Here is a 225,631-nt window from a genome sequence, read left to right as displayed (position 1 = left end):
TGATGGGATTTATGAGATACACTTTCTCCGGGACTAAAACATACGCTTTGTGGCCTAATCTCCATCGCTCCATAAGGGGATCTGGATTTAACGCAGTGTGTGTGTGTTTCTGTTGGGGCTGACGGGTCACTCCTCAGTTGTGACATATGGCTTTTGACAACAGGCCACAGCTGAGTCGTAGGTGCTGAAACGAGCCAATCATAAGACACGGAAGGGCAGGGCCTCATCTCAGACGAGGCCCTCAGACAAGACAAGCAGCAGCTGGCAAACTACATCAATCTGTAATCAATGAACCAACTGGTAGATGGGATTATATGCCTAATTGCACAGCTAACCAGTCCATCCCAAAATGACCAGACAGCATCAGCTTGTGTCCATGACCCAATAGCGGAGACAGCCATTATACTCGACCTCCACAGTGATTAATCATTTAAAACCTGCTTCTCAACCCAAGCCTGGAGTTGGTCAATCCAGAGCTCGGATGAAAACACATAGAATCACTCATTAGAACGTAGTACAAAATGACATATATTAAAAAATTATTACATTATATTTGTTCATGACTGGACAATAGTCTAACATTATCACTGCACAAACCTTTATAGACGTACACACACAAAAACAATCATATAAATAACACTGGTTTGAATAAAAAAAAAATGTATACATATAGTTATGTTAATAAAGTAGCCCACAACATTTTCTGGAGCAATTTCGGATGTAAAAACCAAATATTTCATTCGTTTTTTCTCTATATGCCTCAGTTTTTTCTCTCTCTTTAATTTAACATATAAAAAATTTACAATATAATAATAATAATAAAAATAATAAAAAATTGATACAAAACCTCGAAAAGGTGGAGCATCGGACTGAAGCAGATTTATGCCGGTCCAGACGGTATTTTTGCGAGGCTTCACGTCAAAGCATTCGCCCAAAAATGCAGAAGCACTTGGTGAAAGGTGGGCATCGTCATTGACTGGAATCGACGATTGACAGAAGTGCCCACCTCTACTAATATGCATATAGCAGATTGTACACTGAGCCTTGTTGAGGCAAAGATGACCTTCCGCTGGTCCTTCAAAAACGTTTGTTTCAAAGCCACTGGTTGCAAAGAAAAGTGATTAAAAAAACGAAATTAAATATCATTGTAGCAAAGTGAGGTGGAATATTCTCCTAGAATGGTCTAATAGATACAGTATGTTCTATGACTCTCTTGGCAGTTCAGGATTTAGAAGTTTAAAAGTCAATAGTGCGCCATGTTCCCTTTAAGATACGTGGCTGGGCTAGTGCACTACATAGTAGCCTATCAAAAGCCCCCCCCCCCAAAAAAAAACAGAAAAACTGGAGTAAAAAACTGTTCTACAAAATATTCATGTCATTTTTATTTTATTTTTTTACATGGACCAGTGTAATTAAAGCAAATAATGTAAAACAAGTATAAAAAAAAAAGGAAGTTATATCTGACTAAGTTAAATGAGTGCTGGAAATGCTATTTTTGGCTAACTGAATTCTAAATTCTCTATAACAACTGGCACTAAATTGTTGGGGAATTTACTTTTTTTTCTTTTTTTCTTTTTTTACAATAATGGACAAAATAAGGGGGGACATTAAAGTATGTTGCAGCTTTCTGGACAAGAAAACACACATTGGAAAACATGTTGGTGTTGTAGATTTGATAAATGTATTGTGCCCAAAAATTCCACATTTTATGTAACCAGATGGGAAAGATGAGAAAGACAAATTATTCTGTCTGTCCCTTTTTCTTTCGGCTCGGTACACAGATCAATTATTTATTTCCCATCTCCATCTGTAGGCCTACTTAAGGACATGTAAGCCCCCCCACATACTGTCAATCATTAAGACCACAACACTGAATTTTACAATTCTTAATGTGAATAAGAATATTAGCAATATCATTTCCAGGTTTTGCCGCAATAATCTGCGAACCATCTTGTCCATATTGTTCAAGATCTTTAATCCTCAGATTTTCAGTTAAAATCCCTCAGGTTATGCAGCACACTTTTGTTGCCTCAGGCTAATCTCAGATTATGCTTCTCATCACACGGAGACCAGATACGCAAGTAGTGAAAGGAGATTTGAGGGCATTTGTAGCGTGATACTACTTAGTAGCCACGTGGGCAAAGATTTGTAAAAAAATTAATAAATCGCAGTATATTGAACAAGAAGCGATATTTGGTCTGCTAAAATAAAATACTGATGATGAAATATTTGTTCTTTCCTATCAATCCTTCAACATAATTTAGTTACAGTTTTTGCGCCAATGTTTTATATCAATAATAATGAATCAAATTTTGTTGTCAGCTTCATAAAGTTTGTTTTGCAGCATCAGTTGTGCAAGCAGATGGTAGACTTTTGGTGTGTGTGACACATGGCACCGAGTGAAGCCTCGGCCGGAGAGCCCAGCCCAAGATAATTGGAATTTCATTAAGGTTTTTTGTTTACGTGTGTGTGTGTGTGTGTGTGTGTTGAGTGTGCATATATACTTTATGCATGTGTGTGTATGTGCTGAGAGTGGGTGTTAAGGAGTCTGCCGCATGGGTGAGAGGGGGTGGTAGAGGGCAGGGGACCCCACCTGCTGCCACCTGTTCATCTGCTTTCTGCCTTATAAAAGCTGCTCCCTTCTTTGGAAGACAGACACCTTTGGACTCTTCAGACCGTCCACAGAGACCACCGAGGACTCATCATAAGAGAACTGTTTGAACTTGCATCTTTTTTAACTTTTCCTGGTTCAGTTCTGGGAGAGAAAAAAAACATGAAGCCTCGCCGGTCGAGCTGCACAGACTCGGGATCCGAATCCTCGGAACTGGACTCCAAGAGCCCGGAGAAATACGAGTCGGCCACGCGCCGGAGGATGGCCGCCAACGCCAGAGAGAGGAAGCGGATGCAGGGCTTGAACACGGCCTTCGACCGCTTGCGGAAGGTGGTGCCGCAGTGGGGTCAAGACAAGCAACTGTCCAAGTATGAAACCCTGCAGATGGCTCTCAGCTACATCATGGCCCTCAACCGCATCCTGACGGACACGAAGAGGCGCAACGCTGCGCACGTGCAGTGGGTGGACTTGCAGTTTGACTGTGCGCAGCCTGACAACTATCAGTACCTCATGAGGTACGACTCCACGGGGCAGGATTATACCAACTCCTCTTTCGCTTATCAGATTGATGGGCATCAGCTCAACGTATAAGATTTATTTTTTATTTTTTTAAATATGTCAGTTGGCATGTGAAGCAGTCATGTTGCAAGTGGCAATGTGAAACCTTTTTTTTCTCCAATTAAGGAGACAGTAAATACATTTGTATTGATTTATTTCCTTTTTAATTATCTTTGACAATCAAAAGGCTTCTTTTTTTTTTTAAAGTGTTGGATATATTTTTGCTAGGATTTTGAGCAGGTTTGTCAATGCACAGTAAAGAAAGACATGTGTCATTAAAATGACCATTCGATTGTGTAATGTGTATTTGCAGCTGTATTTGATATACAGCCCTGGAATTTGGTGCAATTTCAATGAGTTAAGAGAATCATAGCTAGTTGCATAGTTCGAGCTAATATGCAAGTATTGTTGAGATGAAAAATGAGCTTGTTTATCACATGCTAAATTATAGTTTTGGATTGAGAATAAAGAATATTTTCTATCAAATATATGCAGCTTTTATCCTCATTGTCTTTTATGGAGATCATTATCACTGCTACATTATTATTGTATACAATTCTAAATCTACATTTGGTAGGACATTTTTGTCTCGATCAACTGAGAGTTTAATATTTAATATTATTCTGAAAATAATTGTTCTACAGTACTAGACTAGTATAATTTTTTTTTTACATATCTTTATTTTTAGATCAAATATTCTTCAAATGAATTAATGATTTAGATTAAAAAAGTGAATGATTAAATTTTTTTTTTTATTAATTTCAGAGTCCAAAATTTTAAGTTGTCAGAAAGAGAGACAATAAGTAGATGAAAAACGTTTTAAAGTTACCAAAATATTCCAAAAAGTTAGAGGAAAAATTACCATAAAATGTCCACAACATTGTAAAAAAAAAAAAAAAAAAAGATGAAACATCAACTTAAAACTAGTTGAATGGTACCTTTGCCATGGCCTGAGGGGGTCTGTATCATTTTTACTGGCACTAAGCAACATTGAGGAGGATGGTAGGAACACTGCCACACAAAAAACTACAAATGTGCCGACTGCTTTATGGCATACGTCACTTCCACATTTCCCCATTCGTTACAAAGACAGATGTCAATTTGAATGTGGACGCCGGCTGGCGTGAGCTCAAAAACGACGCAATGCGCTTGTCCTCATGGGAACTGTGGTCTTCCTTCAGGCAAAACTTTACTTCGCTTTTCTCCATATGGCTTTGCAATAATCATCGTAAACTGAAAGTTCCTTAGTGCTGCTTTAAGAGAAGAAGGAAATCGTCAAGTCGATAAAATTACCGAATGAACAATACTGAGCTCTCAAAAAATAAAAAATAAAAAAGAAAGAAAAAAAGAAAAGGAGGAAATAAAATGTACAGAAACTAACTAGAAAATGTCCAAAAACAAGAAGGAAATGTCCTAAATATTGCAAAAATATTGCAAAAAAAAAAAGTTAGAAAATTGCTAGCAGTGATGGCAGAATTTTTTTTCAAAAAATAGCCATAAAATGTCCAAAAAAGGAAGAAAAGGCAGAAAATTACCATATGTCCATAAAATTGTCAAAAATGTATGACATTTTACAGAAAGGCAGAAAAGTCTAAACATTTATGAAAAACAAATAAATAATTAAATAAATACAAAAACGGAAGATTAAAGGTAGAAGAAAATGAATATTCAAATTATTGGATGCTGCATATTTTTCTGTTATGGAGTAGCGCCAATTAGCACTGTCTGGGGCCCTCGGTACATGAGACAAACCTTAACATTCTGTTTCCTTCTTCACAATCTTCAAATATTTTGTGCCTCCAGGCAGATTTTTGGTTATTTATTTGGCCTAAAATGTCTCTTTTGACAGTGAAGGTTGCCAACCCCTTGACATAGCCAAACAACAACAACAACAACAACAACACTCATACATCTATCACTTAGTTGTGTATTACTAAATTACTATTGACAAGGTAATGTTATTTATATTACAGTTCTTATTGTGCGTGTGTAACGTGCTTGCCTTACCGGTAATGGCAAGCCATGTCCACTTACACTGCAACCTGACATGTAAATCCTCCTTTTGTTCACAGCTCCTGCGCACGGAGATAACGGAATCATACGTCAGCAGCCACAAAAATAAAACTAACTTACGCAGCAAAAACTCAAACCACAATAGCATTTCTAGTCATTTGAAATCAAGCGTATTTCTAATTTGAACTTAGCGTCTCACGCAGAGCAACACAAGATTGTTTACTGCTGGAGCAGCACGACAGATTTAAATGGCAATCATACTCCATTGTCAAGTGATTGTCGCAGATTTGAAAAGTTTGAACGGTGGCACAAGCCACAGCAGATTAAGGAAGCCATTGAGCAAGATGCCGGCCTGGCTTTAGTGAGGGAGCAGAAATTAAACTCCATTGTGTGCTAATGGCTGCGTGTAATCGCTTAGTTCACGGTCACTGAAGCGTGAGCGTCCAGAGCTGGACCCAAACTCTATCTGCTTAAAAAAAAAAAAAGATACATACGCCCAACTGCCACCAGACTACCGGGATTTACAAAATGATTTAATTTGGAGAAAACATAAGATATATTGCTTATTAATGTCCAAAAATGTCTGAGGTGCAATGCTCAATTATCCAAGGGCTCTTAAATGACACAACAAACACAGACGCAGATGGTCATAATGACTGACTGGCCACATTGAATGTTTGCATACCTAATCAACGCTTTCTGACAGTTGGCATGTCAAAAATGAATAGACGGCAGAGTCAAAAGTGCGTGTCAGTGACACTGCAATTACACTCTTCATTAATTCAGTCACCAGCAGCAAACAGTTGGCAGCAGGAAAAAATAGAATCAACACACAACTCATTGATTTCCTCACGAGTTGGTAATCAGTGGGGACAACAATGTGCTCAGCAGGACAGAAATTGAGAGGACTGGACCACAAAACAATGTTGCATTTTAAGCAGCTGAATTATTCGTAAGACTTTAAGGACATTTAATGGGATGGCATGTTTACAATGCATACTTGTTGTTAAAAAAAACAACAAAAAAAAACATTGCATATGCAAGTGGGTTTGTGTACAATAGGGGTGAGAATCTTTGAATGTCTCACGATTCGATCCGATTTTTGGGGTGTGCGATTCGATTCAGAATCGATTTTCGATTAAGAATGTTTTTTGGTTCAGAATGATTTGATTGACAATCATTTTATTTCAATTTTTAGATGTTCAAGGAATCGTAATGATCTACTCCAGTCTGACTCGCTAATGCTAACTAGTGCGCTACTCGCGACACTTTTATCACTCAAAAGAACGGCTCCACGCTGCAAAAAAAACGACTTTTATTGGAATAACTTGATTGTGACTTTTTCCTTCTACTCTCTATTGTGACTACAACTTAACAGTGTATCAGACCGCGTGGAACCACATTGCCTTTAAGTGGCCAGATCTAGTATAACATGAACAGCGCTAAAGGCACAACCCCTAAAAGCATTTATAAACAACAACAACATTGTTAAAACACATAACAGAAAACTTTAAAAACGGCTAAAACGTGAATGAAAAAATCAATAAATTTAAATAAAAAATTAAAATTAAAATTAAAATGACTAGTAAAACAAAAAAGTTTTTTTTTTTTTTTAAAGGACCATGAAAGTAAAATTTGTAACCTGGATTTAAAAGCATTTATACTCAGGGCTGACTTCATTTCTATTGGCATCTTATTCCATTTGTGTGCTGCATAACAGCTGAATGCAGCTTCACCATGCTTGCTTTGAACTCCGGGCTCCACTAAATGGATTTATATTCATTCAGCAAGTCTTTAATGTATTCAGGACCTAAACCATTCAATAATTTATAGACCATTAGACCAATAGTACAATTTAAAAATCTATTTTACAGCTGACTGGGAACCGGCGTAAAGCCTTTAAGACCTAAACCGCAGCATTCTGAATTAGCTGCAGCTGTTTAATGCTTTTTTGAAGGAGTCCAGTCAGAAGGCCTTCACAATAATCAATTCTACAGGAGATAAAAGCATGGAGAAGATTCTCCTGGTCTGCTTGGAGTATGCAACCTTTCAGTGTGGGATTGTTTTTCAGCTGGTAAAGGGTTGTTTTAGTGATTGATTTGATATTACTGCTGAAGTTCAGGTCCGAATCTATAAGCATCCCAAGATTTCGGACATGGTCTTTGGTTTCTAAAGACAATGAATTTCTAACAGCAGTCCGTTGTTTTCCTCTGAAAACAACAATTACCTCTGTTTTGTTTTGGTTTAGCTGAAGGAAATTATGGCTCATTCAGCTGTTAATTTGATCTATACCAGGGGTCAGCAACCTTTAGTGTCAAAAGAGCCATTTTAGGCCAAATAATTAAGCAAAGATGTGTGTGGAGCCGCAAAACATTTGAAGATTGCGATGAAGGAAACTGTGTTATTGTTACCTCTCTTCTTTCTTTTGGACATGTTATATATATTTATTTTTTATTTTTTTGCCTTTTTTTGCTATCAATTTTCTGACATTTTTGGCAATTTTGCGGACATTGCGGACACACCTCTCAAGCGTTTTTTCTGCCGGGCAAATTTTTATTTTTACAGATTTTGACTCTTTTCCTATATAAGAACAACATGGAAAAACTTGGGTGGGTTATCTCATGTTTTTATTGATTATAGTGGATAGTATGGCTGTAACGTGTTGTAAACTTACCAAACTTATATGTAACATTTTTAACATGAACGTCAAGAAAATCAACTTGAGATTATGATTGGTTAGCTAGGATCCAATCATGAACCAGAAGTGTTGACATCATACAAATGATGTGTTTTTATTGGTTTAGACACGCAAATATGTCATGTCCATTGCAATCATCTACAGGTCCCGAAGGGGTTAAGGTAATTCAGGGATTTCTTCTTTGGTTTTTGGACATGTTATAGTTACTTTTTAAACAAAAATGTATTTTCTGCTTAAAAAAAAAATCTGACTTTTTTGGGCAATATTGCGTACAATATATGGTAATTTTGAGGATTTCTGCTTTTGTTTTTGGACATTTTTTTAGTTCTCAAATGTTTTTGTTTCTGCCTCTGTTTTTACAATGAAGACTTATAATTATAATATTAATTAATATTTTTAGGTTCATTTTTGAACATTTTATTTTTTGCTGTTTTTAAAAAAAAATTAATTCTCTGACATTTTTAGCAATTTCATGGACATTTATGGCAAATTTCTGCTTTTACTCTTTCTTTTTGGACATTTTATGGTCACATTTTGGACATTTTGGAAATGTTTAGGTTTATTTAAAAAATATCATATTTTTCAAAATATTTGGACTGACATTTTTGGGAATTTATATATATATTTTTTTAAATCTAAATAATGAATTCATTTAAATAATATTTTACCTAAAAAATACAAATAAATATGTAAAATCCGAGCCACAGGAGCGAGACTAAACAGCCACATGTGGCTCCCCCCAGAGCCGAAGGTTGCAGACCCCTGATCTATACAGTGACACAGCACGCTGCTTGACCCGCTGTCCTTTGGGAGACATTGTGTGTCATCTGCATAGCCATGACAACCAACACTGTCATTTTGAAGCATTTGACCCAAAGGTAACATATTCAGACAGAACAAAAGGGGTCTAACGACTGACCCTTGATGGACCCCACATGGCCATTCGACCAGATATAACAAGCTCTAGCAACTTTGTCAAGTCAAAATCTGATGACAACAAATGCCCCTGCAGACGGACCGCCAGCTCCTCCCCTCCACAACGCTTATGTCACCTACTCCTTATAACCATCTCACCGAGCAGGTGTTCAAAAGCTGCCCACACCGCCCTGCTTCACTTTCCTCTCTGATCCTGCACCATGAAGAGTCTGAACAACCGTGCCGACAGTCACCTGTCCAGCCAGGTAGAATGTGAGTTGGAAAACATAGGTTCATGGGTGAACCAGGGTTTCATTGGCGACTCGCCGCCCTTACCCCGAGTTGTGAGCACGGTCTACAACGCGCAGCCCCTCTTCCAGGGATCCATGGAGAGCATGTACAACGTGGACATCCCCGGCCCGTTCCCAGAGGAGCCACGCTCGGCTGACAAAAAAATCCTGGTGAAGGAACGCGGAGGCTGCTGTTCGTTCATTAAAGGTAGGAACATTCGTCAACTTGGCTGGCTTCAAATCTAAACGCTCATCCGGGAATCCACATTTATTCATTGTCGATTAGTTTTGTCAACAACAGAAGAATTTTCTTTTTTTTTTCTTCTTCATGTTCTTTTCAATATTCTTGATAGGCTTGTGGGGAACGACACTGACTGAGAACACTTCGGACAACCGGGAACTCTTTGTCCGCACAACTCTACGGGAGTTGGTGGTCTATCTGGTCTTTTTGGTGGATATTTGTCTTTGTAAGTAATCATCAGATCAATAGAATATATTTGTGTGTGCCTGAAATGTGAATGCTATACAGTAGATGACAAAATTGATTTCATACAGCATTTTGATCAAAAAATTTTTTTAACCAAATACTTTCCAAAGATCTGTATAAATGGTAAGTTTAGTCACATTTTTATAGTGAATGCATATAAATGTTTAGATGTTCAAAAATGTCAATAGAGTAATAAAAACTCTGCCAAATTCTCCCCAAAAATGTAATAATATTTCATTATAACAATTTTGGACACATCTCATTTATAGGAAGCATGTTCAAACTTATCTATCTAAAGAGACCCAATAAAAGAGAGTAGAAATTGAATAACCAAAAATACTAAATTTACAATGAATAAAGGTAAAGTGCTCTAAAATGACTTGTGAATTCTCTCTCTTTAAAAAAAAAAAAAAATGAGGGCATGAGTGAAAATGTATCAAGGAAATTTCCCATAAAAAAATCCTCCACCACACTCCTGCTTTAATGCCAACAGCAAACGTCCTCCCCATCCCTCCACCCGAGAGCCTTTGTCAAGCCAGCCATTAGCCGTCAAAGGGACATGACCACAACCCTTTTGCTTTTTAGTGATAAGAGCATGTGGCCTCGTGCATTGTTTGTCTGCGTTACATTGACATTGTTTGATGAGGCTATTTGCGTCAGGCTGCCGTGCTCGCTCCTCAAACAAATGACAGCCTCTAATCTGGACCCACATAAATACATCCAAAGAACAAGTGTCCCATGATGGCTTGTGTGTGTCCTGCCTTTGACGTGTCTTATCTTGGGAGCACTGAAAGAAGCAACATTTAAGGCGAACCTGAGCAAAGGCAGATAAGGATCGTGTTAAGGCAGTAACAATGTCATGATGTTGTGTTTCAGTGACATACGGTATGACAAGCTCAAGCACCTACTATTACACTAAAGCCATGACGGACCTGTTTGTGAATACAGCTGGAGAAAGTGGGGTTAAGTTTCAGTCTATAAGCACCATGGGGGATTTCTGGACTGTGAGTATTGGTCCATATAGATTTCTTCCATTTTTCACCACAGTAAGAAACAGTCGGGGCTATATTGACGATTTCAACTTGTTTCTGTATAAACAGTTTGCTCAAGAACCATTATTAGATGGCCTCTACTGGACTAAATGGTACAATAACCAGTCCCTGGACAGTGGAGATCAGTCGTTCATCTACTATGAGAACATGTTGCTGGGAGTTCCCAGGATGAGGCAGATCAAGATCAAGAACAACTCCTGCAAAGTTCACAAAGACTTCCAGGATGAGATCACCGGATGTTACGATGTCTACAACGAGAAGAAGGAGGATGATATCAACTTTGGTCTAATCAACGGCACGGCGTAAGTTACACCTCGGTGCTCTTCTTTATGTGGCGGCTTGCCGATGTAAGGGTCTATGGTGCCGCCTCACCACTCATGACGTTACAGTGCCTGGAATAAGACTAAATAAAACAAAAAATACAATAAATTAACTAGTGGTTATATGCTAGCTCAGGGTTCTGCAACCTGCAGCTCTGGAGCTACATGTGGTCCCTCCCTGGGGATTTCCATTAAAAAATATATAATAATTTAAGTAGAGAATAAATCTTTATTTTTATTTTTATTAAATATTCTTTAAATTAATTAACTTATTTAGTCCATTTTTAAAAAAAAGTTGTTAGAAAAATTAATGAAAGGTAGAATAAAACGTTTTTTTAAATTACCTAAAAAATGTCCCAAAAGTGACAATAAAATGTCCAAAAAGGAAGAGGAAAAGCAGAAAATTACCATAAAATGTCTATGAAATTGCCCCAAAAAAATAAAATAAAATAAAAATAAAAAAATCCAAAAAATTAAATGTTTCAAAAATCGCCATAGATTGTTCAAAAACAAAAGAAGAAATCCCAAAAATTACCATACAATATCTTTGGACATGTCAAAAAATTTATTTAAAAAAAGGAAGAAAAGAAAACATTTAAAAAGTGACAATATAAATTTCCTCCCCCAAAAAGATTTCCTGAAAATTACTATGAAATGTCCCCAAAATTGCCAAAAAGATCAAAAAATCATATTAAGAGAAGGCCGTAAAGAAAATGTTAAAAAAGTAGGCATAAAATGTTCAAAAACAAAAGAAGAAATCCCAAAAATTCCATAAAATGTCGCAAAAATTGCCCAAAATGTCAGAAAATTGATAACAAAAAAGGCGGAACAAAATGTCAAAAAAATGGCATAAAATTTCTCAAAAAGGAAGAGAGGCAGAAAATGACCATCAAATGTCCATAAAATGGCCAAAAATGTCAAACATTTGAGAGAACCGCAGAAAAGTATAATAATGTATGAAAAACAAAGTCTGAAAAATTATTCCCCCCCTAAAAATCCCAAAATGGAAGACGAAAGGTAGGAGAAAAAGACTGTCTACATATTGGATGCTGCATATTTTCGTTATGAAATTCTAATTAGCTCTTACGCCCTCAGTCAGTACATTAGACTAACACTAACACACTGTTTCCTTTATTATTACTTCGTTAATTATTTGGCCTAAAATGGCATTTTTGACAGGAAAGGTTGCTGACCCCTGTGTGCTAGCTAAATAGTATCTAGTTAATAATTACAGCAGTAGCCTACAGTTGTTAATTTGTTTCTTTCATCTGTGTTGTGATATGTTTCTACTCTGGGACACCCCAAAAAATTGTGACCCACTCTCGTTAAAAGTTGTACATACACAATGACTATTCTTCAAATCAAGAGATAAGGCCTTTTCACACTGCACTTAGTTTTCTTGATGTTGACCAAAGGATGACAGTGCTGCTACGGAAGCACCTACAAATATGGGGAAGCGTGCCCATATTTGGAGGTGCTTCCGTAGCAGCCAACCAGGAGACCCCCCCCCCCCCCCACCCACCGTTTGTTCTCTTGCAATGAGAACTAGAAATCACTCCTCCAGCCCCTCTCCCATTGGATCCAAACCAGGAACTGCACATGGGAAAATACTCACATTTGATGGTGTCTGCCACCGCTGTCTTCTTGAGATACACGTGTCGCCTCATGCCTCTGCAGATGGAGCTACCACACCGAGAAAGTGATCAAGGGTTCTTCACATTGGGGTTTGCTGACCACCTACAGTGGAGCCGGATACTACCAAGACCTGGGTCGAACCAAGGAGGAAAGCACAGTTGTGCTCAAGGAGCTGGAGGAGAACCTTTGGCTGGATCGAGGAACCAGGGCCATCTTCATGGACTTCTCCACTTACAACGCAAACATCAACATGTTCTGCGTCATCAGGTACAGGCCGAAACCCAAATTGCTTGATTTGTATCCCAATTTGTGTTTGACGTCAGTCTGTTGACAGGTTGGTAGTGGAATTCCCGGCAACTGGCGGAGCTATCCCTTCCTACCAGATACGAACAGTCAAACTGATTCGCTACATCAGCTACTGGGACTACTTCATCCTGGGTTGTGAGATGGTCTTCTGTTTATTCATCCTCTATTACGTTGTGGAGGAGATACTTGAGCTTCGAATACACAAGTTCTCCTACTTCAAAAGCATCTGGAACATACTTGATATTGTCGTCATACTGGTAAGAATATGTTCAGAGGAATTGTTTCCGCTTTCACTGACTTAATTAAATCATTTATCATGTTTCTCATTTCCAGCTCGCCATTGTTGCCATTATATTCAATATTTTCCGTACAGTCAAAGTGGATAAGTTGCTTGGCAAATTGTTGGACCAACCAGAAATCTATGCGGATTTTGAGTTTCTGGCGTTCTGGCAAACACAATACAACAATATGAATGCGGTCAACCTGTTCTTTGCATGGATCAAGGTAATAAAAAAAAAACGGCCACATTCATTCCACTGTCACTTTTGACATTTGCCCCACCATTCCAAAATAATATGTTTTTTCTTGTCTACGTAGGTGTTCAAGTACATTAGTTTCAATAAGACCATGACACAGCTGTCCTCCACACTGGGCCGCTGTGCCAAAGACATTGTGGGGTTTGCTATCATGTTCTTCATCGTGTTCTTCGCGTACGCTCAGCTGGGATATTTGCTGTTTGGCACAGAGGTGGAATCCTTCAGCACCTTTGTCAAGTGCATGTAAGAAATATCCAAAACAGCAGCATCACTTGAAGCGGTCTTGTGCCTGAACTAAGCAGACTTTCCATCTTTTTTTCCTGCAGCTTCACCCAGTTCAGGATTATTCTAGGAGACTTTGATTATGACGCAATTGACCGTGCAAACAGAGTCCTCGGACCAATTTATTTTGTCACTTACGTTTTCTTCGTTTTCTTTGTCCTGCTCGTAAGTCATCCTGCCGCGCCAGTCGTTTGAAAGTAAAAAAAAATCACACTGTGTATATTTAGAGTTAACCCTATCATCTCTCTTCAGAACATGTTTCTTGCCATCATAAATGACACCTATTCTGAGGTGAAAGAGGAGCTATCGTCCCAAAAAGATGAGCTCCAGATAACCGACATCATCAAACAGGTAGCAAAAGTTACTATGATATAGAAATGTTTAACATATAAATACAATCTCACATCATTTGGATTTTTTTTTTTCTATTTAGAGCTACATGAAAACATTCATGAAGCTGAAACTTAAAAATGAGAAAATATCAGATGTCCAGCGGGCTCTACGTGCTGGATCGGGCGAAATTGAATTCAAGGATTTTAGAGAAACTTTAAAAGAGTAAGTGGGGAAAAAGACAAAGATCTCATTTTGTAATACAAATGATTTAAACATGATCCTCACCACTCTGATGCTGTTGCAGGATGGGACATGCTGATCATGAAATTACTGCCGCTTTCTCCCAGTTTGACCGTGATGGGAACCACATTCTAGATGAGGACGAACAGGAAAAGATGAAAACAGAGCTGGAGGAAAAGAGGGTTTGTAGAGTAACAAGATTTGACCGAAACAATATTTATGTTGTTATATATATCATGTAACAGAGGGTTTTATGGTCAAGTCTGATAAAGCTTTTGAATGTTTCCATTTTTTCTCAGGATGCCCTTGCTGCTGAACTCAACAATCTTGGAATGAACTATGGAAACGATTTAGGGGAAAAGCCTGCAGTGATCTTAAGCGACCAAAAGAGCAACTCTGGTCACACATTTATAGACCGAGAACAATTCCTAAGGTCACATTTCGAAGAAAAATAAATAAATAAATGTCTAAATTGCATCTGACATTAATCAAGCAGATTCACCTTCTCTTCCTGTTAATTGCAGATTGTCCAGGCAGGTTCTCCATCTTGAAAGTGCCATGTCTGGCATTACAGTGAAGATTGAGCTGATTTTGAAGAAAATTGGGATAGAGGACATAACTGAACTAAACAAAATCAATGGGAAGTTGGTGACCAATCACAATGTGAGTATACGCATCCAGAGTCGGTACTATCTACACGTGGGCAAAAGTCAAGTCCCTGCTAAATTTCAAGCGAGATGTAACAAGCACTATTACTTATAAGTTAAGTTAAGCAATATATTTCATAATAATAATTCAAGGCATGCAATCTTGCACAGTGATTTTTTTTTAAACTAATCATAACTCAAAAAGTACATTCAGACCTCTTCCAGTTAAAGAAGCAAAAAAAAAAACTTAGTATGTAAAATGTGTGTGTCATATATGCATGAGCGTTACCAATGTATGTGACATTCCTACCGTAAGAAACATTGAAATATATTGCATATAGAAGTAAATAGTATAAATACATTATCATCAGATTTAAAAATATATATATAGTTTTTGGTACCTCTGGCTTTCCCCAAATATATTATTAGTGTGTGAATGTGCGTGCGTGTATGGCTGAACAAAAGCCATAAACTTTGTAGGCTTTTTTTTTTTTTTAAGTTTAGTCCATTGCCCTGCATTCGTTCACAGGCAGATCTGCCACATCAAATATGGCGGCTGTGTCGACGTATCACGCATACAATAATACGCCCAGCCCGCATGGGCTTATAAGGCACTAAACAATCAAATGATATGACACCAAAGTACTGTATAACAAAATATGTCAAAAACAGTCTTTGTCCTCTTTTCCGAGCTTTAGAAATCGTATTGGCAAATACAAAACATTAAAAAAAAAAAAAAACAGCAACACATTTTGTCTTTGGCCAACAAAACATTTCAGCTTGTGTTGAATAATATCATTAAACATGTACGCTCTTGGATCAACATAAAGTGTACAATATAAAATAAAATGTAATTCACTTTCCACTTAGCATGCATGTTGATAGCTATTAGTCTCAAAAATCGAAATTAGGTGAGAATGCGTGACTGGCTGGTGTTAAGTTATTAACATTGTTTTTCAGTTTAAATTTATATTTTAGCCGTTTTGGATTTAGTTATAGCTGTGGAGCTCAATGAATGGGATTGTCTATTGTATCTGTCTCACACTCCTGAGAAAATAAGGGAGTGTATGTGTCTGGTACCTGTCTCTGTCGGAAGGGAGGCACAGGCTGATTATTGTTTTTCTCTAATCTGATTTATAGCTATGGGAACTTGCAGAAGGGAGGAGAGAGGAATTCTCTTGTTTTTACTGAGTTGAAAACAAATGTATTGTGGGCTGATGGGAGGAGACTTTTCGTATTCACCCACTTTTCAATAAATAATGATGTGCCGGAGTAGACGAGACACAATCTGATGGAACACGGCTTCAGTGTCGTCAGTTTTTGTCATCAGAAGCTTCTGTTTTAATGATACCTTTGCAAAGGGACTTCTTCACCAGGATCTCACCATTCAGTTAATTGAACACGCAAAGAGTACAATACTTAATATTGTCTACTCTAACACTGGCGACCAGTCCAGGGTGTAGGCTACCCCACTTTTCGGCCTAAGTCAAAAGGAATAGGCACCATCACACCAGTGACACTGAGGTTAAAATACTATATATACTGTATTGCCTGACGGGCGAGCCAAATACTGCATTGAGTCAGTGACATTAATACAAGTATATAAAATGACTTGACCTTCAATGAGCAAAAAAATAAATATGTCCGTTACAATCAGCATACATGAAGCCATTGATTAATCACGGAGCAAATACGATTGGCATGATGTATGAGATTTATTTTTCTAATTACCCCAAGCAGGCGGATAAAACTGCCTCAGACGGGAGCGCCCTGCTTTGTGTGGACCGAGGGACAAAGGCTGCGCTGCCATCAGGAAGAATTTGCACCATTCCCACCTATGACTGTCATATGTGATTTAAAAAAAAATCTTGAAATGTGACAATGGAATGCGTTCCATTTGGGATGAAGAACGAGTTACAGATCAAATATTTTAATGCTTTAAAAAGTAAGATTTCTTTACTGAAAATCCTCCAAAATTAACACTCATTTCAGCACACAAATCTTTAACACTTGGGCGGGTGCGTATGAGCTTTGACCAGTCAAGTTTCACTGACGTGTAAATATTATATGCATTTTAATTTGATTTGCTTTATAGACATCAGCATTAGAATAAAAGGTAACATGTTTAAGCTCAAATATTTAGACAACTACAATGTAAAGTGTTGTAGATTCCAACTAAATATATAACTACATATTTGAAGTGTTGTGTGAGGCATATCTAAATAGACTGTTCAACAGAGTATATATAACTTTTTCATGAATACATAAAATCTGGCTAAGTTATAGTTGCTAAACACATGTAGTTATTTCACCACTTACTCAAAGGTTGTCAACTTCTTTGCGCTGTATGAAATTCATGTCTGTCCAGGTCTTGAGCTTTGAATGCTCAAATGCAGGTGAGCAAAGTGTGTTGGTTAGATGCATGTGAAAGCAGTTAAATACGTGTCTATAAAACATACTAAAAGATCTGGTTTGAAAGTGTCTTTATTTCAAATGACTACATGTGTTTTCTATTTTTCTAATGAAAACCATTTCCAGCTTTAACATCACTTATTTTTCACAAAACCAAATTGTCATTACATTCAATATCTTATGCAACAAATATATATATGCACGTCACAATCGTGCAGTTCAAGCTAAAACATCATCTGCTTGCCGCTACTTCAAGAAAATGGCTAAACGGACAATTTAAAATTGGCCAAATTAATTTAGGGCATCCCAGCGGATATTTTACTGATGACATTTTTCATAACATCCAACCCTTTTGTCAATTGGTTTGTTATTCCAACCAGTTTAAACGACCTCCTGCCTCCAACCCAAAAAAATAAATTGTCACCAAATACGTCTACTATTACATGTGATCAAACAAATGGCACATCATTTCAAACCAAATTGAAGGGTGCCTATGAGTAACCTTTACTTCAGAGTGCACCAAGGGGCAAAAATGGTGCTTCCTGGCTTAAAAAAAAAAAAATTGCCATATTTACAAATCCTTCCAATAACATGCAATAACCTTAAGATAAATTAGGCAATCACAATTTTAAAGGAAGAAGGTACGCTCTATTTTTCATTACAAAGGGGGTTGATTAGAAAATGCTCTCTCGGATATCAGGGATTGACCGGACAAGAACAATGAAAAGGAAGAAGACTATATTCCTCTAGGAAACCAGCCCAGAATCAGCAAAAAAAATTATCTGTGAACAAGAGAATGATTTATATTTATTTATTTACCATTTGAATTCAATGCATCAGTGAGCCTCTCTTGAGTTTTTCCTTTGCTATGAGACATGTGCGCCAACACAAATATATCAGATGTTTACGAAGAACATGCTGTTGATCACTCAGAAGAAAAGAAAAAAGGACCAGTGAAAGTAATGTTATCCTTGCTTATCAAAGTAAACCAAGAAATACCTCCTCTGTTGCAATTATTTGAACACCACAGCACTATAGAAATTGTTGTGCGCTGCAAACTATTTCCGGAGTTCTATTTACAAAGCACTTTTCATTCATATCAAAACTGCAGTGACTTTATGGCTGTTGGCTGAAAACAAACCAACGCTGTAAGGTTGCCGTGGCACATTGCAATGGTAGTTCTATGAGACGCTTAATTTGTACACACTTAAATTAAAAATATCAACTCACACTTGTGGCGCTTTCTCACCTATCGTATCAAAGAATCGAAAATGCGCCAAGCACGAGCAGTTCATGAACATTCTGACGAGACCGTAAGTCACAAACTGAAAATATTAAATGTATTTTATATTTGTCCCAGAAGTGTGACGAACGTTGTTGATGTATTGCTGTAGTTTGAGGTTCCAAAACAAACAAAACTTAGATTTGTTTGATTCCAACAAAAGACACAAATATAGTTTTGGATGCACAGGGTGATGTGATTTTTATTTAATTTAATTTAAAGCTTTTATTTAATTTTAAATGTGATGAGGGAGGAGTTTTTCGGATACTGATGAATTTAATGTTATGTTTAATGACCTATTGTCTCTTTGCTCTGGTCAACATCGGTAAAAACAGGCTGGTTCCATTCCTGTGCATTGATGTCACGTTTCAGAATGTAATTATGCAAATACAAGGTTATGCGTACCATGACGGTCATTATTACTGTTTAATCCCTGTTAAAAGGAATTAGAGGCCAATGTATGGCACAGGAGGAGTGGGAACAACACAATGATTGATTCATTTGATGTTTGTGTGGGAGCGTGTTCATATACTGAACTTTTCATTTGAAAAAATTATTTTAAACATATGGGCACTATCATTTAAAAATGTTATTTGTCCAATGAGGCGAATCGATGCTTTACGATGATGGTTTGACCAGAGCTGGTTCTTCTCAGTAAGAGGCTTGTGTTAGGACCAGCTCACTGTGTCTGGTAACCAGTCATGTTGAAGTTGGGCAGGTTGGACACGACTGAATTTCCGGAGGCTGAAGCCTGAGCTGATTGAGAGCCAAATCCTCCGACCCAGCCGGGCGACTGGGGCTGCCTGTGAAATCAATAGATTATTATGAAGCCAGTTTGAGGCATAAATGGAGTATTCAGCAAATTTGTTCTAATTTTGATACTTCAGTCTAAGGCTCAAATGTACGGAAGAGGATTAGGGCCAGTGAAGACAGAAAAAAAAAAAAAAGAAGGTTGGCAGGATTCTCACTTTATTCTCAGAATTCTCACTTTAAAAATCTGAATTCTGACTTAAAAAGGGAGAATTCTCAATTTATTCTCAGAATTCCTACTTTAAAGTCAGAATTCTGACTTAAAGTGAGAATTGTCACTTTATTCTCAGAATTCCGACTCTAAAGTGAGAATTCTTCAGAATTCAGATTTGAGAATTCTGACTTTAAAGTCAGAATTCTGACTTTAAAGTCAGAATTTTGAGATCAAAGTCAGAATTTTGAGATCAAAGTCAGAATACTCACTTTAAAGTCAGAATTGAGAATAAAGTCATAATTCTCACTTTAAAGTCATAATTCTGAGAATAAAGTCATAATTCTCACTTTAAAGTCATAATTCTCACTTTAAAGTCATAATTCTGAGATTAAAGTCAGAATTCTGAGAATAAAGTGAGAATCCTGCCAACCTTTTTTCCTCTGTCTTCACTGGCCCTAATCCTCTTCCGTACGAATGAAACGTTGCACGAGTTGATACATACTCTACACCAAAGCTTTGTTGGTTCCATGACTGGCCATACATGCTGTAGGAGGGAACTTGCCATCCATTAGTCACATACTGCTGCCCATATTGCTGTTGTGGACTTCCATAGACCTGATTCCACTGCCCCCACTGACCATATTCAACCTGTGGCAAAAAATAAGGTCAACAGACTCCAAACAATGTTATGATAATGTTCATTCGAGCAATATCATACCCAAATACGTTATTTCATTATTCACTCTACCTGCTGCGAACTTTTGGTCATATCAGGAGATTCTTTGCCCCAGTAGCACTTCACAATGTGTCCTTCGATGCCAGTGCCATTAACTGACACAATGGCATGGGCAGCACTGTCATGGGAGGAAAACCTTTCAAGGAGAAGAGTATATCAAGCAATTTCATTCAACAGAGAACTTGGCTGACATCTAGAGGCTAAATGCTCCCATTACCTGATGAAAGAATACCCTTTTTCTGGGAAGACTCGGATTTCCATGATCTGACCAAATGGTGAGAAGGTCTGCCGCATTAATGTATCTGAGATAATTAGAGCAAAAAAGTCATCTATTGTACATTGGTCAAAAGTGAGAGACCCAGTGGAACACTAAATGAGAACTACTTGCCAGACAGTCCTGACTGGATCCCGCCGCAGTACACGGTGCAGTTCTGTGGACTGGATTGGCTTACAACATCATCGAACCTCAGTTGTTTTGAGCTATCTAAAATAAAATAAAATAAAACAATTGTGACAAAATAATTTCACACACCAGTTCCATTGAATCAGCAAAGCAAAATCATTCCAAACTTACTGTCCTGTGAGTTTTTTGGAGCAGGTGGCTTCCGCGTTGCCCAGTTGGTCCTGATTTGGCGTCCGCCGAGCCACTGCCCGCCCATGTGAACAATGGCGTTCTCTGCATCCTATTAGCAACAAATCAAGAAGTTGAAATTGGTACTTTACTGAAACCATTACTGTGTATTGATTGGTAACATTAGTAGTTAATAATTGAAAAGGCTGAATTTCCAGAAATAGTGGCCAGGTCGCTTTAACTGCAGAAGGGGGGAGATTAGTTTTAAAGACACATTTTTAGAGTATTATCATAAAAAGGGCCAAAACGGAAAATGCAGAGAAACAGCAAGAACAATGAATCGAAGATAGTGTATTACAATCAATTTTGAACCAACTTATTATTATTATTATTCCAATATGTGGCTAGAAAGCACAGTGTTTGTCGCCACAATGCATGGAGTGATCGATCACCACCAACAGTCTCAAAATATCAACACTGTCTTCTCTGTTCTTGCCTGTTTCCGCTCTGTGGTAATCCACTTTTTCCTTAAATTGAATTTAAAAAAAATAATACCGTACACCAGGGGTGTCAAACATACGGCCCGCCGGCCGGATCAGGCACACCATTGGGTTTAATCGGGCTCGTGATATCATCTTGCAAAGTAAACAAAATTGTAATGTCGGACCAATTAATCAGACGGCCAAAATTAAAACATATGAATTTGTAATTTCACAAGCAATCCTCAGATGAGCTATGCAGCTTGTATACAGAACTGACCTGGATGTAATTTTACACACAACCTTAAGTTACGGTTCATTAATAAAAAAATAAAATTTAAAAAACATAGACCAACATAAATCAAACATAAACGTGCTGAATACGACACACATTCAGCTACTGGTAACACAAATACATATGACATGGATTATTGTCCTATAACTTTATTAACTGCACCACACTATGCATTCTGGGAACAATATATATGCAAAACAGGTAGATATCATATGACACATGTTTTTAAGTTAAATACATTGATTTTTCTAGTCCGGCCCACTTGGTAAAAATGTGGCCCCTTAGCTAATATGAGTTTGACACCCCTTGCCGTACAATCTATGTAAAGGGTCACATTTGTTCCACAGAAGCAGGTTGTGGGTTGACCACTAACTTTTTCGCTATGGTCCACTTCAGTCGCGGTCGGCCAAATTTTGCTCGGTGTGCAGCAGGCCTGACTAATTGGGGCATGGCCACTATTTGAGTAAATTCACTAATTACATTTGGGTTTATAATCTACAAATTATTCTGTGCATGTTATCCTCAACAATGTTATAGTACACAGTACATTTTGTAGAGTATAGTTTACTCTCAAAAGAGTATTTGATCCCACTCTAAACAGTGTAAAATTTACACTTGGAAGAGAGTAAAATATTCAGAGTAAATTTTACTCAAACTATTTTGTGCGCACGAGAGAATGTTTTTGGTCTCCTTTTGGATATTAGCAAACAGTGGGAGTGGCAAAGCTCAAGTGGTAGAGTGGCTGTCGCCCAAGCTAAAGGTCGTGAGTTTGTTCCTCAACCCTTCTGTAATGTTTTTTTTTTAATAAACGAATAAAAAATGTAATGGGATAGGCCAATTATTTCGTACACAGTAAAAATACTTTGAGTAAAATTTACTTTGAATATTTTACTTTCTTCCAAGTGTAAATTTTACTTGTTGAGAGTGGGCCCAAACACTCTTTTTAGAGTAAAATGTACTCTACAAAAATTACTGTGTAGGAAATTATGTAGTTATGACTGTGTTGTGTGTGTGTGTAACTATACACTTCTACATATATTTGCCACACACACAAAAAAAAAGAAAAAAGGAGTAGAATAATAAACAGGAAAATAAATAACCTTTCATCTGTGGTGCGGCACTGGAGCCTTACCAGTTTGTTGTAGAAGGACACAAATCCATACCCCTTTGATTTGCCTGTCGCCAAGTCCTTCACAACACGAGCATCTCTGGAGCAAAATGTGAAAACATTTTCAGTGAGTATTCCAGTCAAATTGCATGATACTAAAAAAAGGAGCCACGCAAGACACTGAACTGTGAATCCTCTACACTGTCCTATATTACTGGTAGCTATCAGGACCCTGGACTGAGTGCCGACTCGCTGACTCAAAAGCAAGAATGAAGTAAGGTGTACATGCAGTCTACAAATTTACACAACTTTAAGATGTATTAACAATTTATTGCCACAAAAGCACCACTTTGTCTACTACTTTTAATCTGATTAAATATAAGACGTACACTACCATGCATTCTTAAACTAGTCTTCTGTCCTATAAATTACAAATGTATAGAATAAATTATAGAAAAAAAGGAATGAAATGGCATACATGGCTAGATTTCTGTATATTCCTTGGTCAATTCTTTACCACCAATATGGAGTATCGCATTTGGGGAGCTGCAAATTTTGAGAAATTGACAATTTTCAGAAATTTGGGAAGAAGACCTTAATGCGACAAAACTTAGTATACAATTGAAAATGAAACACTTTAAATATAGATTTAGAGGAATACATTTATAGTAATATTAACTGTGATAATCTATGCTATATCACGTAAAGACAGAGCATCTACAAAAAAAGACAGAGGAAAATGGAATAAATAGAGAAAAAACTACATCTGAGTCTCCAGAGTGCACAGTTCCTTGCTGTTAGCCTTCAAGCTCCTGTCCAATCCTATGAGCATTTCTGTAAAATAACCAAAATGCTATTACTTTACTGAGACCCACATCTAAAGGCTGTTCAGGTTCATATACACAGCTTACATTGCGCTGACACTTACCACATACTAAATATGCAAAGAAGAGCAACACTAGCTGACACAATGTAGAAAACACAAGTTAACAATGGTAAGAGAGCACTTCATTCAGTGATTGGTAGTCAACAAATCCAAACAGTTTACATGGTTTGGTATGGTTACAGGTTCTAGTTATGTTGACAGATCTACATCTTTTTTTTTCTTCTTTTTTTTTACATGCATGGTGGGATGTATAGTAACTATTTCAACATTGACAGAAGACGTAGCTTCTTTTTTTTTTATATATATCTTTTTTAACCACCAACATGGATTTTAGAAGAATCAGATCTCTCGGCAAATGAGATGTGATTTAAGAACAGCTAGATGTTCAGATTGAAATTAAGGTTTCACAAAAACATCATTTACAATTTAGGAATTATAGACACATTGTTCAGCATCATAATAATAAAAGATCAAAACGATTAACAAAACACCAATGGTCACCTACTTGGCCTTTCATAAGAACAATATAACTTTTTGAAGGCACCTAAATTCAATATTTGTGGCCTTTCTGTGCAAGTATTGAAGACCATGTCTCCCTCTATTTATAGTTATGTAATATGAGGCCATGGAAATCTGCATAAAATAATCTGACATTATTTCCTAAATGGCAAATGCCATATTTGTGGGAAACTTAAAGATAGAAATCTACACTCCAATCACATCTTTACAGCTTCTGTCTTTCCGATAACGGCAAAACCCCAAAATTCTGCCACTGCTCAAACAGTCATTCTGAATGAAAAATCAATTTAAAGTGACTAGACAAATTTTTAATAAACCGGCAGAGGTATGCATTTGTTTTCCTTCCAACTCATCTTGTTAAAGACACTTCCCTGATTTTACCAGAGGACCATTATATATACAGCATGCTATGCAACAGCTATCAATGTCATTCTTCTGTCTTCTTAAAGAAGTGGTACTTAAAAAATTTGAGAACTGTGTTCTACAAATGTTATTGCTGGGGAAATGCAAGTTCTTGAGAACAGGTGACAAAACAACTCTTATAGGTAAGCATTTATGTTAAGGCGGTAATAATGAAAACAACTACAACCCAACAAACTTACGAGATACTCCCAAAAGGTGCAAATGCAGCTCTCACGTCTTCAGTGGTAATCTCGGGGCTGAGATCACCCACAAACACATGGAAATGATCTATAATAGAATAAAAACAATATTAAAGGGATCTTACCTTTTCAGTGTCAGTACATAATTGGTCATTACTTACTGGATGTGTCTTTCTTTTGGCTACTGGGAGTGGTTGCCCAATTTACTTTGACTTCCTGAAAATACAGACAGAAAACATTTAATTTCAAACAGCCAGGCAGGCACTTTCTATGTAAAAAGCATTAGTAACACAATTTCAAAAAAGATTAAATGTGTATCACAAAATGTATCAAACCTTTCCAAGAATTTTTCTTCCATTCATAGCTGCTAGGGCTGCTGCAGCATCTCTGTGCTCAAAGAATTCCACAAAGCAATAGGGGTCATTGGTTGTATGCTGCAAGAGAAAAAGTCAGACCAAAAAGTTAATTTGGCTTTCACTTATGCTGTATAAATCAAACGGCGACCTAAAATTCCAGTCATATATTTTTCATTAGTAAAGGAAAGATTAAATCATTGCCAATTTTAAATTTGCAATGCAGTATTTTATTTTCACGCCTCCACAAAGACATTAAATCTGTAGTCACTGTTAGCATTTATGTTGACATAATTTTGTATTTCTACCCCATTATCATAATATATCACCAACATATGCTGTTCACTTACCTCAGTGATCATTTTACAACTTTTACAGGGCCCTATTTGAGTGAAAAGTTGTAGAATTAGAATTTCAGTCACATCCCTGGAGAGATTTCCCACGTACCTGGAAGGGAAAAATCATCTGTAAAAAAATCTCCAACAATTCGACAACAACACAAATGTCGATATTATGGTAAAGGTTTGTGCGCAATTAACCTAAACATGTTAACGTGTTTGTGTAACTTAGTTCGATTCGCTTGACAGTCACACAACCCGCCGGGCTAACGTTGCTAATTTAGCTGCTCGTGACATTTACGGTAGTTTGACGCCACTGACGGTTACGGAACATATTCTACGAACTACAACAAAAGTTCTAAACTCTTTTGCGAAACTGTTGTTTTCGACTTCACAGTTAGCTGAAATATAAACCAATAAACACCCGATTTCGTGTTGGCAGCGCAAATTAAGTTAGCAACCGCTCTTCGAAATTAGCGCAGCAAATGTTTCGGAGATTGGTAAAGCTATTGCAACTTACAGAGTTCTGGGGTAAGAATCGTCGTCCATTATTATCAATGTCGACAGTCACCAATAGCAATGAAAAATAAATCTATTCGTTGGTAAGCTACAGTTTCTTGGCTCCTCGGTACGCAATTTTATCAACTTGCTAACTAGCCAGAAGCTAGCTAACCGGACACCAGGCTTACGTCATGCTACTACGCCACGAATATCGACAGCGCATGCGTATTCTGTGACTGTGCATGTGTGACAGATTGTTATTTGAAAAACAAAAATTGTGGTAAAGTCTGGAATTAAATCTCTAAAATAGAATCGAACCCTTGTTTACTGGAAACTTTAAAGCCCTCCTCAAAATGTCTCCAGCCTCCCATAAATAATTTGGTCATTAATATATTTACAAAAATACTAAAGGTTAAGTATGATGTGGTAAATAATATAATAAACTTTCTTTATTCACTAATCTGTCTTTTCCCCTTCACCTCATTCACCTCCCCCCCAGTGTGTTGTTTATGCAATTCAATACGATCGCCTCTTGCTCGAAGTCAGCTGGAATAGACTCCAGCACCTGCAACTTGAGGATAAGTAGCACACAGAATGGATGGATAATTGTATTTGAGCACAGCATTGTACTGTGTACTGATCCCGGGATTTCCCAAGGCGTTCCCATGTCAACCGTGTGATAGACTCTCCAGTGCGGAGGAAACTAAATTAGGCTGTTTGTATCCGGAATCTTGTTTTTTCGGTCACGAACCACGTTGACCGTAGGTGAGGCCAGGAACATAGATTGGCCGGTAAATCAAGAGCTTTGCCTTTTGGCTCAGCCCCTTCTTTACCACAAGGGACCAATACAGTGTCCGCATCACAGCAGACGAATCCACCTGTCGATCTCCCATTCCATCCTGCCCTTACTCATGAGCAAGTCCCCAAGGTACTTAACTCCTCCACTGGCAGGATCTCATTCCCGACAGATTAAAAGAACACTGCAAATCTAACTGTGGCCTAAAACTTTCATAGACGCGGTATTGTAGCTGTGTTAAATCCGAGAAATAATTTCTCTTTGTTAGCCGTGGTGACTCCCCCCCCCCACTCCCACACACAAATCACCCCCTGTCCAGTAAAGTTTAAAAACGTATTCTTAAAATACAACTTTTCAAAGGTCCCTGTTGTTGCTGTAAAACAATTTATAAATAATTAATGGTGTAGGATAATAATGGTAACTAATGAAAAAAACATGATAGTGGCAAAAGGTAGGCCTAATTCTCAAATGATGAAACATGTTTACTGCGTGCCTGTTTGTGTGGTTGGGGGTGTGCTGCGCGACATTGGTGAGCGAAGCCATGCCTCTGTATCCAGCGCTGTCCGCCCCCAGCATTAACCCAGCTATTTCGAGAAACTTCCAGCCCACTTTTCCACGTCACTTGAAGGAATCTTTAAAGCGTCCGTCGCCGGTATTAAATGTCTCAGTGTTGGGCAGCCAGAAGCATAAACGGCATGAAGACGCAGTCGCCGACAACGACGATGGCGAATAACGACAACGACCCCTTGCCTCTCGGATGGGAAGTCAAAATTGACCCCCAGACCGGCTGGCCCTTCTTCGTGGATCACAACAACCGCACCACAACCTGGAATGACCCGAGACACGACACGAAAAAGGTAACGGCGGCGCGATAAAGTTGATGTATTGAGGAGCGTGTGTTATATCACCTGCATCATGGTGCCGGTTGTTCCGACCCGTTAAATGTTCCGAGGTGCGCAGTTAGCTAGTGTGTATGTCACGAACGGTGTTGACTATAGGCCATGTTTGCCCCCTTAACTCCCCCTCACGCACACCTCACGAGCCATTTCGAACGCCTCACCAATCCTGTTTTGTCCCCGAGTGCTGATCTAACTACATAATTACTCGGTGACTCATCCTGCAGTATGTGTAAAGACCACCTTTGACTTATAATATCAGTTCGTTTATGGCGACAAACCGCGATGTCCTCATATTAAACTTTTCCCTTACAAGGCTTGACGCAGGACCACCGTGGCCAGGGTGTCGTCTATATGTTAGGATTACTGCGTATTATATCAGACTCATTGGAAGCATGGAGGGGGAAAAAAAGAGAGATTGATGGAATGACGAGGGACGGACAGGGGGCTTGCATGCTGCCACTTGTTAATCTTCAGTCAGACGTCGCTGTCGAAGGCAGAAGCTGCTGGAAAGAGGACAGCTGTCCGTGGATAAAATGGGTGCAATGCTGTTGCCTGTGTGCAGCGTCTCATACTCAAATGGCAGAGGGCAAAGGGTCACTCCCAGATATTTCACAACTTTTGTTTTAGATAGAAAACAAATAGAAAAAGTGGCTAATGATCTTAATGGCAGTGGCATTGAAATGCAGTTATTGTGTTGACGTCTTTGAGATTTGTGGTCAATGGTTACCAAGGCAGAAATCAATTAACTATGAATAAACCTGTTGCTGGTGTTCCGCCTTGACTATTGCTGGCAGTTGCCTTAGACACTTATGTTGACAGCAATACAAAATCGTTTTTAATCGCAAATCCACACAAATAGTATTTGTCAGCAGCAACAGTTTTACTGTTTTTTGTTGTGATTATATTCTGTATGCATATAGATGTATTTTTTTTTGATAATCCATGTTTTCTTTTATAGCAAGAATAATGAATGAATCAGTGAACAACTGAGTCCAAAAAACTTTGACAGTGCCTTCATCCATCCATTTTCCAAACCACAAATAATACATTCAACTATTTGCTTAGTTGCTAGGGTCACAAATAATAGCACATGCATCTTCATGAAATGGCATCTAAACTAGTATAATACAAAATGTATCTTAGGTAATATTTGCCCTGAAATGTTAACCTAAACCTATATAATAATTTGTCAGGACAATCATTTTTAGGCTTCGATTTTCTAGACAACTATTTACATTGGGGAGAAAAAAAAGTTGAATCTTTTTCTGGATAAGGCACAGTGAGCACATCTGCCTTACAATTCTGAGTTTGTGGGCTTTGAATCCGGATTCCTGTGCAGAGTTTGTTTGTTCTCTCCGTTCTTGCGTGGGCTTACTCTAAATTGTCCATAAATGTGAATGTGATTGTGAAGGGTTGTTTGTTTATATGTGCCATGCGAATGGCTGGTGACGAGTTGAGGGCGTACTCCACATTTCGCCGAAAGTCAGCAGGGTTTGGCTCAAGCTCACCTGAGCCCCTAGTGAGGATAAGCGGTACAGAAAATGGATGGATCTTCATTTGCACTGTATTTTGGACTGACTCAATTTAAATGTAGATATCTTTATGGAGGAGTAGCAACTTGAATAATTTACGAGCATCATAAGCAAAAATCTTTTTTGTTTGTTTGTGTGTGTGTGTGTTGGAGCACAATTCCTTAAAATTTGAAACAGCTGAAAAATAAAATATGTATTGCTATAGTTTAAGTTCAAGGATATCTGCAATTGAGTTTGTCTGATTTACTACTGCTGCATGTAATATTATACTTTACTGCTGTCAATTTTGTTATTACATTTCAGTTCATGTGTACATACTTCAGGTTAGGGAAGTGTTCCCAAATGGACCCAGCTCCCCACCAGAACCAAACCCCGAGGAGATGCAGAAGACCTTTGTGAAAGAGATGAAGCACCCCATCCTCCGTCCAGGTTATGTCCCAATCCCAGTCTTCCACGAGGGTGCAGATCTCAAACAACAACAGCACCCGTGCTATTCGTACATCCAACCAACCACTACACAGAATTTCAGGACAGAGGGGCGGATACCTTCGCCCACACCAGGCTTTCATTGTAGGCCTAGATCACCTCTCCACGGACCTGGTGACAGCTGCTCCACGGGTACTGGAAAATCCAGCTCACCTGTATCCCAAACAGCAGAGGTTGGTCAATAACTTAAGACTAAATGTACTGTGCTCTATGGTTGCAATTCAGTAGCATCAATGAGTATTAAACCTTCCCAATTTCCTATTGAATTGTTTTCAAGGTTTATACTGGCCCACATAACCAACTCCCACGGCCCAGCAGCACTGGTCTTCAAGCAGGCTACATCCCAATCCCAGTAATTCATGAGGGTGGAGGAGGCCAAACGCAAGCACAGCCGCAGATCAATCCATCCATCCACTGTCAGCGCGTCCCCTATTCAGAGCCTCAGCAACCCTTCCACCGCCTTCAGCAGGATGAATGGCCCGGCTATTCTGCAGCAATGCAGCCTTCTCGAGAAAGGGCTTCTCCCACATTGTATCCCCAGCACAGAGATTCTGCTGCCATTCACCTACCACATAATATCAGAAGTCAGTCGCCTGTTGTAACCCAGGTGCTGGGAGAAAGACCACAAGTAAGTACACCACAAGGACTTACACACAGATTTCTTATTAATATTAGGGCTGGACGATTAATCGTAATGTTATCGTGATTTAGATTTTTGCTTCTCACGATTAATAATCGAAGAAAAACAATGAATGTGCAGAACGCCATGGTGCGTTTACAAGTTCACTACATTGCGAAAGTACCCTGAATGCACCGCCACCATGTTGCTTTTAGCAACTTAGGCCGGAGCGAATCAATGTGATTCTGCCGTCCCTAAGCGTCCTTTAAGCTGTTTAATGACACCCCAGTTGGCGTTAACTGTAAAACTAAACCCACGACAAGAAGAATTACATTCACTGTAGATTTAAATACAAAACATGCTTCGTTTTTAAAACATAGCTAGCCTAGCGCTAATGCTAAAGGAGGAGACCGTTAAAATGCTAACAGGAAATTAGCATCGACTTCGGGAGTGGTATTACTTCAAATAAAGAATATTACACATTCTTCCCAATCTGTGAAAAAATCGCTCATTTCTTCTGTTATCATTGTGTGTACACACCATAAATGCACAGCACCACACTGCCCATAAGAGGCCAAGACGCGCAGGAACATCCGCTATTTGTTTTTAATTGCTATATTTTTTAGCATACTTATTTTACTTTCTTACTAATTTAATTTCTCGCTGTCCTTGTATTTCCTTTCCTCAAAATTTAAGGATACAAATATCCAATAACTTTTTTGTTGTTGTTGTCAGACCAACACACATTTCCACATGACAGCACAAAATACAATCCTTAAGGTCCCAGGTTAGCCCACTAAGTCCCCAGACTTGTGAACATAACATAAGCTAAACTAAATATGAAGCTTAATGCTTACGTTTGAAAATGAAGAATGAAAATGCAAGAGGCTCGGATTTCACATGATTTTATACATGACAAAAAGAGGAGTGTTCAACGTGAAACATTTCAAATAAATCAATAATCATGATTAATCTCAATCAAAATAATCGTGATGAGTATTTTTCCCATAATCATCCAGCACTACTTCACATTGGTCCATATATCCAAGTATTTAAACCTCTGATTGTCCACAGCATATCATCATGAGAGAGCCACCTCAAAAAGTGGAGCAGGAACAAACGAGCCCTCTGCAAAAAACAGAGAACATCCAGATTTCTCAGCCTTTACCCACAGAAGCTGATGGCCAAAAGCCTCATTTTCAACAGCCTCCACCTCAGCAACATCAACACTACCAACAGCCTCCGCCTCAGCAACATCAACACTACCAACAGCCTCCGCCTCAGCAACATCAACACTACCAACAACCTCCACCTCAGCAACATCAACACTTCCAACAACCTGCGCCTCAGCAACATCAACACTACCAACAACCTCCACCTCAGCAACATCAACACTTCCAACAACCTGCGCCTCAGCAACATCAACACTACCAACAGCCTCCACCTCCACCTCAGCAACATCAACACTTCCAACAACCTCCGCCTCAGCCACCACAGCAATTCGAGCAGGCACCGACTCCGGCGTCTCCACAGTCCGAGCAATTACCACAACACTTCCCAGAGCCCCATCAAGCGGAGCAAAACACCGCCGACGTCACTGAGCCAGAAGCACACGAAGCAGCGGCCGTTGCCGCAGAAGTCCCGCCTGTCAGGGCAGAGGCTGAACAACCGCCCCAGTGTCCCGTCCACCCAGGTTTGGCGAAAGTACAGAAGATAGTCGAGCGGGTTGCTAAACTGGAAGCAGAGGTGAAAAGCTTTGAAGGGAAAAAGAATGATAAGAAATATTTGTTACTGGAGGAACTGCTGACCAAAGAGCTCTTAGCATTAGACACAGTTGATCCGGAAGGTCGTGTGGATGTACGGCAGGCGAGAAGGGATGGCGTCCGTCGCGTTCAGACCATACTAGAGGAACTGGAGCAACTGGAGGAGCCGTCCACAAGACGTGCGAGTGAGAACTTGGCGGAGGGAGGTAGCATGACACAGAAAGGAGAGCCCAGCATGATCACCAAGGAGAATGTGGAGATGGCAAAGGAGATATCCTAACAAGAAGCTGAACGTGTTTGTTTGATAGTGAACAAGATCACACTCTGCACAGTATTTGTGAAACTTGCATGCATTCATTAGCAGTTTTAGTATTTTTTTTTGCCATTCACCACATAATTGATGGGAGCTCTGTGCTGTCACGCTTTTCAAGACAACATTGTTGCCTTCAGTATTGTGCCAGTGTCTTCATAATAAGACACCTGTCATGAGCAAGGTGTGTTGGCATGAAGTTTGAGTCAAATTCGGGGTTTGATGAAGAGGCCTTTATGTATCATACAACAAAGACAAGTATTTTCTTAATGAATGTTACGTGTAGATGCCTTTTGTCTTTATTCAATATTGTATGGAGCTTTACTCAATCCAGTCGGCACATTTGTTTGTATGCAGTGCATGAAGAGTGCAAACATTTGGAGCTTTAGAGCTGAACTCGCTGCAAAACGCTGTCAACACAAAAAGCATTTCCCCTTTATTACAATGTTGGAGTTGCTTTGTGGCGAAAACAACAATGAGTTTGTCATTTAGGATGCTGTTTTTTGGTACGTGAGTTACTTTTGTCATCTTTGCCCTTCATCGTGGAAATGTATCACACTGAATGATCAGCATCATTTTTGAAATATTTGTTACACCAATTTTGATGTGTTTTGAGTGTTTGTATAGACATGGGTAATGTCATTTCAATGCAATCTATCAAGTATTTATATTTCACTATATAGTATTTTACTATATTTATGAATGTGTTAAGACAAATGGACCTGTGATGTGAGACAATCAGCACTTGGTGCTAATAAGGATTCAGTTACAGATTGTTAGAATGTTCTTTGCAGACACACCAAAGCCACAATCTGTAATATCACAGACAAAAACTGCCTTAAAAGTGCAATACGATGACACCAAGCTATCACTTGAAAAGTATTCAAATTAGTTTTATGATTAGCCTCGCACAATTTGTGTAATGATTTGTCACCAAAGTAAGCCCTCTGTAATGCCTTATAACCCTCACAAATTACGGATTGTGGCTTAAGTATCAATCACGGGTGATGAGTCGCAGACAAATGCGTTGTAGAAAGCAAGTCATATTGGTATTGTTGAAATAAATTGTATTTGACAGTATTTCTGACTAATATTTTGCTCCACTAAACAGAGATGGCAAAAGTATGCACACAGATACTTGAATAAAAAAAACAACTATAAAACCCCAAGTCCTAATTTAATTCTTAAAGCAATACTAAGGAACTTTCAGTTTACGTTGATTATGGCGACGCCATATGGACAAAAGTGGTATTGTTATGTCTGAAGGAAGACCACTTTTCCCATGAGGACAAGCGCTTTGCGTCGTTTTTTAGCTCATGCCAGCAAGTGAAATTCGGGCCAATGTTGATTCTTGACTCTCCTTTTATCCGGGTAGCTTCCCTTTTTGCTTTATTGTCTCCTCAGACAAAACTTTTCATTTGTTTTGCAGCTCTTGCCAGGAAAGCAGTAATCGTGCGTCGACATTCAAATTGACTTCCGTCTTTGTTGCGAATGGGGAAAGGAGGAAGTGACATATGCCATAAAGCAGTCAGCACAGTTGTAGTTTTTAGTGTGGCAGTGTTCCTACCATCCTCCTCAAAGTTGCTTTGTGTTAGTAAAAACGATACAGAACCCCTCAGGAGTGTTTCTTTAAGTAAAAGTAAAACAGTACAGACTGTACGTACAACAACGGAAAGTTTTTCCTGTCAATTATCTACAAACCCTGTTTTGATAACTTGGCCCAATTGAAGTAAATATGCACACTGAAATGATCAGATGGAGAAGTTGGAGGTTTCTATGCTTGAACAAGACACAAGACTAACCGATACCAACAACCACTTCTTTTAAATCAGACCATCTATGGGGAATTTCTTACTTCTCTGACTCCGCTGCGTCATACTCATTATTAATATACTTTGTGGTTCACATTCATCCATGTCACTGCAGCCCGTTTTTCTGGCCTTAGTTCTCCCCGAGATCTCAGTCAATCGATCTCAACTGGGGTGTGATTGACCTCTCTACGCATTTTATTTTTACGTTGTGTCATCTGCGGAGGTTGAATAAAGTAACAGGCCTGTGTTGACAAAGCAAGGTGTGGAAAGTACCTGCTTTCAAATATAGGGAGTAAAATTGTGAAGTTATCAGAGAAACAAATACAGAAGTAAATTACAGATAGTGGAAAAATCTCTGAAAGGACAGTCATATTTGTTGACCTACTTCAACAACAGAGTAGGGCTGCAACTAACAATTATTGTAATAATTGATTAATATGTTGATTTTTTTATTTTTATTAATTGATACATCACGTAAAAAGATGTTAAATTCCATCCCTTCAGTAAAAACAAACAAACAAAAAAACTGGACAATATTTTAAATTGACAGTTCAGAAAATGCACAGGCACATTTTTATTATTCAGTTACTGGTTTGGTCCATAACAGGCACAAATGTTGGTCATGGTTTGACAATGAAAATGCAGATACTGCAAATGTCTTATTTTAATTAAACACAAACATAATCCCTTTTACAGAGGACATCTTCACTGTTGAGCATCTGAAATGTGGAGGATTTGGGCAATGTCTTTCAACTATTGTCGATTTAATTGTTGCGCCTTTATTTTACAGTAGACATATACTAACTGATAAAACAGAATTCTATATTTTTAGCTAGTCTAATTATAACCTTGAAAGGTTTTAGTGCATTTATGATCAGATGAACCCACAACAGTGTTCGTGTCATCGCTCCCTGTATTTGCCCCCGAGGATGCCTCTATGAGTCATAGTGGAGAAAGTGTTAACCCCTCTCTTTCTGTGGGTGGGAACACAAAAACCTTAACTAACAAATATTCCACGCCACACATTATACAATAAAAACATTCGGGTAATAACAGCACTTATTCCCAAATGGGAACTTTCCACTGGGAGTGAAAGAAGGTGATTCTTGTCTTGCACGCTACCTGCTTTCCTGTGGTGACGACAGGTCACGTGTCATTGTTTAGAGCAGGAAACTGGTACCTCCTGGATGGCTTCCGCGGCAGTTTACCGAGACATCTCCCCATTTATTTATGCCTTACTTTTGTGCCCAGCCTGATACTAACAACGGGGAATAATGTGTATCCAGTGGTGAGGGAGAGCAAACGCCAATATGCGTACAAGTGGAGCAAACCCATCGGACAAGCATCCAGCTGCTGCTAGCTCGTAGCTGTAGCTTAACCAGCCGGAGGGGAACGAGGAGCTAACTGGAGTTAGCAATTCGCCGCCCGGCTGACTACGGTCATCCTCCCGAGTTGACACTTACCTTCTCAAGGCTGTTCCTCTAGTCTAGCTAGTGACTTATTTTGTTTAACGTATACTGACAAAATGGAGCTGTTCCAAGCCAAAGACGATTACATTCTTCAGAACGGGGACCGCGCTCTTTGGTGTAGCCGAAAAGACGGTACCATGACACTCAAACCTGGTACGTATCTTTCCACCAGTCGGTCTTTTCCTTGAATCGAACATTCCTTTTCTTGACAAGTTCAAACCAAGCCCTAACTGATTCACTCATGAATAGATACTTACATGTTTTCCACCAACTTAACCCACAAACAATGTTCACAATTTGCTGACCTAAAAAATAATACACATTATCAAAGTGTTTTGGCCAACTTCACTAACAATTTGCCTCGTTTTGTGCAATGTACTGTATTTCATTTTAGCGTACCTGCGACGCTACAGACAGGCTGGCGTGTTTTCTTGTGGATTTTTATGTTGCCCACAGAGGAGGAAAACTAGACATTCAAGTTCTTAATTAAACGAGTCTACAGAGTTCAATCATACGTTTCATTTATGACAGCTTCCGTGTTTTGTGAGGATCCCAGCATATAAGTGAAAATGGAAGAAAGGGTGTTTTAATAGAGCCTTTCCAGACTGTGAGGATGTTGATAACCAAGTCCTACGATTGTGTAGCCTTCTTGAACAGGTTTACAGTTGCACCCCTGTTTCATAATTAAATTGGAACAAGGGTTTCCGCTCCTCTCAACTTTCATTCTACTCCTGACCACACAGGAGGAAAGTATTTCTTGAAAGCAAAGTTAGTTATGTATATTTCTTCAAGATTTCACCTCTATTAATTTGCGTTGTCTGTAAAATTAAGAAATATTAGTCATATTGTGTGATTCTCATGACAACATCCTGCTCCATTGGTCACACCCTTCACATGTTTCCAATTTTCTTCAGTAGGATATGCAGTCCAGTTTTCCTTTGACTCAGCCTCACCGCTACATGGCATGCCCAGTCTTGGGTTTAAGCATGTTAGCAAACAGAGTGTCTGTGTTTTGACAAAATAATGCATTTTCTTGAATGCTATGTGCTTGATGAATAACAGACCACTGCAATTTGATACGTCTTGAGTCAAGATTCTTGACCTTTACTGGGTTTGAAGTCATAGCGGAATTGTGAAAAATATCTGTGAGTCCTTGTTGACAGTTATTCCATGACATTCTGTCACACTTTCACAGACACTTCCGTCTCTGTCTTAATTTTCTTTCAGCAACAGACCTACTGCTTGCTTGGAATCCAGTATGTTTGGGCCTGGTGGAAGGAATCATCGGAAAGATACAGCTTCACACAGGTAAAAAGATGGAGATGGAGTATTTGACATTTCTTCTTAAAGGCCTTAAAAAAAAAAGCTCCTTGGCAAATCTTTCATTACTGTGACTCGTTTCACATTCACAAGTGAAGGTGTGAAAATGTGTGCAAAATGTACTTTGAAATGCATGTAGTGATGAAGAGGAGTGATGTGATGGTGATGATTCAATTGATGATGAGGTTTTTTTTGCCTCTCAGAAGCACAGAGCACGAGTTATTTTTACCTTACACAAGGGCAATTGTATTATTTTCGCAGACATGGTAGTTTAACATGAGCTAATACTGTTCTATTCAATATTTATTTACCAGATGTCTTCTACTGCTGTATTATAATTAATTAATAGCTGCTTTGAGGCTGGTTTCTTCACACCTTTCAGAATGTGAGGAATTCTGCACCCGTGATGCAGTCACCCCCCTACCCAACTCCCCTTCTTTCTACTCCTCTTGCCAGATCTTCCTCTCGGCCTTGTATTAATCCGCCAGAAAGCGCTTGTTGGCCATTTGCCAGGCAACCACAAAGTCTACAAGATCATCAAGATAGCTGTCATCCCTCTGTCTGATGAAGAGCCACAGGAGCTGGAGTTGGAGGTGTGCATCCTATGTCTGAAATGCGACACGTGGCAAAGTGTATGGTGCTTGACCTCATTGAGTGTTAGCCAAGAATACCATGACTGCATCAGTGTATGATTCATAATCGGTCTATAGTGTGTTTGGTTAAAAGTCTGACATAAAGGTGCCATTAAAAATATTGTATAGAAACTCAAAATAAGCTGGGTATTGCTAAGATTTCAGTCTTTCAGGGCAGCTCCGTGGATGGTGAGGCACATTATTTTCAAGTGAGTAATATTGACGGTAAAAGATTGCTCCTAAATACACTGTTTAGACTCCACCCTGTTGTACATTGTGCTGCGGAATAATGACCCAACCTCCTCCACCCTCACTGCCCTGTTCACAGAAATCCTGTTGCTCCATGTAGCCATTAGGCTGTTTACCAAATGTATTTTACTAGTAGGGGTAGTGTTTCCTTGTTTTGTCAAGTTCAGTTCTGTCTTGGTGACATTTTGTATATTACACGAAAATGACACAAGCTCATCTTTTTCAGCTCTGCAAAAAGCACCATTTTGGAATTGACAAATCAGAGAAACTGGTTCAGTCTCCTGATGAGTCAAAGTTAATGAAAACCTTAAGCCAAATAAAATCCAATGTGGCTGTGCCCATTAAGAAAAAGGTAGGTCTCTGTTCAGTTTGTCACGCAAGTGATGGTTCTGCTATTGCTGATACTTATTATGCTCTACCAGTTTAACACACTACCTACCTACTCACCTACTCACTCTACCTACCTAAATTACCTAACCTACCTACTCTACCTACCTAAATTACCTAACCTACCTATCTTGCCCAATCCAGTATTCACCTGCCTTCCAGGTAAAGGAAAACAAAGAGAAGGAACGTCTAGAGAGGCGGCTACTTGATGAGCTGTACAAAATATTCATGGATTCTGACTCCTTCTACTACAGCCCCACCTATGACCTGACAAACACTGTGCAACGCCAAGGAGGCTTGGAGAGGTCCGATTTACCGCTTTGGAAACAGGTCAGGAGGGAAACACGACTTGGACTTCGGGTCCCATGTGAATGTCCAAGCAAATGTTGGTTGGATAACATAAAATGTTTACTTTTTTTTGTGTATAAGGTCGATGACCGTTTCTTCTGGAACAAACACATGATTCAAGATCTTGTAGACCTACAGGTGACTTGCCCCACCCTACACCTTTCATTATGTTAAGACTGTAATAAAATGTGCCGTTATCCACATTTGTTGACATGAGCAAAGTATTAGTCACTGCATAATGTGATAATCATAAAGAAAATATAACCATGTAATGAAGATAACAGTTGATAGCTCTGAATTCTGAAAGATTCATTGTGTGTAATATGTGATATTAGCAAAATGGTATGTTAAAAGTAGCTAAACTATATAGAGTAACATATATTCCTACTTCAGTAGAGGTTTATTTTTCCAGTTGACCAGTTAATGTACTTCCCAACACTTGGAATCGCAACCCGAGTGCGAGTGAAGGAATTTGAGATTGCTTTGGTAATATGTTGTGTGACACCAGAGCAACCTCTCCCATGTGCGGTTAGAGTGAAACACACCTACTCTATTGTTTCATTCGATTTCCTTATTCTCCATGGCTAGTGAAAGCACCGGAAGACAAATAAATAGCAACATATAGTGCAACCTTGACTCATTGTTATCTCTTTATGAACAAAGTGAAAGTAAAAGGGAGATCAGATGAGCTTGTCAAAGCAAAAATGATCATATCAGCAGAGCATGAATTACACAAGAAGGCAGTTTGTTTATTATTTTTACTAAATGGTGTATATCACTACCAACCAAAGCACCGATTCCCAAGTTAACCAGGGTGCCATAAGAGATCAATACGTGTGTTGTGGGAAATAATCAAATGCATCTTTGTTTATCTATTTATGCCAGCGATATGTAGTAATAGAACAACTAAATGCTATTCCATTAAATGGCAATAGGTACAGTAAGGCTGTGTATTTATCTGTTGCCAGTCATACAACTTAAAAAGTCATGCCTTCCTGTCAGTATATCAGGTTTCTGTTCAATTAAACAGGCCCAGATTTCTCACTGAGTAAGTCAGTGTGGCAGGAAATCAAGATGTTATTATTTATTCATGAGTAACCCATATCGACCTGCATTGCCTTTATTTTTCCAATCAACGAGAGTCAGATCAACCATATTTTTAATAATTTGGCCTCGATGGAGATTTGCATTTCATACCAGTAAATAAAAGGAAAGTTATTATTTCAAACAATGAATATTTTGTTATCTCAGACCACTGAGGTGGACGAATGGGTGATACCAATCATCCAGGGCTTTGTTCAAGTCGAGGAACTTGTCGTGAATTATAACGAGACGTCTGATGAGGAACGGAGCAGTCCTGAAACTCCACCGCAGGAGGTGACCTGTGTTGACGACATCCATCCCCGCTTCACTGTTGCGCTCATATCCAGACGTAGCCGCCATCGAGCAGGTATACTATCAAGATACAGTGCTTATGAAATCCACTAGGTCACTACACTATGCAAGGCTTATGCCACAGCTGGGCCAAATTAACAGCATTGGTCATTACCAAAAATAATTTTTATGTCTCTGTATTTGTACAAGCATTGGAAACGCTCTCACAGAAATGACAGTTTCATGCTTTTAGTCCTAAAGATGAACTGTTTTACAAAAACACTCAATGAGCAAGACTCAAAAAGGTGACTTCAGTTTAAAATTTCTCATTCCTGTACAAAATAAAACAAAGTCATTGAAATGGGGGGGGGGGGGGGGGGTCTGCGTTAAATCCAGCACTTCATGACAGTGGATGGTCTTTTGTTGACACGTGGTCTATTCAAAATTTCTTAAGCGCCCCCAATTAAGCCTGTTAAACTGTAACAGCAACTTAAATTGATTTGAACTCTCTCTTCTAATAAAATTATTTGAGCAGGTTTACATAACAGAAAACAATGTTTTAATGGTCTTCATCGATTCTGTTTTTCCAAAGGGATGCGGTACAAACGCAGGGGAGTAGATACAGATGGCCATGTGGCTAACTATGTGGAGACGGAGCAGTTAATCCACGTGCACAGCCACACTCTGTCCTTTGTGCAGACTCGTGGCTCTGTGCCTGTCTTCTGGAGCCAGGCAGGATACCGCTACAATCCCCGGCCACGCTTGGAGAAAGGTCAGTGGAAGCACTTCTTGCGTGCAGTCGGTCAACGGAAATAATTTCTCAGGCTTTATTGCGGTTCTCGGATTTGTGGTTTAATTCTAACGGTACTTAATTCAATACCAGTCTTCCAGTCAGACACATGATTTTAGTCATTCTAGCTTTCAGTAGAATTTGTGTGATTCTAAAATGCATGACAGTAAATAATTTGGTCCAAAAACCTCAACATAGGAGACAACACTGTGTAACATGTTTAACTGGTTTCTCAAAATAAACTCATTCAATTGATTTACATTTCTGGCGTTTCAGAAGAGAAGGAGACCATGTCGTACTTTGCTGCCCACTTCGAAGAGCAACTTAAGCTGTACAAGAAAGAGGTACGTTAGGTTTGCAGGTATAGACAGGTGGATGTAGAATTTTAAAATGATTGTTGTCATTGCACCTCCCCGAGTTGTATTTGGTGTGAATGTTCTCAGCGTCCTTCTTAGATAAGTATTTTACACTATATGTATTTAGATAACTACTGTTTATTCATGTATTGTAATGTGAGCATTGGTGAATAATTACTTTTCCCAAGGGACCAAATGAGAAACAGTTGTTTAGGGCCACACCAAACCAAACATGCTAACCTCAACTGTGTTACATATTAACTGAATGTCCTAAAAAAAAACTCTGTATGTTGTGCTTTTTGATACCAGTCTTTGTTCTTAATTTCAGGTCATAATTAACTTAATTGACCAAAGTGGACGAGAGAAGTTGATAGGAGACGCATATTTAAAGCAAGTGCTTCTTTACAACAACCCAAACCTCACCTATGTGTCATTTGACTTCCATGAGCACTGGTGAGAGAAACACTTTCAATGTGATGTGTTTGCAATTCTATTTTTGGTAACACAGCATTTCCTTCCCTTTTATCTGCCTTGTATCTTAGTCGAGGGATGAAATTTGAAAATGTGCAAACACTGACGGATGCTATCCTTGACATCATCACTGACATGAAATGGGCTTGGTAAGTACGATCAAGTTATTGACTGTTTATTATTATTATTATTATTATTTTTTTTGACATTACAAAAATGATAGCAAACTGCCATACGTTATTATATTAATATAAATGCATCTGGGTGTCTCCGATAGGGTGGACCAAGCTGGAGTCATCTGCAAGCAAGAGGGAATCTTCCGAGTTAATTGCATGGATTGTCTGGACAGGACCAACGTCGTCCAAGCTGCTATTGCTCGGGTTGTTATGGAACAGCAGGTACAATGTTTGAATCATCAGTACACAGATCGAGAGCATCTGTTTCCCCAAGATCGATTTCAGCAGTAATGATGATTCAGCTTTGAATGTTTTAATTTCCTGTAGCACTTTAAACCGGAGCCTTTCTGGCCCCTACTTGGAGAATCTAGCCGACAGGATCCTTAAAATTCTAATATTCATTTCAGCTGAAGAAGTTGGGTGTGATGCCTCCAGAGCAGCCCCTCCCTCTCAAATGTTACAGGATCTATCAGATCATGTGGGCCAACAACGGTGACACCATCAGCAGGCAGTATGCTGGCACAGCAGCACTTAAGGTATTACGGTTATTGCTGGCTTCATGCACATCCCATAGAGTGGTGCTTCATTAATTTTATGGCATGCGTCAATATATACAAAAGTGTTTGCTACTAAACGCACCACTGTTTTGTCTTTAGGGAGATTTTACGAGGACGGGCGAGAGGAAACTGGCTGGTGTGATGAAAGACGGCGTGAATTCAGCCAACCGATATTATCTGAACCGATTCAGAGATGCTTACAGACAAGCAGTGATCGGTATAAAACAGAAACAAAAACATCCGCTAACAGTGCGTTTTGCGTGGAGAAACAACTTCTCACAGTCTCTCCATTTCCTTGCAGACCTCATGATGGGTCTTCCAGTGACTGAAGACCTCTACTCAATTTTCAGTAAGGAGAAGGAGCATGAAGAAAAAGAGCAGGAAAGCCAAAGAGGAGTCCAGGAACAAGTCAGCCTGTTATTGCAGACATACATGCAGCTTCTCCTGCCTGACGATGAGAGGTTTCATGGTGGTTGGGCTCTCATTAACTGTGACATGAGGTTTGCAGCACTTTTTATTCTCAGTTAACTTATGGGTCTTATATAATACAACCGCTATTGTGATATGTGGCCAGAAATGTCTTAAGCTTTTTACTCCATGTATGCCTTCTTCTTTTCAGCCTTATCGATGCCACTAATAAAGATGTGGATGTGCTTCTGCTTCTGTCTGACAAAGCCTACTACATTGCTTAGTAAGTCTCAATACATATTCCAACCTATTAAGTGGGATTTGTTCCTTTGGAGTCATCCACTGGTTGTGTTCATCCATAGCTATGACGAAGAAGCGGATAAAGTCAACCAGTACCAGCGCCTCAATTTAGAGGGTTTGGAAAAGATTGAGATTGGTAAGTATTCAGTTTTACACAAAGGAGAAGTGACTTGGCTTTTGTACACTGACTGAGTCACTTCCTAAAAGTGTGTGTAACAGTTTCTCCCAGTACCCCTGTAGTAATATTGTTGAGGAATATGATTCATTCAAGGAAATGAAAACTAAAACCGCCCCCAAAAATGAAAGTTGTCAGTGTGAGTAATCTTTTTTGCAGGTCCAGAGCCGACACTGTTTGGCAAACCAAAGTTCTGCTGTATGCGCCTGCATTACAGAAGTGAAGAGACAAGTGGATACTTTCACACACTGCGAGCGGCCACCCGGAATCCCGAGGATGATGGAAAAGGTTGTATTCACCTTTGAATATCAGTATCTAGAGAGAGGCTGACCTCTAACCTCACACCTTACTTATCACATTAATTATTGATCAATCAAAAATGACAAACAAGACACTTTTATCCCTAAAAGTGGTTGTATATAGGTTTATTACCACATAAATAATATATTTTTTGTCACTTGAATCCTTGAATCCTTAATTTCAAGTGAAAATGACGTCATAGTTGCTCATATCTCAGGTAACAACCAATCACAGCTCAGATTCAGAAAACAGGTGAGCTGTGATTGGTCGTTCTCTGAGCAGGGTTATTATAGTTTTGAATTTTTCATTATAGTTTCTATTTCGGTTTGAGTTTTGTTTTTTTAAATGTAGTTAGTTTTAATTAGTTTTCAGGGTGGCTCTGTTAGTTTTTATTAGTTTTAGTGTAGTTTCAGTATTTGTTTTTGTTTTGAAAACAAATGTGTATTACTTGTGTACAAGATTGAATAAATACTATGGTAAATTGAAAAAAGTAATGCACTTCTTACCTAGCGCTGTTTCACCTGAATTAAATGAAAAAGCAGGCAAGGTGAGCAATTGGAGCCAAAAGTCAAACACGCAAAATTGTCGCCTAGGAGTGATGTCATCTGAAGGTGCTTTTCTATTGGCTGCTGTTAGATGACGTCACTTCTGTGTGACGGACTCATGTATTATATTAATTACCAAAGACTACAACTAAGGACATTTTCACTAGAATTATAGTTAGTTTTATAAATGTAAAACGTAGTTTCAGTTAGTTTTCGTTTTTTTTTTAAGCATTTTCATTTTTATTTTATTTCGTTTACGAAACAGTTTTTTGAATTTTAGTTTGTTATTTCTGAGCAACTGATGTCATCTTCAGTCGACAGCAAGTGGCAAAATGGCCGCCACCTGAAATAGATAAAAACTGCTAGATTTTGCTGCATAACTCATATTCCACAAATGTAATATTAATCAGAATGTCATGTTTAGACCAGCGAGGTCACATATAATATATTATTGTCAAGAAATGTTTAAGGTTGAATTCCTATTTAAACAAGCTGCTGTGTGCAGTACCCTGTTCTGGCTCTAACACTGTAATTTCCCCTCTGGGGATCATTAAAGGATTTTCTTATCTTACGTTTCAGATACACTACAATGCATTGCTGAGATGCTTCGCATTACAAAACAGGCCAGGGGGCTGGACCTACTGGTGCTTGAAAAGAAGCTGGAGAGGTCATTAGGATATATATTCGTAATATTGCCTAAAAACAATATTCATTATTCCTGACTTTAATGTTTTTTTTTTCTGTGCCCGTGCTTCAGGCGTCAGAGCAGACCTCATGAAGACATAATGGGGATCCAAAACAAAACTGGTGAGCAAGCGCAAGGCAGCTCTGGGCTAGCTCAAGGCAAAAGTTTCCTCCTCAATAAGTTCTCCTCTCTGAATCAGAAAGTAAAACAGACCAAAACAAGCGTGAACATCAGCACCTTCAAGCCTCTCGGCAAGCTGGGAAATTTCTCTAAACCGGAAGTCAAGGTCAATTTCCTGAAGCCAACTATGCATGTTAACCTGTGGAAGTCAGACAGCAGTTTGGACACATCGGATGGCAATCCCGGCGTAGGAACTTCAAAAGATATCAGTGACGCAAATTTTGATATGTCGGATGATTCCGACTCGTATAATTCTGATCCAGAGCACCCGTGCTCGGGCTCCTTTGAGACCGTGGACTATGTGCTGCCCAGCTGCGGCATCGTAGCATCTAACCCGAGACTGGGCAGTCGCTCCCAGTCCATCGGTAGTGTGGAGCTAAATATTCCCTCCGTTATCCGGGTGAGTGGCTGTGAAGGCCAGCAGGAGAGCGCTTCTCAGGTCAACCAAGACAAGTCCCCCGGGGCCGCCTCGGTGGCTGAAGAAGCCATTCTGATTGACTTCGACACTCCCTTCGATGCCTACTGCCACCAGTTTGTCCAGGACGCACAGACCAAACCCGTCGAGGTGTTCGGAGAACGGGCGCCCGCGCCTGCCCATCCGCTCAATCCCACAGTGCCTGTGCTGAATAAAAACCCAGCCGACCCCAAGCAGCCAAGCACAACGCATCAGCAGGAGGAGTCGAACCTCCCCAGGCCATCCCAACTCGACGTCCAGGTGACTACCTCCGCCTCCAACCTGCTCAGCGTCCAGAAGCCCAGCTCTGCCGTGTCGGGCGGCTCTCAGAGGAGTCTGGGCTCACAGCTGGAGGGCAGCCTCGGCCCCTCGCCCGCTGACAGTAACGGCAGCCGGGTCGTATCCCCCTTTGCCAAGATCAAAAGCTCCATGGTCCAGGTGGCCAGTCTCACCCAGGCGGGGCTCACTCAGGGCATCAGCTTTGCCGTGGCGAAGGTGCAAAAGAGCCCAGAGCCAGATACAGTCAATGAGGCCCAAGAGAGTGAGTTGAAGGCAATGTTAACGCAGTGCCAGACCAGGATCATTCAGATCTAGTGCTTTGCTTGTAGCAGCATTTTTGGAGGACGTCATGTGACTAGCAGTAGCAATGGTTTGTACTTAGCCTCACTCCTTGGCCAACACGTGCCCTCAGTTACGCCCTTTAGTCCAAGTAGCCAGTGTTGTACAGGATGACGTGGCAGTGAATGTTTACATGCACACAAGAACAAGAAAAGGAACGTTTTGCACATTGATAGCCTACAAATTCAGGCGCTGCTCAATTTTATTGGTTGTCAGTTGCCATCATATTTTCTTGGGATAGCTCGATTTTTAAAGCCACCCCTGACAAAATGTGCAATTTAATACTGTATATTAAGTATAATAATAATTTCTTCAAAAATGTACTTGCATTACTCGCACATTTCTATAAAAGGCTGTACTGTATAATTGCATCAGAAGTCTAAGCCATTTTCAAACCAATTCTTCTTTACTTCAATGGAAGGAATTTCACACATCTGCTGTATTTGTTTGATGAAGACAATTTTTTAAATGTTGACATACAGTGTGATTCAATTGAGATGACAGTTGATTGGTTATACTGGTAGAAAAGCTTCGGCATATAAAAGTAAACACCGATTTTAAGGTTGGGATCTTATGTAGCTTGAATCGTGTGCATTGTGCAGTTTTTCGTGCATGTAAACATCACACTGTTCTCAAGCGATTTTAATTGTCCACAACGCTTGCATGACAGGTTGGTGCGATTGGCTGACTTTGACGGAGCAGATAATTATTAGCTGCATGATGACGGACCAACTCTAGATTAATAATGTACTCCACGGTATGTGCAGGCCACCTATTGGTATTTGTGATAGATAATAATACCCTTTTGTAACAGCTGTCCTCATGTTTGACCAAAATGATGTTCTGGTGTTAACTATTAACCTTTGTAGAGCAGTCGGAAATTAACAGGACAACAAACTGTAAGTAGTTAGGTTATATAATATCAATATTGTCAAGTGTTGTTATAATGTGGTACAAACTTTGACTACACAAGACCTTAGTAAGAGTATCATGATTGTGAGCGTGTCCTGAGTATTGCCTCCGTTCCGTGTTTAACACCGCATTTTTTTTTTTTTTTTATGTATGGATGGTAGGGTGGCAGCTAAGTGGAGATAAGAGTATATAATATATACATATATATTTTGGAAAGTAGTGAGTAAGAAGAGTGTCTCCACATAACCAGTCTTCAAACAGTTGGACAAAATCACTGTCATTTAAACTTGCATTGTAGATTGATGTTGTATGGTTAACCACGACAGCTGAGTAGCACATTGTAGGTATATATGCAAAATTGCAAATGCACCAATCCAACTATAAAGAAACACTCCCAAAACTGAAAGCTTACTTGCCTTAACGGGGAATTAAAGTGGGGCCGTGTATTTATATCAGGTATTTATGGTCAAATCGACATTTTCCATCCATTCTTACCTGTTACATTTGTGTACTGTACTGTATAAAGGGAAATGTTCAGGGTAACTCAGTTTCATCTTGGGATATTTTATCAGCTGACTTTCATTTCTTATTTTGTGAGGCACACGATTCTAATAACTGGGTTTTTATGCGTCTGCTGTATTTAAGAGCTGTTTTATGTCTGCAAGTTTGAAGATAAAAGCGCATACCTAATGCAGATTTCAGGAAATTGCAAATGTATTTCATTTTAACCTCATGATCAGAGATTTTGCCTTATTGCTTTCTGAAAATGTAAAATTGGAGAATGCTGTGTAAAAAAATATCAAGCCAGACAAATTTGGGTCACTATCAAAATGTATTGATTTCTATACTGTAAATCAAAAACAATAACCTGGTCTGCGTTGAGATGGAATATCCCAAGATAATTGATCACATTTCATATTGACTAAGTTAAATCTGCCCGTTTACTGCAGTCAGCTTGCTGACCAGCAGGCAAGGTGCGCTAGTTTGCTTTGTGGTTGCTATATTATTATTTTGGAGAGTGGAGCTGCCAAAAGCTTTAAGATATTGCTGGAATGCAGTTTTAATGCAGAACTTCTATGTAAACGATGCTTTAGGATGATAACACTGGAGCTAGTGTAAGAGGAATGGTAGTTCTCAACATTCCTAATAGGGACCACAATGCTACAATGTTTTTTTTTTATGCAAGAGGTTATAGTTAATGTAGGTGACATTTTTCTCCTTTAGTTTTGATAAGTATTTTCGTAACCATCCATTCATTTTCTGTCTGTTGTGTCTGTCCGCCCTTCCACAAGATGACATCTGAATAGTTGTTAAAGCATTTGTTCAGCACTGTTCCACTATGTCATATGCTTGTGGTCACACCTTTTTATCAACACTCTTCCCGTGTTGACATTGTGTTATATATTAAAGTCTCCTATTTATTCTCATCCTCTTTGGGTGTAGTTGATGGCAAAGTGCATTGCACACTTCTTGTCCAATATTCCATTGGAATAAAAAGTACAAGTGAAATGTGTCGCGTGAGGTTTGTTGTTGAATACAGGAAGCTCGCGTAGATCATGGGAACGACAGGATACATGCATTATTCACAAGAGAAAACAAACCATGGAACTATTTCTACAACTTTATTTACATTTGGAAACAATTATAAACATGGAAAACTTGTAAAGGCATACAGACCTTAACTGCTGGCATGGAGCAACAGCTACACAATGCACATAGATGAAATTATTTTTTTATGTAATTTTTTTTTAAATAATAAACTGAGTATTAAAAGTATAACAATCACCAACAATAGAGCAACTATGGCTCATTTCCATTGATGCTCTTGTACTGCTCCATCCTGCAACTACGCTGAATCTCCATGTGTTTGGCCCTCAGCCAGATGTCTCTGGACAAAGACGTGTGCCCCAGGCTCAGAGACAGCAACCTGACAACAGAGAGCTGGTCAATCGCATCCCATTGCGACATTCAAATACGTTGCAGTGATTTCCAAGGCACATATTTTACATTTGGAAAAATATCAAAAGTGTGCCACGAATATGATACAAAAAGTGGTTAATCGTGTATCTTGTGCCATCTCGTGGAAGAACATTTAATTGTTCTGGCTGTCAATAGGCGTTGCTGGCATAGATAGCTGACCATTTGTACAAGTAAATAAATCATTTTGGGGTCAAATTTGATAATTTCTGACAACACATTTGATATTGGTGGCATGACAATACAGAGTCACAACAAGTGACCTTTAAAAAGTACTCTCCATATAATCAAAATAAAAACAATTAAAGCCCACCTTGCCACAATGAGCATTCGGTGCAGGTCCTCAGCACTTATGCTTTGGGGATCGTCCTTCCTCATGTCGACAAAATCATCCTCGACCGACTGAAGACAACGGGGAAACAATTTGTCTTAAGTGACTGCTCAATATATCAATATGGACTGCAGTCTGCGCAACATGTTTTGTCTACTGGGCTGAGAATGTCTCACCTTGGTCACTTCTTCCGAGATACTGTAGTCCATCTGCCGGGCCACACTGAGGTAGAGTCGAAACTTGTTGAGCTGTGAGGAGGTCTGCGCATTTATGGGGATGCTAGTGAGATATTCATCCATGTGGTCTGGAGCCACTTGAGGTTGCAGGTGTATCTGACAGTCTGACTGTTGGGTCAAAGAAAGAAATATATGCGTGACATTGTTTTATTTACATGTGATTGAATGCACAAGTCTCTTTGCCGTCGTCATGTCACTGCACGCCAGCAAGGAGCAAATCTTGATCAGCCATCACGCCAAAAACAAACACAACCGGACCCTCTGACCAACCCTGGAGGTTGTTTACAGCGTGCTGCCCTTCTCTGCAGACTGACGCCTCTCTCTGGATTGTTCCTATGGCACACAGCTGCCGCCATGGCAACATAACAGCCCAGCACACAGGAATAGCACACAGTGCATTCCTTGCACTGTTGACAACAGAGTGAGACCCATGCTAAAGCCCCCCCCCCCCCCAGAGTTGGAGGGGGTTTCTGCATCCAGCCAATGGCAGCTGAGACAGCAATGTGATGCTGGCTGGTAACAACCTCCAGCGTCGGACATGATCCGGTCTCAGGAGAGGCTGGCGGAAACCTAACACCTCCCAGGCCTGGCAGGGGAGAGGCTCGGTTGTGGCGTGGGCGTCGCGGTAAGGGAGATCAGTGCGGCTGCGTGTCCTCACCGGCAGCAGTGAGCGCCCCTCTGATGCCACCAGCACGTTAATATTGCAGGGGAATTCCATCTGGTGGTAGTTAAAGTCATAATCAACCTTCTGCCATGAGATCACATTCCCCAAAGCTGTGACATTGCGCACACCTACAGCACCACACACACACACACACACACACACACACACACAAACAGAGGCAGTCTTGTTAGTGTCAAATCATGCTTTCGAAGCTCGCCAGCTCGGGTCGACCCCTGGTGGCATGTGCGAGTTTCACCTGTTGTGTCCAGTTGTCCCTGCTCCAGTTGGGTTTCATCAAGGAACAGGGAAGTGTTCTTGGCCAGCTGCAAGGCTCCGCTCACCAGCCGGTTGGCCACGTAGTCCTTCTTTGGCACCATACGCATCTGATTCATGTTACCAAGGCTCATGCCCAGATAGAACGACTACAGCGTATGAATAGAAGAGAGGTTGGTGGACAGGCGTTTTTTTTGTTAAAGAAACCGATTCCTTCTTTTTTTAGAAATTTTGTCTTCCACCATATATCCCTATTTAGCACTTTACCTGCCAACTGATCTTTAAAATGACATCAGAGTTGCTCAGGGCTCAGATAATGACCAATCACCGCCCTATTTTCCAAAGCTGAGCCGTGATTGGTTGTTACCTGAATAGAGCAACTATGATGTCATTTTCAGTCGTATTAAGGCAATAAATATAAATAATTTTCATAATATATAAAGAATTAATAAATACTTTTTTAGAGGGGATGTGACATGGTTCTACACCATAGAATATTTTACTCAAGACTGGGATCTTGCTTAGCTTTCGTTTTTTGTTTTTTTTGACCACACATTATCACATGGAAGCAAGATACCCAATGACAACAATCTTGGATTTTACTCACACAAGGAACAAGCTGTTGGATGGCCTCGTAGAGACGTTCAGTATACGAGGACACGGTGGGACATCCACTCAAGTTCAACGTGAACTTACCGAGCGGTAGCACATCTCGTCTGGCATACCTACAAAAATACCAAGCCTTGAATGAATAAATCTGCTTCTGCGACTAGCAGCCGGGGAGCAACGCGCACGTGTGATGTGACACATACACACTGGAAACAAGATGGAGGATGAGGTACTCGGCAGCCATGGAATCTCCCAGAAGGATGCGAGTTAGATATGCATGAAAGTCCCCTCGGACCGACGCCATCTCACTCAGGGTTGAAGATAAAACTAGAAGAGAAGGGACAATAAGTAATAAGAATGAGGTTCGAAAGTTAAAAGAGGACATAGATGATTGAAAATAGACTAGCATACAAAAACGTATTAAAACACTTGTGTGATTTAACACCATTAAGTGTTAATTTATCACACTATCATAAGTGTGAAATCACACAAAGAGACAGCCTATCTCATTTAAGATCACTGCTCAAGGACTTTGCTCACAGGCGTGGTTGTCTTGCAAGGTGGCATGAGGCAGCAGAGGGTTGTTTTGTGCCAGTGGTTTGGCGTAGAGCATGTGGAGACGAGGAACCAGCGACGCGGGGGGGCTGCGCACTCTCTGCTCCTCCGTTGTCTCCATCAACTCCGAAGGGTCGACGAGGGACGAGGACGCGTCCCTGCGCGGAATGCACAAAGCGACAGATGTCCAGGTGGCCATTTTAGGAGTATCAAACTACTATGAATAGACTCATACTTGTCTTCTGCCAGAGCGCTGAGAGCGGGACTCACTGAGAGGATCCCATAGACTTCGACGGCGTCATTCAGTTTGAAGCTCTCCCAGTCCTCATACACCTGCCATAAACACACCTTGACTTATGGCCTAGTGGTCAGACACGTCAGTCCACCTTTAGAAAGAGAATGCACCTTGATTAAGCAAGATGGGCCTTTCTCATCTGGTAAAGGGAAGTTGAGGTCAAGATGCGAGGCGGATGCCGCGTTGCCGGGAGCAACTTCCGTCTCCTTCCTCCGAGCGTCGCCCTTGCAGTGTTGGTCTGGGCTCATCTGAACACCTGCAGGATAGAGAAAGGAGCCATCTCACGTATGGCAAAAAATCTTAATTCTCTATTTATTTGTAATTGTGCTTGGGGATGCAAGAGAAATGAGATATCAGAAGTCTGTAACGCTGTTCTCATACCGGCATGATGTTCTCTCTGTTTCTGTGGCTGAGCATCCATGCTATCCATGTCATCGTCTTCATAGCTGCGCTTTTGTCTGTTTGGCGCGTACGAGGTGGACGGCAGCACTCTCGCTTGACTCGAGTCAACATAACAGTGCAACAGAGTTAAGGGAAATGAGGTAGCAGGGGTGGGAATCTTTGAATGTCTCACGATGCGATTCAGAATCGATTAAGAATGATTTTTGATTCAAAATGATTTGATTGACAATGATTTTTGCTTCAATCTATAGATTTGCAAGGAATTGTAATGATCTACTACCAGTCTGACACGCTAATGCTAATTAGTGCGCTACGTGCGGCACTTTTATCACTCAAAAGAATGGCTCCACGCTGAAAAAAACCCCCACAACTTTTATTGGACTAACGTGATCGTGACTTTTTCCTTCTACTCTCTAACGTGGCTACAACTTAACAGTGTATTAGACTGCATGGAACCACACTGCCCCTCGGTGCCCAAACCAGGTACAACATGAACAGCGCTCCAAATAAAGGCACACACAGACAAAGGCAAAACAGTATAAAATAATTAAAATAAAATCAATTTTAGGACATTTAAAATCGATTCTGAATCGTACTAAATGAGAATCGCGATTTTTCTGACAATCAATTTTTTGGCACACCCTTAGTAAATAGACACAGGTTGTTTACAAGCTTTTCATCAAAATTCAGACAAGATCAGGATATTTCTTTCACCCAAGAATTTTCCCCAGGAACAGGTACACAGTAGAACGTTTGTCTCTCGGAGGTCACAATGTTTCTGGAGTTCAAATCCACCTGAGGTTCAACACAGTAATAATTAATTAGGGCATTTATGGATCTGAATGTAACTGATGTACTTACCCCACATTCTGTCACATCTTTGTACTTCCCACACCGTAACACCTGTTTGTTAGACAGTAAAATAAACAGTAATCAATATATTGAAATATTATAATATTAATATTAACTTATGATCGTGTGATGAACATAAAAAAAAAATCAGGGTATTAAAATTACAGCTCAAGAATTACTATCTTTTTTATTGGGACACAAAAAAAGGAACAGTTAGGATATGAAGAAACATATACCACATTAAAAACAAAAATACCGACATTCTTCTTAGCAAGTCACAATGTCCTATCATCACTGGCGAGCTATTTTTAGAAGAGTCTGGCAGGCTACTCATGTTGTCCTTGTGGGCTAACTGGCCCCCTAGCACCATTTATTTAAAGGACAATGTACATTAATCATTTACAAAAAGGCATCCCCTCTGCCCTGCCTCTCCCTCCTGCTCCCTGTAACTGCTCATCCCTCCTCGAGGAGAATAAAATGCCGCTGGCCTCTCATCATCAACTTCAAAATGGCGGCTCATTTAGTTATCTCGGCAAGCTCCTTAGAAGTCCCCTCAACATTTAAAAGAAGAGCTCATTACCGGTGACGGACAGTAATTGAAACCTTGAAATTTTAAAACCAAATAAACCATCAAACCGGTAATAAAATATACTGACTGAGAATATGTGGGGAAAAGGCTGACTCAGAAAGGGATGGGAGTGCTCACCTTAGCTTGTGATGATGGATCAACAGTTTCATACACCCCCATGTAAAACTCAGGATCAAACATGTCCTGAATTAAACAGCGGAACTTGACCAGGCTGTCAGGCTTTAGGTAATGCAGTGGGATGTCATTCATCAATGGAACCTTAAAAAAACAAGAATATATTCATATTTTCAAGACAAAGTATGTTCTGACAGGCGCAGGATTGGCATCAATGTTACCAAAGTGTGAGCATCCTTTTCTTTTAGATGACCTTTGAAGAATTCGACCACTTTTGCCTCCCAACCGGAATTTGGGTTGTTCTGAGATGCAGCTGAAATATTAACACGTGCACATTATATTAGTTTGGATCAGGCACATTGGCAGAGCAGGACAGACACCTCTGGAAGACAAGTGCAATAACTGAAGCATCCACGTGGAAGTGAAACTCTAAAATCCCTTGTATGGAGTTGGATCTTAACAAATAGAATGTTTTATAATACTGTTAAAAAAAAATACAAGTATCAATTTTGCGAGTTTTGGAGTTTCACCGAACCCACACTTTGTTCCGTATTTTCAATTTCACGTGTACGGACTTCCAAACATCCGACCTGTCACATTTCTTCCACAAAAAGTCAACCAAAGTTACTGCAGCCAATCGTGAGGCGGTGTTACTTATAAAGTGACGGAAAACAGGCTGTATGCATGTTGCCTCCGACGAATAGCAAGCAAGTCACAGGAGTACAGTGGCCATGAGCTCCAAAGCTAACCAGCTACAGTCACAAACTGAACTTGAATGTTGGAACACTCGCATGAGGGTCTTACCAAACAACTCCTCGACAACACCGAGGGGGTTGTTAATCCAGTTATGTGTGGAAGGCATCGCCGACGTAGACAAATGCTGGATGTATGTGAAAGAAACTGTTAAAATAAAGCGAGTAAGACAATAGTTACTTGAATTCACTTATGACAGGATGGCAGTAGAAGCTAGGGCGGGAAACAAACGTCACTGGGCGAAGGGAGGAGTGCGTTTGTTTTACTTTTAAAGACCTGCCGGAGCTAAAGGGGTATAGCTTTCACTTCTGTGTTAGTGTTAGTTTTTTGTTTTGTCTATTTTATGTTGATTCTCTATCGACGCAAGTTTCACCACACTGTTAAAATAATTCATATTACGAAAAGGGTAAGTAAACTAAAACTACCACTGTGCAAATTATTCCTCCCGTCCACAGGTGGCAGTGAAAACGGGATGTGAGTTTTGAAGCTCTAAATTTTTAGTAGATATCTATAGCCACGGGAGTTGATCTGTAGGGACGCCGAATGAACACAGTATTATACAAATCATCAGTCACATCCATATCGCAGGCAATATCCGTTTGAGGGTGCCGCATTCCCGTTTCATCGGAATTCGGCATACTGTACAGTGTTGGTGTTCGAAGTTTTGTGAATACAATCACGCCTCAATTGGGTCAAAAGTTTAGCACAAAAAAAATTTGGAAATTGGAAAATTTTCAGGTTAAATATAATTAAGACAAAATAAGACTTCAAATTTCAAAATATTTTATGGAAGTGACAAGTTAAATACATAATTTATTCAAAAGAATTACCAAAGTGAATCAAAATTATATTTTACCTGAAAAAAAAGAAGTTTTACACGTTAGCTTTATTTTTCAGAATTCAAGATCAACACATACATTTTGTTCTTCCAAATTATTATTTTTTACCCTAATATTACTACTGCTACTACTACTACTACGGCGACGACAATTATTGTTATTTTTATTATTATTATTATTATTATTATTATTATTATTATTATTATTATTATTATTATTATTATTATTGTTGTTGTTGTTGTTGTTGTTATACAAAACGTTATTTTCTTTACTTGAGTAAATAAAATACTGCCATACTTTTATATTGTGTTAACAGTTACTGAGCTTGGCATCACGTACCATAAACAACGTTACGTTACGTTGTTATTTTTACAGTCTACAAAAATATAGTATATAATCTATAATAATCAACAAAAATATATCTTCTTTTTTTCTCTCTGGTAGGATGGCGACGCGTCATTTGAAGAACTTTCCTTTCTTCCCAGCAAATTTGAACGCATCATGACCATACTGCCTGCCTACTCCGGTAGTGGCTACGTGTAATTTAGAGGAAAATGGCAGATAGAAAAAACAATAATGTTCCTAACCCCGGTGCAAATTTGTTATTTAGCGGGGCTCCGGAGTTTAACTTCAATTTGCCTTTTATGCCAGTGAGTCAGGCGTCTGGTCCGGCGGTGCTGTCAGGAGGTAAGAAGAAATATCGATAGCCGAAACGTTAGCATACAAGCTAACTAGTTAGCAGACTTCCTGTTGGGACGTCAACTGTTATTCATTCTACACAACCGAGAAATAGGAGTGAAAAGCATGATTACGTTGTGAGGTTTGTTTTGTCTGACAGGATAGCACCTATTTGCAACCATGTCATGTGGTCAGAGTTTATGCTAACAGATTTCCATGGATTTTCATATAGTGCAGTACACTTCTGTTAACGTTTAATTCCCGTGTTGAGATTTACATTGTGTCGAGTGTTTTGATGTTCTATATACTGTAGTGCACGCAATTTATTAATTTGTTTTAAAGTTTAACAGAACCTAATTGGCCTGTAATAGATTAGTAATACTGTAGTACATTTTAGTTTTAACTGTCATGTTTCGTGCAAAGCTTAGATAAACTAATTAATGCTTTAAAATGTGCACTGTGATATCTATCAGAAGATTCTACTGAAGTTGGCGAGGAGGACAGCTTTTTGGGTCAGACTTCTGGAAATGGACAAGCCCCTTCTACCTTCAGCTACTTTTCTAACCCAGTAACCAGCAGTGACCCGTTTGCTTCTATTGGCCAACCATCATGCCCACCACCAACATCGTCAGCAGCAGCCATGTGTGCTGCCACGGCGTCTGTTCCGAGCAGTGTGAATATGGCCCCTCTAATGCCTCCAAGCTCACAGTTGAACACTACCCCTCCTGTTTTCGGCAGTACAGTGTATCAAAGCCCAATGGGACGCCACACTCCTCCCCCTAGCACCATGACCTCGCCACCTCCGCAGATGCAACCACAGAGTCATAATCCATATAGACACACCCCCTCCAGCAGCAAAGCTAGTCCTTATATTCCAGCTCCAGAGGTCCTGCCACAAAGCCACACATCACAACACAATCCCTACTCTGCCACCTCAGGGTCACAATCATTCCCGCTGTCAGGAACCACATTCACAAAGGTAAACCTCAGCAGTTATTCTAAATTCCTTGAAGGGTAACTATTATACATAGGAAAATATTATTTGATTTTCTCCTCCGTTCAGCCTCCTCCCACTCACATGCAGACACCACCACCACCTCCTCTAACCAACTCTGCTGGTGCAGTCGTACCTGCTGGCCCCATGATGCAATACAACTATAATGTATACGAGCCTATTCAACCACACTGGTTCTACTGCAAGCTCGTGGAGTCCAAAAATGTGTGGCTTCCTTTCAGCATCATCGACTCCCTCCAGCTTGAGGAGACGTATAACTCTGGTATTTTGATTGAACGGACATTCTGCGGTAAATCACGTAATGGACTTCAGAGATTTAAAATGTGCCGTTTTATTCCTCTAGTTCAGCCAGACCCCGAAAATGTGATCGTGCGTACAGACGGAGGTCGGTTTGATGTGCAGCTCTACGACCGCATGCGATCAGCTGTTTACTGGGAGGAGGAAGACTCGGAGGTTCGCCGCTGCACTTGGTTTTACAAAGGGGATACGGACAGTCGCTTCATCCCTTACTCTGAGGAATTCAGCGACAAACTGGAGGTTTGTCATCCAACTTCATTTGACGGGAAGCAGAGCTAACTAAAAAGCCCTCACGAGCCCCCTGGCGATGGATTTATGTTCAGCACTGTATGTTGTAAATTTCAATCATATTTTTATTTCCACAGGTAGAGTATAAGAAAGCTGTATCAACCAACCAATGGCATCGTAGACTGGAGTTCCCATCTGGAGAAACCATTGTCATGCACAATCCAAAGGTAAATCTATTACAAGTCCCATGGTAAAGTGCTTGGAAAAAAATTAATAAATTGCTTTTTAGATCAGTTACATCTCTATGTGTTTTAATGCGATAAGTCTCTTTTGTTTATATTTTTATATTTACCATGAAGCTAAAAATGGCAGGACCTTGGAAAAGTTGTGCGAACTGATGCGTGACGAAGCTTTGTTGTCAATGTGTCTGCAGGTGATAGTGCAGTTCCAGCCGTCCGCCATTCCTGATGATTGGGTCGCAAATCAGGATGGACAGACCAGGCCCAGAGTGGTGAAGAGAGGGATTGACGATGACCATGATCAAGTCCCCGATGGTAGACAAGATCTTCTGTACACAAATTCACATGTAGATGGATATGGATCATGGTCAAGGGGTTCTGCTTTTGAATTTCAGCTCAGGCCTTTGTTTGTGTGTTTGTATTTTCTTTTTTAGGGACTGCTTCTTTCCACATTCCAAAAACGTACATGCTAGGTTCATTTAAAACAAGCTCATGGACTAAAATGAAAAGCCAAATCACATTAAAAAAAATAAAATAGGGAAATACCTTTTAATGCATCATCATGAAACTATTGATAACAGCCATAACAAAACAAATGATTCTCTATACATTTTCTAGGCGAGCTCCCCAAAGTGGACCATCTTGTGTTCATGGTTCATGGAATTGGTCCTGTATGTGACCTGAGGTTTCGAAGCATGGTTGAGTGTGGTGAGTTTCATGCCAGTATTTCTGCAGCCTCTTTGATGTCTATATCAACAATAAAATATATTTATTACAATAAAAAACAAACAAACAGTAAGGTAATTTGCATATATTATGTAAAGGGTTATTTGTGCAAACAAGTACAACAAGTAGTACGGGACACCATAACAGATTAGTTAGAAGACATTGAGTCCCTTTCAGAGTATTTTTTTTATGGCATACTAGAATATTCTCACAAATGTGGGCAATTTGTATTCACAGATATTTATTTGTTCCCTACAAATTTAATGAACTTTCAAAAATGAGCGTATGCCAATGAAATTGGAGCACACAAAATAAAAACAATTAGAAAAAGCTTACTCTTTGTAGAGCGTGACTTAATTTATGTTGAGTACTGTCTATGTAAAATATCATCATCACATTTGCTCGACACGGCATAATAAATACAAATTATTATACTTTTAGTGGACGACTTCCGCAGCGTGTCGCTGAAACTGCTGCAGAGTCACTTTAAGAAACCTTTGGACGATCGCGCCATCAGTCGGGTGGAGTTCCTGCCTGTCCATTGGCACACGGCTCTACATGGAGATGCCACAGGGGTGGACAGGTGAGGGGGGGACCTTGCGTCCTTGAGATGTTGTGCTATATATGTCATCTTGTAAAAGTGCAGGTTTTTAATTTTATTCTACAACCTTTCATTTGTCATTGCAGGAGAATAAAGAAAATCACGTTGCCAAGCACTGGACGATTACGTCACTTTACAAATGAGACTTTGTTAGATGTGCTTTTCTACAACAGTCCGACATACTGCCAGACCATCATGGACACAGTTGCCTTCGAGATTAACCAACTTCATGCGCTGTTCATGAAGAGAAACCCTGATTACAAAGGAGAAATATCTGTTGCGGGGCACAGCTTGGGTAATGCTCTACTCTTTTTTTTTTTTTTTTTCAAGAAAAAATTCAAATATGAAAACTATCACGCCTTTATTGGTGATTTATAGTGGTTAGCTAAAAATAGTGGTCAGAAAAAATTGGTTAGCAGTTAGCACATCTGCCTCACACAGTACATTTTGTAGAGTACATTTTACTCTAAAAAAGAGTTTATTGGGTGGGAACCATTCTAAATAGAGTAGAATTCAAATATTCAGAGTAAATTTTACTCAAAGTAATTTGTGTGTACAAGAGAATGTTTTTGGTCTGTTTTGGGATATTAGCAAATAGTAGGAGTGGCATAGCTCAGGTGGTAGAGTGGCCGTCTCCAAAGCTGCAGGTCGTGAGTTTGTTCCTCAACCTTAGTGTAATTTTTATTATTATTATACTAATAGATGTACTTAAAAAAATCTTTCTATGATTTACTTAGAATTTCTGAGTGGAAAATTGTTACTAGGTTTTTGTCATGGGAGTAAAATTTATTCTGAATATTTTACTCTCTTCCGAGTGTAAATGTTACTCTATTTAGAGTGGGACCAAATAGACTCTTTTTAGATTAAAATGTTGTCTGCACAATTTACTGTAAATTTTGAGGTTCTGGGGTTTCAATCTCAGTTTTGGCATTTCTATGTGGGATTAGCATTTTTTGTTGTTTATTTATTTAATTATGTTGTTTTTCAAATCTAATTAATTCCTTTTTTTGGTTGGGGAGGGGTGTTGCATGTTTCCCCTTGTTTGCGTACATTCCAAAAACATGTATGTTAGGTTCACTGAATGCTAAATTGTCTAAAGTTAGAACCTGTGCGTGAATGCTTCTTTGTCTAAACAGTATGTGCTCTGTGATTGGCTGGTAACGAGTCCAGGGTGTATCCCACCTCTTGCCCAAAGTCAGCAGGGATTGGCTCTCAGTCACCCGCAACCATAATGAGGATATTCATTCATTGCAGGCTCCCTTATCCTCTTTGACCTGCTGTCAAATCAAAAGACTGACGTGACCCCTTCTGCGGTGCCCACCATCAACGGAGAAGACAAACAGGTGAATGCCATTTTATTTCTGAACAATAAACAATAATCGTAGCCATAAATATGCGTCCCAAGCAGTTCTGAAGTTTGCCTCCGAAATCAAGGTGGCAGCCCCGGTTCCGCAAGCCGTCACACCTCCAGCTGTGGAGGACGAGCCCAAAGAAGAGGAGTTGGAGGACCTTCCCGCTGTGCTGGAGCATCTTGGCCTGTCCGAGTACAAGAACACATTTGATGAGGAAAAGATTGACGTTGAATCTTTTGTAAGTGAAAATTGAATGAGAAGATCGTGAGCAGGCTGGGCTCTACTGACATCATCTCACTTTATACGTTTTTTTTTATTTTTCTGTGTTTACAACAATATATTTTTTTAAATTTTTATTTATTTATTTACCTTTAGCTCATGTGTACAATCGAAGACTTGAAGGAGATGGGAATTCCGCTCGGCCCTCGGAAGAAAATCGCCAAATTTGTCAAAGAAAGAGTGGCTAAACAGGCAAGTTGTGTCAAATTGATTTTCTGAAGAATGTCACCCCTTTCAACAATTGTCTGACCTCTTGTGCACATTGGCAGGAGAAGAAAGCCGAGGTCCAGATGGTCAGTCAAGTTGAAGAGCCCGCACAAGCTGCTGAGACTGCCCCAGAGAAGAGTCTGCCGGCGGGCGTCTCCTCCATCCACGTCGACTACAACTACTTTGAAGTTGGCACGGGACAGGTACGCGTCGTCGTGTCGTCCAAACACCTCAAAATGATTCTTGAAATGTAAGCGGATATACTGTACATCATGCTTTGCTTCCCAGGTGTCGGTGGTCTACCACAATCTAGATTTCAATCCGTTGAATTTCTTTGCCCTGGGTTCTCCGGTCGGCATGTTTTTGACTGTCAGAGGCCTGGAGAAGATTGAAGAGAATTATCAGCTGCCGACGTGCAAAGGATTCTTCAATATTTACCATCCGGTAGGCATTCCTCATCGTGCCCGTGCAATGATGTAGGCATCAGTCGTCATGGCTGACTGCCTCTCGTTCCTGTTTCAGTTGGACCCGGTGGCATACAGGATTGAGCCCATGATAATACCAGACTTGGAATTGAAGCCTGTTTTGATACCACATCACAAAGGAAGGAAAAGGCTACATCTCGGTAAGACAAAGAAATGCTTGCGTGGCCATTTCAATACTTAATACAGATTTTTCTTTGTGTTTTCAGAGCTGAAGGAGAGTCTGTCCAGGATGGGCTCGGACCTGAAGCATGGTTTTATCAGTTCATTGAAGAGCGCGTGGCAGACACTCAACGATTTTGCTCGCGCCCACACTTCGTCTGCTCAACTTCAGGCAGAGTTGGCCATGGTGGCCGATCAGATTGAAGAGCAGGAGAAAAGAGCGCACGATTGTGAGTCTCTCTCTCTCTCACTCTCAATTGGATACAAATGGTTTTTTTTTGTAATGTCAGTGCTCCGTTTTTAGTTACAGAACAAAAAGCCACAGAGGTCCTCGAAACACAAAAAGAGGAGGAACCTCAGATCAGGATCGGGATGCTGAATGGAGGGAATCGGATCGACTTTGTCCTGCAGGAGAAGCCCATTGAGAGTTTCAATGAGTACCTGTTTGCCCTCCAGAGTCATCTCTGTTACTGGTACAAGACTTGCTAATTAACAAGTGTATAATTAGGCAGCTTGGTAATGAAGTGCCATTTCCACCAGTGAAAATACAAGGACTGATGTTGCTCAACTCATTCACTGCCATTGACGGCTATAGACGTAAAACAAAAAAAATTCATTAGAACTATTTCTATTAGTTTAAAAAAAAAATCACTTTTGATAAAAAGAGTATGAAAACCTAAAAGAAAATTATTGTACATTTAGAACATAAATAAAATTTGTGATTAATCATGAGTTAACTATTAAAGTCATGCGATTAATTACAATTAGATTTTAATCACCTGACGCCCCTCATTTTTAATAATCTTTTCTTTAAAAAAATAAAAAATAAATGTCTAGGTTTTCATACTCTTGCTAACAAAAGTGGAAAAAAATGTTAAACTAATAGAAATAGTTCAAATTAATTGTTGTCGTTTATAGCCGTCAATGGCAGTGAATGAGTTAATCTTTCTCAAATTTCCACCTACCTGTAAGGACTAATGTATATGAAATGTTTGTGTTTTGTAGGGAGTCTGAAGACACAGCTCTGCTTATCCTCAAGGAGATCTACAAAAGCATGGGGGTCCAGCCAGAACATGTGGTACATTAGTACAATAAACCCCCATCACGAAAGACTTTTTCCATTTGGTTTATTTCATATCATTTTCCTGGATCATGTGTGCTATTTCTTTTACTGTCTCCATGTGATTTGCTGGATGCAAAACTGTATTATACTATTAGTCTAAATGAAGAAAAGTAAATGCCATTGAATATTTAAAGAACTGACAAGTTTATTGTAACATTTTATAGTATAAATTATAGAGCTGGACAAGGAAAAGAAGGTTTGTATCATTATGCCAACAGATAGGAATAAAGTAGCAGCAGTTTTTGAAGCCAATGGGAAAATTGACCAATAAATCACATCCTTCCACATTCCTTTGTGTTCAGTTGTTTGGCTGAGAGGAAGACGATATATAGTAAGCAAATGAAGCAACCAAAATATTTGGTTGCAGTAACATCCACAAAGATCACACAGCATTGTGAGATTGGTCTATAGACAGAAAACGAGTACTCCCCAACTGCAAGTTTCTGGTAGTGATAGGAAAATGAAGCACTTGTAATATTTTTTTTACTCCTCTAGATGGTGCTCTTGGTTTAAATATAAAGGCTAGTGCAATGAAAATTGTGTCATTTTTTACCGCTTATTTAAACAAAGAGTGTTGTCGAGAGCATAGGTGTCAAACTGTGGTCGAGGGCCGCGGTCCTGCAGGTTTTGGAGGTTCCCCTCTTCCAACACGAGCTGAGTCCAATCAGCAGGATTGTTACCAGGTTTATGCAGAGCTTGCTGATGAGCTAATCATATATCAGCTGTGTTGGAGAACGGAAACATCCAAAACCTCCAGGACCGGAGTTTGACACCTATGGTCTAGAGGAGTAAAAAAAAAAAAAATCACAAGTGTGTCATGAAGCTTCATTTGTCCATCACTAGTTTCTGGGCTCCTCACTTCACTTCTTGTCTCGAACGTCAGCAGACTAAACAGCAATTAACATGGCCTCTGGAATGAAAATAAAGGAGCAAGTATCGAAACATCAGAACATGATTATGAGATAAAAAAATAATCGATTCACATGACTAATAAGACATCATTTTGGAAAACTATTTACAAGAGCGTACCATTCCAACACAGTCTAGTACTGAGAATAAATAGTGCCCAACGACACACTTCAAAGAATAAAAATTCAGGTAACTTCTGACCCAATTTAAATTTTGCATGCTCACATCAGATGTTTGCACCTTCAACAATCACATTAACATGCTTCTCTATTATGACAGTGACTGTCACAGAAAATAAAAAAAAGCTCCCTTTTATCAAACAGCTAATAAATAGAATACCAACTGAACAATATGGCTCCACAATCAATATTAAAAGTTGATCTCTCCCCCATTTGCTAAACCAAACAAGAAGTGGAATTTCACCTTTGTTTTAAGGAATGTCAACATCAACTGCTGAAATGACGCTGGAAAGCGAGCTCAGCAGCAGCGGCAAATATATTGACATGGTTGGGTCCGTTTCACAGGAATTAAATGGCCGACACCTCCCAGCTGGATGACTTGCTTTTTGGAAAATGTGTACAAAACGCAGCAGGGCAAGCAGTGACGTGATCATCCGCTCTTTTCAGTTTGCTTTTGCTCAACGAGCCACATGATTGTTCTTTTGTACATTCATTTTGTCTACAGCTGTGCATTGATACCATCAGCGTCTTACGGTCTTTTTTTTTTTTTTTTTTACACGCCGCTCAATCCTCCGCTTTCTTCTGATGCTTGAAGGCCTGCTTGCGGAGGTGCGCCTCGATCTCCTCCCGGAACACCAGCATTCCCAGGTAGGAGTGGGAGGCCTCGTTCATGGCTTTGGACTGGATGCACATGCGGTATTGCTCCGGAGTCAGCTCGTCGGCGCACTGCTTCTCGTGCCACAGGTGGAAGAGGCTGGACATGGGCGTGCGCACCACTACCAAATCGCTCCGGAGATATTTCCTGTATAGGTGGACGTCTTCGACGCCCCAGCCTTTCACTTCGAGATCGAAACCACCTAAGGGAGGAAGAAACGAAATGAGTGAAGTTCTGGATAAATTGACGAGTAATAAATAAAGATGTGTCCTCACCAATGCTTAAGAAATCAGAGCGATATTGACACGTCATACCGAAGCCAAAATCTCTCCAAAAACCAGCATCCTTTTTGTGAACCTATTCCAAATAGACATTTATATGTAGCTAAATATTCAACTTTAATTAATCCTCCATCAAAGGCCTTACCAACTGAAGTTCAACAGGTGGAGCCAGCTCCATATTTCCATAAACGATGGCAGGATTGTACAGACTAAACACCACCGGATAGAAGACTTTCTTGTCTATAAAACAGAAGAAAAAAAAAAAGCGTCACGCTTACACTCAAAATACACGAAACGACATTTCATTCAAACGAAAGACGTCAAAGCCATACTTGGATGTGCGTGGAGACGACACGTATTGAGAAAGTCCAACGTGAAATGGATGTCGACATCGCAGAAAAACATCAGGACGTCGCCTTTGTTCCAAGCACGCGCTCCAATATCCAGCCCCCGCCCTCGGGAAAACTCCTCATCCATCGGGATCAGAGTGTAATTAGAGAAACTCTCATCTCTGGCAAAAAAAAAAAGAAAAAAGTGGCATTTTTCCAAATTCTTTTCATGACGATAGCTTGTTGTAAGAAAAAGGACAAACCTTGACATTGTTTCCAAAGATGACTTCACCTCTTGGAGCCCCGCTTGGCCAAAATACACCACTGTGAGGTGAACTCGCTTGTCCTGCTGTACACACACCTCCCTAAGAGAAATCAGTGTTACACTTCATTCTAACTCATTCAAACCAAACAACGTATAAATACGTTTTTTTAAATACTTTGTCCTGCACTCCCAAAAACGTATGTATACTTTTTTTTTTTTATGCTAGCGCGTACAGAAGGCTTTGATACAGCTTCTGACATGAAGAGGTCGCTTATAGCACTGGAAGTTATTAGTGATGAGAAAATGAAGCTTCATGAAGCGTATCGTATTAATAAATACAAGACATGTTGAGCCCTCTATTTCATGAGTATAATATATTTTTCATCATTAACGTATATGATCTGACGCATGCATTGCACGGATAATCCGTTAGAGGGCAGTATCACCCAGCTGATGGCTTTTTCAGCGACCTTGCAAGATCGCCGCAATTGAGAAAGAAGAGGCACCTATACTTATTAATAGTGCGAAATGTTCTTTTTGATTTTTGTAAATACTAATATGTTTGATATGTCTGTTTATTTATAAAATATATTTTTGAGAGTTATAAATGTACGAATTTAAAGCATCGTGACCGGATGTGTCAAATATGACGCAAATCAAAAGTCACATGTGGAAGATGATTTTCAAAAAAAAAAAATTTTTTTCCAAAAGGACTAATAATATTACATGGTTCAGGCTTTATAGGTTTAAATATAAAGGAAATTGTTAAAATTTTCACTGCTTATTTAAACAAAGAGTGCCATTTAGGAGTCAAAAAATATCAAGTGTTTCATGAAGCTTCATTTGTCCATATCTAGTAGTTATTACAAAAAAAAACTGCCAGCAGGTGACAGCAGAGTATAAGAGATCAACCAGGGCCATGTTGTAACAAAGTCTTTGCCACAGTGTTTTCAACAGGTTTGTGATGAATAATGATGAAACTTTTGATGGAACTTCCTGATGAAAAAAAAAAGAAGACTTTAATCTTTCTTTTGGTAGGTTCCATGTTTTGTTTTTTTATAGCAATCAACAGAATATTCTGTGGACCTTGCAAAATCAGTCAAAAAACAGTAAAACAGCCGGGGGCGAAGGGGGTTGCGTCAATGAAAATGTCTGACAGTGAATGAGCTAAAATGCTAATAACAAGATCAAAAAAATAATAATAAAGCAGATGATTGAGTATCGAATAAACACGCTAGAACACGTCAGGAAGTAAAACGCTCTCACCTGAAGTTGTGTAAGAACTGTAAAAAGGTTTCGACTCTGCCCGCCAGCGGCACGATGATGTTGATAATCATTCCGGATGTGTCGACAGTCGCGCTCCTGACTTTCATGAGCGGACCGAAAGGCCTGAAGAGGGTGACGTGGCGGAAGGTGCTGGACTTCTTTTTGGTGAAGAAGAGCTCGTAAAGTGACCCTTTGTCCCGCTCGGTCCTGTACATGCCTGCCAACACGCAGCACCACGATAGCACGCAATCAGGTGAAGGATGAGATTCGTAGTAATAAAAAGACATTTTGTATGTTAATATGCTCAAACGCAGTCAAAGAGTGCGCGAGTATTTGAGGAAATTAAAATAAAAACACAACAACTTGAAAGTAGATTTGCACATGGCACAAAACATTCCAAGGGGACGGCAAAATGGGAAACGTGTGTTGTGTCATAGGCGGCGCCCATATTGAACAGTTTTGTGAAAAATCTATTTCCGCTTCGACTAGGCTGCTGGAATATTAATGAATTCATTTTTCAACATAAAGCCTATGTTTGCCTATGACAGTGTTTTCAAACATTTATACATGGGCTGATCATTTGAATCTACAGTATGTTTACGCCTGTCAGAAAACATATGGACAAATATAAGAAAAGTTTGACATGTTGTCTTTATCCTCTGCAAAGAACGACTAATAAACCTGATCAAACATATTTGCATATTTTCTGATAGGTTACAGTTTGTGCATTTTATCAGAAGTGGCAAATCCGGGTCCGGAAAGTAAAAACCCTGCCACAGATTTGGCTTTAGTCCCAGGTGCTAGCTAGCTAGCATCAGGGGCTAAAGCCAAACTGTTTTTACTTTGAAAAAATCGCAATAATCAATTTATAGATTCGCATCGGGATTAATCAGTATCGAACCGAACCGTGACCTATGAATCGCGATACGAATCGAATCGCCGGGTACTAGGCAAATTCCCACCCTTAATAGTTAGTCATCTTGCTTCATGCCACATCAGACGCTACCTTCTATGAAGTGTCCCTCTTTGTAGGCATGCCTATGCACGGGCATGTCATCTTCCGCGCCGTCCTCCTCGTCGGGGTTGTTGATGATTTCCAGCGCGGCCTCGATGACCTCCACCAGTTCATCCCGGCGATCTTTGCGGACGGGTTTCTCCTCCGGGTGTCGCGTCAGTCCCATCTCCAGCTGGTAGACCTTCGACGAGGTGAAGCTCTCGAAAGGCACCAGCGCGTACTCGCTGGGCAGGCGCGCCCCCGTGTTGACCTCGGCCTTGTCGATCTGAGAGTGCAGGTAGTCCAGCAGATCTCCGGGTTCTTGCTCCTTGTTCTCAGCCAAGCCCTGCGCCTCGGGGAGCTCCTTCTTATCCTGCAGGAGCTTCAGCTTCTCGCTCATTTCCTGCAGCTCCAGCTTGAGCTGCGCGATCTGCCGCTTGAGACTGGCGGCGCGGTTCAGGTGGCGCTCCTCCTGCTCCTGCAGCAGGGCCTGGTAGTACTCCTTTCCGTAGGGCTCCCCCGCGATGCCGGGCAGGACCAGGCTGACGTCGGCTTGAGGGGTGCACTCCAGCAGGTAGGCGAAAAACAGCAGCACCAGCAGCAGGAGGAGGCTGAGGAAAAGCCAGCGCACCCGGCCGTGGAGCAGCAACCCCCGTCTGGGCATCGCGCTCTCATACAAGCTCCAGCTGACCAGTCGGCATTCCCTTTCCTCGCTCGCGCACTCTTTCACATCACTTTGGATCTGATTCGGCGCACGCCTTCCACGAGTAGCATTTTAGATATTTTTTTTCTGCACGACATTTCAAGAAAACTGAGTGGTAAATCAGTTGTGGTGATTCCAGTTGGAAATTCTTTGGATGTTTTGGTAAAATATTCCCGTGTAAATCCATGCGGCGGTTACCTGTGGAGGAGGAAAGAACCACAATGAGCTTTACCATCACTGGCCAATTATTAAGCACCCCAAAATGAATACAATGCTCTGTTATGGAATTGGTTTTAAAAGGGGGGCTGATTTATGTCACCTACTGAGCAAGACGCAAGCAGGCTGACGCCACTTACGTAACACCACGGTCAAACTGCACCAACACAGTTCTGTCAAACAGACTCAACAGTCCTGCTCCGACTGCTTAACAACAATACAAACGTGCAACAAGCTACTTCCTGTTAAACGGTTGGTCTTTAAGAAAATAAAAGCACAAGACTCACGCATAGAAACGTGAATGTTTTTGAATTAAGGAAAGGTGAGACACAACATTTATTTTAACCACTTATGATATCCAACTCAAAAGTGATATCAAGTATTCAGATTAGTAGAACTGTTTTACTACTATTGTGGTTATCCCGATGAGTGAATGTACAAATACTAGTGTGTCTAAAAGAGGTTTTCTATTCAGCTTTTCTCTTAAATGTCAAATTGTTTAAAGGTCAGGTCGTCTAATCAAGCCCGGACCAGAGTGGTGCAATTCTTCTAACCTGACAGTTTTGGTCGCCACCTGGCCTTTCCGTAATAAATCAGTCGTACGGCAACAATGAAATGCAGTAGGGCCGCCACCATAATTCGTATGTACAGCTTGATAAAACAATCATGGAATGTCCTTCAAATGTCCTTTTGTATTTTAAACTTCAAAATCAAGAGAGAAAAAACATTTTAGTCTTATTTTGACATGTCATAAACCAACAGTTCTTTGTGGTAACTTAAACCAGTTGTTGGTTATTGGCTTGAGTTTGCGCAAGAGGCCAATTGCACACGTAGACAAACAACCATTCCCACAAACAATCACACCATCTGCCAATTTTGAGTCTTCACTTGCGCAACATAATTATTTTTTGGGGAGGAGGGGGGTGTGGCAGCAGGCAGGCGGAAATACAAGTCACACAACCACGGTGTCAACATGCAAATTCCACACAGAAAGGAACCTTAGAAATGTCAGACAGACGAGCAGCCACAAAATGAGTACTTTGTACTCATCCCACATACATACATGTTTGTTGTAGACTATAAATTCTTCATTGCTGTAGCCTGTAGGTGTAACCTGCCTCCAAATTTTAAAAAGGACAAGCAAAGCAGATAGAATAGAACTTCAGTAAGGTCATTCATTAACTGTACAATACATGCTGACAGTAAATGCATAAAAATATATTTAAAAAATACATGTGAGGCAGCGTGACATGACAAATTGAGCTCAAATCTGTGTTTATATTTTTGAAATAATTCTTGCCAGTCAACAATTATTCTGAACTGTCTAAACCGGAAGTCGACCAGGTTGTGCTGTTAGCTTAGCAACATTGTGTTATCGCTACGGTTTCTAGTAATTTGTCTGTCTATAAAACGTCCCGCAAGGCAAGTTTGTCGTGCAGACCCAAATACTCACTTCATCATGTGCGAGTCCCTCGCCGTTTTTTCTTGAAGCTGGAGGTTAGAAGCGAAGCCCACAGCGACAGGCAACCTATGTTGCAAAATGCCACGGAGCAAAAGGAAGAGTGACTTGCCATCCACTTCCGGTCCGCACGAACCAATAGAGTTCATTGACGTCACAGAACACGTTGACGCTCGTGTTAATAACAAAAATATATTTATTACAGTACTTAAAATTTACACAAAATGCACGACGTCAGTGTATTATTAACAGCAATTGTATATGCTCTCGAAGTTTTACATAATTCAAAATGACGAGGTGAGTTATAATGTAGGTACTGATATTTTCAGTGGTTAACTTCTTACAGAATTTAATTAGTCTGGCACAGTTAAACTATCTGAATAGATTTATTCCAGCCTGTTTTTTAATAATATGGGATTAGCGTACTGCATAACTATTTATAAGAATTACTTAATTGCAGGCATACAGTGGGGTTAAATTATTATTATTGTTTTAGCATATAGCATTGTTTAGTATAGCTTTGATGTATTTTCTGTTTTTGTTTTTAATTCGTCGTTGAAACACAAACCTGCAAGATGCATGTGCTGTTGCTGTTCAGCAATGTCAATGAAGGCGTTCTATCAATCCATCCATCCATCCATCCATCCATCCATCCATTATCTGAACCGCTTTCCATTGTATTTTGTTTTAAGGAAATATTGAAGAATATGTTTTGAAATTGTTTTGTGACAACTTAAGGAATAAATCACAGCAGCCTTTGCAGGACAAACAACGTGCCATTCTACCACTTGATTACTGAGACATTGCATTGTGACATACTGCATCACTGTGTGGTTCTCCCACAAGGGAGAATAGCAGAAGCTCCAAATAGCAGTCAAGGTAGTGCAGAGGCTCCTCGCCCTCCTCCCCCCTCCGTCTCTGAGTGAAATCCACAAGTCCTGCAGCCTCAGAAGAGCTGAGGTAATAACAAAAGACAACCTTCCCACCTCTTGGACCTGTTGCCCTCTGGCAGTCACTGCAAGTTCGAAAGGACCAGTACCAAACAAACAGACTCAGAAAAAGCCTCTTACCACTGCTGGATGAATGTGTGGCATACAGTATCTCTGCACAGGGGCAGGTTGGACCCGGCGTTGGTAATTTTGCATATCGGGGTAGGCCGGCGGACATGCGAAAGGGAGGGCTGGGTTGGTTGAATGGATGGATGGATAGATAGATAGATAGATAGATATTCTCATGCAGGCCAAGATGCTTTCTGCCTGAACAGTGTTAGTTGTTTAAAGCAATAATATATTTTTTATACAGTTGTACTCATAAATGTACATACCCTTAAGGTATGTAAATGAGCACAACTTTACATGTACAAAAACTAAATGTCACTTAATGACAATAAATTGCTATGAATCGTCACCAAAATTCACATGCACATTTTTACTCATGTCAACTTCGACCTCTGAAAATATCAAAACAATTGCAATTGAGTATTTTGGATTTTATGGGCATGAAACGTGAGTTGTGCTCATAAGTTCACATACCCGTATGTAATAATGTATAATGTATAATACAAGATATTCTAGATGTTTCACAAAAAAATAGGCTGTGAAGATAATGTACATTTTTATTGTTTATTACCTGTAACATAAACAAAGAAAACAGCAATGATAGCACTCGTTCATTTACATACGTTTTCCCCTTGACGTGTCCTTACACTGAGTGAAACAAAAGTAGCACTGATTTACTGACACTTTGCACATAATAAAAACAAAATAAAATAACAAAGAGTCAGTTTTACCTCTGCTTGGAAATGTTTCTGAAACATAATGTGGGTAGAACTAAAAAAAAATTGGTCTTTGGACATAGCAAGGAGCGCAGTCCTCCAAAGTAGAAACTTTACATTTTTTTGTCCACTCAGTTCCAGCTGTCTACAGCAGATGATGGTAAAGGTGTCCCCTTTAATTCCTGGGCTGGAACATGATCTTCACAGTAGCACATGAATATTTGGAGGCTATTGTGGAAGCGGCACAGGCACTTAAAAGACATTGACGCTCACTGACATACAATCTGGTACAACAGTCATGCAGTGATACAACGTGGCCAACATGACTGTGAGGTAATTATTAATATACATAAGAGCTGAATGAAACATGGCCTGCTTTGATTCAGCTGGTTTCGCAGAAAAAAAAAAAATACCCAATTTTTCATACCCGTGCAACAGAAATAAAAGGGAAGCAACTTTAGCATCAGATTGTAATCTATACAGTCTTATAGAAATATACACATCTACCAACATATCTTTTCTACAGTGTGGATTCGTCTCGTCACATCTAGCTATCAAGCTTGTCCACAGTTTTTGCGGGCGGAGGCAAAGCCATCCAGTTTGCATAAACACTATCATTGGCATATCTTGTAAAGACTGGATTAGTGGCATCATGTCTGTTGAGCGGTACCGGGCTCTTCTCGGGCCAGTTCGGGTATGACATGCCTAAAAATGAGAACACATCATTTTTCTGCACTCAGTGAAAGAAAAGCAGTGTGCAGACAGCAAGGCTTTTAAATCAAACTCTGCAGTGGCCAACAGACAAAAAAAAAAAAAAATCATCTTAAATCCACAGACGTGTAAGTTATGGCTTTGTCGCCGTTATCAATGGTAGCTAATGTATCAAGGCATCAATTAGTATTGCATTAGCAACCTATACATTCTGTTTCTTTAAGTCACATCACCAAAGAGTTGCACTCAAAAGCCTTACTGCTTCTCCATTATGGAATCATAGATTAATAGCTACACATGGAAAAAGTGAGGACAATTTATGACAATCTGAAATTCAAACCACAAGTAGGGATTAAATTCAGCGAGGACCTGTTTCAAATGTCACAAGTTTCCATCAGTGCCAGCAAAAGAGGACATTATGACCCAAAAAAGTTAAAAAATAAAAAAAAATAAAAAGTACAAATAAAATGTTAATGATGTGCAAACGGTATATAAAAAAAGAAAAAAAGATGAGTGTAGTACGTATTTACAAATGTAGAGTTTTTGGTCAGCTTTCCTGTACATTAGAAGCAGGTCCAAATAAAACAGAATGCAAGACAACGCATAATATATTTTACCATGAAATGGTTCAGGAATAATCAGCGAAAAGGCATGCCCAGATCACAGTCACACACACACTTGACTATAGAAAGCCAAACAGAACTTGCTAGAACAGTTTGCCCTGTTTCTAAAATCTAGTAAATGCATGGGAAATTCTACCATAGAGCTTGTTTTCAATCCATGTGGAGGGGAGGGTTCGAGGGATAGGGGCGTTATTACAGTCCACAAGTGGTGTGTCCTCTTCAGAGAGCGCGTCATCGTACAGCAGGGCGTCAGCAGGCGTGGACGCTGCCAGGTCCAGGTAATCCTGACAAAAGCAGATCAAGGTGTGATTAGGCTGATTATCGGGGCGGGATGAAGCTTTTTTTTTCTTTTTCTTTTTTTAAATCTGTGCTTTAACACACTTCTTTGTTTGATTAAGATACAGCCCTGTTTGAGCAAGAGCGAATCTGGGTGCAGTGTTTTAAGGCCACATTTGAACTAATAATAGGTTCTCAAGCAACAATGGCACAAAAGCTTCACCACAATTTAGTTCTATCAACAGCAAGTGGCAAAATGGACGCCCCCTGAGATGGATAAAAAAGGGTGGATTTTGCTGCTTAATTCACATTCCACAAATGCAATAATAAACATCATATTTTGATTAATATTGTGTTTGTGGAATATGAGTTAATCAGCAAAATCCACTGGGCGGCCATTTTGTCACTTGCTGTCGACTGGAAATGACTTCACAGTTGCTTAGAGCTCAGGTAATGACCAATCACAGCTCACCTGTTATCATGACGACTCACCTTCTGATAACAGGTGAGCCGTGATTGATCATTGATCCAACTGTGATGTCATTTTCAGTCGGCAGCAAGTGGCAAAATGGCCGCCCAGTGGATTTTGCTGCTTAATTCACATTCCACAAATGCAATAATAATCAGAATGCCGTGTTTAGAGTAGTGGAGCAGCATAGAACACGTAATTGTAAAGACCATTTTGGGGTTGACTTTCCCTTTAAATAAATGTAAACAATATTTGTGCTCTTGATGGAAATTTGATTGGCAATGCTTCACCATACCCGACTTTTAACCATCATCTTTTCCAGTTCTTTGCTGATGTCAGAGAAGGTCGGCCTCTTGTCCGATTCTTGTTTCCAGCATCGGCTCATAAGGTTATACCTGCATAGGAAATATTGTTGCAGTTGCTTGCGTAAATATTATTTGACTTCCCCGCAGAGTGCGTTTTGAGCTGCAGTGCACTTGTAACAAATAGCTCACATTTCCTCGGAGCAGTTCTCCGGTCTCTCCATCCTGTAGCCAGTCTTCAGCAGGTTAAAGAGGCGTTCAGGTGCAATCCCGGGATATGGATTGCCTCCTAATGTCACGATTTCCCATAAGAGCACACCAAAGGACCAACTGGATGCAGGAAGAAACACACCATTCGGCGTAATATAAGTGCAATTTCTGCAGAAATTGCGTTTGAATGCTGAAAGCTAAATGCTAATAGCTGAATGCTAAGCCGAATGCTTATGAAGTAAATTGAAAGCTCAATTATGTGAAAATGACAAAGCATTAATTGTAGTTGAAAGATAAATGAATAAAAAGAAGACTTGAACCCGGGAGGCGTGAATTTTTTAAGCAAGTTGAAATTTATATGGAAAAGTGGTATCTGAAAGTACCTTCCATTCATTTAGATGGAAAAGTGGAACTAATGATATCCAATGGAAAAATGAAAAACACCCAATAGCGCCACCTAGGCATGCAATACCCTCCTTCATTTAGATGAAAAAAGTGGAACTAATGATATCCAATGGAAAAATGCAAAAAATAAATAAATCACTCAATAGCGCCATCTAGGCATGCAGTACCCTTAATTTACACGGAAAAGTGGAACCATGATAGTCAGTTGGTATACATTTATATCTCTTGGCATAATTGTCATGGATATATTTGCAATGATCAGTCCGAGGAGGGATTCAAACCCGCGACCTCCTGGTTACTGGAAAAGGAAATTTACCAAATGCACCACTGAGCAGTATAAGACAGCTGGTAATGATGGTCAGTTGGAAGAAGGCGTGGAAAGTGGGACTTAGTAAATGTTCAATGTCGGTCCCATTAAAAATTAAGGGGGAAAAGTTGATATTTAACGTTAAATTGTGCAAAGTAATGTGGAATCAGATGCTAAATTTTTGAAGCAAGTTGAAATTTGAACAGTGTCAATCAGAAGTATTGTTTCTTGGCAAAAAAGTGAGGAGAATAAAAATGACAATAACATATAACATATAATGAAGAGTGACTTATTCATTTGAACATTTCAAAAATGATGACTGTACTCACACGTCACTTTGCGTCGTGTAAATGTGATCAAACAGGGACTCTATCGCCATCCATTTAACAGGTATTCGGCCCTTCACAAAAGATACCACAAGATTTTGCGATGAATTCAGAGATGACATTGAAATGTTTCAAATGTGTGTTCTTTTTTTCTCCTCACCTTGCTCCTCTTAACATAAGAGTCCTCCTCGTACACATCTCTGGAGAGGCCGAAGTCTGAGATTTTCATCTTTCTTCCCTCTGCTACGAGCACATTTCGTGCTGCAAGGTCCCTGTGAACAAGCTGTCGGACAAAACAATCTCAGAAAGCGTCATCATAATATATAGAGAAGATACACAATCAAAAATAATAATAATCAAACCTTCATTTCAGCTAAATACTGCATGCCTCTGGATATCTGCCACGCAAAGGAGATCAGGTCACCCATAGTGAGCGCCCTGTCGTCTGGGTTCTCCAAATAGCTGGAGTTTCGGTTGGCGTCCATTCCCATGAAGCTCGGGCCAACTTTCCGGCTCTCGCGAAGGAAGTTGCGAAGTGAGCCAAACTTGGCATATTCCACGATCAGGTACAATGGACCTATTCAAGAGAAACACAGTCTTTCACACTCCGCGCGCAACGCCGGCTGTGGCTGAGGAGCTCGGTTGAGGTCCTACCATCTTGGCTGCACGCTCCGTACATCTTTATGACGTGAGGATGGTTAACTTGCTTGAGTAAAGTGAATTCGGACAACAGGTCCCGTAGCTCACTATGGGAGGCGTTTTCTGTCGTGGAGAATAATCAGTGATCAGCGCAGAGCGCATGTACATAAAATCCCACCCCGAGTCTAAACACGGCATTCTGATTAATATTGCGTTGTGGAATATGAATAAAGCAGCAAAATCGATCTGTTTTTATCCATCTCGGGGGGCGGCCATTTTGCCACTCGCTGTCAACTGAAAATCGGTTGCTCAGGCCTCTCAGATAATGACCAATCACGAGTCACTGTTTTTTTGTTTTTTTAAAGTTTGGTCATGTGACGTTCACCAGCTGAGCTGGGATTAGTCATTACCTGAGCCCTGAGCAACTCTGATGTCATTTGCGGTCGATAGCGAGAGGCAAAATGGCCGCCTCATGAGATGCTTTATTCCTATGCCATAAACACAATATCAATCAGAATACCGTGTTTAGACTGAGAGTGCATACAACGAAAATTTTGGGTTGACTTCCCTTTTAGTTGTACATGAACATCTCTCTGACAGAGTTGAGTGAGTTTTGTTTTCTCACCATCTCTTTCTTTGTACTTTGGTTATTAGTGAGAAGAATTTTGCAAAAACTCTAATACCAATTTCCAGGTCATGTTTGTGAATGAGAATTAGTTCTCAAACATTTTTACCTGGTTCAAAAAATAATAATCCATGAACATTGTGGAAGTGTGGAACAAGTTTGAAAAAATATTATTGCTACTTCTTGCCCTTACAGTCAACTTGAATTAGTAATAAAGCCTTCTGTCACAATTTTTTTAGAGCCCGACATGTCAAATGTGGCTGATTGTGCATTCTTGGTGTAAAGTGTAAAGATAGTTTTGGGAAAAAAAGCACTTTCCACATTCCAAAATGAACATGTGTTCCGTTAAGTTAATTAAAGACTCTTGATTGCCAATAGGTGCGAAAGTAACTAGAATCGATCCATTATATTGCTTGACCTGAAAAAGTACAAGCGATATAAAAAATTGATGGATGGTCATTGCATCATCATTTAGTAACATCTGCTGCGGTTTGATCTCTCTTACCTTTAAGCATTTTCACAGCCACGGTCGTGTAACCTGCTTTTCCCTTCAACCTGAATGCTGTCGCTTTGACAACTTTTCCAAACTCTCCCTCTCCCAATGTCTTGCCGAGCACGAGGTTCTTACGAGGGAATTCCCATTTGGGATCCTCCTGTTGAAAGGAAAATGAACATCGCGTCCCATATGATATCTCAAAAAGGTCAAAAGGAATAAAAGGCGCGGGGTGAGAAGCAGCTCACGGGTATTTTAAAGGTGTCGGGCTCGATGGATTCTTGCGAGCCTCTTCGTAGGTTGTTCGCAGGGAAGCTGATGGGATAGGCCTGGGCCGGCCGGCGGAAGGTCATCTCAGCGGACGCTATCGGGGGCTTGGGTGAGTTCTTGTGGTAGCGGTGGATGAAGTATGAAGAAAGGAGGATGGAAACGATGAAGGAGAGGAGCAGGACCGTGGCGATGACCGTCTTACACATGTCATCGCAGAGGCCCTCTGGGGTGGGGGGAGTGGGGGGGGGGGTATAAATGTGGAGTTAGTAGGAGAGAAACACTTTTGGAATGCTAATGTTAGTGATAGACCGATGTGTTTTTTTTTTCAAGGCCGATACTGATTATTAGTAGTCAAGGAGGCTGATAACCAATATTTCAAGCCAATAGTCATTTGCAGAAAAAGAGAAAACATTAGCATTAAAGCATGCTTGTTAAAACAACTTTTCAGATTGTCAACACATTTATGGTTTTTCTTTTCATTTTAAACAAAAAGAATAGGCAGCTTTTGTTTAAAAATTATAACAAAAATTACAAGGCGCTTCCAGTTTTATTATTTATTTATTTACAGTTTTCCAAAATGTCAACATCATTTCTCAATTTTTAAAAATAAAAAGTTTAATTTTATAAAGTAAAAATATAAATAAATACATAAATGAAAAGTTCCCTGTATCTCACTAAGCAACAAATGCATGCAAATGTAGCTAATTTTGTTTTTTTCGTCAGGGTAACGTTTGTAAAAAAGTTTCAAAGATCTTCGCAGTAAAATATTGTCTGAACATGTTCAAAGACATGATTTTTTGACAGGTAAAAACTGTCTATGAATACCTTACAAATCCTAGTGAAAACCCCAAATTCGCTACATTCGCAAGCATTCACAACAACTCACCCTCAATATCTTCCTTTTCACAGAAACATCTGTCCATTAAGCAATAACAGGTCCCGTGGCAAGCCTGGATGCCGTTCCTCAGGCCGAGCTCATGTCCGCCGGTCACGGTTTCCTCTTCACAAAAATACACACGCACAGACACACACACATGCCCGCAATCAGAATCTGCCATGCTTCATCCAAAAAAAAAAAAGAAAGAAAGAACAATCCATATCACAACTTACTCGTACAGTCTTGCGGGCATATTGATGTATCTTTGCTTTCAATTGCATCGCAAAAGCTATCCGGACATGTGCGCAGGTCTGGGGAGCAGGTCGAGTAGTTTTCTGTGATTCCTGTAATAATAATCATATTTATATAATGTATATAGTGTGTTGAATATTCAATGCCAATCTTTTTTTTAACTACTGTATATTTGTAAATGACCTTTTTCAGTGCCTTGTCTCCACTGGCATCTCCCTTTAGTTGCCCCCAGGCCTCTGGTGGACTCGCAGTCTCCTCGTCGTCTGTTTTCTGCGCAGGACAGGAACTGCTGACTGTCCTGGTTTACTACATAAAACAAGCACAAAACATTATTTTCTTAAATGCACTGAGAAGAGGGGAACAACATGGCATAAAAATACTTAATTCTAAACAACGGGGGAAAAGCAGGACTGGGATGAAATGATGGGAGTGAAAAAAAACAACTTGGATTTAAAATACACTCTAAAAACAGTTGGTCAAAAATGGATCGATTCTCTACTTGGGTCAATGTGACCCAAATTTGTAGGTTGTTTTGCAGAAGAAAAAAAAAAGTAATTTTGTATAACACAACCCAAAAAGTTGGGTCAGATCCTTGTTGGGTCAAATTGACCCAACTTTGAGCCAAAAATTGGGTCATTTTCTAGAAAACAACTTGGGTCAGATTGACCCAACTTTCGGGGTTGTTTTTCACCAAAAACGAAACGAAACGAAACGAAACGAAGCGAAGCGAAGCCAAACGAAACGAAACGAAACGAAACGAAGCGAAGCGAAACGAAACGAAACGAAACGAAACGAAACGAAACAAAACGAAACGAAACGAAACGAAACAAAACGAAACAAAACAAAACAAAACAAAACAAAACAAAACAAAAGCCTAACATAAAAAATGATCATTCTGTATACAACAACCCATAAGTTGGATCGATCAATTTCTGATCCATAATTGGGTTACTTTTGACCCAATTGTTTTTAGAGTGTAATTGGGCCATTTTGTGTAAAACAACACAGAAAGTTGGGCCAGATAATCAACTTGGGTCAGTTTGACACATATTTGAGTCAAAAATTGGGTAATTTTTTATAAACTTGGATCAAATTCACCCAACTTTCGGGATATATATATAAGAAAAAACAAAATGTCATTCTGTATCAAACAACCCATAAAGTTGGGTCAAATTGACCCATAAAGTGAATCGGCCCATTTTTTATCTAATAATTGGGTTATTTTTGACCCAACTGTTTTTAGAGTGGATTTCACACACTCTAAAAACAGTTGGGTCAGAAATAATCCAACTATGGGTAAAAAGTTGTTGGTGACTATGGGTCAATTTTGAATCAAGAAATGGGTCTTTCAGCGTAAAACAACTCAGAAAGTTGGGTCAAACGGACCCATAAAATGGATCGGTCCATTTTTTATCCATAATTGGGTTACCTTTGACTGTTTTTAGAGTGCATAAAGATTGCATTGAGTATTTATAAGCATTTGCTGGTATTCCACCTTCAGGATCCAGAATGATTTGAATCTGAGTGCTGGTTTCCGACTGTGCGTGCGCCGCCTGAGCGACAACAATGTATTGCAGATCCTGGCACTCGGATCTTCTCAGGGGCTCGGAGTCGTTCACGTAGAGGAATCCCCACATTTCGTCCGGCGCCTGGCCGATACTTATGGCTGAATAGCAGGACAGCTCGTCAGCAGAGACGTTCTTATCGGGAACCTTGAGCTGGTATGTGACACTGAAGCCATCAAACTGCTGGCAGTTTTCCACACAGACTCTACCAACCTGAGAAGGGGTGAAAGAGGATTTCATGTCACTTTCATATGTGGCCTGCGATTGACCGGTGACCAGGCAGGCCATGTTGTACCTGAAAAGTAGTTTTTTGTTGTTTTTGTTTTGGTATTGAGTCAGCAGGGGGCAGGCTTGGCAAGAAGTGAAACTGAAAAAGCGCTACCACTCTGATCAAGTGTCTACAAAGGAGAGGATGATGAATGTGGCTCTCCAAGTAGCGCAGACAGCAAGACTGTTAAGCACTCAGCTAAGTAGCATTTAAAAAAAAAAAGTTTATTTACCACAGTTATGTACTAAGCAATTTTAATATGTCTCATTTACTGAGGTGGACTATTATGAAATACGTTTGGGCAAATACGCATAATGCAATATAGCGACATTGTTTAATTTTGGTCAGAGTCTATCATGTTGCAGAAACAACACAACAGCAATACACGTCACATCACTGTGACGTACCAAACGACAATGCAGGACGATTATCAGACAGGCTGATTATTTTTTTAACATTATGACACATATCAGCATCAGACATTTTGAAAAATCCAACGGCCGATGAGCAAACATTTGAAAACAGAGTTATTAAATTCTCTTCTAGCACCTGACGCTGGTAGCCCGCTAGCTAGTAGCTCCGTTGAGGTTGTCTTTATTTTTATTTTTTTACTTAAATAGTGAAGATTACAGTTTCAATTATTTCAATGATTTACTTTAGCAAACTGATGTTTTCATTTCACTCTATACGATAATTTTCAACAAAGTCTATTTTCTATGTTTACATTTTTTTTGAACATGTTGCAAATCGGAATAGTTGTTCTTAAAGGCCTTTAAACAAAGTCAAGTGTTCGGAAATTGAAATTATGATATTTTCACTTTTACAGCAAACGAATATCGGCTCCAAATATCGGTTATCAGCCTCCTTGACTACCAACAATCGGTATCAGCCCTAAAAAAAAGCATACTGCTCTACCACTAAACACATTTAAAATATTATGGATTCCCAACATTAATAATATAATAAAAACGTTATGTTAGCTCACAGGATCCACTGGAAGTTCTGACAGCTTGCTTTAACAATCTCCCCTACACCTTAATTCAGTCTAGTAATAAAGTTTTGTCCTGTCTCGAAGAAACCACCAGGATATTGCACACCTTTGTTGACAAAATATTTGACTGATTAGAGTTGAATGAAAAATGGGAAAAAAATGGGCTGCTGGAACAATCCATCACCACGGCTAAACGCAAACCTCAGAGATTAACTTGAGGTAGTGGATTGAACCCTAATAATACCCCCCCCCCCCCAAATAATCAAAATTTTGCCAATTTAGGTTGTTCTTGTTTCTGAAAACAGATGCCATTTTTTCCCCCCACATACACTTTTTAGTTGAGTTTGACTACCTGAGCATAAACTGAAGCTCTCCGTGTGAGTGTGAAGATATGTGTGATGTTCTCAAAGCGGATGTGGACCGGTAAGATGGTGACGTTGAAGTGAAGCGACACAGTTCCCTCGAGACCAGGATAGGTGGTGTCATTGACCAGGTAGTCCAACTGCACGCTGCGATTCTCCGTCACAAGCAAGCTCCTCTTCAGGATCAGCTCTAAAAGGGACACATGACAGGTTTTCTTCTCAAACATCCTGCTCTTAAAAAGACGAGGTGGAGTTGATGGGATGACTTACGGTAGTGATGAACGGTTTCTCTGACGGCGTTATGAGTAGCTTTCTTTTCACTGAAGCTACGTTTTACATCAAAAGTTTCTCTGGTCCAAGGATCGGTGTTGAGCAAGGTCTCAACATACTTATTGTGACTTTGATCTGTGGAATAGATGGACGTCAAGTCCCTGTCAAAAACTGACAATGAGCCGTAAGTACCACCCTGGAAAGAGACAAACGAGATGAATCAGCATTTCTATAAATCTTATTTCGGATTCAGTCTTTTTGTTTTCTTACTTTCGTCCGATTGAAGCTGATGACAACGTCCGCTGTGTCGGTTCCATTCGCATGTGGTGCGTTATCGTCCTCGTCATTGACAAAGACATCCAGAGGAGTGTCCAGCGTCGTAACGGCGGTTTCTGTACTAACTGTGCAAACCAGAAGGAGTCTGTAACGTTCACTTTCTTCTCGGTCTAAAGAAGCAGTCACAACCATCTCTGAGGTGTTCTGATTCACAGCGAAGGGTGCGGGCGTCTCTATTAGAACAAGAGGAAATATACACCACTGTTTAGACGACACTGAGGAAGATGTGCTTTGTCAATATTGGGGATAAAGTCAGAGTCCATTAGATGTGCTTCCTGCACTCACTCAATTTATTTTGATTTGGTAAAAATACAAACAATGACGTTCCAAGATTTGCCATTTACGATTCTATTGCTTGTACTGTTTTCGGTTTTTGCTATGTTTTTAATATTGCTTTTAAGGTAGGCTACTTTATGCAGGCATAGTATCGAAATTAAAATTCTGATATTGTGACAACACTTCCATTTATACAAATGACTAAACTCATTGATATTTGTTTCCTACCTTGTATGTTTGTATTCATTGTGAGAAACTATTAACATGGATCATTGTCTTCACATAGATCACTATAACTAATAACTGGTAATTACATTTAAGATTATACAATTATACAATTAAAAGATATTTTGAGCAACTAAGTGTGTCTCAAACTGGTATCACTTTATATTTATCAGTACCAAGCAAGTTTCAAAAAGGTTGGTGACCTCTGATCTAAAGCAAGCATCAGTGTCAAAGTTAGCTATCAAATGCTAGCTTGCTCTAAACAGCAATGTGACATGTAACATGGAATACACCTTACTACTTTTTATTTTATTTATTTTTTTACTTTTATTTAGAGTAAGTAAAGGAGTTGAATCAGTATGTAAAGTTTTGTGGCATATCCAACCCCTTGCCTCTGAAATAGGCGAATCACCATGATAATGCCTAGCTAGCTAGCTACTAGCTAGCTTCCAGGAGATGATGTCAGTGCACACAATATTCAACATCCAAATCCTGTGAAAAATGGTGTCAGAAGTTAAATGTTAGCTGTGAGGTCATCTACGTTTCTATAGTGTACTAAACAGAACTGTGAAAACAGGGCTACCCTATCTAGTGCTAAAAAAGGTACAGGTGTGTTGCCAAGTTTGAAAAGTTTAGGGTTGGGGTCTGCAACCTGTGGCTCCAGAGCCGCATATGACTCTTTCATCCTTCTGCTGTGGCTCTCTATAACTTTAGAAAATAAATAATGAATATTTTATTTACATTTAAATTAGTTTGTTTGTTCTTTTATGTGTTTTAAATTTGAAGAGTATGATGCGTTTGTAACATTTTAATTATTTTATTGCTCAAAAAATGCATCGCAATGTGCAACACCTGGCGCCCAAATTTATCAGGCTATTCGACTTCCAGTAAGCAGACCATGGATAAATAAATCTAAGAGGGAAAATTTGTGAAGAAAACAGAAGGTTTGTTGCTACATGCTACACGGATCTTAAATACAATTACTTTGCAGGTCACATTTCACAGATGACAGTTTACAATCGTGTGTGAAAAGAATGTGATGTCTGCAGTCCTGGTGCATGTGCTCTGATGCTGTTTGCTGTGGATCGGGAGCAGAAATCATATTAACCAGGACAAAGACAAATTCTAATTGGCTATTATTGTATTGCTAAGTGAAATCATCTTTTAATTTCAAAGTGACATCTTGAATTATTGTCTGTATTCATTTCATGATTATGAGGACACAAATACAGTAGAGGCTAAATTATTCATTTTATTTGAATGGAAGCGTCTTTTTTCAGAATTCAAAATGTTTCTGGTAATGCAGAAGTTTTGTGTTCTCTGTAACAGTTAATAAGTGAAATACACTATATATAGTTTTATATATGTATGGGGGGGGCAGTTTTATCCTCACTTTCGAAGTCAAAGGGTTTTGTGGCTCACTATGGTTTTTTTTCTTTATGAGTGACAGTTTAAATGGCTCTGAATATTTAAGGTTGCCGACCTCTGGTCAAGGGCCAGCACACCAAAAAAGCAGCACCTGCGAGGGTAACCAATACCTATCGTTGTCAAGATACAATCTTTCGTACTTTTTGTTAGTCTCTAACCTGATTCCACACTGTAAGAAATGGTGTAGTTGGGGCACACGTTGAGTCTGGTGAGTCGTCGCAGCTGCATCACTGCCCCAGGAAATCTGTTCTCCATGATGTGTGGTCTGGCGCTGTCTCGATGAGGGAAGCAAAGCTCTTTCATATCTGTCTGCGCGCATTGTGGCATCGTGGCATTGACAAAGTCCAGGATGATCCGAGGGGTATTTCTTGTGATGCACCAGGACCTCTTGGTGAAATTAGGTAGCACCACAACATAAAGTGACAACTTCTTCACAGACCACGAAGGTTTATCTGATCGGATTCAGAGAGAGACAAAACAAAGACCATTTCAATCTCTTACAGACCTCTCCCTGATGATGAAACTCCTTTATCAGTATGGGTCGAGTGCAGTCAATCTAATTGAATCTTACGCAGACGATACCTGACATCGTCGCTACAATGGGCTGAAATGCTTGCATATGCCACTCACATAGCGAGGCAAAATCATGCTCGTCCAGGGTTTTGTTCAAGGACAGCACTCCGGTGTTGGCGTCCATGTCAAACCAGGTGCTGTAGCCTGGCCGCTTAATGGATCTTGACCAGCACAGGTAGAAGTGCGGCTTCTCAGACTCGCTGTCCAACATGGCGTGGACCTGGAGGACCCAGCTCCCCGCCGCCTGGCCAACATAAATGGTCTCCTTGTACTCATTCTGGGGGAAGTACAATCCTTTAGCTCCTGGTTAACACACATGATAATGGTCTGTTTAGAAGACAAGATACAGAGACAGTATCATATATATATATATATATATATATATATATATATATATATATATATATATATATATATATATATATATATATATATATATATATATATATATATATATATATATAAATATAATGTAATTAATGGTGTCAAAAAATGTGTGCGTTAATTTTGAGTCCATTTAAAGTTAAAACGTAACACATTTTTTTAAACGTGCGATTAATGATCGGCCCTTATTTGGAAAGCCTGTACTGGGGGGAGATCCAGTCACAACGCAGCGGAGACGTCCACGTCAAAACTTAGCAGTAATACATTTAATAATTATAATAATCATAATAATGCAAATATTTGTGGAGACGGGGGTCAATTAGTATTTTACAATTTTTTAAAATGTGCAGAATTTCACAAGTTACTTCATGTTAAAGAATAGATAGCGCTTAGTATGAAAAGAAAAAAACACTGAACTATAACCAGTATCTTACAAATGCAATTATGCCATCTAGTGGCAGAGAAATGACCTCAACACAACTCAACATCACACTTGTTTTGTTCAGTATAGTACAGCACATATTTTTAATTGTAACTAAATTTAATGAATTATTATGAAATTACTGTATCAGTGACTAAAAGTTGCAACCATGTTTCTATTAGTTGAACTTTTGTTTCCCACTTTTATGTTAAAAAGACTATGAAACTTAGAAAAAAAATTACTGTTCATTTTATTGTACATTTAGAACAAATAAAATGTGCGATTAATTGTGAGTTAACTATTGAAATCATGCGATTAATTACCTTAAAAAATGAATCACCAAATATATATGTATATATAATTTATGGTTGAATGGATTGCTATTAAATCAGGAGCTTTCCCCCCAGCATTCACATAATCCCCCCACCTTCTCCTGCATTCAGTTAGCGGAAATTGAAAGGAGGGCTCAAATGACACTTAGGCAGCTCTTTTAATGAATTTCTCATGTGGTCGATAATCATGCGGTTTCCGATCGACCTTGTATTCACCTTGAGAAGTTTAATTACACCAGATCACATGATACAGAGGAGAAATGAATCATTGCCTGCCACAGGAAAGGGGGTGGTATATATATGCTTGTAAAGCTAATCCATAAGGAGCTGCATCACATCAGCTATATGTTTTACAGGAAAATTGAATTGCAAGTGTTCGTCCTGTAATTATATCCCTACTATGATCCCCTTTGACGACAGTGGGCGACCATTTAGGGAGCGCGCTAATGTCATTAGCAGACAGCAAAACTAGATTTTCTATTTCTGTTGGTGCAATTCAGGCCTCAGCTCTGGTTTCAGACATTGATTTAATTTCACAGGACTTGGATGACAGGAGGCTGGATTGATGGATAAAATGTTCTTTCCTGAAAGATTGTGATTCACTCAGGGTGGTTGCAACCTTTTTTGTTGAAAGTCTGGGGGGGGGGGGGGGGGGGGAGGAGGGGACAACGGGGCTGTTGCGCCTCCTGTGGGATGCGTTATAACAATATAAATGAATTAGATTTTTTTCCCTCAGTTACAGCCAAGATAGAGGATAAAGGCAAAATGGTATTATCTACCAAACAAAATAGAAATAGTGAAAAAGACAACATCTTAAATGTATTAATTAAATGGTATGGGTGATTTTTTTGTTTTTTTGTTGCTTCTACTAAAATATTTTTTGATAAACCATTTGAATTTGGCAAGGGTACATATGATTGTATTTTGCAGGCAATTTAGGGGAAAGATACATACAAATGGCTGGTCTCTAATTATACCAATTGCAGCCTCTAGAGGGCACTCTTATCTTGGTAAGCAGACCCCCGACTTGCCACAGCGGAAAAACGGGTTCAATCATTCTCCTAAATCAGCAAACAAATGACAATAATGATTGACAGCGATTTATTTCTGGACATAAAACCAACTAGAAACTCCCAGTTGCTAACCGAATGGAAGCAAAACATATTTATTAGCTTGAAGCCACTAAGCAACTTGTTCATATCAGTCAAAATTTAATTTCTCTCCAGGACTGAAGCCAAAGGAAGGCAAGTAATCAGAGTTCATTAATTGGATGGATCAAGCTGACCTCTCAAGGCAAATAATTTGCTCTTCAAAAACATGATGACTCATTACCTTCCCACAGAAATGATACAAAAGGGACATTTTAGTTCCTCAGGCCTTGTTTAGAACACAGCGAATAATGTTCTTCCATCAATTTGGCATATCACTGCAAATCATTCCTGGAACAGCATTAGCTTGTTACATCTCAGCAAATATATTACCATCATAAGTTGAACCATTAAAGTGTTATAAAAGCTGATACTGAGCTGCACCTTTCACAATGTAACGTATTGTGAGTGCGTAATTTTGCAGGCAGACACTGCGTTTGAACAAGAGGCCTCTTACATTCCCACATGTTTACAATTTTCTACCTGCGAGTGGATGCAAAAAAAAAACACCACACAACAAACACAATGACGGCATTCTCTTTGTTTGACCTTGTTATGATGCCAGAGGTAATAATAATAATGACCCGTGTATCCATTTTTTTTCTCTCTCGTATATTATCTGTGGAAGGACAAAGGGGACGGAGGCTCATCACAATAACTATGAGATGCTGCACAAAGTGTGTCTAGAGGTGCTTAGTCGGTCGGGGGCTGCGAGGGTGGGACGCCCTTTTCTGTTGTCCTAGACAAAGACGGCAACTCAATTAGCTCAACGCGCGCTTCGACAGAGATTTACCAGCAATGAGCTCATGCGCTTGCTAAGAATCACCCCCGCGTCGAGAGACGCGCACAACATCACGATTGACAGGAAAGCAGGCTCTTGCTTCGCTCGTCTCGCTTGGTTGGTGTTAGCACAGAGGCCTCTGTTTGCCAAGGTCAACATGCTCTGCATGTGCCCTTGGAAACGGCTCATTGGAAAGGCAGCAGGCCAATCAATAACCCATACTAATCAACGGCGATGCTGATTGTTTTCCACTGATTAGACAGACATGGAGGTGATGGAAGCGCGTGTAAAAATCATCGCACACATAATGGACACGCTCTCGGACGCATTATAAGCACGGGCACAGCAATATAAAAACGTGAAAATGAGTGCGGCCATTTTGAGTTCATTTAAAGTTCCTTTAATGCCACAAATTTTCTTAACGTGCAATTAATTAAAAGCCTGTACTGGCCTGTTACTTCATGTTAAAGATTAGATAGCTCTTAATATGAAAAGAAAAGTGCACAGAGCTGTCATCAATGTCTTACAAATGTAATGATGCCATCTGGTGGCAGAAAAATGACATCAACGCAAATCAACATCACACTCGTCTTTACAGTACAGTACATCTTCTTTTTTTTTTAAACTAAATTTTCTGAATTATTATGAAAGTGACTAAAAGATGCAGCTATATTTCTATTAGTTTACCTTTTTGTTCACTTTTATGTTAACAAGAATATGAAAACTTTATTTTTATTGTGCATTTAGAACAGATATAACATGTGTGATTAATTGTGAGTTAACGATTGAAGTCATGCGATTAATTACGATGACAATTTTTAATAAAAACATTTTTTTTTGATTACACCATCAATTACAATTACAAATAATCAACTCCGACAACACTACTTGTTATTATGCAACAGTTATAGGACTTGTTCACTACCATGATTCAATTAGCTAAAAAAGTTCCATGTTGAGATATAATTCCACTTATGAAAGCCATTATTGATCACAACATTTTAAAGTGTCTCCTATGCCGGCGTGCAGTATTGTTGCATCATATCACACTTAGAAGATCAACATATATCGAATAAAGGTCAGGATTTCAAAGCAATGAGGTGTTATATAAAGTCATTTCCTGTATCAAGAGCAGCATTCCGATTTATCCGATCACTTTCCGGCAAAAGCCAATCAGGTAGTTTGCTCAGTTTACTGCGCTGCATACCTTAACATAATAATCCATTACAGCATAATGTAATCCAATTAGCTGAAAGAGAATAGAAGAGCACACGATCCAAAGTAGCATGTTCATCAGTCATCAACAAATCTAATAGAACATCTCCTGAGGGGTTAGATGCAAGTACAAATTAAGTTTGAAGAACTTCCCGGGGGTCTGTCGGCGGGAGCAAAAATCGGTCACGTGACGCAGACTCCGGGACATTAGGCTGCTTTGGGAAAACATCTCATCTCAAATGTATACATCAGCAATTGTTGAAAACAAGAAATTATTGATGAGATTGATAAGGATTTCATTTCTTATTTTACACAAACTGTGCACAGTCATAGTTTTTTGTGTGTGTGCGTTTTTTTAGAGGGGAATTTTTTCTTTAGTATGTAATTAGTTTCCAATAGTATGTTCTATGTGCCTCCACTGGTTTAAATACGGCATACTGATTAATATTGTCTTTGTGGAACATGAATTAAGCCCCCCCCCCCCTCCCACACCTGTTTTTCTCCATTTCAGGGCGGCCATTTTGCCACTTGTTGTCGACTGATTCTGACATCGCGGTTGCTTGCAGCTCAGGTTTCGACCAATCATGGCTCATCTGTTTTGTAAGTTTGGTCATGTGACATTCACAAGCTGAGCCGAGATTTGTCGTTACCTGAGTCACTGTGATGTTCTTCAGCCGAAGGCAAGTGTCAAAATGGCCGCCCCCTGAGATGGATAAAAACGGGTGGATTTTGCCGCTTAATTCGTATTCCACAAACACAATATGAATCAGAATGTCGTATTCAGACTAGTGAGCCATATAGAACATATTGTAAAGAAAAACTTTGACTTGATTTCCACTTTAAGTATAAAAGGTGCTAAAAATAAGGATTGATTGATTGACTGACATTGATTGCGATAATACCGTGTTTAGGCTAGTGGGGCTGCATATCAATTATTATTGTAAAGAATAATTTTGGGTTGACTGTCACTTTTAACAAAGCTTACAGTTATTAAAAGTAAAAAATATAGTTTTTTTGTTTTTGTTTGTTTGTCAGGGAGCAGGCTACCTACTGGTTGATAGAGAATAACAAACAGACTGTTGGTCCATGACCATTCTAGCGGGTGGATGCTACCATTGAGGTAGCCTTCATCCATAGCTTTATCCAATACCGTCGTCGTTCAAATTTGGCCAAGCCTGTAAATTGACTCACAAAACAACAAAGCTAATTGTAGTATGTGAGCTTTTCACAGTTGTGCTTGCATATCATACCCTTTAAGACACATTCAACTTCTTGTCTTTATGCTAGGATAGGCTCCAGCTGCGACACAAGTGAGGATATTAAACAATATGGAAAATGTTTCGACGGACGGGGGGTACACTAATGAAATAAGAATTTACTTTTATTCCTCCCGTCTGGATCTGCAGTAGTCACACATCCAACAAGGACACAAATGTCCTTCTTTGTTTCACTCATAGTTGTAAATTCTACGCGAAACACAGCAGGCACCACTCGGGGAACTGGAAAAACAACTTGTGAAACAAAAGGCCCAAATTCCCAAGGGGCAAGATTTCAATCAACGTCTCCTAGTCCTTTCATCGCAGCAAATTAAATTCTAACCATGCATGAGGAGGACGCATGACCCATAACTGACTAAAGGATCATGCAGAGCTGGGGAAGTTAAGAGGGGGATGTTAAACCTCTCAGAAGTAACATGAACATTACTTCCTACAGATGATAGTAAAGGGTTATTATTGTACCCCCCCCACCCCCCAAAAAATGTTTAGCCATCAAATTACCTTTTGCTAACAGGAAGAAGCTCTTGTTGCATCAAATAGCTTGATCACAAGTGAAGAAAAGATGAATAACCCAATAGACAAATAAATACCACACCTGCATGTACAATGAGAAGGAACATGCTCATATAAAATATGTATGAATTACTTCCTGCATCATGTTTTCAAATTGTATTCAAAGAAGCGTAGTGACGGCAAGAGAGACAAATTAACAAGATGAATGACGCTTCCAGACTGGCAACACAAAACAGAAGCTTTACTAAATCATGCAACGAAATAAGGAGCTAAATCAAATAGCGGCATGCGCCAAATGAGATTGATTGCTTTGGTGCTGCTAAAAGAGAAAGATGCTGATGAAAATGATGCAAGCTCGAAGGAGGAGATTGGAGAGAGGTGGTGGCCCCTCCTCTGGGATGGACAAGGCACGGCTGGAGGTTACCACTTGGTTAAGGTTACCAAAGGACAACGGGGGTCAAAGGTACGGAAACACGGTCACGGCGGAAGATAAACGGCTCGATGCTTTTATGTGAAAACATCTGTGGCTCATCTCGCCAAAGTGATGGATTACGTTCGACTGTCGGCGACTAAAAGGATTCGGAAAAAGGCTGTTGTGGGTCTACGGCAAAGCCCGCAACTGATTCCGTTGGCCTTAATCAATGATTAGTCAGGAGAACCATTACGACTAATCATTAGCTACTTACTATTATAAGAAAGTCTTTTATGCACCAAAACTGCTTTCCAAACAGAACAATTTTTAGATCTTTGACCTTCCTTTACGTCACCGAAAGGTGTAAGCTGCGGCCGCTATTAGCCACTGAGCGTTAATTGCCCATTTCCTCAGATTCATTACCTCAGCAAGAAACACTTCGCCAACCAGTAGCACACAACCTGGAGTGGGGAGGATGGGAGCAGCCACTGGATGCATTAGAGAGATGTTTCAAACATTAAAGAGCCACAAATAAGCTGCACTCGATTTATTTTTCCTCTTACCCCGTTAATGCTTTAAACATGAGTGTGACTTGCACACTTTATTGCGATCCAATACAAATATTTTTCTTGTCCCGTAGATGAATAAATTCATCAAAAGACAAGTAGAAACACTTAAAATAATGCACATGCAAGCAACAATGACCACAAAATGAAAATATTCTTAAATTAATACCCAATCAAAGCTGAGCATTATTAGCTTTGTAAATGCAAAATTCTTAATACTACTCTTGTATGGGATCTGCCAGTAAATATTATCCATCCATCCACCCATCCATCCATTGGTCCGTCCATCCATCCATCAATCCCTCCATCCCTCCACCCATCCATCCATCCATCAGTCCGTCCATCCATGCATCCATCCATCAGTCCATCCGTCCGTCCATCCATCCATCAATCCTTCCATTCCTCCACCCAGCCATCCGTCCATCAGTCCGCCCAACCATTTGTCCATCCATCATCCACCCATCAGCCCTTCAAACAGCCATCCTGTCATCCATCCATCATTCCATCCATCAGTTTATTCATCCATGCATCCATCCGTCCATCCACCCACCCGCCCATCCATCCATCCATCCATCTATCCTTCCTTCCGTCCATCCATCATCCATAGCATCCATCCATCAGTCTATCCATCTGTCCACCCACACATCCGTCCATCCATCCACCTGCCCATCCATCCATCCTTCAGTCCATCTGTCCATCCATCCATCCATAGCATCCATCAATCAGTCTGTCCATCCGTCCATCCATCCATCCTTCAGTCCATCAGTTCATCCATCCATCATCCATCCATCCATAGCCATCCTTCCTTCAGTCCATCTGTCCACCCATACATCCGTCCATCCATCCACCTACCCATCCGTCCATCCATCCTTCAGTCCATCCATCATCCATCCATAGCCATCTACCCATCCGCCCACCCATACAACCATCCATCCATCCACCCGCCCATCCATCCATCCTTTAGTCCATCTGTCCATCCATCCATCCTTCAGTCCATCTGTCCATCCATCAGTCTGTCCATCTGTCCACCCATACATCCGTCCATCCATCCACCCGCCCATCCGTCCATCCATACATCCTTCAGTCCATCCATCCATCCATCCATCAGTCTGTCCATCCGTCCACCCATACAACCGTCCATCCATCCATCCATAGTACTGCTGGTGTTATATATCTACTGTATGTGCAGAAATGGCCGGCAATTTGTTCAAGTGGGCGTGGCAAGTTAATAATCAAATCATAGTTTTTGGACTCTGAACAAATGGTGTGACGTCATCTGAACCGGCATTTTGTTACATGGTAACTGTTTAACGTGACTGAACTTTTGACAGTTACGGACTTAAACCATGTGGAACGCATCTTACAATAGAATGTGTATGAAGGCCATACACGTCGTTGGAATATAGCTGTACCTTTTTTAATAGTAGTACACAATTTAGCTCTAAAATGTTAACTATTGATCACTTGAAAATTTTCTGCTGTGTTAATATCTGCTACTTCAATTGTTTGTATAAATGCCTTGGGCGAAAATACTGCCGACATGCACAACAATCGCTAATGCTAAATGCTATCTTGGTTGACTCTTGAACAGCGCTAAACAAATCAATACAGTGCACTCACTGCAATCCAACCTTTTTTGCCCGGTCCCGATGGCTATTGAAGAGAACCTTGACAAAGGGGGATATTTGAGCTGCTCTAACATCTCGTTGATGGCAACAAACGAAAAGGAAGTTTGAACTAGCTTGCGTTAGCTAGAACGAGGCTACAGGCTCATACAACACAACGGGGATGGTTTTAAAATGGAACCAAGGAGAAAACAACATTTTGGCTAGCCCAGTACGCCGCGGGATCCTGGAGTAAGTTATTTGAAAACCTTTGAAAACGCTGCATCAACGGCCAGCCTTCACGCTCAACATGAGATAAGTGAATATAGCTTAGTAAATGTTTGATGAAGATAGAGCAAAAAGTAAGTACAATAAGTAACCAGTTCAAAGTTTATTGAGGACTTGCTCGTTAACGTGAACAACAATCATTAAGTGCTGATTTTGGCCTGAGTCCAGGCACTAATATATATATATATATATATATATATGGGTGGATGGATGTACTGTATATTACGTCAGAAGCTTCAAGAAGTCGATTGTCATTGTCATTATGGAATTGAGAACAATGCAATTGATATGATGCGTCATCTCAGCAACTGATAACAAACTAAGCGGTGTGTTCAGACAATATTTTCCCAAAGAAAACAAACAGGCGGTGTTTGCCCGGAGATGTGAGCAGCTGCTGCACACCTGCCCGCTGCTCACCTCCTTTCCTCTTTCACCCTACTGTAGCTCTTTTGTTGCCACAATCAGCCAGGTGAGGAGATCATATGGGATGTATTTCAACACCCACCTAAATTAGCATCACGCGCCTTTCACTTTCTCCGTCAAACCCGAGCAGCAATGAGACGAAATGCCTTCAAATAACGTATACTGTACACGTAAAAGCCAATCTGGAGCAACATGGATGTGCGATGCAAACTAACATCAATCAGCCTTTGTGTGCCACGTGGACTCTATAAAGCTGTTGTCAACATGACAAATAATCAGAGGACATTACATACAGCCACGTCACTTTAAAAATGATCATGAATCACTTTAACAACCCTGCATGAAGGAAGCTTCTCTCGGGCGATTACGTTTACTGGTCACCACTTTTGCAGAAATGAAAGCACACGGACAATTCATATGAGCACGACTGTCTCATCTTGATTGAAAAGACGATGAAATGCTCCGTTTTTTTTCTTCTTCTTCTTTCTTTCTACATTACAAATTCCATCCAACTTGAACGACAGTTACTTATCTTGGCCTCCCGTGCAATCTCCATTTTATATCCCGGAAATGTTGTTTCACACTAAACTCCTTGCTTTTGAGCGCTTTGGGCAAAGTCACTAAAAACAACAACTGAAAGCATAGACTTTGTCCAAAAATGTCCGACTCAAGATTCAGGGTGAACTTAAGGTTCACGTCCAACCCCTCAGCGAGGCATTAAAACCATGAAGACATTCGCTTCTGTACTTTTGTCCGCATTTGCAGCCACACGAAGACGTCCACGCTCCTGTGCTATGAGCCCCACTTTAAATATAGACCACTTGGGACGACCGTGTTGGTACAGTTGGGCTGCGGGATTGTGAATGGGATTATGATATTATGATATACGGCCGTATTCACTCCACTGTAACACCAACATGCCATACCTCACACAACATGAGATGCACACCATGTCGATGTTACTTCACGCATTGTTTGGGCTCAGAAAAACAACTATAATAACGCAATTTAGTTGATTAATTGAACTTTCTATGAGCGATGTTCAACACTACTTTTTTTTCAGTAGTCTCCAATACCGATATCAAGTACCGATACCACTAGTACTTTTGATACATAAAATTTCCCGCAAAAAAAGACATAATTTTAAAGATCTATATATCCCAATATAGCATTTGTCTTTAACATTGCATGAAATTGATGGCAATTTTCTATTCTTCTATTTTCTAATTTCTAGTTTCTGATCATAAAAAATGCCCGAAGAGGGTGGCTGACTGTTACTGTGAAATAAAGTCTACGTATTGCCCATCCCTACTTTTTATTTAACATGCAGTAGGGGAAAAAAACTGTGAAATTAAAAATTCACAGTAGGCTACTACTACTACTATCCTGAAATCTACTCCTTAACCGTTATATACATTAATTATCAAGAAGTGAAATCCAAAAATAATTTCCACATATAGACCCCAAAATGCACGCACACATTCTGCATACTTTTATAAATACAACCCCCACATAACCACTTGTTTGTGTAGTGTAGTCCCCCCCCCCTTCCGCCTATACCCTTTACTCATTCGATTCAGCTTTTAATCGTTATTTGTAATAATAAAGTGCATTAAAAATATATAATACATCTTACTATGTTCCCAAGTCAAATGAAGAGTACAATAAACTTGTATATTTTCAAATGATACCCTCTCTCACTTTTTTTTCCCCCCATCTTAGACAAATAAATAAATAAATGATGCTGAATCTTACCTCTCAGCAGCATCCACAGCAGCAGCAGCGCCGAAGCGCCGTTTCCCCGTGAGAAACCACAACTTGACCCCATCTTCGCCAACCATAAGTGAAAGTTGATGCATGCAAATGCAATTCACAGACTCGACGGAACCGGTGAAAACAAGTAGGGGTAAAAAAAAAAAGAAGAAGAAGCGACGATAAAAAAAGAAAGCAGTGCGCGTGTCCCGCGTGGCCGCCACTCCGAGTCGTCCGTGTCTCGTGGATCCAACGTTGCGGTGCGGTGCGGTGCGTGCAGGCTCCAAGTGGTTGCAAGTGGTTGCTGTCGCTGCTGGGCGGACCGGCTGCGCGGGGCGTGTGGGGGGTGGGGGGTGGGGGGTGGGGTGGGGAGGGCGGCTTTGTGCGCTGGTGGTGGGGGCTCACTGCCTCATTGCCCACGCTGCTTCCGCAGCAGCAGGCGGCAAAGCAACTACAGGAAATTTAAGAGCAGCGGGTCAGTCATCTCATTAACACGCCGCTGGGAGGAAATGATCAACAATAACCATTACATGCGTGTAGGGAAAATGTGCCAAGAACAAGAATTTGATCCGTGTAAGTCTTGAGCCATTCATTTTCATACTAAACTGTTGCTATTATAATCACACATTGAATTGAATGGCTTGAAAACAAGCAGAACTTGTGAAAACATCATTAACTGGCCACAATGCGCACAATTTAATAAGATCTAATAGAAGAGTTGATTAATGGTGCCCCATTTATGATTTACAGCGTTGTCTCCCTGTTGGAAAGTTGAAGTGACGATAGAATAGATAGTTCCCTTGTGATGTCATCACGTCGTGCGTCCACCATATTTTTTTTGGGCTTTCCGAGCAGTTGGCACGGTGTGTCAACAGAAAAGATGAACCCACGAATTACTCCAACATCGACTCAGATCACTTCAGCACAGGTTAATTAGTTGTCCTTTTTAACGTTTCTTCTTTTACTAAGCATGTTTACATTGTGCACATCGTCTTCGTACGTTCCTGTCCAGTCTAGTGCTTGCATGCTAAACAGTATATGACCGGTGGCTTCCTCTTATTATTATTTTTAAACTGTTTATTTGGTTTCTGTTTTTTTTCTTGAATTGTAAAATTTTCAGTTTTTATATTTAATAAAGTGAATCGGTTTTCTGTACTCATTATTCGCGTTAGGGTCACAAACAACAACTCATAAGTACAATTGTCAGTCTTCAATTAAGCGAACATGCGTCTTTTAACATGCCAACTGAACAAAGAAAAGTCGAAATTTGAACCCAGAACCCCAGAACTGTGAGGCAGACATACTAACCACTATTACATATCGTGCTGTTGCCAAACACTTTGAGGTAACATATATGAGCGACGCGTACAATTTAAATTTTATGACTTACAAATATTGCCACAATATTTTATATTGTAGTTATAATGTAATCAAGTACCATAATAAAGTAATTTGATGACTCAATTACTTTTGGAATACTCAATGCTTCATTCAATGCCTCATTTGCGAGCACGTTGGCACATATTAGAGCGGACGGAGTGCGTGAGAATCACCTGTAGCAATAACCTCTACCTGAAGTGATATTGTCTCTTAGAGAGTTCATTCCACTATTTATTTTCATTTTTCCCATCTTTGATGTCACTTTTAAACTTTTGCAAAGTTGGAAATGAAAAGGATGCCCTTTTTCAAGTTTTCCTCTAATTGGGTCTCTGTTGACCTTTAAAATGGGAGTTCCTGATTCAGACTTGCTCTCTGTCAATCAAAATTAAGCATTAGCCTAATAGTTTCATGTTTCTGATGCATTCTTGTATTGTGTGCCATTAGTACAAGCGGCCATAATATTGCGGCTAGTCAGCACATACATTTTTCTTTGAGTCATAGAAACAACTAGAGATAAACCGATATGCTTTTTTTCAGGGCCGATATGATACCGATTATCGGTAGTCAGGGAGCCCGATAACCGATATTTGAAGCTGATATACATTTGCAGAAAAAAAAAGAAAGTTGGTGTCAAAAATGTTAATAATAAAATAATAATTAAAACTCCAGCACTTGACTGCTTAAATGCCTTCAAGGAATGTTTATTAAACTGCTTTTGTGATTTGCAACATGTTAAAGGTTGTTTGTTATCAGCTATAATGGGGCTTCCGCACACTTACTCCCAAATAGCCGCTAATTTGCAGGCTAACTGTTAGCTCGCGGGCTAAACATTCACCCGCACGCTAACCCTGGGATAACTCCCAAATAGCCGCTAAAAAACGGCTATCAGGGTAGCCTGCAAGCTAACCTAATAGGCGTTCATTTACGAGCTAACTGTTAGCTAGTGGGCTAATAGCAGCTAATTTGCGAGCTAACAGTTAGCTCGCGGGCTGAACATTCACCCGCACGCTAACCCTGGGATAACTCCCAAATAGCTGCTAAAAAACGGCTATTAGGGTAGCCCGCGAGCTAACCTAATAGGCGTTAATTTGCGAGCTAACAGTTAGCTCGCGGGCTAAACATTCACCCGCACGCTAACCCTGGGATAACTCCCAAATAGCTGCTAAAAAACGGCTATTAGGGTAGCCCGCGAGCTAACCTAATAGGCGTTAATTTGCGAGCTAACAGTTAGCTCGCGGGCTAAACATTCACCCACACGCTAACCCTGGGATAATTCCCAAATAGCTGCTAAAAAACGGCTATTAGGGTAGCCCGCGAGTTAACCTAATAGGCGGTTAATTTGCAAGCTAACTGTTAGCTCGCGGGCTTAACATTCACCCGCACGCTAACTCCCAAATAGCTGCTAATTTGCGAGATAACCCCGGGATAACTCTCAAACAGCCGGAAAAAAAAAAGTCTATTAGGTTAGGTTTGGTTAGCCGTTAATTGCTGCTTATTGGCTGTTAGCACTGCACGAGCAACCAATCAGATGGTGCTGTGGGCGGGCCAATGTTGCAGGGAGTCAACAGCCGCTGACTCAGAGCAGACGGAGGAGAAAAGCGCCCGTCAGCAAAAATAACAGTTTTTAATATATCGGCCATCAAAACAAAAAAAGAGGCCGATGCCGATATTCATAAAATGCAAAATATCGGCGACGCTTATCGGCCGGGCCGATTATCGGTCTATCCCTAGAAACAACAACTTGTTAAATGCTGCCTTTAGGCTTAGTGAGAAGCAGCGTGGGACCTTTTTCTTGCGCGGGAGTGTTTTTGCGTGTGTGTGTGTGTGTGAAGGCACTGCTAAAGTGTGTGACTGGATAGTGTGGAGTGATGCATTGCCGCTGCCTTAGGGCAGGACACCAGTCAGTCACACAACGTTTACTGTGCAAGCAATGTCAACATGCAGCAAAACTCACTGGACTGAAACGTCACAACCTCTCAGGAGCTTCACTTCACATCCAATAGTCCTCGATTGTTCTCGGGTTCGTTCGTCAAATGGGGGGGGGGGGAACTTGGAAGTGACAACTAAGACGCAAGCAAAAAAGCACAATCGTGTAGGGTTTTATCATTCGGACCCGCTGAGACTCATCGGTATTTGAATGCGTATATTTACGGTGGACACATACATCCTGTTTTCTCTATCAAGGGACGTAACAGAGCATTATGTGATATAGGAGTCAGGGAAGGCACCATTAGAAAGAACATTGGATCTGGGATGAAGTTTCCACATGACACACTATAGCTGTCTTGAGACATATACATAACACGAATCAATAGGGTAGCAAGGGAGTGCGGTAGTTCAGACTTTCAATGTCAAACCACAAGAGTCTCCAATAAGCATGTTATGTATTTAATGCTGGGATGGCATCGCCTTTGGAGACATCTTATTTCAATATTTATAATATCTAAAAAGCACGACGTAGTATGTATGCTACATGATCGGTTCATAGCGACATGCTACGATGCTACGATGATAAGAGCTTAAAACTTAAAAGGAAAAGTCAACCTAAAAAATGTCTTTACAGTATGTTGTTTGTACGCCGACTAGTCTAAATATAGTAGTTTAAGTATTGCATTTGTGGTATATGAATTAAGTAGGGCTGGGTTTAAAGACATTGAATAATTGATATTGAATCAATTTTCATTTTGGGGCCAAATATCGAATCGATTATTTAAGTATCTGTTTTTCCCCCATAAATTCTTAAGAAAATAGATTTTTTTTAAGGACTTTAACTCATTGACCGCCACTGACGGCGAAAGACGTCAAAAATTCATTTGAACTATTTCTATTAGTTAAAAATTTTCCCCACTTTTGTTAACAAGAGTATGAAAACCTAGAATTTGTTTATTGTACATTTAGAACAGATATAAAATTTGTGATTAATCGTGAGTTAACTATTGAAGTCATGCAATTAATTACAATTAAAAAAAATAATCGCCTGACGCAATAAAAAAAGAGAAAAGATTATTAAAAATTCGGGGCGCCAGTCACTTAGGAACAGACGGGACATGGCTGGCTGGCAAGAGGCCGCGGGGCAAGCGCCAAAGATACACTGTCTCTGTTTTATACACTAAATGGACAAAAGTATTTGGATGCTATGGTGGCCATTAAACCATTTTGCAAGACACATCTTAGATCAACTGTCTGGGACACATCATCGGTGATATGAATTGGGGTCCTCGGTTGTTTTGGGTCTTGCAATATCAGACACCGTCCACTAGGGTTGACCGTCACCAAGGTTGATCAAGCTCCCTAATGTCCAATCGGTTGAAGACTGGACATGAAAAGAGAAGAAAGGATGGCACGTGTCTCCTTTGCAGCTATAAGAGCTTCCGGTCTTCTTGGCAAAATTCTACAGGGTATCCATCTATCCAGGAGAGTTTTTGTAATCTTTTCTATTATTATTATTTATTATTAATATTATTATTCACTGCCACTGACGCCTTTGTTGTTGTTTTTATTCGTGAGTTAACGAGTGAAGTCACGCGATTAATTACAATTAATTTTAATCACCCGGCGCCCCTAATTTTTAATAATCTTTTCTTCTTCTTTTTGTTTAAAAAAAAAAGAAGAAAATATTTAAAAATAAGATAATTAAAAATTAGGGGCGTCGGGCGATTAGAATTTGTAACCGTAATTAATTGCATGGTTTCACTAGTTAACTCACGATTAATCACAAACTTGATATCTGTTCTAAATGTACAATAAAAAAAAATCTAGGTTTTCATACTCTTGTTAACAAAAGTGGAGAAAAAAATGTTAAACTAATAGAAATAGTTCCAATGAATATTTTGACATTCATAGTCGTCAATGGCAGTGAATGAATTCAAAAGAAAATATACAAAATTTGGAGCATCAGGCGATTAAAATGTTAATCGTAATTAATCGCATGACTTTAATAGTTAACTCACGATTAATCACAAATTTTATATCTGTTCTAAATGTGCAATAAAAAAATTCTAGGTTTTCATACTGTTGTTAACTAAAGTGGAAACAAATTTTAAACTAATAGAAATAGTTCCAATGAATTTTTTACGTCTATAGCCGTCAATGGCAGTGAATGAGTTAAAAAAAAAACTTACAGTTTTCTTGAAATTTACTGTTCACACAAATTTAAAAGTATTTTCTTACATTTATGGAAGACCTGACCTATTGCACTTAAAGACAATTCAGAATATTTTTTGTTTCTATTTACAGTTATTGAATTAGAATTATGAAAATATTTTCATCTCATCCTTGCTGATGTGTAACAATGACGTGAGTTACTGCCTCCGCAAAATGTACTTTAATATTCAAATGTTATGTTTGTGGAGTTTTTATCATGTCCTTGACATTTAATAAGAATTGATGATCCACAATTAATTGATATTGGATTGAACTGAAGTTCAGAATCGGGGAAAGAAAATCCAAATCAAATCGATTAAGGAAATTTGAATCGAAAGCCAGCCCGAGACTTAAGCTGCAAAATCCACCCATTTTTATCCATTTTAGGAGGCAGCCATTTTGCCTCTTGCTAACGACTGAAAATGACATCACAGCTGTTCATAGCTGATATAACGACCAATCACGGCTCAGCTGCAGAAAACAGGTGAGCTATGATTGGTTGTTACTTCAGCCCTGAGCAACTGTGAGATAATTTCCGGGTGAAACAAAGTGGCAAAATGGCCGCTTCCTGACATGGATAAAACTAGCGGCCACTTAACTCCTATTTAATCAGAATACTGTGTTTGGGCTAGTGGGGCATTTTTGGGTTGACTTCCCCTTTCAACCTGGTTGAAATTATATTCACTTTTATTTTCTTCCTTGTCAGAACAATTGACAACGTAATGCATTTCCACTGCTGGGCAGAGTAGTTTAGGAAGAGGCTAATGGACTTGAGTCTTAGTCAAGAACTCAGCGTGTGCCCACTGGGAATGGAACAAGCAGTAGAAGAACCACGTCACCATGGATGTTAATTATTTATCTTAAAATACATTTGTTGGACAATTCCATGAGTCCAACTTTGTGGGAACAGTTGAAGAACTTGAGAACCGCGATAAGAATCCATTTTCACTTGCTGTCATGTCAGCAGGTGTTTTCTTCATGTAATGTACACAAGGGCTCAGTGATGGCTTTGTGGGCGTCCTCTGATATATCGCATTTAATTTCCCTTATTCTCCAACAGGATGAGCGTGAGCCGAGAGGTGTCGATCCCATTAATGTGAGTTGTGCATCTTGACCCCTATTAAAGTATTGTCACTCACGCAGCAGATGGCACACACACACACACACAAAGAAAAAGGGGAGTGGCCATGGCAACGGAGCCATAATGGCTGCGACCTGGTGTGTGGTGTGGAATCACTTGGTCTAATTTGTTGAGTACCACTTGACTATATTTGATTTAATCACTGTAATTAATTCACAAAACAAGTTGCGTACGTTTCATGCACTTATTTAAGAATGATTCATCACAATGGAGTCATTTTTAAGACATGGAACCAAATTGGGTCATTTTAACTACACGCCTCACTAGCATCATGTGATTTCATTGATTTATGAAAAATTATCGCAATCAGGGATGTTTGATACCACTTCTTTTTTTTTATACCGATGAGTACGAGTACGTAACTCTTGAGATACCAATACCAAATACTGATACTAGTACTTTTGATACATAAAATTTAAAAAATGATAGAGGGCTGGGTATCGGCCTGATGGAGTACCAAAACTGCCAAAATTTCTAAATAAATAAATGACTAAATAAATAAATGAGTAAAATGAAAATAAAAACGGATATAAAAAAAGTATTCAAGAATTACATTAAAAAATACATATAAATGGGAATAAAATAAATTAAAAAATAAAAACAAAAATAATTATATATATATCTATCTATACACACACATAAATAAATAGATTGGTATTATTTTGTCTTGGCAGTATGGACCAAAACTGCCAAAATTAAAAATAAATAATTAAATAAATGACTAAAAGGGAAAATATAAATGAATATAAGAAATATATTTTAAAAATGAAATACAAATATATATATATATATATATATATATAGTTGTTTTTTTGTTTTTTTATTTGTTTATGTAATTTTCGAATTATATTTCTTTATATCCATTTTCACTTTTAGTCATTTATTTATTTATTTTGGCAATTTTTATCCTCCATAGATACACGCTGATCCCTAGTAACAATAACTAACGAAAGGTATCGTATCAAAAATGGTGTGTAAGTACCACAATTGTTGGGTTTAAATTTCAATTACCAAGTCGTTGATTGAAGTCAAGAAGTACCACCAAAGTGTTGCTACTTTTATTTGACAAACCCTTTAGTAGAATCAGAAAAGTTTGGAAGACAGTGAAATATCAAAAATATTTATACATATATGTTTGGATCATCTCCATTATAGACAACAATAGCTCAGGATTTAATTTCCACGAGTGCTAAGAAAACCAAAACAGACAATGAAATATCCTGTAAATGCAGCAGAACACATTGTTTTTTTTCAAATTTTGAGGAACAATTTCTTCCTGTATAGCAGGTAGGCAATGATCACCCACAATGCAGTTCCCAACAAGCTTTGGAAGAGCCACTCCCAGTGGTTTTCTTGGAAACGCATCTCCCAGCTGAAGGGGAAGTAGAAACCCAGGAGAGAGTGTCCGACATACACCAAGATGGAGTTCATTCCTGCCGTATACATTCACCATCAGCATTATGTGCAATTTTTTTTTAACATAGAGGCCATATTCAGTACCTGGATATATGAACGGTTGTCCGCCCCACCAGCCCATGACATCCGTGATAAAGTACATGCCTGCCAGCAACAGGAAGGAGAGACAGCCCATGCATGCCACGTATGACAATGACCTGATGAAAAAGACCACACAAACACTTTACTACAACAGCAATGTGTTTTTGCAGAATGGTGTGAAGGAAAAAACAAAAAAGCTGACTGAGAGGGGGACTTCCCCTTTAACTCCTTCACTGCCATTGACGGCTATAGACGTCAAAAATTCATTTGAACTATTTATATTAGTTTCACATTTTTTCCACTTTTGCTAACAAGAGTATGAAAACCTAGAATTGTTTTTATTGTACATTTAGAACAGATATAAAATGTGTGATTAATCGTAAGTTAACTATTAAAATCATGCGATTAATTACGATTAACATTTTAATCGCCTGATGCTCCAAATTTTGTATCTTTTCTTTTTAATTCATTCACTGCCATTGATGGCTATAAACGTCAAAATATTCATTGGAACTATTCTATTAGTTTAACATTTTTTTCTCCACTTTTGTTAACAAGAGTATGAAAACCTAGATTTTTTTTTATTGTACATTTAGAACAGATATCAAGTTTGTCATTAATTGTGAGTTAACTAGTGAAACCATGCAATTAATTACGGTTACAAATTCTAATCGCCCGACGGCCCTAATTTTTTATTATCTTAATTTAAAAAATGTTCTTTCTTTTTTTTTAACAAAAAGAAGAAGAAGAAAAGATTATTAAAAATTAGGGGCGCCGGGTGATTAAAATTAATTGTAATTCATCGCGTGACTTCACTCGTTAACTCACGAATAAAAACAACAACAAAGGCGTCAGTGGCAGTGAATAATAATATTAATAATAAATAATAATAATAGAAAAGATTACAAAAACTCTCCTGGATAGATGGATACCCTGTAGAATTTTGCCAAGAAGACCGGAAGCTTTTATAGCTGCAAAGGAGACACGTGCCATCCTTTCTTCTCTTTTCATGTCCAGTGTTCAACCGATTGGACATTAGGGAGCTTGATCAACCTTGGTGACGGTCAACCCTAGTGGACGGTGTCTGATATTGCAAGACCCAAAACAACCGAGGACCCCAATTCATATCACCGATGATGTGTCCCAGACAGTTGACCTAAGATGTGTCTTGCAAATGGTTTAATGGCCACCATAGCATCCAAATACTTTTGTCCATTTAGTGTATAAAACAGAGACAGTGTATCTTTGGCGCTTGCCCCGCGGCCTCTTGCCAGCCAGCCATGTCCCGTCTGTTCCTAAGTGCAAGAATGTTTGATGCAATATCATTTAATGCAAAGTGGCTGCCTCCCAGAATCTCCCGAGATGGCGTTCCCCTCCCCGCCCCCCCCCCCCCTTTTTTTTCTCAGCTGAAGTGGGGCCAAAAAGGACTCTTGGCTGGGAGTTAATTACTGCTGGACATCCCGGCAGGGACTCGTACTCAAGAGCTCAATAACCTGTGCATGATGAACTGCCTATAAAAGCCCAGGCAGGTAATGGCGAGGGATGAGCACAGCTTGGGGGGGGGGGGCTGTATGGAACATCAGGAAGAATTTGCTTACACATCACAGATGAAATGGTATTCTTCCTGCTGCAACATTAAGAGGTGCCTATCATATGAAAGAGAATGTGGAAGTGGAACAAATGCTGTCATGCAGTAGCTTCAGAAAGTGGACGCAGCCATGTTGTAAAACAAATCCGATTTTTTTGGGTGTGTGTTGTAAAAAAAAGAAAAAAGAAGAAAAAAAAGAGACCAGTGTGAATGGTTGTCTGGCTCAATATGTGCCCTTTGATTGACAAGGGACCAGACCAGTGTTAGGGTACAGTATCTCACAAAAGTGAGTAAACTCCTCACATTTCTGCGCATTTGACAACACTTAAGAAATTACACAATAAAAAAGTAGTCAGTGCACAGCTTATATAAATATAATTATTGATCCCTCAAAATACAGCAATTAACAGCTAAATGGCAACAAATGTGAGTACACCCCTAAGTGAAAATGTCCAAATTAAGCACAGTTGTGATTTTTATGTCATGTTACTTGTTAGTGTTAGTGTAAAAGTGATGGACCAAGCATTTCTCCATTAGCGGACATCTCTGGGGCAATCTACAAACGATGGATGGCTAATGAGCGGATAGGTCTCGAAATTTTTGCCAGCTCTGTGATGTCATCACCAAGGAGTGGAAGAGCATTTCTGTGGCAACCTGTGAAGCTCTGGTAATCTCCATGCCCAAGAGAGTTAAGGCAGTGTTGGAAAATAATGACAAATATTGACACTTTGGGCATTTTAACTTAGGGGTGAATTCACTTTTGTTGCCAGGGGTTTTGCTATAAATGGCTAATAATAAATTTACACTGTTGCTATATAGAAGGGCTCTGGAGCCACATGTGGCTCTTTAGTCCCTCTCTTTTGGCTCCATGTGGATCTCTTACATTTTTTTTTGAAAATGTATGTATATTTTGCATTTTTTAAGATAAAATTTATTTAAATGAATTAATGATTAAATAATAATATTAATAATTAAATATTCAAAAAAATGTCAGAGTCCATTTTTTTTAGCTGTCAGAAAAAAGAGAAACAAAAGGTAGATTTAAAAGTTTAAAAAAATTACCTAAACATGTCCAAAACATGCCCAAAAATGTCCTGATTTTAAAAAGCAGAGAAGAAAACATTCAAAAAGTAACCATAAAATGTCCAAAAACAAAAGAAGAAAGGCAGAAAATTATGTTGGAATATTTACAGCAAAAAAATTCAAATAATTTGCGGCTCCATAAACATATTTTTTTGTTATTTAATTGGTCTAAAATGGCTCTTTTGACAGGAAAGGTTGCTGAAGCCTGCTCCACTACTTCTTATTATATTATATGTTATTATGTCATTTATTCAATATTGTCCCACTTTTGTGAGATCTCGACTTGAACTCCTCTAAACATGATAAACCATAAAGTGTTTAACTTTAAAGGTCACCTCGATGTGCTCACATGAGGCAGCTTTTACCTTCATGACAGCAGTCTTGACTCCATTATTTATCTTGACGCCTCACTTTAGGATGTACAACACACTCAGCAGCATCAAACCAACACATTACTCAAGGTACCATGCTTTTCTCCAAATAGTCACATGATCGTTTGGGAACTAGGCTGCACTGTAGTTACGCTGATGATTTCCCCAGATCCGACTTCCAAATGCGAGTGCTTCTGCCAAGACTGCCGGAGGGGTTCGAAAGGATCCCGCGACGAAGAGTGATCAACTGATCATGTTGGGAGGATGGATATGAGCGCCCCACTTCACACTTCTGACAACCCGGGTGATTATTTACAATCCAGGCTGTCATTAGAGGTAACTAAACGCGTGTTTAAGTAGCTGTGATTTGTGCCATTTGGAGAACACATCCTTTCTTTTGTGAGGAAAGTAGCTGGATTTAGAGGGTCAGGAAGCACTTACCAAAGGTTTTTATTGACAGGTATAAATCCTTCGTCTCGCGTGCACTTAGAAAGGACGGCTGCCGAGATTCCCTAAGGGGGGAAATGAAACAGATTTCAAATCGATGAAGTGGAATAAAGTGTAGTTGGGCAACTAAAAACGCGAGGCAACAGAATCAAGCCAATCCTGCAGATTAGAGGATCGGGATCAATTCACTCGCGCAGATCAAATGTTTCTTCACAGAGAGATTGTCAGTGTCGAGCACAAGCAGAGAATCCAGTTGACCTCTTAAGACCCCATACACAGAACGTACGATCAGATGGCGTCAATAAAAAGCCCAAGCGTGTCTAATCTGTTCCCATTTAGATATGATTTAGATATTTGAAGAAACCTTTTGCACACAAGGGAGAAAGCAAGCGAGGGCCCGAGATCAGAATCAGTGCTTGTTGGGTGTATATCCATCATCCATGTATAGATGACAGAATCGATGGTGTGGAAATAGCCGAGTCGGGGCTGAATTCAGCCTGCAGGCTGTCCAGGCTGCAGGATGTGGGATGAGGCTGGTATGTGGGCCAATCGCTCAATTTCAATCTTCACTTCTGGAGACTGATCGTTGGGATTTAATTAACAAGGCTTTGGCTTGTTGTTGTTCTTCCTCTTTTTTTGGGGCGGGGGGATCCGTCCGGCTGACCCTGAATAACAATCCGCCAGGCCAAAGCCCGTCATGGTGGAAAGCGGGTTTGGATTTTGTGGTTTTATGGAAAAGTATTGTGGTCTTGTGGTTGGCTTTCTGCGAGCATGAACACGATGACCTGCTAATGTCTAAAACATCTTTACTGTATGTTTCCTTTCTCCACAAAATTGTGGTTGTTTCAAGGGCAGGTCGCCAAAACTATCAACTAACTCAAAGTAACTTCATTTAAATTGATATTCGGTTTGGTGCAACTGGACACGTATCCAAGTGTGCATTTCTGTCAATCATTCCATTTATTTATTTATTTATTTAGGTTGCCTGTATGTATTCATCAATAAACACTGCAACTCTCCGCCAACATCATTAGCTGGTGAACCATGGTTGTGCGGGGAATCATAAAAGTTGAATGTTTATTAATATGGTTATGTGTTACTTTATCACATGGTGCCACTGGGAGAAACTAAATGGATGTAATCTGTTTCACTCGACTCCAGCCAACACTCTACAATAACAGGGCGGAAATATTCACCATCGGGAGACACCATGTGGACAGATTCAGATGAATGGTGTGAAATTTTCAGGGTGGAATTTCCAATGACAGTCATTTATAACAAACACATATGACAACATAAGGGAATTGACCATTTAATATGGATTTTTCTTATGCTGTATGTTGGAATAAATTATGTTTTATTTTTTGGAACTGATAAAAACAAAGCAGCATGAATATATATTAGTAAAGAAAGTAGCACATAGTAGTATGAAAGTACTGAAAATCTTATAAACGTGATCAGAAAAGTGTTGAATGTTCACTGCAAATTTTATTTAGATTGCCATAATTTAGAATTATATAGAATGTTCAAGCCACAACTTCTGAAAATTTACAGTGTTGTTGTTTATCATCTTTCAGGAATGGTTAACCCACTAGACTAGTAATTTAAATGTAATTCTTTTTTTTCTTTTTTTTTTATGTATTTATTTATGTATTTTTTTTAATTAATTAATTAATTTTAATTTTATTTAATTGTATTTTTTATTTTATTCATTAAAACATAAATTACATTCAAAAATATAATAATATGTATCTTTGAATTTTCTAAGTCCCTGTTTTAGCGAAAAACAAAACAAATTTAATTCTTTACTGCCATAAATTATAGTGGTTAAATGTCATAGCTGACTAATTTCAGAATTCTTAGAGAAGCCCAGTAGCTGTCTTAAACGTGAATGCTGGATGGTTTCCTTTATTATTATGACAGGTGGTCCAACAAAATTTGTTAAGCACCATATATATTAAATAGTGATGTGGACCAGCATTGCATTTGTCTACATCAAATATTGAACACAGCTTTAAAAGTGAGCAAGTTTGCAAAGGCAGAATCTTTGGAGCATTTCTCATATTGAATTGAATTGTTTTTGTGTGATTTCCCCTGGCCAACATGGCCGGCCTCTTCCTTCCAGCCAGCACAGTTGAATTTCAAAGGCAGTGATGCAGGCAGCCCATCCAGCTCCATCATCACTTCAAGTCACATGACTACCACTGGAGGACTTTTCCCTCCACAGCGCGCAGGCTGCTCTTAACCTCGTTTTAAAAACGACACATGAAGTGTCTCTGCAGCATCTCGGTCTGATTAGAAAAATAACGACCAAACACACACGTGGAGGGTTCCTACATGGACAACTGTCAATCTCGTTAGAGTGGACTATAACAGCCTCGCGGCGTGTTTTGAGATGCAAAGCAGGTCATCTCATATAACCCTCGCCTTTCCCTGTGGGACACATTCCCACTCCAAGTGAAATAGTGGCCAGCTTGGCTGTTTTGGCCCTTTTTGTGTTTGGAGACCACCCAGAATGAAGCAAAGATCCAAAACAAATATTAACGAGAAGCTACAATGTGATAAAAACTGACTTTTGAATGACTCTATGATGTCTCTGTTATAGCAGTTAATCATTACTGGAGTGATTCAAAATTATTTTGTTATTCCCACCAGGAAGAAGAAAAAATGTCAGCCCCCTAAATCTACCACTTCTTTTTTTGCAGCCCAATACCATTGCAAATGTGCCAAAAAACAAACAAAAAATGACAAATAATTTAAAAATAAGACCAATACATACCAATATAGTATTTTCCCTTAAAGATTGCATTGAATTATTGGGAATTTTCGATTCTTCTAATTTGTCCTTTCTAGTTCCTTATTGGTCGCCATCGCCATCGGTACTCACCCATCCCTAATAATATGTCTATAAAATTGCTCTAAGTACCGATGCTTAGTTATTAACATTAAAGAAAACAAAAAAGAAATATAACAATGACAGCGCCACTGCCACCTACTGTAGTGGATGTGCAATTACACTTTACACTTATAGCCTATATTTATTCTAGTATAACAAAAAAAAAAAAGCCATGGGGTCACATGTGTCCCTTTCTGGCTTCACCCCCCCCCCCCCCACACACACACACACACATGAAAAGGGCTGCATTACTGCCATGTCTTTGTTCTGCAAATATTTGCAGAGACTTAGCATGCAGGTGAGCAAAGGACCTGTCAACATAAAAAAAATACAACAAAAAAATACACCTTAACAAAGCTTATAGGATGATGATAATAATAATAATAAAACAAAATGTGGTTGTAATTCACACTGTTATACATCTGTGAAAATACATTTTGCCCCTTCTACATAGCTAAGCGGAACAACCAATTAAAAACATCTTTCAGTGTGATGTCGGAAAAAACACTTAAAACTACAACCGCAATGATAATGATAAAAAAATAGTTTCATTAATCATTCTATTGTACGAACAGATTTTTTAATGCAACTCTTGAATTGTTGTGCAAGTGTATTTAGTGTTGTGACCTGTGTTTTACAAAACAGTCCAAGAGCCACATGGGCCACTTATGAAAGATAGTACGTATCCCCCTGCGGCGCTGGCTTGTCGTGTCTGCCCGGAAACACACCACATGTGGATGTTGTTGAATTGTACTGAGATCACAAACATGTCCTCACTAAGCTCTGCTAATGAATGCGCTTCCATAGTGATGACTAACATCCAGGCAACTTAAAAAAAAAAAAAAAACTTGCAGCATTTACCTGCGAGATGAAACGGTCTTATATGAGTGTGACAACTTCCAGATGACCTTACCAAGATGGTTGCCCACACTAGGAACCTGCACAGGATGTGGATGTTCTTCCCCTTGTGGAAAATGATGATTTTCCCTGCCTGGAGAAAGATAAGAGCAGAAAGCAAAACTCATTTCAATACACAGCCATCATATTCATTTATTTGGCCTTGGGTAACCAAATAGGCCTGGGAGGTGTCCCTGATGTGGCGGTCACATTTCTCCCACCCCGTGCAGCCAGATGTGGGTTGTAAGTCATCTGCAGCCTAAGTCATCTGCAGCCTCTCTTTAATTTGGTGATGATGAATACATTTCAGCCGAGGACATTAGACGGGCCGACACAGACGAGGCCAGCGGACACCTGGCGTGTCATCTAACACTCAGTGACTGATGTGCTCAGTTGCAATAGTCCATCGGGAAATGAGAAATGCTGGATTTTGAATGGCAGATTCTCATTGCAAAACAGTTTCAACTGACGCTGCTGCTACGTCAAAGGTCTTCCCAGTTATATGAAGTAAAAAAAAAAAAAAATGCCAAAAAATCGATTCACATAAAAATTGATATTCTTATTTTACTATGATTCAGATACGATATAAAATGTCCCAAAATCAATTTTATTTATTTTATAGCACTGTCTTGATCTTCTTTGTGTCCCTTTTTTGGGAGTGGTATTCATGTTGTACACAATTTGGCCACCTCAGGGCAGTGTGATTCCACGTGTTCAGGTACACTTTTAACTCCATTAAAGAGTAGAAGAAAAAAGGTACGATCAAGTTATGTCAATAGATTATAGATAGTTTTTTTTGCAGCAGCAGCATACAAAGCGCATATGCCTGTGAGTAATGTTACTTTCCTGCAGCGTTTTTGTATGAATAGCCGTTCTTTTGAGTGATAAAAGTGTCTAATCAGCATTAGCAGATCAATGGCGCGTTCCATTGTGCATTAGCCTTGAGCTAGCTACGTTTTGGAAACGAGCTAAACGAAGTGTGTTTGTATACTCATTCACTCCCAGCCATTTTCACTGAAGCAATTCCCTTCACTCCCGGCTGTTTTACTGGATTTTGACTGATTTTGCAAGGCCCGCAGTATATTGTGTTCAATTGCTATAAAAACATGGACCCTACCAAAAGAAAGATTAGAGTCTCTTCTTTCATCAGGAAATCATTTTCCGTTTTGCAGCAATTAGCATTAGAATATCGCTAAGTTACATCATTGTTGACAAATCTATTTAGAGTTGTGAGTAAATTAGCTTTTTTTCAACATGGCCCTGGTTGATCTCTTTTACTCTGCTGCCACCTGCTGGCCATTTCTTCAACCGTTCCTTGCATTTGAGAGGCTGCATCAAAGCCTTCTGTATACTCTAGCATTAAAAAAAAACATTAAAAAAAAAACAACAACGTTTAAATACATCTTTGGGACACTTAAAATATAACCTATTTATACTTTTTTGGGAGCAAACGAGTTAAGTGTGCACTGTGTGTAATTTTCTTCATTTTGTGTGTTTACAGTTAATTTCAACTGGAGTGTAATAAATACCAGCAATATTGGACTCTAGACTGCTAACGTAGTAGTCAGTCTACTCAGGGAGGACAGAACTATAAAAGCTATAACATTTATAGTTAGCAACATAGAGTAGCAGTTGTGGGCCCACACGCTGTTTTTGTTGAAAAGGGCACAATTCAAAATTTATTAAATCCTCCTGTCTTGCAAAGCAGACTAGTAGATCATGTTGAGTCTTTGCACATCTATAGATTGAAGCAGAAATGCTTGTCAATCAAATCATTTTGAATCAAAAATGCATTCTTAATCGAATCACAGACCCGTGAGACTATAAAATCTTCTCTCTCTCTAAAAAAAAAAAGCCCACAAATTAAAGTTGTTGTTAATATTAATTGTATGTAGGTGATGGAATACTGCACCAAATATAAATTACCTGCATTCCCAGAAATCCCATTACAATGGAGTTAATTGTTCCGAGAATTCCCTCTGGGTCAAAAGGTCGGGTGGTATGATACATTTCCTGGAGAACACACACACAAATGCTGTTATGCTGTAAATTGTCCCACTAATACAAAAATAAAAAGTGATATTACATTTCAAAGAGACTTACTTTACAAGTTGGATACCTGTACATGTTATCACCAAATAACCACCTGTCAATGTATCCCGCTGCCCCTCCAGTGCAGTTGGGATAAAGACCATCATCTCCAATTCCACCAGCTCCTAGATATCCTCTGTTAGCAACACAGATGTAAAAAAAATAAAAATAAAAAATAAAAAATAAATCACAATGAATCACTCTTACTGAAATTGAATGTGTGGAATGAAAATCTATTGATTTAATTTACAGGGAAAAATATTTTCAATGCTGTTTACAGGACTGTGGAAAATAATTCATGCACACACACGCTATTGCTGAAATAGACAATGTTTGGAGCGACACCCAAAAAGAAGCACTTAGCAAAGCACTCCAAGCAAGGAAGATGGATCCTTTTGCCTCTCCTCCTCCTACCGCACATGACAGAGCCAGATAGTCTAATTACACCCTCTGAAGCATTCAGCGCAAGCCCATAAATCACTGTAGTTCATAACACACACAACACCAACAGATGAGACATCACAACCAGAAAGCTACAAGCTCGCACCATCATGGAGAGCTCGGTGCAATTTACACCTGCAGCATACAAAACGAGTGAATTATTCAGTTAGTTGACCGAGTTGCACGGGGAGCAGGCTCGGCCCTACGTACGTGGGGCAGTTGGGCACGGGCAGGAGGAAGGTGAGGCACAGCCACGAGGTCTCCAAGAGGATGACGGTCAGCCACTGGGGCCAGTACAAGGTCACATCCTGGATGGGGGCCCAGCAGTTACCCTGGGGAACAAAACCTTCACTTTAAACTTGAATCATTAAACAATAGGCAAAATGACAGTCTCGCCAATATCAACATGTTTAGGAACCATATTTGGTAACTCGATGAAGCCGTGGAACGACTTGATCACCAGCAAAAAGCATGAAGGAAAATGATGAAAATTATACAATGAAACTTATTATGATTTTTATCATGATAAAGCATTTTACTTAAATATAATAACATAAACAAAAAGAACACATTTTGGTTGGACATCATTAAAAAGTTACAATTGTGAAGTATGAATAGTTTACAAACATTTATCTAAACAATTTGCTTATCATTTAATTACTAACCAGCTTGATTGTCATATTATTTCTGAATAACTTAATAAATTGCTACAGACACAGAGATTCAATTATAACATGCAGAAGTAGTGCAGGCTTGCATGGAAAAGCAAAAATAAATCCCTTATGAATGTACCTATTAAAGATGCCCAACTAAATAAATGATTGAATGAATAAATTAATTAAGTAAAAAAAAATAATGCCCACATATATTATTGAAGTTTGAGACAACTTGTAGTTATCATAATCACCATAAAATAAAGAAAAGGACCAAGAGTGTCCAAACTTTTTCCTCTGAGGGTCAGATACATCAAATTATATTATATATTTTTGGATAAATTGATGGATGCGAAGGCCATTTCTAATTATTTCTACTTTAGTTTATTAAACACGTAAAATCAGTCAATCAAGCAATTTTATGCAGTTTATATGTTAGCTATTTTATAAAGATAACTTGAATATTTTTTCATGATTTGCTATTGGTTTTTAAATCACTCTACATTGGTGTAACTTTTTGTCTTCATATTGTTCGTTTGAACGGTCATTTTTGTAGCACATGAACAAACTATATAAAGGTTTCATGGATGGAGACAAGCTAGCAGGCATTGAGGAGAGAAATTACCACCAAATAATTCAAGCAAATGTGGTCTTTCAGAAGTGTGTATGTAACTGGTAACAGTAACAGTAGTGATAGGTTTAATCAACATCATCATCCTCCACTTTTCTTTTCTTTTTTACTAGCATTGCAGTCCATATGAAATTGGCTAGATTGAAGATTTGGTCTTTGTCCAGGATTAAAATACCAAAATAGACCTAGATTTTTTTTCTATTAAAAATAAAAGTAAGGCAAGAACCCCGTGGAGCAGCTTACTGCTTTTTGTTGATTTTCTTTGTATCCCCACAGAATCTGCAGTAGAGCCAAAACAAAGTAGGTGAAGCCCAGGCGTTGCAGTACCCCAGGGATCCTGAGCCAGGACCAGGACACTGAAACACATGAAGGAAGTCTCTCACTGATGAATACATAAACACACGCATAACTCACGTGTTGAACTGAGCATATTATAAATCAGCAAACTGCTAATATTGGGAATGGGATTTTCTCAACTATCCCACCGATACACTCGCGACATTCCCGAGAAGACCGACGGACAGCACAAGTCAGTGAGGAATGTCAGCATGCAGGATACGGATGTTGCAAAGCCGATCAAAGGTTCCAGGTCATCTCTCGCTCTGCGAAGATTGAGTAAGATAAGATTGACTCTTGGTTGAGAGATTGATGGTAATCTACACATTAGTTAATTGAAAAGCTCTTTGCTGGGGAAAAAAAAAGTGTCGTAAAGACAATGAAATCCCAATCATTCATCAGGTCACATCCAATAAGAGGAGGGAATCTCAGAAGGGGGAGGCTAACTAATATCACACTTGTTTATGTGCCACAACGCCACTGAGAGAAGAAAACTGGTTGCGGAGGGGGTTCAGCATCTAGAAAACACAGAAAGATGCACTAATCGAGTCCAAACTGGGAAAAACCGAGAGCATCACACAAGCTCACCTGGAGAGAACTCAGGGGCCAATTTGAGTCAAAAGAAGTTCTAATATTGGCACCTCGAGTCATGTGACTCGTGTGTGTCTCCCATCTCGGTTTATAGTATTATTTTTGAAGTGTGGCTAGCATACAGTCTACCAATTTATTGTGGTCTTCTGGAGACAAATACTCCACTTGTCCTCCCTAGCAACCAAATATTTTGCATTCTTGTAATGAATTATTAAAAATTACTATAACTCTTACGTATGTACACTGAGAAGCACCCCAAACATTGTACATAAAATACCGCAAACCACTTCAAGTGTAGCACTGATGCTAACACAAGGAAGGGTTGTTCTAACTTTGTACAAACACTGCAAATCGCTTAAAAGTGTAACGTAGCACTGATGCTAACACAAGGAAGGATTGTTCTAACTTTGTACAAACACTGCAAATCGCTTAAAAGTGTAACGTAGCACTGATGCTAACACAAGGAAGGATTGTTCTAACTTTGTACAAACACTGCAAATCGCTTAAAAGTGTAACGTAGCACTGATGCTAACACAAGGAAGGAGTGTTCTGCTTGGTCCACTGATATTTAAAAAAAATTCTAGTGGCTGTCATAGAAAGATTATTTGTGTACATTCCAAAGAAATGACTACATACGTCTGTTTTTGCTTCCCCATCAAGCTAGTTTCATGCTTTTAAGACTTCCCAAAGCCCTCAAAAGACATAATCAAAATGGTTTACTGTTTATAAGAGGTGACTCAGAGTTGATTTCAATTGTTATCGCAGGTTCCTCTGCTTCGTCTGACATTGACGCACACCGAGATAATGTGACTGCATTCTCTTATTAGATCAAACTAAGCCACTAAACGGCCGAGGGTGTCCTTGGAGACCGAGGTCGAACCTTCAGTTTATGGTAAAAGTCGTCCTGTTGTGAGAAGCTACAGGAGCAGCTGCATGGAGCTGAGGGCTGTAATTCTATCTCTTTGTAATCGTCCATTACCGCGCTGCTTGTTTTTGCTCAATCTTCCCCCCGTTAAACGTCCCCTGGTGCTGGATTGGAAATCCACACACAATAACAATATTTTTGTTAACTGGGTTACACAGACATGCACCCAGGAAAAAAGGCCATTAGCATCTGGCTAATGTGTGAAAGGGCGCCCAGTGAAACCCCAGGTGGGCGATGAAATGAGGAGAGTCTACCTGCTTTTCTCTGCTTTAAACTCTTACGCACCTCTGCCAGCTTTTAGCGCAAATCATAGCCTCATTTCGTATAATATTTGTAACCTATAATTGCAATGCTTTTAGCGGACTTTATCCAAATATGACAGAATATAAAAACGGGTGCTCACTTGTTCCAAAATCAGAACATTTTTGCAGCTCTTCAATGGGTCCAGTTTGTACATCTTGACTGGCTGAGTCTTGTTTTTCAAAGGATCGGGTACATTATTTATGTGGCGAGAGGATGAGCTATTATGCTTTAATGATGTTCCCAGTACAGAAGTGAAGTAAATAACAAACCTGTCCGCAAACAGGATGTACTGGTTCCATTAGCAGCACACGCTAATTTTGCACCTACGTGGTCCATCACGCGGGGAGTAGTTGAGGAAGCAGAAGCCGAGCGTCAGCAGGACGGCGGTCCTCCACGTGATCTTTTGCAGCAGCTGCAGGCGGCCCACGCCTCTCTTCTGCATGGAGCTCAACGCCAACACCACTGAGGTCCCAATGATGAAGACGAACCTCGATGATGCAACATCTCGCGTTGGTAAGATTGCCCTTTGTATTTCTTTTGTTGGAATGAATGTTGTGACAAACTAAAAACATGACCTACCATGGCATGACGAGATCCGCCACAGTCAAACCTGGTGAAAAGTATTGTGTCATTAATCTGTCAATTGTATTATACAATCACAGCTCCTGACCTCAAATAGTTCCTGCAATCGAAAAGGTTCTATAACAAACAATAAAAATAAAAAAAATCCCCAAAAAGTAAAAAGTAAAGCATCTATTATTAACATGATTAATAAACAGTGAGAGTCCTGTGACAGAACTGGCCCCCGCAGCACAGAAAAGATTCATCACATCACCTGTAAAAATCAATACAGTGTTATAGATTTGGCAAATATGCTATTACAGAACTTAAAGTGTGCACACCTCATGGCAAAAGAAATCACTTTGGAATTTAAAAAAAAAAAGAAGCTTTGATTAATTCTGTTTTTCTTCTTACTCATTTATTTTATACCCTCCCACAAAGTACCTCTTCCTCCTCCATTTTTGTTAATAACAATAAACAATGATGGATTTCATCTGCAATGAGACACAGGTGATCAATTGCATGTACCGTGTGTGAATGTGTATGCTTTAGCTCACATTCGTCATAATTAGTGAAACGGGGTCGGAAACTGCTGGAAATGGAGAATTTTGCCATCATATGGGTCTCACCTTTGATTTTTAACACATCAATCTATCAATCAGTCAGTTGAACAGAACTTTTAAAAATCTATTACTATAATACATATTATATATTTCCATTGTAAAAGTTTCCAAAATGTCCAGCCCGACAATTCAGTATCTCCTTATTTAGGTATCCGAAGTTTTGACATGTGTTCCGCTGAGTTTTATAAAACAGACCTAAATCGTCTATTTTGCCAAATTAATTAAACTAAGAAAATAGACAAATCCTTTGTAATCCACAGTATTTTTAAAAAGACACTCTTTGTTTACCTTGTTTGGCTTGGCAAAGCTTATGGTGACATGTAGCAAGTTTCGAGATCCTCAATGAGATAAGGGCTGACTTGGAGCCAATCACAAGAAGGAGTCATGTCATATCACCCGTGACAAAACTCTTTCAAACTCATTTCAGTGAACAGTGACAATTGGTGCTGGCCTCTCTTAGCAAGCCATCCATCACAGTGTGTAAAATACCGTTGGCCATCAGTGACAATTGATCACTCTGATTGGCTTCACACTTAATTAGTTATTTGGCCTGCTCCTGACAATGAAAAAACAACAACACTACATTGGTAATTTTAGCTTCTGTTAGAACATGGAGTCTACATCTGGAGTTGTATAGGTGACAACATATTGTCGTGTTTATCTGTTGTAAATACATCCAACTTTACTTCACCATTCCACGGTGCATGTTGGAAGAACCAGTAGCCTCCTCCACCGTAGTTGACAAACACCATCAGTGTGAGGGCAAACCTGCAAAAACAGTAAGCACTGAGAATCAGGTCCGATTCAGTTGGATAATCCAAAAAAAAAATAAACTGTGCTATAATCTACATGCAGCATAATGCAACCGGAGCAGTATGAATCACTCAGGAAATGAACACTTGTCCTCTGGATCTCCTCAAGCAGAAATGCTGACTAAAGGCTTTAGTGTCTAATATATGATACACTTTACGCTTTTCAGCAAGCAAGGCTGCTGAAACACTGCACACGTGATGGAGTGCTTCACTGAATCATGCACACTGGCGGGAAAAAAAAAAGGTGTTAGAAATCGGCGGCGTATAGAATTACAAGGCACAAACTGACAGAGGAAAAGTGTGCCGGTATGTTGTAGCTTTGCTCTGGGGCAGATCGTATCCTTTCACCATCCTAAATACATCATATACTGGATATTGTTGTGATTTAAGTGTTATTCAATAACAAAAAAAGACTGTCGTTAAGTGTCATAATGAAATCAGTAAAAAGTTCCAGTCCATCTGATAAGGTGCACTATATCTACTTCTGCCTCCATTCGACTAAAGGGCGCACCAACCCGTTATTGCTCTTTTAGCTTCAGATTGCAGATACAGAGATTTTAATCAGCCACTATCTCCTCCAAAGGTCCATCAAACTGAACCAGGCGTACTCTATCCGATGCTCACGTATATCATTGAAGTTTTGACGAGCATATCCATTAGTCGCCATAGTGACAAAGACAAAGGTTAAAGAAGTGACCAGACGAGTCCCGGTAAAAGAAATGACTGCAATGTGAGGCTTTATGGGCCATCTCTCTAATGAAAACATTCCAGCTCAGGCAGATTAAACTACAACTGTCACGTTGCTGACACTCGCGGCTGCAAATAATCATTAAATCTTTGCCATGGAAAACACTTGTTCTACTTTTCAACAAATGGACAGAGTGGAGATGATGTTTAGGTTGAATCAGGTTAATCAGCTGCAAAATTCAACATGTCTTCCTCTGAATATTTATTACACCAGGAATTGATTGATTCGGTGGGGGCGTCATATTACCATTGATTTATAGCTAACAGATTACTTATAGACGGATCTGGCCAGGAGTAGTGAGTGGTTACGACTCACTTACAGACCTCTTTGATATGAATTATTGTGTATGCATGAGCAATTTCAGTCTCACCTTCACCATCCAGAGCAAATGTTGAGTTGCGCTAGTTCAAAAATGACACGACACAACCACAACAACTGGGAAACACCTCCTAACTCATTCACTGCCATTGACGGGCATAAACGTCAAAATTTCATTTTGGCTATTTCTACTAGTTTAATTTTTTTCTCCATTTTTTGTTAATAAGAGTATGAAAACCTAGAAAAAGATGATTGTACATTTAGAACAGATAATATTTGTGATCAATCGTGAGTTAACTAGTGAATTCATGCGATTACTTACGATTGAACATTTTAATCGCCTGACGCCCTTAATTTTTTAATAATATTTTCCTTAAAAAAACAAAAAATAATAATTGTAATTATTTTATTTTTAAAAATATTTTTTTCTTTAAAAAAGAAAAAAATCCGCATGACTTCTCTAGTTAACTCACGGTCAAATTTTATATCTCTTCTAAATGTACAATAATTTTTTTTCTAGATTTTCATACTCTTGTTAACAAAAGTAGAAAAAATGTTAGACTAATAGAAATTGTTAAAATGAATTGTTGACGTCTATAGCCGTCAGTGGCAATGAATGAGTTAATCAATGAATTAATAAATCAATTTCCCACTAAATTTGAGATTTCGCCCCCTTTATGATGATGATGATGATGATGATACATTTTATAGGTTCTTGCTCTGTGGCCAAATGTCAGGACACTTCTGAAACCCAATCAGAGAAAAATCTGGAGCCGAGTCAAAACAAGGAACGAAATGAATGAGTCAGCCATCTGGCGAAGAGCTGGCAATCCTCTGCTCTGCTTTATTATTTGTCCTCCTGTTCCACTAAATACTGACGAGGCAATTTCTTCCACGCAAACTGGCGACAAGCTTTTAGTTGTGAGGCCCGAAATTAAAATCGGGATCCTTTTAGAAAAATTAACATGTAAACGTCACTGCACACTATTTCATGTCAGTGGGGCAATTATTAAGAACCCCTTTTGCTCACAACAAACACCTTTTGCCATGAAGAATGCATCAGCATTTACGGTTGATGACTGATGTGTGCGTTCTCGGAGGCAAGAACTTGTTACTTATCAGGGGCATGGATCATAAGTCAAAAGGCTGAGATTTGATTGTTTGATTTAACACCCCTGCCAGGTATTTCACATTATTACCAGTCAGGACATTTATATTGGAAGCTACAGGGGTGTCGTTTTTCCAGTTATCATTAGCTAATGCATGTAGCTTTTTTTTCTTTCAACTCAGTTCACACAGTTAGCCAATGCTAGCTAGCGTGAACATGTTGTTATTCAAGCTAGCGCTGGTTAGCTATCTCTAGCTAGGTGGCTAGCTAAATAGAAAACATGTTACATTTAATTGAGCAGCTAAATATATATATATATATATATATATATATATATATATATATATATATATATATATATATATATATATATATATATATATATATATATATATTTCTTCTTCTATGGACGTTATTAAATGAGGGAAACTATTTTGTGAAGTTTGAGAGTGAGATAAGTTTTTTCTATTGTGCCAAATTATCAAAATGATAGGCCTGTAGATGTTATTGACAGTAAACATTCATTTTGACATTATGCCTACTTTTTACTTCTACTTAAGAACAGGAGTAAAATCTACTACTACTGTTAAACGTATGTATTTATTTATTTATTAATTATACACGGATCTGTACTTCTAAGTAGAGTGTGTGAGTACTTTTGGCAAAAAAACAAAAACGATAATAATAATAATAAAATATAAGTGTAGGAGTACCAATCCTTGAATTATAAACGTATCAACAAGTCGCTGCCAAAGTTAATTTAACAGAAACCTGAATTACATCTCAGCTAATATGAGCAAACAGGTGAGTGACTCGAAGCGGCACCGATAGGAAATGGAATATCATTCATCCTTTCCTTGAACTGTTGGAAACGCTTGTGCGAATGCACTTAACCAGCTGAGCCCAAAATAAATAAAGTTAAGCAGTGTTTTTGGATTGGATGAATATGCGCTGTGGTTCCACACAATTGAGTATCTTAATGCAAGCCACAGATGGAGAAGATGTTAGTCATCTGCTGGATGCTGCTTTTGTGCTGCTGGGTTTCCTCCCCGTCTCCGTTTTTGGCAGGAGATCTATGGCCATGTGCATGTGTGCTGATATGTTGACTGTATTATTACATCAATTATTTGGCATGGGGGACGTCAGAGCCACACCAGCATCCTGTTTCCAGAGAGGCGTGCTTTGTGTCTCCCCCCCCAGGCCACAATTAAGGCGAGCAGGGAGCCCAGATTCAATCACACACATCCACCTCGTCCAATAGGAAGACATACACATCGCCAAGGCGAGACGCGTTGATATCAGACATTGTGCCCGCAACTACCTCGCCTGATAACGAAAGCTTGGGGGAGCTTGTGGCCAGACTGTGACCCTTGTAATTATTCATTACGCTGGGCCTGTAGATTTTCATCATACTGCTGCAAAAAGAGGCTCGCGTGGTGATAGATTAATGGCGACTGATAACGTGATGGCGCACATACCCTCGAAAAGCGTCCAGTGAACACAGACGTTTATGTTTCACTTTGGTGGCACTGCCCTCCGCTTGTGTAGCATGAATTTCATCCTGCAGGCACAATAACAGAGGGGGTGGTGGGAATAATGTCTGAAATGCTAAGTTCATTACATCATGGGTAGCAGCATTTATCATCTCACATTTACGCTTCCTGCATCTTCTACGATATATGTACTTTGCTGTTCCCAAAATATGCTGTTATATATTTAAGTATGTTTAAAACATGCTGCAAATGGGATTCATCGTCATTGAGTAAAATTGTACATCAGACATTTGTCTCATTGCTGTTGATGTGGAAATATTGATTGGTGCAGCTTCATTCCTCTGAAAATCATTCATATATCACCCATCAGATTTTCATTTAAAGTATGTACTTCATAATTAATAACGTGGACACGTTCAACTGCACATTGAAATAAAAAGGTTTTAAATAATACTTACAATGATGTTATTATATTAGCGTGTATTTCCAAACACTGTACCATGACATTGACTGTAATTAGGCTGTGAGAGATTATTATTATTTTGTGGGATGACCCAATTTTGTTTAATTAGTCTCAACATTAATATTTATTTACTACAATAAAGCAACTTTGTTCATCTATCTAGAACAGTGGTTCTCAACTTTTTTTTTAATTCATTTTATTAACTTTTATATATATATATAAATATTTACATATCATTTTTAAATATATTAAAAAATCTCACGTATTTGAAAACCACTGATCTAGATCAGTAACATATAGCGACAGGCAGAACAATTAAATGATCTTTAATATCAACATTATTTCAATTTTTTTATGGAAAAATACATTTTTGTTTGGTTGTGTGCCATGAGATTTTTCACAATGTAATATGGTGTGCCTTGGCAACATTGGAAACATTAGCTCGTGTGTAGTCTGCCTAGCAACAAATGACTGAGCGTTATGGTGACGACTTGACGTAGATTGCAGCAGTTGCTATAAGCAGCACAGTTTCATGACAGCTCATGAAAAACTTGTGTTGCTTTTGAATTTGTTTAATTTGATTTTTTTGAAGCCATATTACAGTACTGTATACCAACAAATTGTCTTTTTTTGTTGTTGCTAGTTTTTGTTTGTTTTTCAAGATTGAAAAACAGACAATTACACAATTAGTAAAAAAATATATATATATTCAATTTGGAATGTAAAGTTGTTTTGTCAAAGTGCTATGTAGTGGCATCTTTTATGAAATAACATTCTATTTAATATTGTTGGGCCCCGGATTTATACGTTTCTTTGTCAGAACAACACTTCTCACATTATCCTCTCCCTTGGATTAGCTGGACTTTTTGGCCCCCGTGTATCACTATCAAGCAGCAGAGCAGGAAGACAACATCGCTAATGAGTAATGATGGATCTACATGTCATTTACACAGCATGTGGAAGACTGAGACATCTTGCTCGGAAGAATGAGAGGAGCCATTCATGCTCGCCGAAAATGCATCACATGAACTCAGATGTTTGTCTGAATGCCTCTATGTCAGTCTGCTGCACAATTGGCTCTGCTAACATTTGTATCAATCTTTCTATTAGTGTCTCTGCAGCATGAGGACTGGAGGCTCTGGAAATTTTACCATGCACCATCCTCTCTCTGGTCAAGCCAAACAATGTAGCCTGTTAGATCAAGATGTAACTTACAAATGTACTCAGAAATTACGGCTATCACATGTGATATTTTACAAACTGACAAAAACTTACAAAATGTAACTTACATTATCAAACAAGTACTGGGGCCTTTGGCAGCAAATGGTCTTTACAAATTTTGACATGCGGCACTTTCTGTAAGAGACATCAGATATTGTAGTTAAAATAACACATTTGACTCTAAAGGGCTCTATTTTCGTGACCGAAACAAGTTTGGCGTGAGGCGCGTCATAAATCTGCGCGGAGGCAGGTTAGACCGGGTGTTGGTAATTTTGCAGCCAAAAATTGGTGCCTTTAAAAAAGGGTGATTTGTGCTGTTGAAGCTGTGAACTTAGTCAACTTCATACACCACATACACCAGCATTTACGTATGCGCCATCAAAAACAGAGACCTTAAACTACAAGGAGAAAAAAAACACAAGGAACATTAAAAGTTGTGTACATACCTGTATATGTAGGGTGTAACAACAAATAAGAGAGCAGTTACAGCTAGAGAGAGAGCTGCCACCAGAATAGCTAGATAACACAATAGAAAAGACACACATGGTTACATCATCAATGACACAGAATAAATAACAAATTACAGCACTCCAGTAGACATGCAAACTTTAAATCAAAAACAACAACAACAACATTTGCTTGTTTTGACTTCTATAAAAGTGAAGGCAACTGAATAACAATGGTCAAATGTGGGTCCCTACTGATGAGACCAACCTCTGATCTAGCTTAATATAACTGGTACAAATAGTTCAATGTAGCCAATTCCCCGGAGTTCTTTGTGTGTCAATCAGTGCCAAAGGTGATCCCCTGAGTGACAAACAAACAACAACCTAATGGACCTAATTCTTGGTCAATGCATCACAGAGCAATCACATGGGTAATCTAATCCGAGAGGCATACAAGGAATACGGACACATTAACAGTCTCTTAAGTCACAAAATAACTCTTTCGTTGACACTTTAATATGGCTGCTAGCATGAGCTAATGCTAGCTGGTCTATCCGTGTGTAATATTTAAACTCTCCCCGTTGTTAAATGAAGAAACCAATAACTCTATTATGATCATCTCTACACTACTACTAACTATAAACATCACAGAATATATATATATAATGCTACTGTAAGTGGTCCCTAGACTAAAAAAGTCTAAATATGAAGTCAAGTACAAAAAAAGGGGGGGGGGGGGGGTCTTTACAATATGTTCTATGCGCCTCTACTAGTTTAAACATTGTGTTTATAAAATATGATTAAAGCAGAAAAATACACCCGTTTCACACCGTTATGAGGGGGCGACCATTTTGTGAACGTCAAATGATCAAGCCCAGTAAACAGGTGGTCAGTCGTTAACTGAGCCCTAAGGCACTGTGATGTCACTGTCAGTCACTGGCAAAATGGCCCCGCCCCTTAAGTTGTTGGTGGATTTTTCATCTTAATTCTTATTCCACAAAGGAAGCATTAATCAGAACACATAACAACATGTAATGAACATATTTACACTGGAGTAAATTAAGACAAAAAAAAGGCACTGCTATATTTGCTTAATCTCGTTAACAAAAAAAAACACAAACATCATCATCTGTATCGTTCAAATGTCAGTAATGTACTTTACAGCTGTAAACCAGTCTATAAAAGTAGAACAAACAGGCTCAGGGGATATTTGTGTGCATCAAAGCGCAGCAGAAAGGGAGGCCGAGGATGCTGTGTTTGCCTTTTTAGTGGAAGAACAAATACAAAGACGCTATTTGAACCCGAGCAGACATCCACCCTGAAATCCTCTCTGAACACGGAGTGGTCACTTCATCGCCTTTGGAAAGTCATGGCATCTTTGGTGCGCGCTCATAAAAAAAAACATCATAAAGCTCTCAGCGCATGAAGTGAAACACACTTTGCAGCGGTCGGGCTCGCTCTATTACTGTCGGGATGAACGCAAGATGAATAGAGGCACTTCGAAACAACTAGATTAAGTTCATCAATACATTTGCGTAAGGCGGGTACTTAATAGGGATCGCTATTTAACTTGAAGTTGTGGTTTGGGTGCAGTCACGGTCCTGACATGAGGTGAAATTGCGCACAGGCGCACATCCTTCGAGGAAGACCACACCTAACAAATGACCTCACGATGCGGCCAATCAATGGGAGATGCGCAGCTAAACTTTCAAATTCCCTAGCACGGCTTCAGCTGCTGACCAGACCATTACTTAAACGGAGCATACCCTGTGGGGAGTTTGTATAATCACCCGCGCGCGTAGCTAATGGAAGCTCATCATACTGTGAGGGGTGCAGTTCCACTGACCGTATATCTGCTCGGATAATGGCTCCCCGGCCTTAAAAGTGGGATCCACAACATAATCTGCAATATTGTTAAGTAGGGTGTACATTATGGACAGAGACGCTTTCAAAATCCCATTATGCCCTAATCCTTCCACCTTCCCTAATGTACTACCCACAGTCCTCTACGCGCAGGTCTCAGCCCTCAAAACAATCACAAAAGCTTTTCTTTTTATCCCTTTTTAAGAAAGCATGTCTCATGTGATCAATACGCTGAATATCCCAAGAGACGGAAGAGAATACTGTCCGCTAAAAGCGAACAAAGCAAGGCATGTGCTTGTATGCTGACTTCATGAATAAGAAAATGGCTGCAGGTTTCCTTTCCGTGGTTATTGACACTGAGCCAAAAGATAAACGCAGCACTTTTGTATTTACTCCCAAGATATAAGACTTTTTAATTCAATATTCACACACACAAAAAACTCCCAGTTACGCTATCCTCCTTCAATGTGAAACATCAGTGTTGTTAGACACTTACGCAGGTAGGTATTGTGAGGTCCTTTGTCCACACCATGAATACAGGTGGCATTGCTGGCACTGTCTGACCATAGGATCCAAACCGAATAGTGACCGCCCTCCTCGTATGTCTGAGTCCATCTGCATTCAAACAGTTAAATAAAATTATTATACACACAGTAAGTATAATAGTGAAGCATTGGCGCCATTCTAAATTACAATATTTGTTACATGACATTGTATAAATTACTCCCAGCGGTCTATTCTCTTCATTTTGCAGCATTTCTCTTGTTGGCATTGCTTCCAAGACTTTGTCCAATCAGATTTCACTTTCTGAGCTGCCATGTCAGATTTCAAATTTGTCCTGACAGGGCCAGAGCGCTAGTCCTTGATGATGTCAGCATTTTTTCTTTCCCCCCTCTAATTGGTTGGTCAAAACTGCCAAATCATTTGTGGTAATTTGCACTCAGTATTTTTTTCTTCTTCTGTACATTGATAGTTAGCCTCTCTTATTTTTATATGTTTTTAATATTTTGTCATCTTATTTGATGAATATTGATTCTGAACAACTCCAGATGATGTAGCCTACATGGCACAGTCATGTTTTACAGAGCATTTTATTTTATTTTATGTAAATAAAACTGTTGGTAGTTTACCTCCACCACTATCGTCCTATTGATAATTCAGAGACGACGTCACAAATCAAAATGGCGGCGGAAAAAAAAATCTCTCCGCTCATTGAAAAGCATTTGACTTTGGATCGTTGTAATTTGATTTGTGTGGATTATTTTTATTTCAAAATATTATGAAATTCAGTTAGGCTATTATAACAACCTGTGTGGTTTGTATGTTAGTCACAGGCAAAAGAATACAATACGCCGTTTGTTTCAACTTTTCACCGTATAAAGGAAGCATTTGCATTACGTTGCATTAAGTATCAGAAATGCACGGATGTTCGGAATCGTCAATAATCTGTCTTCCTTTTTAAATTAAAATAATTCGTATTACTGTATAGTTATTTGACAGCATACATTACAATGTTGGCACCCTGGAGTTTCTAAGCAGCAACTGGACCTTTCTATTAACCTAATCATGAAGCTCAAAAGGCAGCGCGGTGGTCAGTCTCCTGCTTCTTTTTCTGATCCTGACCAGTGACCGCACTGAAGGAAGCTCTGGAGTGCCACCTAGTGCTCATCCACCGTAAACGCATCCATTAATCCTGTGCGAGCTCCAGTTTCCAACCCCCAAAACATACATTGCGTGCTCACATTGATCCACCATTGGAATGACATACTGGCTATCACTTGGAGTGTTTTTTCAAAGGGGAAAGGAAATCAATAACAGCAGTCTGGTTAGAGACCTCGGCATTGACTAAGGAAGCCCATGTCCAGACCGACATATAATAGAATGAAATAATGTGACACTTGGCCCATCCTGCCACAATATTTTCGGGTGATCCCCAGATGGGGAGCACCGCTGTCCTGACGGTTTATTTATTACAACTGCCATCTCCGGTTTAACCTCCCCTGTGCAGCTTTAATGATCTTTTTCCATCAATATTGGAATGTCAGGTCTTATTAACCCCAAAAAGGCTACCGATCAATATCTACTGAGGTAGTCGTTTCAGAGAGGATATCACTCAGCTGCAGAAAGTCAGTTAGATTATTTACAGTGCTGGGGGAGCATTTCTTGATGCAATCGGGGTATTCCAGCATGCTAGATTGTGTCTGGAGACATTGGAAAACTCCCTGGAAACACTGGAAACAAATATCAGCTATTTTTCAACTGAGTTGATTTAAAAATTTTACCGGCAAAGAATTGCATTCCGATCGTTGGATTCCACCTGCATACTCAAGGAGAATTTCGTGCTGATGACTGTAGATACATTGTTGTAGCTGGAGTTCATACGGACCAAATTCTGGTACACACACTGAAAAAAATAAACATGTTAAAATTACACACAGGATATGTAATGATAATGCTGCGTTTAGGAACCCTAAAAACGGTTCCAATTAAATCTGTTTTCACTAAAGCCCAATCAATTGTTAATGACTCATTTCAGTGTGCATGTTTACCTTGTAACAATAATCAGAAGTGTACAAGACCTCCACTTCAGTTGGCAGCTGGTTATGAAATATTAACAAAGCCTGGTCCATTTTCAGAGTGGGTGCTGCATGGAGACAAGTAACGCTGATTTACAATGTGCGCGTGACACTTTATGTTCATCATAAATATAAGATACCAGATCTTCTTCAACATCACAGTCACCATTATCTACTAAATAATGGTGTATTATGTTGTGTTATTGTTTATAAACAGCACCATTTTCGGGAGGAAAAAGTATCAAAACAATCTGTTGCTTTAGAGAACTCACTATAGAACAATATTTTGGTTTTATCATCAAATACAAGCTGTTCCGTGCATTAATTTAAAAACTACCAAACCATGAAATAACACGAGTGAGATGTTAAGTGAGGCCTCCAAGAACAATCCTTGACTCACCTGATGGGACGTGCGCGCCACAGCCACTTGTGAAGACGAGTAAAGTCGCACACGCTTGCACGAGTTTGACCGGCTCCATGTTGTCAATTGAAAACACTTCCTCTGCTCATCTTTATAACTGCCATCTCTAACTAATAAAGAATGGTCAAAGGGCGGCTTGCGTATGAGGTTTGTAGTTCCTGTCATACGGTTTGTGATGTTTGGAATTCATTTTTATGGAACACTGACTATCATTTGGTAAAAGAAGACACAGATAAAGATAATGGAATGGAAATTATAAGCACACCTTATGAGGTTTTTATTTTATTTTATTTTTTTTATGTAATACTGCTGCAAAAATACTATACTGTTTGCATATAAAGTTTACACAACCCAGGTTTAAAAAATGAAAAATAAAATACACCAAGATAAATGATTTTGTGTTGTGCTACAGCCTAGACATACAAAGAAAATGGGAGCTTATCACATGTATTGTATTTTCACCAGCAGGGACAAAAATTGAGACGGACATTACATACTCGCAGCCTCGCACCCGTCGACGGAACGCGCAACCGAGGGGCACAAAGGCGGAGGCGCAAGTACTGGGACGCAGCCCACGCGTCGCAAACCGGAAACGGAAACCAAGTTGATGGGTGAAAACCCGAAAGTCCCGCCTCCTCCGTGGCATATAGTCCTTAAGAAATTTTTGCACGCACGCACGCACACACAAACAAATCCTAATAAAGTTATCCTTTTAAAGGTCTAATTGTGGATACAACAGTTGTGTTGATGCATACACTTTATTGTACAGTAATGCCTTTAATTGAACTCATCTTCCTCTACATTCCTTTGTTACAAACCGGGCTGAAGCAAAGTTCCCATTTGCAGATCCATTGGAGTGTTAAAAGCCGGCCACTTGTCACATCCTGCCCCATGTTTCATTTCATTAAGCACTTCATTTCCTTGGGCGCTCACTGTGACAGATGAGTTCATGATGTTGTACTCATGCAGCAGCTCATTGACCTTTGACATGAACTCCCCTTGGCCGAGGGGCAGCACGGTGCTGTATTCCACAGAGCAACTACTCTTTGCTAAACTCCATATGACTATGGAGGTTTAAGGTTCGCTTTAAAATGTTTGTATGAACGCATTACAAATAGTCTGGTGTGGTTTTTGCGCTGAGATAGCCTGAAGCGCGAGTTCAGCTTTCGAGGTTTATGATTAAACCAATGTTGACAGACGGATTTCTGTTCAGGCTTCTTCCGAGGCAGCTAAAAGGAGGACCTTGGTTGCGGCTCATGTGTTGATTCATTCCAGTTGTTGTCAAAGCACAGGAAGCTCTCTGCAAACATGGTGAGTTCACAACCTCTGACACAAACCTGTTGCAACCCTTCGGTGTAAATCTCTTTGAGTAGTGTTAATAATTTGCATCAAATTGTATTAACATTGATCTAATACTGTTTTTTTTTTTGCATGGCACATTGTTTATTCTATTTATATTTCATGGCATGTTTTGTGCATGCACATGTACAGTATGACGCTAGTAGGAGGAGGCGAGGCTCGAGTCCGCTTATTCACTGCTGCCACTGATCAGCAGATTAGCGCGTCGGTTGCTATGATACCTGTTGATGTCATTGCTCTCTTGTACGCGCTCATGTGTTCTCTTAGTCCAACAGCTCGCCTAGGGACATGGCCTTTTAAAATACCCACTTGCCTATAAACAAAAAAGTGCAGGATCACGAGGTGTGACGTGTAATTCATGTGATTCCGCATCATGTGCCTAACGACCAGAGGGGGGGCGGGGGCGGGGGGCAAATAATCCCACCCCCTCATGACTATCACATACCTTTGCACCAGCCTGTTTTAAAGCAAATAATGCAGCTTCTCATTGTTTCCAGATGAGATTCCTGCGTAGCCAATCACTGTTTGCGTTGGTGTAACTGCCCCCCTCTCGCTCCTTTGTGTCATTCCAGGCTGCTAAAATCCAAACTTTGACTGAAGAGGAGCGGGCTCACCTTCTCCCACTGTTGCAAAATGCCCAGTGGGTGGAAGTGGTGGGACGGGACGCCATCTACAAGGAGTTTCTTTTTAAAGATTTTAATCAGGTTCACATACTCACACGCAATCCATCGGTATATTGTACAGCATATTGACAATTGAAATTAATATTCTCCCACTTAGGCCTTTGGTTTCATGTCCAGAGTGGCACTACAAGCAGAGAAGATGAACCATCATCCCGAGTGGTTCAATGTTTACAATAAGGTACTGTGTGGACCTCCACATATTTACAGTTCGGCATTCACAAATTCATGTTTGGTTAAAAAATAATAATAATACAAATTTAAAAAAGGGGTCTGTTATTCACTGCCACCATCTTTTAGCAAAAGAACTATGCAAAAGTGAGTTGAGGAGCATCATTTAGAAAAAACAAAGTAGTGCTTTGCCGCCACCTTGTGGCATCTAAAGGCAATTATAAACCTTTTTGTGTGGCGTTAATTACTCACTTTTGCTATTGGTGGAAGGTCTCGGTTCCTATCACTCGTGAATAACTACTAATTATCAACAATGGTAGGTGACAGATAAATATGGATAAACAACTTTTTTTTTTACATTACACATTTGCATAATCAAAAAAAATTGAATAATGTAAAAAAACAAAAACATTAATCCAGATAATGCTGTTTGATCATTTTTTTCTCATCAATATTAATATATCTATTTAAACTAATTCAAACCCAAAAACGTGTAAATACGTTTACATACTTTGTCCTTCACTCCCAAAAACGTATTTGTTTTTTTTTTTATGCAAGAACATAAAGAAGGCTTTGATGCCGCTTCTGACATGAAGAGGTGGCTTACAGCAATGGTAGTTATTACAAAAACCGCCAGCAGGTGGCAGCAGAGTATAAGAGATCAGCCAGGGCCATGTTGCAACAAGCTCTTTTTGCCAGTGTTTTCAACAGGTTTGTGAATAATGATGAAACTTAGCTATATTCTAATGCTAATGACTGCAAAACGGAAAACATAGGACAGAATATTCTGTGGACCTTGCAAAATCAGTCAAAATCCAGTAAAACAGCCGGGAGCGAATGGGGTTGCTTCAGTGGAAATGTCTGGGAGTGAATGAGTTAATTTTGTGACTTGTTTCATCAAACCCAAACATATTTTTTTAGCTCACACATTAAACTGTTTTGTTTAAAAACAATAGTGATACTAATGTCCGTGCATTGCGCCCACCCAGGTGCAGATCACGCTGAGCACACACGACTGCGGGGGGCTCTCGCAGCACGACATCACTTTGGCCACCTTCATTGACCAAGCCTCTCTGATGTGATCACAAACTGGAGATGTGTGACTTACATTTATGCTACTCCGTGTGCCTAAGATACCCAAAGAGTAACCTTTTGTGTTATGTGTTGAATATTGCGCGGGCCTGTAAAGTGTCAAATGTGTTTTTGCAGTGGTCTGTTTGTGGTTTGGTTTTGCACACAGCGAAGTAGCTGGTAGGAATTGTCAATGTGAAATGTTCATTTGTCATTTCTTTATCTTACGAAATTCGAATTCATTTTTAGTTAATGGGTGGGGGCCGGGGGTGGGGCTCATCTGGAGATAGTATCATATTTTGGCGACAACAGTATTTACAACAATTGTCTCTTATTTACACCAAAAGTGCTTTTTTTTTTTTAAATACTAAAACACTTTTTGCCAACTTTTCCTTACTTCTTGCTTGAACTAACAAATGTTACTACCCCCCCACACACACAAACACACAGAAACAAAACAAAACACAGTATATGTATTTTATTGAAAACAGACCACTAAAGATTCCAAGTCTTAACACTAAACTGCTCGTTGTTTACAATGTGGACTTTTTTGATTGTAGCAACCATTGCGGTTATTAGATGCAACTTAAATAAAAGTAGTATGACCGGAAACCTCTGTAGGCACAGAGGTGAACACTCGTTATTGCTACAGCATGAACGCATCGATAGAAACAACAACATACAGTTTGTCACTTATAAATCGCTATTCATTTGACTGTGAATATTCATCTATTGAGCTGGGGGAGATTTTTGCCATGAGTTTTGGAACCAGGCACTATCTGAATGAATATTTACAACCCTGTTAGGAGTGCAGCCGTCGGGCATGTCAAAACATTCGACATTTGTAAGAATACAAACACCCACTGGCCTGATAAGCTATCAATAAACACGATTACAGTTTGTTAACCATTATTACACAACAGTCCCCGTTCTCTCATTTCATAAAATAAAACAGTTATTGCACAATTCCATGAATATAAAACATGGTCCTTCGAGTGCAGAGGTGAAAATATGTTGTCTGGTCAATCAATAGCCTCAAATCATGGCAGATCGCAATCATTTTTGTTTTTCCTGCATTTAAAAAAATAACTCAAATGCCCCGACAGTGTTAAAGAGGCGCAACTTTTAGAAAGAAAAGCAAACGGTTGCTTTGCATGTTTGCACCCAAAGTAAAAGTACAAAGTGAGGTAGATTGAATTAGGGCACAATTATCAAAACATGGGCGACTCAAATGAAGTCAGGAAACAGATACAATCGCTTCAACCATCTTTTAAGCGGGATTATCAAATGTGTTGTTTTCAAATGGGTACGAAAACCAGTACAGCTGTTAAGCTTTGGGTTACACTAGCGGTTTAATTTCAAGCCTGACATAACGTGATATATAAAACGCTCCCATATTTAAAGTCCAACTACAACTGTACAACAAACGCACATTAATTGAAAGTTAAGTGCTATCCAACGAGGATGACCAAGTGGTACTATTGCGTGGTTAAATTCGAACCCGGATTTGTTCCTGCAGTGCTTTTACGTTCAACGCACAGTTGGAGAACAGTTTTCATAATATGCAGATCGCAAGTACAGCACACCAACAAGCTCTCAGTGGTCTTTTGCCGAGTCATCAGATTGCGACCATGACAACAGCTAACTGAAATGTTCCGACTTTGCTATGCAGATTGGTTAATATTGAAATGAAACAACATTCACAACATTTGAATCAATTGAAAGGCCAAAACTCATTTTAAGAGAGCCAGTATGAGTAATTGTCCCGTGGGGTGATTAAAAGGACGTCTTGTGCTTTCAAAAACCTTTGCAGGCGCTTTCCGTGCAGCGATGCAGGATAAGGCAACCATTCAGCCGTGAACTCGGAGCAAGTTCCCCACGTGCAGCGAGTTCAGGACAACCCTGATCTATTTTTCAGTGGGCTTTACCGTTACCGTTCATGTGGCTGGTGCTGGACTTGGGCACCTCAGTGCTGTACAGACAGTCCAGGAAGCCTCGGGAGAGCTCCGTGACCATGGACCTGTCTGGGATGGACTGGGCCATGCCATAAATGGCTCCCTTGGAACAGATGGGAAGGAGAATAGCAGCATGTTAGCACCCGGGTTCAAGCGTCACCTCATTTGGACTTTCCTAGAGTACTTTGAAGTGTACTTCCACATCTGCATACATTTCAAAAACACACCCTCATGCAGTGCACATGCGGCCATCTTTGACAAAACATTAAGTACTATAAGTACAACTACTACTACTACAAGTACTTCAACTATTACTACTACTACTACTAATAATAATAATAATAATAATACTGCTGCTGCTGCTACTACAAGTACCACAAGAAGTACTACAAGTACTACTACTACTAATAATAATAAACCTGCTGCTGCTACTACTATTAGTACAAGTAGTAGTGGCAGTACAAGTACGGCTACGTTTACTACATGTACTACTACTTTTACTACTACTACTACTACTAAGAATAATAATAATAATAAACCTGCTGCTGCTACTACTATTAGTACAAGTAGTAGTCGCAGTACAAGTACGGCTACTTTTACTAAATGCACTACTAAAATTACTACAAGTACCACAAGCAGTACTACAAGTACTACTACTACTATTAATAATAATAATCCTGCTGCTGCTACTATTAGTACAAGTAGTAGTAGCAGTACTTGAGGTAGTAGAAGCAGTACAAGTACGGCTACTTTTACTACACAAACAACTACTTCTACTACAAGTACTAATACTATAAGTACTAATACAAGCACTGTTACTTTTACTACAACTACTTGTACTAGTAGAAGTACAAGTACTATTACTATGTACAGTAATATAATAAGTACGACTACTATTACTACTAGGAACGAGTACTACTACAAGTATTACTACTACTTTTTTCGCTCACACATTCCCATATTAACACATCTACAGTTTTACCTCCTTGCTCAACATTTCCTGACCCGTTTCAAACTTCAACATGTTCAGCTCATTGTTATTCCATTTCAACTTCAATCGACATTTCAAATTCCATATTTTTTAGTCTTCACATGCAATTTCTGGAGAAATTGCATTCTCGAGTTCAAATCCAATTATGACACAAATGATAAACCATAATACTACTATTATCTATCCCTAAATACTTCAATTAGTCATATAATCTGACAATAAAAATGAATTGAAGATAATGATGAATAATTGGGAAAACTGCACATTGTTGATACTCATGAGAGGCGTGTCAGACGAGTCATCTCATCTCACCTTCCCTGTGGTTTTCTCTTTGGGATTCTTCATAATGATGGCAACTTGTTCCCTGACATCACCAACAAAGCGCTCCACCACACCTGGCTGGGTGTGCAGAACTGTGCAACAAATGTGGATGCTGTCGAGACATGACAAGATTGTCACGCAAGCGCGCACACTGCGGAACGTTGGAAATGCTGCTACCTGGCCTCTACTTACCTGGATGGATACTGAAGCGTGTTCAGATTCCAGCCCTTTGACGTCAGTGCGTTAGACAGCCGGAAAATATCGAAATCGTGTGAGCCAATCGCCACCACTGAAACTTCAGGATCCCCGAACACAAACACACCTTTTGTCTTTCGAATCCTGTCAATCGGGACACAAAATTATCTTTTGATTGTTCCAAACTATCAAAAATCCACAAATGCGCGGCGCTTACTCTGCTTTGATTTTGCGTGCTACACTGATGATCTTGCGAGTGGCGTCCACGTATCCGTTCTCTCCCACGTGCATCATGGTCGCCCAGCAGGCCGCCACAATTCCTCCGGGCCTGGAGCCCGCGATGGAGGGCGAGGCGTAGATTCCGCCCTGCCAGTCGGGGGCCACAAAGTACTGATAGTGACGGTACTTTTTATCACTGTAGAGAATCACTGAGGAACCTTTGGGGGCGTAGCCATACTAGAGAGGAATAAAAAAAACAATAATTACACATCCATCCATTTGGAAATGCGTCCAAAAAAGAACATAAGATGCATCTTGTTTTGTTTATATACTGTAATGTGTCCATTCCAAGAGGTTGCATAATATTAAACAACCAAATTCAGAGTGATGAACTTTTTATATGAGACAACTTTATTATACCTCTAGTACTCTACATACAACAAAACAAAACATTGACTGATGTTAATATTTTACTCAGCTGGCTCTACTCAAGTTACATTTGTCTTCAACTAGCACTGCTAATTTGTGAACTAAAAAGTGTGGAACTGGTTGAGTAAAGCACAAGTGAGACAACAGAGTAATTTCCAGCAAAAACGGTATTTTAATTTTGTCAGGTTTTACACTTAACCGCTCTGTGGACACTAGGGTTGCAAATAATGAATATTTTAATAATTGATTAACTTTTAAAATTATTTTATAAATGTATTCGATTTTCAAAACAGAACAAGTTCTAATTTCCATCTCTTTATTCAAATACAGGACATAATTTAGATGACAGAATGCGCAAAACGTAAATTTATTTAGATTCAGTTACTTTTCTAAAGCAAATGTTTACAAATGTTTTATTTTGACTTATTAATTGGCCAATATTTACTGTTGAGAGGAAGAAATTCCAAAGTGTTGGACAATTTAAAAATAAAGTTGATTCCAAAACAAGAATTGATGTAAAATATGATTATCAATTAATTTGATATATTGTCGATTAATCAGCAGGGATGTCCAAATTTTCCATTTGAGGGCCGCATACAGAAAAATGGAAAGATTCAAGAGCCACTTTAAAATTCTTCAATTTGAATTGATTAGACTAGAATAATATAATTTCAATCAAAATTAGATTAAGAAAGAAATTATATATTGCTTAAGTTTTCTAGCAGCAGCCGAAGCCCGTCGCCATATTCAGAACCAAAAAAGAGCAAACTGTAAGATGACTATTTTTAAAACAGCTTCTAGAGGATTATTAATGCAATATGTTCATAAATCAGACCTTAACACAGAGCAGAAAGTGGAAGAAACTATTTTTGCTCAGTGTCTATTATATTAGTCGTGAATACTTCATTTGTATCATATAACTAATCTTGCGGGGACCGTGTCAAATGTCATTATTATTATATGCCGCGAGCCGCTGAAAAATGGATGGCGGACCGCAAATGGCCCCCAGGCCATAGTTTGGATTCTAATTGTTTGAATAGACGTAAACAAAAAGGGAGCAACATCTCCTCACCTTGTGAGTGTCTGCGGAAATGCTGGTAACACCTTTCACCCTGAAGTCAAACGGTGCGAGGGCGTAGCCAGCCTTGGCCATGAAGACGATCAGAAAACCGCCCAGACAGGCATCCACGTGCAACGGCAGGTGATAGCGCAAAGCCAGCTGGAAAGCAGGTCAAGAAAGTATGAGAGAGAGAAATGTGCCAGTTTCCATACAGAACCAAATGAAAGGAGAAACACTTCTGCTTCTGACCTTGGCAACTTCTTGGATAGGGTCCATAATCCCGTGTGGGAACTGGGGGGCGGAGCATACAAGCATCGCCGTGTTCTTGTTGATGGCTCTCTTCATAGCCTTGTTAAGGTCAAGCAGGAAAAACAAAATGAAATAACTCAACACATAAGTCAAGTAACACACGCTTTATTTACCACTCACCTGGACATCAACCCGCATGGTTTTCATATTGAGGGGAACGTGAACGAGCTTCATCCCAAAGTAATGTGCCGCTTTGTCGAAGGCCGCATGGACGCTAACTGGCGCCAGGCTGCAGAAATGACAACAAAATCATGTTTGGCATGGTGAAAGCTTCCCAACTAAAAGTGTATCTTAATAATTCAGTGTTTCTCAATTAGGCCCACCATAGATAGAAGAAAACGTTTCGCACAACTCTCCGCTCTGATTATAAATAGTATTATTTGTCTACAAAATTCTAAGTACAGCTCTACATAACATTATATCCTTATTGAAATGCACCTGTAATTAATAGTTAGCAGTGTTAGCAGTGCATGAGACCACCTATGCTAGTGGTCAGCAGCAGCTAGAATCCTGTGAGCCAAAATTGGCCCGCCACCAATTATTGTATGGCGGGCCAGATGTGGTTGATGGAAAAAAAAAAATCCTGATAATTAGGGATGTCACAATATTCGCGGTATTAAAAGTGCCTTGAAGTCAAATGAAGTGGATCTTACATTTCTGGGTATTTGACACCGCGTTCATAGGCCATGTCTCTGTACGCCTTGCAGGCCATCAATATGCTCTCCGTTCCTCCTGAAGTCACCTAAATACAAATAAAAAAGTCAATATATGCTGTCCCTCTTTGTGTCAATTCATGTAACACTGTACATCGAGAGAGAATGAACGAATGAGCTTACTGTGCCACACGAGTTGGGTCCACCATGGAAAAGTGTGCAAGCCATTCTGACGACCTCTGCCTCCATCTTTCTTACACCGGGAAATATGTCTGGATGAAGTGGGTTGCTCCATGCAAAATCACCATACACCTTTATAACAAAGAGAACAAATTAAATCACAAAAATATCTACTTATAGGAATGCTCTTGTATTTTTTTGGACTGCAAGTCTCACTTTTATCATAGTTTGGCATATAAATTAAAATGAGAGCTTTGACTGGCACAGGAAATCATGTTGACTTTCTTTTGGCAGTAGGCCAATACTTTTAGTGCATCACCATCAGTGGCCAGAAGGTGGCAGTAAAACACCAAAAGCACCCTCCAAATTGCCAAAAGAAATGGAAGAGGAATTTACAGTACCAAAAGGCGCAATAACCCACCATGATTCTACCTTTGACCACAATGCCACGCAGGATATTCTAGTTAAAGGGATACTTTACAGCAAAAAGTTAATATCTTGTCCAGAATGAATTTGGTAACTTCATTATTTTTCATGTACAATTAATACCTTTAAATACATTTTTTTCCACTTGCTGTCGACTGAAGATGACATCACCTGTGCTGAAGAAGTAGGTAACAACCAATCATGGCTAAGTTTGCTGACCAAACCCAGAAAAACAGGTGAGCCATGATTGGTCGTTACCTACTTCCTCAGCACAGGTGATGTCATCTTCAGTCAACAGCAAGTGGAAAAATGTGTTTTTAACGTTATTAATTGTACGAGAAAAACAATGAAGTTATCAAATTCATTCATGTAACTCTTTACAGCAGAAAATGGTTCAATGAGTCAAGTATGCCTTTAAGGTACGCCATTTTAATTGTGTGGTCAAAGTGATTGTATGCCTAAAGGCACCGACCGGGTTGCAATGGATGCAGAGATGGCAACATTTAACATAGAATGCGATGCTATACAATGCTAACTAGAAAAAGTCAATTTGGAATGGAATGGAATGGATTGTTTTGGACATTAGCAGTTGCGTGCTAACAAGGGAGCTCTGCTAATTGTGGCAAACATGAAATTGTGACTCCTCAAGCATATGGCGGCCTGAGGCAAAGATGTTCAGAGTGACGCATACCTTCACCAGGAGCTTGGTGAGTGTTTCATCGCCCCAGTACACTGCGCCGGAAACGCAGCCCTTCTGCCACTGCACCTCATCTGCAACAACCCATCGCTTCAGAATAACAGTCCGCAGTCGGTTTGGAACGTTTGAAATTGATGCCCAAGTTGTGGTACTTACTCAGAGATTGGTACTCGCTGATCTTGTCCAGCACTTGGCTGTGCGAGAGGCCTTTTGAGGGCAGCTTTTTAGTGTAGCTCATGCCATTCTTCAGAGTGCACAGACTGACAGACATGTCGTCTAGAACCGTGTTCAGTTGTCTCTGAATCTATTATGAGAGCAGAATTACTTAAGCGACAATATCTGGGAGCCGCGGAGAAAAAGATGCGATATTATGCTCAGTGTGCTGTCAAAGCTTCATGTCAATTTGTTGTAAGATGGCCGTAACAAGTAGTTGGTGAATGTTATCTCCAGTCAGTGCACAATGTTAAGTGTGCCAAAGGTCTACCCCCCTTCCGCGCTCAGTCATCAGACGTGACTCATGAGAGAATCAGAGGATACAATCAGTCAGTGTACGTACCGCCCCGCCGACAAAAGGTATTTTTCTGATGAGTCGAAATAATTGCTTCTTCATTCTGGAAAGGAGACCTAAAACCAGACAAGGAACTTGCGTGAAATGCTGGCAACTCAACAACAACAATTTTTTCACAGATGACTATGACACATAATCACATGCCCCAACACCCCCCCCCCCCCCCCACACACACACCCCGAAAAACGCCCACTTCAGCTAGTTTGATGTGATTTCAATTCTTCTAACGTCACTTATGCTCAAACTGTGCTCACTTTCTTGCTGGAAGATGAATCCTTTCAGCCACACGGCTCCCAAGGTGATGACAAGCGTCACTCCGATAATCTGCCATGCCTCAAAATGCCTGCAGTGCGCGTTCACCTGCCGCCGGCCCTCTTCCAGGTAGATGAGCACCATCTCCTTGTATATCTCCAAGGCACTCTGGATTAACGCACACAAACGCATAGTTGGGATTTCAAGGTTTTCTTAGCGCGATTAGACATCAGTCATACGGTACATAAAAACAGTAAGATATCCAGTACAAAGATCTCCAGAAGTTAAAAATGTCCCTCCGCACGAATACATAACGCCCCATTAATATAATGGATGTACTTACATCAGAAGGCATTGTATCAGGTTTCCCCTCACACAAACACTCAGCAGTTTCCCCGAGTGCAAACGGCTCACCCTCCACCGTACTCGTCTTTCTCCAGACAGAAGAGCGAGCTCGTTTGTCAGCTTACTCAACTTCTATCACTACAGACTCCTCCCTGCGGTTTCACTGCTAATAAACGCACGCAGATGCCCGGCGGTAATGTTTAACAATCTACCTGCAAACACCTCAAATCATATATACTGTTTTTGTACATCTGGTGTGTTTAAAGTAACAGTAAAAACGACTAATAACAAAAGTGAGATTATGTACACTTTAATTTGTCATTATCAGTGATTTTTTTTTTTTTTTTACGACAATAGGTTTGATAGGATGAGTGATTGGAGGCTCACCTCAAATACTATCTGATAGAGTAAAGGTTCAAAAAGATAACATGTTAACTAATAAGCAGTAAGAACACTCCATAACTGTGCACCTTGGGCAGGTTGTGTAATTATTTTAAGTCAGCGATGCATCAGCAGAAAGTGGTGACGATTTTTTTCCTGATATTTTAAAAGCAGTGCTGATTACATTTCATTTGAATGAATAAAGAGTGGCGGGATGCCAATGAGCTGCTGTTTGTTAGGATATCAAACATGTTTGGCAAGGTAAGCCAAGCTGTGCTAAGTAATAGATGAGCTGCTAACAGGGACCACATGTTGACTTGTGAGAGTTCACGTTTTAGTCAAAAGTGTCAGATTTATACCACGGAATGTACCTAAGTACTAAAATAAAAGTAAAAATAACATTTTGCTGTCACTTCCTAAATTCTCTGCACACTTAACTCCAGATTTGCTCATTGTAAACTGAGTGTCAAAAAATAGCTAAAATGGCAAATGTGATAGGAACTGAAAAAACACATCTACCTAAAACACCTACGTTCACGTTCTTCCATGATCCCAAGATCTCTCAATCATGGTGGACTTGACCTCTCCCAGTTACATCTTTTTTTTTATGTCATGTCATCATTTGCCTAAGTAAACAGTAGATAACTAGAGTAAAAGTCAAATGCTGTAAGAAAAAAAACTGCAAATTGATTAATTATTTTTTTTTTTTACTTTGTTCATAAACTTGAAACACCCAATGTTGGAATGGTTGTAAAAGGAGAAGACACAGTAATTTTTTAGTACCTGCCCGCGACCCACTCATTAGGGCTCTGTGACCCACTTTTGGGTCCCAGCCCATTAGGTTGAGAATCACTGTTTTAGTCTATTAAGATAGAGGCGCAGGTCCTGCATGTTAAAGCTTCTTCTTCTGTCATAAAAAAAAGAGATTAAACCCTATCTCACATCAGTTCAAAAGGCAAGTCTTTCCACTTTTACACGTACACATTTTCTCTTGGTTCCACCCACTGAACCGCAGGTGTCAAACTAAAGGTCCGGGGGACCGGCTGTGGCCCACGGCATTATTTTAAGTTGCAACGCCCACTAAAGCAAATACTGTCAAGTGTGAATACTTCATGTTTCTATAAGTTGCAACGCCCACTAAAGCAAATACTGTCAAGTGTGAATACTTCATGTTTCTAAAGTGTTTGGTTGAGGCATTTTTCCATTTTGTAGTCGGTAATAAAACTGTATTTTTTCACTTTTAAACATTTTTTTAAAACAAATATCTTCTCGACATACAATTGAACAATTGTTGTAAGCTTAAATATTTGTGTGCCATCATTTTCACTGATTTCTGATTTAAAATGTACTAAGTGGATACAAATATAAATTCTGCACCAGTGAATGTGTACTAGCTTGTGGCATAATGGTTAAGGCGGTCGCCCCGAAAGCATGATGTCATGGATTCAAATCCCGCTTTGTACTTTTTTTTTTTTTTTACTACAATTTCTATATGCTCTGCCGGTTTTTGTTATGCTGATAATAGTCTATCTTCGATGGCAAAACAAAATGAAAAGTTAAACTACGTGAAAAGCGGCTGAAGCAAGGCAGGAACCACACCCAGTGCACGACTCGGTCCGGCGAATGACCAATAAGACACGTTCACGGCAAAATAGCGCGAGCTGCAAAATATCCACTGCCTAAAACAAACTTTGTTCTCAACAGTATAAAGTATATAACATCAACTGCGCGTTTATTGTGCCAATATTATGTTTATATGGTTTTCACAGTCCTGCGCGTTTATTGTGCCAATATTATGTTTATGTGGTTTTCACAGTCTTAACGGCCACCCCAACAAAAATGAGTTGACTATTCAAATTGAACCCATTGAAAACACATATCCAAGTCTATGAGCATTATCTTACTCATTGTTACTCCCCTAGACTTAACAATGTAGAGGCTTTTTTGTTGTCTCAAAAGGGAGGATGTGTTTTCATGGAAATGTACTGGTTATGAAGTGGTTTAAAGTTGCAGGTCACACACAATAGTTCGCAAAATGATTCAAATGAGGAACAAGTTGCTTGACTCACTGTCTCATAAAGTAATTGCAACAACTGTAGTCATTATTGTGAGTTATCTAGTAGGCAGAGGAGAGATTGATCTGTGTCTGAGGAACCGCTTGTTTTGTCTCTGTACAGTACTTGTGTCTGCAATGAGTTCATTGTCCTCCTTTGACACTTAGTAACTCCACATCACTCTTGTGACCAAAGCTTTGTTTAAAACTTCCTGCAGGCTCAAGTTGAACAGGAACTCAAATTTTAAACGACGGGTGCCACAATAAACGATTGTTAGAAATGCATACAGTTTTGTTTTTGTTTTTTGTTTTTTTTTACAGAGGAAGGGCCGTCCGTTAACATAAAATGACAGATAAAGCAGTCCATTCGCTTTTGAGTGCGTGCACTGCTCATTGCTGTCGCCTTATTGTCTTGAGTATGGCAACAGTTCAACCCAAGATGTTCACGTAAACAGTTTCGCAACGAGCCATAAATCGAACCGTAACACTTTTACATCACAGTTCACAACTAAACAAAAGCATGTGGACTTAGAGCACCCTAGAGAGAAAAAAACAGCTCGGCTCATTATTTGACTGATAAACAAGTCTGAGCCGTGTACCGTCTTTTAACAATTATCGCCGTTACCAGTGGAACTGTGCCGATATATCGATAAACAATGGGGGAATAAGTATCACTTACCCAGTAATCCATGTTGCCAAGACGGTTTAAGACCGACAAACTTCTTCTTTTTTTTGTCGGAGACAAAGGAAAGTCACCTCCAACCGGCTGCTTCTTGAGGTCTTCGCTCTCATCTACATGCTACTACTACATAACACAACAGCAAGCTAACTAGGATACGGGAAGTAAGCGACAATCTGCGCACGCTCTGCGCATGTGCAGACATGACAACACACTGGATAGCCAAATCAATCTGTCTCCATATTATTTTTTATTTTTTAAATTAATGTTTTTTTGTACTGTATTTTTATTACCTTTTAATTCGTATATATCTTCTTCTTTTTTTATTTTATGAATTTTAATATTCAGTAAGAAGCTTGTCTGCGACTAAACATCAACGATACACTGTTGAACAGAGTTCTGCATAATATTATTTACATTCACGTCACAGACTTCGCAGTATAACCGGTTTGGAAGACTATATTCGACTCGTCGTACTCTTCTTGTGTTGATAAAATGTTGCTTCAGACTTATATGTCCATCCTTCCTTTCATCTGATATGTACATTTGTACTTTTGTCAGACACACTCACAACAAAGCAAATAATTGGCACCAACTATTTACAAAGAGCGCTGCAAAGCATGCTGGGAATTGTGCTGCCTCACCATTGCTACAGAGATATGTACAAACCTCACCACTTTATGGCTATAAGAATTGTTGTTGCAGTCAGAAAATGCGTGCAGACTTCTTGGCCACAACAAACTGTCGCATTTGATTGTTTCCCAACTTTTATTTATCAGGAAAATGTCGCTGCACACCACCAAACAAAAATGACCCGAAAATAATGGATACAGTTAATTATGCACCTTCTGCCTTCTATGAAGGGCATTTAATTGTTACTCCTGTCCACATTTATTAGTCATTAACCACATAATCTGTGTCACGCTGAATCAAATCCAATGGGTTGCAAGCAACCATGGGAAGCGTACAGAGATTAGGAACATTTTAAGTACTAATAAAACTAGAAGCCGCACGTGACGTCACGTGCCTTTACGTCAAAAGCACAACTCATACTGATGATTATCGCCGGGTGCGGTGGCGCGCGCCTGTAATCCAAGATACCGGGAGGCTGAGACTGTCGGATCGTTTGAGCTCAGGGGTTCTGAGCTGCAGCCGGACTATGTCGAGCGGGTGTCCGCGCTAAGTTCGGTGTCGATATGGTGCTCCCGGGGGAGCTCGGGACCACCAGGTCGCCTAAGGAGGGGTGCACCGGCCCAGGTCGGCAACGGAGCAGGTCAAAGCCCCCGTACCGCTCAGTAGCGGGATCGCGCCTGTGAATAGACGCTGCAGTTCAGCCTGAGCGATACAGTGAGACGCAGTCTTTTCGTACTTTGCTTCTTTATAAATAAATAAAAACACCAATAACACATATAGTAGCATATGTTCACACCAAGAAACCTTCGTTCCAAATAAATGTTGAAAGAACATGTGTTTTTGTTGGCCCTGCACTGCCTCCTCCTGGAGGTAGTAGGTGACTGCATCTTAAGAGTCATAATATATGTTGCTAGTGACCAAAACCAGGGTATACTGTACATACCTCCATTGGCCTCCAGCTCACCCGTACCCCCAAAATGAGGACAAGAAGTACAGTATATAATAAATGGATGGATGGAAATGAATGAATGAAGACAATAGCAACATTTTATAGCAAAGCAATCTTCCTCACTAATGAACATAACAGTTACATTACATTATATTCTGATGTATTATTTTTAGACTTTCTTTTGCACTTGTATGACAGTTCAATGTAAATGTGATTTACATTTAGTGAGTCTCTCCTGAAAGTTCTGAAAATGATATGACTTGGACACTTTTGTATTCATGTTTCATTTAATCCAACAGGTTGACTCGTGAGTTTATCTTTTAGGTTCCCAGTAAATGAGCTACATCCCTAAATCCTGCATGTTTTTAAAAATACAAGAAATTTAAGTTTACATTTAAACTGTCAGAAAGTCATTTAACAATGTGATTCTTTTAAGATTATAAGAGCTCGTTTGTGGAAGGTAGCCTTTATGTTTATTTCGATCTTTAATGATGTGAGAAGCACATTTGGTCCTTTATGCACGAGCCAAATCTATCAAAGAAAACCAGAAACTGGTCAAGGCGCAACCAGACCAAAGAGAATCTTTGTGCCTCGCGTGTCCTTAAGCTTGAACGAAATAAAGACAAAACGCCTCCAGAGGACAGCTATTCCACTGTAATTGGTGTACACTGGCTTCAAAAGCGGAGGTGAGATGTACAATGCAATTGCTTGTGAAAGGAAACTCCAAAGCACATTAAAAGTGAATTCGTTTTTTGTGTAAAGTGTTTTCGGGGTCATTCCGGTCACGACGCGCGCACCTCTCCAAAAGCGCACACGTCTCCAAAGGCGCACTCCATACTTTCTAAAAGACAGTCACATTGTTGAAGGGTTTCACAAGAGCTGTACATATGGCATCCGGGTTGCAATTAAATGTTTTTTAAGATGTTTTCCCTTTCTTGAAGAAGTTTCCTTTTCCCTTTCTCTCTCTCTCTCCCGGCAGCTCTTTGGCAGAAGGAGCGAGAGGAGGAGGGGGGGCACATTGAATGGCGTCCCTGATAACAATCTGGTCAGCGAGTTGTTGGACTTGGATTGGCCTTCTCAAAACGTCCTTCAAACAAAAAGCTGAAGACGAAAATAAAGCCCCACCTGGTACCTCTGTTTGCTAAAATAATAAATAGATTTGGTATAATAAATAAGCAAAGGAGAGCGTGAAGTAGTCGGGGAGTGAACTGGGGCGCATCGTGCAGGTATCACCTGCTCCGGAGCGTGGTCATTTGTATTGTTAAATATTGTTAAATCACTTTTCTATACCAACTGCGCGGTCATATCTGCTTATATGGGTGCTTGTGTTTGCCCACACTTTGCATAACAAGCAGGGCAACGCAAGCCTGATAAAAAAACAAAAAAAAACAAGCAGCGACTTGACTGCTTTAAACCAACACCTGTCCGTCATATCCCAAAATGGATAAGACTTCGTGGATTATTTGTGAAGTGGGGGTATTTCGTTTACCTTGGACTTTTTTCGTGCCTTTTATAATAGTAAGACGGCATCTCATATCTCGCCTGTGTATTTGTCCACTTTATTGAAAGCATATGGGGATCAGATTGTTCCCAATATATATATTTGGACAGAAATGTAAGCAGGTTTTTATTCTTAAACTGGTAATTATTTTTGAGCTTTGGTAAAAAGGTGCCTCCTCAGCCCCCGCACACACCAACATAAATCAAGGATTTCAGATGAAATGTATAGTTAATGGGCTTTTAGCTTCAGGAAAATTTAGCATTTGCACCGTTTGGTTTTAAGTTGCGACAATATATTTACCATATCTATTTTTGTTTTGCGCAGCCATTTTGGCTCAAATTATTGTCGGAATCAAGTTTAATTGGTTGTGCCACACAGGAACACCCTTTGTACTATAACAACAGAGTTCACATTTCCAAATGGTCTTTTTGGTTAATTGGCCCCATGCGTAACAGCTTTTGTCCAACTTGCAACAGTTTTGCGCCCCAACGATGTAAAGGTTATTTTTGCTTGAATATTTATGGTTAGATCGTAGTATCGATTCAAATATGCATTGTTTGTAACATTAGAATTGTTTTAAGCCTCAAGCAAGAACAAAAGTGGCTGAGATTTATTGGCTGTATAGGTTTATACGTCATTTTGAGCGTGCACTATACGCATCCAAAATACGCATTTTAATGAGCATAGCCTGTCTAATTTATTTTAGTTTCGATGGATTTCACGTTATTTGTGAATATTCGGCTATACTTCCATTTATTTTAGGATTACGTTTTATCTATTGCTGTCCTGACTGGTTTAGTTCCCTTCCATCCGAGTGCGTAAAATGCGCCTTCACAACTTAAGCAAATGTCAAACCCGACGACGAATGAATATAAAACCATAAATTGTGCTTCAGCTATTTTTAGCAGGGGGTAGATTGAGGCAAGAATGACGTGCTTTAACTTAACATCACATTAAAAATGATATATATCGACAGTGATAAATTATATTAATTATAGTTAAAACCCTTAAAGTTGTCAATGTCAGCTGACCTGAACGTTACAAATCAACACACAAGAATAATCCATTTTGTATTTTTGGGGGATTTAATAAAAATAAATTAAAAAAAGACTTCAAGCAGAAAAGAAATGATCCTGCACACAGCAAAAATCCAACCAAAGTTGAGCAAGTTTAATAAAAAGTATTATAATCAAGGTAAAAATAATTAAATTTCACTTAAATCAATAAAAAAAAAAATTTGATCCACGTGTTGCTCTTCCCGACTCAAAACCGCATATAGAACACACAAAGAGATACAGTAATGAGACTGATGAGAGGGGGAGAGCGTGCAAGATTGCTGCCTGAAAGCTGATTGGCCATCTGACACATGCTGTTGATTCAGGCGCACAAAAAGATAAGATAAAAGCCTTATAAAATGACAGGGATGCGCGCATCCAGCACGCAGTCTGCTGCCTCCCGTTGCCTCACCCAGGTACGTGCAATTGTCTTTTCTATACGTTAACATAGATCTTATAAATGATAGAAGGGTTCACCAAAAATGTAATGCAGTTTTGATTGACAATGTCACAAATGTATTATTTTAATGTTTACAGTAGTTTTAGTTTGTATAGTTTTCAGTATGATGCGGTTTAAACCCACGATAATCCACATTTTGTGTACGTCACTGAACATTATTTAGGTTACGAAAGATTTAGGCCGTTAGGCCTGTATTGGATTGTAATGCTTTCAACATATACACAATACGATATTACATTTATTGTTACATTCCGCAGGCCCAACCGAATAGGATGTTTCCCAAAAAGCACTGTGCGCTAAGTGACGTCGGCACATCCGGCGGTTTCCCAAATGCCCGCACCGCCAAAGACTGCAGCGAACACGACGCGCGTCAAAACCAAACGCGCCAAACCAAATGCGCGTATTCCGCATTGCGGGGCAGACGCCGGGTAAAGGCAAACGACAGAGAGCGTCACCGGATGCACAACCTCAACTCTGCTCTGAACGCGCTTAGGAACATCTTGCCAGCTCTGCCCGAGGACGCTAAAATGACCAAGATTGAAACACTGCGGTTCGCCCACAACTACATCTGGGCCCTGACGGAGACTCTGCGTATAGAGAATCGCGCGGCAGACAACCTGCCAGTCTCCAGCCGGGCCGAAGCTCACTCGGAACAATCGGATCTGAATTGTTGTGCCAAAACGACTTTTTATCCCAAGAAGTTACTCTACAGTGAGACAGAGCTCAGGCATGAGTGGTAATATTCAAATTCCAACGCCTACTTTTGTACGATCACTTTACTGTTGTTGCAAAACATTTCTAAGCAGTTATTTATTTATGTATAACTTCTTTCTTTTTTTACACTCTTTATTTTTCCAGCTATTGGTTTGGTCTTGTTGAAGTTGTAGCACTTATTAGTTTCCAGGCAATCAATACATAATTAATAATAGGCAACGACTTAAACTAAAATATTTATTTGGCATTGATATTAAAATGTTTGACATATTTTTGTAAAATAGTTTTATTCAATAAAAAGAATACAAAAATTATGCATTTGTGTTGTCACCTTGAGTTCATGGTTCCCAGGGTTAAAGGGGAAGTCGTCCGTAAAAAATTCTCAACAATAATGTGAGACCTAACATGACATTCTGATTAACTCATTCACTGCCATTGACGTAAAAAAATTTTTTTATAAACAATTTCTAGTTTACATTTTTTCCCCACTTTTGTTAACAAGAGTATGAAAACCGATTTTTTTATTGTACATTTAGAACCGATATAAAAAATTATGATTAATCGTGAGTTAACTATTTAAGTCATGCGATTAATTACATTAAATAAATAATAATTAATCGTTAATTAATTGCATGACTTCACGAGTTAACTCATGATTAATCACACATTTTATATCTGTTCTAAATGTACAATAAAAAATTATAGGTTTTCATACTCTTGTTAACAAAAATGGAAAAAAATGTTAAACTAATAGAAATAATTCAAATGAATATTTGACGTCTATAACCGTCAATGGCAGTGAATGAGTTAATATTACATTTATGGAATATGAGTTATGCAGCAAAATATCTAAAGGCAGCCATTTTGCCATTTGCTTTCACTCGACAGCAAGTGGCAAAATGGCCGCCCCCCCTGTAATGAATAAAAACGGCTGGATTTTGCTGCATAACTCATATTCCTCTAACGCAATATAAACCAGAATACCGTATTTAGACTAATGGGGATGCATAGAATTATAGTCAAGAATTTTTTTGGGGGGTTAACTTCCCCTTTAAAAAAAAAAAAAAACAATCATCCAAAAACAGTGGTTCTTTTCCTAAACTGTACTAATTATCATTCAAATCAGTGGCAAAACAGGAATAAACTGTAATCTAAAAAGTATGAAGCGTTTACATATTACTGTAGGCTAACGTATGCCAAAGTTCTTTTGTGCAAATCAACATCCACTCAAGAAGAGTGTCTAAGCTGAAGCGAAATGCCTTGCGTGCAGTCTGAGGCTCAAGTCCTTGATCCATCTACTTGGGGAAGACCGTGACCACGTCGTAGCCCTCGGGCGGGGTCATCCGCTCGCGTGCGTGCTTCTCGCAGTAAATCTGGTCCTCCACGAAGAAATGTCCTTTCTGTTTCAAGCTGACGTCGCAGTCTGTGCAGGTGTAGCACTCGGGGTGTCGGAACTTGTCGCGCAGTTTCACCAGTATCCCCCTGAGTCACAAAAGTCAACTATTCAACCTCCTCGGCTCACTTTCCTCTCGAATAAAAGGCATATGGTATTAACCGCAGTAAGAAGTAAACATAAGCACTTATTTGTTGCTGCTGGACCAAGTTCTGCCATTTTGAGCCATTTTCTGCTGTAAAAAGTTTATATTTTATCCAGAATTAATTGGATCATTTCATTATTTTTCATGTGCAATACATTTTTCCACTTGCTGGCGACTGAAGATGACATCACCTGTTGCCGAGTCGTGATTGCTCGTTACCAATTTCCTCAGCAACGGGTGATGTCATCTTCAGTCGACAGCAAGTGGGAAAATGTGTTTTAAAGGTATTAAATGTTCATGAAAAATAATAAAGTTATCACATTAATTATAGACAAAATATCAACTTCTTACTGTTGTAAATGGATCAATAAGTCAAGCATCCCTTTAAGAACAACTGGCTGGATTTTCTGAATTGCAAATTAAGTATAGCAAGATACGGCACTAACGACAACTAATATGACTGTCATGGCCACAAGATGGCGCCAGAGTAGAAGACTAGACCAGATAAGCATGCAAGCTCTCAAACGTAATAATGCAAACCGCCCCACAAAACTTAAAAGGCTTAAATACTTACACAACCCCTGATCCACATTTATCACAGATGGGAAGCGTCTCAGCATTTCCAATGGAAGAGCCAATCTTTGTTGTTGGTGCTTTCACACTCCTGAACCCTGATGGTTTGTCAGAATGACCTACGAACGATGAGATGCACACAAGCACCATCTTTGGGTTACTTAACATTGTAACCCCAGCTCCTCGTTATATGCAATTGGTGTGGAAAATATGACAGAACAGGGGTCAGCAACCTTTACTGTACCGAGGGTGTAAGAGCTAATTAGAGCTGCACCATAATGCAGCATCCAATACTTTGAGATTAAATTTCTTCTACTTTTCGTCTTTCGTGTGGAATTTTGTGTGTGCGTGTTTGAAACTTACATTTGTAGACTTTTCTGTCAAATTTCTGGCATTTTGGGCAATTTTATGAACATATGGCTATTTTTTGACTCGCTTCTTTCATTTTATGGCTATCCGCCCTTTTGCTATCAATTTTCTGATATTTTTGGCAATTTAGTGGACATTTTATGGTAATTTTTGGGATATCTTCTTTTGTTCTTTTGGACATTTTATAATTACTTTATAAAGTTTTCTTTTCTGCTAAAAAAAACCCTGAATATTGTGGCAATTTTATGTACATAATATGTTAAATTTTGGGATGACTTATTTTGTTTTTGGAAATGTTATAGTTTATACATTTTAAATGTTTTCTTTTCTGCTTAAAAAAATAATAATAATAAAAATAAAAAATCTGACTTTTTGTACAATTCCAAAGACATTTAATGGTATTTTTTTTCCGTTCTTTTTTTGTTTTTACTTTTTAAACGTTTTCTTTTCTGACTTTTTAAAAATACATCTTCAGATTTTTTTGTGGCAATTTAGTGTACATTGTATGGTAATTTTCTGCTTTACATCTTCCTTTTTGAACCTTTTTTAGTCACTTTTTCAACATTTTTAGATAAAAAAAAACAATTTAATTTAATTTAAAAATGTATTCATCTAACCTTTGGTGTCTTTTGTGACAAATTTACAAACACAAATTTGGACTATGACCTTTTTTTTTAAATATTTAATTATTCATTTTTAATCTAAATCATTAATTTAAAGAATATTTGATCTAAATACAAAATATGTAAAATAAATAAATATGAATTTATTGAATTAATTTTTTTAGAGATCCACAGGAGTGGGATTAAAAAGAGCCGCAGGTTGCAGACCCCTGACGCACAATCGAGCCCGTTAACATTTGCTGTTCAAAACGGCTTGACACAAAAAAAATGAACAACTGTGACGCGTACCCGTCTCAAGAATCTCCTGCAGCACCTTGAAGGACGCAGACTGTCGGGGGGGCTCATCAGACTCCTGGTTCTCTTGCAGCATTTTGTAGACCTCTGAGTCTGCCGCTATCGGCGGTCGCTTGGTGGACTGTGACGGATCTGCGGCTCTACGAGGCGGATGTCAACAGATGGATACGTTTGTATGAACCACAAACAAAACAAAAAAAATCTCAAAGCAAAATGGTCTTTGCACGTGTTGACATAACATGAAGCGTTACGCCAAACCGGGCCAGCAACGTCAAAGTCGGTATACCGGAAAACTTTCCCTCGAGTTGGTTCTTACAAGTTGTCGGGCTCGTTGGTGGTCGTCAAGGTTTTGACTTCGTCCACAGCAGTGTTGAAGTTCTTGATATTCTCTGACGAGTAGAGGCCAGCTGGGTTGTTGTACTGGCTGGTCACAACCTTGGAACCAAAACCGGAGAATGGCAGAGCACTCCTGTTGTAGGCGGAGCCTATCTGTTTCACTTCCTGCCAAAGACAGTTACAATAATGTCAAAAGCTTTGTGTGAAACTGACCAAGAGAAGTGATTAGTTTTTTTTCTCTCTCTCCTAGCAACACAGTTAGCCATGTGCTCACGTTTCAAGCATCCCAAAGGGAAATGACATGACTGACGGCAAGCTGACGGCACAGATCAAGCAGGTCACGGCACAAGCACTCGGACAAATACGAGTGACGAGGCATCCAAGTGACAAATCGCACAAAAGGGCATTCAACACGCGTGTTTGTGACCAAACTGCACAGCAACTAAAGAGTGCGCGTGGCCCGCGGAGGCCACGCAGCCTGCGGCGACGCAACCCACTGGCCTTTGCTCTCCGCTCAGCGGGCAGGAGCCGAGTCTTGCGTCACGGCCTGGCAGATAAAACTACTGTCGTCTAGGAAACATCCTGTTGGGAAGTAAACAATGACTTCATCGCTGGGCCGGAGGGGCGCGGCGAGGAAAAAGTTCAAGGCGAGCAGAGATTGTACGAGTAGCGGTAAGGCTGAATGTGATGATTTCACTCTAAATGACAGAGGAGAGCAAGTCATTGAGCAAGTTCCAGTTGAGATGTTGAGTCTGCAGACACGCACCCGCGGCTCTGATGCAAGATTCATCTTGTACGGGTGCGACTTGCCTTCCTCCGATGACAGCGGAGACCACAACTTATTTTCTGATCTGAAACAAACACAAGGCTCAGAGTCATTTACAGTCATCGAACAAGGGTGGGAATCTTTGAATGTCTCACGATTCAATTCCGATTTTTGGGTCTGCGATTCGATTCAGAATCAATTTTCAAATACGTACAATTTTTGATTCAAAATGATTTGATTGACAATGATTTTTGCTTCAACCTAAGGAATTGTAATGATCTACTCCAGTTTGACTCGCTAATGCTAATTAGCACGCTACTCGCGGCACTTTTATCACTCAAAAGAACGGCTCCACGCTAAAAGAAAAAAAACAACTTTTATTGGAATAACTTGATCGTGACTTTTTCTTTCTACTCTCTGATGTGGCTACAACTTAACAGTGTATTACACCGCGTGGAACCACACTGCCCCTCAGTGGCCAAACCGGGTACAACATGAACAGCGCTCCAAATAAAAGGCACACACAAAGGCAAGACAGTATAAAATAGTTTAAATTAAATCGATTTTGGGACATTTAAAATCGATTCTGAATCGTACTGAATGAGAATCGATTTTTTGCCACATCCCTAGTAGTCGCCACATTGATTCCAAGTCCGTCAGTGTTATTGACACAGCCACATATTTCCTTATCTTAATTTGATTTTTTATTATTATCTTAAATTAGACTGAACTGTCAGGCTTAGTTTTCATGTATTTTAAGCAGTTTTTTAAAATGGGTTTTAGTGCAGTACCACATTGTGCACTGAGCACATCACAAGCAGCATTTAGGATTACTGGAAGAGTTGCAGTGTAATTAAGGCGAAGGGGCAGAGAAGGTCCCCAACTAATCTTCATTAATGGTCATTACCACAAAGCAGCAATAATATATCCCTGTGTGTATTGTTCTATGCTCTGTTTGTATGTGTTGCTGCTCTGCATTTGTTGGAAGGTTTCTAATTGGTCAAAAGCTACGGCTTTTCACATTGCGTGCTAGCAATAGGGTAGCAGACTTTGATAAGACAGAATGACATGGTTTGTTTGAACAAAATGGTGTTTAAAAATAGTATGTAATTCTGACTTGACTCATTGATCCATTTTCAGCAGTAAAAATATCATATTTTGTCTAGAATTAACATGACAACTTCATTATTTTTCATGAACTATTAATACCTTTAAAAACTAATTTTATTACTTGCTCTGGACTGAAGATGACATCACCTGTGCTGAGGAAGTAGTTAACGACCAATCATGGCTCAGTTTGCTGACCAAACCCAGAAAACAGGTGAGCCATGATTGGTCGTTCCCTACTTCCTCAACACAGGGTGATGTCATCTTCAGTCGACAGCAAGTGGAAAAATTTGTTTTTAAAATGTATAAATTGTACATACTGAAGTTATCAAATTAATTCTGGACAAAATATTAACTTATTACTTCTGAAAATGGTTAAATGAGTCACGTATCCATTTAAATTCCAATTCAATTCAGGTGTCAAATAGGAAGTAGAATTGCAATTAAAATTAAAGGAAGTAGAATTTAAATTCCAAAATAAAATAAAAAAATCATAATGCAAAATGTAAGCATATTTAATAAGCTTTACAGTATATAACCCTATTTACAACATTGATTTCATACAAATATTATTATATATTATAAGGACTGTCACTATATAAAACACAATACCTAATTATAGTCAATGGTAAATTGTACTGTTTTTTATTTTATTTTAACATGAAATGGTTACTCAGATAAAACAGTTCACTGAAATTGTGAAAACTTTGAAATTGTTTGATATGATGGTAGATACATTACTAAACATGATCAATGTTAGTCTGTGTACCTCCATTTTGAAAAAAAAAAAAGTATGTTAATTCTCATTCTCATGATATGTGATGAGAATGAGTATCTTAGAATTGCACTGAATCCAATTCAACTTCCTGTCATTCAAATTCAAACTCATCCATTAAATGTTTTTTTTATTTGACGTGTCAGTTTCACAGTAAACGTCAACCGGGAGTGACAAAAGGACAGCTTGAAACCAGCGTGCTTTGCCTCTTATTTGGGACACTGCCATCAGGTAAGGAACATTTTCAAAAGATTTAATAAGTTTAACCCTTGTAATAAGTGTAACAAAAAAAAAAGTCTCTATAGCAGGTGGGTCTAGATCATAAATCATAATGGGAGATGATGTAACGCGCCGCAACAATTGTGTCATCGCCTTAACACCTGGGATTGCAGGTGAGCTGTCTCTGTGGCAAGTGTTGATAAGGTCTGACGATCCGAATGACGTCTTACCTGTCTATAGAAAGTGCCATGTCCTCTATGCACCCCTTAATTTTGTTTTGTGCTTCCAAGTGAGTCATGTTGTCCGTGGCTTCCCCATCAATAGCTAAGATCACGTCGCCAATGCAGAGGTTCGCCTCGGCTGCTTTGCTTCCAGGCGTCACCTGCAAGTGATGAACAAGATTTTTTTATTTTTTTATAAATAAATCTCTCATTTCAACTCTTGCCTTTCACACAAAACTGACCTTCACACACTGACCTGAATGTGTGTTATTGTTTACAGTACACACACACACAGCTAGAATTGCCTGGGGGGCGGACACTATTGAAAATAAAGCCCTAAAGACAAGAAACTCTGGCACTGCTCAGGAATTTGTAATCATGTTTAATGGGTGGGGAGGACAGAGCACTGAGACACAAACATAGCAGCCACCACTCTACTAAAACGGTGGCGGGCCGTGGGTCAGTGTACGCTCGGTAACCAGAGGGTCGGCTGTTCGATCCCCGCTCTCCCAAAGTCATGTGTCGTTGAGTCCTTGGGCAAGGCACTTCACACGCATTGCGGTGCTACCTCACACTGCTATATGGAGGTGTGAATGTATGAATAATGTCTCCATTCCTCTGTAAAGCGTGTTTGAGTGTCTAGAAAAGCGCTATATAAATCCAATGACTTATTATTATTATTATTATTATAAAATCAACAGAGCCAGTGAAAACATTCACATTCATTGGCCACAATATGATTAGCAAAGATGCTTAAATCCAACATTTAAAAAGATAACGTTTTAATTGGCAGTAAAATATTTTGTTCATGGTTGCAGTTTTAGTTTCTGTGGGGAGATAGATAGATAGATAGATCTTACGAGGCGTTCACTGACTTGACAAAAAAAAGATTTCCTAAACCCTTCAACTAAGTTAAAGCATACACAATCTATTTGGACCACTATTTTACCGCTATAAACAAGACAAACGCCCACAACTAAGTCTTTAAACAAAAAAAAACATTACAACTCCAAGCAAAAATCGTTCATTTCTTTATGTAACATTATGCAGAGCTAGCCAGAAGCTAAATATGAGAATATAAAACGCACAATTTATTCAACATTTTCGAGACACGTCAGCACAGGTCGCTGATTGTTAAGTTAACTAGTTCAGCAAGTTTGTTAATTGCTTGTCAGCCTTCAAGCCCAGGTGTGCTTCTCCACGCAACTTGTAACCAGCAGTTACTCATACAAACTTACCCGGGATATAGTCAGCGGTTGCTCGAAGTCTTTTCCTCCGACCAGCCTGAATCCCCAGGGCCCAGGACCCTGTATCACTACCCGCAGAGGCATAACGAACAAACGACTGTCGATGCGTTCAAAGCAGCTGCCACTTGGTCTGCTCGCTTGCGCGAATAACCTGCGAGGTGATCATTAATGGCCAGGTTCTCCCGGAGGTAGAAAAGGGGGCGGGGCCTCAGGTTAGGAGCACGACGAGGCTCGGGAAGCCGCTCAGGGAGGATTCGAGGATCGTCTATCACAAAAAGACATATGGCTCCAATCTGGAATTCATGAATTAGTAGTTAAGCGGGTACTCAAACTTTCTTTATTATTTTTGAATGATTTGTTTATTTCCCCACTCCTAGGTAAATTAAATTGACGGAAATCCTAATCTTGTATTAGAAGGCGCACGGTCCTTACCTAAACTCCTGTACTGAAAACACTAAAGAGCAACCCATCTGCGCATTAAACGATCTCTGACACGTTTGAAGCAGGCTGGCCTGGCCTGTGGGTGCCGTCACTCCTGCCTGTTACATGCAACTTTACCATTTATGGTAGAGCTTTAATCCCAGGATGTGGAATGTGCCGCTCCCAAATCTTGAATTCATTCCAGGATTGCTGCTCAAGTAGAGTGAGAAAGCTTCTGTGTGCTGAGCTGACTGAATGAAACCTTCTTTTGTGTATTTACTAACAAACTGAGAGTACTCTACTCGGGTGTTAACGTAAAACGTGTCTTGTATATACTGAATAGAAAAAAAACTAACATTAACTTTTTTTTTTCTTTCTTTTTACAAAAGTTAATGTAGGAGTCACCAACTTGGACCCCACAGTTCTAAGAATATAAATTAAAATACACTTCTATCCCGTGACTGCGGCTGAGCCACTCCTTTTAAGCGACTAAATATACACTTACGTTTACGATAGTTGAATGCTCAGTTTGTTGATTTTACATCAGGCACGTTGTTAAAAAGCTAACGGGTCCTGTAGTGCGCCATTTTACGTCTGGCAGGTTACTGAACAGCTAAGGCAACATTAGTGAGGAAATAGTAACATAACAGTGTCAAGCAGAAACTAATGGCAACAAGATGTAATTTAGCAGGACGGAAGCGTGGTCCTAAAATAGCAGCAGAAAAATAACGTTGACGATTACAGATCGGTTCGGTTTGAAATATTAAGGATATGATTGATTGTTGACCACTGTTGATGTCGGAATGTTGGTGTACCCTGCTGCCTCTCACCCAAACTCAGATGGGCTCCGTCTAACCTGTGACCCTGATGAGGACAACTTGAAAGCACCATTACATGTGACATGCGGAATGAATCCAAGAATACTACTTTCAGTACAATTGTTTTAAAATGTTTATTAAATACTGCATAATGCCAAAGTCACATCAGTGTATAGCATCTTTATTTTAATATCGTCAATGAAACACCGCAAATTGAAGCAAACAAACCAAACTTGTCGCAGGTTTTCGTGTCGCAAACAAATTCAACCGTAACATGATTGCTGAAATCACTATGTCACACTTTTGATACTTACAGAGTAATTGACAAGATTTCCGTGAATGTACTCCCACTACAGAGACTGGGACTACATGGGCAAAGCATGGTAGCAGAAATACATTTCAGAAATACTCTCAAATGAAAATGAGGCACAATTCTGCATCAAACAGAAGGCATTATGAGCTCACAAAATGGCAGCGTAATGTTCCTATGCGTCAAACTTCCTGTGCTCAGTAACGTTCCACACTGTGGCAAAAGTCCTTCAGGTAGATAAAATGCTGCATGTGACCGAACGCCCGCCCCGCCCGACGCTCTCATCGCATGCAGTCTGTTTCTTATTTTACATATTTACAATCCTTCCCATGTTCTGTGTTAACTCAAGATGACCTTAGAACGTATTTTGCATCACATTCAAATATCGTACATTCATACATCCTGTGATGTGTTATGACACACACTATGACGCAAGCAAATTGTGGGTTAAAGGGGAAGTCAAGTAAAAAAAATAAATCTTTACAATAATATGTTGTATCCACTAGTCTAAACACGGCATTGTGATTAATATTGTGTTTGTGGCATATGAGTTAAGCAGCAAAATCCACCCATTAGTTTTATCTATCTCAGGGGGGCGGCCATTTTGACACTTGTTTTCGACTTAAAATGGCTAACAAATGCAATATAAATCACAAGGTTTCTGCGGGTATCAGCAAATCAAATTTAATGCAACTTAAAACTAATTTAATGCCTATGTCATACTCATATACATACTCTTTATATATTAGGACTGTCAGTCGATTACAATGTTTAACCACATCACTTCCTGTAAACTCACGATTAATCGCAAATTAATTGCACATTATATCTGTTCTAAATGCACAATAAAATATTTTTCAAGTTTTTATTACTTTTGTTAACATAAAAGTGGATAAATATGGTTTCAAACTACAAATGGTTCTCTTTTAGTTCATTGATACAGTAATTTTATAGTAAGTAATTCATAATATATGAAATTAAAAATTTATGCTAGACAGTTAAAAGGAGTGTGAACATTTTCAGTCAAATAATTGTGATTAGGTAATTTCCCCGCTAGGTGGCATTAGTGTTTCATGTTGGACATAGGTGATGTTTTTTTGTTTTGTTCTTCTTTTCAAATTCAGAGCAATTTGTATTTGGAACATGAAGCAACTTGTGGACTCTAGGCCATTTTGTTTATTGTTAATTACGATCAGTCACCAGTCCCCACAAATACCGTATTTTCAAGACTATAAATTGCTCCGGAGTATGAGTCGCACTGGGCAAAAAATGCATAATTAGGTAGAAAAAACACACACATAAGTCACACTGGGGTATAAGTTGAATTAAGTATACATAGTATATTATAGTAGAAGTCTAGCGTGCCCTCTTGTGGCTGTTTGTGAATTTTTTTTTTTTCATGTATAGGTCGCTCCGAAGTGTAAGTCACAGGAACAGCCAATAGTCCGGAAAATACGATACATATATATATATATATATTTTTTTTTTTAAATCACATTTATTAGTGCTAAATTGTGTTGTAGTGACTCAATTTTTTATTATATATATTTTTTTACATCAATTGTATTTAAATGTTCAATGCCTGTAGACATCGCATTTAAATGCTTTTTAATGACCTGCGGAAACCCTGTAATCAGAAACCGTATTTAGACTAGTGGGTGCACATTAAGGGTGGGAATCTTTGAATGTCTCACGACTTGATTCAGATTTTTGGATGTGCGATTCGATTCAGAATAGATTTTCGATCAAAAACGCTTTTTGATTCAAAATGATTTGATTGACAATGATTTTTGCTTCAATTTATAGCTGTCCAAGGAATCGCAATGATCTACTCCAGTCTGACTCGCTAATGCTACTTAGTGCTCTACTCGCGGCACTTTCATCACTCAAAAGAACAGCTCCACGCTAAAAAACAAAAACAAACTTTTATTGGAATAACTTGGTCGGGACTTTTTCCTTCTACTCTCTAATGTGGCTACAACTTAACAGTGCATCAGTCTGCGTGGAACCACACTGCCCCTAAGTGGCCAAATCGGGTACAACATGAACAGCGCTCCCAATAAAGGCACAAACAAACAAAGGGAAGACAGTATGAAATAATTTAAATAAAATCGATTTTGGGACATTTTAAATCGATTCTGAATCGTACTAAATGAGAATTGCGATTCTTATGAGAATCTATTTTTTGGCACACCCCTAGTGCCCATACATCATAATACTGCAAAGACCGTTTTTGTGTTGACTCCCCCATTTAAAGTTGTTCTACACAGACATGTTCCTATAGTTCTGTCACAGGAGCGCGCTGCCTGTAGGTCAGCTGTCTCCCAACAAACACAAAACATTAACGAGGACATTGCATGATTAAATGATAACTTTAAAAAAAAAAAACAGTTTGGCCAGCAGAACATAAAACATGCATTTTGTGAAGTGACAAAATACCAGAACATTCTACAAGTGCTATAACCGGCACACTCATCATAATACAGTATGTTGGAGAAGAAGAAACACACATCAGTGAGGACAAAGTGCAGATTGCTACAAGGGTCTTGTGAAATATGCAATCAAACCATTCTGTGTGACACTCATCACTGCACAAATGTAGCTAATACGCTGTGATGCTTCCATACGCCGTATAATACTGAAGGGCTACCGATAGTCTGGCGATGCTTGATTAGATATTTACTCATACAGTATAAATATTGATTTTTTTTTCCAACTGTCCTATATACATCTGGAACAACAAGCACTAAGAATGACTGTGAGTACCAATATACAGCTTGTTGAGGAATTTCAGAAGGACATAATTGGGCACCATACGACATTGTTAGGAAATCACAGTCAATACACCGGCTTTTGGATGCCAGCCTTTCATATGCGATTTGGATTTCTTAAAATTTGCAAACTAATAGCTGGGAGTTACAAATATAGAGTATGTATCCATATTTCAAAGGCCTCTTAAGTTGCTGTACACATTTACACGAGTGGAACATACAATCCCATCAAGGAAGGTGTCGAATCTCACCATGCTTTCAAAGAATTATTTTCTGTTGGCTTCAAACGGTTCATGGTTAATCCTGTGCTAATTTTGCGGGACTTCCCTAAATGACCAAGCAGGAAGCGAAACGCCACCACGCCCTGTCCTGTGGTTTTGCAACTGGAAGCGAGTCGTCTACCGCCATCTACCTTGGAGGCATCACGTGACAGCAAACATGCTAATGCTTTAAAACAAAAGGTATAAAATGATAAATTAAGTGTCTGGAATTATTTGCATTATTTACATTGTTTACTATCATAAGATATTTCTCACTACTAAAACATATGCTGTGATTGGGTTTCGACATAGTGGCTAAGAAAAATAGAAGACAAATGCACATTTGGAAAAAGATTCTCAGCATGCACAAGATTGGTGATGAAGGTTGTGAAAAACATGGTTTGCATTAAACTTGCACCCGATACAGAAACGGTACTGACTGCGCAAAAAAAATTAAAAAATAAACATTCCAAATCCAGTTCCAGTAATAAAACCTACTCCATTCATAATCTGGTGTGCTGCTGGAGTCAGACTGAGGTGCTACATAAACACATGGGCCCTATTTTCATGGCCTAGCGCAGAGTGCAGTCTAACTTTGGTAGTTTTCTTTCTTTTGGCATTTTTGTAGCTAGAAATGCGCCGTTGTGGGACTGAACACAGCCGACTTCATTCCCGGCCAATTGAAGCAGCTCCCGTCATTCTAGATGGCGGAAGCATAAAGTACTGGCGAGAGTCCGTGCAGGAGATCGGCCATGACTTTTTTTTACCCCGTCACATCCCAATCCCGTGATTAACGGTAACGTTGACACCCATCCAGCGGGATTCTCGAAAATATACCAGCCTTTATTGGAGACCGACTTAAACCCCCAATCGTGTGTATAGGTGTGACATCCAACCCCCCCCCCCCAATTACAAAATACAATCAATTATGCAATTGATTTTTACAAGGGCTCGATGCACACTCACGTTGTCAGCGGAGAGCAGAATCTGTCTGCCTGCGCCTGGATCAAATCCATCAAAATCACGTTACACCACAATTTAGACCTGGTTTCACTTTGTCTTAAGTCTAGCCTATATTCTGTCACCAAATTGCCAGGGGTGTATGACAGAAAACAAGGCGTGGTGTGGTCTGTGAGATAATATCTGTCTATGAAAATAGGGCCCGTATGGTGTAAATGGCAACAGATTGGAAGCTTGTATTTGTAAACAAAAAAACAAACAAAAAAAAACCTTTCACAGATTATATTCTCACGTGGAGACCGGCACGTGTGTAAAATATGCATGTATACACCATGTTGTGGTTTGGGCATTGAGTACACAACCACCTTCGCTGTGCAATTTTACATTCTTTAGAATGAACCCATGATTTTGCCTAAAGGACTACTCTAACCCACAGCCATGCTTGCAGTGCTACCGTTGAGATTCATCGCTTTACAGTTTCACCTCCTTCACGTAATTCCCAGGGAAAGTCCCAAACTGATTAGTCCTCTTTGAGGTACCTGGAAATAAACAGAGACCCGAATCAGATGTGTGCTTCGTTAACTCACAGAACGTAATCAACAGGATTAATATAAAGAGTGAGAAATGCCCATTTTGTTTTTGATTATCCCTTCAAATTATTTGAAGTAAGACAACAATGACATGCCAATCAATACCCTGAGCTTGCACATTATACGTCTGCAGAACTCATTCAGGAGAATCCCTATATGGACGCATACTATGTGAAATAGAGTAAGACTGACTGCATCAGCCAGGAATGCGAGGGCTGCGCTACATACCAACAAACCAGCCGTCATCACACTTTTCCATGACGCTGACGAGATCTCCTTCCTGCAGCTCCAGCTCGTCTTCGTTCTGCGGCGCATAACTGTACAGAGCTTGGAAACTGCAGCGGAGCAGAGGGGACACTGGTAAACAATACGGACAGGACATGATGGACATCTGAGACCAGTGAAGAAGATTCAGTCAAACCAATAACAAATGACATACTGTACTTCAAAAATAAATACCAGTAAGCATGTTTGAGTGTCAGCCATACACACCTATGCTCGATTAATCTGTCGACTCTTTTGGATTAATTGATGAAGCAGATAAAAAAATAATCAGGTTTAAAATTCCATCCCTTTATTCAAAATCAGGACATTATTACAAATTGACAGTGCAGAAAATACACAAACAATGATTCCAGTAATTATGATTGAGTTATTGTTTTGATCTGTAACATAAAATAGGCAAAAATGTTGATCACTGTTTTCCAATGTAGAAGCAAACGTTTTATTTTGATTCAACACAAAGATCAGTCTATTTTCATGGAGGACTATTAGACATTGCACGAACCATTTTAATTCATTTAAAAAAAGGTATCTTTTATGGATTTATTTATTTGTTTTCAAAAATAATTATTTGCTAATTGATTAGTTGTCATTTAATTGATTAATCAATTGCACCTCTACTACTTTGGAAAAAAAGTATCCTATACACACACTCTAAAAACAATTGGGTCAAAAAGAACCCAAATTGGGTCAAAAAGGCATGGATCCAACATTTTGGGTCAAAAAGGCATGGACCCAACATTTTGGGTCATTGATCTAATCCAAAAAATTGGGTCAAATAAATAAACCACATAAAAAATGGTTGGAATGGTTTGTACAGAACACAAAATAAACAGCCTTTTTTTGTGGGTTATTCATTTTGACCCAACGTTTTGGTGCAAAAAATTGCATCTGTCCCTATTTGACCCACTTTGGGTTCTTAAATGTTGAGTAGAGTAGATACCGGCGGTGGAAACGAGGCTATTGTCTGTTTCTAGAGTGTATACACCGGTATGTATGCATTACTCTAAAAACAGTTGGTTCAAAAACAACCCAATTTGAGTGGATTGATCCACTACTTGGATTAATTTGACCCAACTTTCGGTGTTGATTTACACTAAAGGACAAACTTTTGAGAATTGGGTCAAATTTGACCCAAGTAGTGGAAAACGTTGGGTCAAATGAATACCCCCCCCCCCAAAAAAAAAAAAACTAGGCCAGTTTTTTTGGGTGCTTTTTTTGTGGTTTATTCATTTGACCCAATGTTTTGGATTACCGTAGATAAATAACCCCAAAAGTTTGGTCCTTTTCTTTTTGACCCAGTTTGGGTTATTTTTGACCCATCTGTTTTTAGAGTGCAACCCGAAGCAAAACTAGAGTCTTGCATCACCCTTAAACATTCCCTTTATGCTACCATGTTCCCTTTCTATATGTGTAAAGACCACATATTGCAATAATTGTGTCCATATGTTGTGGATGTGTGAAACCCAAACGTACATACTAGTAAATCCTACTTACATTCCACAGTTGAGACGGCTGGGCTCCGGGCTGCTGCTGTGGGACAGGGGTTGCTGGGAAATGATGAGAGATTGTTTACTGGGGTGGGAGTGCAGTCTATGAAGTGCGTTGAGAGGGTGATGGGACAAGGTGCCGCAGTACCTCACTGAGGTCTCTGCTATATTCAAGATCTCATTACACACTGCCTCCTAGTAGTAGAAGCAGGTGAGTCCCAGCAGAGGTTTAGGTCGAAAGTAAATGAAGGAGTTAAAAGAGTGAGGAGGCAGAATCGAGGCAAGCCCAGTAAGTAGAAAGGAGGAAACGGAAGTGATCCGTTAAAAGCCACAGAGGAGCAGATGATGGTGAAGACCAGGAAGGAAAGCATGGAAAGGCAAGACATCAGCGTGAGTTCATGTACAGGAAAAATGAAATATTAGTTCATGTATTTTATTTGAGAATATTATTTGCATGCAGTATTCAAAAAAATGATGTCGATGCAACCTTTGAATATTGCATTTTAATGTCACGTTGCAATGTGAGCATTATTAATGAAAATTCAAAACATTCATACAGTGGGTGATTATAGGCAATGAGTTAAAAGAAGCTGAATTAAAATAAAACATGCAATGCTAAAGACACTTACCGCAAATGAGTTGACGTTGTTATTATCATGGATATCAAACAGCATGACAGGACTTCTGGAGTTGCGTCTATGATGATCAATGTCATTCCCCGCAAGCTGCAAGACAAAAGGACATCTCACTTATGAGTGTCTGTGCGGGGGGTGGGGGTTCAAAATAAAACCTCAATCCCAGCAGATCGCGCCATCGATTGCATCCAACTGCTGCAACAATTTGAAGAGCTTTTTCAAAGGGTTTTAAATCCTTACATCATAATCCTTACTTTGATTAACTCTGCAGAGTTAAGACACTAAATAAATTAACTCTGTCAAATAACTCCAACACTGTCCTCCGTTTAAATCGGGTTAAAATCAACTCTGAAACATTTAACACCATTCAACACTCCAATTTTGGCTGTGAATATATATATCTTAGATTCTCAAAATACAAAATGTAGAATTTTGGAATGAAAATGAACATATATATTACATTATTTGTCAAGTTTTACATCATCAGTTTAGATTTTTTTTTATTACAATATCAGAATATCAGTCAGATTATTATTTTTTTTTTTTAAATACATTTTTGGTGAAATTATTACTTTTTTGACTGAGTTAAGTGCAAATTCTAGCACATTTCTAGGCATTATTACATTTTCAGGAAATTATTTCATTATAGTAGGGCTGGGCGATAGGGCCCAAAAATAAAATAACCCCCCCCCCCCCCTTCAGGACGATAACAATTTTAACCTATTTTAATCAAATAAACATTTATCCAAACGTTTGCTTTATTCAAAAATTATTCCCGTGCAATGTGTTCAGACAACAATAATGTGTACTGATTCTAAATCAGTTTTAACATACACATTGATTTCATGAGCAGAATTGCAACGATTCGACTTTTAAATAACAATTAATCAAATTAGTCGGATTTATTGCCCAGCCCTACATTATTGGTTGCTACAACTTGTATGTTAGTTGCACACACCATGCAGACCTGTAACTGACAGCGTTGTGATGAGGTTTCTATTCTAAGCCAACAGCCACAACACTCGTTAGACACGTCGTCCACACACCAAGGTTAGCCGCACTTCATCAGCAAAGACCAAATCAAAGGGTCACAAGATCCCAGAGTGAGCCTGAACTACATCACGGCACACCATGCAGAAGGTACCTCTGCAGGGCTATTTTGTCTGTTCCCGGGGGCGGTGCCACTGCCCCCGTTCACCTCTGCGCCTTCCCCCTCCGCCCTAAGCCAGCCTTCCAACACTGGCCCGCCACTGGGGCTAATGCTACGTGACAGATGTGGCGAGGGCGGAGACAGCAGGAAGCCCTCCCCCTGAGGAGGGGTAAAAGTGAGGAAAGGAGTGGCAGAGTTGGGCCTGGGTGGGTACGGCGGGGGCAGAGGGGAGGCGGATGGCGAGGTCATGGGAGAGAGGCAGTATGGGCTGCCGGCGATGGGCGGCACGGGGCTGGCAGAAAAGGGAGGGGGCAGGTATTCGCCGCAGCGGTAAGACACAGTGGGCAGAGGAGGCAAGGGAGGGGTCGGGGCGGCAGGTGGGCTTCCACCTCCCACGGTCAGAGAGATCCACTCGGAGGAGACGGCGTGGACTTCAGGGGAAACGGAGCGGCAGGGGGAGCGAGGGAGCGGCAGGGGCGAGGTGGTCAGGCGATTACGATATAACTTTTTATAGAAGAGGCGAGTGAGAGGAAGAAAATGAAAAAAAGAGATGAGACAACTTGACAAGACAGAAGAATGAAAATTCAAAGTTGGGTGTCAAGGTGAACATATTGTGAATTTCAGTAGTCATGTGGTGGGTCTGTACCTGCGGGGAGGCGTTGGTGCTCCGCTGTGGCGAGGAGCTGAGAGGCGGGTCGGGGTAATCCAAGCCATTTTTCACACGTGGCCGTTTGTGCACTTCCACATACGTGACGGGGAAGATGCCTTGGCGGTTTGTGCCGGAGATTTTGCCTTCATACCAGTTCTCATCCACTCTCCGAATCAGCGTGATCCTTTCTCCCTGCACACATTTTTTCAAATCGTCATGTAAAATGCATCAAAACTACGGCTCAGGGGCCATTTGCAGCCCGCTATCCAGTTTTCAGCGGCCCGCGGCATATGCTAAAAATTGACACGGCCCACAAGTATACTGTAGAGCTTTTCTAATTATTCAAAGATACAAATAAACTATTTATGACTAAAATAACACAATTTCTCTTCAAACACTTAGATGACTAAAGATAATCCAATTTTAGAAGTAAATATTATTTCGTCAACTTCTTGTTACAAACATTAATGATTCTTAAGTAACCATTTTAAAAATGTTCTGCTTTCTATAGTTTCTTCTTGTGGTTCTGAATGTGGAAATTGGATTTGGTTGCTGTTCATTGCAGGGGTGGTTCTAGTCTAGGGGGAATCAGGGCCGACACCACCCCAAAATCTCCAAAATGCTCAAATATTTTTGCCTTTTAACCTAACCATTGAGCCATTTTCAGCAGTAAAAAGTTAATATTTTGTCCAGTATTAATTTGATAACGTCATTATTTTTTTATGTACAATATCTTTAAAAGCTAAATTTTCAGATAAAAAAAGTTTGGACACCACTTCTCTACAGGATTCCATCAAATTCATTTGAATTTTGTGTAATGCAAGTTAGTGTTTCCACACGTGTTTACTTGGTCATACCTTTCTGAATGACATCTCCACCACCGTGTCTCCTGTGAAGTTAAAGCGGGCAATGGCATCTCCGTATTCCAGCACCTGCACTGGGACACTTTTCTTCGGCTGTGCTTTCTCTGTGGGGGGCAGGAGCTGTGCAATTAAGGAAAGACATAACACATCAACATGAGCAACAAACGCACTGAATACCGTAAAGCACAACAAGAGTTCTCTCAAGTCACAGTACCTCAACGTAGCTTCGAGGGAAAATGCCAACTCTTCCATGATGCTCGCCTTCGTACCAGTTCTGATCCACTTGCCTAATGATGTACACGATGTCTCCCTTCTGAAATGGTAATTCCCTAAAACATGTTCCAGATAGAAATAATGTCATAAAATGGCAGATATTATATTTGACAACATTTTTGTGTGATTCTACAGAATAACGTTATCGGAATTTACTAAGCTTACCAATATATTGCCCCAGCATCTACCAACACTAACACCAGCCATTTCTCCTATAAACGTCTACATCAAGTGCATTAGGATAATTTGATACAGCATCTCTTTAAGATATATCACTCAAGATGTTTTATTGGGACATTGATTCAAAGCGCAATTAAATGTTATGAGGCCATGGATTCTGATGTGCTGTACTGGAAAAATACTGGTCGGTATGATTCTTGAGTTGGCGCCTTTACCCTTCACATGAATTGTAATTGTTAATTGATGTGTATAATGTGCGCTTACTTTAGAGTTTCCGCTCTGAAGTCAAAGCGTGCCATAGCTGGAGTTCTCTGTGTAGAAAGATGAAAGACACTTTCATTAATTATGTTGAAAGGAAGGAGACGTCCACAATTCAAACCAAGTCCCAGATGTCTTGATCGTCAAAATACCCCACGGAATGATAGACATTTTATAGCATATTTCTCGTCGCGTTTCAGGAGTGGATCTGTCTCATTAAGTGAGACACCCCTCACCCCGCCTTATATAATGTTGAGCTTGGCTTTCTTTGCAAGAGTGTGGAAAAAAGTGAGCGCCTTTAGCTTAAAAACAATAAAATCATTTGGATTTGTGGATGCAACAGTTAGCTCTGCGAATGTGACACATGGACACATCACCAAACACAAAAACCTCCTGCCACCAGCGCTTCATTACAAAGCAATCTAGTGCCGCATTTCATCTCATTCTAGCCTGTGAAATTAGTAGCACCCAGTAGCTCATTTTTTCTGTGAAGCAGAAGCAAGCCTGTCTCATATACTAAGTAACAAAGCAGCTGCTGTGTTTTTCCTGTTTGAAACAGACATGGCCTGTATTTGTACCTCAATGCCCGATTTCCGTTTCTCTGTGTTATCTGTGATGTTGAGCAGGTCTCCAAAGCGCTCATTGGTGATGAACTGGTGATGTGTTGGGACGATGCCAGTGTGACGCCTTGATGCTATGTCAGCCTCTTCCTGTTCCCGCTTTAGCCGCCGCTGCTCCTCCAACATTTTCTGCCAAGGAAACAGACTGGACTGTTTTTCCCCTCTAGATAAGGCCCCACTTTATCTGTGGCACAGTAATGGAGTTATTCAACACATGCCTCATTTTTTTCCCCAGCACGCTGCTAACAACCCTTTCATCGTTATATAGACAATGAGACGTGTAAATGTAAAAAATAAAATAAATAAATTACCTCTTTGTCGCCATGACGCCTCCTCAGCACTTCATCCTGGCTCTCTCCATGCACTGGTGATGAGTCTTGAGTCAAAAAGAAAGAAAAGGGATTGACACAGTGAAGAATTTGCTACTTAGCGACAAGCACAATGGAAGAAGAAAACATTGCAGACGTAAGATGATATTGCAGTCAAATCTCTGATTCCAATGAGTAAAATAAAAAGATAAGCATAAAACCAACATAATCTCCCTCACACAAAACCAAAACCCACACATGCCAAACTTCATTCAGCATGCACAAAGGAGAAAAGGAATGAACACAGAATGATCAAATGTGTTCATGAAGGAACTTAAGAGATTCAGGAAACAAAAATAAGCAACCTAACATGTCTTAGCCAAAATGCTACTAGCTTGTGCTATTATTGATGGCATTGATCTTACAAGCCTCTACACAATCATTTTGACCTTTCTAACAAGAACGTTCGATTTCTACATTTGATTGGAGCACGTTCACACTAAAAACTGTGGTCAAAAAGGACCCGACAACTTTTTGGGTTATTCACGTAACCCAAAAAGTTGGGTCCAAGCAAAAGCAAACAACGCCACAAAAAGGTAGTTATTAATATAATAATCCACTCATTTCATTGGGTTGTTTTGTGGGTTATTCATTCAAAATGAATAACCCACAAAATAACCCAAAATTGGGTTGTAAGTTAGTCATTCTTGTTGGGTCAAAATGAATAATGAATAATCCACCAACCAACCGAATTGTTGGTGTTGGGTTGGGTTTTTCGGTTATTCATTTTGACTGAACTTTTTGGGTTAAATGAATAACCCATAGAACAATCCAATTTTTGTGGGTTATTTCATTTACTTGTCTACCTACACTCTAAAAACAGTTGAGTAAAAACAAACAAACACAAATTTAGTCAAAAAGCACCCAAAACAACTATTTGGGTCAATCATTTACCCAAAATGTTGGGTCAAAATGAATAACCCACAAAATATTGTGGTTTATTCATATGACCCACATTTTTGGAGTTACATTTATTACCTAAAAAGTTGAGCTGGGCTCTTTTTGACCCAACCTGTGTGTTGTTGTTTTTTACCTAACTTTTAAGAGTTTGCAGTTTCCTTTTGTGTCCCAGCAAGGGTCACAATAAAGACATTTATATTCTATTCCTTATTTACCTTGAACACTAAGCAGGTACCAGCTTACAAACGGAGAAACAAAGCAGATGATGATACTGCTTTGTGTGAGGCTCAAATTTGATGTTCAGTCACCAAGAGTTTGATGAAAAAGCTGCCTGAACCTCCTACAGTCACTCTTGTGCGTAGATGGAATCATAGCCATTGACATTTCAATGAAAGAGCATCAAACACTACACGCAAAATGTCATGGAGTCTTCATGGTCACTTTGTCAAAACACCACACAGAATAAAGATGAATGGCGGTGCGTTGAAACGGGAGACAAGGTGAAGACTCGAGCTGAATGAGTGAGCACAGAAGAAGAGAGGAGGATGACAGTTGTGATGGAATGGAGATAGCCACCTCTGTGGTGAGCCGCCAGCGGCCGCAGAAGGTTCCCGTTGGCGTCCAAGCCCTGTCCATTACTCAGCTGCTCATCTCCCTCTCCGTTACTCAGCCTCTCCACCACTTCCAAGGAGGACAGACGCTGAGGTATGAGAGGCTTGAGTTCAGGAGATGTGCTGCGGGGTCTCTGAGTGGCCGCTATCACTTTGGTGGCGGAAAGCGTTCTCCGAGGCTGCTGGGAGTGGAGGCTCTTCCGTAACCTGAAAGGGGCGGGGCCCATGAGCAAGAGATTCCCAGGTAGCATGGTCTTCTTCTCTGGTGGTGCTGGTTTCTCTTGCTGGGCTGTGGCCTGCTGTCTCTCATGCCTGAGAATAGTAGTGAAGCGGGTGTAGGAAGCTGGACAGGATCCTTTGCATTTGGTAGGTTTAAGGGGGAAATGTTGGTGGTTCAGATGGTGCAGGTGGTGGTGTAGAGGGAAAGACATTGGAGGCAGGGTAGTGGGACTCTTCGCTCCACTTGGAGCAGATTGGATCAGCTCCGTGGAGCTCTGCACAACTTGAGGATCAGTGGAAGAGGCCGGCTCGACTCCAACCTGGCCTCCATCCTCTGAGGGAGAGGCCGCCTCCTCCACAGTTTTATCGCCTGCTGACAAGGACTCGTCTGCGTCCTTCGCACCTGGCTCCACAGGGGAGCGGGCATCTGTCTGAGCGTTGTCGACCACCAAAAGACTCTCAGCGGACACGGCAGAGGGCAGGTAGAGAGCGGCAGCGTGTTCTGGGCTATGGCTGCAGTCGGAGTTCAGCGTGGGCAACGAGGAGCAACGATTGGGCGTGGACTGTTGAATGTACATTTCAAACTCAGTGACCCGTGACAAAACAGCGTCCCGTGGAATGTTACCCTCGTCGCCGGCTTCTGATTCGTCGCCCCCGTTCGCTTTTGCCCCTTCAAAGAGATAAGCCAGGCTACGGACGCTCCCTTGGGGGCTGCAGCCCACCGAGCCGGGCCGCTGGATGTGATGCATGACCCGGTACAGGCTGGAAAACTCTGACGTGCTCCTCCTCATTGCGGGGGAAACTTCAGCACATGAGTCCGAATACTGACAACCCTCCCTGACGCCATCACATGTACTCGTGTACAGATCCTCGCAGCTGTGCGCTTTTGCTTGCCTCGCGGGTCGAGCGCTGCTTTCCTGGATGTTGCCACCAGGGGGTAGCAGCTTGGGCTTGAATTTGGACGGCAGGATTTGGGGGATGCAGGCTTTGGCAGCAGAAAGAGGCTTCTTATTCTTACATTGGTTAGCTATTGCATTACTGGCAAGAACCGATCGACTATTTTTAGAGGAGCAGGGTGAATCTATACAGCCATTCCCACCTTTATAATCCACTGGCAAGCATGCAGGACAACAGAATAAACAGCATATTAGATTACAATGGTCACAGGGTCACACGCAAACACGCTAAAACAGAGTTAGCCACATTTCGAGAGTAAAGCAATTCAATTACACGAGGCTATAGGGCAGACTTGAAGTAACGTCCATCACGTTATAGATGACTATAATAGAAACAGCGCGGTGTAAGATGAAGAATTGTGCTCTGTGAAATGCTAATAGAATTGACGTAAACATTGTTGAAGGAGAACATAAAAATGAAACAAAGTGTTAATAGCAATATGCAGTGAAATGTTATGTCATGTGGGAGGTCACGGAGGAATCTGAACTCTGACTGCAGTATCAAAACATTTAAAAGAATATTAAAAATGATTGCGTTTTTACCTATTTTATATTCATGTTACAGCAAGCAACCACTGCCCCACATTTTTGCATTACGATGATGAGTTTTGAGACTGAGAATACGCTGAGTAAATAATACTTGCTAGCTTTCTGGAACTAGCCATAGTGATCCAGATGGAAGCAGGAAACGACAACACTTTCACATGCTGTGACACACGTTTGCACCGTAAGTGAACCATCTGCTGCACTCATAAACACACATGGGAGAAGTCCGCTTGATATTGTAAGCCAAAGCATGTGTCAAGTTAATAAAAATGACTTCACAAAGGAGAATGAGGAGGCTCTGTTCTTTGAAACATGATGATAGAGAAAGTCTTTCTCTCATGAGCATGTGGCAGCTTTGGTACGTTCATTCAATAACGAGTCGAATGGTGACGTTTGGTTGGAAATATTGAACAGTGCGCTTGTCATTTGACTCGGGTGGCAAATGCATTTAGAGCATGTGCCTCTAAATTGACTTTGTGAAAGCTGGAACACGAATCTCTTTATATTTTGTATTGTTGTTTTCTCTTCTGCTAAACGTCATCAGCTTTTCCACACACCTCTACGACAAAGCAGGAGAACCTTGAAATTTCTCCTCAACAATCAACAAAAGGTAATGATTAGGGATGGGCAAGTACTGATACCAGGTATCGGTAGCAGACTGATACCAGGTATCGGTATTGGGCCGACACCCGGCCTTATTTCAACGTATTGATACTCGCTATAAATGCTATATTGGGATATATATTATTTAAAAATATCTACCATTGTTTTTTGTTTTGTTTTGTGGGGGGGGGGGGGGGTGGGGCTAAAGTGTCTACTCAAATTACTGGTATTGGTCTGAAAAAAAGAAGAAGGTATTAAACATCCCCCGTAATGACAACAATGAAAAGGTTACACTAAAAATAAAGAAATGTTTTGATAACTACAATGGTAGCCCGAGAGGCAGATACTTTACTCATTCAATAAATGAAACTAGACAAGGAAGTGCTTCTCAAAGTGTTTGAAGAGAACCAGTAATGGCTCCCTCTAGTGGTATGCGAAATAGTCACTGAGTTAATGGGTCAAACAGTAAATCGTATAATAAAATAGCTTGAACTTTATTTATAGTTTTGATCCAGTTAAATACATAATGGAAGTAGTATTTAACTTCAATAAGTAAATTTAGGTACAATCTTAATTTAACTTTTATGTGTGATACATTTTAATTGAATTGTCTTGTTTTTGATGAAAACTGCGTACGACTTGATTGTATTTTGATGGTAGTCATGATGATGGTACTTGTCGAGCCAAGTATTTTTTTTCCTACTGACCTAGACAATATAAAACAATGATGGTGATTTAACATTATGGATAAATAAAATAATTTGCTGCAATAATGATCTTGGGTTACAATCCTGAAGTTCACAGGTTAAAGCCTTGGAGGAGGTCTTTGCTCGCTGATCACTCTTGTTTATATGCAACGTAGAAACAACAAAACGGAGTGCCAGAGTGTGACGCGACATGTGCTGAATCATGCGCCTGTTCCGCCCATTCCCCCGCTTCCTTGCATTCCATATTGTCTCCTCCCACCGTGTTTGACTCTGCGGCCATGTGCTCAGACATTCCTGCCACTGACCTCACACTGACAGCTGACTTCCTCCGGCCTGCCCGCCCCCTGTTTATCTCCCCCCCGCACTGCCTGCTTTTGAAGAGCATAGCTCTTGTTTATCTCACTCATCCTTCCCCTCCCTGGCTCTCTGTTCTATGTCGACGGAACGCACTCAAGTCCTGCCCTATCGAAACCTGCCTAGCGACTGGAGCAAGAAGGGGGGGAGAAAAAACTCCCCAAGGTTAGCGTCCACAACCTCACTTGGTCCTCAAGTTTTCCAAAGCAGATGTCCGGTAATGTTACCATCTATGTCATTGGTAATAAATCAAAAGTGACTGGGGATGAATGCTGTGGGGTGATTGGCTAAAATTGTGAAGCTCGGGAGCAAAGATGTGTGGACTCCAGCGGAACGGAAACACATGTTGATCATCAATGTTTTTAATAGCTCATTGTTTGACTCATGGTGCTTTCTAACCCTGACCTGCATGCACATCCACACACACTTGTGTCCATTAATTGGCTGGTATATACCTTTCGAGGAGGATGAGCTGCCATGGCGCTTGTTTAGGGCCCGTAGGCCTTGTAAGGGAATGTCGCCGCCTTCCAGAACAGTCTTGTAAACGTGACGGTCACTTTCGTGAGCCCCAGGCTCATTTTCTGACGATCCTCCATCCTTCTCCACCTCACTGTGTCCAGACTTGCTTGAGGAGCTAGACAGAGGAACGCAGACAACAAATTAATTAATTCAAGAGGAGTGTTTTTGGTGATAAACAAAAGACACTCATTTGGCTTTGGGCTCGCATATGGTTCTTATTTAGAATGTCTTGAGGTTATTCCTGTCTTAGGAGACTTGCTGGAGTCAAAATAATGAGAGGAACTTGAAGTGCAGACTTTAGAGGTAGCTCTGCGAGAGAAAGCACTCACAAGCACAGATATCTTGGCATTCCGTCGACGCCAATAGCACAGACGTCCATAAATATTCTCATAGCGTATCATTCCTTACACCTGCAAGATGTCTCATGTTCACTGTCATTCTCTTGCTCACGTGACACTCATGATGCTGCTCTATTTCAAGACAGACAAGGTCATTAAACTGGCAGAACATCTCAGATCACCGACAGCAACAAACATTCAAAACTCAACTCTGCACTAGTACTAGACAAATAAAATCGCTCCTCTCCCCCCAAAAAAAGATATATACTAATATAGCATTTTTCCTTATCAGTACTCGCCCCATCCATATTCAAAACCTGCCCTCCATTGGCCTATTGCTAACCCTGCATTTTACATCCTCCAAGTCAGAGTTTTACAAGCTTGGCCACATGCATGGATTCTTTACGCTGCTTGTTCACTACCTTGACAAGGAGCTCTTTCATAGCTGCTGGAAAAATGTGAACACCCGACTGCAGCCAGCCAATAAAATCATGTTGGCTCTCAGAAAGGATTGCTGTGGCTAAAGTTCAGAAGCAATGCGAGATCCAAGATAACTTCTTGAGAAGATTCTGGCAAAATGGAGACAGGATGTGTCAGGCCAAAACAGTGAACTAAGCGCCTCTTTTTTTTTTACTTTGGAGGAATTCACAATTTATTGTCAACAATTTGATTTGAAGCAATGTTAGTACGAAGGCTAATTTAATTAATTTATATACTACAGGAGCAGGGGAAGTCAAACTTAAAATGTTCTTTACAAGAATATGTTGTATGCGCCCATGCTAATCTAAACATGGCATTCTGATTAATATTGTGTTAGTGAATTAAGCAGAAAAATCCACTCGCTTTTAGCCATCCCAGGGGGCGGCCATTTTGCCTTGTGCTGAAACTTGCTGTCAACTGAAAACCACAGTTGCTCAGGTAATGACCAATCAGGGATCAGCTTGAGAACATCACATGAACAAACTTAAGAAACAGAACCGTGATTGGACGCTACCTGAGCCCTGAGTTACTGTGATGTCATTTTCAGTTGACAGCAAGTGTCAAAATGGCCGTCCCTTGCGAAACGGGTTGATTTTGCTCCTTAATTCGTCTTCCACAAATATAATCTTAACCGAGACTACGTCTAGAGGACATCACCTCGGGGTTCCCAAAAGTGAAGAGTAAAGACATTTAACCTGACTTCATGTCCTTGTCTTGTCATTTACAGCATCTCCGCAATTTCAATCAGAACACGACATTTAAACTAATGGGGCTGCATATAACACATGATTGCAAAGTAAAGTTTGACTTGACTTCCCTTTAACATAAATGCCCCATACACCAACTACATTCATCATTCATGTCATTATACACATACGTTTTGCCTTTTCCACACAAATACAATCTTCACGTTGCATTCTATAAAAACATTGTCGCGTTTTGAAGATTTTGGTTTTGGTTAGATTTGAGTTATCATATTTTCCTTCTGTCACTTCTGTCAGTGTCTCGTTAAGATTTAGTTTGTCCACCTGTGCTTGTCAAACGGGTCCCTTCTTGTCCAGGTGTTTTCATTGTCTTGTTTGTTTGTATTTAGTTCCCTGCCTTCTTTCAGTTCTTTGTCCTTGTCAAGTCCTGTTGCTATTTGTTTGGAGTCTCAATCCTTTCCAAGTCAAGTCTTGTTTTGATCATTTACGCCAGTGTTATTATGGACTTTTATTTTTGAATAACCAAAGTACCTTGTTTGCCTTTTCGTTCACAATAAATGCCTTTTTTGAGAGCTCACCTGTCTCTCCATCTTTCCACATCCGTACGAACACTAACAAACATCTCGTTTTAAAAAAAACAGACCCCAAAGTAGAAAACACCCTTCACTAAACATATACAGTATGTGCCTTTCAAGTAACTTACTTTATGACTTGAGGTTTCCTTTGGAAACTTTACGAGCATGAACTACCACCATCCAAGCACCAATAATTAAAAATCTCCTTCAAAACTAGAAACAAATAAGTACCCCTTCTAATTCGAGACCATAAGTTAGAAAACTGGCGGGTGTGACGACATAATGTGAGTACCAGACGGGATTTGTTGCGAGAAAAAAAAAGGGAGGGAAAAGTTTATTTTCCCAGTGGATGCGTTATGTTTTATTCCACACAGGACGTGAATGAGACACTGGAATTGGCTTTACTTTAATATCGGATAGTGTCTACTTACACAATCCAGTAGCTAATTATTCTTGCTTAACACCTCAGGAAGACAAAACCATTTTTTACGGACTGTCTAATAATCATGTGAATTAAATCGCCAACTAAGCATCCATGTCGCGACATAACCGACCAGCTCCAACTCCTACCTTGCCCCCAAATCAGCAAACATAAACAGAGAACAGCGTGTTTTGGTAGCTTGCTACCTAATTCAAAGCTTCCCCTCAGGAAGCAGGAATCCCCCCCACCCTGCTGAAGGCGGGTGAGCTAGTCTCACCGTGACATTTATCCCCACAACACGCCAGAATAATCCTTAGCGTAGTGGAAGGAGCAAGTATTTGTATGAGATTGAGACGCATTGAACTCACTAGTTCTTCAGGTCGGAGGCTGTTTCCAGGGGGCTGAAGGAGGGGGCACTCTGCAACAAACCAAACAAAGAAGTCATTGATAGATCCACAGGATGGTTTCCTCCAGCTAGAACACAGGCAGGCACATTAGCAACGGCCAGATTCTCGTCTGGCTTTTTCTTCTCTGTTGTTCACTCGCTGGTGTGGCTTTCGCTCTCCAGCACCCTTGCGCTCTTAGCGTCTCTGGACTGGGCTTGGCATGAAGTAGGAGAACGCGTGTGTTTTGGCCTGCATGCACGTTAGGGGGGGGGGGGGGGGGGGGACGGCAGTGAGGAGAGTGACGGAAGGGGAGGGGTGTGTAAGTGGGCGGATGGGTTCGCATCAGTCAGGGGGCGCCCATGCGGGGAGGTGGGGGGGAGGCTGTCACGGGCTTAGCCAATGGACTGCTGTCTCCCAGTGAAGCCGTTCTCTTTTGTCTGGTATTGAGTCACTCTCATTACCACTGGAGCAGACCGGAGGACAATTAACCAGCTGGTGGTGCAGACAGGCCGAGTTACATACTCACACTTATTTGATACTCTATATATGACACGCTCAAGTATCCAAAAGCACAAATGTTGCAAGAATTCAGGAAAATCGGGCCGCAATTTACGATTGTTTCAGTAATCGATTCATCTGTCGATTATTTGTACGATTAATCCGATTTTTTAAAATTAACTCATTCACTGCCATTGACTGCTTTAGACGTCAAAATTATTTTTTAACTATTTCTATTAGTTTAACATTTTTTCCACTTTTGTTAACAAGAGACTGAAAACCTAGAAAAAAGTGTTTATTGTACATTTAGAACAGATATAAAAATTGTGATTAATCATGAGTTAATTTTTTTTTAAATCTTTTCTTTTTTTAAATAATCTTTTTTTTAAACAAAAAAATATATATTTAACTATTATTATTAAAAATTAGGGCGTCAGGCGATTAATTTATTTATTTTTTATTAATCGCATGACTTCAATAGTTAACTCATGATTAATCACACATTTTATATCTGGTCTAAATATACATTATATTTCCCCCCTAGGTTTTGATACTCTTGTTAACAAAAGTGGGAAAAAATGTTAAACTAATAGAAATAGTTTAAATTAATTTTTGACGTCTATATCCGTCAATGGCAGTAAATGAGTTAAAAACAGTGTGTAGGGTTTAGTGCAACCTGGTGGTGAAATAATAGAATGCAATGGTTTTTAAGCACGCGCACTACAGTGCCTCAGAGAGAGAGAGCCTACCATATCAAGAAATGCATGATAATTTCACTGAAATGCATCTTCAGCATCAGATGACACTTTCAAAAATAAATACGCCATTAGCCATGATTTTGAAGTCAAGTTTGCCCAGTGGTTAGAGCAAGTGCCTGCCACCACGGAGTACCTGGGTTCAAAACCTGCTTGGACCACATTTCAGTAATTTATCTTTCAATTTACTTCATGAGCACATGCATTAAAATCTTAGCATTCAGCTTTTCAGCATTCCCACGCAATTTCTGCAGAAATTGCATTTGTCTAGTATAATTAGTGATTACTAGACATATGATTTTATACATATATATATATATATATATATATATATATATATATATATATATATATATATATATATATATATATATATATATATACAAAGTACGTTGATGTGATAGAATTTTTTTTTTTTTAAGGACTCTTTAGTTCACCACTAGATGGTACTAAATCCTTCACACCTTTAAATTGATCCTTTAAAAAAAACACATGACATTATCTCAAAATGGCAGTGCACAAACATTTATTATGATTCAGTTACTGTTCTGGTTTGTAGTAAAATGTTGTCGCAGGGCAAAAGCAGAGTGATAAGTGCAAGAGCTGTAGTTACGTGGGACAAGTTCCTATCTCCAGAGTGGCCATTCAGTGTATCAGCACCCAGAAGCACTTTGAATGCGGCTCCTAATTTTAGGTCACTGTTTCTGCTGCTTTCCTCCTCTCAGACGTCACAGCAGGTAAAAATAACAGAGGCGACACGGACACTAGGAATATGAGCACAAGTGTTGTTTGCAAATACGATTGCGCAATGCCCATCCCAGCCATACCGGCCCTGCTGCTAATACCACATCCACTTCCCCAGCACGGCGCTTCTCTAACCGTTGGCCAGACAAGGAGCATTCTCAACACCCCATTTGCCACAACATGCCTTTCTCCTTAGTTGCCAGGGCAGAATGATCATTAATAACCCATCAGAATAAACGCCTGTCTTTATAAGAACAGGACATCAGGCTGGCAGGTCTGTGTTCTGATCTATTTATAAAGCCAAATGTTCCATGTTAACTTGGAGAGAATGCGTGTGTCATTGAATAATCTCGTGCGCTTCCTTGCACCTCAGTGGCTTGCATCCCCCCTGAAGATCTGGCACGCGCTCACACAAACACTCACATCTTCAGTGGAATGTAGGAAGAAAACGAGTGCGGAAGGTCTGATTAGGTGACTTCCAAAATGTTCAATTTGTGTTATTTTGCCTTGGCTGACTCGATGACAACGTTTCCGGAGAATTCCATTTTTCCGAACAGGTGTCCCCAGTTACTCAGAGGCTCCTGTGTGCCGATTTCACATTCAAAATAGCCATCATGAGTAGGTCATGGTAACATGAATCTCATTCTTTCCAGCACCTTCTCTACGTTGATATGTTCTCACGGAAGCAACAGCTCCCCCACTGTGGGCGCTCCGGTACGGCCACGCACCACTTAGCGCATCTGCGTTAAACACTTAAAGGTAAAGGTTAAGTGAATAACAGAGGTTAAATATGAAATCACAATGAGCCAGTGGGCTTACGATGTTGCCTCCTTTAGAGGATGTCGGGTGGTTAGGGGGGAGGGTCCACGATACTCAGCGCCGAGACAGTGTGGCAACTGCCCCCTCGTCGGCATATGCTCAACAGATGGAGTCACTTTGGCGCTTATAGCGGAGCAAAATACTCATCCTGACCGGTGCTATGTGTGGAATTCCAGCTCGCGGTCATAAATCTCCATGAGACTGTTTGACCGGAACTGCCACTGTGTTTTTGTAGACTGCTCCTGAAGCTACAATTTGTTAATATTATTCAAAGAGGACAACTTTGGTCATTATATACAGCTGACAGTCGTACCCCGACAGGCTGGTTGGATGTTCTGGAGAGCATGATAGCCATGTAATAGTAATTTAATTAATTAAATTGGGTCATGTTCAATCATTTCAAACATAAATGTATGTGTTGCTTAGTGTTATAATTTTTTTGCAGGTTTATCCTCTTTTACCACATTTTTCAGACCGATACCAGTACGACTACTCAACTCTTGATACCAAGTACCAATAACACAAGTACTTTTGATACATATACCCCCCCCCCAAAAAAAACGACATAATTCTAAAGAAAGACCTATATATCCAATAGCATTTTTTTTCTTAATGAAAATAAAATTATGAATTAATTTAATAGCAATTTTTTTATTCCCATCCCTATTTAAAAATATTCAAAATGATGTGTTACGGGCGTAACAAACTAGCGGTCAGTGATTTCAGTTAATACCTCTGCGTTTTGCCACATAAACGCCAATTGTGACGCAAAAAGTAGGGCTGGGTATAGACTCTAATTTCCTTAATCGATTTCGATTCACAAGAGTTTAGTTCGATTTGATTCACTTCGCATCAATCCGATATTAATGAATTATTTAGCATCAAATTTTTCTTAAATATAAAAACTCCACAAACATTAAATTCCAAATTACATTTTGCGGAGGCAGTAACTGGTTAAATGATTTCGTTTAATAATGAAAGTAACACGTTCTAATCACTTACGCGTTACACAACATTGACATCAGCAAGGATAAGATGAAAATATTTTCAGAATTCTAATTCAATCATTGGAAACATGAATTAAAAAGATTGTGATTTGTCTTAAAGTGCAGTAAGTCAGGTCTTTCACAAATGTAAGAAAATTAATTTAAATTCATGTGAACAGTAAATTTCAAGAAAACAGATGCAAAAAAATTCAAATTTCTTCTGAATTTATGGGGAAAAAGAGATATTAAAATAATCGATTCATGGTTTTATGATTCGATAATGGGCTTGAAAGGAAAAATCGATTTGACACAAAACCGCTTGTTTTGAGCCTAAAGTCTTCCCTTTGACATCAGGCAACTATCTCCTCACATTGGTCGATTTTTTTCTTCTTAATATTCACTCTCATCTGTTTTTAATGTGCTTTTTCCGGAGACTGCCATTTGTATGGATGATGTACACTCGAAAATTCCAGTAAACCAGCTTTCGGCTCCTTGCTGTGTTAAAACACCAAGCTTAACCAGGCTTTAGTTCTTTCAAGACATACATGTTATGTGCTACTTTTGAATTACAAGTGGTCCGATTCTTTACAGCTCTCCAAGAAGTTCCTGGACAAGAGCCAGCAAGGGTTTCACTTAACTCCTTAAGCACTGGACTTTCTGCCTTGAGTCACGCCTGTCTTCCAGTAATAAAGTACGAGTAGCAATACGTCAATCAAAGTCCAATGAGTCAGTGCGTCTGGCTGATCCTTAAGGTCAAATGCTTCTCATACCAGGTGTCGCTTTTGAAGTGACTTTGACATTAAACAGGAATCAGTCATCAGGCCGAGCTTATCGGGCAAGCATGACAGTCAGATGCCTCAAGCTCTAAACCTCCTCCACATTTCCACTAACTTGGAGCTGTTGTCCATGGGAACAGCAGACTCTATCCCTACGAGCACATGAGCTCATGCCGAAGTCAGTGGTGCCACCTCATATGATCCAGGGTGCGGTGGCGTGACCTGAGAACGAGAACGAGGAGAACATCTGCTCGTGACTGGCCAGCAACGTACTTGTTTGGTGCCAAGCACCCGAGGCATGGATGGCCCTAACTTGGTCTGTTTTACAAGTTAAATAGCTTGGTAAATATACCTGGAAGCAGGCAGGCAGGGATTGTTATTCAAGGGCCTGGGATTATCCCGGAGCCTGTTGACAGAGTAGCCAGCAGCCTCACTGTGTGGAGTGACTTCTGGATGAATTGCCTCTGGCATATCATACAAAGCGTAGAGGCCCCAGAATTGAACCCTGTGGAACCCCCTATACGTTCCGTTATACATGTGAATTCCTATTGCACATATTCGTCCGTCACTTTCGTTTTTTTGCTTGACATAGTTTGTGTAAAAGGATTAAAATAAAGAAATCACACGACGTACCATCACAACAGTCACAAGTCGACTAAAGAATAATGACTCACCAAACCCCTGGGGTTCGATCGAACCCAGGTTAAGAACCACCTGCTGTGTTATTTAAAACATATTTTATTCCATCTTTCTTTCAACCAGCTCTTCGAATCCTTAATCTGGGTAATTGTCTAAATCAAAGCACAGTGTGTGGATTTCTGCCTGAGCTGATGTGATGTGCTTACTCAGCCACACAGACAGAAAAAAAATGCTGAGAATAGCTCTTGAAGAGAGTAAAAATAGACCCTGGTCGACTATTTTGGGCCCAACTGAGAAGAATGGCCAGCGATGTCAGGTATATTTACGGAAAGAAATTACACCATACCCTAGAAAATTTGGATGGTTGCACAATGCTCGGAAAAGTCAAAGCACGCTGTACGACCTCCGTGTAACGTGCAACAATTTACCTGAGGGAGTCTCGAAAGGACGTTTTACTTTTTATTTGGCTTTTGGTTTTTATGAGAGGTACCAGTGATGATGGATGAAGGGAGTGATAATTACTATTAAGGATGTTCAATACCACTTTTTTATTAGTACTCAACGTAGTCACTGATACTTTTAATACATAAAATTAAGACATAAAATGTCACCCCCCCCCCCAAAAAAAAAACAATGGCATATTACTAAGGCTGTCAGTTTAACGCGTTATGGCAGATGAATTAATTACACGCAAATGAGTTAAATTCAATTGCGTTAAAAAAAATAATAACGCAATTGATCGTGTAACGTGGGTGCCAAACCCAACCTATTGCGAGGGTGTACACTCTTGTCTCCCTAATGATCTTTGGCATACTGCCTCGTTCGGTCATGCAGTCATGTGACTGCAATAAGAGCCGCCTATGGGCCGGAGTACGGAAGGAGCCAGGGGAAATGTTTGTTGCTGGTCGAGGTGTTTAAAAAAATAATAAAGTTTCTATTTTCTATATCGCTGCTATGGCTTGAATACTTAAATGCCTACTTGTAGAGCCGACTGCAAGTGCCGGACTGCGTCGATTGACCGTCGCATTTATTAGAAAAGTCGAGTTGGTGAATCATGTTTTTAGCATTAGCCGTCCTATGGTTGTACATGGGTCCGGTTGCATTTGCTTTGACATGTTTCTCAAATGGTTGGATAAAATAATCACTGAAGTGATTGATGATATTGATGATTCACTGTTAGTAATTATTTTATGCATTACATGGCGTTTTAGCCAGCTGTAATTGTTTGAAATAAAATGAACACTGACAGCACTTTACTCAATGAAGCAGTTTTTTTCTTCTTCATTTGAACGACCTATAAAGTATATCCCATCATTGCATTTTTCCTCAATATTGCATAAAGTAATGGCAAATTTCTATTCATTTCGTTTCTACTTTCTAATCATTAAACAGCCAGAATCCTAGTATCAGTCAACGTCACAAAAGTCGGATATCTTGAAGGGCCATGTTTCAGCTCGACACACGGACACAGATGAATGGGTAAATATGAGCCTTTTGAACACCATGTAGTGTAGATAAAAGCACTATGTAAGTGCACTCTAATTATCATTGACCATACCTGGAATCGGCCATCGCTAGTTATTATTGTGAGTCAGATTTTTTTCTTGGCTGAAGTGAAAAAAAAAGTCCACATCGTTAATAAATTAGGAATTTGCCACTACATTTGAAAGAATACCTAAGTTGTTGTTAAGCATCTTTTTACTGTACAGTGGTTCTTATTTTTACACTTATAAGACAGTAAATCTGAAAGGCATGGTGCATGAAGTACCCATTTCAGCAAGCCTCTATCGTTTAACTTTATACATTTTCCTTGATCTGCTTAGTTTGGGGTTCAAATCTTGGCTTTGGGTCTCCTGGCCATGGGCATGTAAATGGGGCCGTTTACCCCAGGAGGGGGCATCCAATTAACCCCCCAATAACTAACCCCGCAAACAAGTAGAAATGGGAGTCACAGACAGACAGTAAGCATTATTTAAACATAAATGTTATCACATGCAATTAAATACGATAGACTGACATTTTAAAAACTTACCGCTTTGTCAAACTCCATCTCTGAAAAGAATTTATACCACGGCTCATTCTCTAAATCTACATCTTCCGGACATACACCCAGAGTCTACAGGAGCATGGCAACAAGAGGAGGAGGAGGAGGAGGAGGAGGAGGAGAAAGACAAAGAGAAGACAGTTCAGACAGCATGGAATAACACACCAAGGATTAATGAGCCATCAGACATTTTATCTCATGATTTCGCCAAGAGTTCCGCTCGTTAAGGGATAGGTTCACATTTGATTAAAAATGTCGAATTATGGGGAAAATAGTTTTTGGTCAGCAGTCACCTCCTGGAGTTCTGTTAAATTGAGCTTACTAAGTAGAGACTTGACAATGTCATTGGTCAGATTGACCTTTAACCCATGGGCAAATTATCTGAGGTTTTATTTTTATTTTTATTGGATAAACAAATAAATGTACCAGAAATTCCGGACTACAAATCACACCTGATTTTAAGCCATAATAAATGTACCGGTAAATTTATTAGGCACGGTCCAAATAGTGTTGTTCAGTTTTTTGGAACCCGATTCCGATACTCAGTTTTGCAGTATCTGCCGATACCACAGATACCTTTTTTTTTTTTCAACATGAAAAAGCTGCCCTACCATTGGTTCAGAGCATTCAAGGTCCAATAGGATATCTTGACTAGGCATGCAATGAACACGTCACACATCAGTGAATGTCATCCACAAGCAAAACACAAGTTGCTGCATCCAAAATCTTATATTAGCGTCGAAAATAATGGTATCGGCATGTTACTTGCCGAAACCACTGTTTTAATGCAGTATCGGGGCTTCTCCCGATACCGGAACAACAGTAGTAATAACAAAGGATGGATGGATTTTTTAAAATCTTTTAATGACCTTAAATGCCGGTAAACATTTTGGTGACAAAAAGACGACTAGTCACAAGAAGCACATCTGTGTGATGATTTCATGCGCTTTTGGTGGATTTGATGCTACGCAGACAAGTGTGGTGGATGTCATAGTATTTCATTCATAATTATGAACCTCATGCATGCACGGACCCCAGTGAGCCCATTTCAGCTTCCGCAACGTCAAGGACTGTGTGCTTCGACTGCCCTGATTTTAATGGGGAGCCGCTTCGATTGGCCGGAGTTGGCTGCGTTCCATCTTCACAGCTGTGCAAAACGATCAATTCTATATGCGCTAGTCAAGCAAAATACCAAAAGAAAGAAAACTCCACCCATGCGCACAGTTAGACTGCGCTTTGCGCTCGACTTGCACTGAGGCACGAAAATAGTTGTGAGCGCAACCTCAAACCGTTTCCTTAGCCGGTTTTACATAGAGAATTTTCTGTCAATCTGATTGAAATCATTACATTAATCTACATTAAATCAGAACAGAGGTTTTATAGCCATGTGCCATGCAGAGATCGATGTAAACGTCATGTGATTTATCAAGACGGAGAGATAAAAAGTTACAAGTAGTTTCAAAAAGTTCTCTCATTGTTGACAAGCTCTGGTAGGATGCTGCCATTTTTAAGTGCGTAAACGATGATGTCACTACGCAAGGTATAGCGCATGCGCAGACCAGACAAAGACTGGCTATTCTAATTCAACTGTTTACATGACGATTGGCAAAATACATTTCCCACGCCTGTGAGTAATGAAATTCCATTCAGATTCGACCTTTTGACCTTTTGTTTATATGGAACATTTCCATTCCGTTTGGTCATTCGGTTTTATTCCAATCGGAATACAAGGCTCCGTGTAAACCGGGGTATCGGTCCACTGTGATTTGTTCATCAATTTCATTGGTCAGATATTTCGAGACTATTGATAAATGAATTGGCGGCATGAACCTTGTTAGTAAAAATCCATAAATTAACCGCATGACATTTAAAGCCACACAGGGTTCAAAGCATGGGAAAAAGTAGCGGCTTGAAGTCTGGAAATGACGGTACATGTCGTATTTGAGCTATTTAAAGGAGGTTTGTGTTACAATTTGCCACAATCAGTGAACCTACCCTTAAAAAAAAAAAAGTAATTTACCCCAGAACGTTGCTGTTCACACTTTCATATGATCTAATCAACAAATACACAACAATAATGAATAAGCATGCAACCAACTGTGGCATCATTTTCTATAAAACATGATCTCACAATGAAGTAATGCAAAAAAAAAAACAACCTTTAACCCTACAGAATGAAAAACTGAGCTTCTAACTGAAATATAATTGTCAGCCTCGGAACAACTAATAGCAAAGATCAGTCAAACAATAATTACATTCATTACATTACAGTCTTAGCATCCTGTGTTATGTAAGCACAGCGATTAAACCAGAAGTGAAAATGTTGGAGTAGATGGTAGACACTGTCAATCAAGGACTAAGCGGCAAATCTTCCCGTAAGGAGAAGGACAGCCCTCAAGGACACTGACATTTAGGTCGGCACCATGTCTAAAGGTTAGCATTTTAATTCCGCTCACAAAAAACACGCAGGATCCATCATCTGTGTCTGCCCTGCCATCCTGTCACCGATTCAGCCCAATAAGCTTAAATTGAAGAAGAACGACAACGGATCCCCTTGTAAGCGATACCCCCTCCCCGATCATCTGTCAAAGGAACAGGACACCCTTTTAGGAATGTGCCCCACAAGGAGATGTTGCTGAAGCTGCCGCCCCGGGAGCTGAGATGCGGAGGTGGGTGGGGGATGGATAGATGGATGGATAATGCTCACACGACATGCAGCGAGAGAGCAAGAGAGAGAGAGAGAGATCGAGTGAGCGAGCGAGGCAGGCGGCAAACGTACCGTTCTCTCCAGCTTCAGCACCGACGATTTCCCCGGCTCATACTCAAAGATGCTCTTGGGCTCGGCACGGTACTTCCTGGTGTCCACCTTTTTATCCGGGGGCTCCCACTCATTTCTGTGGACAGGCGAGAGTCAGGGCGGGTTGGGGATGGGATGGGAGAGAGCCGGTCCTCATTATGTAGTCACCATGGCAACCATCTTTGGCTAAGATATTTTTTAATTTAAATATTCTGATGCTCTGCTCAGCCTTTTTTTTTCTCTTGAATGATTACAGAAATGCTCAATTAAGCCTAACAAATCTTGAAAAAAAACAATATTTGTGTTATTTTCATTCTCGCTGGCTCTCATGTTTTTTTTTTTTTTAGCGTGCACTGACTTCTTCGTGACCAAGAAGGAAAGGTCAGACCTCGACATGTCATGCACAGCTCTCGTGGCTAATGCTTCCAATCTTCTAATCCTCCATCACCTGTTCTCCTGCATCACTCCTCTCTCAACAAGCACACCCGCCTTTGCCAACTTCAATATGTGTGTGTGTGCGTGCGCTGGCGGATGCAGCTGGAGTCACATGGGACAAATCGTCCACCTTAAAAAGTTGTTTCACACAACGAGCTGACTCAATAAGACTCTAGCGCGATGCTTCTCAATTATTTCTTGTTACCCCACCAGGAGGAAGAAACATACTCTCTGCCATGACTATAAATTGTATAAAAGTATACCTCTGCAGAGGAGTTAATATTGCTTGTGCATTCTCTGATAGTGAGAGCGCCACTGCCACCTACTGTAGGGGATGTGCAATTACACTTTTTTCTAGTATAGAATAAGGGGTCTCCTATTTGTGAAGGACTGCTCTAGCGTACAGGACAATTCATTAGGTACACCAGCACAAACTAATTGCACCCAAAATAAGGATAATGACGCAGGTGTGATTAACATGGGCAGAAAGAGCGCTCTAAAATAGAATGTATTGCACTAAACACTCCATATAACGCCCACGATTATATAAATATTCAATACTTCATTAAGGGTAATAATGCTCATCAGAACATTATTTATTTATTTTAAAGCTATTGCATTGTATCATCTTAAATTAAATAATTTACTAATAAACAAAGAAATACTGACTAACTCATTCACTCCCAGCTATTTTCACTGAAGCAACCCCCTTCGCTCTTGGCTGTTTTACTGAATTTTGACTGATTTTGCGAGGCCCACAACATATTGTGTTCTATTGCTATAAAAACATGGAACCTACCAAAAGAAAGATTAAAGTCTTTTCTTTCATCAGGAAAAAAAGTACATTTGTATTTGTTTCAGTTTTGCAGCAATTATCATTAGAATATAGCGAAGTTTCATGATTATTCACAAATCTGTTCAAAACACGGGAGAAAAGAGCATTTTGCATCATGACCATGGTTGATTGCTTATACTCTGCTGCCACCTGCTGGCCGTTTTTTGTAATAACTACCATTGCTTTAAGCGACCTCTTCAGGACAGAGGCTGCATCAAAGCCTTCTGTATGCTCTAGCATTAAAAAAAACAAAAAACATATAAATACATTTTTGGGACCATGGCAATATTTAAAATAGAACGTTTTTATAAGTTTTTGGGAGCAAATGAGTTCATTTGAAAAATATCCGTATTCTGATCTGATGGAGACCATTCTCAAAAAGGGCATTATGATGACGGTGCATGTTGCAGATGGAGGTCACTAACCTTTTGGTAGAGGGCTTAAGTGATGAGGACCGAGTCGGCACTGGCATTGACCTCGTTCTTGAACCAACATCTGCATCGCTTTGAGATCGTGGCACGCCTTTTACTAAAAAAAAAAGAAAGAAAAAAACGACTCCTTCAAATGCCTCACCTGAAGTGAGGTCAGTACTTAAATCCGTTTCCAAACTCACCATCTTCCAAGTAGCCAAAGGGATTTGGACCATTCTCTATTGAGCAGGAACAGAATACACAGAAATGTATTTATTAATTTATCGTCTGTAGGTGTGCTGTATTTATGACCCATCTTTTTAAAAAGGCGAATAAATAATTCAGAAGGCACTAAAACATTGTTTTGCTCGCTTTCTGTACTCTATCAAGTATCACAGTTTCGCCAAATCCAATCAAAGTATGTCAATGCAAAGCACTCTACAGAAGCATTACTGAGCTAAAATGGGCTCCAAGCATCAATGAGCATCACGGCGAGAGTAGTGCAATGGGCGCAAACTGCCACATTCGGAGACCTTATAAATAAATATCAATATTAATAGAACTGGCTGGCAGCCAGGTCAAGGTGTACCCGACAATCGGCCATAGACTGCTGTGATGGGCCCCGATGAGGACAAGTGGTATAACAAACAGATAACTGGATAATAATAACAGAATTAACATAAATCTTATAGGCTTTGTATCCAACCTCAAATGTCGCTAGTCATCACCTGTTACCAGTATACAAACTGATTTAATGAATGATTAAGGATAGCTTCAAGAATCAACTTAAAAAGAGCACACGTGGTTGTTGGCCTGTAGCATCATCTAGTGGTGACATAGTACACTACATGTTCAAGGCATATATGAACATCCATCCATCCATCCATTTTCTCAACCGCTTACTCCTTACAAGGGTCGCGGGGTGCTGGAGCCTATCCCAGCAGGCTTCGGGCATTCTAATGAAATGCCAATACTGTACAAGAACAATTTCATAAACTGCCATAGTAAACCTCCACCCACCACCCATTGCTATACCATGTATCCTGTTCCTTTTAAAAATGTATACTGTAAATAAAATGTGAGAGCTACAATGTATTTTATAATGCATTTTGCATTAATTAGCATGCGGGGTCTTCTCAATATTTACATTTAGCGACATGAGAGAGGAAAATATAAGAAACATCTTTCAGTATAATGCCGTACAGTGGCCAGCTGGTCACAATAATAAACACACAGTCTATGAAGTCTATGTACCTAATGAAGAGCTCTTTTCCAATGAGAGAATTCAGAGAAAATCCTTTTGCAAACATGAATTTTTATCTAGTAAAAACAAATCACTTTTGTACATAATAGAATGGCGAGATGATGAAGACTTTACATGATCAGGATTTTGCGGTCGATCAAAAATCAACCAGTAAATAAATAAATAACCAATCACCGATTCCATCAGAAACTGAGAAATAATATGCCTATTTAAAAAACGTTTATTTACTCTACAGTCAACTGCCGCCATTTACACCCAATAGAGACTAGCTCGGCCCACGAGTATCAAAAACCCACGTATCATTGATGCCAATTGAAATGCATGTCGGGGATGGGGGCGGGGTGAGGTGGGTGGGGGGGGGGGCGGGGGTTGTTGTTGTTATCATTAAAAAACAATGATAATCATAGACTATAACAATTCATGGAGCCAATCAATATGGCGTCATAAAAAATGGAAAATATTGGCTGATCCTGAAACGTTTTTTGCTTCATATAATTCATAATTACATGAGATGAAATACAGTAGATATCGATTGATCATTTTAGATATTAAACAGCGTAAATAAAGTGACACAAGAGTACTATTTGAGATATATGTGCCATGTGCATAAAACGCTGATATTAACGAATTTCATGTCGCACAACACAAACTTTCAAGGTAGTGTTAGAACAGATGAGTATTACTAACACAACATACCTGCTTGGGTTGACATTACAAGAAAAAAGGAATTTATTAAAAAATTCCAAATTCTTCCTCTAAGTTAGATGAAAGACTGACAGACATTATTCACTATAGTTTGGTGGTTAGGTGCGACAGGTAAAGTTGGTAGTGTGTACAGTAAGTACACAACGGCGTCTGTGGATTAGTAAAGCCAATAAGCATAGCGTTCTACCGTAAGATACCTTTTGATTTCATGTCATGGTTTTCAGGAAACATGTAGGTGGGGCGGTAAGGATTTTCCTCAATAGGCTCTGAAGTGAAGCGATGGAGAGACACACCACGGTGTGACATTAACACACACATACGCACAAACACACAGCGTATGGACACGAGCGGGGAAACATGACTTGCAAATGTCATTTAGCGTACAAAGTTGAGTTGAAAAAGTCTCTTACTCACCGGGTATCTTGTGAATCTGCTTGAACATCGTCTTGTACCAGTCTTTGGACTTTTCAGTGTTCTGAAAAGAACATGAATAAACAATTACTGTTTGATTAAGGCAGATAGATTTGAGCAAAACAGACACAAAGATCAAGAGTTAAGCATTAATATAACTTTCAATTGATCTATTACTTTCCTAGTGCATGCCTCTGGATTTAAATGCTTCTTAATATTCCAGGAGGTTGCGTTACTCACCCGCACCGGCACAATGGGTCTGTTGAGCGGACTGAGGACGGGGGAGTGCAGCGACAGTCGCAGCCTTTTGCCGTCCATGTCTGCAACTGAATCGACCGCGTCTCTCCCAGAATCAGGGCTTTTGTCTCTTTCTGGGGTGGGGTCTGTAACCCAAGACAACATAACACCACAATAATTGTAAAAAACAAGGAAAACTTGATAGATCAAGATCAACCTTAGAACTAACATAACATATGGTACACTTGCACGAGTCTACTGAGATCCGACACAAAAACTTTAATATAATCCCTTTGTAAAGATGATCATGCTCAGTTTCGATTGACACTTTCTGAGAAGTATAGCTTTAACAATGTGTTTATTATTGTGGTTGCAGCAACTGCCCTCCAAAACATTAGAAATGAGGGATGGGTGGGTAGTAGGTACTGATACCAGGCATCCACCAATACTTAATGCAAACAAAATCTGATATTGAAAAAATCACAGGTGTCAAACACCAGCCCTCTAAGACTGGAGTCCTGCATGTTTGAGATGTTTCCCTCCTCCAACACACCTGATTCAATTGATCACCTCATAAGCAAGCTCTGCAGCAGCCTAATAATGATCCTGACACATCAGCGAATCATCACATGCAACAGAAAGAAAGGTCTTTGTTTACAATTTTTCTCATTAAGCTAAATGACATTTTATTCATCAAAAAGTACAATAGGTATTTAAAGTACTTGAAGAGTGAGTACTCATACTGGTATCGGACTGAAAAAAAAGTGGTATCGAACATCCCTATTACAACAACACTGCAAACATCAGCCACAGCAATTTATACTGGCCCCAATAGATTATGCAGGTGTACTTCCAAATCAAAAGGCTATTAAGGGTTAAATTCATCAAGAAATTAGAAAAGTTGTGCATGCCTCATTAATGTTAGAGGGTAAAAGAGAAAGCGAGAGAAGGAGATTGTCGTCAACAAGGTAGGTCTTTTATTTTTATTTTTATTTATTTATTTATTATTAATTATTAATTAAACATTAAAATTTGATTTAATTTTTTTATTGTTTATTATTTCATTTTTTTTAATTATTTTATTTTCTGTTAGTCTTTTTTAAAAACGTTTTCTCTGAATAACAAAGGAGAAATCAATTCAAACAACTAAGGTTATACAGGTCATAAAAGTAAAAAAAATTATAATTTGTAGCAAAAAACAATAAAGCATGAAAATATATTTGGTTTCACCCATATTTATCAAAAGAGGAATGATCATGCCCATGATTTTGTTGCTTTAATGGTCCAGTAAAATGTTCTATCCATTAAATATCGCTTTGTTGTCAAATGTCAACTTTTAGAGTGGAAAAAAGAATCAGCAAGAGCCCAGAGCATACCTTCCAAGTGAGAAAGATGCTTTTTCTGCCCTGTTGTGGGAGAAAGACAAGGACGAGGCCAGCGCGATGATGTGACAGAAGAACAACGTGACAAAGTGGAAGCACAGGTTAGGTGCAGCACATGAAAATGACGAAGCAAGCGGACTTTCCAAATTAAAACGTAACGCGACAGACACATATACTATATAAGCACGTTTAGAATGTTGAAAGCACGAACCAACTGAAAGACTGCCATGACTCACCTCTGTTGTGTTGCAGCAGAACTATTGTGGGATTAACAGTGCTAGTGCAGGGGTAGATGGGGCGAGGGGGCGATGGGCAATAACTGGCACATGTAGCTGGGGCCTGATTTTCTTTGAGGCTTTCTGCTGAACTGGCCTAAAAGTGACACAAAACATTAAAAGAATATTGATGTGGATGGTACACTCGCTAAAATTAAGACATAACTAATACATTTGAGAGCTGCCCAAATAACACATACCTGGCAGTTGTTTACAGGTGGGAAATCAACCGAGATGTTACGGCCTCCCTCAGCCAAGCTTCCATTCATCCGGCTTGTGCAGACACCTGCAAAAAGTCCCACAATCTCTATTTAACAGCCGCTGCAGCAACAATAGCAAATTCAAATTCAGCTAATTAATGATCAAACACCAATCCCAAGAGGGGAATGTTCTCGTTTCGGTAGCTATGTTGATATCCCCCGGAAAAAAAAAAGAAAAAAAGATTCTCCCACAACCTCTGAATTTTGTCATCGGAACAAAGCGCCTATTCAGTGAGCTGCAAAGCCTCATTGTTGCTGTGGCCTTTATAGTCCGACTCTACAACAATTAAAGCATCGCCCCAAAAGACTTGGCTGGCCTCCAGCGCTGTCCCGATGTGCTCATCGCAACAAACAGGCCCACAGTCAAGGCCTCTGCAGCAAAGTGCTATGTGGGCACGTCACTACAAAAGAGCTCTTTGACACACAAATGAAAATATGAGCAGTTGCCCTTTGTCATGACCCAGAGTTGCCTAACGACGACGGATGTACTCCAAAACATGATTAGTTATATAAGTCTGACAGATAAACAAACATCTAAAAGGAGTGGTAGGAAGTAACTGTAAGGTAAAAGTCCAAATAGAGTACTTTGTTATTGTCTCCATGTTCTTTTGCCAGCCTAAAAATCACGATATCACACTTCCATTTTGGCACTTGCTGTCAACTGAAAATGACATCACTGAGCTGGGCTAAGCTTGTGAACGTCACACATTGTATATATGACTGGATAGCCGATAGCACGTGCAAGCCGTTGAAGTCACAGGGCGGCAAAACTGTCAACATTTTAGTCTAGTTTTAGTCAGGACAATCATTTTATATATATTTTTTTATATTTTCTCTCATTTCGTTTATGAAACAACTTCACACACAATTACAGTATATCAACACGTGACTACTATGGCTCTATGCTATGAGCTAATAAATTAGCCATCATTAGTTAGCGGTCTGATTAACACTATTGTTGGAACGTTATAGCCGTTGGATTAATGTTACGTTACAACTCTAATTTTTTAAATAAATTTTTACTTTTCAGTGTGAATCCACCTTCTGTCTGTCCCGTGTGTTTGTTCACCCGCTCGTCACTTTGTGTCACAGTGACAGATTAGCAGAGACAAGATTTTACAAAATCATATCATTTTTGTCTCGTTTTTGTTCATGAACTGAAATGTCCATAGATTTGAGTCCAGTTTTAATTAAGTGAGGTACATTTTCGTCTCGTCCTCGTTAGTCGACGAAAATGCATACTGATTTAGTCCCAGTTATTGTTTATTAATGAGGTCTAGTTTAAGTCCAGTGAAAAATGAGTGTTGACCAAATTATTTTTGTTGAGTTTTTGTTGACAAAATTAACACTACAAGTGAGTGGATTTAAAATTGGTTCAAAAGGATAATAGGTTCAGAAAATGAATGGATGGATGGTTAAAAGAACACCCTAGGATCTGCCATATGAATTGACAGTATAAAAGTGCACTTCATTATATGAATATATTAGCATTATTATACGTTTTTGGGAAGCAGTTGTTGCATCCACTCAGGTGGCTTACCTGGTGCTGCGACGACGCTGGGCCCTGCACCGCCGCTGCCTTCATCATCTAAGTGCACGAGGGTGGCCCTCAGTGTCACCACTCCTTTCCCTTTGCACACCCTGCTGGGGTCCAGGCCTGAAAATGATTTCTCATTAACTCTTCAGAAAACACTCTTATCCCCTAAAGTGCCTCCTCATGCCTCAAATGACCCAAAAAAAGAACATTCGAACCAGGCCATCGAATTAACATCCTCTTATGTAAAAACTAATTGCTGAGATCGCTCAGTCAGAGCAGGAAGTAGAGCAGGAAGTAGAGCAGAGCGCATCCACGTTATTAACATGATTCCACATCCTTCTAGGTTTTCATTGGGGAGTGAGGTGTCCCACACTTGTAAGCACTGAAAGATTAATGAGGAGGAGGGAAATATCACCTGCAGCAGGAATCAGGTCAGGGGATCCTTTCATGGTTGACAGAGGCGTGATCTTGACAGCGCTCACAGCCCGAGGACCTGACGGGACTCAAGTGCGCACATGCATGCATGGACACTTGAATGCGTTCTACATTATAAGAGGAGAGTTCCATCAACTTTGTGGAGACTTACTGGGAGTTGGGTTCGGTGACACGCTGCCCTCTTCTGGAGAGGCCTGCGATGTGAAAAGAGACCGACAAACACAACAATGCTCTCTCTCATTTATCAAACACATTTAAAGCAAAAATGCTTAGCTTGCGCAACAGCCAGATGCAGTCAGGACAAGTGGTATATTTTGTCTTGCTGGAGGGGAAAAGTCACCAAAGAGAATTAGATTGACGACAACTGTGTTGCTGGTTGATGCTTCCTCTGGCCCAGCTGCATCACACTAAATAAACCACGTTCCCACCAGGGGTTCTAATATTAGCTGTGGATCAGGCTGAACTTTTTGGCCATGCGTGCATTTGTATTTCATAATGAAGAACTGTGACAACTAAAGCGAAACAAAATGTTTGCGTGCAGCCGTGCATCAGGCCATATTCAGACTCATAAATGAGATACACTGAAAGAGCCAGAAGGAAGGGAGGGAAGATGTGCTGCAATGTAGTAAAATAGCAGCTTGACCTTAAGTGTTGTGAAGAAGAAAAAAATCCTGGGTAAGACTTAACACCTAATAAGGAGGACAAGACTCTTCAAATAACTAATACTGGAATGTAGATTGTTTCCACTACAGCCTTCATACTTATTTATTTTATGTTGCGAGCTGTAAATAACTGTGCCGCCCTTTTGCTCTCTTAAGTCCTCCATGGGGATCAATGAAGCTTTCTGAATCAGAATTTAGAATCTTAGTAATATCAGGTCACGATGCTCATGTCTAATTTGAACATTGAAAATACAGAAGACAATATAACAAAGGATGTTACATGTATGCTAACATTCTGTACTAAAAAAAATTGACGTGTCTGTTTAAATGTGTTAGTCGGAGCGTCACCAGTGTTGCACGCAGAGGGCAACAGTGTAAAAACCGAGAAAGGCTTCCATCACTCTACCGGGCCTCCCTTTTGAGCGCAGCCAGCACCACTGATTTAAGAGACTTCCCTTTTTGAGATTCCAAGAAAAGGCACTGACACGCTGGTTGGAGGGAGTTGGAGTGAATCCAAATGCGTTCCAAAGGGGTCATGAAAAATAACCCTTTTAACAATATCACTCAGACTTCATTAAAATCTTGCAGACTATCACAAAATGTGATGTACCGGTATTCCCATACACTTTAAAAACAGAAATCCAATCATTTTCTTTACTGCTTTTCCTCACTCGGGCTGCCAGTCCGCGAGCCTAATCGAGTCAAACCAAGTATCAACAATGTCATTTCACTACTTCACTACTTCCACCAATGACATCAGTTACTTCGTACACATCCTCAGATGAACCCAGGGCAGTGACTACAGAGAATGATAAAGGACGAGATGACAGCTCGCAATGTTCAGTTTGGTGAATAAACAACACAGGAGCAAAGATTATTCCGGGCCTTTTTAGGAAGAGATGCCTCAGAAGAGATTCATCTGTTCTGTCTGAGGAAATGAGTAGCGACTGGTTCAAGAAGCTGTGGGATGGCCAACCGTGATCATGACGAGAATTTATTAAAACATTTTTTAAATAAGAAGCCGCGCAACTGAACTGTCAGTGAGACAACTCAAAAATTTAGATGAAGTTTCAAATGTTATATTCCGATTGAGAAACGAACACACTAATGACATTGTTAATTAATTTTATAAAACCACAATAATGGACTTTTACAAACAAGCTAAGGTGCCTCATGGGTGAGAAAATCAATGACGTGGCGATAACATACCGTGCTTTAATTTTCTTCCAATGCTAAGAACCACAGAAATGCAGGAATGAGGAGACTCATTTTTTCTACGCAAACCAAAAATCACCCAAAAAATAAAAGTCAAATAGAGCCAAACACAAATTCAGGAGTAAAACATGAACCACAAGGACGGCATGTGGCAACAATAAAAAAACAAACAGAAACACGGGAACGACAACAATGTATCTTACACAACAAGGACTACGTTTACAGTCAATAACCCTTTTCAAAGCCCGAGTATTGGCAATATTCGAATTTTGAAAGCTCCTTTAAACATGCGCAAAAACCTGAATATGCTCTGTTATTGATCTTTTTAAAAACCTAAATCAGAGCCCTGGGTTATCCCTTTTCTAACGCAAATATTTGGTCATATTTACATATAACATTGGTTTGTGTTCTGCACATGCTCTATTGGTCAAAAATCTTGGTCTTTTGCATACACAAACTATTTGTACGCGCGGCGGCCATCTTATCTTACAACTCACGAGATGAGCCTAACTTGAATACATTGAGTTCTCTGCGCCATTTTCACGTTATGTTCTGCCACGGTGTGTACACTGCTGTTCAAAAGTTTAGACGTGGTGAGTGACGTAATAATAATATCTTTTATTGAGCGTAGAAAATTTAAAAGCCGAAAATACCTCAATTCGCCAAATGACGTTGCCTGTATGTCGCGGTTTAGATGGGAATGTGTATACGGGATTAACTGTCCGCTCACGCATGTAAACGGGTTATAGCGAATGTTTCAGAAACCGGAATTTTGACCTTAACACGAATATTAACTGCATGTAAACATAACCAATGCGTAGATGACACAAGGGAAAGGAAGGAGCTCATTGGGGCGAGACATACAAGGAGATGTTAGGGCAGTGATTGAGACATGAGTGCAAGAGACATCACGTCAAAAAAAAAAAAAAAACGAACCGAAAACCGAAAATGTATTCATCAATTTTCTACAGTGCTTGTCCACATTAGAGTCGCGTGCGAGCTGGACCCCATCCCAGCTGACTGCCTATGGGCAAGACGAGTGGGTATACGCTGAATGGACGGGTTGTCATCCAATCACAGGGCAAATATAGGCAAGTAACCCCCTTCACACTCACATTCACACCCATGACCAATTTAAGTCTTCAATGAATCTAATATGTTTGTTTCTCTACAACTAATCAACTTTTTACTGCTAAAATAATTACACAGGCAAGCAAGACCCTAAACCTCCAAAAGAAGAATGCCCACATGAACTCATTGGTTTTGATTGAGATGAATGTATTTAGAATGTTTTACAGAATCGTAAAAATGACTAAACTTATACTTACACGTGGAAGAGCAAGCTTGCCTTTGGAGTGATGCTACATCCAGTTCACGGTCCGCATGCGTCAAGACCTTCTGAAGCCTCCTGAGACGTCTGGCTAATCTGAGGGGATCCGAGCAGGACGTCCCAGCTTTGACCTTAACCTTGACTGTGTAGGGGGTCTGTTTGTTTCTGATAGCAGGTGTGCCCAGATGGACCTGTCACCACATGCCACCTGGGAATGTGGCACCCACTCTGCAGAATCCACGCAGACCGCCAGATCAAATCCTCTTGCCCCTCCCACGTAGGGAGTTTGCTACTAGACTCAACCCTCCATTCCTCAGTCAACATGATGCGCCGCTGCTATGTCTACTATTGCTTGTATGTTAATTGATGTATGCTAAGTATGTTGCTAAATGGGAAGAGGGACTTTTTTCAGGGTATAAATAGTTTGTTAATAGGCAAAATAGTCTGTGACTTTAGTTGGATTACCACCATAAAATTTACATATTCATGGAGTTGGGCAAAATTTAGAGTGATTTAAATGGAAGTTAAAGGCACAGTGTGTATTAAGTAACCACTAGATGTCGCTATAGTATAGAATTTAGAAGCTCACACAGCGACGGCAAAAGACCTAGCAAGCCGGATTTAGCCAACGCAGATAACAAGAGCGGCTCGTGGGTGTTAGTCGCAGCCATAGGCTGGAGTGGCTAACAAGAGCTGCTCGTGGGAGAAGCTAGTAAAAAAAGAAAAAAAGAAAAGCTATCAATCATGGAAGTCAGCGACGACAACCTGCAGGCCCCAGCTGTGGAAGGTAAGTGGCAGTCAACCCATTGGGTCCGACACTCGATGCAAGCAGCAGCAGGGCTAACTACGTTTGCTAAGTTGTCCTTTTGGGAATCTGTAGCAGGAAGATGGCGGCGAAGTTTCTTCCACCAAAGTGCTAATCAAGTTTAATTAAAAACCTGATTACAAGATGGCCAAAAATGTACTTCACACAGGAGTGGTCTTTCAAATATGCTACGTTAACCCAAAAACATCCTTGCCACACACTCAACTATAGACAGGGATGAGAAAGGGATGTTATGTACCACCCTTTGACTTTCTTTTTTTTTGTCAACGAATGGCAGATAGGTGAGAAGCTATCCAGCAGCATGCGTGGATCCCACCAAACAGCTCCAAAAATGGCTCGAAAAGGCTGCACCAGAGCAGCAGCTTATCCTCCTCCTAATTGAGAACCCCCCCCCCCCCCCCCACACACACACACCCTCTTGCACCCTCCCAGCTCTCTTCCATAAACAGCTTCCACCCTGGAAAGCAGCCGGAGATTCTACACATTCCTCCACCGAGCTATTTGAAGTTCATTTCAAACAACTGCAGCATAAAAGGAAATGTATGTAACATGTCATTATAGGCCTCGCAGAAGGATTACATATTCATGTTGATAATGGAAGGATCTTAAAAGTATATCTGCATGGACTCCACTACAATGAATTCTTTAAAACCTCACTAATTAAAATATCACAGTGACATAAGAAGTAACAGCTTTAATGAATTTATGTGTTACATTTGAGGGCTTTCGAGGAAAATTAAGTCAATTCCAACACACCAACATATGCGAATCTCTGCCTGCTTGGATAGTCAAGTGTCCGTTTGGGACGTAATCATGGCCAGATCTGAGGGTTAGAAAACACCATGTTGGCAAATGTGAAGGTTCTGCAGTTGTCCCCTTTGGACAAATCGCCTCTTACAAACATTGTTTCCAAAGCCAGGCTTTTAACAAGGCCTGCTAGGCTTTAAGAGACAGCGCAATAAGAATGTCAGCAAGCTGACAGTAACCAGGGCGCTACTTATTCTCAGCGAGACCTCCAGGCTATACTCGAAGAATGACATCATGGATCCCGCGTCCAGAGCCCTTGGGGGTGTTTGCTACTTAACAATATAAAAATTTAATGCAAAAATGTGTGTATTTATACGACCCTCATGTTTGTTTGTGTTTTTTTAATAGTTGTTTGTGTGGGTTCACTCAAGGTATTGTGTCTGCCCAGTCTAAAAACAGTACAATATGATGGCAATTTGTTCGGGGGGAAATGAATTCAAAACCCAAACAAACTTAAGAGTTCTTATTGTACTGAATTACGATGTTTTGATGTTGTCAACGGCAAGCAATAAAATGCAGTGGTGCCTTGAGATACGAGCACCCCTACGCATTTTTGCTTTGAGTTGTAAGCACAAAGTTGAGATATGAGCAATGTATGGTGGCAGAGCCAGATAGAATTAGAAAATATTTTTCAAAAAAAGGGGCTTCAAGCTGTTTATTGTCAATCTCAGTTCAGTTTACTGTCAAACTTTACACACTATGTATTTCAAACAAACATATCTTTGCCTTTAGATCTGTTACCTTAAGGCTAATGCTAACAATGATTAGCAACTGTTTGGTAGTGTTATAATCTTTTAACTTGGCTATTTGAACAGTACAGCAACATGTAGACAAACAACATAGTACTCACAGTCATATATTGTATTCTTTCTAAGTTTCTCCTCTGCGAAGAACTAGATGAATGAAGGCAGGACACCCCCCCGGTGTAATACAACTGGCTGCTGCATCCAGGCAGGAAAAGTAAGTGTGATCTCATTTGTTGTTGTTGTTGTTATTATTATTAAGTAAATAACACGCACGTAAATTACAATTTCTCGAGTCTGAAAAAAATTATCGTGTCTATTTTGCTCATCCAACGATATGTCGATGTAGTACTAGTTATGCATTCCAGTAAGAATTGGTCTTTATATTGCCCCCAGGTGGACAAGGCGAGTACGTACACCAACCAGCATGAGCATTCAATGGAATTAGAAAGTGTGACAAAAACTCTTTTGTTTTAACTTTTGCACAACAAAATACTGTATGCTGAAACGGTGTGTATTTACTTTTTAATAAAAGAAATATAACATATAGAATGTACAGAGCATTTCGCCATAATATCAGTTCTCCGCTAGCTAGCTTATTTAAATATTTTCTGACGAAACAGCTCAGCTCGTACAAGCTAAATAATACGAGGCTAAAACATTAGTGACACTTACGGTTTTGGATTCGATTTAAGCAAAATAGCTTGCTCTATTTAACGCATGTTGAAAAATATCATAAAATGTCATAAAAATGCCCTGCAAAAACAATCCCAGTCTTGGAAATATAGTCGGTGCCTAAAACAGGACTAACATACTTAACTGTGATTTTTATTTAAGGAAAAGGAGTTTAACGGAAGGAAATATGAAAAGGATGAAAGATTGCAATTGAGTTGGGGATAGCGAAACAATGCTCACAATGTTGTTTGATGCCATCACTAGATAACAAGCTCAGCTGTGCTCAAGATTCCTTGTGGTTTAGCTCATAGTGTGTTACTGGACATGAAGTGAATGGCAACGACATGTTCCATCTTTGTCTGAGAGAGCGCTTGAAGAGTTTCCTCCTGCCTGCTGGATGTTTTGACTGATGCACGGAATGGAAGCTCTGAGCACGTTCCCTAATATAACTCTTGCAGACCCTCGTGCGACACGCCAACTTGATAATTGAGTCATAGGATATGGCGGCTAAACGTGAACATAAACAGCAACGTGATAATCCAGCAATTTTAATCTTTATGAGGTTATCCTCGTGTGAAATTGTCTCATAGCGGGATTCCACCGGGTCTCCATTTTTGTCTATTTAAGGAACACACACTTCAAAACACAACACCTTTCAACATCAACATGGCTTCTTGTGTTGACACGAATCTCGCATTCATGTATTTCATAAACTGCAGTATTCAGCCTTTCTCTTTTAGTGATCTTGTTATAAATCACACCCACAAAAATCATCAATGATTCATGATGATTGATGAACAACTAAAATAAAATCTTGGGATGACGCAGCAATAACTTTTATTATTATTTTTTTTTGCTCCGCGCTTGCCAAGCCACAAAAAAAAAACAGTCACAGGCATACGCAGTTGATAAAAATTTGATTGGAAAAACATTCACTTCAGAACTGAGTTTCTAACTTGTATTACATATAAAAATGCACAGCGTGTTTACAAACTAGGGTTATAAAGTCATCAACATGTACTGCGAATAGTTAGTTAGCAAATCTTCTGAAACTTTACCTGTTTTTCTTATTTGGCAACTTTTTAGTTTTGTTCCTGATTATTTTGAAATTTGCTTTTTAATCCAACGCAAAAAAGAAAAACGTACTGATTTTACATAATTCAATATGAGGCTGAGATTCAAAATACTACATTTAAAAATGAACCAGTTGAGTGAGTTTGATTTCAATATTTATTGCGTTGGTTTTGGTGAACCGCAAGTTTTGTAATGGATCTTTTAAGTTTTTATTTATTTATCATCTATTGATTAAAATGACAAATGGTCTCATTAGAAATTCCAAACTTTTGCCAAAACGGAACGGGCTATTGCCCGGAGTCCAAAAACAGATTGTGTTCGACCTTAAAGGGGAAGTTGTACCAATCGGCAGTGTGGCACCGTGCCGCCCTGTGGCGCTTCTTTGATTTTTGTGTGCATGTGTAGCACTCTTTTTTTTTTTTTGTGGTGAATGTTTTATTTTGATGCCGTGGAAGCTACGGTCATTGTAACGCGTGGTGGCGCCGAGCCCATTGTTTTTCTTTTGGCTTAATAAAGTCAATCCGTGGACTACTAATCTTTTTGTTGCTCTCACGTTTTTTTGCTAACCCGCTGCGCTATCCATGGCCCGCACGTGTTACAACGTGAACACCCCCCACCAAAATGTCTTGACAATAATGTGTTCGACGCAGCCCCACTGGCCCCAATACGGTATTCTGGGTAATATCGCGATAGTGGAATATGAGGTAAGCAGCAAAATCCAGCAGTTTTTATCAATATCAGAAGGCGGCCATTTTGCCACTTACTTTTCGAGTGAAAATGACATCACAGCTGCTCAGGTCTCAGGAGACAACCAATCACAGCTCAGCTTCAGAAAACATGTGAGCTGTGATTGGTCGTTGCCTGAGCCTAAACAACTGTGATGTCATCTTTAGTTGACCGCAAGTGGCAAAATGGATGCCCCCTGAGATTGATAAAAAAACGGCCGGATTTTGCTTCATAACTCATATTCCAAAAATGTAATATTAATCAGAATGTCATTTTTAGACTAGTGAGGTCACATATAACATATTATTGTCAAATTTATTTTTTACGGTTGACTGCTTTAAACGTTCCACTGCCTTAGACAGCAAAAGAAAGGTGAGTTCTAAATGTGCAATGTTATGCATCACTCACACTTGATCATTGTGGTTAGTATGATGATGCGTCACCTCACATGCTCATTCTTTTTCAAATATTCGCCAGCAGCTGCAGCGGCACTGTTGTTTTCCATCAGCTGCTGACATGTAACGGAACCGAGCAGATGGGCGGTAGGGGTGTGGCACTGGAGGCTGGCGCTGTTCAATTCCATCATCAAAGGCACAAATTGCATTTTGGTTGCTTTCTTTTCATGCGTCCATACGTGATGGACCTTGGACAAGCAAAGCATCACACTTCACTCACCACTTCACCCAAAGGAGAACGCGGACAAGGGGGGGTAGGTGGTTGCTAAGTAACCTGTTGTAACATTAACATGCAACAAACACAGAAAGCATGTAACATCCACGTTATTCCAAAAGCTTTCAACTCTCTACGAGATCCTCTCAATACTCTTATTGTGTCAAATTTTTCCTTTCCATCCATTTCTGAGATTGCAATGAATGTCACACTGTTCTTCGATGTGTTTACAGCTTCTCACAGAAGATTACATGGGGCCCCAATTAGCATATTGCTCACATAGAAGCAAATAACGGACGAGCGGCTAAGAAATGCAACAACAAATCTGTTTCAAAATGTGTGGTCAGCTAAATGGTGTGTGGTTTTAATAAATCTTAAAACTGAGTTTAGGCTTTCAAGCTGTGCAGCGATTGCGCCTCTAAGCCAAGGTGGGATGTAATGGGGGGTGGTGTAGAGTGACACTTGAAATGTTTCATTAATATTCATAACTTTGCAGGGTTCTTACCAAGAGGTCCCATGCTAATGAGAAGCCCCCTTTGTCCTGCTTAAATACAGCTATGTATTCTTAACTCATTCACTGCCATTGACGGCTATAAACGTCAAAAATTAATTTGAACTATTTCTATTAGTTTAGCTTTCCCCCCCCCACACTTTTGTTAGCAAGAGTATGAAAACCTAGATTTTTTTATTGTATATTTAGAACAGATATTAAATCTGTGATTAATCGTGAGTTAACTAGTGCGATTAATTACGATTAAAACATTTTATCACCTGACACCCTACATTTTTAATAGTCTTTTTTTTAAAAAGTATTCATTCACGGCTATATACTGCTATAATTGTCAAAACATAATTTGAACTATTTCTATTAGTTCAACCCCACCCACACACTTTTGTTAACAATAGTATGAAAACCTATAAATTGTGATTGTACATTTAGAACAGACATCAAATTTGTGATTAATCGTGAGTTAATTAGTAAAGTCCTGCGATTAATTACGATAAAAAAATTTAATCGCCTGTCACCCCTAATTTTTAATAATCTTTTTTTTTAATGAATTTATGTCAGTGAATGAGTTAAAAAGGAAAAACCAGATGCAGGATATTAAACTTCAACACACCGCCATTTACACTAAGCCCCTTGAGTATGTTTGAACAGTAAAAACACAAGTGCACTTTACAGTAGCTGACATATTTGACTTCAATTGCAAATAACAGCGTAAAACTAGTAGTTCCGGCTTTTAGTGTGACAAAACGGACCACGGCTGAGCCAGAGGCTACCCAACATGCAAACTGAACAGCCTCTCTGTGTAAACACTCCTTTCATGTCATGTTGTAAAGCAAGTGTCGGTGTGTTTTCCGCTGCCGAGTCAATACTTGGAAGCTAAAACAGCTTGTCGTCATCTCGCTGCATGTTCGACCGTCAGTGTCAGCACAGAAGAAGCGAGGGATGCTTGCGACATAGCGTGCATCAATGTGCTTTGGATAGATACTGTATAGGCAGCAGATAGAAGGTTTGTTCTTTTTGAGTAAACAGAGCGGAGACACTTCACTGATCCTGTCCAACCAGGCGATAAGAACAAGGACAAGCCTTTGTTTACTGCCCTGAAGAGGCAAATGTTTACGCTTTTATATATTGAACATGCAAAAGAGAGATAGCCGGAAACACAAACATTCACAATCTGGAGCCTTAGGACATATTAAGAGGATTGCTGTGTTCACTCAAGGGAAAATGGAAGTTAACTCGTACCTTTCGTCCAATCCATTTTTTTTTTTTGGGCCTCTAGTGGGATTTAAACCAGCAACCCGATATTTACTCAAGGTGACAGTGGGAATGTGAAAACCCAAAACAAACAAAAAAAGTTTGGCTTTCATCTGTCCTCAGATCCATTTGATTAATTATTTGTTTGAGGTTAATATTTTATAAAGCCTGTGTAGCGTCATGTTACGCACAACACTTGGACCGAAAGCAAAAAATCTAGTCCCAAGACCGTGAATGAGAATGCAGAAACGGTGACTGAGTGACTGAGGGAAATTTGAATTTTTTTTACGAGGAGGGCGATAGTTTATTCAGTTTTTTCCTAACAGAAGCTTTCCTTTGTGTTGAATTTGACAAATATATTGAATATGTACATGCAATCCATTCAAGGATGGTCATTCGGTGAGTCGTATGGTTTTGCGTCTTTTTAAACTCACGTGTGCAGTGTGACAAGTTGGTCATGTCACATGCTGTTGTTTGTCCAGGTAGAGCATGTAGTTAAACATTCAGGCCGCTTGTGTCAATATGAGCAGGGAGAAGTCACGCTATACGAGGTATACTACTGTGCACTATTAAAACGCTGTTCGCTGAAACCTAAAATATAGGAAGGAAGCGGATCAAGTTTGGGCAGTGTTGGCCATATATGACATCAATATTGCTACCAGTAATCAAAACCAGAGGTGCGAGAGATACTCTGACTCACATATAATAATCTGAAAAGTAATAACGATATATAAATCCATAATTTTTTTATTTTTTATATAGAGCTTGACTTTATGAGAGCATATCCTAATGGTCACCAGCCAATCGCAGGGAACATTTAGACAACCAACCATTCACACTCACTCATCTGGACAATTTAAGGTCTTCAGTTGACCAAAACATGTGTGCTCTTGGGTTGTAGGAGGAAGATGGAGTGCCTGAAGAAAAGGCGAACTCCACACAGAAAGGCCAGATTCGAGATTCAACCACACTTGTCAGAACAGTAGGTTGGTGTGCTAAACACTGGTACATCGTGCTGCCCTACTGATATATTAATTACATAACATGAAAGTACGCTTTCATTAAACAACATGGTCGACTGTCCAAATATACTAACTGTATAATCTCACTAGTGAGCAATGAAAAAAGCAGTGATAAATCATATCATTAATGCCTTTGGTGGGCAATAAAGTCATGGATGGGCTCTGCTGGGCATGCGGCAATTACGGCTGCTAGTTCCACCATGTGCAACTGTTTTTGCTGCAGTGACTGTCCCGAAAACAACACTGACTCAGAGAAACGCTTTGGTTGGATTTAATAAACTGAAACAACATAAACGATAACCGGCGAGCGCTGCTGCAGCATCAGTGACAGTCCAACAAAGTCAGCTGTTAAGAGTGTCTTTGAAAGACTAGAGTGAGGTTGTCAAAGTAACTTACTCTATTCATAATAACAACAAAACAAACACTTGTCAATGATATTCCCCTAGCAATGAAAACACGTGCTTACCTGTGTTTGCTGGTAATAATCCAGTGTTGTGATGGCTCGTGCAATCTGCACTGTGCTCGGATGGCTTCTGCCTGCCCACCAGTGTCCTTTTCGCGCGCGCGCGCCCCCCCCCCCCCCCACACACACGCACACGCACGCACGCACGCAACAAAGCCTCGGCTGCGTCAAGCTGCAGCAAAACCACCAGCCCTTCACAACAAAAGTATTCACAGCACAAATGCTGTTTTAATGTGAAAGTTTCAATCAGTGTTCCGGAAGTGGTTTAACGCTCAGACTCTCTTGCCTAACTTTGTGGAACGGTTTTACGTAATGGACGTTCTTTGTTTATCCGGATTACAATGGAGCTCCCCCAATTGACCTTTAGTTTCACTTCATTCTATTCAAGTGTGAAATAAATACATAAATAAATACATAAATAAATACATAAATAAATACATAAATAAATACATAAATAAATAAATAGTGTTGGTCTATATAGGTCCTTACTCTGCATCAGTTATTATTGGATGACTGGAAATTCTTGTCTACAGTATATATTCTCATATATACATCAGTAAACAAACAATATGCTGTTTGGGTTGACATACTGTATTTATTTAAGTGAAAATGTTCTGAAACTCACAGCGAAAATAATGTACAATAGAACTATTATGAATTATTATTAACTATTACTCTACAAGATGGCAACAGTACAAATATATCAAAAGCTGTTTGATTCTCTAGCATTAAAAAAAATACACAAACTGAACCCAGATTTAACACAGGAACTGTCTATCACCGCAGTCGACGTGGAATAGGAGGAGCAGACTTGTTGTGTCTTTGAGGAGGTCTTTGAGGAGGCACTCGGGTCGGACAGGAGACATAACGCTCGTGCAACATCTTATCCGATGCGCTGTAAGACAAGGTGGCACGTATATGTGCAACATTTATGTTGGTTCGCAGTTGTAGGCAAGAATGCAAACATTTAATGAACGAATAGCGATAATCCTGTGCGGTGCGTTGTAGTATGAGTTTGGGAGCTTGAATCTGGGCTCCATGTGTGTTCTTCCATTGGCTACAGTACATTTGGATACTCCATCTTTTTCCACAAGTAAATACATGTTAGGTTCAAAGACTGCTCTAAATTCGAGAAGTATGAATTACTGTTTGGCAATATCTATTTAATATATTTTCTCTTTATACAGTACTGTAACATTTTTTAAGTATGTTAACAGCAGACGTTTTTTTTTTTTTATTGTCAACACACAAACGGCTGAGCGCCCCCCATCCCTTCCTACGATGCATTCACAAGCACTTCGTAAAGAAGAAAGCACACAACACAACCTTGTTCGAATCGTTGCAGTACTTTTAAATTGGCTGGTCAGGTTAGTGTGGAAGGGCTAACTACCAAGCTGATGGCTATTTAACAGCTAACATTAGCATAATCATTTTGATTTGAGCATGGAAAGCTACCTACTCGTCCAGCAGGAAAAGAGCCGAGCCCCGCAAAGGCAGCATTGGGTGGAAACCCACCTCGTCTTTGACCTCACGGCAGCGAGTGAAAGCGCGGCCAATATTAATCCTGTACTGTGCTTTCATCCAGGTAGGCTCCTTATTTTATTTTATTTTTTGTTTCCTCAGATAAAAATCTTTGTTTCTTGAGTTGTTTTGCAGCTTTTCCATGACAACAGTAATCACACGCAGACGTTCGTCTCGTCTTTGGAACAAATGGGGAAAAAGGGAACGTATGTCGTAAAGCAGTCTGCGCGTTTGTAGTTTGTGTGTCTGCGTGTGGCAGTGTCCCCACCATCCTCCTCAAAGATTTTTAGTGCAAGTAAAAATGATACAGACCCACTCAGGCCATGACAAAGGTTTCATTAATCTATCTAATCTAGTACGTCAATCTTTCGTCAACATAATTATGAAAATATGAATTGAACGTTCAACACTTATTTAGTGTTGCTGTAAATCGTGTTTCACTTTATTATTCTGTTTAAATGCTGACTCTTGTTCCTCTCCATATCTCCCCTGGGATGCATTCCTTGCTGAGGGGATACTACCTGGCTGTCGCTTGACCAAAGTCAGCTGTGATGGGCTCCAACTCGCCCTAATATGGATAAACTATTGAAAATGGATGGTTGGTTGGATGCAGAAGCAACAGATTAATTGTACCTTCTGCCATCTAGTGGAAGAGTACTGAATTGTTCTATCAGTCACTACCTGTATAAGTATGCCACTGGAATCAATACATAAACAAAGGCAAAATACTATTTGTAAGTAAAAATGCAAATTAGCATTCCCAGACCAATTAAATCAAAGTGGATAATTTTCTGCTGCACAGTGTGACATTTAACATGTAACACTTTACATTGCTTAGGCAAGTTACCCCCTTCCACACACACACACACACACACACACACACACACACACACACACACACACACACACACACACACACACACACACACACACACACACACACACACACACACACACACACACACACACACACACACACACACACACACACACACACACACACACACACACACACTTTGGGATACAATATTCTGAATGGAATGAAATAGCAATACAGCTCAGTGGGTAATTATATGGCCAGTACTAGACCAGTACTGCCCTGACCTCAACCCCATCAAACATGTAAAAAAAAAAGAAAGTCTTCTCAGATGAGCGGAAGCCCTTTTAGCTGTAAAGGAGCTACATATCATGTTCCATTTTCGCCTGGGGCCATGTGTTCCAACACGTACACATAATGTACATTCTCCACATGCATCCTAAGTATATATTTTTTTACAGTATTCAATGTCATATTGCTTTGCTCTGTTACATTCTTTTTACTGTGCACATGTTCATGGACAGACTGACCTTTGTGAATTGCGTGTAGGAATTCTGGGTGGAATTAGTGGAGCAGCATCAGGAGGCCGTGGAGGCCGCGGTGGAAGAGGGAGGTTTTCAAAAGAGTCCTTGGACAAAGTCAACCCCATTAAAAAAAAAGAAAAAGACGAGTAACAAATAAGAACACTTTCAAACCCTTTTACACGCTTACCTCTAAATCTGGTTCATTCCCGCTGCTGTAGCTTAAAGTGCTGAGTCTGTTGCTCTCAGTACCTCATGTAAAGGAAAACATGCACTCATTAGAATGATCTATAGATCCACATGCACAATCTCAGGAAATCCAATAAAATATCATCCATTCATTTTCTAGTATTGTATTGTGTAGCATGATAAGTAGACGTAAGCATTACATTACAGGTAAGACCCACTGGATGTACTCGATGTGCTCCCTGTCTTCCAGCTTCCTCTTTGGATAAGATGACTCGCTGAAGAGGATGGAGGCGCCATTCCGTGTGCTCCATCGTATACAGCACACTCCAATGTCACAGTTGCTCCCCAAAAGGAGTTCCTCTGCAGCGGAGCACTTATCTCGTAGTCTAGTTAGGAGACACACAGCATCGTACGGTACCTTTATTTAGCAAATCTTGAAAACGTATATCCATAAAGACACGATATTTATTACCGAGCTCCCTCCCTGCTTTTTCTCTCTCGTTGTGACGCCTGTTGATGCTCTCTCGTATTTTTCTCAGATTATCCTGGGGAAGAGAAACAGACGTACAGGGGATGCAGCTACTGATCACTAATTAGCATTTCATACTCAATAACGCTTTTACCTGCTGATAGCGCACTGAGCTTGATCTGCTCTCGTGGTCCAGCTGCCAAGTTTTGAATTCATGGACAGCTTCATCCACGGTAATTTCTCCCACTTTCACCCTCTCCTGCAAAGTTATGAGCTGTCTCTGACCAGGTGTCTTCATCCCAGCAAAAAAGTCATATACAGGTGTTGGGGGGTCCATCGTAGACTGAGCTGCAGGAGTAGAGAGACACTTGTCGGCAAAAATTTGCTAGTGCATTATCTCTTAACCTTAGTTTGGGGTTAATCAGTCACTTTTAATGGTGGCAGGTATGTGCTTATTTTCATTTAATACAAGTTTGACCTAATAAGAGGGTGTGCACACTTGTGCAACCACATCATCACAGCTGTTTAATTTTACTTCCTGGTTATAGGTCACATTCATATTGATAGGTTTTAAAATGATTCCTCTTGGTCTCTAATTTGCATTTAAATAGGGGTGCGAAACGTTTTACATCTGCTGTTATTATTACACTTGTATGACTTATGGTGTTTTTTCCGGGTACTTCAGTTTCCTCCACATATGCATGTTATGTTCACTGAAACTCAAAATTGTCCAGGTGTGATTGTGCTCAACCTCAGAAATTCCACTGGAATCAGTCTGTTTACCTTCCTGGTATGTTTCCATGGTTTGACTTTGGGATATAGCTTTATCTGAAAATACTGTCAAAAAGTTGAGTTAGCAGTGGAAACCAGGAGCAAAATTCCAGTAGTTTTAATGATAGGATGTGGAGTACCTCTTGAAATATAGGTTACAGGCTTATCCGGTTCAGGCTCAATTTCAGGTCGAGGGATCGGGGCCGGTGGTCGGGACAGGACTGCTGCATTGTGGCAATTATTTTCATCCAAAGTATCATAAATGTCTTCACTAGAGAGGTTGTATGGGTCCAACGCATTATCGGTTTCATTTAGGTCATTCGGCTCGGCGCTTTCCATTTGCTCGCTTTGAAGTTGCGCTCCTTCCTCCTGGACTATACTGTTGTGAGGTTTTGCTGAAAGTAAAAAAATATATATTTTATTTTAATTTTTTTTATAAAAAAAAAAAAAGAGAAAAAAAAAGTAAAAAATTTAATACAAAAAAAAGACAGTTATGTATTATACATTATTTATTGCAATTCAAGAATATCATTTTTAAAGTTGTTCACCTTGAAAAAATGTCCTCAACATATCTTCCTCTGAGTTTTCCACTACGGCATTCATCACTTCATCTACAGGAACAGCAACAAGATTATCAGGGCCCCAAATTTGCAATCTTTCCCCAACATTCACATTTGGACAAATAAAGATAGTAATTACATAGGTCATCTGCACACTCAGGGTTTATGTCCAGCATTGACACATACACGTCATTGGGACAATCTGAATGCTTGCTCGATGACATCGCTTCGTATTCTTCTGCGCTCTCGTCTGGATCTTTGTTGTGAGATTTGACCATATCGGCCGTCTGCTCAGTTTGTGAGGAAACAAGATGTCAAATTGAAACTCTGACCTGCCCATTGACTGTGAAAGGAATCGGGGAATTATCGGACTTACAACAAATTCATCAATAAATTGTCGAAGATCCGGAAAGCCACTCTTTTCCGCCAGCGTGTTTGGATAATCTCCGTCCTTGTTCATCACGCTGTAAGCTTGCAGCGCTCCGGGAATCTGAAGGAGGAAGCTCGTCAACTTCTTCAGGCCATACTTTGCAGCAAAGTGGAGCAACGTGGGAAGTTCCTCATTGCGCTTATCTAAAGGATACAGTGTTAGTTCTCCTTCAAAGGTTTCATGGCAGATCCATGTATTTATTTATTGCAGGCGATCATGCTACATTTGCTTGGCCTATCTGTGCTGCAGGGAATTTGGTGCGCTCAGTAGTTGACCTGTGACTGTCGTGATGGCACGTCATGTGATACTAGTAGCTACAGTACAGGCCAAAAGTTTGGACACACCTTCTCATGCAATGCATTTTCATGACAGGTTCTCCGACGGCATCAAAACTATGACTGAACACGTGGAAAACATTGAATTGAAAACATGTTTTATATTATGGTTTCTTCAAAATATGATGTTTTTTTTGTTTTGTTTTTACACACTCTTGGCATTCCCTCGATGAGCTTCAAGAGTAGTCACCTGAAATGCTTTTCCAACACTATTGAAGGATTTCCCACAGGTGAGAATGCCAAGAGTGTGCAAAGCAGTAATCAGAGCAAAGGATGGCTATTTTGAAGAAACTACAATACAAAACATGTTTTCAGTTATTTCACCTTTTTTTGTTAAGTACATAATAATAACATTCATAGTTTTGATGCCTTCAGAGAATCTACAATGTCATTAAAAAAAAGAAAATGCATGCATGAGGGTTATGAATTTGTGCTCATTCAGTTTTGATGCCTTCAGTGAGAATTTACAATGTAAATAATAATGAGAATAAAGCAATTGACACATTGAATGAGGCGTGTCTAAACCTTTGGCCTTTACTGTACTGCAAAAAAAGAAAGTGGTCCGACAAATATGTGCAATATGAATTCAATTGTAAAATGGAACGTATGGTGTTCCACAGCGTAATCCTCTGCTATTTTCATTGTATTTCTCGGCCCTGGGTTTCAAATTAGTGGGGTTGAGTACCTCCAACAAGATTAAGAACCACTGCATTGTTTGTTATTTGGGATGGGTGAGTATCGGGGCTGATACCAGTATTGTTTTACGAATAATTAATTAATTCATTTCATTTCATTTAGAGGAAAATGCTATCTTGAGATACTGTATGAAGATCTGTTTTTTTGTGTGGAAATTTTATATGCCAAAAGTGCTAGTGGTATTGGTACTTGGTAACGCTATTGATGACTATACTCAAGGTTTGAGTACTACTGAAAAAAAAAAAGTGTAACAAACTTCTCTTATCTGTTATATTCACAAAATTGCATTATTTGGTGCATGGGGCCACATGTTGTCGGTGCAAATTAAAATGACAGAACATTTGTTTGCATCATATCCTAAGATTATAGATCACTATAAAACAAAATGGCTTCTTATATTATTAGTTGTTCAGCTGTTTCAATTGCTTCTTGTTTTGTCGGTTCATTACAAACAACTTGACGGTTGTAAGATTTGGAAATATATTAACTCATTCACTGCCATTGGCTGTTATAGGCATCAAAAATTCATTTGAACTATTTCTATTAGTTAAAAAAATTTTCTTCCACTTTTGTTAACAAGAGAATGAAAACCTAGAATTTTTTTTATTTTACATTTAGAACATATATAAAATGTTTGATTAATCGTGAGTTAACTCATGAAGTCATGCAATTAATTACGATTTTAATTGCCCGACGCTGCTAAATTTGAATTGTAATTAATCACATGACTTCAATAGTTAACTTACGATTAATCCTAAATTTTATGCGTTCTAAATGTACAATTTTTTTTCTCTCTAGGTTTTCATACTCTTGTTCACAAAAGTGGAACAAATTGTTAAACTAATAGAAATAGTTCAAATGAATTTTTGACGTCAATAGCCGAACAATGGCAGTGAATGAGTTAAAAATAATCAAACCTAATGGTGGTCTATGACTTCTGCAAAGTTCATGGTTTTGATCAACATAACTCTACTGTAATCAATTTATTCCGGGATCGATTTCTCAGTAACGGAAAACTATTCACTGTGACAGTTCCGTTGATTTGCCTCAAACATTAGAAATTATTAAGGAATTCCTTCAAACCGATTAGCAAAGTTAGGTCTGCTGCACTCACATGCTGTCATATTGTGCTCCTCAATCTGCCCAATCCCAAACAGATGAAGACATTCTGGCATCTTGGATTTTATTGAGTCAGTTAAAATGTTGTCCAAAACATCAATTGAATTGGACATCACATTGAAAGCCTGAGAGAGAGAGAGAGAGAGAGAGAGAGAGAGAGAGAGAGAGAGAGAGAGAGAGAGAGAGAGAGAGAGAGAGAGAGAGAGAGAGAACAGGATGTCTATCAAAACAGATTATTTTAAGGACACCAGAAATAATGCAATATCTTACTTGGCAGAGGAAATGTATTGGATCGGCAGCATTTTCAAGACAGCGACTGACTTCTCCCATGTTGGTATAATATGTGATACACTTCAAGCTCATACGCGATTGGTTAGTGCACAGAGTGAGTGATACCACCCCTGCCGGCATTTCTAGGATGTAAAGTAACAATCATGCATTTTAGTACAAAAGTATGTTTGTAACGTGATACAAAATATACACGTGATTTTTACACCAAAAAAAAAAAAGATTGTCATGAGAACAGGCTACTCATAATGATATGCTTCATATAAAATTGAAATTTGGAATATTTGTCAATGAAGGAACAATCAAGAACTTGAATATTTCGACTTACCAGGTGCAGTGATACTTATTGTGTATTCATTTACAACAGTGCATGGAACTGTTTTTGTTGGGTTATTTTCAGAAGAAAACTCCACTTCTGGCGAGGAGAGATCATCTACGTTATCAGTAAAGATGATAAAAATGTCCTCCTCCTCCTGAACAACGAACAGAATCCGATCAATGAAACAGATACAGAGCGTGTCTGAAACAACTCGTATCGTTTCCTTTGGGTCATGATGCAATGACCACACGCTTACCCCACACAAAAGTCGGCTTGGTTGAACAGTGAGGCATTTGATGTTTGAGTGTGGACTCATTTCCTCGGTTACTGAAAGAGCAGAGGCTGCGTGTTTATCATCCTTCAAAGTTGATTTTCGACACCCCCCTGACGTCACTTCCTGTGTTTCAGCGGTGAGGGGATCTTCACTTGAGGGGGCTCGTGCGACGTGAAACTGCTCTGAGGATGTGCATTTGATCGCCTGTTCTGCCTCAAGTCTGCCTTTCAGGGAACAAATAAGAAACAGCAACTCAGTCAAACAAGAATAGTCCAATAAAATGGACCGAAACGAGCCTTTTTTTACATGGAAGTGTCACATTTATGAGGAATAGCTGTCAGTACGGTACATTCCGCCCTCAGTCACAACCGCAACATGAGAAACTGTTTATTTTTTTGAAATGTTTCATTTTTAAGTGAAAATGATCATTTTGTTAGTGAAGTGTTTTGTGTATTGTGCCATTTTTATGTGTTATTCTTGGCTGAATTTGTTTTAATAGCTGTAAATAAATAAATAAATAATTAATTACAGCTGAACTTTGACCATTTTTAATGGTCTATAGAGGCAGCGATGAAGAAAATCAGAGGCTCTTAACCGTGAATTCAGAAAATGTGTTCTTGTATTTCCCATCTCCATGTACCTTAAAAAGGAAGCCCCGCCCCCCCCCCCCCACCACAAAAAAAACCTTGACAATTATATGTTCTATTCTAGTCTAAATATGGTTTTCTGTTTAATACTGCGTTGGTGGAATATGAGTTAAGCAGCGAAATCCAGGAGTTAATATCAGACGGCGGCCATTTTGCCTTTTGCTGTTGAGTGAAAATGACATCACAGTTTCTCAGGTCTCAGGTAACAACCAATCACATCTCAGCTTCAGAAAACAGGTGGGCTGTGATTGGTCGTTGCCTGAGCCCAAAGCAACTGTGATGTCATTTTCAGGTGACAGCAAGTGGCAAAATGGCTGCCCCCTGAGATGGATAAAAATGGCATAACTCACATTCCACAAATGTAATAATAATCAGAATGTCATTTTTAGACTAGTGAGGTAACATATAACGTATTATTGTCAAAAAATGTTTAAGGTTGATTTCCCCTTTGAGGAATTGTTACTTTAGTTTTGCTAGATAGCTAGTTGTGTGTACTTAGCATTGCAAATCATACAGTTAGGACGCTGACTCACATCACTCAACTCAACTAAATATTTACAGAGCACTTTAAGCAGTTTTCTACAATGAAAACGGCCCCAGAATTGAAACCTGTGGAACACCATATGTTCCGTCACACAAGTGTCAATGATGGATATCATCACGTATCATATGAGTCGGGTGTGTGTCTTGACCTCCGCCAAACCCCTGAGACTGACTCACCGAACCCCTGGGGTTCGATCTAACCCAGGTTAAGAACCACTGAACTAGAATATGAAGCTGCCGGCCTACTGTTAGTGATGGTCTCCAAAATGGTAGCCACATAGGTATGAGGTTCATCTTCAGCGTGCAGTTTCCTCCAACGGGACCAGTCTTCAAAGCCATCAGTCGTCAGTATGTCTTCTTCAGATACGCCGCACAACAGCGCCACCACTCTGTGTGATGGGCGGAGCAGCGGCCGAAGGGCTCCACGTAGCTCAGGCTCAGACATGAAGTCTATGAATCCTCCGGTGAGGACGAGCACGACACATTTGAAGCTGTGGAAATGTTTAAAGTTGAGTAGATCAGCTGGGTCGATGGCACAAAGCAAAATCGAACTCCTGTGGAACTTTTTGGACGACTTGTGCAGGATCTGCTTCAAATATGTTGCCCATTCTTGTGCCTCAGCGGTGTGCAGAATTAGTAGCTCATGAGCTGAGAGGGATGCAGAATTAACTGCGGGATAAAAAAAAAGTTTACAAAGTTAATCATACTCTCAGATCACCTAACAAATAATATACTTAATTTGATCTAGTACATTAAAGTAAACACTACAAGAAGATAAATGTAAGGCAATTTACTATTCTATTTAGTAATGATTTTAATGATCATGTCAAAGAAATAAACTTAATTACAAGTAAAAAAAAAAAAAGGGGGGGGGGGCTTGCGTAAGGGCCCCTCAACTGTACTTCTGAAGCAAACCAATTCCATCTGCAAGAGTCAACATTTCCATGTTTGGTCACTCAAGGTTTTAATTTGCATTCACACACACCTTTGGACAATATGGGGACTCATTTTCATAGGCTGGTACCCGTGCGCTCGGTGTAAAAACGGGTGCATCTTCATTTTCGTACCGGGGCAAGTCTAGTTTACCATTTTTGGCAGCGCGTTGGGCCTTGCTGGGCGTTCTGGTAGGCGGGGCTGCCGCTTCCCTGACGCATTTGGAAATAAAATGTAGATTGCATTTTAGACTGGCTAAAACCAGGTCTAACTTGTGGCGGAGTTGGTGGGAAAATGAAGCTTCACGAACCACATGTGAGATTTTTTCTACTCCTCTCAATGGTGCTGTTGATTTAAAGATAAAGGCTAGTGCAATGGACACGGCAGCTAGAGCGACAACTTTTCCTGATCCCTTATCAGCTGACGAACACTAACCAATCAGAAGCTAGCATACTTTAGGTAAATGCAAGTGAATAACAAAGAGCAGCAGATTCGACACATCAACGTAGCTACTTGTACAAAAAAAACAAAAACAAAATGTATGTATGTGTAAATAATAATTCTTGAAACATAAATGTACAAGTAAATATACATTTTAACAAATGAACTTGATCCTCAGGGTATGGACCTTCGCAAAGTGAATCTCTGCTATAGCAATTGCTATCTCCTTATTTGAAAACCAGACCAAAAAGTATTGGCACAAACATCCAAGTAGTATGCTACGTGTATTTCTCGTAAGTTTCTGAGTTTTTTATCTTGCAAATTTGCCAATTTATAAACTCACAAATTTGCCTCTTTATGAAGTCGCAAATTGACGAGTTTTTTTTCTTGCAAATATGCAACCTTATAAAGTGGCAAATTTGCGATTTTTTCTCTCTGAATATTGCCCCCACGCTCTAAAAAAATATATTTATACATGGCCCTTATACGCCGGCGTAAACTAGTCTTAGTGAAAATAAGTATAGTATTAACATACCTGAATGGTTTTTTTTATTTTTATGTAAGGAGCACGCAGTGACTGTCACTTCATAAAACTGCAAACATGAGTATTTATTTGCACTTAAACCTCTATGATCTCGCCAAAACCATGTAAAATGTATCTCAATCCTTGTAATCATCACAAATATTATGCTAATGACGTGACACTGGCGATATTATGTGTTCACATCCATGTAGCCGCTGCTAGTGTTTATCACGGTAATGCCCGACAACATACCAAGCTGTCCGGCTGCGGAATTTCAAGGTGAGTGCGGTTTGAGCATGAATGTCCAAACTGTTGGCTATTTCAGCGCCGAGTCCACAAGGAATTGTACAAACACTGCGCTGTGTCAACAGCAGTCAGAGTAATTTAGTTTGACTCATTAAAGTGTTTAATCAGGTCAAGTTCACCTCTGCGCTCGCTAACTGGGGAAGAAACCCAACACGAGTAATCACCTTCATCACAGTTCCCGCCGACGGCAGTGCTGAGAGAGAGGCGACGTGTATTTGTTAATAGGCTGCCGCCGTGCGCCATCAACAGATGGGCTCGTGTAGACAAGGAAGCAACTGACGTATATCGATTGAAAGCCTTTCTTCCCTCTTTTGTTGTGCTCATACAGAAGGATTAGCAATGAAAAATAATGATTTTCTTCACATGAAATCAAATTTGAGCACAACAATTATACACGCCGTGAATCAACATCATTTACCTGAGACCCCACAGGAGATTTGATCTTCCATGGCTATGGCGTCTTGAAGGTGTGTAAGATCACTCCACAAGGATCATACTTGGAAGAAATGTGTCTTTTTATTCCCCTCCAAAAACAAGCCAATTTGTGTAGTTGCGCAAATAAGTATAAGTTAGCTTTCGCCCCGTTGCCGCTCTATCAATAGCTACATTCAGTTTCCTGATTTTAGCGACTCACCCCCACCACTTCCTGAAACAGTTGAAGAAGTGAGAAACACACCACAGTCATGACTAAAATGTGCAACATGTCAATGATTATGCGAAACCTTGTCAACTCTTAGGGCCTAATTTTTCAAAATAAGGTGGGGAGCCAAGACACAAACACACACACACACACACTTCACTGAGCGAAACAGATACTGTATTATAATTCTGTGTTTGTGCCACACACAATAAGCATTATATGAATCAGCAGTATCAGTATCAATCCATGTGTTAAAATAGTAACAGTATGAATCCAAGTGTATTTGTGGTTCTTTTATAGGATTTTACTTATTTAACAAGGCAAACTTGAAAGGGTTTCATGCTATGGTAATACAAAAAAAAGAAGAAGTAGTATCTGCTGATATCAGGCCAGTAAAAGCTGTTTCACTTTCATAAAATAATATATGTACTACAACTGTCAAACGATTATTAAAAAAAAATCAGATTAATCACAATTTAGAATTTTGATTAATCACGATTAATCACTTAATTAAAAAAAAAAAGTTTTTGTGAAATAATTTTGCCCGCCAAATTTGAAGAGCGCCTGCCATGTGTTAATTCTTTCTACATTTAATGTTATGAGGACGTCTTCAAAAATGTTTGATCCATTGCACACGCTCTTCTTCATCTTTCTCTAATCAATTAATAACTTGCATGAATTAAAAATGAAAAACAAACCAACATTATTTTGACATGAACAAATATTCTGAATGGCATATGCAAACATTTATTAAATACTATAATTACTATAATACATGTAGTAATACATGTTTAATGCTCAAACATAACCTGTGCTACCTTTAACGTAGCCATCCGCTGTCAGGCTAAAGCATCTTCTGCGGTCAAAATTAATCTGCGTTAATATATGATTAATGCAACATATTTTTTTGTGATTAATCAATGAGTTAACAGCACTAATTACGTACATTTATATCAATACTGTGCAATACTAGAAAAAAAAACAGTGACTAAACTATAACAACAAAAACATATTTATTTATTATTATTTTTTTTTTTAATGAGGTATGGGAAGTGTGTGTAAATTTCTCATCAACTACAGTATCTGGTTTGCTACTATAGTCGCCACGTTAATCCTAACACTAGAGGGCAGCACAAAATCATTTACCTCAGTCTACTCCACTTCACTCCATTACTTCACAATTCACTTCTATTCCTATAGCAGCAATATTAAATATATGTATTTTTTGGTCTAATGACCATCAATAGAAGACCTGTATTTAAAAAAAAAACCTTAAATTTGAATGAACTTTCAGTCATTTTATTTTATTTTGTTTATGGTTTGCAGTGCTGTAGATTATTCTAATGAGATTAATTATCAAGAAAATTCAATACCATATCTGAAACACTGAACCAATGCAATGTAGGTCTTGTTCAGTATTTAAGTCAATTACACGGTATTTACTCCGTGTCATAAAAATCGCCACGGCTAAGTAAATAAAGTTTCCATCATATCTTTGCTACTTCGGAACAAATGCCTCAATCTAAAACAACGAGTGACGGCTTGGATTCTAAGTGGTTTCCGAGGTAAAACACATTTTATATTTATGTCTGGTGGAAAGTGTTTAAGATGGACACTGGTGGAATATTTTCCTCCGATTGATGTACCCATATCTGGACAACAATGCCAAAGAACACACAGTAATCAAGGACGATCACAGCCATTGCACTGAATAACCAGATCTTGGCACTCCTTCAGGATTCTGCGGTAATACCTAAAACAGCAATTGGCACCATCCAACCACCAAACCACCACATTTCTTGTAGAAATTCTTTACATAAACAAATACACTCATCAAATCAAACCCAAAAAAGATGTTAGCTGGCCACTCAAACATTTATAGGCCCGTCTAGTGTATTTTGGCATCACCTGTGTATTTGCAATGCCCTCAATCAAAGTTTCCTAATACTGTAGTTACAAAGGACAGCTTATTCAACTTGTCTTACAATAAATCCCAGCCGTGACATCAATTTACTTAGCTTTGCCTCTCTCCGGTTATACAATTAGTTTGGTTTCTACTTTGACCTTCTGCCATGGAGACCTTTTAATGGCTGAAGCAAAAGTTCACTCTTTGGCTTTTGAAGCTCCCTGTGAAGAGCTGGGCGATCCATGACCCGTCTTTAAGAACAATTTCCTGTAGAAAACCAATCCCCTAATTTTTTCTAACCCTGCTATTAGTCGCCATATGCATGACCGTCCCGTTACCTTTTGTTTGGTCTCCTTTAAGACCACTATCTATTAGGTGGCTCAAGTCAAATCCCAACAGCCCGAGTTTAATAAGAGAATATTTTGCTCCTATATTTTAACCTTGTTATTCAATATCCTGTTTTTTTTTGTTTTTTTGTTTTTTTGAACTTACACACACAGCGACTGATAGAGATTGTGTTAGGTCACAACTGAGACGTGACATCTTGCCTCTCAGGGCACAACTTCCAAGAGTTGCATTGCATTGCTAAAAGATAATATAAAGAAAAAACTGTGAATTTGTGATTTTTGCATTGATTGATTGATTGTTGTTAAAAGTGACATCTTCATTTGTTACGTCTCATTTTCATGAACATTAAAGATTCATTTTAATCTAGTCTAATCTATCATTGATTTTTAGTGCAAACTGTCACCTTATGACATTTAAACTATTTTTTTTAGAATCATGTATTTCAGTTTACAAGGGGGTGTAGAAGAGAGTGAGGAGTTGTACATCTAACATGCCTGCTATTATTGTTTTTTTACCTTCAGGCTTGGGGACGAATGGAATAATATACGAGCGTTACGTATAATCAGACACAGTACAATTTTTATTTTTTATTTTTTACATGAAATTAGGTTAGATGTACATTCTCTGTCTCTCTCTCTCTCTCTCTCTCTCTCTCTCTCTCTCTCTCTCTCTCTCTCTCTCTCTCTCTCTCTCTCTATATATATATATATATATATATATATATATATTTATATATAGTGTGTCAAGCAACATTTTCCATAGTTAAGTGGATAACTAACTGGTTATAAGGACTAACAAATAATCTGGGTTGATTGTTAGTCATGGGGGATCTTGGGTAAATTGTCACATTGCAATTATGTTCTCCACCAGAGGGCGCAACTAAAAAGTGGATTACTCGTTTTCTTCCTCGATATATGGTCAGAGGTCATGTCCTGTCTGAGAAGAGAATTTGTGAGCACATTGTGAGCTGAGATGAATGCCAATTAACCCTTTTGAACAACTCAAAATAATAATAAAAGTCCTGCAGTGATGCATATAGGGCGTGTTAGGGGAGAGATTAAGGCGTTTTATCATCATACCTATCAGTCAATGTTCTGTTATGAGCTAATTTTATATACAAAAGCTAGCTAGCTTTTTTTTTTATTTTTTATTTTTTTAGCAATTTG

The 225,631-nt window shown here is 39.6% G+C and overlaps 15 protein-coding genes, 1 long non-coding RNA gene and 1 other non-coding gene across 37 annotated transcripts; 8 read left to right on the top strand and 9 right to left on the bottom strand.

Moving 5' to 3' along the window:
* Nucleotides 1-2,674: 2,674 nt before the first annotated feature.
* atoh7 (atonal bHLH transcription factor 7) lies at nucleotides 2,675-3,410 on the top strand. The gene has a single exon (XM_086093554.1). It carries the CDS (start codon nucleotides 2,774-2,776, stop codon nucleotides 3,200-3,202), a length of 429 nt encoding a protein of 142 aa, XP_085949680.1. The 5' UTR covers nucleotides 2,675-2,773; the 3' UTR covers nucleotides 3,203-3,410.
* Nucleotides 3,411-9,016: 5,606 nt separating this feature from the next.
* On the top strand, nucleotides 9,017-17,389 carry pkd2l1 (polycystic kidney disease 2-like 1). Its single transcript, XM_086092433.1, has 15 exons — nucleotides 9,017-9,293; nucleotides 9,439-9,552; nucleotides 10,449-10,576; nucleotides 10,673-10,926; nucleotides 12,622-12,846; nucleotides 12,914-13,142; nucleotides 13,219-13,389; nucleotides 13,483-13,664; nucleotides 13,748-13,868; nucleotides 13,956-14,054; nucleotides 14,137-14,258; nucleotides 14,341-14,458; nucleotides 14,576-14,709; nucleotides 14,801-14,939; nucleotides 16,664-17,389. Exons 1-15 carry the CDS (start codon nucleotides 9,017-9,019, stop codon nucleotides 16,775-16,777), a joined length of 2,427 nt encoding a protein of 808 aa, XP_085948559.1. The 3' UTR covers nucleotides 16,778-17,389.
* On the bottom strand, nucleotides 17,390-27,811 carry tial1 (TIA1 cytotoxic granule-associated RNA binding protein-like 1). Of its 2 annotated transcripts, none has more exons than XM_086092436.1 (12): nucleotides 27,674-27,811; nucleotides 25,481-25,577; nucleotides 25,113-25,211; nucleotides 24,939-24,993; nucleotides 24,778-24,865; nucleotides 22,795-22,870; nucleotides 20,892-21,000; nucleotides 20,706-20,801; nucleotides 20,535-20,619; nucleotides 20,330-20,453; nucleotides 20,084-20,229; nucleotides 17,390-19,420 (listed from the first exon to the last, which is right to left on the bottom strand). In XM_086092436.1, the coding sequence occupies exons 2-12, from the start codon at nucleotides 25,490-25,492 to the stop codon at nucleotides 19,297-19,299; spliced, it is 1,014 nt and encodes a 337-aa protein (XP_085948562.1). In that variant the 5' UTR covers nucleotides 25,493-25,577; nucleotides 27,674-27,811; the 3' UTR covers nucleotides 17,390-19,296. The 2 variants fall into 2 exon arrangements, with proteins under 2 accessions (XP_085948562.1, XP_085948561.1); XM_086092435.1 differs by lacking the exon at nucleotides 27,674-27,811 and adding an exon at nucleotides 25,989-26,184.
* On the top strand, nucleotides 27,246-33,454 carry bag3 (BCL2 associated athanogene 3). The gene is made up of 4 exons (XM_086092434.1): nucleotides 27,246-27,622; nucleotides 29,520-29,855; nucleotides 29,960-30,310; nucleotides 31,376-33,454. Exons 1-4 carry the CDS (start codon nucleotides 27,425-27,427, stop codon nucleotides 32,342-32,344), a joined length of 1,854 nt encoding a protein of 617 aa, XP_085948560.1. The 5' UTR covers nucleotides 27,246-27,424; the 3' UTR covers nucleotides 32,345-33,454.
* Nucleotides 33,455-35,306: 1,852 nt separating this feature from the next.
* inpp5f (inositol polyphosphate-5-phosphatase F) lies at nucleotides 35,307-48,400 on the top strand. Of its 5 annotated transcripts, none has more exons than XM_086093444.1 (21): nucleotides 35,307-35,807; nucleotides 36,882-36,962; nucleotides 37,431-37,567; nucleotides 37,780-37,815; nucleotides 38,082-38,207; nucleotides 38,387-38,572; nucleotides 38,672-38,728; nucleotides 39,842-40,040; nucleotides 40,557-40,736; nucleotides 41,031-41,098; nucleotides 41,439-41,563; nucleotides 41,653-41,730; nucleotides 41,859-41,979; nucleotides 42,165-42,293; nucleotides 42,414-42,531; nucleotides 42,616-42,814; nucleotides 42,934-43,005; nucleotides 43,085-43,158; nucleotides 43,357-43,485; nucleotides 44,622-44,709; nucleotides 44,800-48,400. In XM_086093444.1, exons 1-21 carry the CDS (start codon nucleotides 35,711-35,713, stop codon nucleotides 45,953-45,955), a joined length of 3,456 nt encoding a protein of 1,151 aa, XP_085949570.1. In that variant the 5' UTR covers nucleotides 35,307-35,710; the 3' UTR covers nucleotides 45,956-48,400. The 5 variants fall into 5 exon arrangements, with proteins under 5 accessions (XP_085949570.1, XP_085949571.1, XP_085949572.1 ...); XM_086093445.1 differs by having other exon boundaries at nucleotides 35,308-35,807; nucleotides 38,405-38,572; XM_086093446.1 differs by lacking the exon at nucleotides 37,780-37,815 and having other exon boundaries at nucleotides 35,308-35,807.
* Nucleotides 48,401-48,499: 99 nt separating this feature from the next.
* mcmbp (minichromosome maintenance complex binding protein) lies at nucleotides 48,500-54,787 on the bottom strand. 2 transcript variants are annotated; one of them, XM_086093109.1, is made up of 16 exons: nucleotides 54,593-54,785; nucleotides 54,010-54,101; nucleotides 53,792-53,932; nucleotides 53,095-53,136; nucleotides 52,939-53,028; nucleotides 52,213-52,348; nucleotides 51,942-52,087; nucleotides 51,772-51,869; nucleotides 51,522-51,694; nucleotides 51,185-51,308; nucleotides 50,980-51,097; nucleotides 50,356-50,521; nucleotides 50,094-50,227; nucleotides 49,376-49,543; nucleotides 49,182-49,270; nucleotides 48,500-48,818 (listed from the first exon to the last, which is right to left on the bottom strand). In XM_086093109.1, exons 1-16 carry the CDS (start codon nucleotides 54,648-54,650, stop codon nucleotides 48,692-48,694), a joined length of 1,902 nt encoding a protein of 633 aa, XP_085949235.1. In that variant the 5' UTR covers nucleotides 54,651-54,785; the 3' UTR covers nucleotides 48,500-48,691. The 2 variants fall into 2 exon arrangements, with proteins under 2 accessions (XP_085949235.1, XP_085949234.1); XM_086093108.1 differs by having other exon boundaries at nucleotides 52,939-53,136; nucleotides 54,593-54,787.
* A 1,092-nt stretch (nucleotides 54,788-55,879) lies between these two features.
* On the top strand, nucleotides 55,880-63,059 carry sec23ip (SEC23 interacting protein). Of its 2 annotated transcripts, none has more exons than XM_086093077.1 (18): nucleotides 55,880-56,067; nucleotides 56,535-57,037; nucleotides 57,122-57,335; nucleotides 57,417-57,610; nucleotides 57,736-57,825; nucleotides 58,032-58,152; nucleotides 58,456-58,545; nucleotides 59,005-59,146; nucleotides 59,251-59,459; nucleotides 60,419-60,507; nucleotides 60,599-60,754; nucleotides 60,892-60,987; nucleotides 61,065-61,205; nucleotides 61,291-61,446; nucleotides 61,525-61,627; nucleotides 61,694-61,876; nucleotides 61,951-62,119; nucleotides 62,652-63,059. In XM_086093077.1, exons 1-18 carry the CDS (start codon nucleotides 55,935-55,937, stop codon nucleotides 62,731-62,733), a joined length of 2,871 nt encoding a protein of 956 aa, XP_085949203.1. In that variant the 5' UTR covers nucleotides 55,880-55,934; the 3' UTR covers nucleotides 62,734-63,059. The 2 variants fall into 2 exon arrangements, with proteins under 2 accessions (XP_085949203.1, XP_085949201.1); XM_086093075.1 differs by having other exon boundaries at nucleotides 56,532-57,037.
* On the bottom strand, nucleotides 62,890-70,150 carry csgalnact2 (chondroitin sulfate N-acetylgalactosaminyltransferase 2). Of its 3 annotated transcripts, none has more exons than XM_086093079.1 (9): nucleotides 70,020-70,129; nucleotides 69,630-69,684; nucleotides 67,660-68,548; nucleotides 66,654-66,870; nucleotides 65,386-65,487; nucleotides 65,126-65,304; nucleotides 64,939-65,033; nucleotides 64,788-64,869; nucleotides 62,890-64,714 (listed from the first exon to the last, which is right to left on the bottom strand). In XM_086093079.1, exons 3-9 carry the CDS (start codon nucleotides 68,309-68,311, stop codon nucleotides 64,422-64,424), a joined length of 1,620 nt encoding a protein of 539 aa, XP_085949205.1. In that variant the 5' UTR covers nucleotides 68,312-68,548; nucleotides 69,630-69,684; nucleotides 70,020-70,129; the 3' UTR covers nucleotides 62,890-64,421. The 3 variants fall into 3 exon arrangements, with proteins under 3 accessions (XP_085949205.1, XP_085949206.1, XP_085949204.1); XM_086093080.1 differs by having other exon boundaries at nucleotides 69,630-69,680; nucleotides 70,020-70,121; XM_086093078.1 differs by lacking the exon at nucleotides 69,630-69,684 and having other exon boundaries at nucleotides 70,020-70,150.
* Nucleotides 70,151-71,628: 1,478 nt separating this feature from the next.
* ret (ret proto-oncogene receptor tyrosine kinase) lies at nucleotides 71,629-96,299 on the bottom strand. Of its 2 annotated transcripts, none has more exons than XM_086093740.1 (20): nucleotides 95,998-96,299; nucleotides 84,936-85,181; nucleotides 84,464-84,757; nucleotides 82,311-82,549; nucleotides 82,041-82,236; nucleotides 81,761-81,960; nucleotides 80,080-80,362; nucleotides 78,768-78,890; nucleotides 78,566-78,676; nucleotides 78,342-78,455; nucleotides 77,434-77,678; nucleotides 77,198-77,345; nucleotides 76,083-76,190; nucleotides 75,791-76,005; nucleotides 75,589-75,711; nucleotides 75,432-75,502; nucleotides 74,373-74,510; nucleotides 74,174-74,273; nucleotides 73,270-73,417; nucleotides 71,629-72,504 (listed from the first exon to the last, which is right to left on the bottom strand). In XM_086093740.1, the coding sequence occupies exons 1-20, from the start codon at nucleotides 96,068-96,070 to the stop codon at nucleotides 72,347-72,349; spliced, it is 3,333 nt and encodes a 1,110-aa protein (XP_085949866.1). In that variant the 5' UTR covers nucleotides 96,071-96,299; the 3' UTR covers nucleotides 71,629-72,346. The 2 variants fall into 2 exon arrangements, 1 of the variants encoding a protein (XP_085949866.1); XR_015096967.1 differs by having other exon boundaries at nucleotides 72,391-72,504; nucleotides 73,128-73,417.
* A 7,395-nt stretch (nucleotides 96,300-103,694) lies between these two features.
* Nucleotides 103,695-130,964, bottom strand: LOC147163819 (heparan-alpha-glucosaminide N-acetyltransferase). 3 transcript variants are annotated; one of them, XM_086092298.1, is made up of 18 exons: nucleotides 130,880-130,964; nucleotides 129,614-129,708; nucleotides 129,347-129,468; nucleotides 127,561-127,679; nucleotides 125,202-125,271; nucleotides 124,824-124,890; nucleotides 123,057-123,139; nucleotides 119,284-119,360; nucleotides 117,988-118,018; nucleotides 117,736-117,896; nucleotides 115,497-115,609; nucleotides 114,180-114,301; nucleotides 113,541-113,664; nucleotides 113,364-113,450; nucleotides 111,454-111,531; nucleotides 107,639-107,709; nucleotides 104,159-104,271; nucleotides 103,695-104,091 (listed from the first exon to the last, which is right to left on the bottom strand). In XM_086092298.1, the coding sequence occupies exons 1-18, from the start codon at nucleotides 130,959-130,961 to the stop codon at nucleotides 103,910-103,912; spliced, it is 1,797 nt and encodes a 598-aa protein (XP_085948424.1). In that variant the 5' UTR covers nucleotides 130,962-130,964; the 3' UTR covers nucleotides 103,695-103,909. The 3 variants fall into 3 exon arrangements, with proteins under 3 accessions (XP_085948424.1, XP_085948426.1, XP_085948427.1); XM_086092300.1 differs by lacking the exons at nucleotides 129,347-129,468; nucleotides 129,614-129,708; nucleotides 130,880-130,964 and adding an exon at nucleotides 128,625-128,750; XM_086092301.1 differs by lacking the exons at nucleotides 129,347-129,468; nucleotides 129,614-129,708; nucleotides 130,880-130,964 and adding an exon at nucleotides 128,570-128,663.
* A 299-nt stretch (nucleotides 130,965-131,263) lies between these two features.
* pcbd1 (pterin-4 alpha-carbinolamine dehydratase/dimerization cofactor of hepatocyte nuclear factor 1 alpha) lies at nucleotides 131,264-134,254 on the top strand. The gene is made up of 4 exons (XM_086092304.1): nucleotides 131,264-131,372; nucleotides 131,993-132,124; nucleotides 132,201-132,281; nucleotides 133,261-134,254. Exons 1-4 carry the CDS (start codon nucleotides 131,370-131,372, stop codon nucleotides 133,351-133,353), a joined length of 309 nt encoding a protein of 102 aa, XP_085948430.1. The 5' UTR covers nucleotides 131,264-131,369; the 3' UTR covers nucleotides 133,354-134,254.
* On the bottom strand, nucleotides 133,603-145,214 carry sgpl1 (sphingosine-1-phosphate lyase 1). Its single transcript, XM_086092302.1, has 14 exons — nucleotides 145,056-145,214; nucleotides 141,600-141,765; nucleotides 141,334-141,401; nucleotides 140,934-141,081; nucleotides 140,772-140,851; nucleotides 139,658-139,786; nucleotides 139,475-139,563; nucleotides 138,942-139,050; nucleotides 138,762-138,860; nucleotides 138,525-138,671; nucleotides 137,022-137,260; nucleotides 136,802-136,948; nucleotides 136,601-136,721; nucleotides 133,603-135,400 (listed from the first exon to the last, which is right to left on the bottom strand). The coding sequence occupies exons 1-14, from the start codon at nucleotides 145,065-145,067 to the stop codon at nucleotides 135,257-135,259; spliced, it is 1,698 nt and encodes a 565-aa protein (XP_085948428.1). The 5' UTR covers nucleotides 145,068-145,214; the 3' UTR covers nucleotides 133,603-135,256.
* A 905-nt stretch (nucleotides 145,215-146,119) lies between these two features.
* On the top strand, nucleotides 146,120-146,419 carry LOC147163816 (signal recognition particle RNA). Its single transcript, XR_015096997.1, has one exon.
* A 4,171-nt stretch (nucleotides 146,420-150,590) lies between these two features.
* On the bottom strand, nucleotides 150,591-158,674 carry pdlim1 (PDZ and LIM domain 1 (elfin)). The gene is made up of 7 exons (XM_086092303.1): nucleotides 158,427-158,674; nucleotides 157,198-157,349; nucleotides 154,867-154,951; nucleotides 154,081-154,265; nucleotides 153,759-153,904; nucleotides 152,480-152,597; nucleotides 150,591-151,849 (listed from the first exon to the last, which is right to left on the bottom strand). The coding sequence occupies exons 1-7, from the start codon at nucleotides 158,517-158,519 to the stop codon at nucleotides 151,663-151,665; spliced, it is 966 nt and encodes a 321-aa protein (XP_085948429.1). The 5' UTR covers nucleotides 158,520-158,674; the 3' UTR covers nucleotides 150,591-151,662.
* Nucleotides 158,675-159,788: 1,114 nt separating this feature from the next.
* sorbs1 (sorbin and SH3 domain containing 1) lies at nucleotides 159,789-209,977 on the bottom strand. Of its 9 annotated transcripts, none has more exons than XM_086092688.1 (28): nucleotides 209,873-209,964; nucleotides 198,047-198,089; nucleotides 197,876-197,962; nucleotides 197,464-197,580; nucleotides 195,864-195,949; nucleotides 195,625-195,760; nucleotides 195,383-195,412; nucleotides 194,010-194,152; nucleotides 193,773-193,833; nucleotides 193,556-193,624; nucleotides 191,593-191,628; nucleotides 191,405-191,507; nucleotides 189,692-189,806; nucleotides 186,901-186,984; nucleotides 179,634-179,683; nucleotides 176,684-176,862; nucleotides 172,809-174,173; nucleotides 171,276-171,340; nucleotides 170,923-171,093; nucleotides 170,351-170,397; nucleotides 169,848-169,962; nucleotides 169,628-169,753; nucleotides 168,768-168,962; nucleotides 168,116-168,625; nucleotides 166,966-167,061; nucleotides 166,344-166,531; nucleotides 164,793-164,899; nucleotides 159,789-164,513 (listed from the first exon to the last, which is right to left on the bottom strand). In XM_086092688.1, the coding sequence occupies exons 3-28, from the start codon at nucleotides 197,907-197,909 to the stop codon at nucleotides 164,446-164,448; spliced, it is 4,296 nt and encodes a 1,431-aa protein (XP_085948814.1). In that variant the 5' UTR covers nucleotides 197,910-197,962; nucleotides 198,047-198,089; nucleotides 209,873-209,964; the 3' UTR covers nucleotides 159,789-164,445. The 9 variants fall into 9 exon arrangements, with proteins under 9 accessions (XP_085948814.1, XP_085948819.1, XP_085948822.1 ...); XM_086092693.1 differs by having other exon boundaries at nucleotides 166,344-166,396; XM_086092696.1 differs by lacking the exon at nucleotides 172,809-174,173 and having other exon boundaries at nucleotides 209,873-209,977.
* A 478-nt stretch (nucleotides 209,978-210,455) lies between these two features.
* Nucleotides 210,456-222,156, bottom strand: pik3ap1 (phosphoinositide-3-kinase adaptor protein 1). The gene is made up of 17 exons (XM_086092208.1): nucleotides 221,990-222,156; nucleotides 219,615-220,037; nucleotides 218,161-218,402; nucleotides 217,914-218,058; nucleotides 217,568-217,710; nucleotides 217,293-217,422; nucleotides 215,094-215,290; nucleotides 214,857-215,004; nucleotides 214,706-214,768; nucleotides 214,298-214,552; nucleotides 214,170-214,223; nucleotides 213,541-213,734; nucleotides 213,390-213,462; nucleotides 213,136-213,303; nucleotides 212,919-212,980; nucleotides 212,738-212,835; nucleotides 210,456-210,764 (listed from the first exon to the last, which is right to left on the bottom strand). The coding sequence occupies exons 1-17, from the start codon at nucleotides 222,018-222,020 to the stop codon at nucleotides 210,647-210,649; spliced, it is 2,544 nt and encodes an 847-aa protein (XP_085948334.1). The 5' UTR covers nucleotides 222,021-222,156; the 3' UTR covers nucleotides 210,456-210,646.
* On the top strand, nucleotides 211,180-213,388 carry LOC147163813 (uncharacterized). The gene is made up of 2 exons (XR_015096782.1): nucleotides 211,180-211,454; nucleotides 213,168-213,388. It is a non-coding gene; the product is annotated as an uncharacterized LOC147163813 (long non-coding RNA).
* Nucleotides 222,157-225,631: the final 3,475 nt, after the last annotated feature.

This window comes from Leptonotus elevatus, chromosome 13 (assembly GCF_054856555.1).
Source record: "Leptonotus elevatus isolate MCC_2025b chromosome 13, RoL_Lele_1.0, whole genome shotgun sequence".
Taxonomy (NCBI): domain Eukaryota; kingdom Metazoa; phylum Chordata; class Actinopteri; order Syngnathiformes; family Syngnathidae; genus Leptonotus; species Leptonotus elevatus.
Note: the sequence above shows the minus strand (reverse complement) of the source record. Positions and strands in the feature narration are given on the sequence as shown.

What these genes read in the sequence shown, in the direction of transcription:
- atoh7 (XM_086093554.1), top strand. Translation starts at nt 2,774, where the DNA reads ATGAAGCCTCGCCGGTCGAGCTGCACAGACTCGGGATCCGAATCCTCG.
- pkd2l1 (XM_086092433.1), top strand. Translation starts at nt 9,017, where the DNA reads ATGAAGAGTCTGAACAACCGTGCCGACAGTCACCTGTCCAGCCAGGTA. An exon ending in TTGATATTGTCGTCATACTG is followed by an intron (nt 13,143 to 13,218) that starts GTAAGAATATGT and finishes TCTCATTTCCAG; the next exon opens with CTCGCCATTGTTGCCATTAT. An exon ending in CAGAGCTGGAGGAAAAGAGG is followed by an intron (nt 14,459 to 14,575) that starts GTTTGTAGAGTA and finishes ATTTTTTCTCAG; the next exon opens with GATGCCCTTGCTGCTGAACT.
- tial1 (XM_086092435.1), bottom strand. Translation starts at nt 26,017, where the DNA reads ATGGACGACGATTCTTACCCCAGAACTCT. An exon ending in GATTCTTACCCCAGAACTCT is followed by an intron (nt 25,578 to 25,988) that starts GTAAGTTGCAAT and finishes TTTCCCTTCCAG; the next exon opens with GTACGTGGGAAATCTCTCCA. An exon ending in TGACCAAAAGTTCGCAGCAG is followed by an intron (nt 20,230 to 20,329) that starts GTAGAGTGAATA and finishes TTTTTGCCACAG; the next exon opens with GTTGAATATGGTCAGTGGGG.
- bag3 (XM_086092434.1), top strand. Translation starts at nt 27,425, where the DNA reads ATGTCTCAGTGTTGGGCAGCCAGAAGCATAAACGGCATGAAGACGCAG. An exon ending in CGAGACACGACACGAAAAAG is followed by an intron (nt 27,623 to 29,519) that starts GTAACGGCGGCG and finishes TACATACTTCAG; the next exon opens with GTTAGGGAAGTGTTCCCAAA. An exon ending in TGCTGGGAGAAAGACCACAA is followed by an intron (nt 30,311 to 31,375) that starts GTAAGTACACCA and finishes GATTGTCCACAG; the next exon opens with CATATCATCATGAGAGAGCC.
- inpp5f (XM_086093444.1), top strand. Translation starts at nt 35,711, where the DNA reads ATGGAGCTGTTCCAAGCCAAAGACGATTACATTCTTCAGAACGGGGAC. An exon ending in TTAAGCTGTACAAGAAAGAG is followed by an intron (nt 41,099 to 41,438) that starts GTACGTTAGGTT and finishes TCTTAATTTCAG; the next exon opens with GTCATAATTAACTTAATTGA. An exon ending in GGGTTGTTATGGAACAGCAG is followed by an intron (nt 41,980 to 42,164) that starts GTACAATGTTTG and finishes TATTCATTTCAG; the next exon opens with CTGAAGAAGTTGGGTGTGAT.
- mcmbp (XM_086093108.1), bottom strand. Translation starts at nt 54,650, where the DNA reads ATGCCTTCCACACATAACTGGATTAACAACCCCCTCGGTGTTGTCGAG. An exon ending in AGCGCTCTGGCAGAAGACAA is followed by an intron (nt 51,695 to 51,771) that starts GTATGAGTCTAT and finishes CATTCCGCGCAG; the next exon opens with GGACGCGTCCTCGTCCCTCG. An exon ending in TCTCGGAAGAAGTGACCAAG is followed by an intron (nt 49,271 to 49,375) that starts GTGAGACATTCT and finishes CGTTGTCTTCAG; the next exon opens with TCGGTCGAGGATGATTTTGT.
- sec23ip (XM_086093075.1), top strand. Translation starts at nt 55,935, where the DNA reads ATGGCAGATAGAAAAAACAATAATGTTCCTAACCCCGGTGCAAATTTG. An exon ending in CAGGAACCACATTCACAAAG is followed by an intron (nt 57,038 to 57,121) that starts GTAAACCTCAGC and finishes TCCTCCGTTCAG; the next exon opens with CCTCCTCCCACTCACATGCA. An exon ending in AGATTGACGTTGAATCTTTT is followed by an intron (nt 60,755 to 60,891) that starts GTAAGTGAAAAT and finishes ATTTACCTTTAG; the next exon opens with CTCATGTGTACAATCGAAGA.
- csgalnact2 (XM_086093078.1), bottom strand. Translation starts at nt 68,311, where the DNA reads ATGCCCAGACGGGGGTTGCTGCTCCACGGCCGGGTGCGCTGGCTTTTC. An exon ending in TCTTTGGAAACAATGTCAAG is followed by an intron (nt 65,305 to 65,385) that starts GTTTGTCCTTTT and finishes TTTTTTTGCCAG; the next exon opens with AGATGAGAGTTTCTCTAATT. An exon ending in CTCTGATTTCTTAAGCATTG is followed by an intron (nt 64,715 to 64,787) that starts GTGAGGACACAT and finishes TTCCTCCCTTAG; the next exon opens with GTGGTTTCGATCTCGAAGTG.
- ret (XM_086093740.1), bottom strand. Translation starts at nt 96,070, where the DNA reads ATGGGGTCAAGTTGTGGTTTCTCACGGGGAAACGGCGCTTCGGCGCTG. An exon ending in AATCATTCTGGATCCTGAAG is followed by an intron (nt 78,891 to 80,079) that starts GTGGAATACCAG and finishes TGTTTTATGTAG; the next exon opens with TAAACCAGGACAGTCAGCAG. An exon ending in GGCTGTGAAAATGCTTAAAG is followed by an intron (nt 76,191 to 77,197) that starts GTAAGAGAGATC and finishes TCTCCACGACAG; the next exon opens with AAAACGCCTCCCATAGTGAG.
- LOC147163819 (XM_086092298.1), bottom strand. Translation starts at nt 130,961, where the DNA reads ATGAAACATGGGGCAGGATGTGACAAGTGGCCGGCTTTTAACACTCCA. An exon ending in GCGGATCTCGTCATGCCATG is followed by an intron (nt 117,897 to 117,987) that starts GTAGGTCATGTT and finishes TGCATCATCGAG; the next exon opens with GTTCGTCTTCATCATTGGGA. An exon ending in CCTGTCAATAAAAACCTTTG is followed by an intron (nt 104,272 to 107,638) that starts GTAAGTGCTTCC and finishes CTTTTTCATCAG; the next exon opens with GTCATTGTCATACGTGGCAT.
- pcbd1 (XM_086092304.1), top strand. An exon ending in TTTTTAAAGATTTTAATCAG is followed by an intron (nt 132,125 to 132,200) that starts GTTCACATACTC and finishes TCTCCCACTTAG; the next exon opens with GCCTTTGGTTTCATGTCCAG. An exon ending in GGTTCAATGTTTACAATAAG is followed by an intron (nt 132,282 to 133,260) that starts GTACTGTGTGGA and finishes GCGCCCACCCAG; the next exon opens with GTGCAGATCACGCTGAGCAC.
- sgpl1 (XM_086092302.1), bottom strand. An exon ending in TTTCCGCAGACACTCACAAG is followed by an intron (nt 137,261 to 138,524) that starts GTGAGGAGATGT and finishes ATTCCTCTCTAG; the next exon opens with TATGGCTACGCCCCCAAAGG. An exon ending in ACGCTTCAGTATCCATCCAG is followed by an intron (nt 136,722 to 136,801) that starts GTAAGTAGAGGC and finishes ATGTCTCGACAG; the next exon opens with CATCCACATTTGTTGCACAG.
- pdlim1 (XM_086092303.1), bottom strand. Translation starts at nt 158,519, where the DNA reads ATGCCTCTGCGGGTAGTGATACAGGGTCCTGGGCCCTGGGGATTCAGG. An exon ending in ATGGCACTTTCTATAGACAG is followed by an intron (nt 154,952 to 157,197) that starts GTAAGACGTCAT and finishes TGTTTGTTTCAG; the next exon opens with ATCAGAAAATAAGTTGTGGT. An exon ending in AAATGTGGATCAGGGGTTGT is followed by an intron (nt 151,850 to 152,479) that starts GTAAGTATTTAA and finishes TTTGTGACTCAG; the next exon opens with GGGGATACTGGTGAAACTGC.
- sorbs1 (XM_086092688.1), bottom strand. Translation starts at nt 197,909, where the DNA reads ATGAAAGGATCCCCTGACCTGATTCCTGCTGCAG. An exon ending in CTTTGGCTACTTGGAAGATG is followed by an intron (nt 191,508 to 191,592) that starts GTGAGTTTGGAA and finishes TTTTTTTTTTAG; the next exon opens with TAAAAGGCGTGCCACGATCT. An exon ending in CAGCTCATCCTCCTCGAAAG is followed by an intron (nt 174,174 to 176,683) that starts GTATATACCAGC and finishes CATGCTTGCCAG; the next exon opens with TGGATTATAAAGGTGGGAAT.
- pik3ap1 (XM_086092208.1), bottom strand. Translation starts at nt 222,020, where the DNA reads ATGGAAGATCAAATCTCCTGTGGGGTCTCAG. An exon ending in TGAGTGTGCAGATGACCTAT is followed by an intron (nt 214,769 to 214,856) that starts GTAATTACTATC and finishes CTGTTCCTGTAG; the next exon opens with ATGAAGTGATGAATGCCGTA. An exon ending in GAGCACATCGAGTACATCCA is followed by an intron (nt 212,981 to 213,135) that starts GTGGGTCTTACC and finishes CCTTTACATGAG; the next exon opens with GTACTGAGAGCAACAGACTC.